This window comes from Geotrypetes seraphini, chromosome 11, assembly GCF_902459505.1.
Source record: "Geotrypetes seraphini chromosome 11, aGeoSer1.1, whole genome shotgun sequence".
NCBI classification, from domain to species: domain Eukaryota; kingdom Metazoa; phylum Chordata; class Amphibia; order Gymnophiona; family Dermophiidae; genus Geotrypetes; species Geotrypetes seraphini.
In genome coordinates, this window is record NC_047094.1 from 85,735,967 (window position 1) to 85,975,256 (window position 239,290).

General features: G+C 43.9%; 3 protein-coding genes across 6 annotated transcripts; 2 read left to right on the top strand and 1 right to left on the bottom strand.

The window, feature by feature from the left end:
* The first annotated feature begins 23,436 nt into the window (after window positions 1-23,436).
* On the top strand, window positions 23,437-69,333 carry SRMS (src-related kinase lacking C-terminal regulatory tyrosine and N-terminal myristylation sites). Its single transcript, XM_033914927.1, has 8 exons — window positions 23,437-23,937; window positions 26,103-26,224; window positions 47,662-47,828; window positions 56,735-56,876; window positions 63,661-63,819; window positions 66,657-66,838; window positions 67,244-67,400; window positions 68,237-69,333. The coding sequence occupies exons 1-8, from the start codon at window positions 23,591-23,593 to the stop codon at window positions 68,428-68,430; spliced, it is 1,470 nt and encodes a 489-aa protein (XP_033770818.1). The 5' UTR covers window positions 23,437-23,590; the 3' UTR covers window positions 68,431-69,333.
* A 21,072-nt stretch (window positions 69,334-90,405) lies between these two features.
* PTK6 (protein tyrosine kinase 6) lies at window positions 90,406-159,289 on the top strand. 4 transcript variants are annotated; one of them, XM_033914767.1, is made up of 9 exons: window positions 90,406-90,910; window positions 107,089-107,210; window positions 116,434-116,597; window positions 121,604-121,763; window positions 132,865-133,023; window positions 134,809-134,990; window positions 135,098-135,251; window positions 139,272-139,440; window positions 158,067-159,289. In XM_033914767.1, exons 1-9 carry the CDS (start codon window positions 90,615-90,617, stop codon window positions 158,080-158,082), a joined length of 1,422 nt encoding a protein of 473 aa, XP_033770658.1. In that variant the 5' UTR covers window positions 90,406-90,614; the 3' UTR covers window positions 158,083-159,289. The 4 variants fall into 4 exon arrangements, with proteins under 4 accessions (XP_033770658.1, XP_033770659.1, XP_033770657.1 ...); XM_033914768.1 differs by having other exon boundaries at window positions 139,272-139,436; window positions 158,067-159,288; XM_033914766.1 differs by lacking the exon at window positions 158,067-159,289 and having other exon boundaries at window positions 139,272-139,780.
* A 14,053-nt stretch (window positions 159,290-173,342) lies between these two features.
* Window positions 173,343-196,649, bottom strand: PPDPF (pancreatic progenitor cell differentiation and proliferation factor). Its single transcript, XM_033914198.1, has 5 exons — window positions 196,492-196,649; window positions 187,175-187,264; window positions 186,382-186,459; window positions 182,403-182,499; window positions 173,343-173,733 (listed from the first exon to the last, which is right to left on the bottom strand). Exons 2-5 carry the CDS (start codon window positions 187,227-187,229, stop codon window positions 173,622-173,624), a joined length of 342 nt encoding a protein of 113 aa, XP_033770089.1. The 5' UTR covers window positions 187,230-187,264; window positions 196,492-196,649; the 3' UTR covers window positions 173,343-173,621.
* Window positions 196,650-239,290: the final 42,641 nt, after the last annotated feature.

The window sequence follows — 239,290 nt, forward strand, 5'->3', positions numbered from 1 at the left end:
AAGTTTGTGCTTTGTGGTTACATTTTTTAAAAACTGTTGACATAGAAATTTAAGTCAAATTTTTGGGGTTTCTTTTTCTAAAGGAAGGAGCAAGGATTCCTAGTGTTTCCACCTGACCACAGCAGCAAGAAGAGGAGTGCCCCAGAGCTGCAGAATAATGATTTCTTAGCAGTTGGGAAACGGAGCCGGGGACAATGAAATTGGAGATGAGCCAAAGGGGATAGACTTGAATGAAAGAGAACTGAATATGTGAGGGGTGATAGAAGATGTGAAAGAAGAGTGGGATGGGGCAGAGGGAAAGAAGGCTGCTGTGGAATAAAGAAGAGGGTGCTAGGGGGAACAGGGTAAGCTAGAAAGAAACTGTGTTGCAGATTAAAGGCAATGGGGAAGGGGACAGTGGCTAATGGGGGATGGCACAGGGATGCAATTGGGAGTGTGCCTGATGCAACTGGGGAGTAAGAGGGCACTACTGAATCAAGCCATTTTTAAAAAATTGTATTGAGTCTGTGAAGGGGTAGAGTACAATGGTTCCAGAGCAGGGGGGGAGGGAAAATGGAACTGTAGAAGGGATGCTGGAAGAGTTAATGGGAGAAGGGGGACAGATAAGGAGTCAGTGAGACTCGAGAGAAAGTAATGGAAGTGGAGAGAAGGATAAGGAAAGGCAGTGGAATAAGGTTTTTGTCCTGTTTTGTCTCGAAAAGATTGTAAGCTCTATCAAGTAGAGACTGCACTTACATGTTTAGTGTACAGTGTTGTGTATGTCTAGTAGTACTATAGAAATGATTAGTAGTAGTAGTAGTAGAATTATGAAGGGTCTAATTGAATCCAGCCCCAAAGGACTTAAGAGGTGAATGTGAAAAATTAAAAACTTGGGACCTTAGCATCTCCGGACCAGCCCAGAGAAAATTGATGGGTTGTGTATTCCTGCCAGCAAGGGAAGACTGAGAATTCTAATTCTTGAGTGAGCCAATTAAGACCCTGCCCATCCCCTTCTAGAATCAGTATTCTCAGTCTCCAGCAGATGGTGAGCCTTTCTCAGTCATGTTTCTCATTTCTTTTATTTTTTCGCCTTTCTGGTTTTATTTATTAAAAAAGATATTTTACCTTATTCATTCTGTGTTTTCTAGTTACTGATAAGGGCTGAGGTTGGTGGGGCGGAATAGAAATTAAAAACAAAAAAAAATAGACTCGGATGGCCAAGTCCTTCTTCCTTCCACTTCTCCCCCTGGTCTTCCTCCAGGGTCTGGTTGGGCCTGGTGGAAGCTATATTACTTTGTTGTGCCTCAGTCCCTTCGCAGCTGTGAGGTTCAACCACTAAAAAAAAAAAAAAAGAGGAAACAGGCAATTGAAGAGAGATCTCCATTTTAGCACTGACACTGCTTTTCTTATTACGATTCTAGGCAGTCTTCCGCGACAGCGGAGGTGATTTCTCAGAGACCGGCAGTTCCTGTTTCAGTAGAAATTACTGCCATGTTGGAATCCCAGGTGCCAAATTCAAAGCATTCCCCACAGTTCACTCTGCAGACCTTGTCAGGGGCCGCTGATTCTGTTGATGTGAGATTTCTTCTCTCTAGATGGTGTCCCCAGACCAACTCCTTGGAGATTAGATTGCCTCTCTGAGAGGCAGAACTACAGAATCTACAGTGGTGGCTCCATTCTTTCAATCTGTCCAATAAAGTTCACCTAGACTCATCACAGTGGATGGTGGTGACAACCGACACCAATTTCCTAGTCTGGGGAGTTCATTGTCTAAAGCCATTTGGCTCAGAGTCTCAAGAGGTGGAACATTGTTCCATCAATCTGTTGGAAACCAGGACGATAAGGTTGGCTTTACAGCATTTTCAGCCTCCTCTGGGGCAAACCAGTACAGGTTTTGTCTGACAGTGCAACAGCAATGGCCTATGTCAATTGCCAGGCAGAATGAAAAGTTGTCTGTTAGTGGAGGAGATAGTGCTGCTATGTACAAGCAGATTTTCTCATGAGAGTGGTCACTGAGCTGCACAGCTTACAACAACATTGTCTGTCGGTGGGGAGTTCCAATAATAGATCTTATGGTGACCCAGGAGAATGTGAAATCAGCATGGTTCTTCAGTTGCCGGAAAGAACAGAGAGCGGAAGGAATCGACACACTTTTTCAGCACTGGCCAGCAGACCTATTGTATATGTTCCTTTTTTGGCCTCTGTTAAGTCATTCAGAGAATCTAAGAATGCAGGGGTTTGGTGATCTTAGTAGCTCCAGTTAGCCAAGACAGTATGCAGGTCTGATGTGGCTCATGATTCAACCATCACTAAAGTTCCCAGTTTCGGAGGATCATCTGACACTTTCGGTAGCCATGCCAGATCTGGATCTATTTTGTCTTATGATTTGGCTCTTGAAAGGGCTAGACTGAGGAAGAGAGGGCACTCATTCAAAATCTCAGCAAAAGGTCTACTTCTCTCATGTATGTGCCGGCGTGGAGAGTTTTCAAGGTCTGGTGTGAGGATCACTGAGCTGAACCTTTTGTATGTCTCTGTGGCTCAAATCCTGGATTTCTTTCAGGATGGATTGAATAAGATTTGTAACTGGGCTCACAACATATTTCTCAAAGCGATCTATATTCAAGGAAAGAAGAATTATTTCACCAACAGATTTCTCAGCAGATTTCTCAGGCTACACAAGTGGACGCTCAACTCCACAATCTTGCATCAGATATTTTCTCTTTGGGGGACTCCTTAGATAGATCTGTTTATGTCCCCCCCCCCCCAATCACAAGCCCCCTTAATTCTGCTCCATACAATACTCTCCACAACACCTAGAAGCATTTGCTTTTCTACTGGATTGGATGAACAAATTCCTTTATACATTTCCGCCAATCCCTCTCATTCTCAAGATGCTAGTCAAGCTAAAAAAAGAATCGGCAACCATGATCCTCATAGCCCCTTGGTGGCCTAGACAACCATGGTTCTCTGTCCTACTTCAGCTCAATATTAAGGAACCAATACCTCTGTAGATCTTTCTATCTCTTCTCGCATAGAGTCAAGTATCTCTTTTATACCCCAATCTCCAGTACTTGCTCTTGACAGCTTGATACCTCTCGGGATGACTTTGGCTGACACTGATCTTTCTGATCATGTCTGGCTCATTCTGAATGCATCCAGAAAACCTTCTGCACAACAGTGCTACCAACAGAAGTGGGTGTGATTTTCTACATGGTGTACTCTTCATCATCATGATGCTTCATCCTCCTCTATATCTTCAGTATTGGATTATCTTCTCCATTTATCCCTCATGTCTTAAAACCACTTCAGTTAGAGTTCATCTTAGTGCGATTAATGCTTTTCATGGACCAGTCAACAGTAAACCTCTGACTGCTCATCCTCTTGTTTCCAGATTCATGAAAGGACTTTTCAATATTAAACCACCTCTCAAACCGCCTCCAGTGGTTTGGGATCTTAATGTTCTCTCTAGCCTCCTTTTGAACCAATGTCTTCGGCTCATCTTAAATATCTCACTTAGAAAGTGGTATTTCTTATCTCCATCACTTCTGCTCATCAATTAAGCGAGCTTCAAGCGTTGGTGGCAGACTCGCCTTTTACAGTGTTCCACCATGATAAAGTAGTGCTTCACACCCATCCAAAATTTCTCCCGAAAATAGTCATAGAATTTCATTTGAATCAATCAATTGTGTTTCCAGTGTTCTTCCCCAAGCCTCATTCTCACCCCGGAGAAACAGCTCTTCATTCTTTGGACTGTAAACGAGCCTTAGCTTATTATTTATACCGGGCTAAGTCACATAGAACATCTCCTCAACTATTCATCTCCTTTGATCCTAACAGGTTGGGACGGCCTGTGACCAAGAGAATTATTTCCACATGGTTGGCAGCCTGTATCTCCTTCTGTTATGCTCAGGCTGGGTTGCAACTCGGGGGTCATGTAACAGCACACAAAGTCCGAACTATGGCAGCTTCCATTGCTTTCTTACGTTCCACTCCTATTGATGAGATCTGTAAAGCTGTTACTTGGTCCTCAGTTCATACATTCACGTCTCACTAATGTCTGGAATCTTTTTCCAGACGGGATGGTCACTTTGGCTAAGCAGTATTGCAGAATTAATTTTTTTAATTGCCAACTCTCCCTCCATTCCATTGTAGTAAGCTATGGAGTCCCACATGTGAGAATATGCTGCCTGCTTGTCCTGGGATAAAGCACAGTTACTTATGATAACAGGTGTTATCCAGGGACAGCAGGCAGATATTCTCTCCTGGTTGGCTTCTTAGCTTGCTTATGGAACTGAGGGAACCATGAGCCTACTTTGGGCGGGAAGGCACTCACATATGCACAGTGCAGGCAGTCGCAAAGTTTCTTTCTTTTTCTTTTAAATCTTTATTAATTTTCCAATCAAAAACAATGCATTAAAATATTCATATACATATAATAAACTTCCAAATCGCATTTTCATCAAACATAGAAATACTTCAAAAATATTTTCTCCCATCCCAATATAAGAACAAAACAAAATGCATTATTTCAGCAAAGATCAATCTTATTGAGCAATGATGACATCAAAATATAATACCCCTTCGCCCACTACCCCCTCCCTGGATATGTAACTCAAATAAGAAATCAATAGAATAATCCAGCTAATCAACTTTAATAAAATTATCAGTGGACTCCAAGTTAATTTAAATAACTTATTACACTACACTTTTAATGCTGTCTTTACCGGGGCTCTGTGGATGACCTCACCCACATGTGAGAATCTGCCTGCTGTCCCTGGATAACACCTATTACGGTAAATAACTGTGCTTTTTGAGAAGGCAATTGGTGGGAAGTACTAAACTGGTATTGGCCATTCTCTCCTCTTTTTTTGTATTTTTATCACTACATTTATTTTTGTATAATAGTTTTATCCCAGGACAAGCAGGTAGCATATTCACACATGTGGGTGACCTCATCCACAGAGCCCAGTGCAGACAGTGCAAAAAAATGTACTGTCACTTAAGAAACCTCAAGGACTGCCTGCACCACACGAGTGCTGTATTTCATAGTTTCTCTACACACCTCAAACTTTTTCAGGTGTTTTGCCCTCCTGTTCCCATTTTCTTTCATAGTTCTTAGTTTACTTTTATTTTAGTTGCAAAAATTTTCGCTTGTGACTAATTTTCATTTTTGGGCCTTCGGGCTCTTTTCAACCTGTTTTCAGGCCAAGAGCGTCGAGGTTTTTTCTTCTTAACAACTACTTGACCTCATACCATTGAGTCCTTTGATCTCATGTTGCCTTGTTCCCCTCGATGTCAAAACATTTAGAAGCTTTAAGCAGTGCATTTTCTGTCTGACCCACACAACTGGTGTGTTCAGTGCCTTGGTCCTCAACACCATCCAGATTCTTGCATACCCTGTTCCAAAATACAGAAACTTTTTTGGGATTGACATTGGGAGCACCCAGTATGTCTGCTGAATCTGACACCAGCACACAAAACAACCTGCAGCATCAACGCCGGTACCAACAATGTCTACTCAATCAACCTCTTCAGCAGGACCTTCATTGAGAGAATCCATAGAAAAGTTAAAAAGCACAAAAATCCTTCTCACAGTGTGGGCTCATGTGTCCACACCATCGATGTATTCTAAGCGTCAATGCACTGAGACTAGGTTGCCATCATTGCAGTTGGTAGCTCCCTTGAGGCTTGCCTTGACATCCAGGTCACCAGCGTCTTGATACTCATTGCAGCCTGTGTCCTTGGTACCACTTACCAGCACGGCACCATCCTTACAAGACCAGATTAGGGAACTGGTACAAAGGGAGTAGACTGGGGATGCTACAGAAGCATGTAGTGCAGGTACCAATCCTGATGCATCCAGTACCAGCTCAGTCCAAGCAGCTTTCTCAATTACCATCCAGAGCCCAATCTCAGACTCCACATTGTCATTTGGTGTCAAGAAGATCATCTAGGAAGCAGAGTTCTCTTCATATTTCAGGCATTCCACAATGCGACACCGAAAATCTTCACAGAGAACATGTCGGAGTACTTCATGGTACACTCCTCGATATCCTCCCAAGTCATCGCTTCAGCGTCTATCTCAATGTTCTCCATCCCTGAGATATGGGATCGGACAATATGACTACTATACCCAAAACAAAAAAATGTCCTGTGTTAAGTATTGATGGGACCACCAATCACACAAACATGACTGAAAACAAGCATAAATAATAAAGACAAAGTGGAGAAAAACAGACCTCAATATTTTGGCTCTAGCACACACAAGGTATCCATTAGAACCTGTGCCATCATAGGTCTGTAAAAAAACTCCACATAACAAAAATAGAAAAGCAATCACACTGTTCTTCTCTTTTTCAGTATATATTAAATTTATCTTTTACATTCGGGGTCCACAACAATAAACTTGAAGAAATGATGACTACAAAGGCAAAAATAGTAATCAGTTCACATAGGCCCTGCTTCAGAGAATGACAATTGGAAGACCTGTATATGTATATTCTAGAGGAGAAGAGGGATAGGTGAGATATGATACAGATGTTTAAATACTTGAAAGTTATTAATATAGAAACAAATCTTTTCCAGAGAAAGGAAAATGGTAAAATTAGAGAGCATGAATTGAGGTTGCAGAGTGGCAGACTTAGGAGTAATGTTAGGAAATTCTTTTTCACGGAGAGGATGGTAGATGCCTGGAATACCCTCCCAAAGAGAGGTGGTGGAGATGAAAATGAAGATGGAATTCAAAAAAGTGTGAGATGAACAGAAGATCTCTAATTAGAAAATGAATAGTATAAAACAAACTAAGGCTGGTACTGGGCAATTCTGCACAGTCTGTCCCCCCATATATGGTAATTTGGTTTAGGATGAGACCAGGCGTTTGACAAGGTTCCGCATGAATGACTACAGAAAATTGTGAGCCATGGAATCGAGGGTCAAATACTCACTTGGATTAAAAACTGGCTGGATCATAGGAAACAGAGAGTGGGGTAAATGGACAATGCTCGGACTGGAAGAGCGTCACCAGTGGAGTGCCGCAGGGCGCGGTGCTTGGACCCGTGCTCTTCAACATCTTTATAAATGATCTAGACATTGGTACGATGAGAGGTGATTAAATTTGCGGACGATACAAAGTTATTCAGAGTAGTGAAGACATGGGAATTGCAAAGATCTGCAACGTGGCATAATCAGGCTAGAGGAATGGGCATCAACATGGCAGATGAGGTTCAACGTGGATAAGTGTAAAGTGATGCATGTAGGTAACAAAAATCTCATGCACGAATACAGGATGTCCGGGACGGTACTTGGAGAGACCTCCCAGGAAAGAGATTTGGGAGTTATGATCGAAAAGTCGATGAAGCTGTCCATGCAATGTGCGGTGGCAGCGAAAAGGGCAAACAGAATGCTAGGAATGATAAAGAAGGGGATCACAAACAGATCAAAGAAGGTTATTATGCCGCTGTACCAGGCCATGGTGCGCCCTCATCTGGAGTACTGCGTCCAGCACTGGTCGCCGTACATGAAGAAGGACACGGTACTACTCGAAAGGGTCCAGAGAAGAATGAATAAGATGGTTAAGGGGCTGGAGGAGTTGCCGTACAGTGAAAGATTAGAGAAACTGGGCCTTTTCTCCCTCAAACAGGAGATTGAGAGGGGACATGATAGAAATATTCAAGGTACTCAAGGGAATAGACTTAATAGATAAGGACAGGTTGTTCACCCTCTCTGAGGTAGGGAGAACGAGAGGGAACTCTCTAAAATTGAAAGGGGATAGATTCCATACAAATGTAAGGAAGTTCTTCTTCACTCAGAGAGTGGTAGAAAACTGGAACGTTCTTCCGGAGTCTGTCATAAGGGAAAACACCCTCCAGGGATTCAAGACAAAGTTAGACAAGTTTCTGCTGAACCAGAACGTACGCAGGTAGGGCTAGTCTCAGGGCGCTGGTCTTTGATCAAGGGCTGCCGCATGAGCTGACTGCTGGGCATGATGGACCACTGGTCTGACCCACCAGCGGCAATTCTTATGTTCTTATGTTAGTCCAAGATTGAACACTGCTACAAGCGCAGAAAACTATGCAACAATATGCCTCCTAGAAATCGGCTTTGCAGTCAATTGCAACAAATCCCCTCTCCAACTCAAACAAATTCATTGGGGCATTCCTTGACACAGTTCAAGCTCGTACTTTTCTCCCGCAACACAGGCTCTTCAATGAATTGCTGCCCATCAAATGATGCATCTCTTGGGACACATGGCATCCACTGTACACCTAAGGATCCCGCAATGGACACTTCTTGTGTCAATGGTCTCGGGCCACTGCACCTCTATCCCATAAACTCTATGTGACATCACATCTTTGACGCTCTCTTCAATGGTGTCTTTCCCTGGCCTGTTTCATATTCCACCACACCAAAAGGCACTCACAAAAGATGTGTCCATGCTAAGATGGGGAATCTATCTTGACAGCCTTCATACTCAAGGCATCTGATACACTCAAGAGAAATGTCTCCAGATCAATCTCCTTGAACTTTGAGCAATTTTGCAGTGCTTTCCACACATTTCAAGATCACCTCCAAGTGGCCATGTACTACATAAAAAAAGCAAGGAGGCACAGGATCTCGCCCACTTTGCCAAGAAGTAATCAGATCTGCTCCTGGGTGATTCCTCACAATATATTCTTAATAGCAGTTTACGTAGCAGGGAAATAATGTCTTAGCTTTTTTACTGAACTGATGGATCTGCAAGAGACATTGGGTGGGAAGGTACCGATGCATGTGCGGTACAGACGGTCCTCGAGATTTTTAAAAAGACAGTACACTTTTTCCATTGTCCATACTGTGCTCCGTGGATGATGTCACTCACATGTGAAAATATCTGCTGCCCTCAGCACCTGTTACAGGTAAGTAACTGTGCTACATGTGGGTAATGTCATCCAAGGATCCCTGATACAGACAGTCAACAAGTGCACTGTCACTTCAAAAACTTGAATATCAGCCACACTGCACATGCATCTGTGCCTTCCTGCCCAAAGCCAGCTCACAGGACTATCAGTTCTCCGTTTTCCGCAGAACTGAGTTTTCTCTCAGTGTGTCAAACTTGTGCATCTTTTTTGTGTGTATGTTTTACACCTACTGTATCTTTTGTATGCATTTTTTTGTGCCTTCCCTTTCTTCTTTATTTAACTGGATCAGAAAAATTTTCATTGTTTACCGTTTTTTGTTTGGGACCTTCAGACACTCTTCAGCCTGTCTTGAGGCCAGGAGCATCAAACCTTTTTCAGTCTGCCATCTACTCGACTTCTCCAAACCATTAAGAATATCTTCAGACCCATCTCCTCTTCTACCTTGTAGAAGGTTACCCCCAGAGAGTCTCATTTACTAAGTACAGTAAATATGGAGTCTGAAACAGACCCTCAGGCAGAGCTTAAGGACAGATTGTTCACCCTCTCCAAGGTAGGGAGAACGAGGGGGCACTCTCTAAAATTGAAAGGGGATAGATTCCGTACGAATGTAAGGAAGTTCTTCACTAGAGAGTGGTAGAAAACTGGAACGCTCTTCCGGAGTCTGTCGTATGGGAAAACACCCTCCAGGGATTCAAGACAAAGTTAGACAAGTTCCTGCTGAACCAGAACGTACGCAGGTAGGGCTAGTCTCAGTTAGGGCACTGATCTTTGACCAAGGGCCACCGCGTGAGCGGACTGCTAGGAACGATGGACTACTGGTCTGACCCAACAGCGGCAATTCTTATGTTCTTATGATGCACTTCAAAACTTCATGAAGGAAGCCTTGTTTAAAAACTGTGAGTTTCCACTTCATGTCCCAGAAGCTCCATGAAAGTTGGACACTTTATACTGGTTTCAGTCTTGCCTTGGCTTTGACAGATCACAGTTACCACACCAGTATTTGGTCTTGGAGTCTGCCTTGGAGTGCTGCAGCACTCTTCCTTGAAGAGAAGGCAGAACACTCAATAAGTTTGGCCGGAGAGTGTTTCAAGGCTCTAGCAAACAGAATCCTGAAGTATAATTTATATATGATATTCTATCTAAAATCTCTCATACAAAAGATGTCTTTCAGTCACCAGTATTTTCCATCGGAGCATCTCTTTTCTTTTCAACATCTGCATGATCTCCTGGAGACCAGTAAGTATATGGTATGATCTACATATGATACTTTTGATATTACTTATCACATTTTTGGGGTCTCCATAGCCATGCAAAAACAAGTCTGGGTGAGAATTTCAGATCTTAATACTCTTCAAGGTACTCTGTTTAGGGGATGATTTATACGGAGACCATATAGAGGAGGCCACACAAAAAAATTAAGAGGCATACTGACTGCATGACTATCTTATCTTCAATTCTCAGCAACCATGGAGATACTCCAACATCTCCAGGAGATCTACTTATTATCCAAGGAAAAGATATTGCCTGCCTTCTGCACCTACTTGGTCAACAACTCAAAGGTGCCCTAGGCAGCAGAAGACTTCTGCGGCACCTCAGTCCTTTTGACTTACTTCTAGAGAACATAGTCAGTATTTCTCAACCTTTGCCCCCAGACTTCCCAGCTCCTCCATTACCATCAGTGCTGGTCCTTAATTACATCAGATCATTGAGTCCTTCAATTGATCAGTCAGGATTATGCCCTATGTTTACAGAATAAACCACCAACCCATCCTCCAAAAAAAGACTCTTTTCAACTCCCAGCAGAAGATCTTCCACCAGGAGCTCTTGGCCCTCCTCCAGCTCAATGCCATAGAACAAGTTCTCCTGCAGGAGAGGGCCAAGGGATTCTACTCAAAGTATTTCCTCAAGGGGTCACGAGCGGGGTTCCTCAAGGATCGGTGCTGGGACCGCTCCTGTTTAACATATTCATTGACGACCTGGAGGCGGGAACAAAATGCGAGGTCATCAAATTTGCAGATGACACCAAACTATTCAGCAAGGTTGAAACCACGGTTGACTGCGAAAATCTCCAAAGGGATCTTACGACATTGGAAGAATGGGCGAAAAAGTGGCAAATGAGCTTCAATGTAGGGAAATGCAAGGTCATGCATATAGGGAGAAGGAACCCGATGTTCACTTACAAAATGGGGGGATCAATGCTAGGGGTCAGTAATCTGGAAAGAGACTTGGGAGTGATGGTAGACACGACATTGAAGGCGTCGGCACAATGCGCCACAGCCTCCAGGAAAGCAAACCAAATGTTAGGTATCATTAAGAAGGGTATCTCGACCAGAACGAAGGAAGTCATCCTGCCACTGTACCGGGCTATGGTGCGCCCGCATCTGGAATACTGTGTACAGTACTGGTCACCGTACCTCAAAAAGGACATGGCAATGCTTGAGGGAGTCCAGAGAAGAGCAACTAAACTGATTAAGGGTATGGAAAACCTTACATACACTGACAGACTGAAGAAGCTGGGGCTGTTCTCCCTGGAAAAGCGGAGACTCAGAGGAGATATGATAGAGACCTTCAAGATCCTGAGGGGCATCGAAAAGGTTGACAAAGACAGATTTTTCAATTTGAAAGAAACCACAAGAACAAGGGGTCACTCGATGAAATTGAAGGGGGACAGGTTTAAAACAAACGCAAGGAAGTACTTTTTCACACAGAGGGTGGTGGACACATGGAACACCCTTCCGGAGGCCGTGATAAGGAATAGCACAGTACAGGGTTTCAAGGATGACCTGGATAGGTTCCTGGAAGACAAAGGGATTGAGGGGTACAGATAAGAGCAGTGGAAGGTTTAGAGATAACTGTAGAGGTAGGCAATAAAATTAGTCAGGGACCGCTGACCAGGCAATATGCCTGATGGGCCGCCGCGTGAGCGGACCGCTGGGCTGGATGGACCTCTGGTCTGCCCCGGCGGAGGCGACTACTTATGTACTTATACCAAAAAAGGCTGGAGGTCTCCATCCAATTCTGAACCTCCGAGCTCTCAACAAATACTTGGTGAAAAGAGTTTTGCATGATCTCACTGGTAACCTTATTACATTATTAGAGAAGAACAACTGTCTCTGCTCTCTAGACCTCAAAGAGGCATACATTCATTTTTTCCATCCTACCTGCTTTTGCATTGTCTACCGGTGGAGGCAAGAGTACTTTTCAAATTTTCTTGTATCTGTTTTGGGGATTGGCCCCAACTTATCTTTTATCTCATTTCGTGTTGTACTGCCCAACGAGGAAAACTAGAAATTTACATTTATTTGCATATCCAAAAATTACTGGTTGCAGATACAAGACTTTTTGGGATAAGACTCTTGCATTTCAAGTGGGTAAGCAGCAGTCCTAATTTTCACTCACCCTAGATGACTGGTTGGTTCCCTCACCTAGATGACTGGTTGGTCAAGGATCCTAGGTGTCAGCTGGCTCTCCATTCCATGACTGCTACAATTCGCCTACTAGAATTCCTAGGTTTTGCAGTGAACTACGAGAAGTCTCATCTAGAACCTACTCAATCTCTAAAATTTAATGGAGCCTACTAAACATGATTCAGACCTGTGCCTTCTTACCGCAACACTCAACACACTGATTTGTCTTGCCCAAAAAATTCCTCTTGTCACTACATAACTTCACCTCAAATGCTGAGAGTCCTTGGCCACATGGCCTGTACAGTACATGTAATTCCATTTGCCTATCTGCATCTCAAATAACCTCAATGGGCACTTTCAGCCCAGTGGTCTCAGGCTACTGGTCTGTTCTCCCAACAGATACAGTAACCTCGCATCTCTATAAGTCACTTCAGTGGTGGTTATTGCCAAGGTCCTCTTATTCCAGGTGCCACCACATCAAAAGATTTTGACATTCGATACCTCCATGCTTAGTTGGAGACCCCACCTCGACGGCCTCCATACTCAAGACAAATGGACCCCTTATGAGAAAACTCTTCATATCAACCTTCCTGAACTTTGAGCAACCAGCAATGCTTTATGCACTTTCCAAGATTGCCTCCTTGATCAAGTAGTACAGATCTGAACAGACAACCACGTAGCCTTGTATTACGTGAACAAACGGTGGAATGGGGTCTCACCGACTCTGTCAAGAGGCGATACAAATCTGATCTTGGGTAATTCCTCGCAACATTTTCCTGAAGGCAGTCTACCTAGCAGGAAAACAGAATGTCTTAGCTGACAGGTTGAGCAGATTCAACCGTATGAGTGGTCACTCAGCTCCACCACTCTGAACCAGATGTTTGCAGATTGGGGGACCTTCCACAACCACAAACATCCATTCTTCTGTTCCAGACTTTACCAACCACTTGGAATCAAATACCTTTCTCCTCAATTGGTGGGACAAGTTTCTTTATGCGTTTCTCCAAAATTTATTTAGCCTGGAAGTCTCTGCTCAAGCTTTGACAAGACCAAGCTACCATGATTCTCATAGCACCTCAGTGGTCATGTCAACCTTGGTGTCCTCTTATTTTCTCCTCTATGCACAGGAACCCATTCCACTTCCATTTTTTCCCAACATTGCTGACACAAAACAAGGGGTCTCTTCTTCATCTCAATCTGTGTTCATTAGCTCTCACAGCATGGGTTCTTGCTCCCAGTGAGTAGATGCTTTAACACTATCTGCACCAGTGTCAGCCATCATTGAAGCTTCTAGGAAACTTTCCACACAGCGTTGCTACTGTTTCAAGTGGACTCGCTTCACAGTGTGGTATAATCTTAATTCACTTGATCCAATCACCTGTCCTCTACCCTCTCTACCTCTCTAACTGGTCTATTTCAATCAGAATTCATTTCAGTGCTATTAGTGCTTTTCACACACCACTGGACAAAATGCCATTGTCCTTTGGTTTCCAGATTCATGAAGGGCCTTTACCATACCAAGCCACCTCTCAAACCTACGCCAATGGCTTGGGACCTTAATGTTGTACTTTCCATTCTAATGAAACCTCCATTTAAACCACTCTCAACTTCATCTCTCAAGTATCTCACTTGGAAAGTAATATTCCTCATTTGCATCTGCATGCCGAGTCGGTGAACTTTAAGCACTAGCATTAGATCTACCTTATACAACATTCTACCATGATAGAGTAGTTCTTTGTACTCATCTAAAATTCCTCCCAAAGGTCATATCCGAATTTCATCTGAACCAGTCTATAGTTCTTCCTGTCTTCTTTCCAAGACCTTATTCAAACCCTGATGAAGCTGCACTTCACACATTGGACTGTAAATGTGCTCTTACTTATTACTTGGATCAGACTAAACCTCAGCTGTTCTCTCATTCAGACCTAACAGACTTGGAGCTCCTGTAACCAAGAGAACCATCTCCACATGGCTAGCAGACTGTATTTTTTTTTTGCTGTGCGTGGGCTGGACTGACACTTGAACTTCATGTCATTGCATATAAAGTTCGAGCAATGGTGACTTCAGTATCCCATCTACGTTCCACTCCTATAGAGGACATCTATAAAGCAGCCACTTGGTCCTCGGTTCATACCTTCACATCCCACTACTGTTTGGAGTATTATTCCAGATGGGGATAGTCGGTTTGGCCAAGCAGTTCTACAAAGTTTATTTAGATGCCAACTTCCCTCCAACCCTATTGATTTTGCCAGGATCATTGTAGTTGTCAACTTCTCAGAGGCATGATCCTGGCATAATCAAGCTTGAGAAATGGGCATCGACATGGCAAATGAGGTTCAATGTGGATAAGTGCAAAGTGCTGAATGTCGGGAACAAAAATCTCATGCACGAATACAGGATGTCCAGGGCAGTATTTGGAGAGACCTCCCAGGAAAGGGACTTGGGAGTTCTGATCGACAAGTCCATGAAGTCATCTGCACAATGTGCTACGGCGGCGAAAAGGGCGAACAGAATGCTAGGAATGATCAAGAAGGGGATCGCGAACAGATCTGAGAAGGTTATCATGCCGCTGTGCTGGGCCATGGTGTGCCCTCACCTGGAGTACTGCGTCCAGCACTGGTCGCCGTACATGAAGAAGAGCACGGTACTACTCGAAAGGGTCCAGAGAAGGGTGACTAAAATGGTTAAGGGGCTGGAGGGATTCCGTACAGCGAGAGAATAGAGAAACTGGGCCTCTTCTCCCTTGAAAAGAGGAGACTGCAAGGGGACATGATCAAAACATTCAAAATACTGAAGGGAACAGACTTAGTAGAGAAAGACAGACTGTTCACCCTCTCCAAGGTAGGGAGAACGAGAGGACTTTCTCTAAAGTTGAAAGGGGATAGATTCCGTACAAACGTAAGGAAATTCTTCTTCACACAGAGAGGGGTAGAAAACTGGAACGTTCTTCTGGAGTCTGTTATAGGGGAAAACATCTTCCAGGGTTTCAAGACAAAGTTGGACAATTTCATGCTAAACTGGTGAGACTGGACTCATTTGGAGCACTGGTCTTGACCTTGGGGCCGCCGCGTGAGCAGACGGCTGGGCAGGATGGACCATTGGTCTGAACAGCAGCGGCATTCCTTATGTTCTTATCCCACTTGTGAGAACATACTGCCTGCTTGTACTCAGATAAAGCAAAGTTACTTACTGTAGCAGGTGTTATACGAAGACAGCAAGTAGATATTCTCACAACCCTCCCACCTCCCCCAGTTGGCTTCTTAGCTTTGTTCCTGAACTGATAGTCCTGTGAGCTGGCTTCAGGTGGGAAGTCACAGACACATGTTTTTAAAGTGACAGTGCACTTGTTGACTCTGTGGATGTCATCACTCACATTTGAGAATATCTGCCTGCTGTCCTCGGATACACCTGCTACAGGTAAGTAACTTTGCTTTCTATGTAATGTAAAAATATTGTACAGTACTGAATTTTTTTATTTTTTGTACACCACTCTGATATTGTTGTGAAGCTGGTATATTAAATGTATTAAACTATTTTTGCAAGGCATCAGCCTTCTTAAGCTGCTGAACTGTATGCCTTTTCCTTCTTGGGATCCTAATCTGGTTCTTTCCATCTTGATATAGCCACCCTTTGAACTGCTTTCATAGAGTTCTCTTAAGGATCTTACTGTGAAGCCTGTTCTCTTGGTCTCAGTTTCCTCATTGAGGCATATCTCTGAACTGCAGTCTCATGCAAGGAATCCTTTCTTCAGTTTTCCAAGGAAAAGGTCACCTTGCATCCAGTTCCCATCTTTGCTTCCCCAAGGTTCTTACATCCAGTTATCTAAACCAGTCAATGGTTTTGCCTACTTTAGGTTCCTCAAAGAGATCAGTGCCACTTACACAAGCTAGATGGCAGGAGAGTGTTGAAGGAATATCTTCATAGGACAGATGAATTTTGGTGCTGTGACCATCTTTTTGTTCTCTTGGGAGGTTGTTGTAAGGTAATTATTTTGAGATGGATAAAGGAGACTATAGGATCCGTGTATCTTCTTAGTGGCAGGTGTTTCCTAGAGGGAGATAAGGCACATCCCACCAGGGATCAAGCATCTTCATGGGTGGAAAACTCTCTGGTATCCCCTCTAAACACTTGTTGAGCAGTGGTCTGGTCTCCCTTGCATTCCTTTGTCCAGCATTACAAGGTGGATTTTCAAGCTCATCAGAATGCTGTGTTCGGTGAACATAGCCTAGGCTTTGTGGGTCCCTCCATTGAATTTACTGCTTCTCTTCTCTTGGCTGGTCTGGAGGGACGCTAAGGAAGGAGAAATTAGATCCTACCTGCTAATTTGTTTTTCTTTAGTCCCTTTGAACCAGCCCAGATCCCATCTTGTGTTTATTACAATGTCAGACTATGTTAACTGAGTGTTTTTCCTCTTTGTCAGGAACAGCTCTGTGGAAAGTAACTAGTTTACCCACTCTTTTATCAAACTGTGCTAGAGGTTTTTAGCATGGGCCGGTGAGGTAAGTGCTCCGGCACTCAGGAATTCTATGAGCGTCAGAGCATTTATTGCACTGGCACATGCTAAAAACCTCTAGCGTAGCTTGATAAAAGCTGACCTTTAATCAGGTGCTTGATACATGAAAAAAGCCAGTGATGTCTTTAGATGTATATTGGTGGCTTTTGTGGGGTTGGATGATAACAGAGATGCAGATTGGTTTCTTTGTTCTTTATCCAATTTTGGAACTATAATAGTGATTCTAGAAGGGAATGGACAGGTCCTGATTGGCTCGATCAAGAATAAGAATACTAAATCTCCACCTATCAGTTTTCTCTGGGCCAATCTGGAGGGGCTAAAGGAAAGCAAATTAGCAGGTAAGATCTAATTGCTCCATATTTTTTTAGCTGTATCATTCACCTTTTAAAAACAAAAAACAGTAGAGTCCTAATCTCAGGCATTTATAGAAATTTGGAGATTTAGGTGTTTCTTGCGGCTGTCCAGGTGGTGTCACATTTGAGTTTTCTTGACCAATATCGGTCATCCTGTTGTGGCTTTCCTCAGGGTGATGCTTTGTGGTAGGCGTGAATACTAGTTTTTATGTAATGATTCCCAATCTGGATTGGTTGATATCTGACCAATCAATTTAAACTCATGAAGGCAGGAAAAGGTGTTGGTCTTTTGTGCTAATGGGTGCCAAATATACCTTGTATAAATGGTTGTCAAACTTTGTTTATGTTGAGACCTTTTTCTCTTTTATGGATGGGGGAGGGTGGACATTTCTCCACTTCTATCTTTCTGGGTCACCAATATTTTTCTTTTTCCAGGATTTTTGTTTTGTTAAATCTGATACACTCTGACTAGAAAAAAGTGAAGGGTAGCAAGGTCAGAAACCTGAGTGATTGAGGGTGAACCTAGGATTCACCCTGGAGGAAGCTGTGAGAAATATTCAGGGAGATGAAAATGGGAAGATGAATCTGCTCTCCTGACTCATGCCTCCAATTGGCATCTCAGAATCTACTATTCTTACTACAGGAACAAACTACTTGTGGACATTTTCATTTACTTTTTGTGTGGATAACCCTCAATGTTTTCCTAAACACATCCCCATGAGCACCTCTAGTGAATGCAACTAAACGTAAAACCACAATTTACCTATATAAATGGTTTTGGAAATTGTACTTCAAAAGGCTGAACTTTGGGCAATTTGTACAATATGGAGAACTAATTTTTTAAAAACAGCTTCATCTGCCAACCTTCAGGTTGAGCCCTTCAAAGAAAACTAAAGTCTAATTTGTAGTACAATACTGACCCCTTGTGTTCGTGATTGTTGCAATTTTTTCCGAATCTTGCAGCATCTGAATAAGTAGATCTGATGTTTTAGCAATTGTGTTGGGGCTTTCTTTAGGGTATGCTGTGAGGGCTACAGTTTGTCTTTATGTGTGGCGCAGTGGTTAAAGCTACAGCACCTTGAGGTTGTGGGTTTAAACCAACACTGCTCCTTGTGACCCTGGGTAAGTCACTTAATCCTTCCATTGCCCCATGTACAATAGATAGATTGTGAGCCCACCAGGACAGACAGGGATAAATTCATGTAAAACATTCTAATCTCCCTTGGGTGAATGGTATAGAAAATTAAAAAAATTATATATATATATATATATATATATATATATATATATATATATATATATATATATATATATATATATAGTGGACAAAACAGATCTCTTTATTCAGAAGTGGCAAGACCTGGACAACTGCAACAATCATGATGCCAGCTGTAGAAGCCTAAGAGAACCCTTGTGTTCAGTTGATTTAATCCCCTATAATAAAACCCTAAGCGCGCATGCGCGCTTAGGGTTTTATGATCCCTTCCACCGTGCTCTGTGCCTCCGTGCCGAATTCGATTTGCGGCGCATGGGGCGGCTTGCGGCGCGTGGAGAGGTTTGACTCCTGTGCTGCCCCTGCCGGGACGCCTCACCCCCTGGACCAGCAAACGCAGCAGCTGCAGGGCATTTGCTAGACCGGCCCACTTCGATAATGCGAGGTGGGCCAGCCTAGCAAAAGCCCCGAGGCTGCCTGGGCTAGCGGATGCTGGACAGGGGGAGCAGGCAAGAGGTGCTTCTGGACAGGGGGGAGGTAAAAGGAAGGGAGAAGGCCTATTGCTGGACAGGGGGAACAGGGAAGAGGTGCTGCTGGACACGGTAAAACAAAGGGAGAAGGGCTGCTGCTTGACAGGGAGCAGGAAGGGTGCTGCTGGACACGGGGGAAGTAAAAGGAAGGGAGAAGGCCTACTGCTGGACAGGGGGAGCATGGAAGAGGTGCTGCTGGACACGGGGGAGGTAAAATGAAGGGAGAAGGGCTGCTGGACAGGGGGAGCAGGCAAGGGGTGGTTGTGGATAGCCAAAGAAAGAGAGAGACAGAAAAAAAGAAAAACAGACAGCAGCCAAGGAGAGAGAGAGACAGAAAGAAAGAAAGACAGACACAAAAAGTGGCCAGGGAGAGAGAGAGAAAAAGGCAGACACACACATCTATTCTAGCACCCGCTAATGTAACGGGCTTAAAGACTAGTTAACTATATATTCCCCCTAATTCTATAAACTTGCATGCCTAATTTTATACTTAGCCAATTCTGCATAATCATGCTTGAGGAATGGGCATCAACATGGATAAGTGTAAAGTGATGCATGTAGGTAACAAAAATCTCATGCACGAAAACAGGATGTCCGGGGCGGTACTTGGAGAGACCTCCCAGGAAAGAGACTTGGGAGTTATGATCGACAAGTCGATGAAGCCATCCATGTAATGTGCAGTGACAGCAAAAAGGGCGAACAAAATGCTAGGAATGATAAAGAAGGGGATCACAAACAGATCGGAGAAGGTTATCATGCCGCTGTACCGGGCCATGATGCGCCCTCACTTGGAGTACTGCGTCCAGCACTGGTTGCCGTACATGAAGAAGGACATGATGCTACTTGAAAGGGTCCAGAGAAGGGCGACTAAGATGGTTAAGGGGCTGGAGGAGTTGCCCTATAGTGAAAGATTAGAGAAACTGGGCCTTTTCTCCCTCGAACAAAGAAGATTGAGAGGGGACTTGATAGAAACATTCAAGGTACTGAAGGGAATAGACAGTAGATAAGGGCATGTTGTTCATCCTCTCCAAGGTAGGGAGAGCACTCTCTAAAATCCTGTATGAAGTTCTTCTTCACTCAGAGAGTGGTAGAAAACTGGAACGCTTTTCCGGAGTCTGTCATAAGGGAAAACACCCTCCATTCAAGACAAAGACAAGTTCCTGCTGAACCAGAACGTACACAGGTAGGGCTAGTCTCAGGGTGCTGGTCTTTGACCAAGGGCTGCCGCATGAGCGGACTGCTGGGCACGATGGACCACTGGTCTGACCCAACAGCGGCAATTCTTATGTTCTTATGCATGCAAGCTATAGAATAAGAACAGTTGCATGCTTAATTCAATAATTAGATGCTAATTTGCAGTAACAACCAATTATAAATGACTATAATTGGTATTAGTTATATACATAACTGTCCTAAGTTGGTATTCTATAAATTGTACATGCAAGATTCAAAATGCATAATTGTAAGGGGGCATAAATCTAGGAGGAATTTGTCCAACACTTGAGCACACAAGTTATAGAATACTAGTACAGTAGAACACCAATTATCTGGACTAACTTCGTCCAGTTTGTTGTCATACTCCACAGCTCCTCTTTGGTGGCATTCATAAAATTTTCACCCTCTCCCACTCTATGTTCACTCTGTGACTCTCCATTAAATCCAGATAGTCAACAAGGTATGTAATGAATCATTTACAGCTTCCAATTTCTGGTCCATCACCATAACTACATCTGTAAGTTTCTTGATCGCCAAGCTAAAAGGCCCTAAGGCAGTGGTAGGCAAACTCATTAGTCAAAAGAACCAAGATCAGCAGTACAATGATTAAGATTTTTTTTTGAGAGCCATACCCTGTGCCCGCTTGCGCTACGATGACTACGTCAACCTGATTGACACCCCGCTCATCCGCACGTAGTTGAAATCGATTCATGGCAGAGCATAGAGAATGACGGGGGAAAATTTGTCTCCGTCCCCTCCCCATCAACTTGGTCCCCATCCCCACAAACCACCTGATTCCATCCACACAAGCCTTGAATTGTTTTATAGTGAATTTATTATATTAAAGTATAAAAAGAAATAATATTCTGTACAATTGTCAATTTATAAATCAGCATCTTCTCCCCACTCTCTCTTCCCGATTTCCCTTCAGTGTCCTCAGCCCACTCTCTCTCCACTTTCCTTCAGCGCACACACATAAAAACAAACAAGTAATTTTATATCATTTTCATTCTATTCATTCATAGAAATTAAAGTCTAAATAATGCCAGTCACATAACAAAACATGATTTTACAAAAATAATTCCCTGCACAGTCAAGCCTGCAAGGATTACTAGATGTCTTTCAGCAGCTCCCCTCCCTCCCTCCCTCTTACCTTCGTGGCCAAGTCAAAATGATCTACCAACAATAAAATTTTAAAAACACAAAGCACACTGTATGCAGAGAACATGTTAATTATCATTTATATTCCGTGGGTTTTCAAAGAGGTCAAGGCAGATGACTTTATGCAATGTCACCTCAGTAACAACTATACAAAAATACACAAATATACCCTCTCCCTTTTAACTAAACTGCGATAGCTGCGCTGAATGCCCTGTGCTGCTCTCGATGCTCATAGGCTTCCTTCGCTAAAAACCACTATTGCGGTTTAGTAAAAGGGGGCCATAGTGCAAAATATAGACAGCAGATATAAATTCTCAAAATAGACACATTTTGATCACTAAATTGAAAATAAAATCATTTTTTCTACCTTTGTTGTCTGGTAATTTCATCAGTCTCTGGTTGCACTTTATTCTTCTGACTGTGCATCTAATATTTCTTCCCTTCTTTCAGCCTCCTCTCCTCCAGACCTCATTCCCTCCCCCAACTTTTTCTTTCTTTCACCCTGCCCCTTCTTTTCTTTCTCCATGCACCTTTCTTTCTTTCTCTCTCCATGCCCCATTCTTTCTGTATGTCTGTCTTTCTCTCTCTCGCTCTGTGCCCCATTTCTTTGTTTCACTCTGCCCCCTTCTTTCGTTCACTCTCTATGCCCTTTCTTTCTCTGTCTTTCTCTCTCTCTGTGCCCCATTTTTATCTTTCTTTCTTTGTTTCACCCTGCCCCCTTTCTTTCTTTCTGGCTCCCTGTCCCCCCCCCTCTCTTTCTTTCTCCCTGCCCTCCCCCATGCCACCGCCATTGGGAAACATGCTGCCACCGCTGCTGGGGAATAGGATGCCACTGCCGCCATCGAGAACAGGCTGGCGCCGAGTTCTCCCTGCTTTTCTTCCCCGCGAAGCCGACCAACTCTTGCCACCCGACATCAATTCTAACGTCGGAGAGGACATTCCGGGTCAGCCAGGCAGCGATTGGCTGGCCCAGAACATCCTCTCCAACATCAGAATTGACATCGGGTGGTGAGAATTGGTCAGCCCCGCGGGGAAGAGAAGCAGGGAGATGTCAGAACATGGCGCCGGCGGCTTGGAGGAGGGCAGTGAGAAGGGAAGGGAAGCAGGTTGGGCACCCCTGCTGTAGACGAGCCACGAGCCGCACTCAAGTGGCCAAAGAGACGTATGCGGCTCGCGAGCCGCAGTTTGCCGACCAGTGCCCTAGGGAGAACACTGGAGGGTGGCCAGCTGTGCACCCCCTTGGGGCATGCACCCGGGGAGGACCTCCCCCCCTTGGTACGCCACTGGTTGTAAGTTTAGATGTAGTGGTGGTCTGGGCGTTTAAACTGCAGAATGTAGAGGTAGAAGGAAACCAAAATGGAATTGTCCAAAGAAGAAAGATGTGCACTAAAATAGTATCCACAAACTTATCTGATAATGTGAAGATCTTTATTCCTCCAATAACACAATGGTCCAATCAATGATTCAATGACTCGACACGTATATGTTTCGGCCACCAGGCCTGCCTCAGGAGTCTTAAGAATCACAGATAGTGATATGAAGAATGATGCCAAACATATGGATGTGACCAAAGTTCAGAAAAAGCAAAACATATCTCGTTTTAGCTCAACTGTTGCCGACTGGAATCAGAGCGTAGAGGTAGGCCATTCTCAAAAAAAACCTCATTTTGGATGGTTTTTTTGTGAATGGACATTTTCCCTGCTGCTACTTTCAGCGTTTAGGGCCTTAGGCCAAAAGAGGACTTAGATGTTGTTTTTTTTGTCCCTCCACGTATCTGTTTTATAGAATTACTCCTGAACAGCGAGTTACAAATGACCTGTCTCATTATAACACATAGAGCTATCTCCAAGTCCTCTTCCTTTTTTTATGCAGAGTCCTGTTATTTAATTTATTTGGAAAACCAGCACATATTTTATTTCTCAGCAGCCTGGTTTCATTTTTATACTGGCAATGACTGTAGCTCGTTTGGTGTATGTAGTAAGATATGTGACAGTCACCAAATGTTCCCGTTAACTTCCCTTAGCACAGCCTTCCCAGAAAAAACCAACAAATACAGCCCTACCTCCTCTTCTGAAACTTTCCTCTGACTTCTGCATAGCAAAGATGTCTAACCTGATATGCTGGTTTCATCTTATGAACCAGGAAGTTGGTGACGGAAAATCTCCCTTTTATCTGAAGGTGAGAGAATGTGTTTGCTGTTCAGCTGAGGCAGAAATGACTGCAGGGGCCTCAGCCCATGAACCTCAAAAGACCAAATTTCAGCTCTGCAGCAGCTCATGATGTTCATGGCAGCCACAGATTGTGACTTTCTTTGCTGTAGAGATGGAAGTGTTTGCCAGGAAGAATATGTCATTCCTAGATTGCCTTTGGGATCGGATGTGGCCACATCTGGAGCAACCATCTGGAATGAGCGCAAGCCCAGACCAGAACCAGAACTTGAGTCTAAAAGAAGCCAGTGACCCTTCCACATCTACAACCTTTATCGCCCTGTATGACTTCAGGGCCAGGAGTAATGAGGAGCTGACTGTTAGGCAGGGGGAAAGTCTTCATGTAATTAGAAAACAAGGGGATTATGTCCTAGCTGTCAAGACATGTGGGAGCTCAGAAGTAGGGCTGGTTCCCACTAACTATGTAGTGGAAAGCTCTAAGGAATTCTTCTTCAATGAACCGTAAGTATTTGGCTGTATAAATTCTTCCTTATGTGTTTATGTGCAGTTAACAAGGCATTGCATTATGTGTGTTTGTGAATTTCTGGGAGTTCTGCATAGTATATATATACTGTATACTGTATAATTTTTATTTATTTTTTGTCGTTTAAATGTCTTTATTGACTTTTATAAAATACAATAATTCAACACAACAATTAATCTAATGGCATTTAAGCCCTCCCCCAAACAAAATTGTAAAAGTAGACGAATTGGGAGTACAAACCAGAAAGACAAGTCAATTAGCATGTATTCTACAATAGTCATCTAAAAGAGCCCTAACCTCTTAAAATGTTGAACTGAATATCGTCTTAACAGCAGCTACATATGTACTTGTAAGACAGACTCCCGCCCACCATGCAGGAAAAGAAAATACTATTTTTCCATTCTGATAAAACATGCAGAATTGCTAGACCCATAAGAACATAAAATAATTTGGCCTTATATTTTTTAACTAAATGCGATAAGATAGCAGAACACAAAATGACAATTTCATTAAAGTCAGCTCTATACAGAATCCAAAGATTTCCTGCACTCGTTGCCAGACTTCTTCCCAAAACATTTTAACAGCATGGCATCCAAAAGTTCAGTTTATTTAATATACTGCAAATATAAAACCAGAAGGCAAATCCAAGCGGTTTACAATAAAAAAATTAAAAATTTTAAAAAAACCTAAATTAAAGAGTAAGAACAAAAGGAAGACAAAACATAAAGAAAAACAGTTGAGAACATGGGGAAAGGTGCCTACATCAATTTTACAAGTCCAGCATAAATTAGATCCATGCGCTGACAGTCTGGAGACTCTACAAGGTGTCCAATATGCTCGGTGAGTAACAGAATAAAGATTGTGTTAATTATGCTGACGGAGTAGGTCTACATACCTTTCTCCAGAAAACTGTCCATATAACATTATCAATTTCCATTCAGAAATCATGTTCCCAAATCTGCTGCAGAGTAAATACATGCATTTAATCTCTTAACTTTAACTTTTTGATAAACTGAAGAGGCTCTTTTAGATTGCCTAATGAGACCTACACAAAAATTTAGTAAGTCCACATCCCAGGTATTTATCAGGTCTTTGTAACACGACTTTGCCAAACAATTTTAAAAATTTTTTAAAGCATTTAAAACATTGTGTAGCAGTAAAATGATAGCACATTGATCCTCAAACATTTTAAAGTTATTACCCTGATATAATTGATTGACAAACCAAATCCCCCTCTGTTGCCATTCAGCCCAATTAATAGTCCTTGAATTTTGATTTCTGGATTGAACCATAAGGAAATGTACTCAGAGGCAGGCCACAAAAGTCCTAAAACATTAGTCATAGATCATAACACAGGAGTTATGACTTGTAAGACCAAGGATTGTGGTACTGCCTGCTGAAGCTGCATAGTCAACAGCCCACATAGAGGAAATGGGGCAGCAAACTCTCCAATAATAGCACTTGGGTACATCGGGATCAAGTGCTTGAGTAAACCAATATACAGCAAAAGATACTAGAAAAACGGAATGTTATAGTTTAAAATCTGCATAGTATGTTGATTTTTGTTTATATGTATGGTGGGAGTAGTGTTTGCAAGTTTGTAGTTATGTGCATGTTTGGGGGCGACAGACATGTCTGCTGTGACTTCTCCAAATAACACTGTCCTAAATTTGGCTGTCCCTACATAATAATAATAATAACTTTATTTTTGTATACCGTAATACCTCAGCAGTTCAGAGCGGTTTACAGAGGAAGAGACTGTATACAGACAGCGATGTTACAGAAAAAGACTTTCAAATTACATTAGTGATAACACAGAGGTAAAGAAGCCCACTCCTGTATTAATGATCTCTTAGTAACAGGGTAACATAGTCAATTAATATTCCCTACTCAAGTAGGAAAAATGGCATAAAAAATAGTATTGAAAGCCATAGAAACTAATCCAGTTTTTACTAGTTGCTCCGTGAGAACTGCTAGTTGTAGAAGAGACCCATCATGATCACCTCGGTGCCTGCCACTGTTCTGTTATTTCTGCTCTTGCCTAGATAGTCTTACTGAAATCAGCCTGTGTCATTTTGTGTTGCATTACATTGTATATGTGCTGCAGTGACCGTCTTGAAGACAGGGTCTTGTTGCCTTTTAGCTGGTATTTTGATGGCATCAGTCGAACTGAGGCTGAGAAGCTTTTATTTTCTTCATTGAACCAGCCTGGCTCATATCTCATCCGTCCCAGCGAGACATACACGGACCAGTACTCCCTCTCAGGTACCTCTTCCTGCCCTTCTTCCTTAGTTGATAACATTACTATCCATTTGTACGCATAGGGTTTTTATTAAAGGAGATGCTGAGAATAAATAGCATGTATGCAATAAAGGCCAATATCCTAGACATTTGTACATATGTATGTAAATGACCAATTTCCAACCATATGTTCTGTAAGTACCTGTCCACATTCCATGTTGCATACTTGTAGCCCAAATCTAACCTCTCTCTTCTACTTCTGGAATTCACTTGTGGGGCAATTACGGAAATGTGATAAAAAAGGCACATTTAGGAAATTACTTAAAACACTATTATTTATAAATGTCTTTTTGTAGACATTGATTCCTCCTGGCGCCTGATATTTTGAAATTCTGTATGTAATTGCTTGTATAGGCCTTTTCTGGTCTCGATTTTCCTGCTGCTGATACTTTGAGAATTTGTTTACTTATGTTCATGTGTTTCATTTTGTTTTATAAATTTCTGAATGTGAAATCATGTAAACCGTTTAGGTTTTAAACAGTATAGAAATTTTTTAAATATTGAATAATAGTACCTTCCCTTCCATCTTTTCTGTCTGACTATTGTTGTTCCTTTCTTGTTTTTTGTTTTACTTTGTAAAGCACTTTGCTCTGGGCTGGAGCTCAGGGTGTGGTCGGCGCGGGGCAGTCTAAGGTGCGTGAGAGGACTAATTTTTTTCTTTTTTCTCCTCTTTCATGGTTTGTTGTGTATTGGTCTCTCTTTTTTTTTTCTCTCTCTCTCTTTTGTTTCTTTTCTTCTTCCTTCCTACTGGGCTTGGAGGGGTAGAGATGGGGGTTTCATTCTTCGGCAGTGGGCTATCAGCGTCCAAACCCACTGCCGCATGGTTCGTCTTGTGTTTATGGAATTGGGGTGTGGGATGAAACGGGAGAGGGGGGGAGGAGTAGTTGATTTGTACTTTGCTTCCTTTTGGGTATTTCTTCACAGTTGATTGTGCTTTGTATTTGCTTCCTGATGGGTATTTCTTCTTAGTTTATTGTACTTTGTTGGTTACCTCTAATATTGAAAATAAAAATTGCTTACACATAAAGCACTTTGCTTGTTCTCACTGAAAAGCGGTATACCAAGTAACAAATATAAACATACTGTAAACATATACTTTGCAGATGGGTATTAACAGCAGTGACGTCACTAGACAAAAGTATTGGGAGGGGGGGGGAGAACAGGAGAGACAACATAGGTAACTGGGTTAGGCAAGCCAAAGTGACATTTCTGTATATCATAGCCCTCCTCTTCCCCATGATCTCTCTCTTTCACCTTCCTTCTTTCTGTCCTTCACCTCTCCCATCTAACCCTTCCTTATCCCTTATTTTCTCAAGCCAGCAATTCATTCTTCCAAACCTGAATAGCACCAGTTGTAGGATCTGAGGAGTGGCACTTCTGCTTAATCTGTACTTATACCTTGCCCAATCCCTATAAAGGTTCAAGTTAATGATTGAGTCGCATATAGATTATAACAGATCACTATCACAAAAGCTAATCGCAGTCTAAAAAATTTCTAGGCACTGTTTGAGGCTTTTCTGCAGTTTCCTCCTTCCCACCTGCAGACAGCCTAGCCTATCAACTCTCATACCAATGGTATAGCCAGACAGCCAATTTTGAGTAGGCCTAAGCCCAAGGTGATTGGATACAAAATTATCTCTACCCTACCCTACCCCCACCTCAAAATATAGATACTTTAGCTAATGAGGATCCCCAGAACTCCATTTTACCAAGCTTGGCAGGCAGCTGCAACATTCCTAAGCTAATGGTGCTAGCTAGTTTTCTAGGGCTCAAGGATACTGTTGCTGACTGCAGAGTTTGATAGAAGGAAGTTGTTGCCATTGTTAGAGAAGGTCCTCAGCTGGAGATGCTTGGGGATCCCCACAAGCTATACATCAAGGTCAGGAATGGTATTAGGTAGGCTAAGGCCCAGATCAGGAAAAAGAGGGACCCATCTCCTCTCCTTCTTGCTCCCCCCCCCCCATTTCCCCACCTGCCATTACTAGCCCACCCTCACTAAATAAAGAACAAATTAGAAAACATGTATTTATTTAAAACAATTATAGCCAGCATATCAAACATCTATGCGGATAACAGCAGCACATACAGAATTAAAACAAAACATAGCAATACACAATAAAAAAAACAATAGGCAGCCTATAACCCAAAACCTATGCCTAAAGCAATTAGTACCAAATAGCTACCACTTTATACATTATTCGTGGAAAAGCTAATCGGAAAAAATATGCCTTCAGGCTTTTCTGAAATACCAGAAATCGGAAATTAGTTTTTAAAAAGTCTGAAATTAGACAAAATAATGAGCTGGGAACCCTAAGAAGTTAAACTTAGCACATACTACAACAATAAATAAATAAAAACAGAAATGCATTTCCTTTTCTATTAAAACAATACAGATATTTGCTATGTATATTTCCTAAAGCTAACATATTCCATTTAAAATAATGATTTTTCTACCTTTGTTGTCTAGATATTTTATTTTTCCATTAGGTTGGTTCCAGTTTCTCTTTTCTTCTTTCCTGTCTGCCATCTGCTAATATTTTTTCAAGTGGCTGCTGTCCATTTGTCTTTTCTTCTCTTTTATTTATTTAAAATTATTTATAACCCGCCTATCCACAAATCTAGGCTAAAATAAGCTAAAAACAAGCACAAATCAGCAATACAGAGTATAAAAACTAAAGAAATCAAAACATTCGCAAAGCTCAAACCAAAAAAATGCTCATACAGCAAAGTCTTCACTCCTTTTCTAAAATGCAATAGCATGTTAGTTTGGCACAAAGAAAAAGGAAGGGCATTCCAAAGCATTAGGCCCTGGACAGAGATCATCGTCTTACGGTTTCTCGTAAGTCGCACCACAGCTAATGACGGAACTTCTAAACAAATTTTGACAGAGGACCGTAACTCACACAAAGGATGATGTCACTGTAGCAAAGAACGAACGCTTAATGGACAGTTAAACTGAAGTGCCTTAAAGATAGAGCAAAGAACTTTAAACTCAACCCACATGTCAATTGGCAACTAATGAAGCTCATGAAGTATCGGTGTGATGTGGTCTTATTTGGAGGCATGAACAATAAGATGTGCTGCTGCATTTTGTGCTAGCTGCAGCGCTCACAAAACACATTTGGGCAAACCCAAATAAATGGAGTTACAATAATCAAGCAGAGGGGTTATCAACAATGTGATAACTGAGTGAAAATTATCGCCAGAGAGATAATCACGCAGCCTCCGTACCAAACGTAGCTTGAAATACTTGTCGGAAATCACATTCTTAACCTGGGCCTTAAAGGACAAAGTGGAATCAAACACAACACCTAGATACCTATACTGCCCTCGTACCGGGACAATATCACCTGCAAGAGAAATTTCAACTGGACAAGATGCAAATTTCTTTTCATGACTGGTATATAGCATTTCAGTCTTAGCGACATTTAATTTTAAATAGTTTTGATACATCCAATTCTGAATGACACCAAAGCAAACATGCAAAAAACACAGCGCTTCATCAAATGAATTTTTCCCAGGGATAAGAATTTGTATATCATCAGCATAAAGATGAAACATAACCCCCAATGAACGTAAAACTTTACACAACGGGAGCATATAGAGATTGAACAAGACTGCCGACAGTGCTGAGCCTTGAGGCACCCCACAAGACAGAGTAACCCAATCAGATTTCTTCTCATTAACCTCAACACAATATGAGCAGTTCCCACAAAGACTCAAACCATGCTAACACCATACCTGAAATACCCAACACCCGCAGTCTTGGTAGCAAAATTTGATGATTCACGGTGTTAAAAGCCACGGAGACATCAAGGAGAACCATAAAATATAAGGTCCTGTGATCTAACCCACTCCTTATGGTATCGAGCACCAAAAGAGCAAGAAGCTCAGTTGAATATTTTGGTCTAAATCCAAACTAAAAATCATCCAATATAGCATTCTTATCCAAAACATCTTGCAGCTGAAGTAACACTGCTTTCTCAAGAACTTTAATCAAAAATCCTAAAGATGAAATAGGACAGAAATATTCCAGGGCAGTCCCCAACGAATGATTTTTCAATAGTGGGCGAACAATGGCCCTCTTCAACAATGAAGGGATACACCCTTCCAAATATTTTGAGACCACCTGAGAGATTAATGGAGAGATGGCATCCAACATAGAGAGCAAAACTCCCAGAGGCAGGGATCCAAGGAACAAGCTGTTTTGCTCAGCCCCTGAACAATCACTTTTATGTCAGTTTCAGACACAGCATCAAAAACCATCCAACACTCTATTCCCTCACTACGCCTGACTTTGCCATATTGACTGCTTTTTAGCTCTTTCCTGCCTCTCTTCTCCCCTTTTTTGCTTTTCAGCTACCTATCAAATTTCCCATCTCACTTCCCCATCCCTGCATTCCCTTTCATATTTAATCTACTCTCCATTTCCATATTTCTACCCTCTATAACAGTGGTCTCAAACTCGCGGCCCGGGGGCCACATGCGGCCCGCCAGGTACTATTTTGAGGCCTTCGGTATGTTTATCATAATCACAAAAGTAAAATAAAACAGTTTCTTGATCATATGTCTCTTTAGCTATAAATGACAATATTATTATTAAGACTTGGCCAAAAGGAAAGATTTATAAACTATAAAGAGTTTTACCTCATGCAAAATTGTCATTTCTTTAATAAGACATTAACTATTTTTTTCTGCAGCCCTCCAAGTACCTACAAATCCAAAATGTGGCCCTGCAAAGGGTTTGAGTTTGAGACCACTGCTCTATAATCACTATCCTCTCATTCATTTCCTTGCTTCTCCCACATAGATCCACCATTCATTCCTAGGTCTTCCCACTCTACCCTTCTAGCTCAGCATCTGTTCCCTCTTTCTCATCTCCCTGTCCTCACCCGCATGGTCCATCATTCTCCCTCTCTTCCCTCACTACAATTGTCCAACATCTCTCCATCAATCTCTTCTGCTCCTGGATCCATCTCCTTTTTTTTTTCCATTGTCACTTCCTATGTATACCTCCCTCTCATCCACACCCATGTCCCATCATCTCTCTTCCCCCTCCCCCAAGCAGAATTTCTCCCTTCCTCCCCTTCATCATCATGTCCAATAGTTCTCCCCCTCTCCCCTTCTCCTCTCCATGCAGCATCTCTCCTCTCCACCCCTCATACAAAACATCCCTTTTCTGCCTCCACCCCGTACAGCAATTCTCCCTCTCCCACCCCTCCACAGCCTCTCTCCTTCCCTCCCTCATCCCACTCCACCCACAACTCTTCTGCTTTCAATGGGTCCCAGCAGCAGAAGCGATTCCCACAGCTGCCTCTCTGCCACATCCTGTCCATGCAGAAAAACAGGAAGTTGTGACAAGAGTGTCATGTGGGATGTGGCAGAAAGGAGACTTCTGGGATAGCTGCAGGCAGCATGTGGGAATCACTGCCACTATCAGGACCCGTTGAAGCCAGAGGAAGAGTTGTGGGTGGAATAGGATAAGGGAAGAAAGGAGAGACGCTGTGGGGAGAGAAGAATGTTCAATGGCATCTTTCTTCACAGGCCTGAATGTTGAACAGGAAGTAAGTGAATGAAGTCAGACTTGTTAAAATAGGAACTGGCAAAAAAAGCCCTGAGTTTGAGGTGACAAACAATATTTGGAGGAGCATTTGCCCCTCCCCTCACCCGTAGTGACACCTATGATTCACAGGAACAGAGTTTGGGTGGAGCATGAGAAGGCCACACAATTTTACACACACACAGAATACTATAATGTACATGTGTAATTTCAACAATTTCAGCAAGAGCATTTACACCTTCTCTATGACTGGCCTGAATTTCCTTATCCTAAGGCCTGACATGTCCTCCTATTTCCCTCCAAGTTCAAGCTTCCCTCACCCTCTCCAATGGCACACTCACATTTGCATGTGGGCCTAGAGCAGTGGCAGGCAAACTCATTAGTCAAAAGAACCAAAGATCAGCAGTACAACAATTAAGATTTCTTTTGAGAGTCATACCCCGCGCCCGCTTGCGCTACGACAGCTATGCCAACCCAACTGACACCTCGCTCACCCACACATAGTCAAAACAGATTCGTGGCAGAGCCTAGAGAATGATATGGGGAAAAAATTTGTCTCCATCCCTGCCCCTTCCCCACAAACCATCTGATCCCATCCACACAAGCCTCCAATAGTTTTATACTGAACTTATATTAAAGTATAAAAATATTCTGTACAATTGTTAATTTATAAATCAGCGTCTTATCCCCACTCTCTCTTCCCCATTTCCCATCAGCGTCCTCAGCCCACTCTCTCTCCACTTCCCTTCAGCGCACACACATAAAAGCAAGCAAGCAATTTTATATCATTTTCATTCTATTCATTCATAGAAATTAAAGTCTAAATAATGCCAGTCACATAACAAAACATGATTTTACAAAAATAATTCCCTGCACAGTCAAGCCTGCAATGATTACTAGATGTCTTTCAGCAGCTCCCCTCCCTCCCTCCCCCCCTTACCTTCGTGGCCAAGTCAAAATGATCTACCAACAATAAAATTTTAAAAAACACAAAGCATGTACGCAGAGAAAATGTTAATTATCATTTATATTCCGCGGGTTTTCAAAGAGGTCAAGGCAGATAACTTTATGCAATGTCACCTCAGTAACAACTATACAAAAATACACAAATATACCTTCTCCCTTTTTACTAAACCTCGATAGTGTTTTTTAGCGCAGGGAGCTGCGCTGAATGCCCTGTGCTGCTCTCGATGCTCATAGGCTCCCTGCGCTAAAAATCGCAATTGCGGTTTAGTAAAAGGGGGCTATAGTGCAAAATATAGACAGCAGATATAAATTCTCAAAACGGACACATTTTGATCACTAAATTGAAAATAAAATCATTTTTCCTACCTTTGTTGTCTGGTAATTTCATCAGTCTCTGGTTGCACTTTATTTTTCTGACTGTGTATCCAATATTTCTTCCCTTCTTTCAGCCTCTTGTATGCTTTCTCTCCTCCAGACCTCATTCCCTCCCCCAACTTTTTCTTTCTTTCATCCTGCCCCTTCTTTCTTTCTCTCTCTCTCCATGCCCCCTTTCTTTCTGTCTGTCTGTCTTTCTCTCTCCATGCATGCCCCCTTTCTGTCTGTCTCCCTGTCTTTCTGTCTCCCTGCCCCCCTTTCTTTCTTTCTCCTTGCCCTCCCCCAAGCCACTGCCCATTGGGGAACAGGCCGCCACCACTGCCAGGGAACAGGTCGCCACCACTGCAGGGGAATAGGCTGCCACCACCACCGCAGCCATCGGGGAACAAGCTGTCGCCAAGTTCTGAGCTCTCCCTGCTTCCCTTCCCGGTAAAGAGGACACTGAAGCGCCGGGCCAACCAACCTTCCCCACCCGACATCGGAGAGGAAGTTCTGGGACAGCCGGGCAGCGATTGGCTAGCCCAGAACTTCCTCTCCGACGTCAGAATTGACGTCGGATGGCAAAAATTGGTCGGGCCGGCGCTTCAATGTCCTTTTTACAGGGAAGGGAAGCAGGTTGGGCCCCCCTGCTCTAGCTAGCTGAGCCACGAGCTGCACTCAAATGGCTAAAGAGCCACATGCGGCTCGCGAGCCACGGTTTGCCAACCACTGGCCTAGAGAATGACACGGGGACAAATTTTCCCTATCCCTGTGGGATCTCTCCATCCCTGGGGACCATGAGCTCTGTCCCTGTCCCATTCCTGCAAGCTCTGTCCTCATCTGCATAAGCTTCAAACACTTTAAAATCATAAGTGTTTGAGGTTTGAGTGGTTAAGGCAGAGCTTGCAGGAATGGGACAGGGACAGAATTCACGGGGATTTGAAAGGTGTTATTGAGATCCCCCGGGTTGGGGACAAATTTGTCCCCGTGTCATTCTCTAGCCCCCTCCCCAATAACACATTCATATTTCTCTGCCCCTCACCTTCACTGTATGCCTGGAACTGGTTCTCCCCCCTCCCCTGCAGAGATCACGTGGCAGGAGGAGGGAGAGATGAAAGTGTGAACTACTGCACATCGGATTATTTTCTCCTCTGCTGGCTTTAGTCTTGACACGGGACCCTTACATGAAGTGCAGTTCACTTCCTCCTCCTCCTGTTGTGCAATCTCTGTGTAGGAGAGAGACCTAATGTCAGCACTGAGCAGAAATCTGTGTGTGCTGTGGGGGCAGAGGAATTCTGTGTAAATTATGCACTGCACAATTGTGCAGAATTCCCCCAGGCTGTAATGTATTCTACAAGGTAAAGAGGCACCAATTTTTCTCTATTAAAACTGGCTCCAAATAGGCATATTTTTGGCACTTAAAACTAGGCCCACCTGTATAACATTATCCTCATAGCAACTAACTGTATAACAGGGCACCTATTTTATAAAAATAACATAACCTTATATGTGTCTTTGTAAACTAATGCACACAGAGGGTTACCTTAAATTGGCTGCAGGGATGATTGATGCTAAGTTCATATCCTATATCAGCAATTACTATATTTTTTGCTCCATAAGACGCACCTGACTATAAGACGCACCTGACTATAAGACACACCCTAGATTTAGAGTAGAAAAACAAGGAAAAAACATTATGAACCAAATTGTATACTAAAATATACCAAGCTCTGTACCCAACCCCCCTCACTCCCTGTTAGGCTCTGCACCCTGTCCTCCCTCCCCTCTACATCATTTTGCTAACTAAAATCTATTTAAAATACACATCTTCCAGCATCTTGCACAGGGCCCAGCATTTTGCACAGGGCCCTGCAACCAAACACTTCTACTATGTGCCAGCCCTATTAGCAGAAGGGAAGTCAGGCCAGGTAAGGTATACAATTTCCAGAGGCTGCAGCCAGCAGCAGTAACCTCTGGAGCCAGTAAAAGCATCAACGTTACTCTTTAATTTAAAAGTTAAAAACTTCAAAGCACTTTTTAAAAAACCTGTTATTTGACAGCTATCCAGACACCACTTCCTCCAGAATGTAGTGTTTCAGGTTCACAGCCATAACTCCTCCTGAGTCCACATAGTGCCACAATACCATCACACATTCCAAAATGTGCTAGTGGCCAGGGAGAAAGGTGTGGGTTGTGATCAGGAAGATCAGGATGGTTTGCCACAAGTGGAGAGCAGCTACCTCAATTAACAAAAACTGCCCTGAAACAAGTGAAATAAAACAAAATCATAAAAGCAAAAAAAATTTCGAGCAACACAGGAAACTATATAACAATGCTTTGTTTTGTTTTTCCCTGCTATCCTTATTTAACACCTAGCAAAAGGCAATTATAAAATATTTGCTCCTTAGCAATTACTTGGTAAATAATGTGGAGTTCGGTTCTCCAGTCCCCTTTGCTGCTCATCTCAATTTGCATAAACCAGGGTGGAAAGGAGGCCAGTAGCACACAAGCGCGTCAATGCCCCGGTCTACGACACCTCCCGAACTCGCCGACCACCAGTACATCAGGGCCAGCTGGCTCGCGACACCTCCTGAACTCTCCGACCACCGGTACATCAGGGCCAGCCGGTCCCCGCACCACTTTCCGAACTCACTGACCACCGGAATGTCAGGGCCAGAAGCACACAAGCACACTGTTGAATGGGCACGCACCACCCCTGAATAGCTGCTGCCAGTTTTCGCGGGAATGACAACAGCCATTCAGGAAATGGCACGTGCCCATTCAGCAGCGCGCCAGTGCGCCGCCGGCCCTAAAATACCGGCAATCAGCAGGCAGCCGTCCAGCGAACACCCAACTCAGGCAGTGCAAAGGGCCCAGACACCAGCGCCGCTGGCCCCGACATACTCAGCAGGCAGCTGTCCAATTTAAAGGTACTGCAGGGGGGGGGGGGTGTATATTTGCTTCATAAGACGCACTCTTATTTCCACCCACTTTTTTGGGGAAAAAAGTATGTCTTGTGGAATGAAAAATACAGTATGCCAAAAATACTTCAACAACGAACAATTCAAACTCTTGGTACAAGTGCTAATCCTAGGACTCCTGGACTACTGTGACATCCTATACTTGTCATGCCCAACCAACATGCTAAAACAATTACAAACAGTCCAAACTATTACTCGCTGAAAAAATATGACCACATTACCACCGCTTTCCGAAATTCATACTGGCTCCCAGTACAAGCACGCATATAATACAAATTCTGCTACACCCTATTCAAAGCCCTAAATGGAAATGGACCAAACTATCTGAGCAACCGCCTAATCAGGAAAAACACATCCAGACTAAGGAGAACTCATGCACACTTTACTCACCCCCAATCAAAAGTATAGAAAGCAAAAAAATATATGACGGATTATTAGCCACCAGAGCTACGAAACTAGCTCCAATCTGCTGATTATGACGCCCAACTACAAAACATTCAGAAAAGAACTTAAAACTTTTCTATTTAAGAAATTTGTCAAATGCTCTAACTAAACCTGATCAACCCTCCACAGATCCTGATGCATACTACATCTATTAACCATGTACTCTCCCTGGAAATACCCAGGCCAACTCTTGTTGTAAACCACCTAGAACTGAAAGGTATTGGTGGGAAAAAAGACACCAATGTAATGTAATGTAATGTAATAATTGCTGTTATAGAATGTGAACCTAAGTTATGTGCCTAACTTTAGGCACAAGCACTTATGCTAGCTCAAAGGCTGGTGTAAATTCTCACAACTAGAATAGCTTTAGTATCTTTGCAAAAACAAAATGCGGCGGGTGGGGTAAATTTTTCAAATTTCTATAGATACCATCAAGCTTTTATAATGCGGCAGGGTATGTATTGGATCCTTCCTGAAGTTTTGGAGCATCTTCCGGATTGGTTAATATTATAATGGCAACTCCTGTCCTCACTGTGATTGTGTCATATTTTGAGTATCAAGTTACCTAGGATTTATAAGGACAATATAATTTTATTCTCCACATGGCAAACATTAAAATTTATTAATAACCTAATACCTATTCCGATTCATCAATCCACATGTCAGTCCTTATGGTTGAACTCCAAGATTCAAATTGGTGAGTCTAAGATCCTCTGGAAGTATTGGCTGAAGGCAGGTATACGTACATTAGATGATGTGTTATCAAATGGAAAAATGCTTGATTTTTCACGACTGCAGCAATCATTCGGCATTGCAAAGTCTCAAACATATAAGTGGTTGCAGTTGAAGCAGGCCATTCAGAAGGGGATCCCTGGGTAGCAAAATTTTAAAAATCAGTATAGCTTGCCGGGCCTATTCTTCCAGACAGATTTGCTAGGGCATCAAGCAGCCAAGTGGTATAAATTAATATCTGAGCATCTGAATAAAAAACGTAAAACTAGTCTGAAAGACATTTGGGCCTAGATTCTCTAAGGTACGCCTAACTTTAGGCGTAGTTTAGAAGTCCTCGAAGCACAAGTGCCAATCAGTGTCACTTAGGCGCTACTTAGGCATCGTATAGACGTCCGTACTGCACACAGAGCGTATTAGACGCGGCTTCCTAAAACCTCATATAGACATCCACATATAGACGTCCCTAAGATGTTATATATAAAAAGGTGTTTTTTTTACTGATTTTACTGATCATTATTTCAGGACTGTAAGCTTTAACACAATTAACCCAAAGTATACCATCATTAAAAGGATAATAAAAACATAGTATACCATGTTTAAAAGGATATTTATAATATATTAGTTTCAGTGGGAGTTGATCTAGGAACATCAGTGTGCATATTGAAAAAATGTGACATGCTAACCTTCACACTAATACGCTGTGCTAGACAATGAACCATACAATAATAGCAATTCTGATTTGATTAGACTACTCCTTATAGGTAATGAATGGCAGTTAATTCTGCTAGGAGACAGAACACTGCCCTGTTATATCTTTTTTCTTCATGATTTCAGAATTGTACACTTCCAACAGTATAAAAACCAAAAAAGTAAGAAAATATGCCATGTTTAAAAAGACACAACAAAAAACCACTTTAGATAATGTTTATAAATTGTGCAATGGAGATGATATAATTAGGTCTGCAAAAATTTTTTGTGCTCAGAATCATGGAGGGGTAACTGGGGAGAACCCCAGAAAGTACCACCTCACCACCCAATCATCACATGTAAAAAGGTAGACAGCAGATTATATCATGTCTTTTAAAGATGTAAACTGTAAGAAGCCCATAAGGGCTAAAAAGTTCTTTTAAAAGGTGTACGTTTGGTTATTTGAAAGAACTCAGCAAACTTATCTTTTAGCTTGCAGGTTCCGATGTGCACGTTTCATTCCTGCCTCAGGGAACCAACGATAGTATGTAGAAAACACTCATGCAGTGGGCATCAAAGATTCAAAAATAACACCTGTCTCGCATGAGTGTTTTCTACATAAGCTTTCTCTGGGTAGAGGTTTTTAGAAGTCATTCCTTGCTCTAAATAACACTCTCTTTCTCATGAAACATAGCTACAATCAACTCATTCTTCAAACCAAAGGGAAATCCCATAACTTCAATTGGCCAAGCTTAAAAACAGAATAAAACACAGAACAGACCTGAATGTAGCTTCTAGTTCATTGTAGAATGCTACAAGTAATAGACAGGCCAAGAGTTGAACTCACAGCCTCTGGAAGATCAGTACAGCGCTTTTAAACCTTCCACTCCAGTTTCTCTGATTCCCCTGTCATATTTCGCTTAGTGATCTGCTAAGATAAAATCTGCTTAGCTATCATCTCATAGTTAGCTGAGACAAAAGACTGGTAGTTCAATGGCTTAAAGCACTGCTTTTGTTGTCCCAAAAGCCAGAATCTCAAGTCGGGTTCAATAAATGTGACATGGATTCAAATAATGCTGATTTTATAAAATACAAACTGAACTTTTGGAATAGATTGTTTCTAGTATTGCTAATGTTGTGCTGTTTGAAATGAAAATTAGATGTGATTGGTGTGCAGCTTGTCATTTTTATTAAAATGAGTATTTTGTCAGCTGAAAGACAGGGAGTCGAACCCAGACCAGGCTCATACCCCAACCTTCATTCTAACCGCTGTACTACAGAATCAGCCATAAAAGCATAGCAATTCTAATTGGATTATACTGTGCTGTTTAGGCGTCCTTTGGGCAGTAGCATCGGCGTGCTTGTGGTACCGTAACGTAGCGATCGAAGCATGCCAAATCGGCTGCAGTTCAGCATATCTCAAGCTGTCAGGGTAGGAAACTGACTGAAAGAAGCCACCCAAGTTAAGGCACCTAGTTTATCCTCTCCACCTCTCATCTAATCTCTTGTTCTCAAATATTATGCTGGTTGCAGGCTGTGAGGCAGGAGACATACCAGCTACCCTGTTTGCTACCCCTACCCCCCCTTTGCAGCCTTGGCCTCATGGAACACTAGATAAGATAAAGGTCAATGTGACCAAGTAGCTGAAGTGGTGTTTATTAAGGAAACACTAATGCCTGGCTGCTATTCAATATAAATAAGCACAAGATTATATTTTGTACAAGATTGTATAAGATTTTTATTGCACAGTCCAGGAAAGCAGCATGCAAATGTAATATCAGGCAACTGCAGTTTGATGAGATAGATGTTCCCCATAAGTGGGGAACAGGCTGAAAAATTGGAACACATATAGGTAAGTAAGGAGGATGTCCTCAAACAGATAGACAGGTTAAAATGCGGCAAATCGCCGGGCCCAGACGGGATCCACCCAAGGGTTCTGAAGGAACTAAGACAAGAAATAGCGGGCACAATCCAGCATGTTTGCAACCTATCCTTGAAAACTGGAAAGGTACCAGAGGACTGGAAACTGGCGAATGTCACACCTATCTTCAAGAAGGGATCGAGGGGTGACCCCGGGAACTACAGGCCGGTGAGCCTGACTTAAATTATAGGGAAGATGGTGGAAGCTATGATCAAGGATGGTATTTGCGAGCACATCGAGAGAAATGGCCTACTGAGAACAAGCTAGCACGGATTCTGTAAGGGAAGGTCATGCTTAACGAACCTGCTGTACTTCTTTGAGGGAATAAGCAATCGGGTGGACAATGGGGAACCCATAGACATCATTTACCTCGATTTTCAAAAGGCTTTCGACAAGGTGCCACATGAAAGGCTGCTTAGGAAGCTGTGGAACCACGGGGTGGGAGGGGATGTGCACAGATGGATCGAGCACTGGTTGTCGGGTAGACTGCAGAGGGTCGGAATAAAGGGACAATATTCTGACTGGCGGGGAGTCACGAGCGGTGTGCCACAAGTGATTGGTGCTGGGGCCGTTACTCTTCAACATATTTATTAATGACCTGGAAAAGGAGGCAAAGTGCGAGGTTATAAAATTTGCAGACGATACCAAACTGTGCGGCAGAGTTAGATCCAGGGAGGAGTGTGAGGACCTGCAAAGGGACCTGGACAAGCTGGAAGACTGGGCAAACAAATGGCAAATGCGCTTTAACGTGGAAAAATGCAAGGTCATGCATATAGGGAAAAAGAACCCGTTGTTCAACTACAAATTGGGGGGGGGGGCATTGTTGGGAGACAGCAGTCTAGAGAGAGACTTGGGTGTGCTGGTGGATGCATCACTGAAGCCATCTGCACAGTGCGCAGCAGCCTCGAAAAAAGCCAACAGGATGCTGGGCATCATAAAGAGGGGCATAACAACCAGGACGCGGGAAGTCATCATGCCATTGTATCGAGCGATGGTGCGTCCGCATCTGAAATACTGCGTTCAATATTGGTCGCCGTACCTCAAGAAGGACATGGCAGTACTTGACAGAGTCCAAAGGAGAGCAACGAAACTGGTAAGAGGGCTGGAACACTGCCCATATGCCAAGAGGTTGGATAGGCTGGGGCTCTTCTCTCTGGAAAAAAGGAGGCTCAGGGGAGATATGATAGAGACCTTCAGGATCATGAGGGGCATAGAGAGGGTGGATAGGGACAGATTCTTCAGGCTGAAGGGGAGAACAGGTACAAGGGGGCATTCGGAGAAACTGAAGGGAGATAGGTTCAAAACAAATGCAAGTAAGTTTTTTTTTTTTTCACACAAAGGGTCGTGGACACCTGGAATGCGCTACCGGAGGAAGTGATCAGGCAGAGTATGGTACAAGGATTCAAACAGGGACTGGACGGATTCCTGAGGGATAAAGGGATCGTGGGATACTGAGAGAGGTGCTGGGATGTAACACAGGTATAGAAAGCTAACCAGGTAATAAGTATAGAAACCCAACCAGGTCGTGCATGTGCAAGACCAGAGGGTTAGGACTTCGATGGGAAGATAGGACTCAATGGGAAACCAAGGTGGCAAGGTGACCTGTCTGGTGATTCAGACAGGTCGTGACCTGTTTGGGCCGCCGCGGGAGCGGACTGCTGGGCAGGATGGACCTATGGTCTGACCCGGCGGAGGCACTGCTTATGTTCTTATGTTTTTATGACAGGTATGCAGAGTAAGGCACTCATTGGTCCAAGTTATTACTGTGGTAGAATTGTTAAGGTCCAAGAATCTGCTCCTGGTAGAAGGCAGGCTGAAGAAAAAGGAAGATGGATTGAGACAAATTAAGAGTTGATTGGTGAATTTTAGGCTATCTTTTGCAAAGGTGCACTAAATCTACGTATGCGCTAACTACTAACGCGTACATAGGATAACATGCACACGTTAACCTTTAGCACATGCTAACAGCGCCTAAACGGTGCAGCTTCAGCATGCGGTAAAATTTAACGTGTGCATGTTATCCTATGCACACGTTAGTAATTAGTGCATGCATGGATTTAGCGCACCTTTGTAAAAAATTCACCAATTGACTGTTTTCTCTGAAAATCTTCTATAAGTACACCCTTATGAAGGAAAAAAGTGTGAAACATGTTAGTATTCTGAAAATGTAGATAATTCATCATAAGGGTAAATAAAGGTTGCAGTACATCATTCTCACCTATTCTTTCTGTTTTGGGATTCGAGCTTTGTCCAGGTGTAAGCTGTGCTGAACCCAGTTTGAACAGACCTGCTCTGGCCTCTGGGAAACACAAGGGGAGTCATTAGCCACTCTGGGAGCCTGAAATCAGGAGATAAAGGGGGAAAAGTTAAGACAGACATCTGTGGCAAAAATAAACAGAAGCCTTGAGAGAATATGTCACACCACAGTCTAAAAATAACAGCTAGAATGAACAGAAGCAAAAGAAATAAGGATACCTAACAATTAGGACTCTTAAAAGATTTACCTTTAGCTCTATGATGAAAAGCACTGCTAGGGGTTCCACATATTCATGTAACTTGCATATCCTTTTTGCTGTCACCAAAGTTTCAAACAGCATGGGTGGTTTTTTTCAGCCAAGACTCCTGGAACCAAATTTTATCACATTCTCAGACCTGCTAATACCCCTGTGGAATGGAGAGAATTGTGGCAGATATCAGGGGAAGAGAAAGTTAATGGAGAATCACCATAAGCAGAATGGGAGTCCAAAAGAACAAATCAGTTCTGCCTGAGCTTTTATCTAATAAAGACAGATAAGTAGCTAGCAATATATCATTCCCACCTACTGGAAAGATGAAAAAGGTTAGACAAACATCAAAATTGCAAATTACTATAGATCCTATGAAACGGAGAGTTGTGGCAGATATAGGAAAGAAAAGGTGAAAAGATAATTAAGAAAGGTAAGGTCTCAGAAATCAGCATAAGTAATAACACAGAATAGGAGTCATAAAAGAGAAAACACTGCTCTGATGGACCTTCTTATACTAAGGATGCCTAAGTAGCATTTGACGTCATAGGCACCATTTGGACTTACCACCAGAAAACTTTCAAATCTGATTGGGCGTGCTTTAGGTATGGTTTGGGCAAACACACCTATACTGACTTTTAATTAATTCCTTCACTTCTCAAAGCTATTACTAGAAGCCGTTTGTCTTCTGCTTAGTCTGTTACCAAATTCTAAACAAAGTTCCCTCTATAGCTCTATGCCTTAAGGTGCTGCTTTTTATCTTCCATACGTCAGGAGTTCAAGTCTTGAGTGCGGTTAGCAAATATTTGATATTCATTTTTCTACCAGAAAACCTTCAAACTCTTTGGCCATTCCTTTGCTTAAACATATTTGAGTTGATCTTTAAAATGATCTGCAGCAATTCTCAGATGCCTAAAGCAACCTGTTCTCTCTCATCCTAAACCCCCTCCCCCACCCCAACACACACTCCTCAAGCATGAAACCACAACCAGCCAAGCTGATTATACCAACAGGAATGTCTCTAGGGTACATCTCAAAAACATGTACCTTCCTTCAATGCCTTTCCAAGCCCTCTGAAGTTTTAGTAAACTCTTCTATCTATTGCCCTGTGCAGATATTGCATAGAAGGAAATCCATTCCTACCACAATGGCTTGTAGCAGAGAGAAGATGAATGTATCTGATGCACCTGTGCCTGCAAACTGCAGAATTCTGATAAAAACAGCAAAGTCCACCATCTAGACCCTCTTATGACAGCTAATAGGAAGCTGTTAGGAAGTTGTTAAAATGAGTGAAGGTGGGATTTGAACCAGGGTACTTCAGAAGATAGACAAGGCACATTAACTTGGTGAGCCACAAATGATTTATTTGTGGTGATTGTGACATGATAGCTAATCAGATGATACATAGGCAGGTCAGTCAACTATGATATGAAAGGGCAGTGAGATCCACTTGAGTAGAAGCTGATGTAGCTCTATGGGTTAAAGTCTTGTGCTGTCCTACAGAAGTTGTGAGTTCAACACCCAGCGCATCTTTTAATTGTGGCATACTACCTTGAAGGTGCAGCTTGATGATCTCACAATGAGATCAGCTTTGTGAAGCTGAAGAGCTCCATTTTGGAATGAGGGAAAATGCATGTTAAGGTCTGTATCTGTTTTTTTTTTTTCTTTTTAAGCGCTGAGAAATGAAGTAATGTGTGCAATAATATGTTTTTCATGTTCTTTCTTTGCTCTCAAGAAAGAGCTGATTGCAGCAGTTTGTTGAGAAAAAAGGGGGTTCTTTTTAAGCAGGAAAGCCAAAGGTGGTGTAATGAATAAATCATATTACTGTTTGGGCAGAAAAGTACTATGTTTTGCATGCAATATGTTTATATTGATGTGCTCTATTGATATGGTGGCTTATTAAATCTATTAGGAGGGAGAAAGAAGAAAAAAAAACCCATATTCAAACACACTATAGGAAATATTGTTGCAGAAGTGGAAAGCCTAACTTGCGTCTATAGGAAGTCTCCCGCTACGAAAGCTGAAACTCCATTGAAATGAAGCAAAAACTACACTTAGACCATCTTTCCTTCGCCTACATTTTAGACACAGTCTGCCCCCTAAGTAGTGTCTATGTGGTGCCTATCCTTAATCACGCCCATGTTACGCTCACATCTACAAACTTAGATGAGAGTTTTCCCTAAACTCGCGTCTATCTCGCGTCTATGTTCTGAGAACGCCTATCTGATACCTACCTCCGTCTAAGTCCCAATTGGCACTTGTTAAGAACCTTAAATGGCTCATTATCCACTTAAATCGGACGTCTAAACCACGTCTAAAGTTAGGCGCAGTTTACAGAATCTAGACCTTGGAGCATTGAGACAAAGCAGCAAATTTCTGCTACTCAATGGCCATGGATTTGGACTTGAAGGATGAGATGTACAGTGTCAGCATCTATGAGACAGACTTGGGGTTTTTTTGTTATATAGAATTTTCGGGACCACTGTTCGTTTGCAAAAGTTAGATATAGGGACACTGGATTATCTTCTGTTCTATTGTCCCTTGATACTCAAATTTCAGAGATCCATATGGGGTCAAATAAATATTGGAAGTTTCACTGTCATTGTCTTATGCATTGTGTTGTTTGGAACTCTTAATATACAGGAGTCCAATTGATGCAAATAAAAATAGATTACTTCTTATCATGACAGGAGTTGCTATGCAGCTAATCACAAAAAACTGGAAAAATTGGAATAGGCTAAATTATAACTTTTGGTGGGAAACCTTAGGCCAAGTTTATAAGTTTGAACGTATGAATTTGTTGCAATTGGGACACTATAATAAATTTAAAGAGGTTTGGGATCCATTAACAAAATTTTGTAAGAACTGATTATTAGTATTTCCCTTTGATTTCTGAATGAAGGTTATACACATCCAGGATTGGGAGGGAGGAGGAGACGTGTACTTATCTTGTTATTTGATTGTAATGAGTGCTGTTTATTGTACCAGTTGTCTGTTTACCTGTTGCACTTTGTATTGGCTTTTTTAAAAATAATAAAAAATATTAAGGTAAATTCTCACAGCTAACTGCTTTCGGTTAGGCATAATATTCTATAAGCCAAGTGTGTAAGCTCTAGACACACCGCTGACATGCTAAGGCCCTTCCCAGGTTCATGCCTCCCTTAGAGTTGTGCACGATGGATTTTGCATACACAATTTGTAAAATCCCAAATAAGGGCAGTTGAATGTCTAACTGCAAATTAGTATCAATTATAGTCAATAGTTAGTACCAATTAGCAGCTATTTATTAAATCAAGCTATGCATATAACACACACACTATTATATAACCTGCAACTGCAACTTTGCTGCTAAGATGTTTATTTTCAAAGCAGATAGATGCCTCAAACGGACTAAAATGCATCCATCTGCTAAAAATGGCCAAATCTTGAGTTTGGAAAATCAGAATTTGGACTTTCACACTGCAGTTCATCCAAATAGCAAGGAGGTATGTTGTGGGTATGTTTTTGGAGGGACTAGGGAGGGCCTAAAAGTAAGATATCCAATAGCTATTTTTAAATAGGAAGGATGTCCATTTTAAAAAGTCATGTCCAAAGTAGAAAAAGGTGCTCTGATTGAGGCTGACCACTAAGAGGATTAAGGCATGACCCCTTTTTAATATCCCAGTGATTGTTGCCCTTTCCTCTTCCCTGAAAGTGAAACTGGAATGGAAAATCAGGCTGTATGTCGGCTGCAGGTATTATGGCCATTCTGAACAAAGCAGCAATCGGCTCAGAGGAACCTTAAGGTTAGAACAGTGAACTGTAAACTGAGGGACACAAAAAATGAAGAAAAAGCTCTGCACCAAATATTAAAGGAAAACAAGAGCAGAGATGACCAGGTAGTCAAGCTGGCAAAAAAAAAAAAAAAAAGTAAGCCCCCTTTGACCAAACTGCATTAGGGTTTTTTATCACTGGCCGCTGCAATAAAAGCTCCAACACTCATAGATTTCCTATGAGTGTTAGAGCTTTAACCGCAGCGGCCGGCAATAAAAAATCTTAATGCAGCTTAATAAAAGGGGACCTTAATAAATTCAAACTCATAGGCAAATAGCAGTAGTTGGAACAGGGACCCAATACAGGTCGTGTTTAGGCTAAACTGCCTATATCAGAGGTCCATAGCAATCTATTTAAAAAAAAAAAAAAAAACAACCCAGCACATAACAATGAATTAAAAGGCTGAACTTAACATAAGTTCAAGGACAGCAGGCATATAACAAAATGAAAACCATCCATTGGTTGATGGAAGCAAACGTGAATTCATGAACACACATCCAACTTCATATAGAGTGGGAAAGGACTCTACAGAATGTACATTGTTTAAATAAATCATAGAATCTAAAAAAATGAATAAAGCTATAATGCAGTGTGTATCAAAAGTTACATGAATTAGGTACAACAAGCTGACAGTATAAGCATATGTTGTACACTTTGGAATTCACATGTACTTTTAGCCAGGCAGGGGTGGGCAATTTTTAGTCTGGTCAGTTTATCTGGGTAAATGGCATTGAACATATTTTCATGATACATCAAACCTTTGTCTCCAGCATTCAAAATGAACATCTCAGAAAACTCATTTCAAAAAAACAGTGCTAAAGCACTGCTCAAAGAACCAGCCATCCCAACAACTGACCAGCTGTAGCTCTATCAAGATGGACAGTTTGTTTTGCCATAGTCTCACTTACATTTTCTGACTCTAATATATTTATTAAAACATTCCATCATGTTTTTCCTCTTATTGCATCTCTCTTTGGGGCTTTCAGCTGTTTCACTGTACTACTGTAGAAACCAATAGGATCCTCAAAGCTGACAATTATTACTGAAAAGCTCTTCCAGAATAAAGAGAAAGGGAGATGTCCTTTTGCTAATTTTAAATTCTACAGTCCAGAAAATGCTGCTGGAGAAAGTGTTCAAGATTTTTCAACGCGATCTACACTTGAAAAGTGATTCCAGATTTGCAATCCAAGAATCTCTGAAGAACTTCTTCTAGAATTTTCACACACTCTACCAATGCAGATATTAGGGAACTTATCTAAGTTCCTGTGACATGAATCTCTTCACTTTGCAGCATTTTCACTTGATAATACTGGGATACTCTTCATAAAAATGAAAGCAGTTATAACTGTGGTCAGACCTTGAGTAAAACATTATTATATCATTGTTCCAGTAGAGTGCTAATGTTCATTAGGAATGATTTATTTTGATTCTCTGTGCAGTTCGCATTCAGAACAGAGTTATACATTTCTGCATCAAGAAAACAGACAACGGCAAGTTTTATATCCAAAAGAACAGGTCTTTCTCTAGTCTTCAGGATCTGCTCACCTTCTACAAGATGAACTGGAAGCATATCAAAAGTCCAGTGCTATATCCATGTGTCAGGCAGGTATGTATGAATCTAGTGGGTGGAATGGCAGTGGTGTTGGCGAACAGGCATGGCTAGGGGTACAGTGGCTGTCTTTTGCTGGTTGCTGTGACATTAGGCCCATATACTGCCTATGAGAAATTGTCACTGTGGTTAAGGCAGGAGATATATAATAATTCAGGAACCCCATGAAAATTTCCAAGTTTATTAAAATTTTGATAAAACGCCAATCCTAACTACTAAGCATTTTACAGTAAAAAAATAAAAAATAAAAAAAGGGGGAAACGATCAAGAGTCTAATTAAAAACAATACAGACATAACATACAATAAAACAAGAGGAAAGTGGGGAGAACTACAATAATTAAAAGAATAGCATACAAAGAAGGTAAAAACAGAAGGAGTAAGGGGAGAAATCAGCGTTCAAATACATCAGTGCGATCAGAGGCCGGGATCAGCTTTCATAAGCATCTTTGACGAGGAAGCATTTTAAACTTCCTTTGAATTTGTCTACATTGCTTTCTTCCCTTATATGGGTTGCGTAAGGAGTTCCAGATTGTGGGAGCAGGAACGGCAAATGATGTGGCTAATTATGGAGAGCATTAAAATAATTCCATGTATCCAACTGTGCATACTGTTATACAGTATTTTATAAATCAAAGTAGTCCCATTCCGCTTAGGTTTTCGGTGGGCTATAAGCGTTTTAAATAAATAAATACTCTTATTGCCATGTCTGGGATGGAAATATCATCATTTTATAGGTGTGTTTATAGGCTACGTAAAATTCGTTCACTTTCACAATTTCTATGTTCAAAATCCCTTAATATTCTTATTCACTCTTTGGTGATCTCTAAAATTGATTATTGTAACGCTCTTTTTAAGGAAATTTCTCTGAATGAAATAAAACGTCTACAAATCATTCAAAATGCTTCCATTAAACTTATAACAAAAACTAGGAAGTTTGATCATGTAACTCCCCTTCTTAAGAATGTGCACTGGCTTCCTGTTACTTACCGGATAACATACAAATTATGTATACTCACTTTCAAATCCCTCTTTTATAAAACTCCAGCATTCATTTATAAACTATTAATTCCTTATTCTCCAAATAGAACATTGAGATCCAATGAACAGAATTTATTGACAATTCCATCTCTTAAGGTTATTAATACAAGACAGCAACTTATTTTTTATGTTACCGCACCTCAAACTTGGAACTCCCTTCCCATTTACTTAAGGGAAGAGCGCAATCTGGAGAAATTCAAAAGTAATTTAAAAACTTTTCTCTTTAGAGATGCCTTTGATAATTAACTAAGTAGTTGGCAGGTTGAATTATATTTTTTACTGTATTATACTATGGCTTTTTATTTGCTTCCCTTTTTGTATTTTTCCTTGATTGTCCTGCTTTTCTTTAATGATTTTGTATTTCACCTCCCTCCTTTCCTTGTGTTTATGAGTTTGTTAAGTTAGTCCATTAGTCCCCTAGGACGTTATATATAGTTATGTATTGTATTGTCTCCCAAATATTGTAATTTTAACATGTTCATCGCTTAGAAATACGATTAAGCGATTAATCAAAAAACTATTAAACTTGAAACTTGAAGTAGCTTTATCCCTCTTTCAGTCCATATATGTTTGTTTACATATGCACAGACAGAGAGCAGGCAGGCAGAACCATGGCAGCCCAATTACAGTGAAAACTTAAGCACTTTCCCATCCCTGGCAACAGAAACCTGAGAGAAAGTAACCATTGCCCAGAGGATCCCTACTGGAAGTGCTGAGAGCAGGGTCCCCAAAGAAATGGTGGACCAGAGCCAATGAGAAACTATTAGAAAGCTGGCAGGAGGAAGTAGAAAGGGTCAAAGAACGCCAATGTAGGGAAGTAAGTGGCCTCTAGGTGCCATGGGATGTGACCTCTGAAGTTTCTGGATATAAGAAGAGAAGAAAGGGAAGAAGGAGAGAAAGCACGAAGTAGAGAATGGGAGGAGGAATCCCTTATCCTTTTGAACACTTCCCTTTGCATTCTTTTGTAAATTCCGCAGCCATAGTGACAGCCTAGCACATGTTTAAGATTGTATATTTTACTTCAGTGATATATTGGTGTTATCCTCTAGCTTTATAAAATTGGCACCTTTTCAGATTTCCCACATATGTCTATTCATTCCCCTGTGTCCTCCCCCAAAAACCTGTACTCATCCATTCTCCCTCAGTGTTAATCTACCTTTTAGCTTTCCCATTCAACTTTACTTCCCTTCTTTGTGTGTTGGGGAAGAGGGGGGGGGGGAGGAAAGTAAACTTTTTTCCAGCAACATATGAGAATTCAACCTCTGTTCTCATAACTGGCTGAAAACATTTCCAAGTCAGTGCAAATATTCCTTGAAGCTAGATGAAAATACCAGAATACTACTAAAGTCAAAAATAGAATTTTAAATATGTTTTCATTCACCACTACCTCCATCATTTGAGAGAAAGTGACTGCAGCAATATGGAGACCAACTGGAGTGGCAGCATTTTTGACATGGAAATCCAAAAGTAACCTATGGTCAGATCAAGTGTTTATCTAAAATGTGTGTGTTTTTCAGTATGTGGACATGGGAACACATCTTTAGCAGTTTGTTATAAGAATTTGCCTTTTAACATCTTTATTCCAAATTGTTACAGCTGAGGACACACAGACACTATGGCTCTTTCGCTGTATCATTTGATCTGCTAGATTTGTACTGTATATGTCTTTTAAATTCTTCATATGCATGAGTTATTCTGCAGAATATAAGAATAAATATTGTATTGTATTGAAACCCTATAATATCTCTGCTTGAGGAAGGGCTGTGGCTCACAGATTGAGATGCTGCCTCTGCACCTAGAGGTTGTGGGATCAAATCCCAGTGCTGCTCCTTGTGACCCTGCACAAAAGTCAGTTGGTATTACTGACTGGATCGCTGTTGACTAGTGCTGCCTGATTCAGAAAAAAAAATTTTTGATTCGATTCAGCCTATTGAATCGATTTTTCGATTCGATTTTCCTGCCCGATTGGGTGTTGTTTTTTTTATCAAACATCCTGGTGGGTTTATTTTATAGCCTCTTCACCCCCTTTGCCCTCTCCTACTCACACTGACGCTGTGGTGTAAACAAAATAAACAAACAAAAAAGACTTTTTCTCTCTGTTAAATCCTAGCTCACGTTCGCAGTCTAACACCAGCTCTGGAAGGATACACATTTCAATCTGACATATTGTAATCACAAAACAGAAAATAAAATTATTTTTCTACCTTTTGTTGTCTGGTCATTTTTCAAATCATGTTGGTCCCAGGCTCTGGTTGTCTTCTGATAACTCGTTTGCCAGGGTCTCCTTCTTTCTCGGTGCTAACCATCCATCTTCCATCTCTGTCCTCTCCTGGTTCCCTTCCCTCTCCCGGAGGTCTGGCATCTTTCCCTTTTTTTTCATCTCCATCCCCCCACAGATGCAGTGATAGACCCCCCACAATCCCCAGATCCACCATCTCTCCTTTACTCAACTACACTTTCATCCAGCATCTCTCCCTCCTTCCCCACCACCCCAGGATCCACCAGCTCTCACTTTCTCTTCCCATACCCTCCTATCTAGTATCTCTATTCCCACACCATCCCTTGTGTCCAACTTCTCTCCCTTTCTGTTCCTTCCCTCCTTAAATCCCATTGTCCATCTCTCTCCCTCTCCTCTGTTTTTAGAACCATTATTTCTTCCCCCTCCCTCCCCCCATTCCAGTATATGCACGTCTCTTTGAACCCCCCTTTCCTCCCATGTACTTCTACATCAGGGCCCCCCGATGGACTGCCCCCCCCCCACAAGCCTGCATGTTCCCCCAGCTTCCCCGCTTTTACCTTAAGCTAATACAGTAGTCTGCAGGATCGCCGGTGCTATAGCGCTCCCTGCAACTGTCGTCGTCCTCAGTGGCATGCTCCCTATGCCACGTCAGAGGAGGGGCAGGACCGTAGCAGAGAGAACGTGCTGCAGGGGATGACAGCAGCTGCAGGGATCGCTACAGCACCGGCGATCCTGCAGGCTGCCATATTAGCTTAAGGTAAGAGCAGGGAACCTGGGGGAATATGCAGGCTTTTCTGACTGTCCCTTCCCCCTCAAGCAGGAGTGGCAGCGGATGGCCAGCAAGAGGCAGCGCTGCCACTCCTGCTTTAGGAAGGCATCCCTGCTTTAGGATGGTTGGTCATCAAATGGGGAGGGTTGGTCATCAAATCGGGAGACCAAATTTTTTTTTTAATCGAATCGATTCACCTGATTCGAATCGGCGAATCGATTCAAATCAAAAATCGGGCAGCACAACTGTTGACCGATTCGTTGGCTGATTTCCCAACAGCAATCGATGCACAAACAAGTTTGCATGCAAATGATTTGCACGGAGGTGCAAATCATTTACATGCAAACACGACCAATTCAATCACTCAGTGAGCAATTGACACCTGCGCAAAGCCCTAACAGCAGTGACAGGAAAGAAAACTCCTGTTATTTCTGTTAGGGCTTCTGGTTTGGTTTTGTTTTTAATGGCACAGATGTCATGCTGTGTTAAACACAACCTGTCCCATAAAAAAAGCCCCCTGCACCATGCCCTCCCACCCTACGCCAGCACCCTGAACTGCTACCCACCTTCCCCCGGCCCAAGGCAAATTGGCAGGAGAGATGCTCACTCCCTCCTGCCATTAAGAAACTCCCTCCCCCCACCCCCACTCCAAAAAAAGCACCCACTCCCTCCTCCCCCCAAAAGAAAAACGGTAGGAGGGATGCCTGCTTCCTCCTGCCATGAAGGCGCCCACTCACCCTCCAGGACCCCCTGCCCAATACCTTAAAAATTGGGAGCAGGAGGTACTGAAAAAACCTCCTGCTCCTCCTCCCTCGACGATGATCGGCAGGGGCCTAAGGCCCTGATTGGCTCAGATGTCTCAGGCCCCACCCAATACAATGGACACTCCATCCTGGAAACAGAACTTTGATCATAGTCTGATTCTAGCACTTTGGCTATTCTAGCCCTTGGTTCTGACTTTAACAGTTTTTAACTCGCATTTAAAAGTCACATGACCAATCTTCCTTCAGAAACTTTCAGCAGGACCTTGGCATTCAACAGGCCTTCTGGAATAGACATGAGATGAATTCTACTATCAAAGGGCAAGAGATCAAACAGTGTAGCTAATTACTTTCATGGTTGATGCATTATCAGCTAGTGTGAAATTTTGGTGGAACCCATCCTTCAGAACATTTTACACTATTAGATCATGAGTTTCCTCCTTTTGGTCCAAACAGTATCTGTTTCTAGACTTCTGCAAGCCATTGGCTGCTGCTACTGATTTCCAGCTAGCATTAGATAGCCTTCTTCCTTCAGTGTGTACTAACTTCAGAACTAGTGTCAATGAGATGCTGAATATCTCATGAACAAGATATTCCAAGATAGGACATGGGCCTATAGGGTTAAGCTTCTCTCAGACACTTCCTATGGGGTCTATTAGTTACTATGTGTTCCTGCTCAGGATGTAGATGGAACTAGAGACTCTACTACTTCATTATCTTATTGAAAAATAATGTCTTCTCATTCAATAGTTCACACATGCATACAGAATTGAAACAGAGTGTGCACTCTTCCCAAAAGAGTGAGCAGTCTTCACAAAGAGTGTGCACTATTGGTGACACAGGGAAAACCACCAAATTTAGCCCCCCCCAGCCCCGTCATTTCAGACTGTATACTGCCTTGACTTGTTTTCTTTTCAAATAAGAAGGCGTTCAAAAAGGTTCCGCATGAACAACTACTTTGAAAAATTGCGAGCCATGGAATTGAGGGTGAAATATTCACATGGATTAAAAACTGGCTGGCGGATAGGAACCAGAGAGTGGAGTTAAATGGACAATACTTGGACTGGACAAGCATCACTAGTGGAATGCTGCAGGGTTCGGTGCTTGGGCCCGTGCTCTTCAACATATTTATAAACAACCTGGAAATTGGTACGACGAGTGAGGTGATTAAATTTGCAGACAATACAAAGTTATTCAGGGTAGTAAAGATGCAGGAGACCTGCAATGGGACATAAACACACTCGAGAAATGGGCCGCGACATGGCAAATGAGGTTTAATGTGGATAAGTGTAAGATGATGCTTGTCGGTAATAAAAATCTTATACACGAATACAGGATGTCTGGTGTGGTACTTGGAGAGGGTGACGGGACAAAAGTGCGTGAGACTTCAGCGCGCCAACATTGCAGCGCCGACAATTCGGCACAAGACACCAGCGCGCCGCCTAAAAAGTGACTTTTAAAGAGCTCCGATGGGGGTTGTGGGGGGAACTTTAGACTGCTCGCGCTGCCATTGGTGGGGGGGGGGGTGTAGAGAAAACGTAACTTTTTCCTAAAAAATTGGGAAAAAGTTAAGTTTGCTCTATAATGGAGGGTTCCAACCCCTCCAACACCCCCCCAACAGCAGCGCGAAGAGTATGAAGTAAACTGGGGGGGGTTCCCCACTCACACCCCGCGTCAGAGCTCTTTAAAAGTCACTTTATAGGCAGTGCGCTGGTGTCTTGTGCCAAATTGTCAGCGCTGCAATGTTCTCACGCGCGAATGACTATGATCCCTTGGAGAGACCCCCCAGGAAAGAGACTTGGGAGTACTGGTATACAAGTTGATGAAATAATACTAATTATCACAGCTATTCAAATATTAAATAAATATTAGATTATTAGTGAAGCTTTCAGACCAAATACCCTTTGATTTAGTGATGTCACCAAACCGAGGTACTCTCAGGAACCATCATTATCTTCACTGTCCCTGGACCAACCAGATATGACAAATACTAATATTATAGTTCATGATATGAAAAACCACTTATCTGAATGTTGTTGAGTGGACTGCATGGTTGGCTGGATAAAAAAGTTGAAAGTATCCTCGGAGAATTAAAGTGCAGTGCAGAAACTAGTGCTTAAATACTATTAAAAATGTGCCTGACCCCCCGACTCGAGTTTCGACTCTTCATCAGGAGGGGTATCTGTTAAAAGGCAAAAACTATTGTTAAATATTGTATATTAAATATCAAACCACTAAACCGTTATCACCTCTTAATATGTTATTATAATTCTTTAAAGCTCTACTAGAACTAAACTCAAACCTGTTATAGGCATTCTATATCGAGGCGGTACCGGAGTGAGGACAAGCTAACTGAAAAGCTCAAAACATATCTTTTATGTCAATCTAGTCCGGAAGTGACGAAAACTGAGGATTCAATTTTATATATTTAACCATTCTATTTCAGAATTCAAACCGTGTGGGGACAAGGTGTTCCAATTATAAATGAAACGTTGTTCTTTTTGTAATAAACATTTAGTTAAGTCCCCCACCGGATGTTTAATATGAAGTAAAACAGTATATCGGAAAGCTTCCAAGGGGTGTGACTCTTGTAACCAATGAGCTACAAGGGGGGCGGAGACTCTACCTCTACGAATGTTGCTAAGATGTTTCGTTATCCGAATTTTGATCTGTCTACTAGTTTGCCCAACATAGATCAAACCACAAGGGCATATTACACAATATACCACCCCGTAAGATTCACAATTCGTGCCAGTGTATAACTCGTACTTTCTGTTAATAGAAATGATATCGACAAAAGACTGTTGTAAAACATAACAACACAGCCGGCAGTAGCCACATGGCTGGTGAGGGGGCAACCTTCCAGTGCTATGGTGCCTCCTCCTATATTTTAGTTTCTCACCCAAATTCGGAGCCCTGGAAAAAGCAAACTTAGGTATTTCTGTTAAGGCAGAATGGCCTTGAACTATATGCCAGTATTTTTTGATTATTTTTTTAATTGCATTACTATTGGTGGTATAGGGCATCACACACACTGTATGATTATCTGTATTTTTACTTCTAGGATACATGAGCCATGAACGATGACTTCCGGACTAGAGTGGCATAAAAGATATGTTTTGAGCTTTTCAGTTAGCTTGTCCTCACTCCGGTACCGCCTCGATATAGAATGCCTATAACAGGTTTGAGTTTAGTTCTAGTAGAGCTTTAAAGAATTATAATAACATATTAAGAGGTGATAACGATTTAGTGGTTTGATATTTAATATACAATATTTAACAATAGTTTTTGCCTTTTAACAGATACCCCTCCTGATGAAGAGTCGAAACTCGAGTCGGGGGGTCAGGCACATTTTTAATAGTATTTAAGCACTAGTTTCTGCACTGCACTTTAATTCTCCGAGGATACTTTCAACTTTTTTATCCAGCCAACCATGCAGTCCACTCAACAACATTCAGATAAGTGGTTTTTCATATCATGAACTATAATATTAGTATTTGTCATATCTGGTTGGTCCAGGGACAGTGAAGATAATGATGGTTCCTGAGAGTACCTCGGTTTGGTGACATCACTAAATCAAAGGGTATTTGGTCTGAAAGCTTCACTAATAATCTAATATTTATTTAATATTTGAATAGCTGAGATAATTAGTATTATTTGAGTTAAGAATCATCACAGATTTATAAGCATTTCTCCCCATATTGTCAGTGCTACAAGTTGATGAAACCATCCGCGCAATGCAGTGGAAATCATCCCCTTCCTCATACTTAGCTCCCCACCATCCTACACAATGTCTCATATATGTGCATAAAACAAATGAATTAATTTGATATTAGAGCAAAATGATTTTCTTTCCTATATCCTAATGTTATTATCTCTATTGAAGGACAGTGTAACATACCTAGGGCAGCCGGGTGTGTGGTTCTGGAGGTCACATTCCTGAGAGATTTGCATGTCTGTTGTCAATTCTGAGATGTAGAAGCCCTGAGCATATAGCAAGAGGCTGCCCTAGGTGAGCAGGGAGGGGTGGCTGCACTCTGATTTGCAGAATGAAATGTGAGTCCCCTGTCCTAACATGGATGTGTGTTACTGCAGGAGCTCCTCAGCACAGATGCATGGGAACAGCCTAGATCAGACTTCCAGCCCAGGAGGAAGCTGGGGGAAGGCTACTTTGGAGAGGTGTGGGAAGGAATGTGGAAGGGAACCTATCCAGTGGCCATAAAGACAATGAAACAAGGTTTGTACAAGCACAGCAATATATTTCATTAATTGGCTTTAAAGAAATTCCTTTTCAAATATGTAATAGAGAGTCTTGATCCAACAGACAGAGGAGTTAAAAGAGTGACTCAGCAATAAATGGCATGCATTGAATGGAGATCCTAAACTAGAGGTCAATTAAAAAGGTTTATTTTCAGTTTCTGTTGAAACAGTTTCAGCTCATCTATTACCTGGTTTTAGCTGAAGGTGAAAACTAAAGTTTAATTATGTGAATGAGAGCAAGTGAACAGTGGTGCAGCGAAGGGGAGAGGCGCCCGGGGGGAGGGGTTGGCGCCCCTCTCCCTCCCTCTTCTCCACCCCCCACTGCCACACACTCCTTCCCCGCTCCCTCTTGCCGCGTGCACGCTGCTTCCCTTCTCCCATACCTCTGTAACATTCCTGGCATGATAAGCAAATCCGCTGCTGTCATGCCAGTGTCAGCTCTTCCTCTGATGTCACTTCCTAGGCGCGGATCCAGGAAGTGATATCAGAGGAAGAGCAAAAAAATTTTTGGGGGGTGCCATTCCTTTGCTTTTTTTCTTCTGTTTTGTCATAATAATTTGTTTTATTTATATTCCCTCATTTTTTGGCTAATTTTCAGGTTTTTGGCTTTTAGGCTCTTTTCAGCCTATTTCCTATCCAGGAATGTTGATTCATTTTCTGCCTGAGTTCTACTCGATCTCCCCAGGCCGTTGAGCTCTTTGACTTTGGGTCGGCAGTTTTTCCAGTGATGTTCAAGGCACCTAGCGGCAGCATACAGTACACTCAATGCAATAGGACCATTTCAGGTACAGACATGCACAACTGGTGGATACAGTACCTAAGTCCTGACCATTGGGATATTTCTTGCACACTCTGCTCTCATATGCAGAAGAGTTTGCTTAGAGCCAGAAAATTGCAATTTGAAAAACTTTTTGGCACAACATCAGGGACATTGAGCATGGCTAGAGACTCCAAGCCCGATACTCAGCCTCGATCTACTCCAGCATCGACACCTACACTGGTTGGATCAACAGCTCATTCCACTTCTTTGTCTTTACTGCTACCAACACTGGGGGGAGCCTTGTAAGCGAACTAAAAAGCACAAACGTCTCCACACTCATGAGAAAACTCTCCATTTAAATCACCTGGAAATCTGAGCAATTCCCAATGCATTCTGATTAAGAACTGGTTGAAAGGTAGAAAACAGAGAGTCGGTTTAAATGGTCAATATTCTCAATGGAGAAGAATAAATAGTGGACTTCCCCAGGGGTCTGTGCTGGGACTGTGGCTTTTTAACATATTTATGAATGATCTAGAGATGAGAAGACCTACCCCGAAAATAAGCCCTAGCATGATTTTAAGGGTAGGTCCTAATATAAGCCCTACCCCCAAAATAAACTCTAGTTGGATCAGCAGCATTGAGAATCGGTTCCTCCTCCTGGAAACATTTGCAAGAAATGTGAAGTAGACATGCGGGGTGGGGGGGGGAGAGGAGCAGATGTTAGGGAATGGTTCGCGACAGGGAGAGCCAATCAGCAGGTCCGCGCTCTTCAACCTCTCCCTTAGTACAGGCAGTGTCCTGTTGGACTGGAGGACGGCTAACGTCATTCCACTCCACAAGAAAGGCTCAAAGATGGAGACAGCAAACTACAGACCAGTGAGTCTAACATTGATAGTGAGCAAACTAATGGAAACTCTAATCAAACACCAATTAGATAAGATCCTGGATGAGGAGAATCTACGGGATCCCCGACAACATGGATTTACTAAGGGGAGATCCTGCCAATCCAACCTGATCAGCTTCTTTGACTGGGTAACGGGGAAGCTGGATATTGGGGAGTCCCTGGACATCGTGTACCTGGACTTTAGCAAAGCATTCGATAGCGTACCACACCGCAGGTTACTGAGCAAGATGAGTTCTATAGGATTAGGTAACACATTGACGAAATGGGTTGGGAGCTGGCTTGGAGGTAGGCTCCAAAGGGTGGTGGTGAACGGCACCCCCTCCGAAATGACGGAGGTGATTAGTGGAGTACCACAGGGCTCAGTCTTGGGCCCAATCCTATTCAACATCTTTATAAGAGACTTGGCAGAAGGGCTTCGAGGTAAAATAACATTATTCGCCGATGACGCCAAACTGAGTAATGTAGTGGGCAAATGCACAACAGACGAAGATTCAGTGCCCGACAACATGATGCACGACCTACTCCTGCTGGAGCGATGGTCTAGGACATGGCAACTCAACTTCAATGCCAAAAAATGCAAAGTTATGCACCTGGGCAGCCAGAATCCATGCAAGTCTTATACCCTTAATGGCGAGATCCTAGCAAAAACGGTAGCAGAACGAGACTTGGGGGTAATCGTCAGTGAGGACATGAAGTCTGCCAATCAAGTGGAGCAGGCTTCGTCCAAGGCAAGACAAATCATGGGCTGCATACGAAGGGGTTTCGTCAGTCGTAAGGCGGAAGTCATTATGCCATTGTATAGATCCATGGTGAAGCCCCACCTGGAATACTGTGTGCAATTCTGGAGGCCGCATTATCGCAAGGATGTGCTGAGACTGGAGTCAGTGCAAAGAATGGCCACCCGGATGGTCTCGGGACTCAAGGATCTACCATACGAAAAACGGCTTGACAAATTACAGCTATACTCGCTCGAGGAGCGCAGAGAGAGGGGGGACATGATCGAGACGTTCAAGTATCTTACGGGCCGCATCGAGGCGGAGGAAGATATCTTCTTTTTCAAGGGTCCCACGACAACAAGAGGGCATCCGTTGAAAATCAGGGGCGGGAAACTACGAGGTGACACCAGGAAATTATTTTTCACTGAAAGAGTGGTTGATCGCTAGAATAGTCTTCCACTACAGGTGATTGAGGCCAGCAGCGTGCCTGATTTTAAGGCCAAATGGGATCGGCACATGGGATCTATTCACAGGGCAAAGGTAGGGGAGGGACATTAAGGTGGGCAGACTAGATGGGCCGTGGGCCCTTATCTGCCGTCTATTTCTATGTTTCTATGTTTCTATGTATGCTGGCCGGCAGGAAGATGTCATTCCCTGGAGAGTGCCGCCTGTGTAGATACACTGTCGGCTCCATTGCCATCAGGAATTTTTGGGGAGGCCATGGCCGCTGTGCGACCCCCCTCCCCGTTCTTACACCTATGCTATTTACCATATAAACTACTATGCAAGATCATTTCTGCATTACTTGCAATCACATTACACATACAGAAAAAAAAAAAAAAAAGATGCAAAGAGTAGCTTCTCTCCCCCCCCCACCTCAGACTACCTTATAATTCCTTGTGGCCTAGTGTAGGGGTAATTCCCAGTTGCTCTTACCCGTATCGGCTCTAACTTCAAAATGACTCTGTGACCTCTTGCGGCAGTCTAGCAAAATTGCTACTAAAGGTAATGACAGTCATTTTGATAGCTGAGTCAGCAAGGGCAGGAGTGCTTGGGAATTATTCCTGCCCTGATTACACCCCTAGACTGCCAGAAATTGTAAGATAGGCCCGAGAAGGCCATCTACAAATGGGCAATGTGGAAAGGCAATTCATGTTCAGAGGGAGGGAGACAAAAAGAACAAAGCATAAATTTTTGGCTTCCACTGAAAACACACAGTCTATTTCAGCCAAAACATAAACTATGGCTGTAGCCTTTTAACCAAAACCAGGCAGAAAAAAGGATTTGGGGCCAATTTCGGCACTGTAACTGAACCCAAAATTTGGTTGACCTCTATTCCAAACCCAATAGCAAATGGTTTGCAATTAACTGAGTTTGTGGCATCAGATTTTAAAGATGTTCAAATTTCTTAATATAGATGCTGCCTTTCATTTATCCAGTATCAGCCTAAGCATAGTTGGGTCTGGCGAATAACTGGAGTCTACTGAGTGCTGAAAGATTTGGTCTCTGGGATCTCTGAGTTCTACTCGAAATGGTCCAGAGAAGAGCGACTAAAATGGTTAAGGGGCTGGAGGAGTTACCCTACAGTGAGAGATTGGAGAAACTTGGCCTCTTTCCCTTGAAAAGAGGAGACTGAGAGGGAACATGATCGAAACATTCAAGATAATGAAAGGAATAGGCTTAGTAGATAAGGACAGCTTGTTCACCCTCTCCAAGGTAGAGAGAACGAGAAGGCACTCTTTAAAGTTGAAAGAAGATAGATTCCATACAAATGCAAGGAAGTTCTTCACCCAGAGAGTGGTGGAAAACTGGAACGATCTTCCTGAGGCTGTTATAGGGGAAAACACCGTCCAGGGATTCAAGACAAAGTTAGACAAATTCCTGCTGAACTGGAATGTATGCAGGTAGGGCTGGTCTCGGTTAGGGCACTGGTCTTTGACCTAGGGACTGCCGTGTGAGCAGACTGCTGGGCATGATGGACCACTGGTCTGACCCAGCAGCGGCAATTCTTATGTCTCTTTGGTTTCTTTGTGCTGAAAGACATGGTGTCTGAGATCTCTAAATGCCATAAGGACATGGTTTCCTGGGTCTCTGTGATCCCTAAGTACCAACAAAACATGGTCTCTGGGTGCCAAGGGATATTACATTACATTACATTACATTAGGGATTTCTATTCCGCCATTACCTTGCGGTTCAAGGCGGATTACAAAAGGTTAATTTAAAAACTGAGTTACAATGATTAGCTAGAGAGGTAGGTTGTAGATCTTATAGACATTTAGCGGGTTGTTGAGGGTGAGGTGGTTTGTAGTAGAGTTGATAGGTGGTCAAAGTGGAGGTTCTATTGTTATTATTAGTGAGTAATGGTTAGATCGATCGTCAGTTTTGGTGTTACTAAGAGGTCGTGATGTTAATGCTGCTTCAGGAATTTCTTGAAAAGTGTGGTCTTTATTTCCTTTCTGAATGTCCTATAGTCTGGGGTGGTCATCAGAAGGTTGGAGATTTGGTTGTCCAGTCTTGCGGCTTGAGTGGCTAGTAGGCCGTCGTGTAGTCTTGTTCTTTTTACTTCCTTGATTGGGGGGGGGTATGAATGGGGAGTGCGTTTTTCTGTGTCTGGTAGTGGGTGCTTGGATGAGGCGATTGTTTAAGTATGATGGGCTGTCTCCGTGTATGGTTTTAAATAATATGCAGTAGAATTTGAATTGGATTCTTTCTTGGATTGGAAGCCAGTGTGAGTTGATGAAGGCATCCGTAATGTGGTCATGTTTTTTCAATGAGTATATGAGTCTCAAAGCTGTATTTTGGATTGTTTGGAGTTGTCTAATCATAGTTGCAGGGCAAGGAAGGAAGAGGATGTTGCAGTAGTCCAATATACCCAGTATTAGAGATTGTACTATAAGTTGAAATTGTGTTCTTTCAAAGAATTTTCGGACTTGTCTCAGGTTTCTCATGATTGCGAATGATTTCTGAATTGTTTTATTTATTTGCGGTTGCATAGTGCAGCATCTGTCTATGGTCATGCCAAGTAGTTTTATGGTGGTTTGGATGGGATATTTGATTGCGTTTATCTCTAAGTTGGTTGTGGTTTGGATCTTGTCATTTTCGAGAAGGATGAATTTGGTTTTGTCTTGGTTGAGTTTAAGTTTGTGATTTTTCATCCAGGTTGTGACTGTTTCAAGTGTTTGGTGAAGTTTGTCTGTCATGGTAGGTTTGGAATGATCGTATGGGATGAGGATGGTGATGTCGTCGGCATAACTATAGGTGGTTATGCCCAGATTGTCCAGATGCGTTCCTAGAGATGCAGTGTAGAGATTGAAGAGGGTAGGGGATAGTGGAGATCCTTGTGGTACGCCGCAGGGGTTTGACCAGGATTCTGACTTTTCTTTGTTTGATTTTACACTGTAGGTTCTGAGTTTTAGGAATCCTTCAAACCAGGAGTAAACTTTATCTGAGATACCCACTGCGTCTAAGATCTGTAGAAGGATGTTGTGATCCACTAAGTCGAATGCCGCAGTTAAGTCCAGTTGTATGAGAAGCATCTTTTTTCCTGTACTAAGGTGTTGTCTGACGGTATCCATAAGGGAGCCTAGTAGTGTTTCTGTACTGAAGTTTGTTCTGAAGCCTGATTGCATGGGGTGGAGTAGGTTGTGGTCATCTATGTAATTGGTGAGGAGTTTGGCTACTATGCCTTCTATAATTTTGACATATAGCGGAATTGAGGCTATAGGTCTAAAGTTAGATGGGTGGTTTTGTGGTGCTTTTGGGTCTTTTTGGATTGGGGTGATGACGATTTCGCTGAGGTCAGCAGGGAATGTGCCTTCTGTGAGCGTGAATTGAATCCATTGTAGCATTATGGTGCGGAATTTTACACTAGCGGTGGTGAGGAGATATGAGGGGCAATGGTTGAGGTCACAGGAGGCATGACTGTATTTTTTGTAGAATTTGTTGAGTTCTGACCATTGTATGTTGGGGAATTGAGTCCAAATTCTGTCTGCTGCAGTTGCCTCTTTTCCTGAAGGGTGGATTGTGATTGTGTTTTGGTGGGATGGGTTAAGGATGAGAGTGGCTCTGGTGTTGGTAATTTTGTTCTTGAAGTGTTCTGCTAAGAGGGTGGGTGATGGTGGGGGGGTGTTCGTGGTGGTTGTGTATGGTTTGGTGTCTAAGTTTTGGATACCATAGGGTATGGCCATTGGGCTCTGTAAGTGCAACAAGGTGGAGTTTCTCAGTGCCATGGAATGTGATCTCAGAAGTTTTCGGATGCTACTGCTTATGGCCACTAGGAATTCTGAATGTTACAAGATGTGGTATTTGGGATCACCGCATGCCAGGGGACTTATCATGGGCTTATTCATCTTTTAATCTGCCTAGTTTCTTTTCTAACAGCTGATGTGAACAAAACAGACTTGCAGAAAGAGATTCAAGCACTGAAGAGTCTGCAGCATCCCAACCTCATCCAGCTTTTTGCTGTCTGCACGATTGGAGAGCCTATATACATTGTTACTGAGCTTATGCAGAAGGGCAATCTCCTGAGTTATATCAACAGTAAGTATCCAGCTAGACTCCTGCACAACAAATCAAATGCACATTCTACATAGAAACTGTTTCAGCAGTTTTGTACTCTAGAAGTATCATTGTACTCAATGAGATCCTGTACTAACATCCCTTATTAAAGAGGTATCACTGTACTCTAAGACAGTGTTCCCTCTAAGCGGGCGGGTGTTGTGAGCAAACTTTTTTCACTGTGAGCTAAAAATATCGGGCGCCAGCAAGTTATGAGCCAAATAAATATGTTGCTTTCTACCACAGAACTTCCTTACGTTTGTATGGAATCTATCCCCTTTCAACTTTAGAGAGTGCCCTCTCGTTCTCCCTGCCTTAGCTACTAAGTCTATTCCCTTCAGTACCTTGAATGTTTCTATCATGTCCCCTCTCAATCTCCTCTGCTCAAGGGAGAAGAGGCCCAGTTTCTCTAATCTTTCGCTGTACGGCAACTCCTCCAACCCCTTAACCATTTTAGTTGCTCTTCTCTGGATCCTTTTGAGTAGTACCGTGTCCTTCTTAAAGTACCAGTGCTGGACGCAGTACTCCAGGTGAGGGCGTACCATGGCCCGGTACAGCAGCATGATAACCTTCTCTGTCTCTTCAGTCCAGCATCTGCCCCTTCCATTCACTGTCTGTCTTTCCCTGCCATCTCTCCTCCTGCCCCCCCCCCCACCCCCCAATTTGGTCTAGCATCCATCATCTTCCTTCTGTTCCCCTCATGGTCTGGCATCTCTATCCTTCCCTCCCCCCTGTGGTTTTTAGCATATCTCTCTTCTCATTTCCTCCACTCAGATCTGATCATTCTCTGCTCTCTCTTCCCTTTTCTTCTCTGGTCTTCCTTCTCTATTTTCTGCCTCCATCTAAATTAAATTCTTTCTTACTATTTAGTCCCGTTTCCCTCTTTTCACTGTGTCTACACACAGCTTGTCACCCCTTTCCCTCACCCCTCCATTATCTTACTATTTTCTTCCCCCTTTATTTATCTCCTCCTTCCATCCAGTATGTGTTCTTTCCCCACTTCCATTCAGCATCTGCTCTCCCTTCTCAACTGACATCCATCTGCCTTCTGCTCTCTCTCCCTTCTTCTCACTTCCATCATCTGTCCCCTTCTCTCTCTCTCTCATCTCCTCCATTCCATCATCTGCCCCTTCTCTCTCTCTCTCTCTCTCCCCCCCCCAACTTCCATCATCTGCCCCCCTTCCCCTCACCTTTGTGGGTCACTTTCTTTCCCCTGAGGGTGGCTCATGTCACAGGGGAAGCTTTGGCCGAGCAGAACCGCTTGATTGACAGTGGAACTTACTTGATTGATGTCGATGCTGGGGCCCGTTGCCGTTTGAAGGAAAAAAAAAAAGGTGGAAAAAAGGAACCTGTAAAGGCGAGAGGAAGGGAAACCTCCAGGACAGCTGCTTTTTGCCCTCCTTCAGCGGCCCAAGAGTTCAGACCAGCAGCGGCAGCTCTGTATGCTTTTAACTTCGGCACAGAGCTGCCCCTAATCAATAGTTTAGCGCGGTTTCATGAGGCAGCCTCGGGGCCTTTGATAGCCGGCCCGCTTCGATGATGCGATGTGGGCCGGCCTAGCAAAGGCCCCGAGGCTGCCTTATGAAACCGCGCTAAACTATTGATTAGGGGCAGCTCTGTGCCGAAGTTAAAAGCATACACAGCTGCCGCTGCTGGTCTGGAGGTGCGGAGACAAGGCAGGAGGCAAACGCGGTGGAAGGCAGGAGTCCCGGCGAAGGCAGGAGTCCCGGCACAGCGACTGCAACAGGAAGTTGCAAGTCAGCTGACGCCGGCCTTTCGTTGCGGCGGGGACCGAATCCTTCGCGGACCGGCAAGATTTTGTTTGCGGACCGGCGGTTGAAGAACTGTGCTCTACACTGTGTGCACTGTGACGAGAAACTTGTGCGCTGCGAGGTAATATTTTGTGCGTCAGCGCACCCCAGCGCAGCTTAGCGGGAACACAGCTCTAAGACCCTCTCTTGGTACCCCCATACTGAGACCCTGTGCTAGCACCTGTTCAAGTAGGCTGGAGACTTGAACATCGAGGCCAAAAGAATTGCCAGAATGGATTCTCTCTCCCACATGATTGGGCTAGAGACTCCGTTCTGTGAATTCAAATAACAGATGAGGAAAAGCCATGTAAAAACAAATGTTTTATTGACAGAGCTCCCTTAGTCTAGGAAGAGCAAGCCCTCAGAATTTCAGTGCTCTTCAAAGAGAGAAAGCAAGGCAAACAGATTTATACCTTATGTGACATCATTTGTAATAATTATCATGCTTTAGAATACAATGGCATAGTTGATCACATGACTTCCTTTCCAAAAAATGCCTTACATCAATGTTAACGTTAAAAGTCCATTCTGTTAAGTTTTTAAACCCAGCAGGTGGCAGTGTTTCACTTTTCTTCCTAAATCGCCCTTGATCTTTGACCTCTCCATATTAAGCAGCTTTGTACTCTAGAAGTATCATTGTACTCAATGAGATCTTGTGCTAACATCCCTTATTAAAGAGGTATCACTGTACTCTAAGACCCTCTCTTGGTACCCCCATACTGAGACCCTGTGCTAGCACCCCCTTACTGCAGGATTATTGGTACACTCACTGAGACCCTTCATTGATAAATCCTGTACTTTCAGTGTAACCCAATGTCTTCTTTTCTGAAAATTCTATAGGATTGTTCACACATAAATGCCAGCATACATATGTATTTTATAGACAACATGACATATTGTGCCTGTGTGAGGCTTCCTTCAGAACAGTGCAAAATAAATGTTTTGTTATATGCCTTTGGTGCTTGAGAAGTTGTGTCCTGATGGTACTGAGTCCTTTGCTATTCCTAGGTCTTGAAGGGAGAGTGCTATCCCCTCTCCACCTGATGTACATCACCTGCCAAGTAGCAGAAGGCATGGCGTATCTGGCAGAGAAGCATGTGGTTCATCGTGATTTGGCAGCAAGGAACATCTTAGTGGGTGACAACCTTTCATGCAAAATAGCTGACTTTGGATTAGCAAGACTTCTCAAGGTCAGCCCCTGGTCCATTTCTTCCTGATTCTTCTCTCAAGATTGTCCATTTTCTGTCTCTTCCCCTCTGCCCCTCTCTTTGGTGTCAGGCTATCTTGTGTCTTACTTATTCCCCTCTTCTGTCTACCCTAATCAAAGCCCTCATGTTCCAGGAACTTTATCCATCTCTCCTCATTCCAATCTTTAGTCTGACACATATAGATTCTAGATTTCATTCCATCTCTTATTATTATTAACCATCTACCATGAAACAACACATTTTCCACTGTTTGGTAGATGATCTTCACCCTCCTCTTTATCAAAGTGATACCTATCTGCTTATATTCCTGCTTCCCAGTTTTTCAAAATTGTCACTTGCCCTATCTATTCATTAAAGAAAGATGATTAATTTTTTACTACTTCTCAGGAGGAGTTTTACTCACCAAGCTCTAACACAAAAATCCCAGTGAAATGGACAGCTCCAGAAGCAGCCAACTATCAACGTTATTCCTTGAAGTCGGACGTCTGGTCATATGGAATTGTGCTTTTTGAGATCTTCACCTATGGAGAACAGCCCTATAGCGGTGCGTCTTTACACCTCTTCCTCCTCTGTAAGGACACCAAACAAAATAAAAACCCACTGCTTCCAAAATGAAGGCCACATGACTCAAATGAGCACCTAATAAAGACAGAAATGAAATTAGGCACAGTCTTTATGTAAAGTTTTGCCAACTCTCAGCTGATGCTGCCTGTCTGGTGACATCCACGGGATAATGTGTTAAGGTAACTTGGGGGCTTGCCTGCCTCAATGTAGGAACTTCATGCTGTGTCCAGCTGGCACCAAGTCAGATCTCATCTGTTTCAGTCTATGCTAAGTTGAGCAAAATAAAGAAATGATTTACGACAACTGAATCAAACATATCCATTTTTATCTCTGCTAAATTACTGACATTCCCAAACAAAAAATAAAAATTTAAAGGTCCAGTATTCAGCACCAGATTTTAGCAGCACATAACCAGATGGCACCAATAAAAATCCAGAAAGACCAGGGATAGTGCCAGAGCAGTCCAGGGGCAGAGTCTGGGTGGAGGCGGGTATTACCTAGGCACCATTGTTATTCAGCAAAAAGGCAACACCCTGTTAACCAGCTAGCTATCCGGATCCCGCTATTGAATATCAATAGTACCCAGGTTATTCCTGGCAGATGCCTTTTGCCCAGATATTTAGGGATGAGATCCGGATAGGATACCTGGGTTTAATTTGAAGAAACATTAACCACTGCCAGCTGAATATTGCCCCCTCTGGATCTGGATAACAAGGAAGGAGATGCAAGAGTAAGACCAAAAGAAGTAGCAATATAGACAAGAAAGACAAGTGCAGATAATTTAAAATTTCTCTTAATCCATTCTTTCTCATGCAGGGATGACCAACCGAGAAGTTCTAGAGCAGCTCAGCCATGGCTATCGATTGCCACGGCCAAGGGCTTGTCCTGTTGACGTCTATCAAATAATGCTGAGCTGCTGGAGAGATGAAGAGGACATGCGCCCCTCCTTCCAAAATCTGAGGGACAAGCTTAATTCCATCAACACAAACCTGAATCACATGCAGAAGTAAAGCAAAGATAAAGGACTGTCACTCAGAGCTGCCATTGAGAGGTCATGTTGCAACCTGGAGAAACCTTGGGCCACCAAGTTTTATATTCTATGAAAACAGCCAACTTCAGCACTGGATAACAAGGAAAATCTGATCATTATCTGCAGGGACTGTGGAAGTTTTAATCTGGATATAATGATCCAACAAATCTTCTACCAGGCACATCACCAAGTGAACTCCAAACATTGAAGGAGTGGTAAAAACAAAAACACATTTACCAAAAGTTTGAAGTTCTGCTTTTCTCAGACACAAAAACTTGATCTCAATAACCTCAGCATGAAGCCTAATGCAAGACTTAAGACGGCTTTATACAAGGTCTCCACCCACCTAAATGGGATGTTATAATTCAGGAAAGACAGAATATGGATACTGCACTAGGAGAAAAAGCAGAAGGACCTGTGACCTGGCACTTCCATGACACAGCAAGCACAACAGCAGAAAGCTATGGCCTGGCACTGCCATGATACAAGCAAAGAAAGCATCAGGAAGCTACGATCTGACACTGCCATGATATTAGTAGACAGAGCTGCAGAAAGTTACAACCTGGCACTGCCAAGAGACACTAGCAAACAGATTAGCAGAAAGCTGCAACCTGGAAACTACTATGACACCAGTAGCCAGAGCAGCAGGAAACTATAACTTGACAGTTCTACAGTACCAAAACCACACAATCGTTTGTTGTTGCCTCTGTTTTGAATATTTTATTTTATTTTTTGTATTTGAAGCATTACTGAAATCTATTCCTTGAGTACTTTCTACTTTGACTTATATACCCTTTAATCTTTTTAATGGCACACTTATGGTAATACTGTACGCAATAAAAGTAAAAAGTGAACAAAGAACAAGAAAGGCCACCCTGATAAGAATATATGCTGCAGTGTAGAAAGGAGGCTGATGTCCAAATTTGGGATGTGGATGTGTTGGGTCTGTGAGTTTTCGAAATGCTTGCATTGCCAGCATAAAGCCACTGATACATTTCATCCCACCAGCAGCTGAAAAAAAGGAGGCAGCCAAGGCTTATGGTGATGCTCAGTATGCCTACACCAAAGAGAGGAAAAGCCTTAAGCTGCTACCGTTAGAAGGGAAGAGAAGCAGAAGGAAAAATTGATGGCCTGTAGGTGTGTGTGTGTTTTGGGAGGGGGGGGAAAGGTAAAGATAGAGAGAGAAAGGATGTTGGATGAGTGGTGAAGTAGGCAAAGAGAAAAATGGGCAAGTAGAGACTGGAAGAAGGTGCAGGGCAGGTGAATGTGATTGAAAAGATGCTAGTATGCTGGCCGAGGAGAAAGAGAGAGCAGGATGATAGGAGGAAGGAGAGAACAAAGGAGGAGATTTATTTGATACTGAATATAAGAGAAGAGGAAGACTGACCTTGTAACAAAGGTCAGTGGTGTGTAAAGGTGGAGGGCTTGAGATTGAGGTTTCACCTAGGGCAGATGATATCCTTACCTTGGTCCTGGGGACAGACAAAGCTCCTCTTTCTATGGTATTTTATGCCCACTTTCTCAATTACATTTAGCTCAGCCAGGTTCATTTGTTCAAGGTAAGTTACATTTGGGAAGAGTGGACCTGTCCCTGACCCCAGAGTGCTCACATTCTCTTTCAACCAGAGGCAATTGAGGCTTCAGTAACTTGCCCAAGAACACAAGTAACTACCTACTCCCAGTTACCTACCTCTTTTCTTCTCAACCTCCCATTCTTTTTCCTCCTTTCTTATTTTCAAGAATGTGGACTCTGTCTGGATGTGAACTTTCTTGTCCAAGAGATGTAGTTCTTCTCAGTTTTCTTCCCATAGTCTGTATGACAGTGGGATTTGAACTCTGGTTGCCCTGGCTCTTGTCTGCTGCTCTAACCACTAGGCTACTTTCTAAATTAATCCATTTAACCAATTGGTTGACCTCCCATAGACTAATATTGAACCCAAGTAAATCCCAAACAATCCTTTTCAGCAGGCTTCAGCAAGATACCTTGCAATTCCTGTCTTGCTTTTATCAATGTCTGTTCCATTTGGTACCTTCATCAAAATATTAGGAGTACTTTTATACTCATCTTTATCTTTTACGCCTCAGATCTCAACAATCTTTCAACTAGTAATTAAGTTGACTACTGCAATTCATTTTACAAAAGAAGCAAGATCAAAAAACAAAAATGACTTCAAATTATCCAAAATATTGCTATTAAACTAATTCCTGGCCATTGTAAGTATGATCACATCACTCCCTTGTTCAAGGCCACTCACTGGTTTTCTGTCACACACTGCATTACCTATAAAATCCTTTTGCTTGTATTCAAGACTTGTATTACCGAGGCTCCTCCCTATCTTTCTAAACTTTTGACTCCTTACCATCCAACCAGAATCCTATGATCCTCCTATCAAAATCATCTCACTACCCCCACCTTCCATGAAATCATCCTATATACTATTCGCTGCTCTACTTTTCTCAGTACAAGGTCCTGAACTATGGAATGCTCTACTATTCCATCTTAAGCTCCAGACCTCCTTAACTAAGTTTACTTTTCTCTTTGAAGACGTTTACACCTAATTTTTATTTTCTATCCCTTCCAACTCGTAAGGAAATTGGAGCAGAGTCCACCCTCTTGTTCTGTCCTCCCCGTTTTCTTTTTGAATTTTGTGATTCAATTCTTCCTCCTACATGCTTGTCCTGTTAGAGCACTCCCTCCCCTATATAATTAGATTATAAGCCACATAGACAACCTTTTGATGAGCAGGATATTAAATCCTAAAAAATCTTGGAAACTATAGTTAAAGGAAAACAGGAATGAAAAGAGATCATGGTAACGAGAGAGAGGATTGGGGCTAAAACCAAACCATTCCAAATCGGTACTTCTCTGCTCTTAATATCCTATGATGATCCAAATTCTACCCCCACCCTTTATTATTCTCTTCCCTTAGTTAAAGGTCACTGGTTCTTGAACTTTTCCCTCACTCCACTATAATCTACAACATAGCAATGGACCTTTCCAGATTTTATCTGCATTTAGACACCAAAATGACCATCTTCCTCCTTTATTCCCAAAATGGCTTTCATACAGTGGGAGAAGGGATGCCAGGGCACCTATAATTAGCCATAGGGGTGCAATAGGGGAAGCGGTGGCAATGGACATATAATCAGAACTAGGGTGCAATGGGAAATGGGTGGCAGTCCAGCTACAATCAGACTTCAGAGATCAGTGGGATGGGGGTAGCAGTGCACCAATAATAAGAGTCAAGGTACAGTGGGAGAAGAGGTGGCAATGCACCTAAAATCAGAATTTGGGGTGCAGTGAGAGAGAAGGTGGCAGTAGATGTTCAAAAAGAGTTTGGTGCACTACGGAGAGATGGTGGCGGAGTTAAGGGTGCAGTGGAACAGGGGATGTATAATGAGAATTCACAAAGCGGTAGGAGAGTGGCCAGGGCACCTATAATCAGAGTTCAGGGTGAATATTTCAGGTTCTAGTGTGAGAAGGGGTGGCAATACCCCTATAAACAGAGTTTGAGGTACAGGGGTGAGAGGGGAGTGGCAGTGCATGTGTAATTATAGCTCAGGGAGCAGCTGGAGAGATGCACTTATAATCAGAGTTGAGGGTGTCCAGTGCAGTGGGAGGGGGAATGGCAGTACTTCTATAATCAGGGTTCAGACTTCAGTGGGAGAGGGGGTTAGCAGGGCCATGGTGAGACCTCATCTGGAGTACTGTGTGCAATTCTGGAGGCCACATTACAGTAAAGATGTGCGCAGAATTGAATCGGTTCAGCGGACGGCCACCAGGATGATCTCGGGGTTCAAGGGTCTCTCGTACGAAGAGAGACTGAACAAATTGCAGCTCTACACTCTCGAGAAACGTAGGGAGAGGGGAGACATGATCGAAACATTTAAGTACCTCACAGGACGTGTCGAAGTGGAAGATGATATTTTCTTTCTCAAGGGACCCTCGGCCACAAGAGGGCACCCGCTCAAACTCAGGGGCGGAAAATTTCATGGCGACACCAGAAAGTATTTCTTCACAGAGAGAGTGGTTGATCATTGGAACAAGCTTCCAGTGCCGGTGATCGAGGCAGACAGCGTGCCAGACTTTAAGAATAAATGGGATACCCATGTGGGATCCCTACGAGGGTCAAAATAAGGAAATTGGGTCATTAGGGCATAGACAGGGGGTGGGTAAGCAGAGTGGGCAGACTTGATGGGCTGTAGCCCTTTTCTGCCGTCATCTTCTATGTTTCTATGTTACCTGGAAATCCATAATGAAAAGCTCTTTCCTATCAAACAACTATAGATCTCTTTCTAGTATTCGGCTATGCCCTGCTTTTTCAGCTAATAGCAGTATGTCAAATACTAAATAAATAAATATGTGTCGCAATCTAAGAAAAGGTACCAATTCTCACCCCTCCTCCCTTTTCTTACAAAACCGAAGTGCTGTGTTTAGCGCCGACTGCAGCGGTAACAGCTCCGACGCTCATAAGAATTCTATGAGCGTCGAAGCTGTTACCGCCAGGGCTGGCGCTAAAAACTGTGCTGCAGTTTTGTAAAAGGGGGTGGTTAGTGCCCGCTTGCTTGAGAAACAAGGCAACAGTGCCAGTTGGGTTCTATTTATTTGCTGAATTATATTGTTAGTTGAAACGGTATATCTCTGGCAAATGAAATGACAGAAAGATGTGGTTTGTTGCATTTGAATCAGCATCTTCTTGGTTACTTAGCCAGCGGAATAACTTAATTTCTAAGACTTGGTTCCTTTTCTTAGATTATGACATATATAATCAGAGCTGAGGTTGTAGGGCGCAGTGGGAGAGGAGTTGGCAGAGCTCAGGAGGGTGGCAGTATATGTGCTGTATAATCAGCGTTTGGGGAACAATTCTGAGGAATTCTGAGAGAAGTGGACATTTCTCTGGGTAAATGAACTTTATTTTGCTCTGAGTTTTGGTGATGCAAAAAGATTGGGATAAAAGAGAAATTGTAGGCTTATTGAAAAAAAAACCACAAAAACAGTTTGATTAAAAAAAAACCAAAAAAACCCCAAACAAACTTTAGTTATTAACTAGTTTAAATATTGTAAAACCCTTTTCCCTATAGTTTTAAACTTGAACTTTCTGTCAGTCTACTGCATTATAGCTTCTAGATTAGAAGGCAGAGCAGATCCTAGTTTAGTCTGGATAAATGTCACATCAGGGAGTGCTAGAGCAGTAAAATTCCTAGATGTAGTAAATAACTGCTTCTTAGAGCAACTGGTTCAGGGACCAACAAGAGGGGGAGCTAATTTAGATCTAGTCCTTAGTGCAGTGTATCTCAAACTGTGTGCCTCCTGAGATTCCAAGTGTGCCATGGCGCCTGCCAGCCGACTTCCCTGCCCGATTCGCCGAAGGCCTGAATGTTTCCCCCTTCTCTCTAGCATCCTCCGGCTTCCCCCTAGCCTCCCAGTCTCACCTTTAAAGCTAATTACAGCAGCCTGAAGAGGATCGCCAGTAGGTTAAATGATTTTATTTTCAACATAGTGATTGAAATGTGTCAGTATTGTGTGTATATGAAAAATGAATGGAAAAAAATTGCATTACCATTAGTAAAGGGGATGGGATTTGGGGTAGAGCATGGGTGGGCCTAGGGAGCTCTGTGGTTGGGGTACTCAGTTGATATTTGTTAGACTTAGGGGGTACTTAGCTTGAAATAGTTGAGAAACACTGCTGCAGGCAATCAGCTGGTGCCAGTGCCTCTCCTTCTCTCCGGCCCTCTTCCCTGCTGGCACCCCCTACTGGCATCTCAGGGCCCATCTGGAGGGCCTCTGCACATGCACGGGCGTTAACATGTTGATGTCACGCATATGCATGATGTTATCATGGTGACATCCACGCACTTCTGGATGCTTCAAGCCATGGCCACTACCTTTAGTGTGCCCCGGCTCAAGAAAGCTTGAGAGACACCACCTTAGTGGGATGCAGGGCTTAGCAACATAGTAAATGATGGCAGATAAAGACCTAAATGGTCCATCCAGTCTGCCCAACCATACATGCTTCATAAATTAATTTAATTTAAATGGTCCTTTTTCTTAGATATTTCTGGGCCAGAATCCCAGAGCCCTGCCTGGTAATGTGCTTAAGTTTCATCTACTGGAGTCTCCATCAAAGCTCACTCCAGTCTATCTTAACTATACCAGCCATCGAAGCCCTCTCCAGCCTGTCCTCAACTGAATGTCCATATATGGGACACAGACTGCGCAAGCCTGCCCAGTACTGACCTTAGTTCCTTCAATGTATACCCATTATTTTCTGAAAGGTAATGGTGTTGCGTCCACTGGGAAATAGTGATCATGATATGATAAAATTTGAGCTAATATATGGAATGAAGTCACTAAGGAAATCTACAGTAGCGGCATTTACCGTAATTAAAATGAGAAACATGCTTAAGCAGAAGCTATAAGGATAAGCCACAAAAGTTAGGCCTTTAAATCAGGCCTTTAAATCATGGCTGTTATTTAAAAATACCGTCTTGGAAGCCCAGACCAGATGTATGTCATGTATTAATAAATGTAGGAAGAACAGCAAACAGTCAGCAAGGTTTTGGGCAGGTTTTTATTGGAAAATTCAAAGTTTTCATAGCCACAATATACAAACAAAATACACCATTACATAAAATAAAAATAACAGAAATATCTCTACAGTAAGCGTAGGTGTAGTAGCCCACATTAGGGGAACTCGCTTACTCTATAATCAAAAGAAAAATAATATAAAGACAACATGCATAGAATTAATCTCACCCCACAGTTGGACCATTCTAAGTTATTCTAGGAATATTATAAAAGAACTCAACCTCAACCAACAGAAAAAACCAAAAACATTTCAAGTTGTATAGGATCAAAGAAGGCGTGAATTCTTTCTTCCCTTGCCAACCATAAACATTTGCATGAGAACTGCAAAAAAAAAAAAAAAAAAAAAAAAAAGGGCTCCTTTTACAAAGCTGTGCTAGGGCCTTAACGTGCGAATAGCGCACGCTAAATTGCCATATGCCCTAGCCGCTACCGCCTCCTTTTGAGCAGGTGGTAGATTTCCGGCTAGCGTGTACTATAGCGCATGCTAATCCGGTGCATGCGATAAAACCACTAGCGCGGCTTTGTAAAAGGACCCCTTAATTCCAGGAATTTTTTCCTTTTCAGTTAAGTGAATCTAATCACATCGGGAAAGATTTGAATTTACTGCCCACAAAGCAAGGAATTTTTATTTTTAAAGTAAGTATTAGAACCATCAATTTATTCTTCTCTGTGGAGAACCTGACAAAGCGGATAGCTCTAGTTTTAATATCATCATTAGAACTTTCAAAGAAATTAGTTAAATCTAAACTAGCTCCCCCAACGGAGTCAAGGTCACCCTCAATATGTTTTTCCATATGGAACCATTGAAAAATATAATAATATTCAGCAATTTATGTTTCTTGAGAAATTGAAATTTTTAGCATTTCCTTAAAATATTAATTTAAGAAAATCTCAGATGAAAGCAATCTTGTTTGAGGAAAATTCAAAGAACGCAGGCAGTGGTAACTGTGAGTATTCTTCAAGGTCCTATGGATAAAGATATTACATCTGCTAGTTAGCCAAGTGGTTTTAGCCTCCTCTCCTGAAGGAGCTTCTATTAGCATAGCCTGCCTGACCGACATTGCCACTTGGATGTCATACAGCCATCTAAAATTGGATATGGCTAAAATTGAACTCCTTATTTTTCTGCCTAAACCCACCTCCCCCCCACCTGCTGTTCTCTATTTCTGTGGATAACACTCTCTTCCTCCGTATTGTCAGCTTGCAACCTTGAGGTAATCTATGACTCCTCTCTCTTCTTCTCCAATCAGATCCAACAAACCACATAAACCTGTTGCTTCCTCCTCTATAATATTACTAAAATCCAACCTCACCTCTCCAAGCACACTACCAACACCCTTATCCATGCTCTCATCAGCTCTCGTTTAGACTACTGCAACGTACTTCTCTCAGTTCTTCTCCTCAACCATCTCCCCTTCAATCTGTCCACAATGCTGCTGAATGACTCATATTCCATGACAGCCAATATGCTCACATTACCCTTCTCCTCAATTCACTTCATTGGCTTCCTATCCATTTTCGAATACAGCTCAAACTCCTCTTACTGACTTACAAGTGCATTCACTCTATAGCCCCTCAATATCTCTCCTCACTTATATCTCCCATGCTCCCCCCCTGTGAACTCCATGCATTGGTAAGTCCCTTTTATCTATACCCTTCTCCTCTACCACCAACTCCAGTCTCTGTCCCTTCTTTCTTGCTGCGCCATATGCCTGTAATAGGCTGCCAGAGTCAATACATCAAGCTCCATCTAGCAGTATTCAAATCCAAGCTAAAAGCCCACATTTTTGAAGCTGCTTTAAACTCTTAACTTCCACTCACTGTCAGATGCCTATATCCATTGTATCATTCCTTCTGCAAGAAACTCCCCACATCCCGCCCAAATACCGCCCTAACCACTCCTCTAGACACGCCCCTTTCAGCTCTGGGCGTACAGCGGCATTCAGATGCCTAAAAAGTCCCTCGCTACATCCAGAAATTCGGTTTGATTATTGGCATTTGGACAACCTGTCTTTTAGATCATATAAGTGCAGACTTGGACAGGTTTTTAGATGTGTTTAAGGTTTGATTATGAGCCTCATACTGTCTGGGCTGAGCCAGATCCTTCTCTCTACAGAATCCCACTTGAACAGGAACTTATATCAGAGGGAAGGTTTGGCCCAAGCACCGTGTCATCACTGCTGTTGCTGCAGGCACTAGTGAAGAACTCTGGTTTGATGAACTAAAAGCTAGATGCAATAGTAACGGTTGTTAAAACCATGCAGGTCACTGTGGTCAATTTTTTGGCCGATTTGTAAACAGCAATCGATGTTCCAATGGATTCCCATGCAAATGAGATTTGCGGAGGGCAGTCATAATCTCATCTAATTGCTCACTTAGAAACTGGCTCTCACACATGCACAGAGCCAGTTTGGGGAAGCTCCAAAGCAGCCTCCTGCTACTCAGCTGTTTGGGTTTTTTTTTTTTTTTTTAATGGCACAGATGTTGCGAATGTGTTACACACTCACAAACTCTGTCCCCATTTTTAAAAATGCAAGACATACTCCCTCTTCGACGACCCTTCGGAACCAAAATAGAGGCAGGATGGATGCCCACTCCCTCCTGCCACCGTGAATCGCCCCCTGCAGGATCCCCCTCCCAATACTTTAATAAAAATCAGCAGGATGGATGCCCAATCCCTCCTGCTCACAGGCCCACAACTCCAAAATGGTGGGCCTTCCCCTTCCCGATGCATCCAGAGATACAAGGATAGGGGCTAAGGCCCCTCGCATATGAGCCAATCAGAGCCTTAGGATCCTTCTGTATTAAAAGATCTGATTAGCAGTATTAGCGATTCGATTCGATTATGGCATGCAATGTTAGGCCATCAATCAGATAGCTTCTTTTAATATTAATGATCTCATTTTAATAGTAATTAGGTTATTTGCATGCAAGAATTAGAGAATGTATGACTGCATGGAAAACCACATGGTGAGCCATTTTGAAAATTGGATTGGCAAATTCCGTTGGTTGCTAAACCAGTCAAACCACTTTAGTGACCATCAGTACACTAAACTAAAACTTAGTTTTATAGACTGAGTCATCAACCAAGAGGAGCTTGACTCCGTTTATAATAATGTAAAACATAATACATAAATTTGACAAGAAAAAGTAGACTAAATAGTTAATTTCCAAAATGTTTAGCAAACAAAAAAGTTTTCAGAACTTTCCTGAATAAAGCAAAAGAACCTAAACTTCTTAATGTAAGCGGTAAAGCATTCCAGAATTCACTTAATTTAAAAGCAAAAGAATAACTAAATCTCTTAAAGGTTCTGTTTTTACCACTGAGATAGGGAAATGTAAGTTTTAAGTTTCGGGAACTTCTGGCAAGATGAGATCTATGAACATTCCAGTCTAGAGGAATCAAAGTGGCAAAAATGCCAAATAGGATCTTAAATGCAATACACTTAAATGCAATGCACTTAAATTGAATTTTGAGATACACTGGAAGCCAATGTAATTCCTTGAGCAGAGGGGTTACATGATCAAATTTACTCTTACCGAAAATAAGTTTAGCTGCAGTGTTCTGTATTAATTGAAGTCTCTGCAGACTGACCTTTGAAAGACCCAAATACACTGAATTTCAGTAATCCAACCTTGACAAAATGATTGATTGAACCAATACAGAGAAGTGTTGTTCGTGAAAAAGTGCTCTCACTCTTCTCAGAGCACGGATGCTGAAAAAACACTTTTTAATAAGTGAGTTTAGTTGGTCCTTAAATGTAACCCAAAGAGTAACAATATTCCATGCTACTGATCCAAGGCTTCCTCCATGTCTTTCTCAATGACAGACTATGGACTTTTCCTCCAGGAAATTGTCCAAACCTCTCTTAAAACCAACTATGCTATTCGCTCTTACCACAACCTCTGGCAATGCGTTCCAAAGCTTAACTATTCTCTGAGTGGGAAAAAAAAATCCTCCTATTGGTTTTAAAAGTATTTCCCTGTAGCTTCATCGAGTGTCCCCTAGTCTTTGTAATTTTTGATGGGGTATAATCCTTTTTTGTAGTTACACAACCACACTCAAAGCGGTTTACATATATATATATAGATACAGTGTACTTATTTTGTACTTGGGGAATGGAGGATTAAATGACTTGCCTAGGGTCACAAGGAGCAGCCCTGGGATTAAATTCCACAATCTATGGATGCAGACGCAGCAGCACTACCACTAGGTCATTCCTCATCTTAAGGGTGAAGAACTCAAGTTTGATGGATCAGGGATGCTGAGGGAAGATGGGAAAAAGGTGCGGGATCTGTGGGGAAGAGAAGGACTGACTGAGGGGGGGGGGCAAGAGAATCTGAGGGAAGGGCTGAAGAAAGAGCAGAGGGCCTGGTGGATATGGGAAATTGAGAGTGGAGGAGTAGCCTACTGGTTTGTGTGGTGACTTGAGAACCTGGGATCAATTCCCAGTGCAGTTCTTTGGGCAAGTCACTTAACCTTGGGTACAAAATACATACCTGTATGGAAAAATTATGTCCTTCCCTGATAATTTTCTTTCCTTTAGTCACAGCAGATGAATCCAGAGACTAGCAGGTGGAGAAAGAGAGAACTGAGTTGTCCTCAGCCTTATTGGATGCACAGCCTTCTGGCCACTCAGTATAGGTCTTCTCAGAGCAGCCGAAATAAAGCACATGAAACATATGAAACTTATAAAACTCCTTACCCCCACATGTACTACATGAACAATTGAAACTTAAAAACCGAGAATGCAACTCCAGTTGAAAAAGCATGCCATAACCTCGCCTAAGAGCGGCAAACACTTAAATTGAAACAGGGTGGGGCTCTGGATTCATCTACTTTGACTAAAGGAAAGAAAATTATCAGGTAAGGACATAATTTTTCCTTCCTTGTCATCAACAGCAGATGAATCCAGAGACTAGTGAGATGTAGCAAAGCAGTCCTAATGTAGGGAGGGAAATAAACACCACTCTACCAATCCTAACATACTGATGGCCACTCCATAAGTAGCTGACGCCAAGCCACCACTGTGGACACTTAGAGAACAACAAACAAGCTATTGTGAAATCCTCCACTTCCACATCATTCCCTACAGCATATGTCCAAGGAGATACGAAAACACTGAGTGTATGTATCCCATGATCAGACAGATGCTAACCCTCAGAGCACATGTGAGCAGGAGAAATCAGTGCCTGAGAGCAATATACTGTGGAAACCACTGCTGCAGTGGCCCTCCATGAATAGAATGACTGCAGAGTACCAGTCTTTCATGTCTCCAAGGATCAATAAGAACTCCTCATGATTGAATCCATTATCCAATCATCCTATCTCATGGCAAAGCCATGACATTCAGGAAAAAATACAACAGCAAATCAGACTCTCTTTCCCTGGCAAGAATGTAGGGTACCTAGCATTCGAATAAGAATAGATATGCTGGTACCAAAGGAACAGAGCCAGGTTCCACAGCCAATAAGGAGATAAAAACCCCTAAGGAAACTCTCCCAAAATCACCTACCAGAGATCCAGTAAAGGAAGAAATAAGAAATGAACCCACCAGAAAGGTGCGGAAGTACAACTACCACAGAAATAGACATCATCCCTATCTTCCGTGTCCCCTCCTGTGGACAAAAGCTCTGGGGCAGTCCAGGCCCAAGCTTCATGCTAGAGCCGCACTTATGATGTCCCAAGCGACGGATTCGTTAGTGACACCTGACGTATGGAGAAAGAGAGAGAGAATTCAGTCATATCCGAACTAAGACAACAGGACACCTGGGCATCCTCTCCCAATAAAACCATCAGGGAACTGAAAAAGTGGTTTCTCCTACCCATACCTAGGTTGGGACAATAAGAGCAATGTACAAAGACAAAAAAATTATAGCGAACAGAGCAGATAGAAAATCTAATCTCCCATCACAAGTAGTGTGGTTCCCTGACAAGAGATTATAAATATCAGGAAGTTAAAGAAAGAGAAGCCCACCAGGAAGGTGTGGGAAGAAAAAACACCTTCCAACTGCTACAGCAAGAAATAAACAATATCCCTAGAAGGGCACATGAGCCCCAACAGATACGATAAGGAAGAACTGGAAAGAGTCTCCTAGACAGTGGCCTAAAAAGGACATCGCAAGCCACTAACCCCCAGTTGTACTTCATGATGCTAAGGGCTCCTTTTACGAAGGTGTGTTAGGGTTTTTAGCGCATGCACAAAATTACCACGCGCTATAGTATGCGGTAGCTGAAAATCTACTGCCTCCTAAAAAGGAGGCGGTAGTGGCTAGCACGCTCGGGAATTTAATGCACGCTATTGTGCGCGTTAAGGCCCTAGCGCACCTTTTATTACTGACCTAAGGAAAGAGGGTTTGACCTCTGAAACCTAATTTAAAAATGTATTAGTTCAATAAAATGATATCTTATTTTCCATTTTTTTTATTTGTTAATTTGTAAAGTGATTTAAATCTCCTTATTGTCTGCTGATCTTCTTTTGTTCCACGTTGGATTCTTTGGTTGACCGCTTGCCTTGTTGTTTTGTTACAAATTAGCATACATGGAGTGGAACGTACCAGAGGAGTTACAGATTTGGTTGTTTATACATATGGGTTAATGTTGGATGACAGAGTGAGGCAGTTGAGATGCGTTGCAAACTTGGTTATTAATATAGACTTATGTTTCGTATAATATTATTGCTTTACAATGCATTTGAACACTTTTATATACGTATGGAAAGGGTTCAGAGTAAAGTCCTGGGCAAGTAGGTGGGAAGGGAAGGAAGGGGGGATTTGTTCAGAGATGTTTGGGGCTTGCATAGAACTAAAACTGTACACTGACACTGGTATGGTAATCTTTGTTGTTTGTTTTGGATTTTATAATAAAAGAAAAAAATAAATACAAGTGGAAATAAAGAAGTAAATAATAAACAGGTAAATAAATGTGGGCAGGATGTGGGCGGGGCAGAGCTAGGGGGCCCAGTGTACTTGTGTGCCTAGGGGCCCTCGAAGAATTAATCCTGCCCTGCATCCGGGTACCATGAGATCAAGAGAACTGCCCAAGACAGGAGGTAAAGTGCATAAAGAAAGAATAGGGCGACAGAACACCTCAAAGCCCACTGTGGCAATGCAAAAAGAATCTTAAAGAGTACTAAGCCCTAGAGCCTACTCCGTCCACCCTATAGCCTCCAGCTATAAACCTGAACAGTATGACGAAGCACCTAATAGAAAAGCCAGAAGACCTGACCGCCCAGAGGAAGCAGTGTGACTCTGAGACATGAGAATATCATGATCGGAGAGGATAAAAATAACAGTACCTCTTGCAGTACACTACAATAGTCCTTATGCCAGCAGTGTCTGTATGGGTTCCATGGGTACTTTATGGGTTGTGGGACTTCCAACCCAAGCGGGATGTGAGCCTGGGCCCCCCTCTCTATAGTCCACTGCATGGACCACCAGGCTACTTAAGGGACGTCAGAGAGAGAGCAAGTGCGCTCAGCTAAAACAGAGAATATGGCTCCAGTGCTCAGTGCCAGCCAGACCACTACCTAAATCCTTTAAGGGAAATAGATTTGGAAAACAAGACAAAACACCCAAATGGGGATACACACACACATGTGTGTAGGGGAATGAAGGTGAGAGTATATGCCAAGGGACCAAGCGCTAGAGAAAGGCAATGCTGGCTCACCTAGCTAGAAAACCAATCTGAGCGGGCGCAACCGCTGAAGCCTGGTACCATGCGTGGTCAGGGAAATAGCGGGCAAAGGACCCACCAAGCCCAAAGGGAAGCCTTACTGTGACCGCAAGCTCCAAGGCAGATTAAGATGCCTCAAACGATGGCTTCTGAATAAGCATCGCTAATAATAAAACCCTAGAGCACGCATGCGCTCTTGAAAATTCGTGATTCCTGACGCCGTGAGGTGTGCTTCTGTGGCAGTATTCTATTTCACACCTTACGGTGCTTGCAGGGGCTAGAGGCGCGTGCGCGATGGCTGAAGGCTCGCGACTGTGCTCTCTCCAAACCTCCTGGCTCCAGTGGCGTAGGCAGCACCAGTAGCAGCAACTGAGTGGTGGACAGCAGCCCCGCTCCGGCCGTTGACCCTCCACAAACCTCCCGGCTCCAGCGGCGTAGACAGCACTATAAACACACTGCTTCGCGCCCTTCTACTGCCAATTTCCTCTGCCGCGTCTCTGATGACATCATCGGAGACAGACGCGGGAGAGGAAATCGGCAGTAGAAGGCCACGAAGCAGCGTGTTTAAAGTGCTGCCTACGCGGCTGGAGCCCGGAGGTTTGTCGGCGGTGGGAGGGTCAGGAGCAAGCCAGATCGAGCAGGACAACGGCAGTAAAAGAAGGGGGAGGGGCCAAATGGAGCAGGGAAGGGTAAGGGAAGAGAAGAGAAGGGAAAGGGGGGTGGGGGAAATGCTGCTACTGCTTCTGCACAGGAAAGGGGGTTATAGGAGGGAAATGCTGTTGCTGCTGCATAGGGAAATGGGATGGAAATGCTGCTGCACAGGGAAATGGGGAAAAATGACAGACAGCGGGAGGGAGGGAGACAGAAAGAAAAAAAAAAAAGACACAGGGGCAGGGAGAGGGACAGAAAGACAGACAGAGAAAGGGGGCCAGAGAGAGAGAGTCAGCGGGAGAGGGAAAGGGGGCTGCTTTGGGGGGAGGGGTTTCCTTGGGGCAAACAGCTTTGCTCTGGGGGGAAGACAGAAGGGGCCATGGAGAGACAGGGAGAGGGAAAGGGGGCTGCTTTTGGGGGAGGGGTGTGCTGGGGGGAGACAGAAGGGGCCATGGAGAGATAGGGAGAGGGAAAGGGGGCTGCTTTGGGGAGAGGTGTGCTGGGGACAGACAACTTTGCTCGGGGGGGGGGAAGACAGAAGAGGGCCATGGAAAGACATTTGGGGGGGAGGTGTGTGCTGGGGGCAGACAGCTTTGCTCGGGGGGAAGGGGGAGACAGAAGGATACAGACAGCGGCCAAGGAGAGATAGATAAAGAAACACAGACAGACAGACACATCTATTCTAGCACCCGTTAATGTAACAGGCTTAAAGACTAGTTGATGAATAAAGAAAGAGAAAACAGTCATCTGAAACAAGACGCCAGGATGCCTGAGCGTCCTCCCCCAAAAGAGCTGCCAGGTAACACAAGAAAGGCTCCCTCCTACCACATCCAGGTTGGGACAATAAGTTCACTGCAACGAGCAAAATGCCTCAATGCGCTGCAGAAAAGAAAAATCCAGGAAATGCCCTTCAGATCATCCAGGGAAAAAGACTGAACTCTGGACAAGCAGAGCATGCCAGAACCCTGAGCCCCAACCATGACCCTCGGAACCCTTACCTTGGCTAAAATAGGTAATGGTAGTCCAGGCTACCACCTGCCGCTGCTCACGTTTCCTCGGCGGCTGGTGCCGGCCAACTGGTCAGCGGCAGGGGCGGAGGCTGCATCTCTGGAACAAAAACCCACATGCAAGTCACCTCTGCCGCCAAGACTTGCCCACAATTGGCAGACGCCTGAGACGCCTCGGTGATCGCCAGCCCCTAGAGCCCCCTAGAGTCCTGACCCAAATGAGCATGCCAAAACTACATCCAGTGGCGGACTGGCAGGAAAGCAAAAAATCCACCCGCAGCATGACCACCGCTGCGAACTGCTGATGCAATGCGCACCACCCGGTCTTGACCTCAAACCAAAATAGCCGCGCGTGTTAGAGGAAAATCAACCTCGACTCTCCTGCATGGTAAACGGTACTGCTACTCCTACCCTGCTGCCGGTACCTGGCAGCAGGTACCGGCAGTAAATGGTACCGCTACCCCTGCCCCTGCCACTGGCCTCCTTCTGAAGGGAAACAGAATGCTTGACTCCCTGACAGTAACACGGCTGAGCTATCCCAACAACGCTCTTCGAGCCCGTGCAAGCTCCTCCAGCCATCTCCCCAGAAGGGAAAACATAATACTCACTCCATTTGAAGCAAGAAAGCTGAAGTCCCTGAGGATGTAAACCGTTGTAGAAAGCCGGTACTCCACAATTGTGCCTCCTCTTTTTTTTTTCATGTCCATGGGAAAGGAGAAACCAAGAATGCACCACACCGATAGAGAAAGGGACCTGTGGAGAACAGGTGTTATCCTGAAGAGAGTGAGGTAGGGAGCTGTGGGGCCCAGGTGTAACCTCCAAAGCTGACAGCATTCTGCCAGAGATCCCTCTTTCCAATAGCCAGGCCTTGCCCGAAATCCACAAGCAGAAGCCAGGAGCTGTGAGATAGAGTATACTGAGTGGCCAGGAGGCTGTGCATCAAATAAGGCTGAGGACAACTCAGTTCTCTCCATCTCCACCTGCTGGTCTCCTCCTACTAGTCTCTGGATTCATCTGCTATTGAAGACAAGGAAATAATATCCAAGTCTCACCCCCTTTCCTAAAAAAAAAAAAAAAAAAAGAGTTAGGGATAGGAAGAGAGCCTATGGAAGGGAGAGGAGAGAAGGAGATTCTGGTAGGAAGAAAAAGAGTAACATAGAAACATAGAAATAGACGGCAGATAAGGGCCCACGGCCCATCTAGTCTGCCCACCTTAATGTCCCTCCCCTACCTTTGCCCTGTGAAGAGATCCCAAGTGCCGATCCCATTTGGCCTTAAAATCAGGCACGCTGCTGGCCTCAATCACCTGTAGTGGAAGACTATTCCAGCGATCAACCACTCTTTCAGTGAAAAAGAATTTCCTGGTGTCACCTCGTAGTTTCCCGCCCCTGATTTTCAATGGATGCCCTCTTGTTGTCGTGGGACCCTTGAAAAAGAAGATATCTTCCTCCGCCTTGATGCGGCCCGTAAGATACTTGAACGTCTCGATCATGTCCCCCCTCTCTCTGCGCTCCTCGAGCGAGTATAGCTGTAATTTGTCAAGAGCCGTTTTTCGTATGGTAGATCCTTGAGTCCCGAGACCATCCGGGTGGCCATTCTTTGCACTGACTCCAGTCTCAGCACATCCTTGCGATAATGCGGCCTCCAGAATTGCACACAGTATTCCAGGTGGGGCCTCACCATGGATCTATACAATGGCATAATGACTTCCGCCTTACGACTGACGAAACCCCTTCGTATGCAGCCCATGATTTGTCTTGCCTTGGACGAAGCCTGCTCCACTTGATTGGCAGACTTCATGTCCTCACTGACGATTACCCCCAAGTCTCGTTCTGCTACCGTTTTTGCTAGGATCTCGCCATTAAGGGTATAAGACTTGCATGGATTCTGGCTGCCCAGGTGCATAACTTTGCATTTTTTGGCATTGAAGTTGAGTTGCCATGTCCTAGGCCATCGCTCCAGTAGGAGTAGGTCGTGCATCATGTTGTCGGGCACTGAATCTTCATCTGTTGTGCATTTGCCCACTACATTACTCAGTTTGGTGTCATCGGCGAATAATGTTATTTTACCTCGAAGCCCTTCTGCCAAGTCTCTTATAAAGATGTTGAATAGGATTGGGCCCAAGACTGAGCCCTGTGGTACTCCACTAATCACCTCCGTCATTTCGGAGGGGGTGCCGTTCACCACCACCCTTTGGAGCCTACCTCCAAGCCAGCTCCCAACCCATTTCGTCAATGTGTTACCTAATCCTATAGAACTCATCTTGCTCAGTAACCTGCGGTGTGGTACGCTATCGAATGCTTTGCTAAAGTCCAGGTACACGATGTCCAGGGACTCCCCAATATCCAGCTTCCCCGTTACCCAGTCAAAGAAGCTGATCAGGTTGGATTGGCAGTAGGGGTGTAGGGGTGGGAAGAAATGATGAAGAGAGAGAGGGAAAGACTTATGGGGGAATAGGCCCAGAGAAGTGGAGGAGAGAATAACAGCTAACTGGGGATGAACTTGGAGGTAGATAGAGAGATCCTGGTGAGAACAGGAGAGAGAGTGGTCTAAATAAGGATGGTGTCAGGGGAACAGAGCAGTGGGGAGAGGCTGGGGGTAGAAAGTGAATATGGGGATGTGGGCTAGGGTGATCCCTGAAGCTTTTGGAAGTTGAGAAATAGTCCACATACCCAAAGAAGATGGAAACTCCGTTCTAAATGTTCAGCTGGTTTCTCAGACTTTAACAATGTGACAACTATGAATTACCTGAGATATAGAAATAAGGAAATCTTTTGCTTGTCACACCTGTGTGTGTATGATAGATTTCTAAACCATACCAAATATATTTGTGCACTATAATCATATCCTGGAAAAATCCCTGTGCACTTAACATCACATGTGTCTCAGTAAGCACTGAAAGGGTATAATGGCCACAAATCATAGAAGTCTTTTCTAGATTGAGGCTGCTTGCTACAGAATACTTGAGATTTGCAGAGGTGTCTAGAGACTTTTGGGTCAACTGTACTTCCAAGACACGTTCTTCAGACCCAGAAGCAGCAGGGCCAGTGAAGAGGGATTCAGCAAGCCCAATTCTCATAATTTAAGAGTCCTCATCATCAAGTGTCTTGCATAAGGGTATAGGTCTGACATGGTTCCCAAAAGGAATATTCACTGGGAGCAGAGAGGAGGGTTGTGCATCTTATGATTTAATGTTTATTATAATTTAATATACCGTATTTCACTTCTGTGGCAAGTAAATTCATAGAAATGCTTTTAAAACAGAAAATAGTGACATTTTTAGAATCCAGCGGATTACAGGACCCGAGGCCACTTAGGGCCTCTTTAACAAAGCCGGGCTACCAGCTGCTGCGCAGTAACGGCCCCGAAGCCCATAGAGATTTAAAGGGCTTTGGGGCTGTTGCCACGCGGCAACAGGCTGTTAGATTCACTAGAGGCAGTTCTTGTCAGACAAATCTGATCAATTTCTTTGACTGGGTGACCAGAGAATTGGATAGAGGGAGTGTGCTAGATGTGGTGTATTTAGATTTTAGCAAAGCCTTTGACCGTGTTGCACACAGGCATCTAATAAATAAACTGACATAAATAAACAGGATGGGCCCCAAAGTGGCTCAGGAATTGGTTGAGTGGAAGGCGACAGAGGGTAGTGGTCAATGGAGATCGCTCTGAGGAAAGGGATGTGTCTAGTAGTGTGCCTCAAGGGTTTGGTTCTTGGGCCTGTTCTTTTAAACAGTTTTGTAAACAATGCTGCTGAAGGCCTATCAGGTAAAATTTGCCTCTTTGCAGATGATACCAAAATTTGCAATAAAGTAAACACCCCTAATGGTTTGAATACCATGAGGAATGACCTAGCGAAGCTTGAAGAATGGTCTGAAATTTGGCAACTAAGATTTAATGCTAAACAATGCAAGGTCATGCATCTGGGCTGCAAAAATTCAAGGGAACCGTACAGTTTAGGGGGTGAAGAACTTTTGTGCACAAAAGAGGAGCAGGACTTGGGTGTGATAGTATGTGATGATCTTAAGGTGGCCAAACAGGTTGAAAAGTCAACGGCAAAAGCTAGAAAGATGCTAGGTTGCATAGGGAGAGGTATGGACAGTAGTTAAAAGGGAGGTATTGATGCCCCTGTATAAGACTCTGGTAAGACCTCATATAGAATATTGTGTACAATTCTGGAGACTGTACCTTCAAAACAATATACACAGTCTGGATGGAGTTGGTACAGAGGAAGGCTACTAAAATGTCAGTGGTCTTCATCATAAGGTATTTGGGAACAGACTTAAAGATCTCTATATTTATACTTTAGAGCAGTGGTCTCAAACACGCGGCCCGGGGGCCACATGCGGCCCGCCAGGTACTATTTTGAGGCCCTCGGTATGTTTATCATAATCACAAAAGTAAAATATAACAGTTTCTTGATCATATGTCTCTTTAGCTATAAATGACAATATTATTATTAAGACTTAGTCAAAAGGAAAGATTTATAAACTAAAATGAGTTTTACCTCATGCAAAATTGTCATTTCTTTAATAAGACATTAACTATTTTTTTCTGCGGCCCTCCAAGTACCTACAAATCCAAAATGTGGCCCCGCAAAGGGTTTGAGTTTGAGACCACTGCTTTAGAGGAAAGGCGGGAGATGGGAGATATGATAGAGACATTTAAATATCTACGTGGCATAAATGCTCATGAGGCGAGACTCTGTCATTTGAAAAGAAAATCTGCAATGAGAGGGCATAGGATAAAGTTAGAGGTGATAGGCTCAGGAGTAATATAAAGAAATACTTTTTCATAAAAAAGAGTGGTGGATGTGAGGAATAGCCTCCTTGTAAAGGTGGTAGAGATAAAGGATGTGTTTGAATTCAAGAAACTGTGGTACAGGCATTTGGGATCTCTTGGCGTGAGGAGGAGGAGATAGTGGATGCTGTGGATGGGCAGACTGGATGGGCCATTTGGTCTTTGTCTGCCATCATGTTTCTCTTTTTCTAAGAGATAACAAAGCAGTGAACAATACACAATTAAGCTAAATCTGAGAGGAAAGAATGCCAATTGTCAAATGAAAGGAAATAAATTGAAGGAAAGGGTAAGAAAATTAATAGTAGCAGTAATATATTACTTTTAAAAGTATGAGTAACCATTGTTGAGTAAATTAATTTCCAAAAGTAATATAAAACAGTCATCAGTTTCATTAGGGAATGGGAAAATGTCACAGTTACTAGTTTACATAGGTTATGTGAAAAATAATTTTAAAGTAATAATATACTACTGCCCAACTCTTGCAGGCTAGATGGACCATTGGCTAATCTTATTTTCTTATGTGGCAGACTCCACATTCATTCTCCTATTAGCACTTGTCCCCATTCTATCTGGGATTTGTATTCTGGGACTTATTACAGCAGAACAGGTTCAACTAGTTCATCCCTGCTTAGTTTTGTATTGAGAACCTGTATTCAGTAAATAGAGAGAGAAAAACTGCACAGTTCTCTTATCTGGACAGCAGACTGTGCTGAGGAGAAGTGACCAATTACAGTATTTTGCAGTTTTTAAGGTTTTCAGCTGGCTTTTAATACAGAGGGCCGCTCTCCTTCCAGAGAACTCAGGAAACAGTCATGTCCTTAGTACTCAGCCTGAGAGCAATTAATGTTAGTAGTTTTCCTTAATCTTGTGTAAATTCTGACGTGCTTTGTTATTCAGCACTGTGCAAATAATACAGAGCTATAAAGTTACTGCCAATATCAGGGGACTGGCCCATGAGCAGCTATTTCTGTCCTCTGCGGCCCAACCAATGCACCTCTGTGATCTGCATTCAGCCCGGAGCAGGGGAGGAGAGGCAATACATTTACTCTACACCCTCACTCCACCCGAGCAATCACTTGTCTTTATTATCTGTGGCATTTGCTTTACTTTCCCTTTGGCTGACTTCTGCCCCTGCCTAGCTTTTGTGGTAAGGGTGGATTGTGCAGAGATTTTTCATCCCAAACCAGTTCTTACTAAGGTGAATAACTCTGCACTTCCTCTTTCGGCTCTGATAGAGGTGTGTCAGGAGGCACAGCAGGTGAATTAAGGAAGTTCAGTGGTTATTACCTTTACCGTCCAGACTGCAGAAGAGGAGTCGGTGCCCAGGCTCTATCATGCCATATAAAGACACTCGCGGCAGAGCTGATTTATGTGTTGTCAGAAATTTGTGAACGAAATGGCAGAGGCTGCAGAAAGCCTGCCCCTGCTTGACATGCTTCTGGAACATGTTTTTTAAAGACAAGGGAGCTACCTTTTCCAAGTCAACTCGTTCATCAATGGGTACCCAGGATCTCATGCCAAGGAGACGCAGCCAGGCCAGTTTGCACTATGTCGGCCTCTGGGATTTCAGTGCCAGAACAGAAGAGGAAATGAGTTTTATAAAGGGAGACCTGTTCCAAGTGTCAGAAACATGTGGAGACTGGCTAAAGGCACATAAAATAGACTCATTTGGGAGAATTATAGGGGAAGGCTTTATTCCCTATAACTATGTGGCAAAGAAAGAAGCAGTAGAGGCCCAGTCGTAAGTACATCTCATTTTCTATTTCTTTCCGTAATGATGGCAGTGCTGTGATAAGTTTTCTTGTTCTGAGCACAGTCACCCATGGCCAGCCTTGAGGGCTGGGGGGTGAATCACTCACTACTACTTATCACTTATATAGCACTAAAAGGCGTACGCAGCGCTGTACATTTTGACATTTATAGATGGTCCCTGCTTGGAAGAGCTTACAATCTAACTTGGGCAGACAGACATGACATAGAGGGTAGGGGATGCAGAACCCAAGGTGAGAGGAGTCAAAAGCACTCTCAAAGAGGTGGGCTTTCAAAAAGACCTTGAACTCTGCTAGAGATGGAGCCTGCCGTCGGGATTCGGGAATCTTGTTCCAAGCATATGGTGCAGCAAGGCAGAAGGGACCGAGTCTGGAGTTAGCAGTTGAAGAGAAGGGCACAGAGAGGAGGGACTTACCAGCTGAGCAGAGCTCCAGATGATTAGATGTGGGACCACCACCCCTCAAGCCAGCACTGACTGTTACGCATCTTATAAGTCAACATTGACGGAAAATATTTAGCACAGGAAAAGACAGCACCGATTGCCCAGAAGTGTCACCAAACTCAATGCTCTGAAATGCTATCTCTCCCGGGTTTATTAATTTTAAAACCATTACATTTCCCTTGCACACCGTTCTAAGCAGAATACAAAGAAATTTTATCCATCTAATGGGAACTGTCAGGTGACATCATCTACCGTATATGTGGCTGATGCTTGTCCTGGTAGAATCTGATTTTCTACTATACCACATCTTAAAAGCATAAGAGCCCTGGGCTGGTGTGTTTGAAATAATTTGGCTCACTGAAAAACAGCTGGCAGCTGATGAACTTCTTCTACACCTTTAAGGAAGGGGTCTGATACATTTGGCACTGCTACTGTGTCACCAGCCATATCTTTGGAGAGGGGGCAAGGAAATATTCCTGAACCCTTGCTTCAGATTTTTCAAAGAAAATCACCTCTTCCTCCATAAACCATAAACTTTAAAGTTTAGAGCAATTAGTCTGTCTGGTTTTGTTTTTTTTTAGGAAAATCTGACTTTAGACAGAACTGTAACTACCAAACTGGGATCGCCTTAGTAAGCATTATCCACATCACCAGTTCCTACCTTTCAGGTCAGTAGACAACATCCTCGACTGTTTCTAAAGCAGATTTCTAGGAGCTCTGCAGGAATCAAGTATTTATCTTGTTCTTATTCTGTTTATATCCCTGCACATTGAGGGCAGAATGCAAAGCATTCTGACAACATGGTAAAAAATACCGTGTGGGGAGTGATTTTCTTTTACTGGGCTATGCACACACAGGAGTTTCGTCAGCCGTAAGCCTGAAGTCATTATGCCATTGAATAGATCCATGATGAGGCCCCACCTGGAATACTGTGTGCAATTCTGGAGGCCGCATTACCGTAAGGATGTGCTGAGACTGGAGTCGGTCCAGAGAATGGCCACCCGGATGGTCTCAAGGATCTCCCGTACGAGGAACGGCTGGATAAGTTGCAGCTGTACTCACTCGAGGAACGTAGAGAGAGGGGTGACATGATCGAGACATTCAAGTATCTCAGGGGCTGCATCGAGGTGGAAGAAGATATCTTCTTTTTCAAGGGTCCCGCGGCAACAAGGGGGCATCCGTGGAAAATCAGGGGCAGGAAACTGCACGGGGACACCAGGAAATTCTTTTTCACTGAAAGGGTGGTTGATCGCTGGAATAGTCTTCCACTTCAGGTTATTGAGGCCAGCAGCGTGCCTGATTTTAAGGCCAAATGGGATAGACACGTGGGATCTATTCACAGAGAAAGGTAGGGGAGGGTCATTGGAGTGGGCAGACTAGATGGGCCGTGGCCCTTATCTGCCGTCTATTTCTATGTTTCTATGTAAATAGCATGGAAACCATATGCATACTGTTTGTGTGGAGTAGCCCTGTAAAGAAGGGGAGGAACTGTGCCTGGCGCCTGATCAGAAGAGCAATCGCTAGGCACAGCTCCTCCCTCTCTCCTCCCTCCTGTCGGCTCCATTTTTAAAGTGCTTTCCGTGTGGGCTCATGCCTGCTGGCTCATCTGATCGGCAACTTCAGGGCTTCCCCTGCCGCTCAGCTGTTCAGGGCTTCCCCTGCCAATTAGCTGATCGTGGCTCCCAAGTCGAGATCAGCTGAGCTGGCTAGGGAAGCCCTGAAGTGCTAATTCGTAGCTTCAGGGAGTCCTGCCAGCTGAGCTGATTGGGGCTTCTTCTGCTGGCTCAGCTGATTGTGGCTCCAGAGCCACAATCAGCTGAGCCGGCAGGGAGAGCAGGTGCTGCCAGCTCAGCTGGGGACTTCTTTTTTTATGGGCACAGCTGTTGTGCTGTGTTGTGTGCCTCACACAACACATGCACAGAAATGTTTGCCCTGTAAAAGGGGATCATTCCCTTTTGTGCATCACAAGGAGAGCTTATTTAAATACTATTAAGCTGCTTGTAGCAGCCCCCTGAGAACTGTTTTGAACATCGGCAGGAGAGCTTCCATGCCACTAAGACTGCTTTACTGAGTCTTACTGGCACATCAAGCTTTCGAGCATTGGGGCCCGAGTGCCAGATGTTTGTTGTGCTTGGCTCTGATTAGCATCTCTGTGTAGGAAGCACTTCTGCTGGCATTGTTCTCCATTTTATCAATCTCCATGGTCAGTTGGATTCCAAGTACAGAAGAATTTTTAAATCTGTGGCTGCGATCAACAGATTGTAATCAGGGAAGTTACTTCCTCTCTACCCCATGATGTGAAACTGAATAGGTTCTTCCCATTCAGAGCATCCAGTCCACTCCAACTGTTTCTTTTGTGTGTTGGATGTTTTTCTGCCATAATCAAACCTTTAAGAATACGTCCAGGGCACAATTTGGACATTTGGATCTAGACAAATAACTGCCAAAAAGGTCCCCATACTGACCAAATGACCACTGAAGGGATATAAAAATGACCCCCCCACACACACACACATACTCCCTCAGTGATAACTGACCCCCTCACACAACCCTAAGATATAAATGAAACTGTACATACCTGCCTATACGGTAGCTTCAGATGTTATGGCCAGTCCTAGTAAAGCAGCAAGTGGTCTCCGGAGTAGTATAGAGATGGGGACTGAGGCCCATATCTAACGTGACCATTTATTTTTTTTCATCAAAAGGGGACATCTATTAATTGTCAGTCCCGCCCCCAATCCCACCCCCAATTTCTTCCATTCATTTTTCATGTACACATAATATCTTATTAATTCATAATGGTAACCATAAATTTTTTTTTTAAACTACAAAGTACACTATTTGCAGAGAAAATCTTAATTATCATTTATATTTGGGGGGTTTCAAAGATGTCAAGGCAGATGACTTTAAAATATGCAATGTCACCTCAGTAACTATAAAAAATAGACAAATATAGTGCAAAATATAGACAGCAGATATAAATTCTCATAACTGACACATTTTGATCACTAAATTGAAAATAAAATCATTTTTCCTACCTTTGCTGTCTGGTGATTTCATGAGTCTCTGGTTGCGTTTCCTTCTGTCTGTGTATCCTTTCTTTCATTTCTTTCTTTCTGCACTCGGGCCCAACAATTGTCCCTTTCTATTCCCTCCCTCCTTCCTTCCTATGTCCTTAGTGCCCCCAGTGCCTCTGTCTTGTGTCCTTAGTGTCCCCAGTGCCTCCTTCCCATGTCCTTAGTGCCCCCAGTGCCTTCGTCCTGTGTCCATAGTGCCCCCAGTGCCTCTGTCTTGTGTCCTTATTGCCCCCAGTGCCTCCATCCTGTGTCCTTAGTGCGCCCAGTGCCTCCTTCCCGTGTCCTTAGTGCCCCCAGTGCCTCTGTCCTGTGTCCTTAGTGTCCCCAGTGCCTCCTTCCCATTTCCGTAGTGCCCCTAGTGCCTCCTTCCTATGTCTTGCCTTCTAGCCTTTGTCCCACCCCCTCCCCCGAAGCCATCCTCCTGCCTACCTCCTTCCCTCCCTCCCTCCAATGTCTGATTCAACCCCTCCCCCCCCCCCCCCCCCCCGCCGCCTGTGTATTGCCGCTGCCTGGCTGGCCCGGAACTTCCTCTCCGATGTCAAAATTGATGCCGGGAAGAAGGCAAGAAGCAGCGGCGGCAGACCGGGCTTTGAATTGGCACAGCAGGGAGGGAAGGAGGGAGGCAGGCAGCGGCGGAACATGGGTGGGCGGGGGGGTTTGAATCAGGCACTGGTGGGAAGGAGGGAGGAAGAAGCAGCAGCGGTGGACCGGGCTTTGAATTAGCGCAGCAAGGAGGGATAGCGATTGGCCGTCCCGGTATCCCACACACAGCTTCAGGACGCTGTCCCTGAAAACGGGACATTTTGGTGTCCCGAAGTGGTGGGTTGGGACAACGGGACGGTCGATCCGAAAACGGGACTGTCCTGTTGAAAATGGGTCATATGGTCACCTTACCCATATCCCACTCTAACTACTACACTTATGGAGGAATCTGTGAGCCTTCCAAACTCCACCTGAATCTCATTGTACCTACATGTAGGCAGACATAAGGGCCATTGAAGTGGTGTACAGTTGGGTCCAGTTGGTTTTTAGGTGGATTTTTGAAGGCTCACTATTCACTATAAGGGAGTTAGGGTAAGATGTATACCTGGGACCTTTTATGTGATGTTCACTGCAGTTCCCCCTGAGGTGCCCCACTACTCTGCTGGGATGTCTGTGTAGCCAGTCTACAAAAACTGTTGGCCCTTTCTATATCCCAATGACCTGTTTTATGTGGTTTTCTCTTGTACATGTTTTATTTCGAAAATGGTTCAAAAACATAGATGCACCTCTGAAAAATGGCCATTTTCAAAAATACAAGATAGATGTTTTGAAAATGGGCATGTTTGGTACTGGATTTTTGTGCGTCTTCCATAAAACATTCAAATTTGGATTTGGACATCATACGAAAATTGTTTGCTTTGTAAAATAAGCACCAAGAACTCAGCGGGCAAATGTTCTTCCATAAATTTTCACCTATAGGTGCAAATATGTGCATCTACTCTAGGCTTATACAGATGTAGTTTATGAAATGCATGTGTACATAATATCTACCCATAACCCACTGTATCGCTTATAAAACTTTAGTGCTGTTCTTCAAAATCAAACTTTCACATCTCCTATCTTTACTTGATAAAAGCATCATCCCCTTTTGCTCTTCTCGGAGCCTTAGATCGGCTGACCAGAATTTATTGACTATACCTTCAATCAAAGAATTCTACTATATAAGAAATACTAATTTTTCTGTTGTAGCTCCAACTTTATGGAACGCCATGCCACCTCAACTCCGCTTCAAAAACTCCCTCGACAAATTTAAGACTAAACTAAAAACATTCTTATTCCAAGACGCATACCACAACATTTAAATATTTCCTTTCCAACAGCATAGCAGTATATTACACAAACCACTTTTAAGAAGCGATCTCCATTTCTGCTGTTTTATTCCCTCCTTCCTTATGATTATTTGTTTTTAATGATGTAATTATTAACTTCCCCCCTTTTACCCTCAAACTCATATTTATAATTTTTCTAATTAATGTTCACATTTCCTCCGCCTACCACCTACAAAAATTTTTATTTTAACCTTTTTTAGCTTTGTAAACCGGCCAGGTGCACGTCGATAGTCGGTATATTAAAATTTAATTAAACTTGAAACTTGATCTATGCCCAAATTAGAGAACCCCCACCCTAAAAAAAGTACCTACATCTATTACATATAAAAAGCAGGCACTGTTTTTCTGTGCACCTCTTTCAACACTTTTATACACTATTGAAATTTTATAAGAGCCTTTTTCTTTGTGATTTACACAGAGAAAATATTTTATAAAATTAACCCCATACTTCTTGATTTGCAGCATGCAAGGACCAGTGTAGCCCACATCTGTTGGAGACTGAGAGGCTGAAAATTGGAACATCTACTTAGACAATCACTTTTCTTTCTGGCTTCCTCAATTACAATACAAACTCACAAATCTTCAACAATAACAAGCCACCTCATCCTTAGCCCCACTACCACCCCAACCTCACCTTCCATGCAAGTTTCTTACCTATGGCCAATTAGTTATTCTTGCATGGGACCCCAAGAAGCAGTCTTGCAAAATTCATCCCTCAAGACTTTAAGTAACTGATCCAGTACCATTCCCCCCTCCATTTCACTTCCTCTATAATGGCTCACACACTCCACACTCACTTGGTCCTCGAGAATCCATTCATTGCCTAATAATTTAGCAAGGCATAATCGAAAGGAACGTCTAAGTCCGTTTTCGCCTATGTCGCAAGTCGTCCAAAGCAGTGGCAAACCTAGCATATGTGACACCCAGGGCCCATCATTTTTTGACACCCCCCATCTATATGAAAAATATGATTTTTAGTAACAATCCACATATCGCACAACAAGAGTGTACCTAGGAAAAGGCAGCATCTTAAACACTGCAGTGAGCACTAGAACACCAAAAATAAGCCAGATCCTGCACAGTCAATTGATCTTGTACAGTTGATGCTATCAGAAAGCCATGTCCCTTTCATACACACAGACAGATACACCCTCGCCCAAAATGGAATAATCACAAACTAAAAATAGAAATATGTAGACAAAAGTTAAACTGAACCACCAAGAAACCAAACTCTGCATACAATGCAACACACTACAACACCACAAAAACAGTAATACATGTCCTCTAATACTCTGTAAAATATAAAGACAGTAGATGTAAATTTGAAAAAACTGATACATAACAAGCACCACTTTACAAATTAACAAATAAAAATAAAACAAATAATGAGAAATAAGAAAATACCATTTTATTGGACTAATCCCCGTAAGCTCGGTCCCCATCCCCGCAAACCACCTGATTCCATCCACACAAGTCTTGAATTGTTTTATATTGAACTTGTTATATTAAAGTATAAAAAGAAACAATATTCTGTACAATTGTCAATTTATAAATCAGCGTCTTCTCCCCACTCTCTCTTCCCCATTTCCCTTCAACGTCCTCAGCCCACACTCTCTCCACTTTCCTTCAGCACACGCACATAAAAACAAGCAAGTAATTTTATATAATTTTCATTCTATTCATTCATAGAAATTAAAGTCTAAATAATGCCAGTCACATAATAAAACATGATTTTACAAAAATAATTCCATGCACTGTCAAGCCTGCAAGGATTACTAGATGTCTTTCAGCAGCTCCCCTCCCTCCCTCCCCCTTGCCTTCGTGGCCAAGTCAAAATGATCTACCAACAATAAAATTTTAAAAACACAAAGCACACTGTTTGCAGAGAAAATGTTAATTATCATTTAACATTCCGTGGGTTTTCAAAGAGGTCAAGGCAGATGACTTTATGCAATGTCACCTCAGTAACAAGTATACAAAAATAGACAAATATACCCCCTACCTTTTACTAAACTGCGATAGCAGTTTTTAGTGCAAGGAGCTGCACTGAATGCCCCACGCTGCTCTCAACGCTCATAGGCTCCCTAAAACCACTATTGCGGTTTAGTAAAAAGGGGGCCATAGTGCAAAACGGACACATTTTGATCACTAAATTGAAAATAAAATCATTTTTCCTACCTTTGTTTGGTAATTTCATCAGTCTCTGGTTGCACTTTATTCTTCTGACTGTGCATCCAATATTTCTTCCCTTCTTTCAGCCTCCTGTATGCTTCTTCTCCTCCAGACCTCATTCCCTCCCCAAACTTTTTCTTTATTTCACCCTGCCCTTTTCTTTCTTTCTTTCTCTCTCCATGCCCCCTTTCTTTCAGTATGTCTGTCTTTCTCTCTCTCTCTTCGTGCCCCATTTCTTTCTTTCTTTCTTTCTTTCTTTGTTTCACCCTGCCCCCTTCTTTCTTTCTCTCTCCATGTCCCCTTTCTTTCTCTATATCTGTCTTTCTCTCTCCGTGCCCCATTTCTTTCTTTCTCTCTCCATGCCCCCTTTCTTTCTTTATGTCTGTCTCTCTCTCTGTGCCCTATTTCTTTCTTTCTTTTACCCTGCCCCCCTTCTTTCTTTCTCTCTCCATGCCCTCTTTCTTTCTCTCTGTCTGTCTTTCTCTCTCTCTCTCCATGCCCCAGTTTTTTCTTTTTCTTTGTTTCACCCTGCCCCCTTTCTTTCTGGCTCCCTGTCCCCTCCCCCCCCCCGGTTTCTTTCTTTCTCCCTCCCCTCCCCCCGCCATTGGTAAAATGCTGCCACCGCCGCTTGGAAGTAGTCTGCCACTGCCGCCATCAGGAACAGGCTGGCTCCGAGTTCGCCCTTCTTCTCTTCCCCACAGGGCCGACCAACTCTTGCCATCCGACGTCAATTCTAACGTCGGAGAGGACGTTCCAGGCCAGCCAGGCAGCGATTGGCTGGCCCAGAACGTCCTCTCCGACGTCAGAGTTGACATTGGACAGCGAGAGTTGGTCGGCCCTGCAGAGAAGAAAAGAAGGGAGAACTCAGCCAGCTTGTTCCAGATGACAGCAGTGGAAGTCTTTCCCCGGTGGCAGCCTATTCTCCGGTGGGTGGCCAGCTGTGCACCCCCTTGGGGCGTGCACCCTGGACGGACCGCCCTCCCCTTTGGTACACCACTGGTCCAGAGTAAAAATCAGCCTTGGACACATTTTTGAAAAATACGTCCAAAATATTTTTTGTTTCGAAAATCGTCTAACTATACGTCCTGGCGATCTGATCATCTAAGTTGCTAAATCGTCCATCTTTATACCACAGTTTCGTCCAACTTTTCATCCAAATCATAAATGCCTAGAACAAGCCCTGTTGGACGTGGGAGGGGTCTGCAAAGTGATGGACTGAACACCCAGACATGGCACCTAAATAGTGGGGTACCTTACAAGGCACTGCTGTGAACTTAACAAAAAGGGTACCATGTCTTCATCTCACTACAGCTCCCTTATAGGTCATGGTGAGCCCCCCAAACCACCTCCAGAATCCCCTAGACCCACTTATCTACCACCCTAATAGCCCTTATGGCTGCAGGAGCCACTTATATGCCAGTAAAAAAGGGTTTTGGGGGGTGTATAGGGGAGTGCACATGTTTAAGTATCAATGCAGTGATTACAGGGGCTTATGGGCATGGGGCCTCCTCTCCATGATTCCCTAACTCACCCTCAAGACGGGTTAAGCTGCCTCTGTGCTGGACGACTAGGCTTTCCTATGCCAGGCTGCCAGGTGATGATGGTCTGGAGGCTGAATTTTAAAGGTGTGATTAATATTTTTATGGGGGGGGGGTCGGTGATCACTGGGGTAGTGTGTGGGGGTCTGTTTTATGTGTTTGCAGTGCTTGTCTGGTGACTTTAGGTGGGTTTTTCACAATGTCCAAGTTCCGTCGATCCTGGGCTGTATAACTTTCGGTTATACATGCTGTACGACTAAGTCTAAGCCAGCCCAAGTCTCGCCCAACTCCCGCCCTTGACACTCCTCCTGAAATGCCCCATTTAGCTTTGGTCGTTCAGTGGCACTATGAAGGCCTAGGTCGTTTAGAAATACGTCCAAAACCCGTTTTTATTATCAGCACTTGGACGTATTTGGATAATGTTCGTCCAAGTGTCGACTTAGGCCGGTTTTTGGACGTTTTTCTCTTTTGATTATGAGCCCCATAGCTGCTATCACTGGTATGGGCGCCCCTATACTCCTTCCACATAATGACACATGTGCCTCTAATTTCTCTGGATAGCCCACATCTCCAAAACAAAGGCCTTCTCATGACATTTAAATAGCTGCCATCTTGAGTCAAGCTAGCCTTAACCACTTCCTTCACTGAAATGAATCTACACATTTTAAATTTGCATTGTTGCCCCTGAAGTGCCACATTTTCAATTAACGAGGGGATGAGAGACAGGTAGTTTGAACTACATGACTTTCACTTGATTGTAGCCCTGCCTTCAAGCTCTGTTTAGCTGCTACCCTAGACAAAATACAGAAAATGCCAATAGGCGGCTCAGTCCCACACTGCGACATACTTTTACAGGAAACTTTTGCTGCTTCTTAGCTTCAGGTCCACAGTCTTTATCACAGGGTCCAGGTTTCTAACCAAGGTGAACCATCCTTTGGAAAACAACATTTTATTGATTCTAATAAAGTTCCTGTATCCTGTATCTCTACAGTTTTTCTTTTGGATTTTAATAGGTGGCTCATACCATGTGCCAAAAGAAGGTTTTAAAAACATAGAAGGATGGAGCAATATATGGAAAAACAAAACACTATTTTGTAATGCTGGGCTACATCTTTCTGAGGCATGAGAAAGGATCCTTAGGGAGAAACACAGGCAATACATTTCTTGGCATTTAGCTAGAAGCCTGGGTGCTAAACAGAAGCAGATGAACTCCAGAAGTCACCCCCACTTAAACTAAAACCAACAGCAAGAGTGACAGCAGTAGAGAAAGGCCTTTTTGATATAGCTTTCAATCCTTAACCCTACCCCTCTGCCCTCCAATCCAGCCAGCTGATTAACTGTTCCCTTTAACTGTATCCATGGCATCCTGTTTGTCTGTCTTGTGTGTTTAGATTGTAAGCTCTTTCGAGCAGAGATTGTTTTCTATAGCGCTGCGTGCATCTGGTAGCGCTATAGAAATAATTAATAGTAGTAGTAGAAAGGTGAATTGCTAATTTAGTTTAATTCTATCAGCAAGAAAGTAGATGATGAGAGAGACAATATGTAACTGCAAAGTTATGTGAACAAAGTTCATGATCTGCAAGCCCAGATGTTACACGCAGACTTGGATATTGTTTCTATCACAGAGATGTGGTTAAATGACTCCCATGAATGGGATGCAAACATATTGGGCTATACCCTATTTGGGAAAGATAGAGATAGTCAAAAATGTGGAAGGGTAGCTTTATTTGTGAAAAACAATATTAAAGTGACTGAAATGCATGGGACCTGGGGAGAGGAACCCATGAGGGAAGAGGTGATGCTAGATCTTGTGTCCAATATCTGGGTGGGTGCTCAGTTAGCCAACAATAATTTTCACACTGTATTATTTGATGCCCAAACTAAAGTGGACACACAAATCATAATATCCTAGATTTTAAGCATGCTGTCTTTGTTAGAATGGGAAAGTACCTTTATTATGCTGTGCTTATGGATGCTGGCCTATCTGTTCTTGCTACTTTGTCTTTGCAGTCTGTGGGTTTCAGATTCTCATCCTGGGTGGAGGCTGGGCACCTAGGATGGTTTGTTCCTTCTGCTATTACTTTCTCTCCAGTATGCCCTCCTCTAAAATAAAATTGGTCACTTGGAATGTCTCTGGGATTATGCCACCTATTAAGCGAACTAAGATTCTTACTCAGCTTAAGCCCCATGCAGTAGATATAGCTTGTTTACAAGAGACTAAGCTTATGCATCAAGAAAATTTGGAACTTCCTGGATAGGGCAAGTTTTTTACTCTTCTAATCCACACAGAAAAGGGGTGGGGGTGGGGGTGGGGGTGGGGGGGTAAGCAGTATTGGTACAAAAAGGCTTTATAAGTCAAATTACTCACATTCAGAAAGATATGTATGGAAGATATCTTTTATTGCGTGTTGAGGTACCAAGACTGACATTTCATTTTCTGGTGGTCTATGCCCCCAACAATTATCAACATGCTTTTTTTCATAACTTGGTTCAAGTGTACACTCAATCTACCCAACTGCCCCTTATTTTGACTGGTGATTTTAATCAAGTGCTTGACCTGGGTGTACTGATAGATAGGACCCTAAAACCGTTGGCACAATGCGCGGCAAATAAAATGTTAGGCATGATAAAGAAGGGAATCACGAGTAGATCGGCGAAAGTTATAATGCCGCTTTACAGAGCAATGGTCAGACCACACTTGGAATACTGTGTCCAACATTGGTCTCTCAACCTAAAAAAGACACAAAACTGCTGGAGAGGGTGCAGAGATGAGCAACAAAGCTAATAAAAGGTATGGAGAACCTGGAATACAAGGAATGACTTAAGAGACTGGGATTGTTCTCCCTTGAGAAAAGGAGACTGCAAGGGGATATGATCGAGACTTTCAAAATACTGAAAGGAATCGACAAAATAGAGCAGGAAAAAAAATGATTTACAATGTCCAATGTGACATGGACTGAAGCTGAGGGGGGGGGAGGGGTGTGGGGGGGGACAAGTCCAGGACAAATATCAGGAGGTTCTGCTTCACGCAGCGGGTGGTGGACACCTGGAATGCTCTCCCGGAGGAGGTTGTTGCAGAATCCACCGTTCTAGGATTCAAAAGCAAACTAGATGCACATCTCCTTACGAGAGGCATAGAGGGATATGGGTGACTAGAATTACGCCAGATATACACCTGGCTGGGCCTCCGCTTGTGTGGATCGCTGGACTTGATGGACCGAGATGGCAGTTCTTATGATAGAACTTCTGCGCCACAGGTCGCCACCACGAGCTCTCAAAAGGGACTTCCTTTTCTCTGTTACGCTTTGGAGCTTGTGGATCCCTGGCGACTTCTTAATCCATCTGTCAAGGATTACACTCACATGTCTAGAGCCCATGGTTCTTGGTCTTGGATAGATTATGTCCTGACCTCTCCTTCTTTGTTTTCCTATCTTCTCACAGCTACTATAGGCCCAATTGTGGTTTCAGACCATGCTATTTGCTCGATCGAACTTGATATATCTTTGTCTCAGGCAGGTCTCTCTAGGTGGTGCTTCCCCTTTTTTATGGCTCAGGACAAACATTTCCAAGCATTGCACTCCCGTTATGAGGACTATGCCCAGCACAATGATCAGCATAAGTACAACTCTGCCCGATTCTGGGATACCCTTAAAGTAGTCTTATTGCTCCGTAGTCACCCGGGTACCTAAGGGCATGCGAGCCTTTCTAAAACTTGCCTCTCTGTTCGGTGTTAAAACTATACTACTGCATTGGCTTCACCCAGAGACACCCAGTTTGGCACTTCTTATACAATACCTACAGATGGAGCGTTGGAGAGTAGTACATAATTTGGACACTCCTGGTGGCAGGCAACTTTGCGCTACTTGGCAGCCCTTCTGGAACTCACTGTCTCCGGCTGCCCGGAGAAGATGATTGAATTTATAATTCCTCTTGTTACTTTTATCTCTTCTAAAGCCAGTCAGCAGTTATTGGTTCCTTTGGTGAGGGAGAAGGGTAAAAATTGAAAATGGAACCTCTGAAGGACTTTCCTTTCTGCTCTGTTATTGGACCCTTTTGTTGATGTCTATGTTCTGGCATTGTTTTACTGCTTAATAAAATAGGTTTAAAAAAAAAAAAAGAAGGGAAAGTACTTGATGAGATGGAAGAACATAAGAGTGGAGGATCTGTGGTTCAAACTGAATAGAGCTATAAAATCAGCAACAGATCTTTATATAAGGAAGGTACATAAGAACAAGAGAAAAAGGAAACCAATATTGTTCACCAAACATGTTACTGACAAAATAAAGGCAAAAGATGTGGTATTCATGAAAAACAAAACACCACAAGAACAGGAACACAAGTGAGATTACTGGATAAAAATAAAAGATGTAAAGTGAGAAATATGGCTGGGAAACGCTCTGGTGGAAGAACAAATGGCATTAAAAATATAAGACTGAACAGGTATATTAATGAACAAAAGAAGGCTTGAAATGGAATTGTAAGACTGATGAAGTTATGAACCACTCTATGGAGAATGAGGAAAAAGCAGATGATATTTTTCTAGATACATTATGATAGGAGGAAGTGCAAAAGTGGCATTGTGAGACTCAAAGGTGAAGGGGTGGAATATGCAGAAGCTGGCAAAGATAAGGCTGAACTGCTTAACAAATATTTCTGTTCTGTGTTTACAACTGAAGCGTTGAGAGCGGGACCGCAGAAGACAAAACCCAAATAGGGCTGGAGGTGTGGTAGGCCCTGATTGAATTTCAGATTGTGTTCATATGGAACTGGCTAAACTAAAGGTGGAAAAAGCAATGGGGCCAGATGGTGTGCATCTGAGGGTACTAAAGAAACTTAGGAAGTTCTGGCTGCTTCCCTGGCTGACGTTTTCAATACTTCTATAGAGTTGAGAGTGGTACTGGACTGGAGAAGGGTGGATGTGGTCCCTTTCCAAAAAAGTGAAGGAAAAAGAAGGAAAGTACAGGCCTGTAAGTCTGACTTGTGTGGTAAGTAAATTAATGGAAACACTTTTAAAACAAAAAACTGTGAAGTTTCTGGAATCAAGTGAATTACACGCAACATGGATTCACTAGAGGCAGATCTTATCAGACAAATCTGATCAATTTCTTTAACTGGATGACCAAAGAGTTGAATAGAGGGAGAGAGCTAGATGTGGTGTAATTAGATTTTAGCAAAGACTTTGACAGTTTTCACACAGGCATCTAATAAATTAACTGAGTTCCCTTGGTCTGTGCCCACAAAGTTACGGACTGGGTCAGGAACTGGTTGAGTGGAGGGCAAAGAGGAAAAGGATGTTGTGGTGTGCCTCAAGGTTTGGTTCTTGGGCCTGTTCTTTTCAACATTTTTGTTAATGATATTGCAGAAAGGCTGTCTGTTAAGATTTGTCTCTTGGTGGATGATACCAAAATCTGCAATGTAGTAGACACCTCTGATGGTGTGGATAACCTGAGGAAGGACCTAGTGAATCTTGAGGAATGGTCTGAAATTTGGCAGCTAAATGCAAGGTTTCCAAGTAGCCAAGTTTATTTAAACTAAACATACTGCTTAGAGAAGACCATCAAAGTGGTTTACATTCATATTGTGTTCTGAATACAGAAAAGAAATTACAATAATAATATAGGCGAGAAAAGAAAGCAGAAAGAATTAATGTGTGAAAAGTTAGGAGACATCAGACACTATCCAGAGGGAGAACCCATACATGGCAAACATCCCTACGGAGCAAACGCTTTATCAAAAATATATGTTTTGAGTTAATTCTTAAATGTAGTGATGGAAGGTTCTAGATGTAGTTCTAATGGACGTGAGTTCCATAATTATGGTTCCTGTATACTGAATATTTTTGCTCTAATAGAAGGTCATGCATTTGGGCTACAAAACCCAAGGGAATGGTACAGTTTAGGGGGTGAAGAACTTTTGTGCACAAAAGACTAGGGCTTGGGGTGTGATAGTATGTGATGATCTTAAGGTGACCAAATAGGTTGAAAAAGTGATAGCGAAAGCTAGAAGGATGCTTGGGTGCATAGGGAGATGGATGGCCAGTAGGAAAAAGGAGGTATTGATGCCTCTGTATATGACTTGGTGAGACCTCATTTAGAATATTGTGTACAATTGTGGAGACCAAGATTTCAAAAAGATATAAACAGGATGGAGTTTGTTCAGAGGAAGGCTACTAAAATGGTTGTTGGTCTACGTCATAAAGCATATGGGGACAGACTTAATCTCAATATGTATACATTTGGAGGAAAGGGGAGATATGATAGAGTTATTTAAATACTTGTATCTGTGTGGCATAAATATGCATGAGGTGAGGTTTTTTTTTCCAACTGAAAGAAAACTTCAGAGTGAGAGGGCATAGGATGAAGTTAAGAGGTGATAGTCTCAGGAGTAGGTTTGACAGAGATATCCTAAATTCTCTCCTCCCCATACACCAAATCAACAATAATTTACTCTTCATTCCCATCAGAAAAGCTCCATTATTTTTCAGTTTACCTAAGGATTATGCCTCTTCCATCTCCATAGCCACTTCCAAAATTTAATGACCACATTCCTCATGAGTGTCAGTGGAGGATGACCCACTCCACCCGTGTAAGAACACAAGAAAATGAGAACTGCCTTATTATGATGTATCAAAGGTCTGTCTAGTCCAGTTGTTTCTAACAATGGGTATTCCTAGTCACAAGTACCTCCATGAAGCAGCAAGATTCCATGGTACTTACCTCCAGAGATAAGCAGTGGCTTTTGCTAAATAACAGCTTATGAACTTGTTCAAATTTTTTTTTTTTTAACACAGCTATATTAATTGCTTTCACCACATCGTCTGGCAACAAGTTCCAGAAATTAGCTATGCATTGAGTGAAAAATATTTTCTATGATTTGTTTTTGGTTGCTGACTCATTGGTATTCTATTATGCAAAAACATCCAGTACTAAGTGAATTTGAGTCTCCTCTCTGGCTTTTGCCAGAAGCTGTGTTTCAGTCTGTGGGGAACATTGTGCTCGGTTGCTTTGCTTAAATGCATAATAACTGCTGAATTCTCCATCTCTTTCCAGATGGTTCTTTGAAACTTTATCCCGCTCAGAAGCTGTGAAAAAGCTCATGTCACCCACCAACACGACTGGAGCCTTCCTGATCCGAGTGAGTGAGAAGCAGGGCTTCAAATATGTACTTTCAGGTAGGAAGCTGAACCTGATGTGCAGATTTGCAGACAGTTTTAGGTGCCAGTCCCAACCCACTGTATACTGTATTACATAGTGTGGCCCCTGTGCAGCTGCTTATCACAGGTTCAAAATGCACTGGATGAAAATTTCATAACATAGGAGCAGGGCGCGAATAAAACTACATTGGGTCCTATATCTGTGGGCCCTCCTACCACGAAACCCTATTTTTTATGTCCTCACATTCCAATATGTGTGCAAACTTACCTCTGCCATGGAGCACCTATGTACCTTCCCTGTCTAGATATTGTTATAAGAATACCCTTTCAGTTGAATATAAAGGAAAGGCAGAAATAGAGCATTATGACTCGTTAGCAGCCATGATTAAGACAAAATATTCCTTGTCCCTCTCCCCCTCAGATCTTTATTCATGGCCTTCCTCCCAGCAGGTCACCTCTCCAGGGAGCCAATGCTCAAAACTAACACCAGCTCTAAAGAGGGGTTAATGCCAGGTTTGTATGTATGTTATTGTGTGCTGAATGCTCTAATGGTTTTAGTCCCAGCCAACCCCCCCCCCAAAAAAAAAACAAAAAAAAAAACCCCAACAACCCACATGCAGCAGTGGTCTGGTGGTCCCTCCCCTTCTCAATTTAGCCTTGTGATCCAGTGCCTCCCTCCCAGGCCGGGATGGGCCAGACCCCTCGCATAAATCACAAGTCACTTCCTAGTAGTCTAGTGGAGGCCCAACCCCCATTCTTCTAGACCTTTCATAGGAAATAGGCATGATAACTACTCACATCTGTTTCTCCGGATTGCCATCTTCAAAATGGTAGTGCCCTGTCCCGCACAGTGCATCCTAGGATGCACTTGGAGAGACCTATCTACCAGAGCTGCCCAATTCAGGGAAAACTTTTTCAATTCGATTTGGACTATTGAATCAATTTTTCAATACGATTCACTTTCAATGTCACAGCTTTTTAAGTTTAAAGTTGAATCAATTTTTATTGTAAAACTAAACAAGACAGATTAATACAGATCGATCCTGCACATTCAATGCTAACAGAAAACCATTTCCTTTTCATACACATAGAACTGCTCCAACTAATAGCCAATCTGTTGATCAAATCAGAAAGGATTCTGGAAGACTGCAAAGTGGTGAATGTTACGCCGATCTTCAAGAAAAGTTCGAGGAGAGATCCGGGAAACTACAGACTGGTGAGTCTGACCTCAGTACCGGGAAATATTGTAGAGGTGCTGATAAAGGACTGCATCATTGATCACCTTGACGGACACAATCTGATGAGGACCAGTCAGCACAGCTTCAGCATAGGAAGATCTTGCTTGATGAACTTACTGCACTTCTTCGAGGGAGTAAATAGGCAGATAGACAAGGGTGACCTGGTCGACATTGTATATCTGGATTTTCAGAAGGCATTCGACAAGGTCCCGCATGAACAACTACTTCGATAAATTGCAAGCCATGGAAATACTCACGTGGATTTAAAAACTGGTTGGCGGATAGGAAACAGAGAGTGAGGGTAAATGGACAATACTCGGACTGGAAAAGCGTCACGAATGGAGTGCCGCAGGGTTCAGTGCTTGGGCCCGTGCTCTTCAACATATTTATAAATGACCTGGAAATTGATATGATGAGCAAGGAGATTAAATTTGCAGACAATACAAAGTTATTCAGAGTAATGAAGACACAGAAGGATTGCAAAGATCTGCAACGTGACATAAACACACTCGAGAAATGGGCCGTGACATGGCAAATGAGGATTAACATGGATAAATGTAAGGTGATGCATGTCGATAACAAAAATCTTATACACAAATACAGGATGTCTGGTGCAGTACTCGGAGAGACTCCCCAGGAAAGAGACTTGGGAGTACTGGTAGACAAGTCAATGAAGCCGTCCACGCAATGCAAGGTGCTGGCAAAAAGGGCAAACAGAATGCTAAGAATGATTAAGAAGGGGATCACAAACAGATCGGAGAAGGTTATCATGCCACTGTACTGGGCCATGGTATGCCCCCACCTGCATCCAGCACTGGTCGCTGTACATGAAGAAGGTCATAGTACTACTTGAAAGGGTCCAGAGAAGAGCAACTAAAATGGTTAAGGGGCTAGAGGAATTGCTGAAAAGTGAGAAATTAGAGAACTCTTCTCCCTTGAAAAGAGGAGACAGAGGGGACATTATCAAAACATTCAAGATAATGAAGGGAATAGACTTAGTAGATAAAGACAGGTTGTTTACCCTCTCCAAGATAGAGAGAACGAGAAGGCACTCTATAAAGTTAAAAGGGGATAGATTATGTACAAACGTAAGGAAGTTCTTTTTCACCCAGAGAGTGGTAGAAATCTGGAACGCTCTTCCGGAGGCTGTTATAGGGGAAAACACCCTCCAGGGATTCAAGACAAAGTTAGACAAGTTCCTGCTGAACTACAATCACTTCTATTTGATTTTGGTTCCTTTACCACTAATCCCTTGATCCTTGGCGATTTTAGTATCCATTTTGACGATCTTAATAGTATTTACACTAAAGAAACTCTTTCTCACATTAACTAGCTTGATTTATGTCTACTATTAACAGTTCCAATGCATCAAGCAGGACATATAATCGATATGGTCTTAATTTCTTCCTCTGCAACTGGTAACTATCTGACAGGCCCCTGCCTGCCAGTCCCCTGGTCAGATCATTACTTAGTTTCTATAACCCATATAACTTCATTTAACAAAGTGCACGCAATACATTAGACCGTTAAATATAGAGATTTTAATAACCTATCTTCAGATTTAATTACCCCAGTATTTAAATTAAATCTTTCAGACCTAAAGGCCAGCTCTTTAGACGATTTCCTATCCCAATGGAATGTATCCACAAAGCTTCTATTAGATGAATTAGCGCCGACTCAAATAAGATCCATTTCAGCACGAAAACATTTGAATCCCTGGTTTACGTCAGAACTTGTTCTTATTAAAAAATAACTTCTATCTCTAGAACGTAGGTGGAGAAAAGATAAGACCCAGATCAATCTTGAAAAATTTAAAGAACACTCAAATTTGTATAAAGCAAAAATAAACCAGGCAGAAATGAAATACTATTCAAGCCAAATTTTGAAGCTAAAAACGTTTCTGCACTTTATTCTATTTTAAAATCTGTTATTCTACAACCAAAAAACAAAATCAAATAACTAATACTCTGCCTACTGCCCAGGAACTTGCAACTTATTTCATAGACAAGGTTAATAATATCAGGAAAAATCTAACCATGAATCAGCATTCCATACCAGATCAAGACCAAACTGAGCCAAGGTCATCATTATCTTCAAAATGTTCTTCAAAATGTTCACAATTTAATCTACCTAATCTTATGGAGATTGAATCCCTTATTAATACCATTAATACTAAGGGTTCCCAAGCAGAATCAATTCCCCATTTTATTCTTAAACGTTATTTTGCAATTTTCGGTCCTTTCATCCTCGCTCTAATCAACGAAAGTCTCCAACATAGCATTATGTCCAAGGCATGGAAGGAAACAGTCATTCGTCCCATTATTAAGGATCATAAAATCAGTTCTGAGGAAAAAACCAATTACAGGCCAATTGCAAATATCCCTTACTTGGCAAAGCTGACTGAGAAGGTAGTATTTAATCAAGTATCAGAATTCATAGAAAAAACAAACATCTTACATCCAAATCAAACAGGCTTTAGACAACATCACTCTACAGAACATTTGTTGATTGGCAAGTCTACCTCCATACTTTACTTTCTGGATCATCATACATCTGTTCTTCTGATTTCTATCGATCTTTCATCGGCGTTTGATACAATTGACCACAATCTTCTTAGAGATAGACTTCAGTCTAAAGGCATCAAGGATCAGGTTCTTCTTTGGTTTAAATCTTACTTTGAAAATCGTTCTTCAATTGTGTCCTTCAATAATACAACTTCTGAAAGTTTCTCGGCTACATATGGTATTCCACAAGGATCGATTCTTTCACCATTTTTGTTTAATATTTTCCTTGCACCCCTCATGACTTTCTGTTAATCCATTGGCTTTACCGTATTTGCTTATGCAGATGATATCCAGCTTTTACATCCGCTTGATCCCAATAATTATCTCGAAACAATAGCAATTAATAAAAAACTTGAACAGATTCACCAGTGGCTTGATGCTAACAGATTAGCTCTTAATGTTAATAAATCAAATGTCATGTTCTTTCCCTGGAAAGATAGTTCTAAACTAATTTTTCCAATTTCCATTAAGAGTACCACCTTACAGATGATAAGTAGCATTAAGATCTTATGGGTCATCTTCAACGATAAACTAACCTATCATGATCACATTAGTAACATTGTTAAATCAACTTTCTACGGACTAGCTCAAAATGAAATCAGATGTTTACAGATCATCCAAAATGCATCAATCAAACTTATAATGAAGGCTAAGAAATTCAATCACGTGACTCCCCTTCTTAAGAAAGCGCACTGGCTCCCAGTCGCTCACCGTATAATGTATAAATTAAGTCTGCAGCAGCAGCCTCGAAAAAAGCCAACAGGATGCTGGGCATCATAAAGAAGGGCATAACAACCAGAACACGGGAAGTCATCATGCCATTGTATCGAGCGATGGTGCGTCCGCATCTGGAATACTGCGTTCAGTATTGGTCGCCACACCTCAAGAAGGACATGGCGGTACTTGAGAGAGTCCAAAGGAGAGCAACGAGAATGGTAAGAGGGCTGGAACACTGCTCATACGCCGAGAGGCTGGAAAGGCTGGGGCTCTTCTCTCTGGAGAAAAGGAGGCTCAGGGGAGATATGATAGAGATGATAGAGACCTTCAAGATCATGAGGGGCATAGAGAGGGTGGATAGGGACAGATTCTTCAGACTAAAGGGGACAGCAAATACAAGGGGGCATTCTGAGAAACTGAAGGGAGATAGGTTCAAAACAAATGCAAGGAAGTTTTTTTTCACCCAGAGGGTCGTGGACACTTGGAATGCACTACCAGAGGAAGTGATCAAGCAGAGTACGGTCCAAGGATTCAAACAGGGATTGGACAGATTCCTGACGGATAAAGGGATTGTGGGATACTGAGGGAGGAGCTGGGATGTAACACAAGTATAGAATGTTAACCAGGTAATGAGTATAAACCAACCAGGTCGTGCATGTGCAAGACTGGAGGGCTAGGACTTCGATAGGAAGGCAGGACTTAAACGAGATACCAAGGTGGCAAGGGAGCCCCTTCTAGTGATTCAGACAGGTCGTGACCTGTTTGGGCCGCCGCGAGAGCGGACTGCTGGGCAGGATGGACCTATGGTCTGACCGGCAGAGGCACTGCTTATGTTCTTAAATCTGTGCTATACAAAACTCCGGCTTTCATTTATAAATCATTGATTCCCTATGGCTCAACTAGACTACTGAGGTCTAATGATCAACATTTACTAGTTATTCCCTCACTTAAAATTATTAACACACGGCGGCATTTCATCTTCTCTGTTACAGCTCCTCAAACATGGAATTCCCTCCCTATTTACTTAAGGGAAGAAAACAATTTAGATAAATTCAAGAGCAAACTAAAAAGCTTTCTTTTAAAGATGCATTTAGTAATTAGAAAGCCAGTCTAGAAGTTTCATTCTAATCTCATAACCCCTCTGAGATTCATTGTTCTTTCCCTTCCTATTGTTTTTTTACCATAAATTGTCTTCTTTTCTATCAATCAATTTGTATTTATTTCCCCATCCTTTCCTCGTGTTTTATTATGTTTGTAAAGTTAGTCTTTAATATGTTTTGTAAGGTTTAGATCTCTGTTTGTTTTTGTTGCCCCCTTAATTTTTGTAATTTTACTGATGTGTTCATTGCTTAGAATTTTGAATAAGCGATCAATCAAATTTATAATAAACTTGAAACGTACACAGGTAAGGCTAGATTCAATTAGGGCTCTGGTCTTTGACCTAAGGGCCACCGCGTGAGCGGACTGCTGGGCACGATGGACCACTGGTCTGACCCAGCAGCAGCAATTCATATGTTCTTAACACAGATATACCTTCGCCCAGTATGGAATAAGTAATCGCAAACTAAAGTCAGAAATATGTAGACATAAGTTAAACTAAACAAACAAGAAGCCAGACTCTGCATACAATGCAACACCACAGAACAGTAAAACGTCCCCTATTACTGTGCAAAATATAAGGATAGCAGATGTAAATAAGAAAAATTTGATAAATAACAATCACCACTTTACAAATTAACAAATAGAAATATGGAAAATAAGAAAATACCATTTTATTGGATTAATCAAATTTTAAATTAGCTTTCAGAGGCCAAAACCTCATTCTTCAAGTCAGTACAGTATACTGGTTAGTAAAAAGTGTATTAAAATTAGTATAATAAAATGATGACTTTATTTCCATTTTCTATTTAAAAACATTTATCAATACAACTGCAAAAAAGCAACAAAACAATTTTTTCTACCTTTTGTCATTTGTACTTTAATCATACTCTTCATTCTCTTCTTTCCATCCAGCATCTGTCCTCTCTTTCACTTCCATGCATCTGCCTTCTCTCTCTGCCCCTTCCATCCACTGTGTCCCCATCCTTTCTTCTATGGCCCTGCCTCGCCTTCTGTCCCCTCTGTTTCTTTTCTCCTCCTATACCACTCATCCCAGGGCAAGCATCTCTCTCTTTTTTCTCTCCATTTATGGACTTACCATCTTTCCCACACTTCTCCACTCATTTCTCTCTCTCTTCCCTCTGCTCTTCTAGCTTCCCTATCCCAGCATCTCTCTTTTCTTCCTTCCATAACTTCAGCCTCTCCCACTCTTCCCCACTGTCTTATCTAATCTCTCTCTTGTCTCTAGGCCATCTCCTTCCCTGCCTGCCCTTTAGTAAGGCAACTTTTTTTTTCCTTCCCCCCGAGATCCAGCACCCTCCATCCATGCCCCCCCCAAAGTTTGATAACTCCCCCTATTCCCATCCCCCTCCTCACTTACTCTCTTTGTCGTCGTAGTCCCCCCCCCCCACACACACACTCACCGGCAGCAGTGCAGACTTCACAAAATGCTGTTCTTGCCGGCGTCAGGCCTTCCTCTCTGCCGGGTCCTGCCTACTTCCTTTTTCTGTGAAGGCAGGACCCGGCAGAGATGAAGGCCCAATGCCAGCAAGAGCAACATGTTGTTAAGGCTACCTCTGTGGAGAAGTTCATGGACCATGATGACACTGGGCCTGCACTGAAGCAATGAGGCCGCTTTTTTTCCAGGTTGAATTGATTTGAATTGATTCAAATTGGGAACTGGGCAATATAATGGAGCAGCTTTCCCACTAGTTGGATCATACCACAGTCCTTGTACTGGAAGTGGGGAGCATTGGAGAGTTACAGAGGGCAAAACTCTGAAAAATAGTCAGACCTTTTATCCATCCTTCTGACTTTCAGGTCCTAACTTTAAAAATCTGTAGAAACTGAAAAAATCCAAACAGTTGGCAATCCTAATTCCTTGCAGTTGGCTCCTGATTCCTTAATACATCTAAGAGGGCCTCCCTAAATCTTTGGGTCCTAGGCACTTACCTTGTTTGCCAGTGCTTTAATCCAGCTCTGCACAGGAGTGGGGTTAACAGATAAGTGATTGCAGCTCAGTCCAGGCCATCAGATTTGGATTCTATCCTGTTATCTAAGTTCCAACTCAATGCATTTCAGCCACATTCACCAGTCAGGTCTTTTCTAACATACTACACAGGGTATGGGATATTCATTCATAGAGTTTGAATTGGAATTCAGGAACTTTTGATTTGTTTAAAGGAAAAAGAAAAGAATACGGATAATGGAATTTGATATACAGTGTTCCCCCGCGAATTCGCGATTCACGGACTCAGTTTTTTTGCAGTATTTTCTGACTGTCTCTTCTGGTCAGAAAATACAGGCAATGTGTCCGCGAATCAGCCTTCTGCACAGCCGATTCCTCCTCCTCTCCCCCCCCCCCCCTCGGTCAGCCAATCAGCCTTCTGCACAGCCGATTCCTCCTCCTCTCCCCACCGGAGCATACCGGGGATGATTTACAGCACCCACTGGCGCCCCAGCTGCCCTCTCCTGCCTTTTTATAGACTCAAAACTGCATTTGTGGATTTTTTTAATTTGCAGGTGTTCCTAGAATGGAACCCCATGATTTGGGGGGAGTACTGTACCATCTTTCTGTGGTACAGTGAAAGTGGTTTAAAATTATTATGTGTAGGCAGTTTCTCTGTCCCTAGTGGGCTTACAATCTAAGTTTTTTTTTGTACCTGGGGCCATGGAAGGTTGTAACTTGCCCAGAGTCACAAGGAACTGCTGTGGGAATTGAACCCAGTTCCTCAGCTTAATACACTAACCATTAGGTTACTTCTCCACCTTATTTGAGGGTCACTTATGTATTAAAAGTCCCAGGGCTCAGAGCCAAGAACTGAGCAGGTAAATTCTAGTATGATGCAAGCATGTGGATACACCTTTAGTGACATTTTACTGATACTGCGTGGGAGAATCCCAGAAAGAAGACTATTCCAGCGTATCCAGTTCTATGTTCCCTCCTCCTGCTTAGTGAGTCAGATCTCAGGAGACTGACCTGACTGGAACTTAGTAGGATCTAAATCCAGATTCTTTCTGCAAGTGTGCTGACTGCAGCGACCAGCAGGGGGATGTTAGAGAAGAGTTCCACCTTCGACCCACAATGGCAAGAAAATATAACCCGATAGTGAGGACACAAAAGCAATGCAGAAGCCCCAGTATTGGTGCTTCCCTTTCTTTCTCCTGTCAGACAGATGAGACATCACCTCTTTAGTTCCTGCAGGATGTCACATTAATGAATATTTTACAGAGAAGCTTGGTGCACTCCATGTAATAAAGCAGGCTAATCATTGTGCTCTCCAGCAGCACTGGAGCCTGGAGGCACTAGAAATCCTCTGGTGTGTCATGTGCAAGGAGTACCCTCTAGTAGCCCTGGCTTTGGAGGAAGACTTCCTTATATCTCTCAGGATAATCTCTTGACTTTGTCAGCCTGCTGTAAAACATTCTGTGTTAGCAGTGGTAAGATCAATGATATTTCATGATGTTTAATGGAAAAGCCAGTAGTCAGTCTTCTTTAACTAGAGAGAAGCCTGACACAAGAAATAAAGATCTTTTTCTTAGAAGAGAGATTTAATATATACAGAGTGGCCGATAGAAATATGACTAATTTTCTTATTTTCATTTATACCCTGGAACTCCTAGTTCGAAATGAGGAATCTGTGAAACACTTTAAGATCTTTCAGAACAGCCACGGAGAATTCCATTTGAACACCAAGTCCAAGTTTAAAACGCTGGAGGACCTTATTGAGTATTATAAGGACACAAATCTTTCTGACGGACTGACCTTGACCAGGCCTTGTTTGAAGGTAACATAGTGTTAACCACATATTCCTTTGCATGGCTAGATTTACCAACAGACAGGGTAGGCAGGTGCCTATAGGCAGCCCATCCTGATGTCATCATCAGCTGTGGTACCATTGCCATCTCGTGGGAGGGCACAGATGGGGGTATAAATCCACTACCACATCTACGAGGGGCCGCTGAAAAGTTCTCAGCCCAGCCAAGAAGAGAATGATGTGGAGCCATGAAACTTGCAAGTTATTCCACACTTTTCGTTTCATTTCATACCACTGAAACAAAAAGTGTCAAGAAAAGTGTGAAATAATTTGTAAGTTTCATGGATCCACATCATTCTCTTCTTGGCTGGGCTGAGAACTTTTCAGCAGCCCCTCGTACAAATGTCAGCCATTACATACAATAAATGTAGATGAACCCAGTAATGACATAAGGAAAAAAGACCTCAGAACTAAGATGCCCTTGTCATTACTTTCAACACCAGAATAGGGCTATGGTTATTATCAATTGAATTTTTTAAGAAAAAAATGTGAGCACATAAACCATGTGCAATATACAAAAAAAAAAAACCCCAAAAAACTTAGCTTTCTCAACAGTGGCCAAAACCGTTTCAGTCAGGAGGCTTCATCAGGGGAGTGCGTTATAAATTACATTACATTGTACTTGATAACCACGTAGCCGTAAATTCAACGCGGTTTACAAAAAATGATTAATAGTAAACATGATCCAGGGAATAGAATAAGTTAGTTATTCAAGTGCTTGGAAAAAAGGTCTTCAGCTGTGTTCTAAAATGCTTATAAGAGCACGCTGTGAATAACAATGTTTGAAGTTCTTTATCGTAAAGAGCTGCCTGAAACGCTTCGGTATGATTATTAAATTTCTTACTTCTGCAGCCCTATACAGAAGGAAAGTTAAACAGGGCATGAGTTTTTCTAATGTGTTTATATGAAGCTATAGAGAGTCTCCTTTTTAACATATTTATAAGGGACTTGACACGAGGACTACAGGGTAAAGCAACATTATTCGCCGATGACGCAAAACTGTGCAACATAGTAAGTGGAAGCTTTTTACAGGATAGTATGACAAAGGACCTTCGTATGTTGGAAAACTGGTCCTCGACATGGCAGCTAGGCTTCAATGCTATGAAATGTAAGGTCATGCACCTCAGTAGCAGAAATCCGTGCAGAACTTACACCTTAAACGGAGTAACATTAGCTAGGACCTCAGTAGAACGAGATTTGGGAGTAATCATCAGTACAGACATGAAAGCTGCCAATCAGGTGGAGAAGGCCACATCCAAGGCAAGGCAAATGATGGGATGTATCAAAAGAAGTTTTGTCAGTCGGAAACCAGAAGTCATAATACCGCTGTACAGAACCATGGTGAGACCTCATCTGGAATACTGTGTGCAATTCTGGAGACCACATTACCGTAAAGACGTGCTTAGAGTCGAATCAGTTCAGCGGATGGCCACTAGGATGCTCTTGGGGTTCAAGGGTCTCTCGTACGAAGAGAGACTGAGCAGACTGCAGCTCTACACTCTAGAGGAGTGCAGGGAGAGGGGGGACATGATTGAGACATTTAAGTTCATCACGGGACGTATCGAGGTGGAAGATGACATTCTCTTCCCCAAGGGACCCTCGACCACAAGAGGGCATCCGCTTAAACTTAGAGGAGGGAAATTTAGTAGCGACACCAGGAAGTATTTTTTCACGGAAAGGGTGGTGGACCACTGGAATGAGCTTCCGGTGCAGGTGGTCGAGGCCACCGGCGTGCTCGACTTTAAGAGAAAATGGGACACTTACGTGGGATCCCTACGTAAGTCGAGTCACTAGCATCTAGACTATTGGGGTGGGTCAGTGGAGTGGGCAGACTTGATGGGCTATAGCCCTTTTCTGCCGTCATCTTTCTATGTTTCTATTTACCAAGTAGATTAATCGTGCATGCAAAACTAACTTGCCATAGCCAAATTAGCACAGTAGTTCGAAGCTGCTTCCAAAGACTACGCACAATACGTTCACTTTCCAAATCTCTTGATCCATCATCCATCAATATCTTCATTCATTCATTGATAATTTCACACCTGGATTATTGCTTGATTGTGCAAAATACCATGCTACTCATTAAGGCCCATTGGCTTCCTATAGAACATAGAATAGCATCTAAAATCCTTCTATTAACATTCAAAATCTGTTCTGCCAATTCCCCAGACTTCATGAATAGATTTCTCATTCCATACACCCCCCCAAAGGTCCCTCCGCTCTCAAAACCTACTTGCCATTCCATCCCTGAGACACATAAATACAATGCACTCAAACATTTTCACGGTTACAGCACCTACCCTCTGGAACGCTACACCGAACTACTTAAACTAAACTAAACCTTAAGTTTATATACCGCATCATCTCCACAGATGTTGTGGAGCTCGGCACGGTTTACAAGAACTTAAGAAGACAAGTCTTGAACTGACTTTAAGTCCAAATTAAAAACCTATCTGTTTAAGGACACTTTTAATGTATAACCGTCCTGTTAAGGACGCAACCTACCTGAACTTTACTGACTTACCTGACACCTGATCCTTTTCCTTGTGTTCTTTCAATTTGTGCTTTCTATTTAAAATAATGGAGTTCTACCAGTTCCCTCGTTCCAGTTTGACTGTGCGTTTTGGAAAGTCTTTGTATGAGAACCCAAACTTTACAAAGGCCTGCTAGCTGATTTAGCGCACGCTAAATATTAGCACTTGCTAAATGCTAAGGGGTCCATAGAATATAAAGGACGCGTTAGTGTTTAGCATGCGCTAAATCGGCTAGCGCGCCTTAGTAAAAGGACCCCTTACCCCCTGTTATACTAAGGTGTGCTAAGTATTTTAGCATACATTTAGCGCCCGCGCTAACCACTAACACGGCCATAGACTAACGTGCATGCGTTATAAATTTAGCGCATGGCTAGCGTGTGCTAATATTTAGCATGTGCTAAAAAGCATAGCGCACCTTACTAAAAGGAGCCCTTAGTGTTCTGTATTTATAAATTTACTAGTGCTAGAATAGATGTGTAGAATTTCTTTCTTTCTGTTTCCCTCCCGCTGTCTATCTTTCTTTCTGTCTCTCTCCCTGCCCCGTCTATCTTTCTTTCTCTCTCTCCCTGCCCCCTTTCTTTCTTTCTTTCTCTCTCCCTGCCCCCGTTTTTCTTTCTCTCTCCCTGCCCCCTGCCCGTCTATATGTTTTTCATTCTTTCTTCTATTGGATCTCAGTGCTATCCATCACTATTTCCTTAATCCTCTGTACCCTTTTGGCCCTCATCGATCCTACACTGCATTTATCACCCTTTCAGTCCCTGCTCCATTTCTATCTATCCTTCCTTCCATTGCCTCCAAGACCATTCTTCCTATCTCTATATTCCACCCCAACCCAGCTTCTCTTCCTTTTTTACCCTTTCTCTTGTACCCCAATCCAGGACCAATTTCTTTCTCATCTCTCCCCTGCCCCTCCCCCACGGTATTGCAACTCTCCCCCTCCCCATTCTAACATCTGCCACTTTAACCCTTTTCACCCAACCGCACCCCCAACACCAGAGCCTGCACCAATTCAAACCCCAACCCCCAATGGTATCCTCAGACCACTCTCTGCAGCTCCTGACTCTCCCACCTACTTCCTCCCTGGCCACTGCACTGAATCTTTGGGCAGGCTGCCCCTCTCCAGCTCTTCACCCTGATGGACCCTCCACACACACACACACCTGGTCCACCGACCCCACAGGTCTGACCTCCCTCCCTTGTGTGAGTCTGGCCTCCTGGACCCCCATTACTTACCTGAGGCAGCACCAGTGGTCCTGACCTGCATCCTGAAGTGATGCAGCAGAGGAAAGGCCCTGCCAGGGCTTGCTGCGAACAACCTGTTTACAGCGCTGCCACTGCTGCTTTGAGTAAGGAATGGAGGGTTGGCGGGTCAGGACTGCTGCCACTGTGCTGAGACGCTTCCCTTGCTCGGCGGTTCCTCCCTGCTCGGCGGTTCTATTCTACTGCGCATACGGAAGCACAGTTTCAAATGCGCGGCTAGGGTTTTATTAATATAGATGTACTTTTTAACCTTTGGATGTACACCGCCTTGAAATTTGATTTGGTGGTAACTGGTGCATGTGTGTGCCATGGCAAGAACAAAATTTGTATTGTCTTTACATACAACATCTACTTCATAACAAGGGGAACATGCAGATAAAGTGTGGAGACTGTTGAGCCCAAATGTTACTCAAATACTTACTGGTTTCCTCAGTCTCAGTCCCCCTCCTCCCCCCCACACATACTTTTTTTATTCTGACAAATGGATGTTGAAACCAGATTTTCCAGCTTTTCATTGATTAACTACTTTGTGTTTCTAGTTTTGTTGGTTTGCCTTTTTTTTTTGTTTATCTTTTCTTTTCAGAAAAAAAAAATTTGTTTTCTTTTTCTCTTGATGCTCTCATAGACTTACTGTAATTTATTTTGATTCAAAGCATCCTCTGAAAGGTCTGTTATAAATGCAAACGTGCCTCAATTAGGTGCAATTAATTGCACCATTAAATTTTTTAATACCACAATTTTAATTAAAAGTTTTTTAATCATTGTCCATCCCTTGATTTATATATTTATTTATTTGGATTAGCCTACACCTTTGTCAGTTGTAGCTCAAGGTAAGTTTTATTCCGGTACATCGGGTATTTTCCTGTTCCCAAAGGACTTGCCATCTTAAGGGCCCTTTTTACAATGCGTAACGGTGCAGCAAATGCAACTCTGCCCATAGGAATTCAATGGGCTGTATTGCACTTGCTGCATGGGAATTGCTACCGCGGCTTTATATAAGAGGCCAATGTTTGTACTCGAGGCAATGGGGGGGTTAAGTGGCTTACTCATGATCACAAGGAGCCACAGTGGAATCTGAACTAGGCTTCCCTTGTTCTCAGCCTCCTGCACTATTCATTAGGCTACACAAAAAATAATTACTGAGCTGTACTAAAATATGTGTTCATTTATTTATGTATCTAGCAAGAGCCAGTAGTTTTGCCAATCTCCACAACAGATGCCTGGGAAAGACCGAGAGATGAATTTACCTTCATACGGCGCCTCGGAGAAGGGAACTTTGGGGAGGTTTTTGAAGGACTCTGGAGACAGCAGTTTAAAGTAGCCATTAAGGTCATCAAACAAGGCGAGTACAGTGCCAGGCAGCAACACTGAAAACCTGAAAGTATCTTATGACAATGGAAGGGAAGTTTCCTACGTTCTGAAAGCATTTCTTAATCTAACGTGCTGATTCCACTCATGGCTACAGAGGAACTCATTTGATTTGGGGTGGATGAAGCAGGAAGGAAGTGCTAATGTAAATACTGAGAGATTGGGGTTTCTTGTACTTTTCAGTTCCTCATCTTCTATAGGGGTCTGGCTTTATAAAATCGTGTCTGTCCTTCCAGCTCATGTGTTCTTCCTAATAAACTTTCGAGTTATTCACATTTCTGTCACAGAGAATAGAGCACCCAGAGACTGCAAGCTCTTAATGCTCCCCACTGCTCCCCCAGTACTCTGTATCCTCATCTTTTATTTTATGTGTGAAATGTTATAACTGCATATTTAAAAACTTGTGTGGAGGGGCATAATCGAAAGGGACGTTTAAGTCCGTTTATATCCAACTCGCAAGTCGTCCAAAGTAAAAAACAGCCTAGTTTCGAATAATACATCCAAAATTTTTTTACTTTCGAAAATCGTCTAATTATACCTCCTGCCGATCTAATCGTCCAAGTCACTAAATCGTCCATCTTTATATCACATTTTCATCTAACTTTTCGTTCAAGTCCAAAATGCATAAAACCAGGGCTGTGGAATCGGTAGATAAATGTTCCGACTCCTCAGTTTTTTGTACTTCAGACTCCGACTCCGACTCCAGTACCCGAAATTTCCTCTGACTCCGACTCCACAGCACTGGTTAATTTTCAGATTGTTAAAATAAAATGTCAAGTTGAGAGAAATGAGCATTTTCAACACCACCTTCTTTTTGCTTTTAATCAAGGTTCTAAGGCCGCAGAAGCTGCTCGCAACATTTGTGCTGTGTATATAGTGGGTGCTATAGCTGAAAGAATCGCTCGTGATTGGTATGCCAAGTTCAAAAATGGAGTTGGTAGATAAATGTTCCGACTCCGACTCCTCAGTTTTTTGTACTTCTGACTCCGACTCCAGGTACCCAAAATTTCCTCCGACTCCGACTCCACAGCCCTGCACAAAACAAGCCCTGTTGGACGTGGGAGGGGTCTGCAAAGTGATGGACTGAACACCCAGACATGGCACCTAAATAGTGGTGTACCTTACAGAGCACTGCTGTGAACTTCACAAAAAGGGTGCCATGTCTTCTTCTCACTACAGCTCCCTGTAGTGGTCATGATGAGCCGCCCAAACGACCTCCAGAATCCCCTAGACCCATTTATCTACCACCCCAATAGCCCTTATGGCTGCAGGAGCCACTTATATGCCAGTAAAAAAGGGTTTTAGGGGTGTATAGGGGAGTGCACATGTTTAAGTATCAATGCAGTGATTACAGGGGCTTATGGGCATGGGGCCTCCTTTCCATGACAGTGATAAAATCATTTACCCATCAATGTCTTTAGTAGGTTGCCAAATGGCCACCAGGTTTCAGATCTTCTGCCCTTTACTGTTGAGTTACCAAACATGTTTAGATTATGCATCATCTGTATGAGCTGCAGACTGAAAAACCAGGAAAGTCAGGGTTCAAACCCAACTGCCGCGTCTTGAGATCTTAGAAAATTCACTTAACCCTCCATTGGCTCAGGAACAAACTTTGAAGGCAACACCTAGGGACAGAAAAATACTTAGGCCCTCTTTTATTAAGGCGTGCTAAGTTTTAGTGTGCGGTATAACAATGCATGCGCTAAACGCTAACGCGTACACAGGATACATGCACGCATTCGCGTTTACACATGGTTAGCGAGCACTAATATTTAGCGCGTGCTAAAAACCATTTGCCAATGCTCCGGCTGCTCTCTCCTGCCCTCTCCAGCTGTCCTCTTCTGGTCGGCAGTCACGGTCGGAAAATACCACGAATGCCTGGGACTACGATCCGCCAACCGCGAATGACGAGGGGAACTCTGTACATTACAATAGAACATCAATACTGAACAAGAGAGATTAGTATGGCTCCATCCTATTCAGAACCAGTGGCGTAGTAAGGAAGGGTGGGGGTGGGGGTGGTCCGCCCCAGGCACATTCTTCCTAAGGGTGTGGCACCCTCCTCCTCTTCTCTCTCTGCCCCACTCCGCTCTTCTCCATGCCTCACAAGCACATTGCCTTCCCCAATACCTTTTTTACTTATCTGGTGTGAGGTTGCTGCCCATGTTAGCATCGGCGCTCTCTCTGATATCACTTCCGGGACCCGCACCTAGGACTTGACGTCAAAGATGAGCCGACACTGACGAGGGCGTGCTGCTCATGCAGGAGAAATTAAAAAGGTGCGGGGAAAGGGAAGGGGGATCATCTATAAATGTCAAAATGTATAGTGCTGTATATGCCTTTCCGCGCTATATAAGTGATAAGTAGTAGTAGCAGGGGGCGTGGGATGGGCACAACTGCCCCGGGTGTCGTTCATCCTTACTATGCCACTATTCAGAACATTCAATGCTAGCACAAAACCTAGCTTTTTTTTTTTTTCCCACTTACAAACAGACAGGCCTTCACCAAATACATAATGGGTATCCAGAAGTGAAAAATAGAAATATGTAGACAAAAATTTAAGCGAAACCCAAGATACGAGACTCTGCATACAGTGCAACACCAGAGAAATAAAAACTGGGATCCACATCCTTCAGCACTCTGCAAAATATAAAGATAACAGATGTAAATTTCAAAAACTGACACGTTCCACTAATTAAATTAAGGGCCTCTCCTATCAAACTGCGCCAGCAGTTTGTAGCGAGGTGAGCCACGCTAAATGGCCTGCGCTGCTCCCGATGCTCATAGAGCTCCTATGAGCGTTGGGAGCAGCGTGGCTCTCTGCGCTAAAAACTGCTAGTGCAGTTTGATAGAGGCCCTAAAAATACATAAATGAAACAAACAAGATAAGGTGATACCTTTTTATTGAATTAATTTAACCCCACCCCCCACACACACTTTATCAAGTCTGAGCAGCACAAGCTAAATGCCGAGTTGCTCATTCTAAACCTATGGGCAGCTCGGCATTTAGCTCACGCTGCTTATCAGTGCAGCTTGAAAAAAAGGGGTGTGGGGAGGGTTAATAAATTTTTTAACTAGCTTTTTAGAGTTTACTGACCTGACAAAGGAGATTTAGGGCTCCTTTTATCAAGCCGCGCTAGCAAGGTTAGCGCGCGTGACTTCATCACGTGCTAACCCCCGTGCTGGCCTAAAAACTACCGCCTCTCAAGAGGAGGCAGTAGCGGCTGTTACACGCATTAAACCACTAGCGCAGCTTGATAAAAGGAGCCCTTAGACCTCTGAAATCTAGTCAAAAATATATTTAATCCAATAAAAAGTCATCTGATTTTACATTTTTTTATTTTTAATTATTAATCTTTATAGTAAACTAACGCAGCTAGCATGCTATTTCACCCTAAATAAAAAATAAAATTCTCTCATACTTTTGCTATCTGGCATTTAATTTTTCAAACTGTATGGGTTGAAGTCTCTGGTTTTTCCTGTTTTAACTCTTTCCATATTTCCTGTCCATTTAACATTTTTCTTCTCATCTTCCACTACATCTTATCTCCGACTCTGATATTTTCATTTTTACTTTCTTCCATTTTACTGCCTCTCTGACCATTTAGACTAATTCATTCTTACTATCCATTCTTCCCTTTTAATTTTTCACTGCGTCTAAATCAGCGATCTCAAACTTGCAGGCCGCATGCGGCCCTCTAGGGACTATTTTGCGGCCCGCAGTCTGTCCTCTCCACTTCACAAGTTTCTGATTGTGGAGAGGACAATCGCGTACAGACCACGACTGCTGTAATTGACTTGGGTCTCTCTGGAGGGAATGTTGGCAAATGGCTTGCGGCTCGCCTAAAGCAGGGGTCCCCAACCTGCTTCCCTTCCCTTCTCACTGCCCTCCCCCCAAGCCACCACAATCGTGGAACAGGCCAGTGCCGAGGTCTTAGCTCTCCCTGATTATCTTCCCCAGCACGGGGCCGACCAATTCTCGCGTCGGAGAGGAAGTTTCGGGCCAGCCAATCACTGCCTGGCTGGCCCGGAACTTCCTCTCGGATGGCAGAATTGACGTCGGGTGGTGAGAATTGGTCAGCCCTGTGCTGGGGAAGATAAGCAGGGAGAGCTAAGACCTCGGTGCTGGCCTGTTCCCCGATTGCAGCAGTGGCAGCCTGTTCCCTAATGGTAGTAGCTTGGGGGAGAGCAGGGAGAAAAAGAAAGAAAGGGGGGGGGACAGGGAGACAGAAAGAAAGAAGGGAGACGGGACACAGACAGCAAGGGGCATGGAGAGAGAAAGAAAAGAAAGAAAGGGAATGGAGAAAGAAAAAAAAAGAAAGAAAGGGGCACAGAGAGAGAGAGAGAGAGAGAGAGAAAGACATAGAAAGAAAGAAGGCATGGAGAGAGAGAGAAAGAAAGAAGGGGGCAGGGTGAAAGAAATAAAAAGTTGGGGGAGGGAAAGAGACAGATGCCAGACCAGGGGGAAGGAAGGAAGGAGGGAGGGAGACAAAGGAAAGAAAGAGATGTCAGACCATGGAAATAGGGACAGAAGAAGAGAGAGATAGAAGGGAAGGTAAGACATGGAAACATAGATTTTGAAAAGAAAGCAGAAAAATTGAATATTAAGTTAATGCCAAAGATGGATGCAAGGCAGAAAGTGAAGACAGAGAGAAAAACAGTCAAAGGACAAGAAGGCCCTGGAAACATAGTTAAAAGCACAGAAAAATAAAGTCACCAGCCAACAAAGGTAAGGAAAATGATATTATTTTCAATATAGTGATTGAAATGTATCAGTTTTGAGAAAGGAAAGATATTAAACTTTAAATATGAGGGCTGCAGAAAAAATAGGGTACTTGGAGGGCCGCAGAAAAAATAGTTAATGACAATTTTGCTTAAGGTAAAACTCTTTATAGTTTATAAATCTTTCCTTTAACTGTTAAAGCTTGCAAAGTTGTCATTTCTTTAATAAGATATTAACTATTTTTTCTGCGGCCCTCCAAGTACCTACAAATCCAAAATGTTGCCCCACTAAGGGTTTGAGTTTGAGACCACTGGTCTAAATACAGCTTTCCATTTTTCGGTCTCTTTCTCTCTCCCCACCTGCCATACAACATGTACTCTGTTTCTCTCCTCCTATTCAACTTCACCCTTCTTTGTCTCCCCCCCCCCAATCATGCAGCATCTCTTCTCTCTCTTCCCCTCTTCCAGCCATTCATAATCTCTTTCCCACCCCACCATACCTTCCAGGATCTATTCTCTGTCTCTCTCTCTCTCCCCCATCCAATGATGCACCTCTGTCTAACCCCCCACCATCCAGCATTGCCCTTCCCTCAATCATCACACTTCTGCCTCTTTTCTCCTACCATTCTGCATTACCTGTTTCTTCTCTGCTATTCAGTTTTGTTCTTCTGTCTCTCCCCCCTCAAATGTTCAGCTTTTCCCCCTGACTTTTCCCTCCCCATCATCCTTTCTCTTTCCTCCCATTTCCTACCCCCAGCATTACTCTCTCTTCCTCTCTTTTCCAAACACAAAAAGAAAATCAAACTGGAGTGTCCCCTCCCTGCGGCTTGTCTGCTTGACTCGTTGCTTCCTGATTCAATGACTGTAGAGCTCTGTATGCTGCTGACAGCTCTATTAGTTCCCATCCAAACAGGAAGTTACAACATAGGAGGTGGGACTGGCAGAGCTCAATGGCCATGAGTTTGGGAGGCAACGGATCAGGCAGACAATTGGCAGGGAGGAGAAGCTCCAGTTTGTTTTTCATGCTGCTGCTGCCTCCCCAAGCTTCTTATAAGGAGCGCCTATGTTGCCATTGGTTAGTGACTGTAGTCAAAGAAGGATGCTGAACATCATAAAATGTCCATGTCTCCTTGATTTACAAACCATTGCTATGGTCAGAAGAGGAGGATTGCACTCTTCTTTAGATTCTGGCAATATAGTACTTTTGGTTTCTCTCGATCTTTCTGCGGCATTAGATTTGGTTGATCACTCCTTTTTAATTTTATAATTGCAGTTAATCAGTGTATCTGGAACAGTATTACATTAGTTCTCCTATCTTTATAATATATAATAAGTTTTAAAGTTTCCACTTCCTCTTCCGACTCATCTGGTTTTTCCTTACCATGCTCTGTATCCCAGGAATCTATTTTATCACCCTTACTATTTAGCATAGCTGGGTTTAAGAAAGGTTTGGACAATTTTCTGGAGGAAGTGTCCATAGTATGTTATTGAGAAAGATATGGGGGAAGCCACTGCTTGCCCTGGATTGGTAGAATGGAATGCTGCTACTCCTTGGGTTTTAGCCAGGTACAGTACTTGGGACCTGCATTGGCCACCGTGGGAGCGGGCTGCTGAGCTTGATGGACCATTGGTCTGACCCAGTAGGGCTATTCTTATGTTCTTATGTACTTCCAACTTACAGTATTAGCACTACCCAGCAGTGATTCACACAGTCTGGCTCCAGGGCCTTCTCTCTGTTGTGCCCACCCTAAACAGAGGGAAGGCCCTGAAAACAGCCTGTGTGAATTACCAGGTAGCACCAATACTGTAAGTAGGAAGCACCATGGCAAAATGAGGGAAAAAAACAGAGAGGTGCTGGACCCATGGGGGGCTGGGGGGAAGGGAGAAAGGTACAGGATCCCTTGTGAGGGGCTCGCTGGCTGGCTAGAAGGGATAGAGATGCAGGATCTGGGGGAGGTCTTGAGAAAATGGAGAGAAGTACTGGACTCAGGAAGGGGGAGGGGAAAGGAAAGGAAGGGAAAGAGAGATGCTGAACCAAAGGGATAAACGAAAAGGGGGCCAAACACTAAACCCACAGCTGATGTTAGAAAAGGAGGGAGGGCAAGCAAGCCAGATGCAGGAGAACGGGGAAGAGTGAGAAGGTGGATGGGGTGGGTCAAAGAAGAGAGAGGCACATTGGTGTGGAGGAAGAAGAAAGGGGAGTATCTGAACACAGAGGCATACAGAAATAGAGGGGAGATGAATAGCATGGGTGTTACCATAGGGACACAAAGAGGAAATACTGCATGGGGATAGTATATAGACAAAGAGGGGCAATGCTGAACATAGGAGGGAGTATATGGAAATAGAGGGGAGATGCTAGACATGGAGGGACATAGGGGCACAGAGGGGTGATGTTGGACAGGGGGATGGGATAGGTATATAGAGTGGTGATGATGGATGCAGGGATATCAACAATAAGATGCTGGACAGGAAAATATAGGGACACAGAGAAGGGAGATGCTGAACATGGGGAAAGATAGGGATACAGATATGGAAGATGGGAAATGAAGAAATACTAATGGACCGAAGACCCTATTGAGTGAGTTAAGACAGAAGGAAGCATAAACCAGTGCCTGACCAGGCAACAAAAGGTGGAATAAAATGTGTCAGATTTGAAATGTACATTCTGTGAGATCTGATGTTAGACAGGGCTAGGACCCAGGGCAGAAATTGGGAGGAACCCCAAAGCCCACTACCAGGTTGTGCCTTCTTAAGCTTCTGGCAGGGGCAGGGGGGCCAAGGGCAATTGCCCTAATTGTACTACTTTAACATCATCTATGACCATATGCAGTCTTTTTTTGCACAGTATAGGAGGAAATGCATCCTTTCTGTTTCTTTGGTGTTGTGCTAAATGCAAGGTCTGTCTTCTTTGGATTTTGGTTTAATTTATGCAAATATTTGTAGTCACCTAATTCTGTATTTGACATTTGAGTTCAGTGCGTATGACTGTTAGTATGAATTTTCTATGGAGCATTCTGTAGTAATTTGGCTTGTTCAGTTTTCCCAATAGACGCGTTGATATTTTAGGGCTCCACTGTAATACGTAGGGCCCTAAAATATCATAAGTAGGATCCTTGTTTGGAAGTTAGTGCTGGCATGATAGATTTAATCTAGGTTCTAAGTGACTTGTATTACTTTACACTATCAGGCTCATAATCAAGACATTTAAATGTCCAAAACCCAAAATAAGTCATCACTTGGACGTCTTAAGAGCCGGGATGTCCAAGTGCTGATAATCAAAACCAACTTTCTGGATGTCCAGCAGAACTTCTAAGCCACTGAACATCCAGAGCCTAAAGGGGCGTGTTGGGAAGTGTGTTATAGGTGGGCATCGGGCAGTATTAAAAATTGGACATCCTGCAGCAATAATCAAAGCTTTCACAAGATGTCCAAGGCGGAACTTAGTTAGACCTGTTTTACACAGGTCTAAGTTTTCCAAAGATGACCAAACTGACAAAATGACCACTGTAGGGTATAAAGCATGACCCCCCTTACTCCTTCAGTGGTCATGAACCCCTCCCACCACCCGTGGAGTGAAAAAAAACCCCAGTAGATTCCCCAGCTGATCACGGCAGGGGAATCACCATCAGCTGAGCCAGTTTCATGAATTCCTGCCGGCTGAGCTGATGGGTGCCAGGGGTTTGCAGGGTGGCAGGGTGTGGTACCATGGGTTTGGAGGGTGCCACAGTGGTATTGTGGCCACCGGACTCTGGACCAGGCGAATAGCGCCCCGGGTGGACCACAGGTAAATTGCACTGGCATGCTGCTCAAACTGGAGACAGCTCCCACAGGCAAAATATCTAATAAAACAGTCAGTAGGAAACCAGGTAATTAGTTAAATTATATCCAAGGTTCTTTATTCCGTAAAACAAAATCAGAATGGCAAACAAGAAACAAAAAGAAAAAACTCAAAGCAAAAATCCTGGTCAGCAAATCAGGATATATAAAGTCTCTGTGCCTTAGCAAGTTTGGCACAGCTTTCTGAAGCTAGGCCTGGTTCTGGCCCTAAAACTGGGCCCTTCTCAAAAGAGAGTTAAGTCCAACTATCACAGTGCATCACTTCCACAAAACACCAACACAAAAAGTAAATGTTCAGGAGGCCCTCAGCTCTGCTTCTGAGCTGGGGCAGGAGAACTGCCAAGTTTGTCTTCAATAATATTCAAATATTCCCACCCAAGGTGTTGACAAACTTCTCCCCAATAGAACTGTTCTCAGTTCCTGTATGCTACTGCATCCAAACCCAAAAGCAATGCAGTTAAAATACAAGAAAAGCAAAATATTTCTTCAGTGGAACAAACCTTCCAACCAGAGTCCTGCCCCCACCTGGGGCCTTGCTTTGGGCCTCACTAGAGCTGTGAGCCCAGGTAGCAGAAAAAAGAAAAAAATTTCTTCCTAGGCTGCAACACAAGCCTTGAGAATTGTCCAAGCAAAACTATAAAAACAGCATTCAAAACAGTTGCTTGCTTGCTTGAAAAAACTTCACAAAAAGAAAACACAGTTTTTCAGTTTGCTAACCTTGCAAGCTATACCAATTTCCATGGCTTCATGTTAGGCACCAACTGCTCACAAACCTCCATTTGTTCCACTTGCGGGGTGGCCTCAGCTTCCTGGCATGGAGCTACATTTTCCACTTCCATGGGTTCTAGGCTGTTCAGCTGCTCTGGACTGGCTGGTTGCTGAGCACAGAAGAGAGACCCTTTCCCTTCCTTGGCCTCTCTAACTCTGGAGAGAAAGCTGCTGGCTTTTCAGAGGGAAAGCCACACCCTGCTTCTCAGTATATCTGCACTGCTCTGAGGCTTTCTTGGGCTCCCCCTGTGGATATTGTGGTAACTGCAGGGTTTTCTCACAGGGACATTTTGCCTAAACCTAATATTCACAGGTTTGGGAGCAAACCTAGCAGAACTGGGCTGAGTTTCCATGTCCTCAGCTTCTGAATAGTCAGATAGGACCTCATCTTCAGTGGAGTCCTCCCTAGTGTACTTAGGGAGCCTAGGCTGCTGGGCTCTACGGGGCTTGGTAACAACTTTCCTAGCCCTGTCTCTGCCTCTCCTGGGGTTTCTAGCTGGGAACACATCAGGCACAGAGTCTGACTGGTTACAGTATTCCATGGGTTCGGAGTGTTGGGTGGGGTACCACAGATTCAGGGATACTGTGGTATGGGGTGGGGTGTTGGGGTTCAATGGGGCCAGAAGAAGGGAGTGGGCATCCTTTCTGCCGATTTTTGTACTGAAGTTATGGGGGGGGATATCAAGAGTGTGTAAGGATGTTGGGGGGAGTCGGGGATGTTGGAGGGGAGGGGTTTAGTGCAGGGGCTGTCTCTGGAGGGGGCTGGGGGATCGGTGCCTGTGAGGGATGGAGGGAGAGAGGAATCTCCCTGCTAGTTCAGCTGATCCTGACAGGAGGAATTCCCATCAGCTGGGCCAGCAGGAATCCTTGAAACTGGCTCAGCTGATGGGGATTCCCCTGCCACGATAAGCTGATGGTCAGCTGTTCTGATAGGGTAGGACAATTGGGTTACTAAGGGTTAAGACATCTAGATCAGTTTATTATTTTTACAATGTTAGGTGTGTGACAGTTTTAAGAATTTATACTAATGAATTTCTGGACGTCTTTCTCAAACGTCCAAACTCTGACTTAGACGTCTTATCGAAAATGCCCTTCCATACCTGTTATTGAGATTACTCTAGAAAGAAATATTTTTGTGTATGGTGAGTTTTATGAGGAAATATCCAAACTCTACTCTATAGTCATTGTAGGGGGAGGACCAGGGGGTGCTGTGAATGCAGAATAGTTTTGGCTTCAATACCCTATAAGACAGAGCTTCACAAATTGTGGGTTGGGATACCAAATGGGGTCACAAAACCCACATTTGGGGTAACTGATAGAAGGACCATGGCTGAAGAATGCAGTCTCTTGAATTTCCCCTAGCCTCATGTGGCCTCCACTGCAATCTTCACTGAAGTTATTGGGAATAGGGTAGGGTGGAGCATGGGGTGGGGCGAGGCATGGGTGCATCAGGTGATGGATTTTTCTCTTTCAAAAGTTGGTAACCCTTGTACCCACCCATTCAACTTATTGGCCCACCCTAAAATTGCCTTCTGGCTAACCTTATTTTACTAGCTCTTATTTTAAATCCATAAATGATCTGAATCGCAGAGTAAAGCACATCCCTTGATACCTCTTCAAGCTCCTGGCCATAAACAAAATGTACTAGGATATGACATGCCCAAATGACGTTTCCACAGGAAAACCTTACATGTGGTTAAAGCATGCTAACCCTGCTTTATACTTGTATCATTCATGTCTGTTAGATTTTATGAAGGAAAAAGATTTCCAAGCAGAAACTCAGATTATGAAGACCCTGCGTCATAAGCATATCCTATCTCTCTATGCCACCTGCTCTGTGGGAGATCCCTTTTATATCATCATGGAGTTTATGGCAAAAGGGAACCTTCTGGACTTAGTAAGAGGTAAGAAAAATGTCATTAAGAGCCTTTCAAGGACTTTTCCACTCTACAATATAGCATATCAATATCTGAATACACTACAGTGAATGGAATTAATCATTTCTAAACTGAAGCCATTCTCTTGCATTTAAAAGTCATAGTAAAGATCAGCTCTGAATCTTCAAAGAGCATTAACATCACTGTTATTTCCATTTACCTGTATTTGTAAATTCTTGAAATCAAGAAATGGTTCAATCAGCATTATCAAAAGCCCTGATCATTCTATGGGCATTAACAGCCTAGTAGTTAGCAGAACTATGGGCTTCCAATTGTTGGGGGCTAATCAATCCCTATAATGTTAATATGTCACATTACCCTTTTTCCCTGAAAATAAGATCTATCCCGAAGCCCTAGCATGATTTTTAAAGATGATCCTAATATAAGCCCTACCCCCAAAATAAGCCCTAGTTAAGATAGACCCCCGAATGTCCCCAACACTCCCTGACTCCATCCTTGACACCAGTGCTGCCTGATATGCTGAAAAAATCAAACTCGTCGATTCAGCAACCCCCTCCCCTGCTACTTTAAGAGGCATCTGAGCAGAGGTATGTCAGTCTCACGGTGGGAGGGTTGGTGGAGTTCTGCTGCACAGGGGGATGGGAGGGAGGGATAGAAAGATGCTGCACAAATGGATGGGTGAGAGGAGAGGAAAGATGCTGCACATGGGGAGAAAGGAAAAAAGAAGAATTGGGGTGAGGAAAGGAAGGGAGAGATGATTGTTGTACATGAAAAAAAAATGGCATCCCAAAAAGTAAGCCCTAGTGCGTTTTTGGAACCCGAAATTAATATAAGACACTGTCTTGTTTTAGGGGAAACACGGTACTTGTGAGGTAGGCAAAAGAAATCTGCACCTCAAGATTTCATCTATAACACTACACATTTCAAGAGTATTTTCTATTTGACCTCAAGAAGATAGCTGTTTGCAGTATCAGCTGATCATGAGGATGAAATGTTTCCTACAAAGGAAGCTGCTTTACCTTAGCTTTCACAGCCTATACAGCCTTAGGGTGGGGGTGGGCAGGAATCTTATTCTCTGCTTCTAAGAGAGGAGTGGTCAGATGTGTTCAAGAAACTTGATATTCTAATCAAACCTATTCATGTTTTTAGAGGTCTAGAGATTACTCTCTGTTGTAGGAGGACCAGTGTCTCCAAATGAGTTTTGCAAATACCAGGACAATAGTAAACCTCTCCCCTAAATTGGGATATTCTGGATTTGATCTCAGTTTCAATTGTCCCCCTATTACCTTCATTGTAATGTGCCAAAAAAAGATTCCTTCTAGAGTTCATATGATGTAACATACAGGGAACATATCAGCATGCACTTTGGTTTATTAAAATTTACTATGCTGCTTGACTTATACAGAACACAACCTTTTGAAATTCTTTTTAATCAGGCAGGGGGCACATGATACAATTTGGACAATTTCTATATCGTTTTGCCACATTTTCTTGGTCTTTATTCACATTGTACTTGTTAATCACATTGTACTTGAGGACCTTCTCTTTATATAAACATTGGTCATTTGGCAATTCTATTATTAACGCTGTTCTTCTGGATTGTCCAGTTTCTTTGCAGTAAGCATTTTATTAGGTGGAACTGAAATATCCCAGGCAATAGTAACCTCTTTGCAATGAGTGGCCCCAGGTCTCAACATCCATCAGCATTTTTGACATGTCAGGCATTGTTTTTCTCCTCAGCACCCTGGTGGTTAAGAAGGTCTTCTTATCTGCTTGTTCACATTTTGTTAGGTGCTGAGGGGAAGTTCTTGGAGGTGAATGATCTCATTGACATGGCATATCAGGTAGCTGATGGAATGGAATTCCTAGAATCGAAAAACTACATCCATCGAGATCTGGCTGCTAGGAACATTCTTGTAGGAGAAGATTACATCTGCAAAGTGGCAGATTTTGGGATGGCCAGAATTATCAAGGTACTAAAGCATGGATATTTCCTACTGGGGGAAAGGCATGGAAGGATATCTCAGTAGGAAGATAAGACATACTAGTTACATGATGCTGTTCTTCTGTATGGTTGTAGGATTCATTCTACAAGTCAACCTCCTCTTATATCCCCTATAAATGGACTGCACCAGAGGCTCTACAGTACAACTATTTCTCCACCAAATCAGATGTTTGGTCATTTGGAATTCTTCTGTATGAGATTATAACCTGTGGACAAATACCATACGCAGGTAACTTCAAGAGTTTAACCAGTCAACTCCTGCAAATTTCAACATATTTGAAATGTGCTTCTCATCTGGTGGAAGGAGAGCAATCAGAGGGACATTGTGATATCAGGGAACATAAGAGTTTCCATATAGGGACAGACCAAAGATCCATCAAGTCCAGTATCCTATTTCCAACAGTGGCCAACCCAGGTCACAAGTGTCTGGCAAGATCCCAAGGAGTAAAACAGATTTAATGCTGTTTATCCTAGGAATAAGCTGTGGATTTCTCCAAGTTCATCTTAACAATGACTTATGGACTTTTCTTTTAGGAAGCACAGTAAGACTACCACTAGGTATGCCATTTTGAGAGGGCAAGGATAAAGGCAGGAGTGATTGGGGATTATTACTGCCTAGGGACTTGGATGTGAGAGGAGGGGAGAGAGTCCTTTAGGGGGTAGAGGTCTAATTGAGAGGGGTTGTGAATGGGATGGGGAAGTGTGCTCAACAATGGGGATCTTCTTTGGGTGGAGTCTGATTAGGGTGTATGTGCAAATACTACAGTGGGAGATAAGGGTAGGGTAGTATAGGCTGTGAGTGTTGTTTGGGAGGGGGGAGTAGAGGGATAGCATCATGGCCCATTTAAGATGCAACTAGGATCATTCTGCAGGGGTTATTGTTTAGGCTTTAATGCAACTTGTGGATCACTGCAAGTTGCATTATAGAATTAAATAGTAATGAGCTTCTTCAAATTCATTTGTATGTTTTTTGCATCTCATTACTATGAGGCCCATGATAATAATAATAATAATAACTTTATTCTTCTATACCGCCACAATCTTGCGACTTCTAGGCGGTTCACAATCAGGAGAGCTAGATATGCAGTGAAATACAATATGCAGATAATCAGAGGAAATACAGAGAGCAGAGACCTTAAGAGGCATTAGTATAGAGTTACAATTTGTTGAGTAAAATATAAGATGTACATTTTAGAAGATAATTTCCGACAGGACCTGTTAGGAATAACTAGCAGCGAAAAATTACAGTAATTTAAGTAAGGTTAATATACATTAAGGGGCAAATAATTTGACTTAGGAACCCTTTTACTAAAGTTTAGCATGCACTAACAAAATTGTCGAAATGTGGACCATGTCGGGTCCAGCGCCATTAGCGGACTAGGTCCTCATGTTTTGTATGTGGATTTTCATTTTTTATGTGGACTATTTTTTATGTGGACAATTTTATTGTATATTTGGAACAGGGATTATCACTGTATATTTGGAACTTTGATTCCTTCATTAAAGTCCATCTCAGGATCATTGCCATTCCACAGTATATATAAGGACCCCAGACCTGCAAAAAAACCAAAACAAAAAACCTTAGATTGTCCCAAGGAATGACGCACCCGACCCTCTCAAGCAACTTCAAAGCATGCAGACGGTTGAGCCAAGCCCAATAAGGAGCGTGATCCGAAACCCACTCCCCCAAGATAATTTTCTTAGCTACCAACCTTGCCTTGCACAAAAAGAGTCAGCCACCAGGGGGAAATCGAAAAGCTTCATATTTATCCAAAAGAAACTCCACTGGAGTAAGAGGTTGTTTCCTAGATTTTATTATAGTTCATCCCTCTCCCCTTTCGTTTAATTGTATGTTGTATCTACGTATTTTGTTTGTATATGTCTTGGTTTTAATTTTTGTACTCCCCTTTTTATTATTGTATATCACCTAGAATCCAGGAGAGGCGATCAATCAAATTTTAAATCAAACTTGAAAATGTGGTCAGTGCTGAGCCTGAATATTCAATGTCAAGTCGTTTCCAAGTACTAGCATAGTAAGAGGGGTGCGGAGGGGGCGGTCCACCCCCACGGGCGCAGTCTTTGTATAGGGTGCAGGCACCCATCCTCCTCTCCGCCCCTCTCCTTCTTCCTGATCCCCCCTGCAGTGTGCGTGCGCGTTTACCTTTCCTCATAGCTCTTTGATTTTTTCTGCGCAAGCAGCATTACAAACTTTCTGCCTGCGTTGGTGTTACCTCTCTCTGATGTCACTTCCCGGGCCCAGGGCCTAGGAAGTGACATCAGAGGACTAGCTGACACGACGCGGGTAGCAAGTTCATGCTATTGCTCTCGCCTGGAAAAATGATAAAGGTATGAAGGGGCCACGCACATGGCGGAGGGGGGGTCAGAAGGAGCAGGGGAGGGGGCGGTGAAGAGGGCAGGGGAGGTGCCACTTACCTCACTACGCCACTGTTTCCAGGGGCTGGAATTGGATATACAGTTTCACTGGGACAACTTAGCCACTTAGCGCTAAATATCAGCTTAACTGGCTAAGGGCTAGATTCACTAAAGATAGCGACTCAATCGCTGTTGGCCGATTCTTTGGCCAATTTTTAAACAGCGATTGATTCACTATCTAGTTTGCATGCAAATGATTTCCATGGAGGCCAACGACACCAATGGCCCCCTCTTCCCCTGCTCACCCGTGGCCTGCCAAACACCTCCCCCGGCTGCCTGCTGAACCCCCCCTCCACGCTGAAAAATGCCATCGGGCCTCTTTTCTTCCTCCCACCCCCCCACCCCCACCCCCCATGAAATAAATGGCAAGAGAAATGCCCACTTCCTCTGGACAGCAGCGGATGCCTCTTTCCCCTCCACATACCTTTACATTGGCTCTTCCTTCCTCCTGCGACACAATGCGGGCCTTAGGCCCCACCCCGGTGCATCATGTGATGCCCTGATTGGCTTAGGTGCCTCGGGCTCCTCTCTTGGGAGGGGCCTGAGGCACCTGAGCCAAACAGGGACTTCCTTAGGAAGGAGTCAAAAGAAGTCCCTGATTGGTCAACGTTGACGTTGGCAAATGGCCATCTAAGCTAAGTATTGCTGTTTCTTCTTCTTTTTTAGAAATTTAGGTGTTTATGTTTTGCGCTAAATACAAATATATAACTTGAACTAGACACCAAAGAAGTTTATAATTAAGGTGGGAAGGAAGTCTAATGTAGATTTTATTTATTTTTATTTATTTATTTAAGCATTTATATAACAACCCACAGTCCCAGAAAAAGTGTCCTAGAAAAAAACAGAAAATTTTACCACTTATAGTCTAAGTGGTTTATATTCAGGTACTCAAGCGTGATGATTATATGGCACTTTAAGAATCCAAGATAAGGACTTGAAATTACTTAAATGTTATAAGAAGTTCTATGTACTGAATTGCTGCCTCTTTATGATACTTCAACCTCCTAGTTAAACATGTTATTTGGGTAAGCCTTTAAGATCTGGGTTATTGTTTGAACAACATGATTAGGATGTCATTTTTGCTTTATTGATATTTCTATGAGTTTCTTCACATTAGTTTGTGAAAATTTTTTGGGGAAATAATTGATATTCTATTATCCATAAGGACTCCCTTTTTCAGTCAAGGTAACACAGTTACAGACAGATCTACAGAAGTCGGGTTTTAGGATAGTAAAACCCGATGGAAAATAGCCAAGCAAATGTTAGTGAATCAGTCACTTGGCTATTTTGCATGTGGTTTTACTCATTTACAAGGGTTGTGTCAGATCGGATTGCAAAATACACGGTGGGCCATTTAGTGAATCAGGTGGGTAGCAGCGATCATCGCTAAACCTGTGAAAATAGGTTTAGCGACGATCGTTGATTTTAATGAATTGGGGTCTAAGTGCTTAGCAATCAAAGAAAGGCCTGCTATTTAGGTGGCTTATTTTGACAGCTAAACTTAGCTGTTAGCACTGAATATTCACGCTTAACTGGAACTAATATTCAGAAGAGATAACTATCTGAGATAACTGGCTATCTTGCATTGAATATTAGCATTTAGCCAGTTAAGAACTATTTAACCATTCAGAAACCGTTCCTGGCTGATTAAATAGCGCTGAATTTCAGAGGGTATGACTCCAGATGTGATAAAACTTGAAAAATTGTGCATCAGATTTTTTAATAAATTACCAGTAGCATCTATGCACTGACGCCTATTTTACAAAAGGTCTACTCCCATTTGCTTTTCTAATGCGCATTCTATATTATTTCACAGGGATGGACAATACAGAAGTTTTAGCCGAAGTCTCACGGGGGTATCGGATGCCTCAGCCTCCAAACTGCCCTAACATGATATACAAGATCATGAGCGATTGCTGGAAAACAGAGCCAAGCAAAAGACCAACCTTTCAAAATATTAAAAAACAACTCGGACAATTTGGCAAGTATGAAGCCACAGGGGATGTTCACTGACCTGTGCAACCTTTTGTGTCTTTCTGTCATCTCCTTCAAACCTCTGATTCTACTTCCAACAACAGCACCCGAAGGGCCAAGGGTTCTCCTGTATTATGAGGTGCTTTGCAAAAACAAAATGCCTGTGGTACTCACACACAGCTGTCTGTGACTTTCAGCTCACATCTGTCAATTGTTGTGGTCAAAATTCCCAAACGGGTGGTTATTTCATGAAGATGGAATCTGAAAGTCAGGGGTTTCTTTTCACCGTAGGAGAGATTACCCATAAAGGAACAACAGTGTTTCAATAAAGTTTTTTTTTTTTTTTCTTTTTTTTGTTTAAAAAATAATACAATTGATTTTTTTTTCTTTATGGTTCCAGTTATCTTTTTCTTTCCTGACTTTTCTTTGTTAAAGTACACACAATCTCCTGCAATGTAATCAATCTCTCCACTATAAATCTGCAGAAAGCAAGATGCTACTGTCTTGTTCTTCATCAGAACCTTTTCTAAATTACCCCTGCTAATTTAAAGGCTTTCAAAAGAATATTTCTGTCTGTACACTCTCTACTGGAATTAAGATAAAAATTGTCGTAGTGTAACAGACCTTTAATGCTGTTGCTAAACTGTTATCCAGCGGTTTAGCCTGTACGCAGTTTAGCAATGGATTATCAAAATGGATTATTTCCGGCTTTAGCGAGGTTTTTAGCAATCTCCGACACTGACATGCATATGGGCTCTTCAACATTGAAATGAGTCCTCCGGTGGATTCTTAAAAAATGCTGAGCCGTTTTCATAAAGCGGCATTGGCTTTTGGAGACTAAAAAAAAACGACTGGTCCAGGGGTGCCAGTCAGTGTCAGAGATTGCTACAAAGCCTATGTTGTGAGGCACAGGGAGAGATGCCCATTCTCTTCACTGCATCACAACACCTCTAACTCCTACAGCAGGAATGATGCGGACTCTCCCCTGCTGCACTAACCACTGCGACCCGACCATGACCCGACACCCACCCCGGCAACAGGAGAGATGCCCTAGGAGTCTTTCTGATGCATCCGGGGAAGGGCCTGAGGCTCTGATTGGTTCAATGCATAATTAAGCTGTGGAACTCATTGCCAGAGGATATGGTAAAAGCAATTAATGAGTAGATTTGGACAAATTCCTGGAGGAAAAGTCCATAAAATGTTATTAAAGTTTTGGGGTCTCTGCCAGATTCTTGTGACCTGGATTGGCTACTGTTAGATACAGGGTATTGGACTAGAGCTAGATGGACCTTTGGTGTGATCCAGTATGGCAGTCATGTAGGCTGTTGAATCTGTTGCCACACAGAGGGATTCAAACACAGGACTGGACAAATCTCGGAGGAAAGGTTCATACATATAAAACTACTAGCCATCTAGACTAGTGAGAGACATTGTTCATCATATGTATCTTCTTTTTATGACTACTGGGTACCTGTAATCAAGACTTGCCACTGCTGAAGACAGGATGCTGGTCTGTATGGATCTCTGTTGATTCTGCATGATATACCTTTTGTTCTGATTGTGCTATCATTCAGACTTTGATTTAAGGAATTTTATTGGCAAGATAGTCTGAACCATGTGCAAGAAAACTATTTTCAAAGCCATTTATCTAGCTTGGCTATAAATAACTGAGCTCTCCATGAGACGTGGACTTTCAGCTGAATGGAAAGGAAGTATTCTAGGGAATGGGAGGGAGGCTATGGATAGCAACGCATACAGATGTGAATTTCAAATTTATACATGCAGTGGCATGCTTAGCATATGTGATACCCAGGGCCCATCATTTTTTTACACACACACCCCCCTTATCTCTATGAAAAATATGATTTTTAGTAACAATCCACATATCGCACAACAAGAGTGTACCTAGAAAAAGGCAACATCTTAAACACTGCGGTGAGCACTAGAACACCAACACGTACATTGTAAAACTAAACAAGCCAGATCCTGCACAGTCAATTGATCCTGTACAGTCGATGCTATCAGAAAGCCATGTCCCTTTCATACACACAGACAGATACACCCTCGCCCAATAAGGACTAATCACAAACTAAAAATAGAAATATGTAGACAAAAGTTAAACTGAACTGCCAAGAAACCAGACTCTGCATACAATACAACACCACAACATCACAAAAACAGTAATACATGTCCTCTAATACTGTGCAAAATATAAAAACAGTAGATGAAAATTTGAAAAAACTGATACATAACAATCACCACTTTACAAATTAACAAATAAAAATAAAACAAATAATGAGAAATAAGAAAATACCATTTTATTGGACTAATCCCCGTAAGCTCGGTCCCCATCCCAACAAACCACCTGAATCCATCCACACAAGCCTTGAATTGTTTTATATTGAACTTATTATATTAAAGTATAAAAAGAAACAATATTCTGTACAATTGTCAATTTATAAATCAGCGTCTTCTTCCCACTCTCTCTTCCCCATTTCTCTTCAGCATCCTCTGCCCACTCTTTCTCCACTTTCCTTCAGCACACGCACATAAAAACAAGCAAGTAATTTCATATCATTTTCATTCTATTCATTCATAGAAATTAAAGTCTAAATAATGCAAGTCACATAACAAAACATGATTTTACAAAAATAATTCCCTGCACAATCAAGCCTGCAAGGATTACTAGATGTCTTTCAGCAGCTCCCCTCCCTCCCTCCCCCTTACCTTCGTGGCCAAGTCAAAATGATCTACCAACAATAAAATTTTAAAATCACAAAGCACACTGTATGCAGAGAAAATGTTAATTATCATTTAACATTCCGCGGGTTTTCAAAGAGGTCAAGGCAGATGACTTTATGCAATGTCACCTCAGTAACAAGTATACAAAAATAGACAAATATACCCCCTCCCTTTTTACTAAACCGCGATAGCGTTTTTTAGCGCAGGGAGCTGTGCTGAATGCCCCACGCTGCTTTCGACGTTCATAGGCTCCATGCGCTAAAAAACGCTATTGTGGTTTAGTAAAAGGGGGCCATAGTGCAAAATATAGACAGCATATATAAATTCTCAAAACGGACACATTTTGATCACTAAATTGGAAAATAAATTTTCCTACCTTTGTTTGGTAATTTCATCAGTCACTGGTTGCACTTTATTCTTCTGACTGTGCATCCAATAATTCTTCCCTTCTTTCAGCCTCCTGTATGCTTCCTCTCCTCCAGACCTCATTCCCTCCCCCAACTTTTTCTTTGTTTCATCCTGCCCCCTTCTTTCTTTCTCTCTCCATGCCCCCTTTCTTTCTGTATGTCTGTCTTCTCTCTCTCTCCATGCCCCCTTTCTTTCTTTCACCCTGCCCCTTCTTTCTTTCTCTCTCTATGCCCCCTTTCTTTCTCTATGTCTATCTTTCTCTCTCTCTCCCCATGCCCCATTTTTTTCTTTCTTTCTTTGTTTCACCCTGTCCCCTTTCTTTCTTTCTGGCTTCCTGTCCCCTCCCCCTTTCTTTCTTTCTGGCTCCCTGTCTTCCCCCCCTTTCTTTCTTTCTCCCTGCCCTTCCCCATGCCACCGCCATTGGGAAACATGCTGCTGCCACCGCCTGTTACTGGCCATCGGGAACAGGCCGGCGCTGAGTTCACCCTGCTTCTCTTCCCCGTGGGGCCGACCAACTCTCGACGCCCGACGTCAATTCTAACGTCAGAGAGGACATTCCGGGCCAGCCAGGCAGCAATTGGCTGGCCCAGAACGTCCTCTCCGACGCCAGAATTGATGTCGGGCAGCGAGAGTTGGTCAGCTCACGGGGAAGAGAAGCAGGGAGAGAGAACTCGGCACCGGCCTGTTCCCGATGGCGGCAGTGGCAGCCTTTCCCCAGCGGCAGCCTATTCACCAGTGGGTGGCCAACTGTGCACTCCCTTGGGGCGTGCACCCGGGGCAGACCTCCCCCCTCTTGGTACGCCACTGTATACATGCTCTTTTCCAGCAAATCTTTGTCCAGAGCAAAAGCAAATGCAAAGTTCAACCATTCTTTGTACTTGTGGGTAATTTTCATAGAGAAGCTACCCAGTAAGCCCCTCAAACTTTGCAGCTGTCTGAGAATTTCCCCAAGCTAATATTAAAGGGAGAAAATTACAAAGATCTCTACTGAAACACATGAGGAAGATAAAATGTGGGAAAGTTATTTTCTCGTGGTTCTCCTCCTAATTTGGTCCAACCATTCTGCTTAGCTCTACCACCCCTTCCTCTCCCTTTCAAATCCTTGAAGCTTGTCTCAGGCTTTCCTAAGTACTGTTACTGTATTCACTTCCACCTCCATTACTGGGAGGCTGTTCAAGCATCTACCACCCTTTTGGTAAAGACATATTTAGACTACTCCTGAGTCTATCTCTTTTCATCTTCATTCAGGACCAGCCCAAGAGTATATGATGCCCTAGGCAAACTTTGAGCTATGTGCTCCCTCATCCTCATGTCATGTAGTTCAGCATCTCCCCTTCCTTTCCTTATACCATCCTACAATGTTTAGCATCTCACTTCCTTTTCCTAGCCATCCAGATGCCTCGTATCTCCTCTTTCCCTCCCTACCCATCACTAGGTTTCAAGCATCTGCTCTCCACCCCCACTCCAGCATATCCCCTTTTCCTCATATGCCCCTGTGTCCAGCATCTTCACTTCTCTTCTTCTCTCCCATGTCCAGCATCATCCCTGTACTTTGACAACCAAGGCCACCTGTACTTTATCTCAATATCTATGCCGGGCTGCCTTGAAGTTGTATAAATCAGGATCCAGTGCTTCAGGCTGAGCCTCTGAGCACAGGTACAACCTCAATCACTGCTAGGTCCCTCCTCCTCCGGCAAGACATCAGATGGGGCAGGTGCCTGCTGAGTTTGAGTCGGTGCAACGGATGGCCACCAGGATGGTCTCGGGGCTCAAGGATCTCACGTTCGAGGAAAGGCTGAAAACTTTGCGGCTCTACTCACTCGAGGAACGTAGGGAGAGAGGAGACATGATTGAGACGTTTAAGTATATCACTGGCCGTATCGAGATGGAAGAAGAGATTCTCTTTCTCAAGGGACCCTCGGCCACAAGAAGGCATCCGCTCAAACTCAGGGGCGGGAAATTTCATGGCGGCACCAGGAAATATTTCTTCACCGAGAGAGTGGTCGATCCTTGGAATGAGCTCCCGGTGACGGTTGTCGAGGCAAACAGCGTGCAAGAATTTAAGAGCAAATGGGATGCCCATGTGGGATCCCTTAGAGGGTTAAGCTAAGGAAACCTGCCATCAGGTGTGGGATCCCTGATAGTAGACTTGGGGGTGGGTCAGTAGAGTGGGCAGACCTGATGGGCTATGGCCCTTAACTGCCGTCATCTTCTATGTTTCTCTAGACTTCTGCAAGCCATTGGCTGCTGCTACTGATTTCCAGCTAGCATTAGATAGCCTTCTTCCTTCAGTGTGTACTAACTTCAGAACTAGTGTCAATGAGATGCTGAATATCTCATGAACAAGATATTCCAAGATAGGACATGGGCCTATAGTGTTAAGCTTCTCTCAGACACTTCCTATGGGGTCTATTAGTTACTATGTGTTCCTGCTCAGGATGTAGATGGAACTAGAGACTCTACTACTTCATTATCTTATTGAAAAACTAGTCTTTAAGCCCGTTACATTAACGGGTGCTAGAACATATGTGTGTGTGTCTGTCTTTATTTCTTTCTTTCTCTCTCTCTCTCCTTAGCCGCTTTTTTTCTTTCTGCCTTTCTTTTTCCTTGGCTGTCCATCACCACCCCTTGCCTGCTCCCCCTGTCCATTTTCCCTTCCTTTTACCTCCCCTGTGTCCACCACCACCCCTTCACTGCTCTCCTTATGCAGCAGCAGCCCTTCTCCCTTTGTTTTACCTCCCCCCTGTCCAGCAGCACCTCTTTCCTTCTCCCCCTGTCCAACATTAGTCCTCCGTTCCTTTTCTTCAACCCCCTGTCCATCAGCATCTCTTTCGTTCTCCCCCTGTGCAACAGGTGCTAGAGTAGGCGACTGGGTTTTTTTTTCCTTTCTCTCTCTGTGCTTGGATGCTGTCTGTCTGTCTGTCATTCTTTCTGTCTGTGTCTCTGTCTTGCGCCATGCCTGCCTATCTCTCTGTGGCCCCCTTCTCTTCCCCGGCATGATTGGTGTGTGCCCCCAGAACACCCTTCCCCCCAAAGCAGCCCCGTTTCCCAATGCCCCTGCCCCCTTTTGTGCCATGTCTGCCTGCTCCGTGGCCCCTTTCTGTTTCCCCCCTATGATTGCTGTCTGGCCCAGGAAACCCCTCACCCCAAAGTAGCCCCCTTTCCCTCTCCCCTTGTTGAGCCATGCCTGCCTGTTCTGTGATCCCCTGCCCATGACTGCTTCTATGTTTTCTATGTTTCTATGTACTGTACTCACAGATCTTGTGCTGTCAGGGCACATGAGAAGAGAAGAAGTAGTGGCTGCAACACTGAAGGAGGTACAGGAGTAGGTCCTGTTCTGCCATACTGCCATCCTCTGAAATTTGTTGTCCTAGGTGGATGCCTACCTGTTTAGTAATAGCGCCAGTTGCTTTCATCCTATGCTCTCTTGTTCCAGAATGAAGGAAGCCTGCCTTCTGCTCTTTTATGCATTAAGGAGCAGATTCTGTATAGGATGCCGGATCTCAGGAGCCGCCTAGGCAGCTGCTAAGAATCACACACGCCTTAGTCACGTGAGCTAACTGGAGTCTTAGGCCTTCTTCCCAGTGCATTCTGTTATTGATGTTATGGCCCTAAGTAGGAAGATATTTGTGGGCAGTTTGTCTGGATTTTGGAAGGTCCAGAGCTTGGGGCCGTGTCTGGAGGACCTCTGTGCATGTTCGGATGTCGAAGTGATGACATCACATGCATGCGTGCATGAGCATGATGTCATCACATCGACATCCACGCATGCACAGAGAACCTCTAGACACGTGCCGGAGCTCAAGGAAAGAGATACGAGGTTTGTGTGGGGGCTGGGGCCACATGTCCTCTTTTTTTAAAGAGGAAATCTGGTAACCCTACAGCAGGGCTTTTTGGGGGTGGGTAAAGCCTGTATGGGGCAAAGTGGTTGGGATGGCCCAGCCCAGTCTGCCAGGAGTGGGGTCCTACTGAACCACCATGCTTGTTTAGTTTTGGAGGGGGTTGGGGACCACCAAGGCTCTTTTTTTAGTTGGGGGAGGGGGGGTCCAGCCATGGATACTGGAGGGCCATTAGCTTTTATAGGTAAGGGACTGCAGCATGCTTACCCTCCCCTCCTCCCCTCCAACATCAATTTTCTTTTCAGTGCCTGAGATAATCAGTGCTCAGTCACTGACAGGAAAGTTAGAGCAATGAGCAGCAAATTAATGCTGCAATTTGAAAGCAGTATTAATTTGCTTGCTCATTACTCTGAGCATGTCACAGTGATTTTTCTGCACTAGATTCATGGTAGAGTTTCCCTCTACTGTGATTTGCATAACAGACTTTCAGTCAGTCAGTCACTTTAGCTGATACTTATATTGGACTAACTAAAATGTATTAATTTAATCCAATAAAAGTGTCATCTTGTTTTCTTCTTCTGACATTAGGTTTTTGAAGGACTTCATCTTGACTTCTTTAAAGAAAGGGTGGTAGATGTATGAGAGTCTCCCAATGGAGGTAGTGGAAATGAAGAGTCTATCTGAGTTCAAGATAGCATGGGACAGGCATGGGGAACTTCTTAGGGAGGGGAGAAGATAGTGAATGTTGTGGATGACCTTTATCTGCTGCCATGTTTTTATCCAGAAAGGAGACGGAACATAAATAGTCTGCATTTGGGCAAAACTGAGAATTAAAGAAAAGCTTTAAAAAATTGCTTCATTATAATTTTTATTTTGCTTTGTTCAGTTTCCTTTATGTATTTTTTTAAAACGGTAAATAAATGTTTTAAATAAATAAAAAATCATTATTTAACAAAAAGAGCCCACCTTCTAAAAATATTTTAACGGAGCAGAGTGGATTGTCAGGGAATGTTAAATTCTGCAGCAGGTATGGAGATCTAGTGAAGCGAGAGAGTGGCTGAGCTCAGGACAAATGCACAGCACTGAGTTTACACTGTTCAGGGGTTTTAACTTTCCACCTGTACCACTGCTGCCAAGTCAGCATGTCATGAGATCCTGAATCCAAAGTGCAGCTGGAAAATAAAGCAAGAGAGGTCTGAAGAGAATTTCAGCCACACATCATCTTTTTCAGGTTCCCCATTACTCCCAAGTTACACTGCTAAATTTTCAGGTTCCACTGCTAATTGACAATTTGCCCAATCACTTTTAAATAAATCCATTAACATGTGTTTTACCTCTGTCCCCTCCCACTGCTAGGTTCCTTATTTCACTTTTTCCTCCCTTCAATCCGCCTCTGCTGTGATTTTATAACTTATTTTGAACTAGTCATTAAGCCCGTTACATTAACGGGTGCTAGAATACTGTTCACCCTCTATGTTGCCCCTTCCATTCACTGCCCTCTCTTCTCTTTCCATTCAGTGTCCGCCCCCTCTCTCTCTGTCCCATATAGCCTCTCTCCATCTCCTCTTTCCTTTTCCCTTGGTCTGGCATACCTTCCTCCTTCTCTCCTTGCCCTGCCATCTGTTCTTCTCTCCAAGCCATTCTCTCCCCCTCTGCTCACTTTCCTCCTTGAACTACTTCATCGGGCAGCAGCAGAGTTGACAATTCATTGCTGTTGCTGGCTTCAGGTCTTTCTCTCTGGCCGGTCCTGTCTTCATGAAAAGAGGAAGTAGGCAGGTCCGTCCAGAGAGGAAGGCCTGAAGCCGCAACAGCAGCGAATTGTAAATGCTGCTGCTGCCTGAAGCACCTGAGGCAGACGCTTCTCTCCCCTCCCAGCGAGATGACTTTAATAACAAACCTCCCTCCAGCGTTGGCAGCCGCAGCACGCTAAACAGGTTGCTTCGCGGCTTTCTTCTGCCGTTGAGTCTCTCTGTCGCGTCATTGATGACATCATTAATGACGCGGCAGAGGGACTCAACTGCAGGAGAAAGTCGCGAAGCAGCCTGTTTAACGTGCTGCGGCTGCCAACACTGAAGGGAGGTTTGTACCAGTATGTGCAGAAGCGATATGTCTCTCCCCCTCCAGTACCTGTGCAGCACTTTGCTGCGGCGCATCCTCCCAGCCTGAGTTGGCCACAGCGCTCGAGTGTGTTTCTCCCGCTTTGTCTGGCCGCCGCATACGTACTCTGGCCACAGACCTACAGATCACGGATCAGGGATTACAGATCACGCAGGTCTGAGTGCGCATGCACGGCTAGCGTTTTATTATATAGGATTGAAGTTTTATACTTTAAACAAGTATAACACGGCTTTCAAGCTCCAAATAGTCCCTCCCTCAGCTAACCCCCACTCACCTTTCCATTATCATTCTTTCTTCCCTTCTCCCTTCCTCTACCACAGTGCATAAAGAACTAAACATAGGTACTTCCCATATAGTATTTTAGGCACAGGTTTCCAATCTCCTCCTCAGTTCTCATACACCTTTGCTGGCAGTAACTCCATTTCCATCCACTAATGGTACTTCCACAACTCTCCACCTAGCCACCAGCACTTGTAATCCAGGCACAATTAACTTCTTAGTTTATGGAGACTTCATTCTTCTCCCCCTAATCCTACCAGGTCAGCCAAAAACAAATGTATCACACATATCTGATCTGCATTTTAACTCTGTCCACTAGATGTCACCATTGTGCAACAGTGAATATGCTGGGGAATGCTTCCTGTGTAGTACCTCCCACCTCCAGCTAGCTGTAACCAATAGAAAATCTGGAGTCAACAAGAGCCTGACCATTTTCAAATATGCTATATTCGGTGTACTGCACAGGGATTGCTCTGTAACCCACAACTTTTACCATGAAACAGGCACATCCTATGCCAGGGGAAATAAGCCTCCCAGGGATCCTCTGTTTCCTTGGTTGTGGAAGGTACTGTTTTAGTTCAGTGCTGGAGTTCCTGCTTGAAGTTAAAGGGCGGCAAACTCACATCCCCAGTCTGTGATGTGCAGAATTCTGGAAGCTTTGCATAGATCAGTGCTACAGCTGTAACAAGCTCCCCCCCCCCCAAAAAAAAAAAAGGAAACAAGGTTTGCAGCATTCTAGACAAGAAAAAGTTACTGTGCAAAGAATGCCTGGCATGCCCAAGGGCTCTGCACCCCACAGGTACTACTGCTACTATTTATCATTTCAATAGTGCTGCTAGACATAAGCAGCCCTGTACATTAAAACATTGGAGACAGTCTCTGCTCAGTAAATCTAGTCAATGGACAAACAGGACAGGTAAGTGGGTTAGGGAGTTTTTCAGGCAGGCAGGGTGCTTTACAGCTTTATAAATGAGTGGGGTTAGGAGTAGAGAATGACACGGGGAAAAAATTTATCACCATTCCCGCCCCATCCCCATGAGCTCAGTCCCCGTCCCTATCCCTGCCCCATCCTCATGAGCTCAGTCCCCGTCCCTGCCCTGCAAACTGTCAGATCCCATCCATACAAGCCTCGAATAGTTATGATTTTATACTGAACTTATTTTATTAAAGTATAAAAGGGACAATATTCTGTGCAATTGTCATTTTATAAACACAAATAATGCAGAGCAAGGATCAACAAAATTCCTGTCTCCCCTCCCTTTCACAAATATCCCCTCCAGTATTGTGAAAACTGAACAAACCAAATTACTACAGAATGCTACATAGAAAAATCAAGCAAACAGAATACTTCAGTCACACATGGCAGGAATAGTGTTAGGGGAGAGCAACTAAGGCAACTGCCCCCTGGTCAGAGAGAGAGCCCTAAGCCAGCTGGAAGCTAAAGAAGCACAGCCTGGGCTTTGCGGTCCCCAGTTATGTCTAATATCAGCTCTAGCAGGATACTTATTTCAAATCTGAAATATTCTGATCACAAAATATAAAATAAAATTTATTTTTTTCTACCTTTTGTTGTCTGGTAATTTTATTCTTCAAATCACATTGGTCTCAGGCTTTGGTTTTGGGTTCCTTCTGTCTTCATCATGGCATGGCTGGCTCCTGAAGGTAAAATAGGCACAAGAAGAGCTGGGGAAGAGATACCGAGTCTGACATGGGCGCAAATTTTTACCACAGGAGCAAGACTTTTCACCACTCCCACGAGGCGGTAAAATGTCTTGTCCCCATTCCCACGGAGTGGTGAAAAGTCTTGTTCCCATTCCTGCAGTGACCACAGTTTACCACAGTAAACGGTCCTCGTGTCATTCTCTAGTTAGGAGTTAAAAGCAACATCATAGAAGTGAGCTATTAGCTTGGATTTGAATATTGCTAGGGATGGACCTTGACGTAGTGCAAAAAGAGAGAAGGAATTTAGGACTGGATTTTCAAAACTTGCCAGTAAAATTCAGTGAGTTGACATAGTGGGAAAGATTTGACTTTTATGGGTGATTCTCAGCATAATAGCATGCAAATTATATGTATGCTTTTTGTGCAGAAAATTGCTGATAAAGGGGGGGGGGACTGTGCCTGGCACATGCTTAGAAGAGTAATCACTAGGTGCATCTCCTCCCTCCTGTCAAGGCTGCTCTCCCTGCCCTGATCGCCTGAGTTCTGTCACCTCAGCTGATTGACCGGCAGTGAAAGCAGCAGAAGGGAAAGTCCCCACCTTCCACTGATACCCCTCTCACCTGCCATTGCCTGAACCCTGCCCACATCTCTGTGCCTTGGCAGGAGGGTTGCCCACTCCCTCCTGCTGGTAGGCCACAAGGATCCCCCAACAACCCCCTGTGACCTTCTAGCTGGTAGGCCCACCTCTTCAAAATGGTGGGTCTTTCCCTTTCTGATGTATCCTGAGAGGCACTGGGAGAGGCCTAAGGCTCTGATGGTCCAGGTGTCTAGGGCCTCTCCCATAGGCACCTGGGCCAATCAGAGCCTTAGGCCCCTCCCAATGCCTCCCAGGATGCACCAGGAAGGGAAAGGTCCACCATTTTGAAGAGGCAGGCCTACTAGTTGGAGGGAATGGGCATCCCTTTGGCTGTTCTTCAACACTAAGGTACAGGGGATGCGGCGGGTTGTCGGGGGTCCTTCACCCGTAAGATACAGGGGGCATGGGGGTTGACGGGGAACCCTGGTGGCAGGAGGGAGTAGGCATCCCTTCTGCCAGCCCTGGGGGGGGGGGGCATCAAAAAGCCCTGGGAAGGATTGGTTGGAGGAAGGGAGAAATCAGGGGGGGGGGGTTAATTGGAGAATTTATGATGGGGTCTGAGCTGTTAAGTCTTACTTTCTATCAGTGCCTGAGTTAATCAGTGTTCATGTACTGATTGGAAAGACAATGACAGCTTTTTCTTCTTTCCCATACCTTAGATTTTATTGTATTTAAACCATTTTTCTTTTTCCTCATGTTCTTGTAGATGATTGTAGAGTTTGTATTTGTCAATAGTCTGTGTTTGTTCCCCTCCTCTTTTTTATGATATTGTAAACCGCTTAGATTTTAACCCTGGTTTTATATTTGCGGTATACCAAATAAATTGAACTTGAACTAGATGCCCCCTGGATAATATAACACAGTAGCTACTGCCTCTATCCTTATCAAGGCTAGACTGAAGATACAAGCTGTCCTAATTGTCAGGTCTTATTGAGCAAAAAGCAGGCAAATTCACAGCTGAGAGGGAGGGCTTCAAGAATAGAGCGAATGTCTAGTGGAAAGAAGATTATCAAGGTAAGAACCTAATCTTTCCTTCTAGTACAACAGACGCTTTATACCTGGACCTGTGGGACACAACAGAGCAGTCCCTTAAGCTTAGGGTGGGGCAGATGAGTCTGCCCCCAGAATCAAAGATCCAAATGCAGAGTCCTGTTTGACCGCCACGTCCACTCTGTAAAGCTGTGAACGTATATCTCTTCTGGGGAAACCGCAGAGGTTTCCATCCACAGGGCAACGCTTCTCATGGAATGTGCCCTCACTCACAGATATAGGTGGACGCTTTCCACATCCGACATAGGCAGAAGAAATGGCCATATAAATCCATCTTGAAATTGTTGCTTTCACTGCTGGATGACCATGACGGGCTGCTCCGGCTAGCACAGGCAGATGATCTGACAATTGAAATTCATTTGTAACTTCTAGATACCGCAGAAAGAGTCTGTGCACATGCAATGAGTTTTAACACCAGATTATTTTCACTCAAACCAGAGGGTGTGAAGGCCGGTAAGCTTACTTCCTGGTTGAAGAAGAAGCTGGAAATCACTTTTAGCAAAAAAGATGGGACTAAGAAAGGATCTCTGCAAGATAAAGCCTGAAGTTCTGATACTCTCCGGGCGGAGGTGATCATCACCAAATACACTGTTTTGATGGTAAGGTCCATTAAGAAAGCTTGGACCAGAGGTTCCTAGGGAGCACTCGCAAGCTCCCAGAGAACCAAAGTAAGACTGCATGTCAGAAAAGGCCGTTGCACTGGAGTGAGGAGTCAGAATGTACCCTTCAGAAATCTGGCTACATCAGGATATGCAGCAAGGGTGTTCTAAGTCTAAAGCAGAAGAGCCCAGCTATCTGACTCTTAGGGAGCCAACTGCTAGGCCCTTTTCTAGATCTTCCTGGAGAAAGGAGAGTATCACCAAGATAGAAGCTGAGCTCAGGTCTTTGTTCGCCTAAGTGTACGTAAGTGTACGAAAGTGGGAAACACTTCCAAGCCTTTGCATACACTGCAACAGTCGACTTTTTCCTACATCCGAGAATGGTGGAAACCACTCCATCCGAGAAGCCTTTGCACACTAGCTCTGCGTGCTCAAAAGCCAAGCTGTATGGACAAAGCGTTCCAAATCTGGAAGGGCAATTGGGCCCTGTTTAAGTAGCCAGGGATGAAAGGCAAGTTGGATACTTTGATCCTGTTGAAGGACCAGGTCTACATACCCAGGACGTCTTGGCTAGTCTGGCACCACTGGAATCACCCTTCCTTGGTGCGCAGTGATCCTGTGCAGAATCTGGCTTATCATGGGTCACGGAGAGAAAGCATATAGAAGACCTGCCTTTGGCCAGGGATGAATCAGAGCATCCAGCCCTTCACTTCCCAGCTCACATCTCGACTGAAGAATCAATTCACCTTCTTGCTGGGAGACAAACCTCTAGCACAGCTTGATAAAAGAGGGGATTTGTGATTTATTTCCCCTATTTGTTTTGGGTTACACCTGTGATTTTGTTTATTGTCAAACCATTCACGTATCGGTTGCTGAACTTGTTTTGTAAACTGCTTTGATACTGTATATGAAAGGTAGTATATCAAATAACTCATAATAACCCTCCCCCCCCCCTTTTACAAAACTGCTCCTGAACTCTATGAGTGTCAGGAGCAGCGCAGAGCATTCAGCGCACCAGCCTGCGCTAAAAAACGCTATTGCAGTTTTGTAAAAGAGGGAGAAAGTAAACAAAATAAATGTACAACGGGGAAAGCGTCTCAGAGGTCTCAGTAGGAGATACGCTAGCCTCCAGCGACCACAACATAGTATGGTTCAACCTTAGGAAAGGCTTCCCTAGATCAAACACGAAAACAAAGGTACTCAATTTCCGGGGCACAGACTTCGCACGCATGGGAGATTTCGTCCATCGGACGCTGCAGGACCAAGCGGAGACCGATGATGTAGAAGCTAAGTGGTTAACACTGAAATCAACCATACATGAAGCAACTAGCCGCTTCATAAAATCAGTAAATAAACGACAAAGAAACAATAAACCCCAATAGTTCACCGCAGAGATCTCGTACCTCATTAAGGAGAAGAAAAAAGCGTTTCTCTCCTACAAGCGCACTGGAGAAAAGAAAGGCAAAGGTAGAATATAGGACCAGGTCTACAGCGGTCAAAATGGCAGTTAGGGAGGCAAAACTTTGAGTGGAAGAAATTCTGGCAAAAAACATTAAAAAGGGGGACAAATCCTTCTTCAGGTATATTAGTGATAGAAAAAGGAACACAAGCGGGATAGTACGCCTTAGAAGACCGGACAGGAAGTTACGTGGAAGCAGATTCCGATAAAGCCGAACTACTGAATGAATACTTCTGCTCAGTCTTCACCTGTGAGGCACCGGGACACGGTCCGCAGTTGAAGGCAACACAAAGCACAGAAGACCCGTTTCAGAATTTTGAGTTCACACCAGGTGAAGTTTACAGTGAACTGGCAAGACTCAAGGTGAACAAAGCCATGGGACCAGACAATTTGCACCCAAGAGTGCTCAGAGAATTGAGCGATGTCCTGGCGAAACCGTTGGCTGAGCTATTCAATCTCTCCCTAAGTAAGGGGAAAGTTCCCCTGGACTGGAAATTAGCTAATGTCGTTCCTCTGCATAAAAAGGGTTGCAGGGCAGAGGCTACGAATTATAGACTGGTGAGTCTCACATCAATAGTGTGCAAACTCATGGAAACACTAATTAAAAGCAAATTGGACATGATTTTGAATGAAGGGAATCTTCGGGATCCCAGTCAGCATGGTTTCACCAAGGGTAGGTCCTGCCAATCCAATCTCATCAGCTTCTTTGACTGGGTAACAAGAAAGTTGGACTGGGAGAGTCTTTGGACGTCGTGTACCTGGACTTCAGTAAAGCTTTTGACAGTGGCTGCTAAGCAACATGGAATCGATGGGGTTAGGAGAGACACTAACTGCATGGGTCAATGATTGGCTGAGTGGCAGACTTCAGAGGGTGGTGGTTAATAGTACCCTCTCTAAAACATCGGAGGTGACCAGTGGAGTGCCGCAGGGCTCGGTCCTGGGTCCACTCCTTTTCAACATATTCATAGGGGATCTGACTCAAGGGCTTCAAGGTAAAATAACACTATTCGCCGATGACGCCAAACTATGTAATATAGTAAGTGAATGCAGTTTACAGAATTATATGGCGCAGGACCTGCTTACATTGGAAAGTTTGTCCTCAACCTGGCAGCTAGGCTTCAATGCTAAGAAATGTAAGGTCATGCACCTTGGAAGCGGAAATCCATGCAGGACGTACTTCTTGAACGGAGAAACTTTAACTAGGACTTCAGCAGAATGAGATTTAGGAGTAATCATCAGTGCAGACATGAAAACTGCCAATCAAGTGGAGAAGGCTTCATCTAAGGCAAGGCAGATATTGGGTTGTATCAATAGAAGTTTCGTCAGCCGAAAGCCTGAAGTCATAATGCCGTTGTACAGAGCCATGGTGAGACCTCATCTGGAGTACTGTGTGCAATTCTGGAGGCCACATTACAGTAAAGATGTGCATAGAATTGAATCGGTTCAGTGGACGGCCACCAGGATGATCTCGGGGCTCAAGGGTCTCTCGTACGAAGAGAGACTGAACAAATTGCAGCTCTACACTCTCGAGGAACGTAGGGAGAGGGGAGACATAATCGAAACATTTAAGTACCTCACGGGACGTGTCAAAGTGGAAGATGATATTTTCTTTCTCAAGGGACCCTCGGCCACAAGAGGGCACCCGCTCAAACTCAGGGGCGGAAAATTTCATGGCGACACCAGAAAGTATTTCTTCACAGAGAGAGTGGTTGATCATTGGAACAAGCTTCCAGTGCAGGTAATCGAGGCAGACAGCGTGCCAGACTTTAAGAATAAATGGGATACCCATGTGGGATCCCTACGAGGGTCAAGATAAGGAAATTGGATCATTAGGGCATAGACAGGGGGTGGGTAAGCAGAGTGGGCAGACTTGATGGGCTGTAGCTCTTTTCTGCCGTCATCTTCTATGTTTCTATCTGGAAAAGAGGGCACATTATCACCACAGGAAAAAATATGAAGGGTGTTGTTTCGGCTCACTTTCATTCATTAATGACATACAATGACAGCTCAAACCTACAAAAAAATAGCCAAACTGGGTCAGACCAATGGTCCATCTAGCTCAGTGGTCTCAAACTCACGGCCCGGGGACCACATTCGGCCTGCCAGGTAACTAACCTATACAATCTTAGTCCTCAACAAATGATCTTTAGAACTGTTATTCACTAACTCTGAACTTTGTTTATTCCAATCAATCTGTAATACCTTTTAATCATTGTAAACTGCATAGAACTTCACAGTCCTGCAGTATATAAACTGTTATTATTATTATTTTGAGGCCCTCGGTATGTTTATCATAATCACAAAAGTACAAAAAAACAGTTTCTTGATCATATGTCTCTTTAGCTATAAATGCCAATATTATTATTAAGAATTAGCCAAAAGGAAAGATTTACAAACTATAAAGAGTTTTACCTCTTGCAAAATGGTCATTTCTTTAATAAGACATTAACTGCCATGTAGGCAGTGAAACTTGACCACCAATTATCTAATCTACTGATCATGACACCAGACTACAAAACTTTCAGAAAATAAATAAAAATCCTACTATTCAAGAAATCCATCAAGACAAACTAACTCCACAGGAAGCATTTCAATCCCCAAAATAACCCACTCAACTATGTAACTCTTTTGGAATTGTCCAGATAACATCTTTTGTAATCCGCCTTGAACTGCAAAGTAATGGCTGAATAAAAGTCACTAATGTAATGTATTTTTTCTGAGGCCCTCCAAGTACCTACAAATCCAAAATGTGGCCCTGCAAAGGGTTTGAGTTTGAGATCACTAATCTAGCCCAATATCCTATTTCCAAAAGTGGCCAATCCAGACTGGAAGCCCTGAATATGTATACACTAAAGGTAAGGAGGGACAGGGGAGATAAGATTCAGACGTTCAAGTACTTGAAAGGTATTAACGTAGAACAAAATATTTTCAAGAGAAAGGAAAATGGTAACACCAGAGGACATAATTTGAGGCTGAGGGGTGGGAGATTCAAGAGCAATGTAAGGAAATTCTTTATGGAGAGGGTGGTGGATGCCTGGGATGTTCTCCCAAGAGAGGTGGTGGAGAGGAAAACGGTGAGATGAACCCAGAGGATCCAGAATCAGAAAATAATAGTAAATATTGAAGAACTAAGGCCAGTACTGGGCAGACTTGCATGGTCTGTGTCTGTATATGGCCGTTTACTTGAGGATGGGCTGGGCAGGGTTTCAATGGCTGGAAGGGTGTAGATGGGCAGGAGTGAGCTTTGACGGAGACTTCAGTAGTTGGAATCTAAGCACAGTACCAGGCAGAGCTTTGGATTCTCGCCCAGAAATAGCTAAGAAGAAAAAAAAAAATTAAATTGAATCAGGTTGGGCAGACTGGATGGACCATTTGGGTCTTTATCCGCCGTCATCTACTATGTTACAAGTACTTGGCAGAAGCCCAGATAGTAGCAACTGATTCCATGGCAAGCGGTGGCATCCCCTATGTTTGTCTCTATAGCAGACTATGGACTTTTTACACTTTGCATAGCTCTTAATATGCGCAGAGTGACAGAACGTCACTGGGAACGATGTGGGGACTGGGTCTCATGAGCATGAAATGCACCAGAAGTACAGCTTCATAACAAAACTGTAAGCTTTCTTGGATGGGGAAGTTACTAAATTATAGTACTTGAATCGTAACTTGCCTTGGTTCTGGATGGTAATTAAATCCTACCGTGATATCACACTGTTCCCCTTGCTGCAGATTGGCTCTGAAACTAACGGACATCTTCCTTTTCCACCCGATCATGTTAAAGTAACCCTTGTTAACATGAATTAGAGAAACTTTAATGGGACTTTCTCCTTTTTTGTCATCGCAGATGTTTAGAAAAATAAATGAAAAGCGTCCAAGCCAAGCTGAGTTCCAGGCGCGACTTCAGTCTTGGGGGTTGACTGCCAGTTCCATCCATGCACAGACACAAACAAGCTTGGGACAGTGCGAGATCACCATTTATTTAAAATGTGTTTCATGTATTTCAATTATGTTGATTTGTATTTGTAAAATGTATAGTATAATTGCCTGTATAATGCAGAATACAAATATAGTATTAAATAAACTGCTAAGTTTAGATAACACCCAGAGCCCCTAGCCTCTCACCTATGGAAAAGGCCAAAAAATGGGGCTCTTCCTATGGAATTTGCTGGTCCTCACATAATTCCTGCAGTGGCCCAAGGGACAGGGCTGGGCCAAACCAAACCAGTTTAAGTACCTACAAAGCTCTCCAAGGTGTGGTGGTCCAACTATTTCCCCCTCCTTTTTCCAAATTTCTAGCTGAAGATTTTGCAGGAGGAGAGTAATGGCAACATGCAGAGATGCCAAAGGTGAACATCCCCAGGGAATGAAACAGAAAGCCAGAGTGAGATTTTCCACAGTACATCCAGGGTAAGAGCAGATGAAAAAAAAATCTACATAAAATATTTGCTTTCTTTGAGCCTATTGGTTGGGAAACAAGATTTTTATTTTCTTGTGTTTGTTTCTTATGAAAGCAGTCATCAGGATCAGTGCTCTGGCATTGGCGCTATAATGAGTAAAAAAAAGTACATCAAAGAGAGTGAAAATGGAAAAAAAAACAACAACCTTCAAATGGGTAGGTTACATTCCTCACGAGCAAGTCTTGGCATCGCTGATCATACCGAACTACTTTTCCCCCCACTGCTGCTGAGCAGGTGTGGCCTAAAGCGGATGTGGAAGAATGCAGGCTGTGTGCAGATACTCATTGTTCGGGTTGCCAGATTCTGTCCTCATAAAAAGAGGAAGTGTAGTCCTGCCCTGTTCTGCCCTCCACCCCAGCCCCACACAAACCCTGTCTCTTGGTGGCTGCATCTGGAGGGCATCTACATATTCGCAGATGCGACGCAATGACATCAAGCCCATGCGCAGATGCCCTCCAGACATGGCCCCGCGCTTTTCAAAACCTGGACAAAGTGCCGGGTTTTGAAAACCCGTCCGGACACCTGGATAGTCCTCCAAAAAGAGGACATGTCTGGGTAAATCCAAATGTCGTAGGGCCTAATTTGCAAATGAGTTTTGTTGGGGCTTGAGGTTAACATAGATGGGCACTAGGTAGCCACTGCCTACAGTTCTTTCATCGGACTGTGTTGCTGCCTGATTTCAAAGTGGAAGGGCCGTGATGATTGGTTATACCACTGGCTGAAAGGTGGGACCATGTGCAAAAAACGGTGTCAGGTCAAAACCGCGGAAGACAAAGGCGCGCGCCGATAACTGAGCGCAGCGTGGAGGTGCGTGCCGAAGAAAATAACTGTTTTTAGGGGCTCCAACGGGGGTTTTTGTTGGGGAGTCCCCCCACTTTACTTAATACAGATCGCGGCGGCGTTGTGGGTGGTTTGGGGGGTTGTAACCCCCCTCATTATACTGTAAACTTAACTCTTTCCCTAAAAACAGGGAAAAAGTTAAGTTTACAGTATAATGAGGGGGTTACAACCTCCCAAACCACCCACACCGCCGCGTTCTGTATTAAGTAAAGTGGGGGGGGGGGCTCCCCAACAAAACCCCCCGTTGGAGCCCCTAAAAACTGTCATTTTCTTCGGTGCGCGCCTCTGTCTTGCGCTCAATTGTCGGCGCGGGCCTTTGTCTTCCGTGGTTTTGTCTATGAACCGCAAAAAACACAATTGCATATTGATAAGACTGCAGAGCTAGCTTGACCACTAGATGGCTACCTAAGAGGCAGAGTTTGGGATGGGGGGGAGGGGTAGGCTTTTTTTTCTTCTTGAACATGCTCCAGCATTAGAAATCTAATATACAGTACTCCCCCCGATATTTCCAGGAACCCCCGCGAATCTTGAAAAACCGCAAATACGGTTTTTCGTGGAGACTGGAGAGGGCAGCGGGAGAGGCAGAAGAGAGCAGCCGGAGCGCCGGTGAGTGCAGGAAATCGCTCGCTGTATGCTCCGACCGCCAAAGCAGTTCCTGATTGGTAAGGCCCGACTTAGTGCAGGAAGAGGCGGTCAGAGCATACAGCGAATGATTTCTTTCACTCGCCGGTGCTCCGGCTGCTCTCTCCTGCCTCTCCAGCTGTCGTTTCCTTGTCGGCGGTTCATGGTCGGAAAATATCGCGAATGACTGGGACCGCCAACCGCGAACGACTGGGAGAACACTGTATACACTTCAAAGAATATGACTTGTACTAGTGCTGCCCGATTCAGGAAAAAAGTTTCAATTTGATTCAGCCTAGTGAATCGATTTTTCGATTCAATTTTCCTGCCCAATTGAGTGGGTTTTGTGTTGGTTTTTTTTTTCAAACATCTTGGTGGGTTTATTTTATAGCCTCTTCACCCCCTTTGCCCTCTCCTATCACACTGGCGCTGTAAACAAAATAAACAAACAAAAAAGACTTTTCCTCTCTCTGTTAAATCCTAGCTCATGTTTGCGATCTAACACCAGCTCTGGCAGGATACACATTTCAAATCTGACATATTGTAATCACAAAGCAGAAAATAAAATTAGTTTTTCTACCTTTTGTTGTTTGGTCATAATTCGAATCATGTTGGTTCCAGGCTCTGGTTTCTGCTTGTCTTCTGATAACTCGTTTGCCAGGGTCTCCTGCCCATTTGTCATTTTCTTCTTTCTCTGTGTTAACCATCCATATTCCATCTCTGTCCTCCCCTTCCATTTCCCTTCCCTCCCCCGGAGGTCTGGCATATTTCCTTTTTTTCATCTCCAACCCCGCAGCTGCAGCGATGGACCCCACCATCCCCAGATCCACCATCTCTCCCTCATTCCCCACCATCCCAGGGTCCACCATCTATCCCTTTCTCTTCCCAACTACCCTCCTATCCAGTATCTCTATCCCCCTTCCACACCATCCCTTGTGTCCAACTTCTCTTACTGTCTGTTCCTTCCCTCCCTCCATCCCATTGTCCATCTCTCTCTCTCGTTTTTAGACCCATTATTTCTTCCTTCCCCCCAGTCCAGTATTTGCACATCTCTTTGAACTCCCCCTTCCCTCCCTCCACTTCTACACCAGGGCCCCCCCCCCCCAAAAGTCCTGGTCCCCTCCCCCAAAGGTCTGCATGTTCCCCTGAAGGCATAGTCCCCCCTGAAGGCCTGCATGTTCCACTGAAGACCTGGTCCCCCCCCCCCGAAGGCCTGCATATTCCCCTGAAGGCCTGGTCTCCTCCCCGAAGGCCTGCATGTTCCCCCCCTCGAAGGCCTGGTCCCCCCAAAGGCCTGCATGATCCCCTGAAGGCCTGCCCCTCCAGAAGCCCTGGGCCCCAGAAGGCTTATGTTTCCCCCACCCCGAAGGCCTGCATGTTCCCCCCTAACCTCCCGGTCTTACTTTTAGCTAATTCGGCAGCCTACAGAGAGGATCACTGGTGCTGGAGCGATCCTTGCAGGCTGCCGTTGTCCTGAGCAGCACCTTCCCTCTGCCGCGATCCCGCCCTTCCTCTGACGTCAGGGGCAAGATCGTGGCAGAGGGAATGTGGTGCTCAGGATGACGGCAGCCTGAAAGGATCGCTCCAGCACCAGCGATCCGCTCTGCAGGCTGTTGTATTAGCTAAAGGTAAGACCGGGAGACCAGGGGGAGGGAAGCCGGAGGACGGAGCACTTCCCAACTGACCCTCTCCCCTCGCCCCCTAAAGCAGGAGCGGCAGTGGCAGTGGACAGACAACAGGGGGAGGATTAGTAACTGAATCGGCGAGGCTGATTATTTTAAAAAACGAATCAATTCACCCGATTCGAATCGGTGATTCAATTCGAATTGGAAATTGGGCAGCACTAACTTGTACTTCTTAATGTTGTCACCAGATGAGAACTGAGTGCAGTGGTCTCTGGTAGGGGGATATTTAAAATCATCGTTTTATTATGGCACAAGGCATACACTGTACAACATAAACAACAAAGTACAAGTACAAATTGTTTAACTGTTAACATCTTTCAAAGTAGTCTCCCAGGTTGTCTTGTGTCATCCAGTTCTTGAGGGACACACTGTAAATACACACTATTACAAGTCATTTCTGCAGTCCCTCCTGCATCGTGCAGTATGGGAGAAACATCTAGTACTGCTGCACAATGCCATAATCCTACATGATAACGCTTTGAAGGATGTTAACAGTTAACCATACTCTCAAACTGATTGTGTGCTTGGTTTCGTGAAACAGCTAACGTTTATTACTTGTCAATAAAACAATGATTTCAAATGTCATGTTTTTTTGCTTCTCCCCTTCCAGAGACTGCTGTACTCATCTCTGGTGGCAACATTGAGAAGTACATGTCAGACACTTTCAAACATACAGTATCTATACACAAGTAATCTGCATTCATCAAAGTGGAGACAGAACATCCATGCACATACATTTTGCACTAGGACTCCTAGCTGTTAACTACTGTGTTTCCCCGAAAATAAGAGTGTTATATTAATTTTGGGTCCAAAAACGCATTAGGCTTATTTTCAGGGGATGTCTTATTTATTTTCATGTACAATTATCTATCCCTTCTTCTCCTTCAACCCAATTCTTCCTCTTTCCTTTCTCTACCCCCCATGTGAAGTATCTTTCCTCCCCTCTCACCCATCCCCTTGTGCAGCATCTTTCTATCCCTCCTTCCCATCCCCCTGTGCAGCAGAACCCCACCAACCCTCCCACCGTGAGACTGACATACCTCCTGCCTATTCTTCACATTTGATATGGAGTTTACTGGCCAAACACAATACACTTGTGATTCCTCAGGCTCCCTACTCTCCCGACATGGCTCCATGTGACTTCTGGCTTTTCCCCGAGATGAAAATGCCCCTGAAAGGGACCAGATTTCAGTCAAGAGAAGACATCATGCAGAATGCGTCGGACCAGTTGCGAGCAATCTCAAAAGAAGCGTTCCAGAACTGCTTCCGACAGTGGCAGAACAGTTTGAGCCCAAGGGAACTGCTTTGAAGATTAGTATGATGGTTGCATATTTTTTATGAATAAAGGTCTGATACTTTTTGAACAGCCCTCTTATACCTTTTGGCAAAGGGTCATATTCTATATATAATGCCTAAAAAATCAGTGCAGTAAAGCACAGTTACTTACCGTAACAGGTGTTATCCAGGGACAGCAGGCAGATATTCTTAACGCATGGGTGACGTCACCGACGGAGCCCCGGTACGGACCTTTTTAACTAGAAAGTTCTAGTTGGCCGCACCGCGCATGCGCGAGTGCCTTCCCGCCCGACGGAGGAAAGCGTGGTCCCCAGTTAGGATAAGCCAGCTAAGAAGCCAACCCGGGGAGGAGGGTGGGACGTAAGAATATCTACCTGCTGTCCCTGGATAACACCTGTTACGGTAAGTAACTGTGCTTTATCCCAGGACAAGCAGGCAGCATATTCTTAACGCATGGGTGACCTCCAAGCTAACAGAGGGAGGAGGGATGGTTGGCCATTGGGAAAATAAATTTTGCAACAAAGATCGGCCGAAGTGTCCATCCCGTCTGGAGAAGGCATCCAGACAGTAGTGAGTAGTGAACGTGTGAACTGAGGACCAAGTGGCAGCCTTGCAGATTTCCTCGATGGGCGTGGAAAGGAGGAAAGCCACAGAAGCAGCCATAGCTCTGACCCTGTGGGCCGTGACAGCACCTTTCAGTGAGAGACCGGCCCGAGCATAACAGAACGCAATACAGGCGGCAAGCCAGTTGGAAAGCGTCCGTTTAGAGACGGGACGACCTAGATGGTTAGGATCGAAGGTCAGAAAGAGCTGAGGGGACGAGCGGTGAGCCCTGGTACGGTCAAGGTAGTATGCAAGGGCACGCTTACAATCCAGCGTGTGCAACGCCTGTTCCCCAGGATGAGAATGGGGTTTAGGGAAAAAGACAGGCAACACAATGGACTGGTTGAGGTGAAAAGCCGAGACCACCTTGGGAAGGAATTTAGGATGGGTACGCAGAACCACCTTGTCATGGTGAAAAATAGTGAACGGTGGATCGGCGACCAGTGCATGAATCTCACTAACCCTCCTGGCAGAGGTGACGGCAATGAGGAAAAGCACCTTCCATGTTAGAAGTTTGAGCGAAGTTGTGGCAAGAGGCTCAAAAGGAGGTTTCATGAGGGCTGATAAAACCACATTCAGGTCCCAGACGACAGGAGGAGGCTTCAGAGGTGGTTTGACATTGAAGAGGCCTCTCATGAACCGGGAAACTAGTGGTGAGCCGTGAGAGGTTTTCCGAGGATAGGCTCATGAAACGCAGTGATGGCACTAAGGTGGACTCTGATTGAGGTAGACTTGAGGCCAGCGAAGGACAGGGAAAGAAAATAGTCCAGTACAGTTTCCACCGCCAAAGAGGTGGGATCGTGATGATGCAGTAGACACCAAGAGGAGAACCTGGTCCACTTCTGATGGTAACATTGAAGGGTGGCCGGTTTCCTAGAGGCATCCAAAATGCGACGGACGGGCTGAGACAGATTATCTGGAGAGGTTAGCCCGAGAGAAACCAAGCTGTCAGGTGGAGCGAAGACAGATTGGGATGTAGTAGAGACTGATGCTGCTGCGTAAGTAGAGTAGGAAACACAGGAAGAGGAATGGGCTCCCTGGAGCTGAGCTGAAGCAGGAGGGAGAACCAGTGTTGGCAAGGCCACCGAGGCGCGATGAGAATCATGGTGGCCCTGTCCCTGCGGAGTTTGGATAACGTCCGCAACATCAGAGGTAGAGGAGGAAAGGCATAGAGGAACCGATCCGTCCAGTCGAGCAGGAATGCGTCTGGGGTCAGACGATGAGGAGAGAAGAGTCTGGAACAGAACTGGGGCAGCTGATGGTTGTGAGGAGCTGCAAAGAGGTCCACCTGCGGAGTGCCCCAGTGAGCAAAGATGGAGTGGAGTGTTGGAGGATCCAGAGTCCACTCGTGAGGTTGAAGGATGCGGCTGAGATTGTCGGCCAGGGAGTTCTGTTCGCTCTGGATGTATACAGACTTGAGGAAGAGACTGTGGGCCGTGGCCCAGGTCCATATTCGGATGGCCTCCTGACAGAGGAGGGGAGATCCGGTGCCCCCTTGCTTGTTTATGTAGTACATGGCGACTTGATTGTCTGTGCACAGGAGAAGAACCTGAGGGCAGAGAAGGTGCTGGAAGGCCTTGAGAGCATAGAACATGGCTCTGAGTTCCAGGAAATTGATGTGATGTTGACGCTCCTGAGGGGTCCAGAGTCCCTGGGTGCGTAGATCTCCCAGGTGAGCTCTCCACGCATAGGGGGAGGCATCCGTGGTTATGATCATGGAGTGAGGGGGTAGATGGAAGAGTAGACCCCTGGAAAGATTGAAGTAGGACAACCACCATTGAAGAGATTGCTGAAGAGATGATGTCACAGAGATGGGATGAGAAAGAGGATCCGTGGTCTGTGACCATTGGTTGGCTAGAGTCCACTGAGGTGTCCTGAGGTGGAGTCGAGCGAGAGGAAGTACATGGACCGTCGAGGCCATGTGGCCCAAGAGGACCATCATCTGTCAAGCTGGGATGGTTTGATGAAGGAGCACCTGACGACAGAGGTGGAGCAGGGTCCGGTGTCGGTCGGGGGGGAGAAACGCCCTCATCAGAGTGGTGTCGAGAACTGCTCCGATGAACTGAAGTCGCTGTGTGGGAAGCAGATGCGACTTGGGGTAGTTGATCTCGAACCCCAGGAGATGGAGGAACGAGATGGTGTGTTGAGTGGCTTGTAGCACAAGCGGAGACGTAGGTGCTTTCACCAACCAATCGTCCAAGTAGGGGAACACCTGGAGGTTGTGAGACCTGAGAAAGGCCGCCACCACAATAAGGCACTTGGTGAACACCCTGGGCGATGATGCGAGGCCAAAGGGTAGCACCTTGTACTGATAGTGGCGGTGCTGTATCTGAAATCGAAGGTAGCGACGTGAATGCATATGGATTGGAATGTGAGTGTAGGCCTCTTTGAGGTCCAGGGAACATAGCCAGTCGTGTTGAGAGAGAAGAGGGTAAAGCGTGGCAAGGGAGAGCATTCTGAACTTCTCCTTGACCAGACACTTGTTGAGGTCCCTGAGATCGAGGATGGGACGGAGGTCTCCTGTCTTCTTGGGTACCAGGAAGTAGCGGGAGTAGAATCCCTGACCCCTTTGGTCCGGAGGCACCTCTTCGATGGCATTGAGAAGAAGGAGGGATTGGACCTCCCTCAGGAGGAGGGGGGTTTGGGAGGAGTGAGAAGCAGACTCTAAGGGAGAATTGTCTGGGGGAAGAGTCTGGAAGTTGAGAGAGTAGCCGTGGCGAATGATGTCGAGGACCCATTGGTCTGATGTGATGACCTCCCAACGGCTGAGGAAGAGTTGGAGGCGACCTCCGATCGGCTGAGGAAGAGGCAATGATGTTGGGAGACTGGCTGTGCCCTGGAGAAAAGAGTCAAAAGGGCTGAGATGGTTTTGACGGAGGTAGAGGCTTGGCAGGTTGGTGAGACTGAGAGCGAGCCTGAGTTTGATGTTGTTGCCGAGGTCGGCGCAGCTGCTGTTGAGGCGGGTTGAGAGGTCTGGCCGAGAACCTGCGCTGGTAGGAAGACTGCTGTCTGTAGGTGCGAGCAGGTGGTCTTCTTTTTAGGTTTGATCAGAGTGTCCCACCTGGTCTCATGTGCGGAGAGTTTCTGGGTTGTGGAGTCCAGGGACTCTCCGAAGAGTTCATCACCCAGACAAGGTGCGTTTGCCAGGCGGTCCTGGTGGTTAATGTCTAGGTCAGAGACTCTCAGCCATGCCAAACGGCGCATAGCCACCGCCATGGCAGAAGCGCGAGAGGTGAGCTCAAATGAGTCGTAGTTGGAGCGAACCATGAATTTCCTAAGTTGGAGGAGGCTGGAAATATGCTGTTGGAAAAGAGGGACCTTACGTTCAGGAAGATATTTCTGTAAGGAGGAGAGCTGTTGCACCAGATGCTTCATGTAGGAGAAGTGAAAGGTGTAGTTGTTGGCTCTATTGGTTAACATGGCATTTTGGAAAAGGTGCTTACCAAATTTATCCATGGTTTTACCCTCTCTGCCAGGAGGGGTGGAGGCATATACACTGGAACCCTGAGATTTTTTCAAGGTGGATTCCACCAGGAGGGACTCGTGGGGCAATTGAGACTTGTCAAAACCTGGGATTGGAATAACCCGGTACAAGCTGTCTAACTTACGAGGGGCTCCAGGAACCATGAGGGGAGCTTCCCAGTTTTTATAGAAAGTTTCCCGTAAGATGTCGTGGACGGGCAACTTCAGGAACTCTTTGGGAGGTTGTTCAAAGTCTAGGGCATCGAGAAAAGCTTGAGACTTTTTAGAGTCAGACTCCAAGGGAATGGAAAGAGCTGCTTGACATCTCCCTAAGAAATTTGGAGAAAGAGGATTGCTCTGGTTTTGAGACGGTGTCAGGTCATGGAGGGTTCTTCATCGGTTGATGAAGCGTCCTCCTCGGTATCGTGAGGGGAGTCTTCCCACAAGTCTGGGTCCCTAACGTCTGGGTGTGTACGTTTGGACATCGGTGTGGAGGGCTCGGCATGGCGGGTCTTTGAGAGAGATTTGCCTGAGCGCACCGAGGCGGTACCGGGTGAGGAAGACCGGTGTCGTTCCTGGGACCGGACAGGGGCGGCAGCATCACGGGTATGTACTGTAGGTGTTTCTGCCAAGAGCACCGGCATGGAAGTATTAAGCGGTACCGAGGAGGTCGAAACCGATGGAACAGTGTGGGGCTCGGACCGGTCCCGTACCGGAAAGTGCGGTGCCGGCAACAGTTGTTGGAGCTGTTGTTGCAGCTGCTCCTGTAACTGTGTTTGGAGTATGGCCGCGATGCGGTCGTCCAGGGGAGGCACCGGTACTGCTTTTTTCTTCTTCGGTACCATAGGTGCCGCTCTACGCTCTGGCGATGAGGAGGCCGATGATGAGGCACTCACAGAGATCGGAGTGGAGCGTTTGCGGGGCCGGTGCGGTGCCGGGAGGGCCGGTGTCGCAACCATGGTAGGAGGGCGCTCAAGGGAAGAGGGAGGCTTCTTAGCCGGCTTACCTGGGCCCAACGACCCCGAGGAAGGATCCGGTGGTGTCGATGTCGTCGGTGCCGATTTTTGTGGTGCCGTCAACATCACAGCCGGTTCCATGGCAGATCCGGTACCAAACAAAATATTTTGCTGGATCTGCCGATTTTTTAAAGTACGCTTTTTAAGCATAGCACAGCGGGTGCAGATGTCAGCCCGATGCTCTGGACCCAAGCACTGGAGGCACCAATTGTGTGGGTCGGTGAGGGAGATCGGGCGTGCACACCGCTGGCACTTCTTAAAGCCCGGTTGAGGGGGCATGAAGGGAAACACGGCCTCCGCAAAATCGAATCCGGAGGCCTGTATGATGGCAACAGGCCCCACCGGGGCTGGCCTGAAAAAATAAAGAAAACTCGACGAGTTTTTTTTTTTTTTTTTGAAAACAAAAGGAAAGGGAATCCGATAATAAAAAAGGAAAAAATTTAGAAAATACGCGAGCGGGAAGGCAAAAATTAGTGTTTCAATGGCCGTTGAAAACACATGCGTCTTCTTTGCTCTGCGGAAACGAAAAAACTGGGGACCACGCTCTCCTCCGTCAGGCGGGAAGGCATGCGCGGTGCGGCCAACTAGAACTTTCTAGTTAAAAAGGTCCGTACCGGGGCTCCGTCAGTGACGTCACCCATGCGTTAAGAATATGCTGCCTGCTTGTCCTGGGATAAAGGACGAAACTTAGCATGATACTATAAAAAAAACCTCTGTATTTACGCACAGTATATAGCATCGTGTAGCGTTCTTCTTCATGACTAACATCTAGGCGTCTGTATTAAAGGTATGTCTGGTTGGTTTTTACTGAAGTTTTATGAAGATATATACTGGTCCAATTTGAAATTTGTTTTTTTTTTTTGTTTGATTGGATTTGTTACACCCTGAGGCAGCAGACTTGTGAAACGCTAGCCACCGTTGGTGTACCGAACAGAAGATAAGTTGAACTAGTTTTTTCATCTATCTTGAATCAATGTCTTCTAAGTTAAACGAGTATAACACAATACAGTGCCTATCCATTTAAAGGAGGTTTTCTTGCCAGTGAGGTGAACGCTCTACCACCGCTATTCCACCATTGTGGAGGTGGGAAGGCCCTTGTCTAAGGCTTTTTCCTCCATTTGGCAATTGTTATTGGCCTACACTGTGTTATTAACACACCATCAGACATAAAGCATCACAATATCATTGTGAAAGTGTTCTATTTATCATAATTGGTTTTCACCACATCCGAGTCTTTTTGGCTATTAATTTAACATCTAGGCGCAACCATTTATGCTAATGAAAGCCAGGCCTAAATACCTGCACCTAATTTGTGCAGATTGGGCATATTCTATAAGCATGCCTAAGTTTTATGAATGTCCATACTCCTTCCCTGGCCTTTTGAGATCTGCGTACTAGAATTTGCGTATACCACTTTATAGAATACGCTTAGAAAGCTGTGGGGCTCATAATCAAACTTAAACACGTTTAAAACCCACCAAAGTGGGCACTTGGATGACCTAAAAGATAGACCGTCCAAGTGCCTTTAATCAAACCGAATTTCTGGATATATCGAGGGACTTTTTAGGCCTCTGAATGCCCAGAGTTGAAACGAGCGTATTTGGAGGAGTGGTTAGGGCGGGATGGGGCTGACTTACACTTAGTTGTCCTGCGGGGATAATCAAATGTTTTACGAGACTTCCTGGACAAAACTTATACGTTATGAGTTAGACGATGTGAAAACAGGTTTAAGTGCAAAAAAGGTATCCAAAGTGACCAGATAAGCACTGCAGAGACAAAGTAAAGACCTCCACACACTCCCCTCACAAAGATCAGAATAAAAACGTACATACCTGTCTCCGGAACATCTGCACCTGGTATAGGAAAGCCTAGTACAGTTGCATATAGGTGTTTTTAATAGTCGGTGGGGGGGGGGGGCTAGTGAACAATTGAGAGGAGGACCCAGGCCCATAAGCCACTCTAACCACATTTATGGTGGAATATGTGCACCCACCCAAAAAAACAAACAAACCCTAATGCTATATTGCTGCCACCTGCAGCCATAAGGGCTATTGGGGTTGTAGACAGGTGGGTATAGTGGATTTCGAGCTCACCATAACCTATAAATGAGTTCTGGTGAGATATTTATCTGGCATCCTTTTTGTGAAGTTCACAGCAGTGCCCTGCAGGTGCCCCACTGCTCTGTTGCTATGTCTTGGTGGCCAGTCCATCACAATGCTGGCCCCTCCCATGTCCAAATGGTCTTGTTCTGGAAATTTGGGATTTGGATAAAATTTTGGTCAAAAATGTGGTATAAAAATATATGTATTGGCAGTCTGGACGATAAACTGCCTGGACGTACAAGATAAGACAATTTTTGAAGAAAAAAAAAATTGGATTTGTAGAGGTCCTTTTACTAAGGTGCACTAGCCGGTTTAGCGCACACTAAATGGTAATGCATCCATTATATTCTATGGATGTGTTAGGGTTTAGCACACGCTAAAACAGCTAGCGCGCCTTAGTAAAAGGACCCCATAGTGATTTACCTTTCAAGAATGAACATTTTCCCAGTGCCGACTCTCGGCGTTTAGCGCCATACGTTTGAATTGGACTTAGACGTTTGTTTTGATTATGCCCCTCTGTGGGTGTAAATTCTAATTAGTACCAATAATTACTTGTTATTTTATACAACAAATATAAACCTAGATTTTTTAGGTCAAAAAATGGCACAAAAATGGGTCTGTTTGTATTCAAGTCTTCCCCCTCTCAGACCCATTGCAGGCCTCTCCCAGGGCCTACCTTAAACCTTGCTGTTCCAGTGGTAGGCCAGGGCAAGAGTGATCCTCCCTATGCTTCTATCCAGTGCAGTTTCTCTACTCAAAATGGCTGATTCAAGTTCCCACAGGGGTTGCTATGTTTATTTACCACCTTTTCATTAAGAAATTCTCCGAAAGTGGTTATAAATACAGGAAATAATTATTCCTGAAGTTTCCCTATAAGTACTTGGCACATGAAAACAGCTCATTGATGTTCTTGGATTCTGTTCATCTAGAAAGTTTTCTTTCAACTAAAGTAGCTATATCTTCAGGTAAATAATTATGGGGCTTAAATTTTTGCTTCCAGGCTTGCAGCCTCTTTTTTTTCTCTCTCTCTCTGATTACTGATGGCGTTATCCCAGTATCTCTCTTTGATATGGACTTTTTTGCAATACTGTTGTAGTTATGAAAGTTGTCCTTTCTATATTTGCTGTTACAAAACATCAGTCAGAGGGTGTTGCACCAGAGGCATTCAAAGTCAAATTCGGTGGAGAAAAAAGCCTCAAACTTAAGTAACAGCTATCACGTAATTTATTTTTTAAAAGCTGTCATCAATAATATATCACTGCCATAAAAAAACCTCCACCGTATGATCAACAACATGTCTCAAAGGCAAAACAACCCATAAACATGTACTGAAACACTACTTATTGTGTCACTTTGGGACTTGCTTAAATCACTCTCTCAGGATGAAATTGCAAATATCCATCTTTGCATCATAATGACAACAGTTCCCACAATATGAGGCACAAGACTAACCCATTTGGAGACATTGCTCTTGTATAAACAACGCTGAATTATTTCTGGGCTATCTATGGGCTCCTTTTACTAAATGAGCACATGAGCACTGGAGCATCTACCTCACCGGCCCACAGTAGAAACCTCTACCGTGGCTTCAAAAACAGGAACCCTATAGACTGTTTACTTATATTGACTATAAATCTTTAGATATGTTCTTTAGTTATATTTGGCTTAAACATTGAGCCACTGCCTGCTAGCACACATTCAGTGGCTGACACACTCATAGGCAAAGTTCATTCTCACTGGCTCCTGTTATTTGCAGCTGATAGTCAGGTTCTGGCACAAAGGCTCTTTGTTCTTAGAGATTACCTGACCTTCCTGCAGCTTGGCATAGGCCAGTGTCTCTCAAACCTTTTTAGCTCTGGCACACTAAATGGAGCAAATGTTTTTCACAGCACATTATAATTGAAATTGTGCAATGTATATTTACAGTATATACTTATGAAGGGAATTTTTAAAAGTAAGTAAAATTCTGGAATCTCTGGTGGCACACTTGGAATCTCTTTGGGGCACACCATTGTGCCCTGTCACACAGTTTGAGAGTCACTATTCTTTGCTAGACCAGTCTGCAAAGGACAAGTTGCCAGTAAGGGCATTTTATTGCTCACAAAACAGCATTTAGTATGGCAGAAGACAGTATCTGCCCACCAGATCTGCCAGCGCAGAAGGCCCAGTCAGCATAGAAGGCTGGGTTTGTAACCAGGGCCATAACAGTTCAGCCTGTAACATCTGCACACCTTATAGGAGAAACAGCAGCACTTTATTTTCCAATTAAATTTAGTCTACCTTATCATTATACTTTGAAAACCTACTGAAACTCCACTAAAAGACCTAGTGTTCCTTAACAGGATTATGTCTGAGGCCAAGGAGCCAAGTGACAGCAACCTATTCTTACTCAAACTCTAGTCTACTGCAAGACTAAGCTCAACTGACAGCAACCCACTTATACCCAATCTATATTGCAAGACCAAGCTCAGCCTTCTTGTCCAGTCTCTACTGTGCAACCAGTGTGAATTGTACTGAATTACCAGTTTTATTATGCTGTAATAAGGATATCTCTTACATTCTCATTAAAATAGAGACCAATATTAATTCTTGCTCCTTACAGAAGTAGAGACATGCTATATATGAATAGCAAAATCAAAATATTATTTTGTTGCTGATTTCAATTAATCCTGCAGGTACAGAACATATATTGTGCAAAACTTCCAAGATTGAACTCCTTCAGAGGGCACCAGAGCTCTGCAAAGCTTTGCTTCATTAGACAAAACCCCCAACCACTCATTTTTTTTTAATTCAGAGGCAAAAGGTTTCCCAAATTAGTAGATTCACAGAGGTTCAAAGATAATTGAGCTTTGTATTGGATGTGTGATTTTTTACTGTTTTGTTATTTGCCTTACTGAACTCAAGAATTGTTTGACTAATACAACATGTGAAAGTTTTCTGCTATTCTCACTCACCATAAACCAGCAACTTCCTATACAGGCAAGATCTTCCAGCAACCAATGTTATACTCATAATTACAGAAGGAGGAAAGATGCAGATCCTAGGAAGGCTGCTTATATTTATTAGATCACATATGTTGTACAAACTCAAACACAAACCTTCAAGAGGCTGCCAAAATAGAAAACAAAGCAATGTTTGAAAGTTACTGACACTGTATAAAGGGGCTTTTACAAAAAGTATTAAAGCTATCTCTATATTGTAAAGCAGCCTAGAAAAGGAAAGGGGAGGGATGAGAGAAAAGGGAAAGGGAGGGGCACCGTCTCCTAGCGTTTTCTTGAGAAGCAGTGACCGAGTGTGTTAGATTGTGCCAGGCTGTTTTACACAGGTGCTCCAGTGTTGGGTGTGGTGGCATCATTAGCTTGATGCTTCCTGATCTCCTGTGTCAGACCACATGTGATCACACCGTTGGTTACCTTGAAAGTTCCTGAACTGCAAAATAAAAGGAAGATAAATCAGTAGGTATCAATTTAAGGTTGTCTCATTAGTCTTTAAATGCTTGCATTTCCTGGCTCCAACATATTTGCTGCATGACATCGTTCACGCCCACCTTCCCAGCAAGCACTTGCAGAGCTGCCAAGTTACCTAATTACAGGAGAGACCTTTTGGCCAGTTGCGGCTTTACAACTTATAGCTCAAAGCGACTGGTATTTGCAGTCCCTCATTCTATCCAGTAAAATCATTGCTGCAGGTTTCACAGAGCACCAGGAAAAAATTAGACATCCAGGACTGGCCTGAAATCTCCCTCCTGAAACCAAATAACTTGGTTGGAACCAAAATATTCAAGAGTGAGATTGAATGCTCGTTTTTCTGGTATTTTGCTGCAGTGTTTGAAATATAATAGCTACTTATTTGTGCTCAAAACTTTTTATTACTATATTTCTGTAAGTTGGAAAAGGACTGGATGGATGTGATATGTCTGCAAGGGAAGAGATCAATATTTTTGGATGAGAATATTTTGTTGTATAATTTAATTTAAAGCTGATCTGTCCTATCAAATTTTATACCTTTGAAACAAAACTTGACAGATCCACAGCTATAACTTTGTTTCTGATGTGTAGGAGTGGTGCGTAAATGGCAGCTCCAGCAGTGGGGAAGTGAAGCCAATGCCAGTTGGAAGTCTGCGGTCTGTGTCCCGTATATGACAAGATAGAACAGGATGGACTGGGAACCTCAGTAGCTGGGAAGAAGGGCCAGTGCACGGAAGACCTTTTTTTATGGTCTGAGCCCTGAAAATGGCAATGATGGAACAGAAGCATATTTTATACCACATTTCTGAAAGCAATTGGGAAGCGTGTTAGCTCAAAGTATAGATGACTGTTTGGTGCGTGAGGTATCTTATTTTGTATTTTCTTTATTTTGCTTTTGGTTCCGACACGTGTATCTTATCGGTACATTTTTTTTTTTTACTGGTTCCCCTGATGAAGCAATCATGAAACAGGGGCCCTGTTGGGAATCCAGAAGCAGTAAAGAGTTGTAAAGGGTGCTTCAACCGGAGAAGAACGGCAGTGGAAGTCACACCTGCCATTTTTGATGATTGCAAAATATACTGAATGACTGTGTGAATTTTTCCAACCAACAGGTAAGTTTCTGACTTACTACGGTATTGAATATTGAACATTAGAGCTGGGAATGGACAATTGATGATTTGAAGAATTTAATGGTTTTGAAGAATTTGAATAATAGTACAGCAGACTCTCAATATTCGCGGGGATTAGGGGCAGAGCCAGCCCGCGAATAATGAAATATTGCAGAAAACTTTCAGGGCCAGCTCTGACCCACCCCCTTGTCCCGGACCTTCCCCAGACTTTATCTGGTGGTCTAGCGGCGACGCAGGGCAGGAGCGATCTTCCTATGCTCCTGCCCCATGCAGAGCCGTCATCAAAATGGCTGCTGTGAGTTCCCGTTGTAGTCAACGACGGATTTTTTGATGATGACTCTGCATGGGGCAAGAGTATAGGAAGATGGCTCCTGCCCTGCGTCGCCGCAAGACCACCAGGTAAGGTCCAGGATGCAGAGTTTCTAAAAAAAAAAAAAAATTAAAAAAACCCCGCAAATAACCGAATCTGCGGGTACTGAAACCACAGATTCAGAGGGGTTCAGAGGGGTAGTTCCTGTACGGTGGAATTTTTAAGACCAAGGATGTGCTTCCTGCCCTCAAATTGTATAGTTTGAAGGCAGGCTAAGTCCTTACGAGACTCGTGTTGAGGTATCCTGAGAGACACTGAGGTCTTTTCTCCACCGAGGGTTCCCCGTGTCAGTATTTTTTATCGAAACATTTTTGAATGCTGTTGGTGGATTAGTAATATTTTATACCACATTGATATCATCTGAGTGCAGGTCTTGCCTTCCCTTCTCCCTGAGAAATGCATCTTATAGTGGAACTTAGCAAGTAAAATGCAATAATGTACTGGATTGCTGGTTCAACATTGACATGAGAACGAATGTGACTAAGACAGACTGGATGGACCACACAGGTCTTTGTGTTACTATGTAGTTTCCTTTTGTTACTGATAAGAAGCAAGAGATGCTGAGAAAGTCTGGAGCAGGATTCCTGTAAGCCTTAACATTGCTTTTCCGATTTCTGTGTAACCGTACTGTCTGCCATTCCTGCTGTTTATGACTTGAGTTGTTTAAAGTATGTTTTGCATTAAGAATGTTATTTTGTTTATCACTTAGAAGTGACCTGTTGGTTAGTTTTTTTTCCAGTATATAAAATCTTAATAAAGATAATAATATTCCACCCATGAATGACTTTGCAGCCATCTGCTGAGTAGCAGTGATAGGACTGCCTCAAGCTTCTGTGGTTAAATGTCGGAGGAATTTTTGTTTCTTTTTTCTTTCCAAACAGGGTCAGCGGCGCAGAGAGGAGCGGGTAGCGGCGAGAGGAAGCTCCGCCCACCCGCCCACGTCATCAGCGTCATCGCCCCGACTCCCCCTTAACAGGAAGGGAGCCAACGGCGCGCGGCCGTTCGGCACGCGGCGAAGGCGAGCGGCAAAGGCGTTCGCCTTAGCGAGAGCGCCTTTGCGAAGGGCCTTGAGAAGGGTCGAGTAAAGACAGCCAAGGACTCCAAAGCACACAGGTAAGGAAGAAGCGAGCACGCAAGTAGGGAGAGCGCACGCACAAGAAAAAAACACACAATAAGACACACACAAGACAGGAAAGGATAAAGAAGCAGCAGGCTTCGGGGACAAGAAAGAGGCCCAAGGGAGGACAACAGACCCACCAAGACAAAAGCGGCAGAAGAAGTAGACAGGAAAGAACCAAGCACAGGAGAGTGCACAGCGCCGCACAATAAAGACATAAGACAAGGGAGAGGACATCTAGTGGACTCCGAAGAAAGAGAAATGGAAGCAGCAAGAACCCGGAGGAGCTTCCCAGTGTACTGCACAGAGTGTCATATGTATGACTACCTTCCCTCGGGAAGGCAGGCATACATATGCAGTCGGTGTCAGGAACTGGAAAGCCTGAAGAAGGAAGTTGGTCGACTGCAGTGCAGGGTTCAAGAGCTGGAGGGACTCCACATCTCAGAAGCACCTTTCGAGACAACTGAAGACACTGCAGGAGAAAGCCACATCAAGGAGCAAGTAAGGGAGCTCGAAAGATTCATCGAGGAGGCCTACAGGCAGGCAGAAGAGCAGGAGCATCAGCAGCGCTGGAGCGAGGAAGCTACGGCTACACAAGATGGAGGACATGGGCCAACAGATGGAAGACAGGGGCCAACGGAGGCCGAGAATGAAGTATCACATGGAAGATTCGTGCAAGCAGAGAGGGCAAAGACTGGCGGGTACCCTGAAAGAGAAGGACTAAACCACGCCGAGGATACAGATTTGAGACCAGTGAGGAAGCTGAAGAAGGAGAAATCTGCAGTCGTCGTGGGAGACTCAATCCTGAGAGAAGTGGACAGTCACGTAGCAGGAGGGAGAGAGGATCGGCTAGTGACCTGTCTCCCAGGAGCAAGAACGAAGGACATCTCCGACAGAATCGAGAGGATCCTGGATGGCGCGGAAACAGAAGAGACAGCAGTGATAATCCACGTGGGAACAAATGATGTCAACAGGAGAAATTACAGCAGGACTACGCTAATTGAACAGTTCAAGATCCTAGGAAGGAAACTGAAGCTGAGGACACAGAAGATAGCATTCTCAGAGATTCTGCCAGTACCGAGGGCAGACGTGAAGAGGCAGACCGAGCTACAAACAATAAACGCTTGGTTGAGGAGATGGTGCGAAGAAGAAAGATTCCTTTTTGTAAGAAACTGGACAACTTTTTGGGGGAAGAACAAGCTCTTCAGGAGGGACGGACTACACCTGAGCAAGGCAGGAACGAGACTGCTAGCAAACAACGTCAAGAGAGGAATTGAGCAGGCTTTAAACTGAGAAGAAGGGGAAAGCCGATAATCGACCTGACGTCGACGGTTCGGACAAGAGTATCCAAAGAAGATACTGAGCGGGAAAAATGCTGGGAACAGGCAAGAGACGAACAACAGAAGCTGTTGACCAACAAAAAGGGCAAACAGATAAAATTAGAGGAACAGGAGAGATCAGGAAATCAGGTTGCAGATAATAAAGATACACCAAAACATGAGGAAGAAAAGATCAGAAAAGATACACCAAAAAATGAGGAAGAAAGGAACAGAAATGAGGGACTGGCAGCCCAACTAGGGGATGGTAAGAGGAGCAAAACACATGTAAAACCAGCAGAGAAAAGAAAAAAGACCAGGACTTAAATTGCTTGTACGCTAATGCAAGGAGCCTAAAGACCAAAATGGGAGAATTAGAAGCCATAGCCAAAAAAGAAAACCTAGACATCATTGGAATCACGGAAACATGGTGGAATGAAGATAACCAGTGGGACGTAGTGCTGCCAGGGTACAAACTCTATAGAAGAGACAGGACCCACAAGAAGGGTGGAGGAATAGCACTATACATAAAAGACACCATTCCCTCGTCCAGAGTGGATATAGAACCAAAGGCGGAAGGACTGGAGTCATTATGGGTAAAATTACCAGGAAAAAGTGGCCTTGACATAAGATTGGGTCTATACTATCGTCCACCTGGACAAACGGAAGCAAACGACAAAGATCTGGCAGCAGAACTGAGGCGGGAAGGCAACAACAGGAATGTGACAGTAATGGGAGACTTTAACTACCCCGGGATAAACTGGAATATTGGAAACTCAAACTGTGCGAGGGAAACAGAATTCTTAGAGGCTGTGAGGGACTGCTTTATGGAGCAGCTTGTCAAGGAACCAACAAGAGGTTATGCCACTCTTGACCTAATCCTAAATGGAATAGGGGGACCTGCAAAAGAAGTGGAAGTAGTAGGACCACTAGGAAACAGCGATCACAACATGATCCAGTACAAATTAGGAGTAAGTACAGCAAAAGGGAAGAGAACCACAGTGACAACGTTCAACTTCAAGAAAGGAAACTATGATGCTATGAGAGCAATGGTTAAAAAAAAACTTAGAAACAGCTCAAGGAAAACAGAAACTGTAGAGCAAGCCTGGTCTCTATTCAAGGGCACAGTGCAAGAAGCACAACATATGTACATCCCCAGATTTAGAAAAGGGTGCAAAAAAAACCGAACAAAAAACCCCGCATGGATAAACGACGAGGTGAAGAAAGCGATAGGAGACAAGAAAAAAATCATTCCGGAAATGGAAAAAGGACCAAACTGGGGAAAACTGGAATGAACACAGGAAACACCAAAGAGAATGTCATCAAGTGGTTAGGAGAGCGAAAAGAGAATACGAAGAGAAACTGGCCAGGGAGGCAAAAAACTTCAAATCATTCTTCAGATATGTTAAGGGGAAGAAACCAGCGAGGGAGGAAGTAGGACCGTTGGATGATGGAGACGAAAAGGGAGTGATAAAGGAGCAAAAAGAGGTAGCCGACAGGTTAAACAAATTCTTCTCGTCAGTCTTCACAAGCGAGGACACATCCAGTGTACCGGAACCCGACGTGATCTTCCATGGTGACCAAGAAGAAAAACTGTCAGCAATAGAGGTGAGCCATGAGGATGTCCTCCAACAGATAGATAGAAAAGTGACAAATCACCAGGCCCGGACGGAATCCACCCTAGGGTACTAAAAGAACTAAGAAATGAGATAGCGGAAATACTCCAAATAGTTTGCAACCTATCCCTGAAAACTGGAGAGATTCCGGAGGACTGGAAGATAGCAAATGTTACACCTATCTTTAAAAAGGGGTCAAGAGGAGACCCGGGAAACTATAGGCCGGTAAGTTTGACATCGGTTCCAGGCAAGATGGTAGAAGCACTGATAAAGGATAGCATCTGTGAGCACATCGAAAAAAATGGGCTGATGAAAGCGAGCCAACATGGCTTCTGCAAGGGAAGATCGTGCCAAACAAACTTACTGCACTTCTTTGAGGGGGTAAACAGCCAGTTGGACAAAGGGGAACCTGTAGACATCATTTACCTTGACTTCCAAAAGGCCTTTGACAAAGTACCCCATGAGCGGCTGCTTAGGAAGCTATGGAACCACGGGGTGGAAAGGGACGTATACAGATGGATTAAACACTGGTTGGCAGGCAGGAGACAGAGGGTTGGAGTAAAGGGTCACTACTCGGGCTGGAGGAAAGTCACTAGCAGAGTTCCGCAGGGGTCTGTACTTGGACCGCTGCTGTTCAATATATTTATAAATGACCTGGAAACGGGGACGAAATGTGAAGTTATAAAATTTGCGGACGACACTAAACTCTGTAGAAGGGTTAGAACTACGGAAGAGTGTGAGGACCTACAAAGGGACCTAAACAAACTGGAGGAGTGGGCGAATAAATGGCAGATGAAATTCAATGTAGGGAAATGCAAGGTCATGCATATAGGGAGAAAAAACCTAATGTTCAGCTACCAAATGGGGGGATTAGTATTAGAGGGAAGTAACCTTGAAAGAGATTTGGGTGTATTGGTGGATACAACAATGAAGTCAACGGCGCAATGCGCAGCAGCCGCGAAGAAGGCAAACAGAATGTTGGGTATTATTAAAAATGGTATTATGACCAGAACAAAAGAAGTCATCCTGCCGTTGTATCGGGCAATGGTGCGCCCGCACCTGGAGTACTGTGTTCAGTATTGGTCACCGTACCTCAAGAAGGATATGGCAATACTTGAGAGGGTCCAGAGAAGAGCGACACGAATGATTAAGGGCATGGAAAACCTTTCATACACTGAAAGACTGGAGAGGCTAGAGCTCTTCTCCTTGGAAAAGCGGAGACTCAGAGGAGACATGATAGAAACCTACAAGATCATGAAGGGCATAGAGAAAGTAGAGAGAGATAGATTCTTCAAAAGGACTTGGGTGCTGGATCATGTATTGTTCTTGAAAGAATCAAAATTGAAGATGAGGAGTCCTCTTAAATGGATTTTTATGCACACGAGGTAACATAAGCATTAAGAAATCAGGTGAAAATATGATGGGGTGGGAGGTGGGGCTGGTGTTGGGCTGAATATGGAAAAGCTATGAACACGAGACTGGAAAGACCAGTACCCCATATGGCAACAGAATAAGGTTATCTGAGAGTTACCCTATTTCATTTCTCCCTTCCTAGCCTTTAGTACCATCCCCATAAAGACATAGGGCCAGATTCTCTAAACTCAGACACCATGATAAAAAAAATACCACGGTGGGAGTGTCATTTTGTTTTACTGGTGATTCTCAGCACAATAGCATGCAAATTATATGAATGCTATTTGTGCGGAGAATTACCGGTAAAATGGAAGAGGAACTGTGCCTGGCAATCGCTAGGCACAGCTCCTCCCTCCTGTCAAAAATGAAAACAAAAACGCCCATGCCCATAGCTGCTGCTCTCTCCGTCGGCTCTGCCGACCAGGGCTCCCCCTGCCACAATCGGTTCAGATGGCAGGGAAAGCCACCCCGATTCCTCCTTTCCATCTGCACTCATGGATAGCCCCCCTCCCCAGCAGGCTGAGCCCCCTTCCCTAAATTAAATCAGCAGGAGGGATATCCACTCCCTCCTGCCAAAAGGGTCTCCTACTCTGGTGGTCTAGTGCTGTCCACAATCCTCCCCCCCCCCCCCACATACCTTGTTAAGGCCAGCAGGAGGGATGCTCAGTCTCTCCTGCCAGCAGGCTCGCCTCTTCAAAATGGCAGGCCTTCTGCTTCCCGGTGCATCTTGGATGTACTAGAAAGGGCCTAAGGCCCCTTCCATGGCCACTAGTAGAAAGGGTCTTAGAAGCCTCAGACAATCAGGGCTTTAGCCCCCTCCCAATGCATTTTGAAGAGGCGATCCTGCCTGCAAAAGGGAATCAGCATCCCTCCTGCCAGACTTAACAAGGTTTGGGGGGGGGCCACACTAGACCACAAGGGTGGAAGAACCTTTTGACAGGAGGGAGTGGGCATCCCTCCTGTCGATCTTCAGTACGGGATGTATACGGGGTGGGGGGCAACTTTTCTGCTGATCTTCCACATGGGGTTTGGGGCGAGGGGTGCCATTGGCGGGGAGGGGGGTACTAACCACCAGGCTTGTTTTTAGGCTTTGCAGAAGGGGAGGGAACTGCTTTAATTTTCCTGTTAGTGCCTGAGCCAATCAGTGCTCAGGCACTGACAGGAAAGTAAAGCTATGACAGCTCAGACTGTCGATAAATATTGGTCCCGATTTCTCATAAATGGAAGGGCATTCCTTTTTGTGAATCGCAAGGAGAGCTCATTTTAATATTGAATTAACTCACAGAACTACAATTTTAATATTAATGACCTCGTTGTACTACATTTGTGTAGTACAATCGGAAGCTGCTAGAAAGCACTGAAAAGACCCCGGTGAGCCGTTTTGAGAATCGGGAGGTAAAATATGTGCATTTAACAATGATTTAGAACCATTGTTAAATGCACGGTGACTTTAGAGAATCTGGTCCAAGGTGTTCTATGACTCAGTATATTGGGAGAGCCCAGGGGCAAGAACACTACCATACAAGTGACCTGGAGAGATATCTTCCTTTCAGATCTCAGCTTGCAACAAGCATGCCCGCCATCTCATATCCCATCCAATAATGTGCTAGCTCCCCAACCCCCACCTCCTGTTCTACCCAATAGAAATGTCAGTGATGCACAGACTCACGTCTCTGGGGACTCTGACACTGGTGTCATGATAGGATGGGTGGGTTTCCCAAAGAAGAAACTTGCCCACCAGTGTCCAGTATCTGACTTGGGAAGACCTGAAAGAGAGAGAACAGTGTGAGATTAATATATTTAACAGAAGATGACACTAATTGGATCTCCAGTGATAAAATCATCCACAAGAGAAAATGCAAGGATTCTATGTCCAATACTCCTCTGTTCCTTCCAGCTTATAACTGCTTACTGCCATCACAGCTCCTATTACATATCTGTAAGCACAGATCACTACCCTGTGAGTCTGACAACCTGCATGTAGTGATATTATTTATGCTGTACAGCACATTGGAAGAAGTCTTTTTGACTTCAGGGAGGAAGTCTACAGTATACTTGTATATTTATATAGATGCATTTAGAACTTTATATTCTATTTTTCTGTGCAATAACTAAAATGTTGCCTTTACTAGTAAGGTCTTTACTGGAAGGAAACTTAATTCTACATATACAACAAAGGGCTGTAATCAAAATCCATTTAGTCTTTTTTTTTTAATTATGCCTACTCAGAAGGTTGAGATATCTTTTTCCTTTCAGTTGATACCTATTATCCAGGCATTCATACTGTTAGATCTTCACTGTAATGTATCCTTCCTAGAGTCCTTGATCAATAGTTCTAAAGCTAATCAGAACCTGCAGCCTGGATTCTTTTCGTATTATTAGCCTGTGCCAATCAACAACAGAAACACAATGGCAGATTAAGGCCAAATGGTTCATCCAGTCTGCCCATCCACAACATCCACTATGTTCTCCTCTTCCTAAGAGATCCCACATGTCTGTTCCATGCTTACTTGAATTCAGACTATTAACCACATCTACCACCCTTTCTGTAATAAAGTATTTCCTTAGATTACTCCTGAGCCTATCACCTTTCAACTTCATCCTATGCCCTTTCATTCCGAAGTTTCCTTTCAAATGAAAGACTCACCTCATGCGCATTCATGCTACATAGGTATTTAAACGTCTGTATCATATCTCCCCTCTCCCATCTTTCCTCCAAAGTATACATATTGAGATTTTTAAGTCTGTTTTCATATGCCTTATGACGTAGACCATCAACATTTTTAGTAGCCTTCCTCTGAACCAACTCCATCCTTTTTATATCTTTTTGAAGGTGCGGCCTCCAGAATTGTACACAATATTCTAAATGAGGTCGCACCAGAGTCTTATACAGGGGCATCAATACCTTTTTTTCCTACTGGCCATACCTCTCCTTATGCACCTTACCATCTTTCTAGCTTTCACAGTGGTCTTTTCAACCTGTTTGGCCACTTTAAGATCATCACATACTATCTCACCCAAGTCCTGCTTCTTTTTCGTGCACAAAAGTTCTTCACCCCCTAAATTGTACCGTTTCCCTCTGGTTTTTGCAGCCTAAATGCATGACCTTGCATTTCTTATCATTAAATCTCAGCTGCCACATTTCAGACCATTCTTCAAGTTTCGCTAGATCATTCCTCATGTTGGTCATACCATCAGGGGTATCTACCCTATTGCAGATTTCGGTATTATCCGCACAGAGGCAAAACTTACCCAACAGCCCTTCAGCAGCCACGTCTATTTGAAATGTAGGCCAGCATTCAGGTGTTTTGTCACGGTCCTAGGGAGATGCCTAGAGCCACTTAAGCTTGCCCAAGGCCACTTCCAGATGAAACTACACCCACACCCAGTCTTGGCTCTTTCATCCGTGACAAATGGCTACAGTGTAGGTGGCCTGCCTTGTGGGTTTTTAAAAAAAACACAAAAAAACGTATGTCTCAATTGGCTGCTAGACAGCGATATGATGCCTTCCACTGCATACACAATACCGCTTTATGACAAAATCTCAGAAAACCAGAATCTGCAGACGTCCAGACAAATGGTTTGACAATGAACTACTGCAATTTAAACGACAATGCAGATGTCTTGAAAGAGAATGGAGAATAAACAACCGAGAACACACAAAAACAACCTGGAGAACGCTGAACAAACAATACAAACAAAAGCTAAAAGAAAAAAAGAGTTATATTACACCAATCAGATAGGCACAGAAATTCAAGACACTAAAAACTTTTCAAACTACTAAAAGAACTCAGACACCAAAACCCTACCTGGCCACCAAAACCGCCCCTCCCCCCACAGCCAATCAACTGGCTGAATTCTTCAGAAACAAAATCTCAACAGCTAGAAACACTTTCACTGGGACCCCAAACCACCTCGATTAAATCTCGATACCACCTATAGAAAGCGAGTCCTACGCAGCAGTCAGAAACTGGTCAGATTTCCCAGACATACAATGGCTCTGGCCTTTATCCTCAACAGGGGTCAACAAGAATACCACCTGTGCATCTGACTGCAGAGCCAGCATGTAATTAGACATGTTTTCCACTGCCTGGTCAATCCTACAGGGACAGTGTGGGTGACATCTGAAGCCCCCAAGCCATTCATCAAATACACACTGGCCACAGCCCATCAGAAACTGGTTCAGTCATAACCACAAGTGACATGAATTATCAAAAACAAGTTGGCCATCTCTTATACCAGACTGCCTCGTCAGTGAGCATTTTAGAGGGGAGTTGTGAATGTTGCAGTGAACAGAAAGCTCTGGGATTTCGTGGTTCCGAGTAAGGAAAGTAGTTATGGTGATCCAACGACAAAGATCTTGTCAGGTGATATTACTCAGCACTGCTAACCTTTGGGTAGCAATAACACATAGAATGTCATTTAAGATCCTTATTGTAGCATTTAGCCGAGTCCACCAAAAGTGCACGTGCAAATTGGGCCCAGACTGGTGCACAGAACCTCACCATGGATTCTTTATATGAAAAAGTTCAAATTTGCCAGGTTTGGTGTTGATCATGGTGAGGCACCTTCCTCTGTCTAATGTTTAATTTATAACAATTTTTATTGAAAGAATCAAGTAAGAAATACAATGACATAATACAGAAATATATTCATTAAAATAAGACTCACAATAATATTTCATACATATTTATATCATTCATCCAAATTAAATTTCCATATGAAGTAAACCATTCTTTTATATACCCCCCCTTAATTCCATCCCTTACCCCCCTAACTTCCCCACCAAATGAAATCCCCCACCCCAGATGAAAGCTGACAAAAATAAAAAAGTAAAATAAATATCTGGAATGCAATTAGATAACCTAAACTTCATCTTAAATCATTAATAACCAAACTTCTTATTCTTGGTGTCTAATGTTTTATTTCTTAAATATTTCTGCTCTTCTGAGCAAATGCTTTTGAATTTCCTCATTTTATAAGGTGACACAGTTGACTGAAGTCTGAGCCAGTTGAATTTCTAGAGCCAAAAACACGCAAACTGCAGAGAAGAATGTACAAGTTACAGGAACTTTATTAAAAGTCAGTAAAATATTTCCAAAGGATGGCTCTCATGTGCATGGGTCCAGTCAAGTTGAATTTCTATCAGGAGTCCTAAGGCCAAAGCCATGGTAATGATTCTCAAGCGGCAAATGTGATGGCGCCCATTCAATCCCTATGGGCTTTGTCACATTTGCCGCATAGGGAATTGCTACTGCGGCTTTGTAAAAGGAGCCCTTCTTCCACAGAGTCTACATTAGGAAAGTAATTACTTGCTGTTTCAAGATACTTTTTTTAGGAAACTTTTGACTCATAATTTTAGCAATGCTTTTAGAGCAATAAGATCTCTCTTCTACCTGTTAAATTAATATGCTAGTCTATATCTATATATCATAGAAGCTGATTGTTGTCTTTTGTTCTTCTGTTTTGATTTTATTTCCACTGCTTTTGTTTTTATTTGTTTTTATTTGTTTTGGTTTTAATCGGTTATCTACTGAGAGAAAGCTTGTGCTTGGATTAGCAAAAAACTCACTGGTGTTATCACAAGATGCTCTTAGTCCTGGCCCTGGCAGCAGAAGGGTTAACAGTTGCATGCAAATTACTCTTACCTGGATGGTGAGGAAGAACTTCCCCAGAGTACTCAATACTTCCACAAGAGCTGTTACTGGAAGTGGAACCCAGGCGCCCTGACAAGAAAATAACACTGTTAAATTAGCACTGTTGCCAGAAACCATCATCATTCGCCCTCTCCTCCAAAATGTATGGCCAGCAGCATGAACCTTGACCATTTCAGGGTCTTCCCACTTTCAGAGCTAGGTACCAGGCCAGAGAGACCACTAGTGGCTAGTGGGAGGAGGAGAGGCATAGGGATTTTCACTCTGGGACCCCTTCAAATTTCTCATCCTCATCCTCCAGGACAGGGTTGGGAACTACTGACCTATACCACTGCCCTGCCATCAAGTCAGGTGCTAGGCACCCCCATTCCCCAGGCCATCAGCTATCCAGTGTTTCTCAATCCAGTCCTGGAGTAATCTCTTGCCAGTCAGATTTTCAGGATATCCGCAAATGAATATGCATAAAAGAAATTTGCAAATAACGGAGGGCAGTGTATGCAAATAAAGATTATGCGTAGTCATTGTTGAAATCCTGAAAACCCGACTGGCAAGGAGGTACTCCAGGACCAGGTTGAGAAACACTGATCTATACAACAAAGCCTTATTCCATTAACTGTAAAAAAAAAAAAAAAAAAAAGGCACATTTTTAGTGTGTAGAGACAACATCACAACTAAAATGATTGCAGAACCCTGTATGAAAGAACTGTGCAGAGGCAATTTATATTCTCTGGGGTTCTGTTGCCTTCCTTCAGGTAGGTCTGCTGTAAACAAGCAGCTCCACACTTACTTCTGTAGTAGTCATGGGTTGCAACGAGGGAGCCGCTGGATGGAATCGATGCCATTATTCCTAATCTTGTTGAGTTTCTTGATATGAATTCTGGAAGACAAGAAGCAGACAAGGGATTTCAGCAGAGAAACTTCTATACCATACTGATTCAGTGGATTCTGTTCAATCCTGACGTCCCCACAACAGACAACAGTGACAACCGTAGCCTTAAAACATGCAGATCTGCCTCCTTGTGTTCCTATACAGGCAACAGATGGACTGGGACAGCCTCACACTTGTGAATGAAACTACCTGTGACATTTCACCATGTTCCACTAATGGGATGAAAAAAAAGAAACTAAAAGCTTGACTCTTAACTTCTACAAAACTAACATTCTACGTAAGAGCATGAGATATCTCCAACAACTTCTCAAACACATATATAGGACCCCTAGACCTTCTCTTGAAGTTTCCAAGGCCCAGGAGAGTTTTCACATCTGGTGACCAGATGTTCTACTCCAATTGTGAATGCAGGCAAGTTTCTAAGTTTCTGAATGCCTGGTTGGGCACACTACACTACCCCCCTCCCTATTTATCAAGCTGGGCTATTGGTTTTTAGCACGGGTTAGTGAGGTAAGTGCTCCGACACTCATAGGAATTCTATGAGCATTGGAGCATTTACCACTCCAGCACCCCCTAAAGACTTCTAAAAATACAAGAACATAAGAATTACCATACTGGGACAGACAAAGGTCCATCAAACCAAGCATCATGTTTTCAACAGTGGCCAACCTAGGTCCCAAGTATCTAGCTAGATCCCAAGTAGTAAAACAGATTTTATGCTGCTTATCATAGGAATAAGCAGTGGATTTCCCCAAGCCATCCCAAGACTTCTCTTTTAGGAAATTATTCAAATGTTTTTTAAACCCTGCTAAGCTAACTGATTTCACCACATTTTCTGGCAATGAATTCCAGAGTTTAACTACACGTTGCGTGAAGAAATATTTTCTCTGGTCTGTTTCAAATCTACTCCTTAGTGGCTTCATAGCATGCCCCCTAGTCCTAGTATTTTGGGAAAGAGAAAGCAAGCGCTTCATATCTACCCCTTCCACTCCACTCCGCAGGTCCGCCATCAGGGCAGAACTAACAGTCCTGCATTCAGGGGCCCGGAGCTGACAGGGGGCCCGGGCTCCCCCAGGCTCCTAGGCCACAGTTCTTCAACCGCCGGTCCGCGGACTGGTGCCGGTCCCAGTGGCGTACCTAGGGGGGGGGGGGGCGGTCCGCCCCAAGTGCACAGGAGAGAGCTGGACGAGGGACCCGCGGAGTTAAATACATCTCGAGCCGCGAGGCTCGTCTTCTGTTCCTACCTGCACTGCCGCTCACATATAGCCGATCGGAAGTGTTCCCCGATCTCAGCGCTGACGTCTGAGGGAGGGCTTAAGCAAAGCCTGCCCTCCGACGTCAGCACTGACGTCAGAGAATACTTCCGGTCGGCTATTTGTGCGCGGCAGGGCAGGCAGGAAACAGGAGACAAGCCTCTCGGCTCGAGCTCCGTTTTGCTGAGAAAGTTGCAAAGATGGGCTGGGAGGCAAACGCGGAACACAAAAGGGGGGAAGGAGTGCGTTTTGGACACAAGGCATGAACTTGGGAGAGAGGAAGGGAGGGAAAGAGATGCTGAGGTGGGGGATGGAATGGGTTTTTGGACACAGAAGGCATGGACTTGGGAGAGAGGAAGGGAGGGAAAGAGATGCTGAGGTGGGGGAGGGAATGGGTTTTTGGACCAAGAAGGCATGGACTTGGGAGAGAGGAAGGAAGGGAAAGAGATGCTGAGGTGGGGGAGGGAATGGGTTTTTGGACCAAGAAGGCATGGACTTGGGAGAGAGGAAGGGAGGGAAAGAGATGGTTGTGTACACGGGGAATAGAAGAAAGGAGAATTTTTGGTCATAGGGAGGGAGTGAGGTACAGATAGTGGCATACCAAGGTAAGGGGGGTGGGGGGGGCGGTCCGCCCCGCCCCGGGTTTACGTCCCAAAGGGGTGCACAGCTGGCCACCCTCCTGTGTTCTCCCTAGGCCGGCAAACTGCGGCTCTTTAGCCACTTGAGTGCCACCGCCGCCATCGGAAACAGGCCGGCGCCGAGTTCGCCCTGCTTCTCTTCCCCTTGGGGCCGACCAACTCTCGCCACTCGTGTCAATTCTGACGTCGGAGAGGACGTTCTGGGCCAGCCAATCGCTGCCTGGCTGGCCTAGAACGTTCTCTCCGACGTTAGAATTGACGTCAGGTGGCGAGAGTTGGTTGGCCCTGCGGGGAAGAGAAGCAGGGCGAACTCGGCGCCGGCCTGTTCCCGATGGCGGCAGTGGCAGCCTATTCCCCAGTGGCTGTGGCAGCATTTTCCCAATAGTGGTGGCATAGGGGAGGGCAGGGAGAAAGAAAGAAAGGGGGGACAGGAAGCCAGAAAGAAAGAAAGGGGACAGGGTGAAACAAAGAAAAATGGGGCACGGAGAGAGAGAGAAAGACAGACATACAGAACGAAAGAGGGTGTGGAGAGAGAAAGAAAGAAGGGGGCAGGGTGAGAGAGAGAGAAAAACAGACATACAGAAAGAAAGTGGGTATGGAGAGAGAGAAAAAGAAAGAAGGGGCAGGGTGAAACAAATAAAAAGTTTGGGGAGGGAATGAGGTCTGAAGGAGAGGAAGCATACAGGAGGCTGAAAGAAGGGAAGAAATATTGGATGCACAGTCAGAAGAATAAAGTGCAACCAGAGACTGATGAAATTACCAAAGGTAGGAAAAATGCAATTTTATTTTCAATTTAGTGACCAAAATGTGTCTGCTTTGAGAATTTATATATGCTGTCTATATTTTGCACTATGGCCCCCTTTTACTAAACCGCAATAGCGTTTTTTAGCGCAGGGAGCCTATGAGCGTTGAGAGCAGCGTGGGGCATTCAGCGCAGCTCCCTGCGCTAAAAAACGCTATCGCGTTTTAGTAAAAAGGGAGGGGGAATATTTGTCTATTTTTGTATAGTTGTTACTGAGGTGACATTGCATAAAGTCATCTGCCTTGACCTCTTTGAAAACCCTTGGAATATAAATGATAATTAACATTTTCTCTGCGTACAGCGTGCTTTGTGTTTTAAAAATTTTATTGTTGGTAGATTATTTTGACTTGGCCACAAAGGTAAGGGGGAGGAAGGGAGGGGAGCTGCTGAAAGACATCTAGTAATCCTTGCAGGCTTGACTGTGCAGGGAATTATTTTTGTAAAATCATGTTTTGTTATGTGACTGGCATTATTTAGACTTTAATTTCTATGAATAAATAGAATGAAAATGATATAAATTACTTGCTTGTTTTTATGTGCGTGCGCTGAAGGAAAGTGGAGAGAGAGTGGGCTGAGGACACTGAAGGGAAATGGGGAAGAGAGAGTGTGGGGAGAAGACGCTGATTTATAAATTGACAATTGTACAGAATATTGTTTCTTTTTTATATTCATCCATAGCTGTGGATGTGTAAGGACAGGCTGAGGAGGATGGATGGGAAGGAAGAAAGGTGCACATATCAACATATCGTATGTTTTTAACATGCCTGATGCAGCTATAGGCAAGCTGAGGAGGATGGGATCATGCAGATGTGTATGTTCAGATATGCGCTCAGATGTGTAGTTTTCTGATATATTTATTAAGCTTACAGTATTTATAAAAACACATTTAATACTTGTTACAAAAAATATTGTGCAATTGTGATCTACTTCTGGCCTACAAAGGTCAAAAGAAATCCTTAACTGAGATTTTACATTCAAAAGTGAATTATAGCTACTAGCACTATTATTTATTAGTTATTTATTATGCAGATGTTTGTTAGTTTGTTATTAGTTCAGTATTAGACATATGTTAGTTTAGAATAGATAGGTATAGATTAGTTTAGTTTAGGTTAGGTTAGGGCCCTGCTAAAAGAGTCTACCTTGACATGGTTGCAGGCTTACAAATCTTTTGGTCAAAGAGTGCGGCGACAGAGAAAAGTATGTGTGTATTCGGCCCATGGAAGAAGGGGGGGGGGGTCGGGGGGGAAGGGGTGCGTGGGGGGCCCAATAGGATTGCTCAATAAGGGGCCCAGAAATTTCTGATGGCAGCCCTGCCACTCCGTATTTTATAGACATTTATCAATCATCCCTGAGCTGTCTCTTCTCCAAGCTGAAGAGCCGTAGCCACTTTAGCCTTTCCTCATAGGGAAGTCGTCCCATTCCTTTTATCATTTCCATCACCTTTCTCTGTAACTTTTCTAATTCCACTTTATCCTTTTTGAGATATGGCAACCAGAATTGCACACAGTATATGAGGTGTGGCCATACCATAGAACACAGCTTGATAAAATGGGCCCTATATAAATACAAACTAAGGCTTTCTTATAATAGAATCAAAGTGACATTTGGAACCAAAGAGCAGGCTCATTTCACAGGGCTCCAGTGTTTTACTCATTACAACAAGAATGTGGTCAGTAGTGGGTCTCCTTCTATGAAATTCACTACCCATAGATGTTAGGGTTAAACTTTATTATCTGACATTTAGGCAAAAGGACCTGGGGTAATTAGAAATCGAGGTAGGTTTGGTGTTTTCTGGTAAGGGGAAATTTGAAGGCTGGATTTTTTTTTTAAATCTTTTAGGGTTCAGAGAATGGTGGTGGTGGTGGTGGTGAGGGGAGGTTTTTATAATGTTTGTCTTAAGACAGAGGAGGTGGTAAATAGAATGAAATGAGACCCCCCTCTTCCCAATTCAGAAACTGAATCTGGAACCTTTTGCATAACACTGAGACACTGGTCCCGCCCCAGGTAATTCTTCACATTCCTGTTAATGCATCCTGCCTGGCACAAGTAAAAGTATCATGAAAGTGAATTACACAGGTAATACATCCCACAATGGATGGATGATATAAATCCACACTGGACTAGTTAAAGGTCTCTTTCCAGAAATTGACTGGCCTGGCAGTGGAGGAGCATAAGGTCATGAGCATCTCTCCTTTACTCCCCAGGGCTGCATGGGAGCAGAAGAAGAGCAATCTCTGCATTCCTCCCTTCTCCTAACAGTACTAGAAGGTAATTTAGCAGCACTCCCCTTCCTTATGGGGCTGTGGAATGGGGTGGGATACCAAGGCCAGGTCTGGTCCAACATTTTGACCATATAACATCAGCACATAGAGAGCTTGGAGACCGGAGTAGAGGTTGGTTTATGTGCCTCCTTCCTGCATCAAAAGGGATTTGGCTTACATCTAAGTGGTTCAAAGTGAATTACATTCAAAACCTAAGTTTGCATCTGAGATAATGGAGGATTAAGTGAGTTGCCCAAGATCACAAAGAGCCTCAGTACAATTTGAAACTGGCATCCCTTGTTCTTAGCCCCTGCTCTAACAATTAGGGGCTGTTCCACCGCTCCTGCCCCCTCCTCCTCCCTAATGCTCTGAGAGCAGCTGGCACTGCAGATGGAGAGATGCCTCTTGTAATCTGCCAATATATTACATCAATACACCGGCAGCTACAAGCTGTTTAACCTGACCCCTTTTTGGGAAACCTTCTCTGTCTATGCAAGCTGTCAGTCTGGGGAAGGGGTAAAACGCAACCTCGCAGATCTAAAACCGCATTTCCTTAAAAACCTGAGGTCCATGCCACTTGTAGTTAGTTTCTGGCTCTGACAGACCTCGATGACAATTTAGCTCTGAAGGCCGCAAGGTCCGCGTTTTACCCCTTCCCAAGGAAGAGCATCAGTGCTGGAGTTAATTTGGCGGACTTAGCAGCTTAGCTAGCTCGGAGAGCAGCTGGGCCTAAGTAATCATTTTGTACATGTGTAGCTCTGGAGCAGAACTTATTCTGTTTGCCATAAAATGATTATGTTGCCAATAAATGAAGATGGGGCCTGCTTCCATGCTAATGGTGGGATTGGAATGTCTTGGAAAGAGGAGAGAAACGGGCAGTAGGGGTAGGTAAATGTGGAGCCCCCAAAAAAGACTAAACAGACCCAATTAATTTGAGTTAGCTGCTTTCACGGTCGGCCTGCTTTAATATTGTAAAGGGGTATTAACACACATCATTTTATCTATTTTAGGGTAGACCCCTGACGAAACTTCAGTGAAACATGTCGGGTCTTACCGTTCAGTCCGTATGAAAAACAAGATTTCACCATTACTAAGTTAAGTAATAACACACTAAGAAATGCATGGTATTTAAACTTTGAGGAGACCGGTGAGGATTTCACTGCTTGTACTCCCCGTGTATACACCTTGGTGGGACGGAGGAGTGGTGGTTCTGAGGTCTCATAAAAAGACAAAAAAAAGTGTTTTCTAAACATTATGAACATTCAGTCAAATTAGAAACTGGATTTGAAAGATACATAGTTAAACACCTTAGAAACAATTCTAGTTTAATTGGTCAGATTTCTAAGGAAGTAATCAGCCTTTTTACACAAGTTTAATATTGTAAATGGCAGATTCGGACCTTTTGTGCACATAAGCTTCAAAGCCAGCGCTAACACAGTGTGATCATTTTTAATCAGCTTTGATGAAGTAATCAAATGTACAACAGTTCAAGTTTTATATATTACTAGTCTTTAAGCCCGTTACATTAACGGGTGCTAGAATAGATGCGTCTGTCTGTCTGTGTTTCTTTATCTCTCTCTCCTTGGCCACTGTCTGTATCCTTCTGTCTCCCCCCCCCCCCCCGAGCACAGTTGTCTGCCCCCAGGACACACCTCCCCCCCAAAGCAGTCCCCTTTCCCTCTCCCTAACTGTCTCTCCATGGCCCTCTTCTGTCTTCCCCTCCCCCCCCAAGCAAAGCTGTCTGTCTCCAGCACATCTCTCCCTATCTCTCCATGGCCCCTTCTGTCTCCCCCCAGCACAACCCTCCCCCCAAAGCAGCCCCCTTTCCCTCTCCCTGTCCCCTTCTGTCTTCCCCCCCAGAGCAAAGCTGTCTGTCCCCAGCACACCTCCCCCCCAAAGTAGCCCCCTTTCCCTCTCCCTATCTCTCCATGGCCCCTTCTGTCTCCTCCCAGAGCAAAGCTGGCCCCAGCACACCCCCCCCCCAAAGCAGCCCCTTTTCCCTCTCCATGGACCCTTCTGTCTCCCCCCAGCACACCCCTCCCCCCAAAGCAGCCCCCTTTCCCTCCCCTCCATCCCGGCGTCTTCTGGCCTGCTCCTCTTTAAAGCAGCCTGCGATCTTGGTGGCTGGCTTTAGCGAACCTAGCAGGCCGCTCTCCAACTCGGTAGCACGTTCCTTCTGACACGATCTCGTGCGTCAGAGGGAGTGTGCTACTGAGGTTGGAGAGCGGCCTGCGAGGTTCTTTAAAGCCAGCCACTATCGCAGGCTGCTCTGAAGAGGAGGATCAGCGGCGGCGGCGAGTGAGGTGACACGGCGAGGGCGCGGGCAGGCAGCGGCGAGTGAGGGCGGGCGGTGACGCGCCGAGGACAGGGAGAGAGCACAGTCGCGCGCCTTCAGCCCCCGCATGCGCCGTAAGGTTAGAATGTTGCCACAGAAGCACACCTCACGGCGCCACACCTCACGAATTTTCGAGAGCGCTTTATTATTATTGATTGTCTGATGGCTCTGACAGACCTTGGTGACATTTTAGCGCTGACGGATCCTAATACTTTTCCCTCCCTATGCTGAGACGGATCCCTCAGAGCTATTTATCGAGGTCTTCAGAGCCAGCAACTACAAATGGTGCGGACCTCAGATTTTGAAGGACGTGCGGTTTTAGATCCGCGAGGTCCGTCAGGTCCGCGTTTTACCCCTTCCCGTCAGTCTGGTTTAACTCCTTGTGCACTGCTGCTCCTTTCATTCAGCAGCTTCCTGCCATTGCCTCAGAGGCCGTCAGAAAGAACAATCAAGTCTGGATGGGGTTGGCTGACATTAGTTATGCTTTAAATGGCTCCCAAAGAGGAAAAAAAAAACATTAATACTGCCCTGTAATGACAAAACGGAAGCATTTGCTTCAGTAAAAAAAACCAAAAAAAACCCAAGCCATTACTGAGCAGAATAGGGCACACAGCATCCCTTCCTGCCCCATCCCTGCTAATAAAGTCTTTTCTTAGGAGATCCGTGCTCTCTTTTTCATTTGATTTTTATTCATTTATTTTTTCGATGAGATTTTAGGGTTTGAATGCGCTTTTCTCTATCAAAACTGTATCGAAATCGGTAAGTTCCTGCCATTTAAAGACTCTCTCCTAGACTAAAAGAAAGAAACTCCCCCTTCCCCCCCTCCCAATGAAGCTTCCAGAGAGCTTTTGGGGCCATGCAGAATCCCCGATCACTGCATCCTCCTTTGCAACTTCTTCCCAGGGCTCGAACCAACAGCAGAAACAGCTTCAAACCAGCCTAATCCAGATGGCAGAATTTCATCAGATCCCCCCCTCCCCGACCCACACACATTCACCCTTGACCTATCGCCACTGCTGTGCTCTGAGCTGTCATCAAATCAGTATTTGCTGCCCTCCGCACCCCACCCAAATCACGCACCCTTTCTGCGCCACCCCCACCCGCGAAGACTCCTAGCCAAGATCCTTTGTCTCTTTGTTCAAAAGGAAAGGCTGCCCCTCCCCAGGACATGAGTTGCAAAGAAATGACCCACGCCTAGAAATCCGACGCCCTTCCCCCCCTCCAATCTCAGACACCAGCAGGACCCCCTCCCCTGGGCAACTGCCTCTTCCCCCCCTAAATGTCATACATAAGCATAAACCCCGACAGCATCCCGAAATCTCAGACACAGGAACCAACCCAATTGCCCCCCCCCAAAAAAAATAAAATCTCAGACACTGACTACTTGCCCACTCACTCCTCCTCCCTTCGAAATAAATCTCAGGCGGCAAGGACCCCCCCCCCCTCCAAATTTCAGATACCGACAGAAACCCCAACAACTGCTTCAGCTCCTCCCCCCCCCCCAAAAAAAAAAAAAAATCTAAAACACCAACGGGAACCCCATCTGTCTCCTCATTCTCCGAAATAATCAGCCGCCGACAGGAAACTCCCCTCCCCCCTAGCAATAAGCTCAATATAGTGCACCTCACCCCCCCTTTCCATCCTGACAACTGCCCCCTCCCGAAATAAATATTAGACCAACAGGAACCAATGTAATTTGTGAATTTAAGTCTAGCATTCTTCCAAATCTAGAGGTTTCAGTACAAAATCAGCATATTTTTTTTGGGGGGGGGGGGTCTTTCTCCCAGATACCACACCCATCCGGTTCTAGAACAGCCCTGCAATGAAGAGAAAGAGGGACAAGAACACCGCCAAGGATCTTTTAACTCGGATCGAAAGAAAGGCTGCCAAAAAACACAAAAGGCAACGTAAAGCCCGGGGTCTCACCTTCCTCCCCACGCGTTGCTTCCACTAGCCCCCCAGGCTACCACAGGCTCCCCGGAGCAAACGCTAGGCGACGGGGCCCATCTGAACAGGAGATGCTGGGAGTACACTCCAACGCCAAGCAGATTCTTCAGTTCTCTCTACTGTCTGACGCAGAGGAGGCTGGCACCGGGCTTACATAACCTGAGCCAGGGGGAGGGCTGGGCTAAGGCAGTCTTCAAATAGGAGCCCGTGTGCAAGATGCTTTGGGCTGACCCTCTGCAACCGTAATTTGGCACGTCAGCTAGCCAGAGGTCAGGGCTAAGCGTCCCAGCTGCACACAGGGCCGGTTTTAGACATGCGGGGGTCCAGGGCAGAAATTAAGGAGGGGGTCCCTGATCCCCCTCCCATCCTCACTTCCCATTACTATTACACATAACCCTCCCACCCATATCCCCACCTCCTACACCTCCCATTACTACTATACATAAAACAACTTTAAATGATTTCTTTACACACAAAACACAGACAGACCTTTACCAAAGGATCACAAATAGAAATTGAACTGGGAAGGCCAAGAAATTAAAATTCAAGTATTACAACACTGGAGAAATAAAACCAGATATGCACTTCTTTCTGTACTGAAAACCAGGCCCACCAAAAATTAGTCATTTCCCTTGCTGTGGCTGGTGGGGATCCCAAAACCCTGCTGGTGGAAGAACTCCCCCCCCCCCCCCTCCAGTCTGGCAGCCAGTAATTTCCAAACTCTGCAGCTAGCTAAAGTGTCTCTGAGCTGCCACCAGCTGCAGAGCTTGAAGAATTCTGGCCATCCAGCTAGAGCAGTGGTCTCAAACTCAAACCCTTTGCAGGGCCACATTTTGAATTTGTAGGTACTTGGAGGGCCGCAGAAAAAATAGTTAATGTCTTATTAAAGAAATGACAATTTTGCATGAGGTAAAACTCTTTATAGTTTATAAAACTTTCCTTTAACAGTTAAAAGGAAAGATATATAAACTATAAAGAGTTTTACCTCATGCAAAATTGTCATCTAATATAATAAAATGCTAGGCCGCGCATGCGCACTCAAAAGTCGTGTTCCCTGATCCGTCTCGAACTGCAGCAGGATTGAGAGAGGAGCTGCGGCGGGGACTTTCAGGACAGAATATGATTACCATGTTTCTTTAGGCAGCCCCGGTTGTTCACTTGGATTCAATGTCAGCATTAGGGTTCGCCGGCCGCCAGTCGTGAGAGCCTGGTGAGGAAGGCCGCCGCAGCCTCGCGGCTAGGTAGGGGGACAACAATCACGCTTATGCTCAAGCCGCCGCCACGACTCCTCTCTCGAACCGCACCAGGATCGAGAGAGGAGCTGCGGCGGGGGCTTGAGCATAAGCGCCATTGTTGTCCCCCTACCTAGCTGCGAGGCTGCGGCAGCGGCCTTCCTCACCCGGCTCACATTGAATCCAAGTAAACAACCAGGGCTGCCTAAAGAAACAAAGTTTCACGGTGCTTGGCCCGCCAAACAATTCCTGCTGTTGCCGAAATTTGCCCCACCGTTCCTTCCCTTCCTCCATCAGTTCAGCTCCGCCTATGTTAAAAAGAGCTGCTTTGAAATTGGAGCCCTGCCGCCACCGTAACACATTCCCTCTGCCGCAGTCCCATATGTCAGAGAAGGAGTGGGACCAAGGTAGAGGGGAAAGTGCTACGGCAGTGGCAGGCCTCCGATTTCGACGCGGCTCCTTTTAACATTGGTGGATTCACTGCACCTGATGGAGGGAGGGAAGGAAAGGTGGTTGTGCGCTGTTGAGCCCCTCTTTGCCCTCAGACCCTCTCCTAACTGCTCCCTCCTGTCTCAGACCACTGGGGGGAGGTGCCTGTCTTCAGCTGCAGGGAGGGAAGAAGAAAGAAGGGGCCCTGGCAAGCGAGTTATCAAAAGCCAACCATAGCCTGGGACCCCTACATGGTATGAATAATGACCAGACAACAAAAGGTAAGAAAAATAATTTTATTTTCTGTTTTGTGATTACAATATGTCAGATTTGAAATGTGTCTTGAGGGAGGCTGCCGCCGCGGCTTTGGACAGAGGGCCACCATTTTCGTGGGAGCCGCCCTTCGGAGAGGCTTGGGACGCGGGGACAGATGCGGGAGGGGCTGCCGCTGCGAAGGGCTTTGGTGGGGGAGCCAGCCAGACCGCGAGTGTGGGGACGTTGTAAGCGCGGATTGGTCAAGGAGCCGCCGCTGTCGAGGCTTTGAAATTGCTCTCCCACCGTCACTCCCTCCCGCCCTGGCTCTGCCTCTGCCCCTGCCCAGGTTCAAAAGCAGGAGAGGCGGTCATCTAGCACCCGTTAATCTAACGGGCTTAAACACTAGTTTCTTTAATAAGACATTAACTATTTTTTCTGCGGCCCTCCAAGTACTCTATTTTTTCTGCAGCCCTCACATTTAAAGTTTAATATCTTTTCTTTCTCAAAACTGGCACATTTCAATCACTATATTGAAAATAAAATGATTTTCCCTACCTTTGTTGTCTGGTGACTATTTTTCTGTGCTTTCAACTATGTTTCCAGGGCCTTCTTGTCCTTTGATTGTTTTTCTCTCCGTCTTCACTTTCTGCCTTGCATCCATCTTTGGCATTAACTTAATGTTCAATTTTTCTGCTTTCTTTTCAAAATCTACGTTTCCATGTCTTACCTTCCCTTCCTATCTCTCTCTTCTTCCGTCCTATTTCCATGGTCTGGCATCTCTTTCCTTCCTTTCTCTCCCTCCCTCCTTCCTTCCTTTCCCCTGGTCTGGCATCTGTCTCCTTCCCTTCCCCCATACCCTGGCATCTCTTCCTCCCCCTCCATGGTCTGATATCTCCTTTCCTTCCCTCCCTTCCATGAATTTGGCTTCTTCTCTTGTTCCTCTCCTCTCCCTTCTCCTTCTTTCCCTCTCTTTCCCCAATTGGGTGCAGCAGCAACAGAAGCAGCATTTCCCTTCCCCCTTTCCTGTGCAGGAGAGGCATTTCTCTTCCCCTTTCCCTCCCTCTCCTTTTCCCTGTACAGCAGCAGCAGCATTTCCCTAGGGTCCCCCTTTCCTATGTAGCAGAAGCATTTCTCTTTTCCCTTCCCTTCCGTTCTCTTCCTTGTGGAGCAGCAGCAGCCGGCTTGTTCTGTTCAAAGCCGCGGGTGGTGGCTCCTTGCGAGATCCGCACCTGCGTCTGAAGCCTCTCTGATGTTGTGACGTCAGAGAGGCTTCCGATGCAGGAGTGGATAGCGCGAGGAGCAGCCAACCCGCGGCTTTGAATGGAACAAGCCGGCCAGACACGCTGCTGCTCCAAAAGGAAGGGAAAGGGGAAGAGAAATGCTGTTGATCGCATCCAGACTGCGGGCCGCAAATAAAACCTGGAGAGCCACATGTGGCCCGCGAGCCGCGTGTTTGAGACCGCTGAGCTAGAGGAAGAGATCAGCAGCAGGGCTTTGGGAAGCCCACCAACTTTGTATTTATATTTTGCATTTAGGTAGGAGGCATGGGATGAAAATTTAGTGCATGCCATTCTATTGGACTAATACATTTTTCAATTAGTTTTCAGAGGTCAAAACCTCTTTCTTCAGGTCAGTAAAGTATACTGTTGTTACAGTATCCCTGTCCTGATCTAAGGGAGGGGATTTTGTTCTCTGAATTAGTCAAAAATATATTACAGTTAGTCCAATAAAAAGGATCACCTTATTGCCATTTTCTATTTATAAACGTTTATCAACACAGTTACAATACTACTTTATCCTAAATTTATTTTTTTTTTTTAATTTCTACCTTTGTTGTCTGGTTTCTGCTTTCCTCATCTTCTCATCATTCTCTTCCTTCCATCCACTGTCTGCCCTTTCTCTGCCTTTTCCATATGGCATCTGCTCTCTTTCTATGCCTCTTCCAGAAACGGTCTGCCTCTCCCTCACCCCCCACCCATTGGTCTACCATCCATTTTCTTCCCTCTGCTCCCCCATGTTGTGGCATCTGTCTTCCTCCCGTCTATCTCTCCCTCCCCCTCATTGGTCTGGCATCCATCTTCTTCCCACTGCTCCCCCCATGGTGTGGCATCTGTCTTCTTCCCTTCCATCTCTCCCTCCCGTCTCCCTCCCAGCGGATTTTAGCATATCTCTCTCCTCCTTTCCTCCCCCAGATCTGGTATCTGTCTCCTCCCCCCATGCTCTGGCATCTCTCTCTCCTCTCCCTTCCCCTTCCTTTTTTTCCCTGGTCTTCACAATTTATTTTCTGCCTGTCTAGATTAAATTAATTCTTACTATCCAGTCCTCAATTTCCCTCTTTTCATTGTGTCTACCAACAGCTTGCCACGTCTTTCCCTCACCCTTTCCAGTATCTAACTCTATCCTCGTCCCCAATCCATCATGTGCCTTTTTTAAAATCTCCTCCCCACTTCCATCCAGCATGTGCCCTTTTTTCTCTCTCCTCCCTACTCCCTTCCAGCATCTGCTCCCCTCTCTCACCCCCCCCCCCCCGTTCCATTCAGCATCTGTCTCCACACAATAAACCTAGAGCACCACTCAACCTCTTCCCCTTGTTGGGTCATCTCCTTCCCTTCCCCTCACCTTCACGGACGTTTTACTAAACCAGTGTTTTCTCTCTCAGAGTGGCCCTGACGTGGCAGCCATTCTCACTAGTTGCATGTGGCTGCCCTGAAATTTCTCCTTTGATGTGATCTGGTGGAAACAAGAAGTTAAGTTAGAGGAGAAGCTTCGGGGCAGCTGTGATAAGGGATTAACAGACCTGTGAATAACTTTTTCATATGTTATTCACTGTGTTCTATTAAAAACCATCATGAATATGGTGAAACCACGAATAACATGAAGGGAGATCTGGCCTGTTCTTGAAGGAGAGGCAAAATACAATGAAGAAAGTGTTGGGAATCAGCGATTTTCTCTGTAAACACTTGGAATCAGCAATTTCTCTATGCAAACTGACATAATTTGGGGGGAGGAGCCAGCAAGCTAAAAACCGTGAATAATTGAAAATGCAATTGCTGAAACCACGAATACGGAGAGAGAAGCATATACTTTTCAGCTACTGAGGGAAGACAAGGCCATAGCAGAGAGATTAATTGAATTCTTTGCTTCGGTCTTCACAGAGGAAGACGTGGGGGAGTTACTGGTGCCAGAAACAGTTTTCAATTCAGATGAATCAGAGAAACTCATACAAATCACTGTATGATGTAATGAGTCAGTTTGACAAATTGAACAGTAGCAAATCGCCTGGACCAGAGGGTATACATTATATCCCAGAGTGCTAATAGAATTGAAAAACGAACTTGCAGAGTTATTATTATTGGATTTTCTTTCAAATCCAGCATAGTAGCAGAAGACTGGAGGGTGGCCAATGTGATGCTGATTTTTAAAAAGAGTTCCAGAGGTGATCAGGAAATTTTAGACAGGTGAGTCTAATATCTGTGCCGAGCAAAATGGTAGAAACTATTATAAAGAACAAAATGACAGAATATACTGTATACATAAGCATGGATTAATGAGAGAAAGCCAACATGGATTTAGTCAAGGGAAATTTTGCCTCACCAATTTACTGCATTTCTTTGAAGGGGTGAATGCAGGGCCGGATTAATGAGTAGGTACACGCCTAGGGCCCGAAGTTGTCAGGGGGGCCCGATGAAACAGAGGACTCAGGTGTTGGGTTTTTTTCCCCCTTAGCACCGTGGGCTTCCCCGGGAAAGATCGGCAGTGCTGCCCTCCCTCCCCCCCCCGGGAGATCGACAACACCGCCCTCCACCCGGCATCGACATCAACGAACCAGAATAAGTGACGTCGGAGGGGGTGGACCGGCAGATACAAGGAGTTGCTGCAAGGTCCCGTGATGACTGCGTCTGCCGGTCCAACCCTTCCGATGTCACTTACTTCTTCCCTGAGCAGAGCCGGCAGACACAGTCATCGCGGGACCTTGCAGCAACTCCTTACATCTGCCGGTCTACCCTCTCCGATGTCACTTATTCTGGTTCATTGATGTCGATGCCGGGGGGAGGGCGGCACTGCCGATCTTTCCTGGGGGGGCCTGTGTTGCCAAAGAAAAAACAAACACCTGAGTCCTCTGTTTCTTCAGCGGGCCCCCTCTGACCTAGAAGGGTGGTGGAGGGAGAGAAAGGGGGCAGGATGGTATGGAAGGGTGGGGTAAGGAGAGAAAGGGACAGATGCTGATGGAATTGGTGTGCAGGGAAAGGAGAGATATACAAAGGGAAGGATACTGGATGGAATTGGGATGGAGGGAAAGAAAGGGTACAGATGCTGATGGAAGTGGGGGAAAGGGGAGAGAGACATAAGGGGGAAGGATACTGGATGGAATTGGGTTTAAGGGAAAGAAATGGGGCAGATGCTGATGGAATTGGGGTGCAGGGAAAGGGTAGAGAGACATAAGGGGGCAGGATACTGGATGCAATTGGGTTGGAGGGAAAGAAAGGGGGCAGATGCTGATGGATGAGGGGGAAGGGAGAGGAGAGAGGAAATGCCAGACCATGGGGGTGTGGGAGAGGGAAGGGAAGGGAAGGAGAGAAAAATGATGCCAGACCATTGAAGGAAGGAAGGAAAGAAGATGGATGCCACACCAATGGGGGGAGGAAGAGATGGAAGGGAGAGGCAGACAATTTCTGGAAGAGGCATAGAAAGAGAGCAGATGCCATATGGAAGAGGCAGAGAGAGGGCAGACAGTGGATGGAAGCAAGAGAATGATGAGAAGATGAGGAAAGCAGAAACCAGAAAAGAAAGGTAGAAAAAATTTCTATCTGTTTTATTTCATTTTGCTTTAGGATAAAGTATTATTGTAGCTCTGTTGATAATCGTTTATTAATAGAAAATGGAAAAAACGCGATCCTATTTATTGGACTAATTTTAAATACAATTTTTACTAATTCAGAGACCATAACTCCTTTCCTCAGGTCAGGGAGGCAGGGTGGAACAGGGGGCCCAGTGTACTTTTGTGCCTAGGGGCCCTTGATGAATTAATCCTGCCCTGGGTGAATGAATATGTGGATAAAGATGAACTGGTTGATATTATGCATTTGGATTTTCAAAAGGCATTTGACAAAGTACCTCATGAAAGACTTCTGAGGAAATTAGAAAGTCATGGCCTATTATGGATTAAGAATTGGTTGAAAGACAGAAAATAGAGAGTAGGTTTAAATGATCAATATTCTCAATGGAGAAGGGTAAATGATGGGGTTATCCAGGGGTCTGTGCTGAGACTGCTGCTTTTTAACATATTTATCAATGACCTAGAAATGGGAATAACTAGTGAGATTATTAAATTTGCTGATGACACAAAGTTGTTAAATCGTAAGAGGATTGTGAAAAATTGCAAAAGGACATTGTAAGACTGGAAGACTGGGTATCAAAATGGCAGATGATGTTTAATGTGAGCAAGTGCAAAGTGATGCATGTGAAAAAGAGGAACCTATAGCTACATGATGCTGGGTTCTATGTTAGGAATCACTGCCCAGGAAAAGGATCTAGGTGTCATTGTTGAGGGCATGTTGAAACCCTCAGCTCAATGTGCGGCAGAAACTAAGAAAGCAAATGGAATGTTAGGAATTATTAGGAAAGAAATGGAAAGCAAAGATGAAAAATGTTATAATACCCTTTTATCACTCTGTGATACTGCCGCAACTTGAATACTGTGTACTGGTTGCTATATCTCATAAAAGATATAGCGGAATTAGAAAAGGTACAGAGAAGGGCAACAAAAATGATAAAAGGTTTGGGATGACTTCCCTATGAGGAAAGGCTAAAGTGACTAGGGCTCTTCAGCTTGGAGAAGAGATCTATAAAATATTGAGTGGAGTGGAAAGGGTAGATGTGAATCGCTTGTTCACTCTTTCCAAAAATACTAGGACTAGGGGGGAATGCGATGAAGCTACTAAGTAAGGAGAGTGTTTCACAATGGTTAGAGCTAGAGTCTCAGCACCCTGAGATTGTGGGTTCAAACCCTGCACTGCTCATTGTGACCTTGGGCAAGTCACTTAATCCTCCACTGCCCCAGGTACATTAGTTAAATTGTGAGCCTGCCAGGACAGATAGGGAAAATGTTTGAGTACCTGAATGTAAATCATTTATTTATTTAAAATTATTTATAGCCCGCCTATCTACAAGTCTAGGCGGGGACCAATGTAAACATACACCTACAGCAAATAACAAAATACAATGGCAATACACATTAAAAAATCATAAAACATCATAAAACATTTGAGCATCTTTACATAATCATAAAATACATCTTCAAAAAGACAATTCAAAGCTGGTGCCAACCGCAGCCTAATACTAAAGATAGAACCTCATATGCCTCCACTGCTTGTGCCAAAAGCATGTGCAAATAATACAGTTTTTACCTCTTTTCTAAATTGACGCATAGAAACTGACAAGGCATTCCACAGAACCGGCCCCAAAACCGACATCATGGAATTCCTATTACTAGCAAGTTTCACGATTACTAAGGATGGAATGTCTAACTTCAAACTGTCAGCAGACCGCAACTCACGGGTAGGAGAGCACCATCGAAAAAGTGAGCGAACAGTTCTAGGACAATTGCTTTGAAGCACCTTGAACATCAAACGCAAGATCTTAAATTCTACCCGCATTTCAATAGGCAGCCAATGAAGCGTGTGGAGTATTGGGGTGATATGATCAAATTTGGACACATGCGCAATAAATGATAATATAATGTTCCTTCCCCAGTGGCGTACCTAGCATATGTGACACCCAGGGTCCATCATTTTTTGGCACCCCCCCATCTGTATGTAAAACATGATTTTTAGTAACAAGCCACACGTCACACATGAGTACCTAGGAAAAGGCAGCATCTTACGTACTGCAGTGAGCCGTACAACATCAATACACCCATTGTAAAACTAAACAAGTCAGATTAGTACAGATCAATCCTATACCATCAATCCTAACAGAAAACCATGTCTTTCAAACACACAGAACACAGAAAACACCTTCACCTAGTATGAATTATGTCATCACAAACTAACCCCTCCCCCTTTTACAAAACTGTAGTGTGGATTTTAGCCACGGTGATAACAGCTCTGACACTCATAGAATTCTGAGCATCAGAGCTGCTACCACCACGGCTGGTGCTAAAAAACGCTCCACAGTTTTGTAAAAGGGGGGATAAAATAGAAATACATAGACAAAGGTTAAATTGAACCAGCAAGAAGCTGGACTCTGCATACAATGCAACACCACAGAAACAGTGACACATGTCTCCTAAAGCAATAAATAAATAGAAAATTTTTGTTCTACCTTTGTCTTCTCTGGTTTCTGCTTTTCTCATCTTCTCATTCAATTCCTTCCATCCACTGTCTCTCTTTTCTCTGCGTTTTCCATTTGCTCTGTTACTGTGCCTCTCCCTTTCTCCCCCCTTCCAAATTGGTCTGGAACCCATCTTCTTCCCTCTGCTCCCCCAATAGCCTGCAACTAAAATTTCTCCACTAGTCACATAGAAAGTTGCTAACGTTACTCAGATTGCCACACCAAACAGCAGTGTGGTAGCATATCCTCACCTGAACAATTTTTTGTAACTTTGTGTGAGCTTTATATTTTTCATATAGTGGTACTTTTTTATGAACTTATAACTTATTAAAGCTAATATATGCTATATAGAATAACTTATCTTTTTTGCACCGGGTCTGTTTCATTCCCCACTGACGCGTTTCAGATGTTTCTTCAGGGTTGGGGACATGAGTCACTAGGAAAAGTGAGAACCCCATTAGTTCAATGAACCGGCGCCAAACAATACTTACAAACAACTATATGCTAATATAAATACCAGACTTATCCGGAATGCAGCATAACGCTAATCCATAATAGAAGTCCAAGGCTGTAAGATGGCTGCGGTATATAGTGGCGTTTTTAAAGCAACCTCCCCCTAACATGTGACCCGTGATGTCCTGAGAACCAGCTGAACCAAAGTGTCATTAAATTGATTAGCTATCCCTGAATGGACTGTCAGAAAAAGTACAAAGGAACAGAGGACAGAGCTCAACCAAGTTAGTTCTAACCAAGTTAGAACCGAGTTAGAACTTAACCAAGTTAGTTACTTTTGGTACAATGGGAAGTTTTATCTACAAACCCATGGCATTGCCATGGGCGCTTCCCTCGCCCCGTCTATTGCCACCTTATATATGGCGAATCTCGAGGAAGAACATCTTTATCAGTCTCAGTGGTTCCAACATGTGGTTATATGGAAGCGATATTTGGATGACATATTTTGTATTTGGCGATCCAATTTGAATCATTTTAATGAATTTTTGTATTGGCTAAATCAAATGGACCCTAATATCCAATTTTGTGCTACCAATAGCCAACAACACATACCCTTTTTAGATCTTTGGATTTTTAAGTCTCAAGGGAATTTATTAACCACCATATTCCGAAAACCCACAGACAGGAACAGTATGCTTCGTTACCATAGTCATCATCCGCACCAGCTAAAGGACAGTCTCCCGTATAGTCAGTTTTTGCGTTTGCGCCACATTTGTTTTTCTACCAGGGAGTTCAAAATCCAAGCTCGGGACCTCAAAAATAGATTTAAATTAAGAGGCTATCCGAAGGAAGTCATACGCCAAGCCTATACTCGTGCTAGATATGCCCACAGAAGTGTCTTACTTCAGTATAATCATACCAATATTGAAAACAAACCCATAGTGTGTGTGCAATTGTTTTCCCCTCTAGCTCTCAACATCAAACGTAGCATACTCAAACATTGGCATATTGCCAAATTAATTTTAGGACAGGATGTGGATACCCCTACCTTCGCATTTAAAAGATCAAGGAATATAGGGCAATTGATTACCCCTTATAGAGAAAGTATCACCAGCGAGACATGGGGTCATTCCACCTGCGGACAGTGCCAGTGGTGCACATTTGCCATTACAGGGGAGAGTTGGGAACATCCTCAAACAGGCCAAGCATAAAACTGATTGCAACTCGTCTCATGTTATCTATATGATATCATGCCCCTGTCCTAAGTTATACATCGGACGCACCACTAGGGCCATTAAAATTCGTTTAAATGAAAATAAATCCAGAGTCCACACAGGCACTGAAACTGCTCCTTTGGTCCATCACTGGACTTTATTCAAGCATAAGTTCACCGACATGAGATGGCGGATCATTGACAAGATAAATGTCGGGTGGGAGGGAGGCAACATAGAGCACAGGCTCACTATTAAAGAATTACGATGGATGTTTTCATTAAATACCATGAGTCCCTATGGGTTAAATCTTACCAGTGATTGGCTGACTTCAGCACTTTAAAACTCTGTCCTCTGTTCCTTTGTACTTTTTCTGACAGTCCATTCAGGGATAGCTAATCAATTTAATGACACTTTGGTTCAGCTGGTTCTCAGGACATCACGGGTCACATGTTAGGGGGAGGTTGCTTTAAAAACTCCACTATACACCGCGGCCATCTTACAGCCTTGGACTTCTATTATGGATTAGTGTTATGCTGCATTCCGGATAAGTCTGGTATTTATATTAGCATATAGTTGTTTGTAAGTATTGTTTGGCGCTGGTTCATTGAACTAATGGGGTTCTCACATTTCCTAGTGACTCATGTCCCCGACCCTGAGGAAACATCTGAAACGCGTCGGTGGGGAATGAAACAGACCCGGTGCAAAAAAGATAAGTTATTCTATATAGCATATATTAGCTTTAATAAGTTATAAGTTCATAAAAAAGTACCACTATATGAAAAATATAAAGCTCACACAAAGTTACAAAAAATTGTTCCGGTGAGGATATGCTACCACACTGCTGTTTGGTGTGGCAATCTGAGGAACGTTAGCAACTTTCTATATGACTAGTGGAGAAATTTTAGTTGCAGTATCAACATTCACATTCACCTCAGTGCCGTTCCTTTGACTTGAACCCCCAATAGCCTGGCATCTCTGTTTTCTTCCCTGCCAGCGTCTTCTCCCCACTCTCTCTTCCCCATGTCCTTTCAGCGTCCTCCGCACTCTTCTTCCCCATGTCCTTTCAGCGTCTTCTCCCCCCTCTGTCTTCCCCATGTGCTTTCAGCATCCTTCTCCCCCTCTGTCTTCCCCATGTGCTTTCAGCGTCCTTCTCCCCCCTCTGTCTTCCCCATGTGCTTTCAGCGTCCCTCTCCCCCCTCTGTCTTCCCCATGTGCTTTCAGCGTCCTTCTCCCCCTCTGTCTTCCCTATGTGCTTTTAGCGTCCTTCTCCCCCTCTGTCTTCCCCATATGCTTTCAGAGTCCTTCTCCCCCTTCTGTCTTCCCCATGTGCTTTCAGCGTCCTTCTCCCCCTCTATCTTCCCCATATGCTTTCAGCGTCCTTCTCCCCCTCTGTTTTCCCCATGTGCTTTCAGCATCCTTCTTCCCCCCCCTCTGTCTTCTTCATGTGCTTTCAGGGTCCTTCTCCCCCCTCTGTTTTACTCATTTCCCTTCAGTATCTTTTCCTCTCCACCCCACCTTTCCTCCCTTTCTCCCTCCCTGCCCCTTACCTTCGTGGCACTTTCTTCCCCCCCTCCCCCCAGACAACAGGCCCGGTCCGACAAACGTCTCTGCCCTGTGGCCCGCGATGTCTAAACAGCCTTCGTACAGCAGCCGGCTGCTGTATGGCTGCCGTAAAGGTCGTCTCTGATGCAATTTCCGGTTGCGTCAGAGATGACCTTTACGGCAGCCACACGCAACTCCAGCTACTGTAAGAAGGTAATTTAGACTCGCGGCCACAAAGGTAAGGGGCAAGGAGGGAGAAAGGGAGCTGTTTCAAATTCACCGCTGAATTTTACGGACCTGGCCAGCTGTGCACCCCTCCTAAGCCTGCACCCGGGGCGGACCGCCTCCCCCCTGCCCCCCCCTTGGTACGCCACTGTCCCTCCCATTGTCCAGCATATCTCTCTCTGTCCCCCTCCAATGCCATATCCAACACTTCGCCTCTTTTCCCTCCTCCCTCTCTCTCATTGTCCACCATATCTCTCTCTTCTCTTCTCCTTGCACCCTAGGTCCAATGTCTCTCTCCCCCATGCAACTTCTGTCCCCTCTCTCCCCCACAGCATCTCTCCCTCTCTTGTTCCTCTGTATCTCTATCCCTCCCTTTCCCCCATATCCAACAATTTTCTCTCTCTTTCCTTCCTTCCTCCCTTCCATTGTCTAGCCTTTCCTTTTCTGGTCTAGATCCCTCCTTCAAGTTTACCTTTTCAAGCTTTTCCAAAAGCTCAGGCCCACCCAGCAACAGTGCACAAACTGGCATCGTGGGAAGCTCTGTGGCCCTGCACCTCCCTCCCTCCCTTCAGAAGCTAGCTTCTTCAAAGGGCTAGTGGCAGTGATTCCTGCTCGCTGCCTGTAGCTGATCTGGAAGCCTTCTCTTTGTCACATCCCAAGCAGAGAGATGGCTGAAGGCAGCGAACAGGAATCACTACCGTTGCTCTGGCACTTTGAAGAATCTAGCTTCTGAAGGGAGGGAGAGTGGGAGGTGCAGGGCCACAGAGCTTCCCACGATGCCAGTTATCAGGTGTGCACTGCTGCTGGGTGGGCCTGAGTCCACATTGGGTGGGCCTATGCCCACCTATGGCTATGCCCCTGATGTCAGAGGACATCCACTCCAAAGCCCTGTCATGTCTGGCTTTTCCCCTCTCTCTAGGACAGTGGTCTCAAACTCGCAGCCCGGGGGCTACATGCAGCCTGCCAGGTACTATTTTGAGGCCCTCGTATGTTTATCAGAATCACAAAAGTAAAATAAAACAGTTTCTTGATCATTATGTCTCTTTAGCTATAAATTACAATATTATTATTAAGACTTAGCCAAAAGGAAAGATTTATAAACTATAAACAGTTTTACCTCATGCAAAATTGTCATTTCTTTAATAAGACATTAACTATTTTTTTCTGAGGCCCTCCAAGTACCTTCAAATCCAAAATGTGGCCCTGCAAAGGGTTTGAGTTTGAGACTACTGCTCTAGGACTTCCTTTTAACACTGAAACTTGTGAGAGGGTTATATTGGATCCTTCACAAAGTCTGTGAGCCCATGGCAGCTCGCAGACTGTCCCAAGTCTTTCTACTATTACTGTCACTGCTGCCAAAAGACATAAGGGGATGGATAAAGCTGGAGGATGGGAAACAGAGGGGATTAGAAAGGATGAGTGTGGAGCTATGAACAGGGAAGGAGGGGCAGGTTAGGAGCTACTTAGAGTCTAGGTTCTGTAGCAGCTGTCAGGTCTTTCATTCTGCTACAGAAGGATGGGCGCATAGTTTTTATAGGTGGGGGAGATGGGGCGGTAGTGACACAGCAGGAAGGAACCCTCAGGCAAAGGGCTTATACCAAGGGAAACTGGCAGATCAATACAGTTAGAGCAGTGGTTCTTAACCTGGGTTCGACCGAACCCCAGGGGTTTGGTGAGTCAGTCTCGCGGGTTCGGCGGAGGTCAAAACACACCTCTGACTCATATAGCGCTTCGGTCACGTTCAATCATCTATCAGTTATTCAGTGATTTTGATCAAGACTGATCGTGTACTCGGTTTCTTGATCTATCAATCAACAGCAGAAGTCACACTGATTTGCAGTAAATTTCATTATTATGTTATTATTGTTCGAAATATAGGAGAACTTTTTTGTTTTCAAAATTGATATTATTTTTTCCCTCACTGTATACCTATGTTTTGAATTTGTAAAAATCATATTTTATTTTTCCAATAAAGAAGGATTTGGTGAACACGCATATGAAACTGGTGGGGTTCAGTACCTCCAACAAGGTTAAGAACCACTGAGTTAGAGCATGTCATTCAAGAAACACACAGCCCAGTGGCTGATTTCACAGACCTGAAACCTATGTACAAGCCTCAATTGTTGTGAAATATAGAGAGTTTGTGCAGATTCGGTCTTGTTTCTGGTCTACAGCTGGTGTAGAAATAACTTGGGTGGGGAATGCTGGGCAGGCTTCAACAGTGCCATCCTGTGCCTTCTGAAAGAACATCAATAGGTCATTCTTTGTGAACATTTATAGTGATATTTAAATGTACATCTTTAAAACATATACTTTAAAAATAAAAACAGAGTGAGCAATGTTTACATGGGTTTTATGTGTTCTCTGTACCATCAGTCACTTTTCCTGAGGTCCAGACTTCTTCCTATTGTTGTCTGATACCAAAAGTGAACAGCTGTAGCCGCCCAGAGCCAGTATAAGACAGGCCTGTGCCAGCGCAGAAGGAGTGGTCTCTCTATAGTGTCAAGGCAAAAGCTTAAAGGGACGCTGGTAAAAAGAGAAAGACTGCTACAGTACCTGTGAATAGCCTGTAATAGCACTGTCTCTGGAAAAACATGACGAAAGTCACCAGAAACAAAAAATGAGGTTTTAATAAATGCTATTAGAACAAACAATGTGCAATACCACAGTCCGAACACCACCCTTATATGTGGAAAAAATAAAAATGGCATGAAGCGGACATTCTCAACATTTTAGATCCGTGAATTTATTTCTTTTGTTTCATTTTGAAAACTTATATCCTGTCTAACACTAAGGGCTCCTTTTACTAAGCTGCGCTAGCGTTTTATTTGCGCGCGCGCTAGACGCTAACGCCAGCATTGAGCTGGCATCAGTTCTTGGCGCATAGCGCAGGGATAGCGTGCATGGCAATGCAGCGTGTGCTAAAAACGCTAGCGCACCTTAGTAAAAGGAGCCCTAAGTCATGTTTTCCCATAGATGGTCACTTATAGGTAAATTAAAAACATCAAGAATGGACAGTGCAAAAGAGCTATAACACTCTGTAAACCTATCAGCAGTTTGGAGCTGTTATAGAAAAGCAGTGAATTAGAAATACTTAAATAAATACTCATAAAAAAGAAGCACTTTATATTGCTCATCATATAATGCTCTACCCTACCAAGTCACTTCCTGTGGTATAATATGCGCCCTCCACTGTGCAAGATTCCACCGTTCTATCTACTATCTATTATTCCAACCATGCCACGCTTTGTCAGACAACGCTTGCCACCTTTTAACATATCATACTGTCATGTCATACTAGGTTGGCCGTGCTTGTATACTATCCCCCTCTTCTACGAAACCGCACAGAGAGCATCCTGCTTCCGATGCTCATAAAGTTCCTATGAGCATCGGTAGCAGCACGGGACATTCAGCGCAGCTCCCCACGCTAGAAACTACTGGCACAGTTTTGTAGAAGAGGCTCTATATCTGCCATACTATGTTTGCCAATGCTATGTTAACCACGCTTGTAATACAATGTTTATTACATTACATTACATTAGGGATTTCTATTCCGCCATTACCTTGCGGTTCAAGGCGGCTTACAAAAGATTAATAAAATGGGGGTTACAATGGGAGAACTATTGATTAACTAGAGAGGTAAGTAGTAGATCTTTTAACATGTCTTGGGTTGTTAAGGGTAAGGCGGCTTACAAAAGAATTAAAAGGGTAACAATGGAAGCACAATTGTTGTTACTAGTGAAGAAAAGAGTAGATTAATTGTCAATTCTAGAGTTATTAAGAGTACGTGATGTTATGGCTGCTTCAGGAATTTTTTGAAAAGTATTGTTTTTATTTCTTTTCTGAATGTCTTGTAGTCTGGGGTGGTCGTCAAATGTTTTGTCATACAATGCTCATCATGTTATATCTCACCATACCATGTTATGCTATGTTGTGTTTTGCCATACTTTATTGACTGTTTCGCCATCCCTGCCATATTTGCCAGCACCTTGTATAAAAACACTTTAATATGTATGAAGGTTTGTAACCCATTCTGAATTCCCCTGGAAGGATGGGATATAAAGCCAAATAAATAAAATGAATGGCATGAAAATGGAAAACATTAGGATATGATTAGGATAGGAGAGGTTTGAGAAGCAATGCTACAGGGCCTGAGGTGTCTTTGTGTAGTCTCTCTAAAACAGGGCTTCTCAAACCTGTCCTAGGATGCCACGGCCAGCTAGGTTTTCAGGATCCCTGCAGTAGAATACATTAGGTCTTCAGGGCATACAAATTAATTTTCTGCATATTCATTGTGCCTGCAGAGTCCACAGAATATATTTTTGAAAGCCTGCTGTAAGACGCTTCTGTCTCCCTCTCTGATGCACAGAAGTGAGTTTTGCCCGGGAGGGAATTAGTTAAAGCAGGAGAGCTCTAATTAGAAGAAAGAATTCAGGGAAGAGAAGGTGGCTGTGATTTCTAAACCTCATCCATTCATGATGGACTTATTGGCAGTGACAATACTGCAGGCAGGTTGCATCACTCCATGGAAACACAGTGAAAGGTTTCCGAGTATTACATCAGCCTTTCCAATGCTTGCCTCCGATGGTAAGAGATTGCCATCCATGCCAATAGACAACACCCTGCACGAGAGTTATATCTTACTACTGAGCCTCCCAAAATCTGCTTAGTACTAATTCCTTAAGCCTTAGGGAACTGCTCTTAGCTGCTACAGGAATCAAAGCTCTATTACCTGCTGGTGAGCAGCACCTAATCATGAGTGGAGTGGATGGGGCAGCCACTGGATGATGCCCTTATAGGTCTGTATAAAGGATAAACAGTATGCATGGATTCCTAAACCTGTTCGGGGGATCCTATCACCAAACCATCAGGTCTTCAGGATATCCAGAATGAATATGCATGAGATATATTGTGACAGGGAAGCTCCTGTCACCAGTTTAAACCCGGTTTTAAACCCTGCCAGGCAAAGGGCTGCCCCTATTCCTAAGCCCAGGAAGCTGAGCATTAACTCTATTCCTACTGTAAAGAGCCAACAGGCAGGGCAAGGCAGAGAGAGAAGGGCAGAAACCACAATGCCTGATTTGGGGCACTATAATCCCTTTTATAATTCCTTGGGCAGTTCTCCAGTGGAGCCTCTGGTGAAGAAAACTAGCCCAGGAAGGGTTAAGGAAAGGGGCGGAGCTGACAGGCAAGACAAACCCAGAGGGAGAGTGGGAACGAGCCTGCAGCATAAAACCAACACACCTGGGAACACTCAGGGGGAACTGCAAGAGAGAGACGTGCGGTGCAGAGCAGGAAGGAAACAGCTGGGAGTTTTCTTTCCCAGTTCAGGGCTAAAGAACAGGCTGCCCTACAGCCCTCACGAATTACCAAACTTCTGGCTCCCAGGCAGAAGCTCAAGGGAGGAGAAAGGCTTCCAGAGCAGGGCTGGCCAGTAGCTGCCCCTGAAGGGAATTCCTATCCAGCCTCAGAGAGCGGGAGTCCCTAATGGAGATAGATATAGAGGTCTCTGAAGGAAGTGAAATGGAGTGCAGTCTGGCAGCCTGGGATCTCCTATCTAATTACAGTCAATGAGGTAATGATTGGGGGAGGGGAATGAAAGTTAACGTCTTTCTGTGCAGCGTTCTTTCTCCCTTAGGCAGGACTGTAAGGAAGTGTGAATGGGTCAATTAGAGCCCGAGAGATAGGCCTTGCAGAGAGAGTGAAGGAGGTGAGAACCCTAATTAACTTCCAAGAAAAGCCTGAACGGGACTTCAGTGACCTGACGTTATATAGCCCTGAATAGGGGAATTTTTGGGTGGGGACTTAGACCAGTCAGATAAGGGTGGATGGTTCCCCAGCCCCTACCCCAGGAGCATACGGGTAGTGGGGGCATGGTACTTCAGGTGGGAAAAGCTTCCTGAAGTATCCACAGGCACAATTAGTGAAACTGAAGAAAAAAAACGTTTTTGTTTATTTTTGGTTTATCTGCCTGAACAGCAGTTTGGACTCTCTCACAAAGGAGAAGCATTGCTAATGAATTATTTGTTTCAAGTCCACTCAGCCAAGAGGGACTGTTTGAGACCCAGTGCCCTGAACTGGGGATAATAAAAAGAAAAATCTGAACTTTACAAAGTGAGCAGTGTATTGTTCTTTCTACTGGGATTATCCAGCGGGAGTCCTCCAGGGAGCGCTCCATCCTGCGCCTGGGGCAGGAGCCGGGTTGCCAGCGCTAGGCTTATCCCTGGCCCCGCCACAATATGTAAATATGCTATAGATTTATCTCATGAATGTTCCTTACGAGAGTATCTTCAAAACTCGATTGGCTGTAGGATAGGTTTGGAAAACTCTTCCTAAAATCTATTACTGCTAGACAAGATGACCTTAGCTAGGGTATCACCCAGGTCCCCAGGCACCCCTTTATCAACCCCTGAAAGCAAACTAGATCTAGATGTACCATTGATCAATAAACTTGGATTGATGCTGTTGCTGGGAGATTTTAACTTGCCTCACGTGGATTGGAATATCCCATCTGCAGAATCAAAAAGAAGCAGAGAGATTATGAATACCTGCCAAAGTGCTTTGCTCAGACAAATGGTATTGGAACCCATGAAGGAAGGTTCTAGTGATGTTGGATCTTGCAAAGAAGGGAATGTTTCCAACATCTGGGTGGGTGCTCATCTGTGCAATAGTGATCATCACTCGGCATGGTTTGATATAAGAGCAAAAACAGAATGTAGATGCACAAAACTCAAAGTACCTGATTTCAAATATGCTGATTTTGGTAAAATGGGAGAGTACCTGAAGGAGCTAACAGCATGGGAAAAGTGGAAGAGCAGTGGTCCAAGCTGAAAGCTGCTGGAAATATGGCAACAAGAAAGTAAACAAAACTAAGAGAAACAGGAAGTCTATATGGTTCCCTAAAGTAATGGTAAAAAAATAAGGGCAAAAGAGGTGCGATCAAGAAATACAGAAGAACGCAACAGGATCACAGAACATATTACCAGGTTAAGCTCAAAGAAGTGATAAAGGAAATATGACTAGCAAAAGCGCAGGTGAAATTATAAATGGCTAAAGATGTAAAGAGAGGTGACAAGACCTTTTTTAGATATATTGAGGAAAGGAGAAAGGCTAGGAATAGAATTATAAGACTGAAAGATGCTGAAAACAGCTATGTGGAGAGTGATGAGAAAAAGTGAACCTGCTAAATTAATTTTTCTCTTTGGTGTTCATGGTAGAGGTCTGCACGAGAACGGTGATTCCACGGGACTCCCTCAGAGATCCTCCTAGGTCCACGGGATTCCCGCCAGCCTAGCTTTGTTCCAATGTTCCTTCTAAGCTTCTTCGATCCCTCAGCACACCAGTTGCTGATTGCCACTCACTTGGGAGAGCTCTGTACATCCACCAATCGGGGAGGCAGAGCTGGATCTTGATGGCCAATCATGAGCTCTTCCTTGTAGAAGTGATCCCAGATTGGTGGATGTGCAGAATCTTGTTGGCTCAAGCCTGCCACCACTCACTGCGGCTGTGCAGAGGAGCGCAGTATAACTGTGCAGCTCCAGAGCCAGACTACCCTGCATTAAACTGTTTCAGCCTAGCAGGTACCAACATTAAATATGCAACTTAAAAAAAATAGAGCAGAGGGGGGAGAGAATTGCTGCACTGGGCATCTTCTTTCTGTTCAAATTGTGCCTTAAATCTCCTTCTTTGGGATAACATTTTTTTGATATGCCAACCCCACCTGACTGTGGAGAGGGAGGGAGAAAGGGTATTGGTTTTATGCCTGTTCTGGCAGATGTCTGACTTTGTTTTCAAATTTCTGTAAAACTCAAAACTAAAATCAAAACTGTCAGAAGTAATTGCTGCGTTTTATGGGGACAGGTAATTTTTATGGGGAAATGGAGGGAATTCCTTGCAGGGGACAGGTGGGGGACAGAGGAGATTCTGGTGGGAATGGGCGGGGATGGGTGGAATTCTGATGGGTACAGATGGGGACAGGCAGGATTCTGGTGGGGACAGGTGGGGATGGGTGGGATTTCTGTCCCTGCGCAACTCTCTAGTTCATGGGGGAATACCCTGGAGAAGGACCATTGTCCACTACTGAAGGTATATATGGGAATGGAGTGGACATTGGACGTTCATAGAAACATAGAAAATCTGAAAATTGACAAAGCTATGGAGTCAGAATAATAAGGGAGCTCAGAGAAATCTTGGTGGGACCCCTTACAGATTTATTTAATAAATCTTTAGAGATGGGAATGAAGATGAGCGGACATGGGTTCTCTTTGCAAAAGTGGGTCAGGGAAAAAGTGGGAAACTCCAGGCTGAAGGGTTAGAAAGAAAAGTTTGCCTTTTTGTGGATGACACAAAAATTGCAAGCAGAGTGGAAACCCTGAAGGGAGCAGAAACCATAAGAAGAGATCTCCAAAAATTAGAAGAACGAGTAAAGGTCTGGCAGTTAAAATTTAATGTGAAGAAGTGCAGTATGATGCACTTGGGGTGCAAAAATCCAAGGAGATGTACCAGATAGGAAGTGAGAGATTGATAACCACTGCTCAGGAGAAGGTCATTAGGATGATGGTGTTTGAGGATCTCAAGGTGGTGGCCCAGCCAAAAGGTTGCACAGAGAAAGGTACATTTAACCATCAGAAAAAAAGAGGTGTTGATGCCCCTGTACAAGTTATTAGTGAGACCCCACTTGCAGTGGGGTGATGCCCCCCTCCGTGCCCTCCTCTCTGCCTCCCGTACCTTCCCTGCTCTGTTCCCACAACACCCGCACCTTCCCTTCCCCAGTATCTTGTTAAATCGTCATCAGTGTGAGCAGCTTCTCTGACCTGCTGCTCGCACTGGTCTTGGCTTTCCCTCTCATGTCACTTCCTAGCCCCACAACCCAGAAGTGATTTCAGAGGGGAGCCAGGCCGGTGCGAGCAGCAGGCCTGAGAAATTATTTGTGCTGGCAATGAAATAAAGAGGTATGGGGTGGGGGAAGGGAGGGCATAAGCATAGCATGGGGGGGGGGGCAGAGAGAAGCCGGTGCCCCCACCAAGACGGTGCCTGGGGCAGTCTCCTCCTCTACCCCCGCTTCCCCTTACTCCACCACTGCCCACTTAGCATATTGTATTCAGTTCTGGAAGCCCTATCATGCTAAAGATGTAAAAAGACTTGAAGCGGTTCAGAGAAAAGTGACAAAAATGGTATACAGTTTGCACCACAGGACATATGTAGAGAGACTTGTAGACATTCAAATATTGGAAAGGTATTAGTCTATAAATGAACCTTTTCCAGTGACAGGAATGTGGTAGAACTAGAGACCAACTTAGGAATAACATCAGGAAGTACTTTGTCATGGAGATGGTGATAGATAGCTGGAATGTCCTCCTGTGGGAGGTGGTGGAGATGAAAATGGTAACGGAATTCAAAAATGCATGGGATAAATACAAAGAATGAAACCAAACACCCTTAATGGTGCTTAGATGTCAACTCCAGTAATTGGGAAGTAAAGCCACAGTCAGGCAAACTTCTACAGTCTGTACCCTGATTGTGGATGGACAAATTTGAATGGGCTGAAGTGGGACTTCAATGACAGCTTCAGTACTGGAGAACAAGGCCAGTGCTGGGCAGATTTCTATGGTCTGTGCCCTGACAATGGCAAGGACAAATGAAAATCAAGTAGGAGTTTATCTTGTTGGGCAGAATGGATGGACTCCCCCAGCGTCCTCCTCTCCATGCCCCCCCACTCCTTCTGCACCCCCTGCTCCTTTCCGCCTCCCATTCCACACTTGCACTCGACCTCCCCCTGTACTTCTTAACCTTCGCCAGCGCGAGTGGCTTCTGCAAGCATGCTTCTTGCACCAGCATGGGATTCCCTCTGACATCACTTCCTGGCCCCGGGATCCAGAAGTGATTCAGAGGAGAACCAGGCTGGCGTGAGCAACAGGCAGAAATTGTTTGCATTAGCGAAGATAATATGGAGGTATGAGGTAGGGAGGAGGGATGGTATGAGGGTTGCATGGTGTGGTAGGGTGGGATGCAGAGGTGCCAGTGCCCCCATCACTTGGCGCATGGGGCAGTCTGCACCCCCTCACGCACCCCTTACTACGCCACTGGATGAACCATACAGGTCTTTATCTGCTGTCACCTACTATATAATGATACCAATATTCAGAGGCTTAGTTAACTTCTCTCAACCTGCACACCACATTTTTGCTATTGCTACTAAAGTCTGATGTTTAGTTGTTCTCTACTTGTAATATTGTGTAATATAAGACTTTTAATTATTTTAAAATAAAAACAAAAGTATTCACACACATCTACAGTCAGCCCATTTTTTTTTTTTTAGATGAAAGCTTGGCAAAGGATGCTAGGATTTGAATCTGAGAAAACCATGATTAGAGGATTGATGTCTGTTTGTTAAACACACAGTTGTACAAACCATGTATCATGCTTATACCACATCACCAAACCATAGCTTTCAAATGCTTGTGAAAATGCAGATAATCATTTTCCATACGTAATGACAGGGACAAAGCATTTCATAAAATAAGAGCGACAGAAGACAAAATCTGAGATTGAGTTTCATCTGTGCACAAAACCTTTATCCTTGGAACATGGAGCAGATTAATACGAGGGTCATTTCATAAATAATGCACACTATTTTTAAAAACTTTACATGTTTTATTTTTTTCAAGTATTTCTTTACAATCTTTCAATATAATATTCTTGCTGCGCAATGACCGAGTCCCAACGTCTGGGAAGCTTCATTAGTCTATCCAAGACACCGTTTTAGTTCAGTTGCCGAATGGCTCAGGTACTGGCGGAAGACAGCTCTTCCAGAGATGCAAAATGATGTCCACGCATAGGTTATTTCAACTTTGGAAAAAGGTCAAAGTCTGGTGGTCTCATGTCTGCACTGTAGGGAGCATGAGGTAATACCTCCCAGCCGTATTCGTGTAGTTTTTCAATGACATTCCCTATTTTCGGGCAAGCGTTATCATGAAGAATGACTGGCCCAGCCAAGAGCAACTGAGGTCGGGCTTTGTGCATTTTTCTGCACATTTTTTGCAAAAAATCACGATAATACTCTGCTGTGACACTTCCTCCACATGGAACTTTGTTTGTGATGATGATGCCTTCATGATCATAAGCAAAAATCATCATTTGTTTGACTTTTGATCAAGCTTGTCAAAATTTTTTTGGTCTTGGGGAAGATGGAGCTCTCCACTCGTCATTGAAAAACTACGCAAATATGGCTGGAAGGTGTTACCTCATGCTCCCTACAGTCCAGACATGAGACCACCAGACTTTGACCTTTTCCCAAAGTTGAAACAACCTATGCGTGGACATCATTTTGCATCTCTGGAAGAGCTGTCTTCCACCAGTGTCTTGGATGGAATAATGAAGCTTCCCGTACGTTGGAACTCGGTCATTGCAAAGCAATGTATTTTTCGCTCCATAAGACACACTTTTTCCACCCCCAAAAAGGGAGTGGCATAATGGTAGCACTAGGGTTACCATATTGCGCCAGGTAAAAAGGACGGATTGAGACACCCGGGTTTTACTTCCATTACTTTCAATGGAAGTAAAACCTGGATGTCTTATTCCATCCAACTTTTTATGGAGCCATATGGTAACCCTAGCACTATATCATCTCCTTTTTTATATTCAGGAGTCCTATCAGTTTTTAGATCTCTCAGTGGTTTCTATGGTTTGTGTCCTATTGCGGTGGGCCCATGAACATGTTCACTATGGCTTATTGCTGTATAAGAGATGCAATATTTTCCTGAAATTTTTCCCCATCCCCGCGGGAACTTATTTTCCCATCCCCGCAAATTCATTTCCTGTCCCTGCCCCATTCCTGCAAGCAACATTCTCATCTGCACAAGCCTCAAACACTTTAAAATCATAAGTGTTTGAGGCTTGTGCGGTTAAGGCTTAGTTTACTTGAATTGGGCAGGGACAGGGACAGCGACAAAACTCACGGGGATGGGATGGGGACAAATGTGCCCCCCGTGTCATTCTCTAGTGGGTATCTTTTTAATCTGGCAGACATGTGGCCTGTATATCTCCTTTTTTCTTCTTCCACCATAATGTCATCTTGCTGAGATTTGGTAGAGATTTTACACAATGGAGTCAACCAAAAGAAGTAGGTATAGGGAAACACAACCACCAGAGATAATGGTCAAACCAAGAGATTTATTGCAGCTTATAGTATAACACCTGTGAACTCTTTCTCTGAAATTCACTGTAAAACATGGGTGCCCCCAAAAAAACCAAGAGACATAAGATTGTAACATATCTTTTGTATTTCTAAGACTCACAGCTTCTGATACATTTGTTGTTATCCCTGAGGTAGTTATCTGGGCCGAAACATGGACCGTGTTGTGTCTATGCTACATGCTGCAATAAATCGCTTGGTTTGATCATTATCCCTGGTAGTTGCATTTTGCTATTTACTTCTTTTGGTTTATTTTTGCTTATGGGGATTTGATTTGCTCTGGCTTATACAATGAAGTCACCATAGTATGTGGTGAAGCCACTAAGTAGTAGATTTAACACAAACCAGAGAAAATATTTCTTCACTCAACCTGTAATTGAATTCTGGAATTTGTTGCCAAAGAATGTGGTGAATGTGGTTAGCAGGGTTTAAGAGAGACTTTGATAGTTTCCTGAGGGAGAAGTCTATAGGCCATTGTTGAGATGGCTTGGGGAAATCCACTGCTTGTTCCTGGTATAAGCAGCATAAAATCTGTTTTTCTCCATGGGATCTTGCCAGGTACTTATGACCTGGATTGGCCATTGTTGGAGGCAGCATGTTGGGCTTGATGGATCTTCAGTCTGTCCCCGTATGGCAATTTTTATGGTTTAAAAAAAAATGTTTATCGTACTCAGCAAAACTTGGGGAGGCCAATGTATTCGTTCCCTCTCAGGAGGGTCTAGGATGATTCATCTTGGCCAGTTCATTGCAGCTGTTTCAGCACAATGATCTGGCCATGATGAATCCAAATTAGTGTTTGGAGGGGCGATGCCCCTTCCCCCAATTAAAACACAATGTACCCCCACACAACCCCCTTCCCCCAAATTAGACCTCCAAGCAAGTCAGAGCAGCAGGCCACAGGGTGAAGCCAGGAAGTTGGTGACAGTGACTGATGGAAGTTCAGGCCCTAGCCTAGGGGGAGAAGCGCTGGTGAGAAAATCCAACCAGAGCATTCAGCTTCTTGTCGCAAGGGGGAGAAACGCTGGCGGGGAAGTCCAGCTGGAGCTTTCAGCTGCTCATCAGTGGTACCAGGGAGGAGGCTGGGCCTGAAGCCCAGCCTCCCTGTAATGGGACGATCCATGGTGCCCGTTTCATTGCAGCTATGTTGAAACGTCCTACTTTGAATCATCCTATTCTACCTCAGGGATACATAGTAATTCACTACCTTGGCCTTCTGAATTTTATTTTATGCTTCCTTGAGAGGGTTCAGAGGAGAGCGACACGTCTGATAAAAGGAATGGAAAACCTTTCATACGCTGAGAGATTGGAGAAACTGGGACTCTTTTCCCTGGAGAAGAGAAGACTTAGAGGGGATATGATAGAGACTTACAAGATCATGAAGGGCATAGAGAGAGTAGAAAGGGACAGATTCTTCAAACTTTCAAATAATAAAAGAACAAGAGGGCATTCGGAAAAGTTGAAAGGGGACAGATTCAAAACGAATGCTAGGAAGTTCTTCTTTACCCGTGTGGTGGACACCTGGAATGCGCTTCCAGAGGGCGTAATAGGACAGAGTACAGTACTGGGGTTCAAGAAAAGATTGGACAATTTCCTGCTGGGAAAGGGGATAGAGGGGTATAGATAGAGGATTACTGCACAGGTCCTGGACCTGTTGGGCTGCCGCGTGAGCGGACTGCTGGGCACGATGGACCTGGTTCTGACCCAGTGGAGGCATTGCTTATGTTCTTATGTTCCTGTTGACCCCAGTGCTGATGGCTCTAAGAAGTGGAGAGGTGATGACTTCCTGTATCAGTACTTGTTACTCCCATTCTCACTCATCCTAAAACTTGCAGTAACTACTGCAGTCTGACATGGAAATGCTGAAAACCTAACACTAGGGCTAGAGGCAATTGACATCGAACTAGTGCAGGCATTATAATGCACAGAATGCTCAAAGGCTGTAGCATAGGAAAACAATGTGCCTGCCAAAGATTAACACAAATTGTACTTCATTGTGGTCAGACATGTAAATGAGGTCTTTTGGTATTCCTTACCAATGCTCAGAAAACAGCACTGCAATTGTCTTGTTTTACAAATAAAAATAAACTGTCTGAGAGAGTGAAACCGAAAGTAAAAGATATGAGGTATGATTAAAAAAAATATGTTGAATGTTTAAATAAAAAATTACCTTTAATAATAATAATAACAGTTTATATACCGCAGTACCATTAAGTTCTATGCGGTTTACAAAAGATTAATGAAGTACAAGTTGAGAGAACTTAGGGGATGGGAAAACAAGAGGGGGATAGTGTAATAGAACCGTTATAGAGGGGAAAGAGAGGAACAGGTCAGCTGTCTAGATACTTCAGGAATAGGTGAGTTTTGAGGCGCTTCCTGAATAGCTCGTAAGTGGTGGGCGAGAGCAGTTGTTCTAGATCTTTACCCCCTTCAAAATACCTCCCCTTGCTTCACACATATTCCATCATTCTTGCCACTTTCTGAAGCAGTTCTGGAAGCCCTCTTTTGTGAATGTCTTTAGTCGCTCTGTTGTGGCTGCTTCGATGTCCTGAATCAATTCAAAACATTTACCTTTCATGGTCATTTTGACTTTGGGGAAGAGCCATAAGTTGCACGGTGCCAGATCCAGTGAATAAGGTGGATGAGGACACACTGTAATGTTTTTATTTGACAGAAATTACCGAACCCAAAAGCGGTATGTGACACGGAGCATTGTTATGATGGAGGATGAAACCATTTGTCCATTTCTTATGTTCAAATCTGTTGTTAAAATATTTTGAACAGAACCAGAAGAGATGTTCAGATTAGAGAATGACACAGGGACAAATTTATCCCCCTCCCCGCAAGAACTCAATTTCCTCATCCCGTCCCTGTGAGTTTTGTCACTGTCCTTGCCTCATTCCTGTAAACTCTGCCTTAACTGCACAAGCCTCAAATACTTATAATTTTAAAGTGTTTGAGGCTTGTGCAGATGAGGATGGAATTTGCAGGAATGAGCAGAAAAATGAATTCCCGCGGGAATGGGGGAAAAATTGTCTCCGTGTCATTCTCTAGTTCAGATCCTCAGAAATTTCCTGTTTGATCGAATCATTTTGCTTATTCTTTCAACATTCTCTTGGGGTTTTTTATGTTGAAGGACGTCCCGATCTCGCCTCGTCTTTAACCGATTCACAGCCATTATGAACCTGCTCGAACCACTTCTAAACCATCTTCATGGTCACTGCAGCATCACCATAAACTCATTTTAACATTCCATGTGCTTATTTTTTTTTTTATTATATTTTTATTATTTTCAACTTAAATTTCAAGTATTACACTTGTACAGAAAGCAAGAATAGAATGGATATCAAATACAATAGTAATATAATTCCTAAGTTAACAATTATACTATTTATGCTCAAGTCCACAAATTAAGATCCAAGAATTAAAGAAACTTGGCGAAAAAAAAAAAAAGAACAGTAATAATAACAGAAAACTGAGAGCTATAGCATTGAGATAGGGGTCACAATATCTAAATTATAGGGCTCAAAGATTGTTAACATTCAGACGAGACATAGCCACGAAGTTAGTCAGTTGTGATGGTTCAAAAAACACATATTTAAACGTACGATAATATACAATACACTTACACGGATGTCTCAAATAAAAAGTTGCCCCCAAAGATAAAACCCCAGGTTTCAAAAGAAGAAATTCACGGCGGCGCCTTTGCGTCTCCCGTGCCAGATCTGGGAACATTAATATTTTATAACCAAGAAAGCTTTTTTGTCTATTTTTAAAGTAAAGTTTTAACAACCATGTTTTGTCAATTGGCAAAGCTAAGGTGATAATCATAGTGGCTGGTGATGCTAAATCCTTCTCAGATGTTTCTAAAACCTGTGAAATATTTAAAGGTTCTTGATCTGAAGATTTTACTTTTGGTTGTTGATTTTGTTCTTTATCAGGCAAGTAATAAACCCTTGAAAATGGTGGTAATGAATCCTCGGATATCTCTAAATTTTCCATTAGATATCTCTTAAGCATATCTCTAGGAGTTACTAACTCGAGTTTTGGAAAATTAATTAACCTTAAATTATTGCTACGTGAGTTATTCTCAAGCATTTCAATCTTCTTCCTTAGGTTAATATTGTCTTTAACTAAGATCTCTTGAATTTGTTTCGATGATTCAATTTCTTTTTCTATTTTTTGAGTTGATGAATTAAAAGTATTTGTTTCTTCTCTTAAGTTCTTCAGTTCCTTATCATGTTCCTTAATTTTCTCTTCAATTTGTTGAAATGTAGGAGTTATATTTTTAACAAAACCAGCCATTAAGTCCCAAATAGAGTCTAAAGTCACTACTGCAGGTTTAATCAGTACAATTGGAGTTTGTGTAAGTGTAAATTGCTCACCGTCCTGAAATCCTTCGAGGAGAGTCTTCTGTCCTTCCCCCTCAGATTGAGATGGTATTCCCCCAGACATCTCCATGGGGGCCCTGGAAAAATGGGCCCCGACCTCCAAGCTCTCCAGTAAGTCCTTCCTTGCCTCTGGAGAGGAGAAAACCATTGAATCCGGGGTTTCCCCGCCCCTGGGAGAGCTGGTCGTCTGGGGCTGTGGGGGCGGTGCCCTAACGTCAGGGCTCAGCGTGGTATCGGGCCCAGGAGTATCCACAACGGGTTCGCCTCCCTGTGTCCTCTGCGGGCCGCCATCCGACGTCGCTGTGGCCTCTTGCATGCGCCTCAGGAGATCCTGTATATTTCCGAGACCCGGGGCTCCAGGACGCCGCGAGGCAGAAGCGGCACTCCGGCCCCGTCTCTTCGGCATCGCGGTAAGTAAAAACCGCTAGGAGAAATTCAAACGAATACGATCCTGGGACACGCAGCTCAGCGCGTCCTGCTCTCAGATCGCCATCTTGGATCTCCGCTCATAGAGTTCTCCCATGTGCTTATTTAGCACTTTTTTTGCAGTTTGAAACAAAATTTCAAGTTGTTCATGATCCATGACTTAATGCCACACTTCGAAACACATCTCTCAACCCTAGCTCACAACCGACTGACTGCACCGAACAAGTTGAAACTTGTCACACACTGTTACTAAGGTTTGACGAGCTGCTTCCCATATTGAAGATCTCTGCCTTTCCATTGGATAGCGCTCGGCAGCAGCATTCACTGTATTTTTTGATCCCAACTCATTTTTGATCCTTTCATTTGGCGCTTAGCAGCCTTGCCTCAATTCATGTCGGCGCACAATTTGAAAAGCACACTTCATGAGTTTCTGCTTGTATTGCTTTAAATCAATGTCTCTCAAACTGTGTGCCACGGCACAGTGCTGTGCCCCAAAGAGATTCTGTGTGTGCCCCCTGAAATGCCAGAATTTTACTCTAGTTTTAAAAATTCCCTTCACAAGTATACACTAAAATAGATTACATGTACGTCACATACGCAAGGATACAACCGCCCCGACAAGCATCTTTCTTTGAAGTGATTGGTCGTTGTAGGCAGTAGCTATCCTAACTTGAGCAACAAAACAATCAAAGCTTTGATACAATTTTGATCTTCTTATCTTTGCAAACTTGAATTTTCAGCTCTGACAGAAACTAAATAAAAAAAAAAGAGAATTGCAGTTGGTGGATGACGAAATGCGTGTTTGCTTGTTAACTATCAAGCCACGTTTTGAGTTAACTTGCTCTCAAAAACAAGCATATCCATGGCATTGATTAGCAATTCTATTCTATCTACTTTAGTGTCACTGTTGTTACAATTACAAATACATAGCTTAAAGAACTTTACATAATTCTCAAGTTTAATTCTTTTTGGTTTTGCAATTACAGTGGTACCTTGGTTTGTGAGCATAATTCGTTCCAGAAGCATGCTCGTAATCCAAAGTGCTTGTATATCAAAGCAAAGTTCCCCATAAGCCATAATGGCAACCCGGATGATTCGTTCCACTGATTTAATAGGTACATCTTTCCGACCTTGACCCCCAACCCAATCCAACTTATATCCCTTCTTCTCCCACTGCTATCCTCTACTTTGACACCCCACCCCAGGAACCGGCTTTGATGCTCCCCCGATGCCACCGGCGCTGCTCCCTCCCTTCACGACTGAGATCGCCTCCTCCTCCCCCTGCTGACCGGCCCTGTGCTTACCCATGCGCCGGTGCTGAAAGTGCCTGCTGCTGGTTCTCTGCTGGGCTGCTGTGGGGCCTTGAGCATCTGTGCATGCTCAAGGCCTTTTGGCTCTCACCCTCTCCGAGATTCTCATGGGGTGGGGGCTCGCAAATCGAGTCAACACTCGGTTTGCGAGTTACAGTTTGCTCGAGTGTTTTGCTCGTCTTGCAAAACACTCGCAAACCACGTTACTCACAAACTAAGGTTTGACTATATATACTTTCAATTATAATGTGCCACAAAAATTATTTGCTCCATTTTGTGTGTCTCGAAAAACATTTGCTCAATGTGTGCCAGAGCTAAAAAAAAGTTTGAGAGACACTACTTTAATTAATAATAATAATCTTTTTTAAAAAGCAGGATAAAGCATTTTACTGTGAAAGGGTAAAATAGGTTCCCACCCCCTGTGCTCAATAGTCGTGCACATATTCTTTCTACCATATCAGAAGGAATATGCCAAAAGGAAAAATCTTGATTTGGCACGTTTTGAGCATATCTTCTTGGCATGTTTTGAAATTTGTTGAGTGCAGTTTTGCAATGAAATGTCTGTAGATGGAGATTTTCCATTGATGCTTGTGAACCGACCACTGTACATGTGCGAGAGAATTGCATTATCCTGGAGTGTGAGAAAGAAATGTGCACACATTCCAGCTACTTTGCATTCAGTGAGTGCAGTTATACTTGTACTGCACATATAATTTGAATGTCATTAGCTTCAAGCATTGGAGCACTGTTTTTTTACGCTATTCCTGCGGTATAAGGTAGGTAGGTGCACAGGAGTTCTGAATATCAGCCAGAGATAGAGCTGAAGGGAGTCGATCTTGAGATTATCAGATTTCAGCCTTATATATTCTGATTGGTTCTCATAATTGTTTCCTTTCTTTTAGGAAATATCTTCAGTGAGCCTCATTTACCAGAAACCTCCTGCCAGTTTCTGAGACATCCAGCTCAAAATTAAACTAATAAGCAATGAAAGAGAATAGGTTTCCTCCTGCAGGACAATAAGAGTAGCACAGCTCATTTTGACAGCGAATCTTTTCAGTTACTGGTTCAATCTATTTTATTATCAACTTTAGACTATTGAAATATAATTTATTTGGTGTTACTTAAAAAGATTATATTAAGACTCCAGTTGGTGCAAAATGCTGCAGTTTGCCTGCTTTTTAATCTTAAAGTTGCATTGGTTGCCTTTTGGGGCCAGAGTGCTTTTTAAGTTTGGATGCATTTGTTATAAGTTGCTTTTTGGATTATCTCCCTCATATTTGTCCCCCTATCTGAAACTTTCTTACTCAACAAAAGGAACTAGAAATTCTGGAAAGTACATCTTCCCTACTCCAAAGGCCTGTCGTTTTAAGACCTTTTTAGACAGGACTTTGGAGTATCAAGCTGGGAAGATGAACTCTTGGCTAAGTCCGATAATTGTTCAATCTAATTCTTACTTCACATTTAGGAAATCATTAAAGACCTATTTATTTGACAAATAAGAATATTAATTTGGATATATTTTAATGAGGTCTTCTGTTTCTATTCTTATTGTCATAGTATGTTTTAATTTTTTAATAATTTTAATATTGTACTTGAATGTTTTTAACAATTGTATTACTTTTATTATATAATTTTAGATTGTACGTAGATAGTGTGTTCTATGAAACTGTACCATGTGCTGAGATGTCTCGGTATTCTCCTGTTGTGAACCGCCCAGAACTACTGGTTGGGCGGTATACAAGAAAATAAATTATTATTATTATTTTTACCCTAGATTGGAAAAATTGAGCAAGCAGTTGTTTTAGGATTAAAATGCACAAGATCATTCCCAGAGGGATGATTTTCCAAGGGCTGCTGAACAGGGATGGTATACATCTATCAAAGAAGTGAAGAAGTGTCTTCGATAGCAAGCCAGCTAATCCTATTGAAGAGGGTTTTAAACAAGAAGCAATGGGGCAGGGTGATCAAAGCCCCTGGGTGAGTATAAGCCCTCAGGTAAGCAAATCACTGAGGCCCAGATTTTCAAAACTTTAACACCGTCACTAAGCTGTTTTCCATCGGTTTAGCCTGCACGCATTTTAGCGGCGGATTATCAAAATGAGGATTCTAGCAGTTTCTGACATGGACATGCAAATGGGTTCTTCAACATTGAAATGAGCACTCCGGTGATTATTAAAAATTGCCGAGCCAATTTCTAAGAGTGGCATCGGCTTTTGGTGACAAAAATAAGCGACTGGTCCAGAGATGCCAGGATAGTGACAGCACTGTTTAAAACCCCAGCATGGAAGTGTTGGAGTCTGTTAGGAAAGCCGTTTTGCCAAGTGAATACCCGTCAGCAGTGGGAGAGATGCCAATTCTCTCCCACTGCCACACAACACCTCCCCTGCAGTGGGAGAGATGCCCATTCTCTCCTACTGTCACACACCTCCCCCGTGCAGTGGGAGAGATGCTCACTCTCTCCCGCTGCCAAGCGAACCTCCCCCAACAGCAGTAGGAGAGAAGCCCATTCTCTTCCACTGCATCACAACCCCACCCACCCCACCTTCAACCCCTCTCAACCATACCTTTAATTAGATGTCTGACTGGAGGGATGCCTAGTCCCTCCAGCCAGCTGGCCAACCTCTTCCAAAATGGGCCTTCCCCTCCCCGGTGCATCCTGGGATGCACCAGAAAGAGGCCTGAGGCTCTGATTGGCCCAGGTTGTATAAGTCCCCTCCTTTGTTAGGGGCCTTAAACAACCTGGGCCAATCAGAGCCTCAGGCCCCTTCCTGGTGTTAAGCAATTCAGCTTTCCCTTTATCAGCTTCTAAATACAGTATTTCTCCCCTTCACCTTTGAGTGTCACAATGACACTTTTGCACTTCTTCCTATCACTGATATATCTAAAAAATGTCTTGTCTCCCCGTTTTACCGTGTCAGCTATTTTTTCTTCCATTTCCATCTTTGCTTTTTTGACTACTTGACCAGAGCCTCTTAACTTTTCCAGATATTTTTGTCTCTTGTCTTCCTCTTTCTGTAATCTTTTGTAGCTTATGAAAGCTAACCTCTTATTACCATTCATTCTCTCTTTCCAAATTGATCCACAGTACCTCTTCCTTGACTTGCAGATCTGGCAATTGTGTGGCTTTAATATGACCTTTAACATGTAATGCTGCTCCACTTCCCTTTCTTCCTACCCTGTCTTTCCTGAACAGATTATAGCTCGGTATAACTACATCCCAATCATGGGTTTCTGTGACCCACGCCTTCGTGATCGACACTATATCCAACTCTTCTTCTTCTATCACAGCTTCTAGATCCAAAATCTTGTTTCCCATACTTTGAGCATTAGTATAATGTTCCCTTTTCCCATTCATGTAGAGGTATTCAGGCCTAGATTCTTAAAAAAACACATTAAAAAATGACAGGCTGATATCGCAGCCGTTCTGGTAGCAAATTTAAAAAAGAGAATCATTCTTCAAAAAATGCTCATGTAAATAAGGTTGGCGGAGAGTAGCAAAGACTCGCTAAATTTGCATGTGCTCATCACCATTTGTAGCGATGGGTACATGCGCAAAATAAACAAACCAAAAACGCAAAATGCAAAAAGAAATAACCAAAATCAAAAACACAACAGCAGTGGGAGAGATGTTCAATATCTCCCACTGCCAACCAACACCCCCCCCTGCCAACCAACCCCCACCCTGCAGCGGGAGAGATGCCAACTCTCTCCTCCTGCAAGCAAAACTCCCTCTCCCCCAGCGGCAGGAGAGATACCCATTCTCTCCTGCTGCCACACACTCCACCTGCAGCTGGAGAGATGTCCACTGTTCTGTGTTCATGTCTGAAGTGCCGGGAAAGGGACCGCATTGGACAAACACAAATAGGGATGGAGGAATGGTAGACCCTGATCGATTTTCAGAGGGTTCTGTTTGTGAGGAGCTAGCAAAAATTAAAGGTAAGCAAAGCGACGGGGGGCGGATGGTGTACACCCAAGGATGGAACTTAGGGAAATTCTAGTGGCTCTGCTGACTGACCTTTTCAATGCTTCTCTAAGTCAGGAGTGGAGAAGGGTAGATATGGTCCCTCTCCACAAAAGTGGAAGTAAGGAAGAAGTAGGGAATTACAGGCTGGTAAGTCTGACTTCTGTGGTAAGCAAATTAATAGAAACACGTTTAAAACAGAGAATGATGAAGATTCTGGAATCCAGTGGATTACAGGACCAGAGGCAACATGGATTCACTAGAGGTAGGTCTTGTCAGACAAATCTGATCAATTTCTTTGACTGGGTGACAGAGAATTGGATAGAGGGAGTGCACAAGATGTGGTGCATTTAGATTTTAGCAAAGCCTTTGACAGTGCTCCATACAGGGGTGGGGTGGGGAGGATGGTCAGTCCCGGCAGCCGTCTTGGTGTAGGCGTAGAACCCGTCCTCCTCTCCACCCCCCTTCTTCCCACTCCTCCCCCACCATACCTCTAGCTCTTCACTGGCGCAAGCAGCAACTCCACCCTTCTTCTTGCGCCAGGGTTGGCTCTCCCTTTGATGTCACTTCCGGGTCCCGCACATAGGAAGTGATATCAGAGGGAGAGCTGGAGAGTTAGGGGCACCACTGCTCTGGGCGCCTCTCACCCTCGCTACGCTACTGCACATGGGCTGGGTCAGGAACTGGTTGCGAGGAAGGAGACAGAGAGCAGTGGTCAATGGAGATCACTCTGAGGAAAGGGATGCTACCAGTGGTGGGCCTCAAGATTCTGTTCTTGGGTCTATTCTTTGGATCTTTTGAGACGCGAGCGGCGTCCGGATGAGAATGTGATCGGACTTGTTACACCCTGAGGCAGCTTGACAGTGAAACACTGGCCATCGTTGGTGTACCGATCCTTAAAGGAGAAAGTTAAGTCATTATTATCTTCTTCTATATCACTCAACTCTGAAAGCAATTTTCAAACACATTGCTAAGACCATCAAAATAGGAGGTTTTGTGCCAGTGAAGTGATCGCCCGAACACCGCTATTCCACCATTAAGGAGGTGGGTGGGCCCCTGTCTGAGGCTTTTTCCTCCGTTAAGATTGTTTTTTGCTTTTGTTTTACTATTTATTATACCTTCATGTATTCCTTTTGGTGAAAGTGTTTTTTTGATTATTAGTGGTGTTCACCATATCCGAGTTTTTTTGCTTGGGTCTATTCTTTAACATTTTTATAAATAATATTGCTGAAGGGTGTCGGATAAGAGTTGCCTCTTTGTGGATTATACCAAAATCTGCAATAGAGTAGACCCCTGAATGGTGTGAATAACATGAAGAAAGTCTTAGCGAAGCTTGGAGAATGGTCTGAAATTTGGCAGCTAAAATTTAATGCTAAGAAATGCAAGGTCATGCATTTGGGCTGCAAAATCCTGAGGGAACGGTACAGTTTAGGGAGTAAAGAACTTATGTGCACGACAGAAAAGTGGGACTTGGGTATGATTCTGTGTGATGGTCTTAAGGTGGCCATAACAGGTTGAAAAGGTGAAAGATAGAAGGATGCTAGGGTGCATAGGGAGAGGTATGGCCAGTAAGAAAAAGGAGGTATTGATGATCCTGTATGAGACTCTGGTGAGATCTCATTTAGAATATTGTGTGCAATTCTGGAGATTGCACCTTCAAAAAGATATAAAAAGGTTGGAGTCGGTCCAGAGGAACGCTACTAAAATGGTGTACAGTCTTTGTCATAAGGCGTATGGGGATAAACTTAAAGAACTCAATATGTATACTTTTGAGGAAAGGCAGGAGAGGGGAGCTATGATAGAGAAGTTTAAATACCTACATGACGTAAATGTGCATGAGTTGAGTCACTTTCAGTTGAAAGGAAGTTCTGGAATGAGAGGGCATAGGATGAAGTTAAGAGGTGATAGGCTCAGGAGTAATCTAAGGAAATACTTTTTTTACAGAAAGGGTGATAGATGCATGGAATAGTCTCCCGGAAGAGGTGATGGAGACAAAGACTGTGTCTGAATTCACAAAAGCGTGGGATAGGCACCTGGGATCTCTTAGAGAGAGGAAGAGATAATGGTTACTGCAGATGGGCAGACTGGAAGGGCCATTTGGCCTTTATCTGCCATCATGTTTCTTTGCTTAAATAGTTTGGTAGATAGATCTCCTTCTAGAATAGAAAATTGCGCGGGGTCAGAAATCCCGTTTGTCCCTGCCCATCCCCACCAGAATCTCCTCCGTCCCTGCCCATCCCCACGAGGAATCTCCTTTGTCCCCGCCCAACCCCGCGAGGAATCCCCTCCATTCCTGCCCGTCCCCGCAAGGAATCTCCTCTGTCCCCATCCATCTCCCTCATAAAAGTTACCTTTCCCCATAAAAAGCAGCAATTACTTCTGACAGTTTTGATTTTTTTTAAAGTCTTAGTTTATTTAAACAAACAATAAAATATGATATAAAGAAATAACAGTGAAAAGAAATAAGACATGCATACATCACCAAAAAGAATTAGAATAGACATGGGTCATGATTTTTGGTAATATAAATAATATCTCTCTTGATGTGTGTACCAATTGTGCAGTTACTACAGGACCCAGGACACTCCAGTAATCTCCGTGAACTGGTAACCTCTAAGACCTCGGTTGTAATGGATTTTGTAATATAAACAAGTTGAATGAGATTCTCCTAACACTATCAGTCAATTAGCTGATTCAAACGAATCTAAGATGTAGAAGATCATTTTCGTGACATTTAAGTCCGAGTTTAGACATTTTTAGAAGTGCATCCAAACACTGGGTAGCGAAAATGGACATTTCTGAAACTGCAAAATGTCTATCTTTTTTTGTTGTTGAAAATGACCTTTCTAGACGTGTTCATCCTTAGTGCATCTATCTTTTTTTGACCATTTTTGAAAAAACCACAACAGAAAAATGGTAAAACCAGAGGACATAATTTGAGGTTGAGGGGTGGTAGATTCAAGAGCAATGTTAGGAAATTCTACTTTACGGAGAGAGTGGTGGATGCCTGGAATGCGCTCCCGAGAAAGGTGGTGGAGAGGAAAACGGTGACCGAGTTCAAAGAAGCGTGGGATGAACACAGAGGATCTAGAATCGTAAAATAATATTAAATATTGAACTAAGGCCAGTACTGGGCAGACTTGCACAGTCTGTGTCTGTATATGGCCGTTTGGAGAACGCTTCAATGGCTGGAGAGGGCTTCAATGGCTGGGAGGGTGTAGATGGGCTGGAGTAGGTTTTGATGGAGATTTTGGCAGTTGGAACCCAAGCACAGTACTGGGTAGAGCTTTGTATTCTTGCCCAGAAATAGCTAAGAAAAAAAAATTAAAAAAATTTAAATTGAATCAGATTGGGCAGACTGGATGGACCATTTGGGTCTTTATATGCTGTCATCTACTATGTTACTATCCAAATGAAAACTGCACAAAACAAGCCATTGGGATGGAGAGGGCAGCATTTTTAGTAGACTGACCACGCAGACAAACCAGCAGAGCATTGGGTTCCTTAGGGGACATTGCAGTGAACTTCATATAAAGGGTGCCAGGTACATATCTCATCATAACCCCTTTCAGTATAGGGTAAGCCCTCCAAAACTTACCTAAAACCTACTGTCCTTATGCTTGCAGGAGTCACCTATATGCCAGTACAGCAGGGTTTTGGTGGCCTCACACTTTCCACCACAAGCTATTTCTGCACCTCCATTTTTTGCTGGGCCTGAGTAGCAAACACCATTTTTTCTCATTCTTAAAGCACCTTAGAATTTCTGCAAACTGTGTGTGTGAAGCCAAGGTCACCTTGTATCAACACTGAAACACTGGACCCCTTTACTTTCCCCAATAAAATGTGTGTGGAAAAGGACTAAAGCTGCAGAACTGATATCTGTCACCACTAGTCTTATCTATTGGATGATTTGTGTTACATCTGATATTGTCCAGCAGGTTTCATGGCTGAAGCTATCACTGGTCTTATCTATTGGATGATTTGTGTTACATCTGATATTGTCCAGCAGGTTTCATGGCTGAAGCTATCTGACCCAAATGTTACCCCTGCAAGTCAGCCACTGATTGGCCTCTTTGAGAATGCCCAGGAAGAAGAAGGAAAACACCTTAAAAAGGAGGACAAAGGAAGAAAGAGAGGGTAGTAAACGGTTGTTGCAAGGAAGAGTAACATACAAGATTGTGCATGAGGACGGAAGCTGAAGTAACAGTGTGTGCCATACCAGACCTAAGATAGCAGAGAAGAGTTCCCTCATGCTGTTCCTTGTAAAAGCGGACACCTGTCTTCACAGGGACTTGTGAGCTTTTTCTCTGAATTGCCTAAGATGGATATTAGCTGACAACTCAAGCCGATCCTATCGTAAGTCTTATGACTTCTTTCCCCATGCTGAAATTTTGCAACTGCCCAGAGAACCGGGGTCCACCTCTCGCTCATTGCCTGGAAAAGACAGTCCAGCTACCTTATGGATTGCACGCCCCTGGGGAAATGATGAGCAGGAATTCCTTTTAGAGTTCACTTGGGGTTTAGTTTAGAATTGCCTTTTGTGCATATGCAAGGAAGGTTATGGGACTTCTTTGGTGATTTAGCCATGTGTGAATCATAGCTGTTTATCTCTCTATGAGATCTTAGTTTATCTAATCTAATCCTTAGGTTTGTATACCGCATCATCTCCACGTTCGTAGAGCTCGACGCGGTTTACAGTAGAAGAAATAGGAACTACAACAGAGGGTTAGAGGTAGAAGTGTGAAGAAAATTTAGAGGACTTGGGATGCCAAAATATAAGAGAGTTTCCTTGATTCCCAAGTTGGAGGGAGACTTACATTTTTGAGAAAAGCCAGGTTTTCAGATGTTTGCGGAAAACTTGGAGAGAGCTCAAGTTCCGAAGAGGGGAGGTAAGGTTGTTCCAGAGCTCAGTGATTTGGAAGTGGAGGGAGGTCCCTAGCTTTCCTGTGTGGGAAATGCCTTTTAGCATGCAATATATTTAGTTCTGGTGCTGAGGGTAAGCCAGTATCTACCAATGGTTTATGTAACAGTATTTATTTAGATATTCATAGTGTGTTTTATGCAAGTGATACATGTTGCTGTGCATTTTTCTATTATGGTAATAAAGACTGTATTTACCAGTTTGTCCCTCCTGATCTGTTTGCAAAGACAACCAAAAAGTTTGGACCTTGTTTTTTGTAATGAGTGCTATTCCCCCTAGACACGAAAGAGCGAGCCAAACCGCTGCAAGCTAATTGTATTATAGCACTAATTACCCTACAGTACAAATTAGAGTGGAATTTGGGTCTGAGTTCCCTTCTCTGCAGTCCACTTCACTGACCACTAGGCTACTCCAGATAACTGCTTACTGCTCTAATAGGACTGACCATAACATCTGCAGCTGTCATAGAAGCAGGGCTGTGGAGTTGGTAGATAAATGTTCCGACTCCGACTCCTCAGTTTTTTGTACTTCAGACTCCGACTCCAGTACCCAAAATTTCCTCCGACTCCAACTCCACAGCACTGGTTAATTTTCAGATCGTTAAAATGGAATGTCAAGTTGAGAGAAATGAGCATTTTCGACACCACCTTCTTTTTGCTTTTAATCAAGGTTCTAAGGCCGCAGAAGTTGCTCGCAACATTTGTGCTGTGTATATAGTGGGTGCTATAGCTGAAAGAATCGCGCGTGATTGGTATGCCAAGTTCAAAAATGGAGTCGGTAGATAAATGTTCCGACTCCGACTCCTCAGTTTTTTGTACTTCTGACTCCGACTCCAGGTACCCGAAATTTCCTCCGACTCCTCGACTCCGACTCCACAGCCCTACATAGAAGGAGGCATGCACTGTTTCAATCACATTTTAGGGGGGTGGGAGGGGGGTCAGTGACCACTGGGGGAGTTGTGCCTTCATCTCTCCAGTGGTCATCTGGTCAGTTTGGCATCTTATTGGCACATATTCATTAGTCTAGCTCCAAGTGCCCAAATTGTGCCCTGGACATTTTGCAAAACATAATTTCATGGGGACAAATTTGTCCCCATCCCATTAGATAACCATGGGACACCATCCCGTCATTCTTTGGTGTCTATCTCAACCTTTAGTCCTTCTACACCAGCATTCTCCAATGCAAGACTTGAGGGTCCGTGACCGTGCGCCTTCATACTCTGATTCTTCATAAGCCCACCCTAGTCCCACCCAAAACATGCCTCTAACATGACCCTTGGAAGTTGAACTACTGACAAACGGCGTAGAAAAATGTCTAGAAAATAGGTTTCAAAAATGGTGCTTTGGCCGTTTTGGCGAACAAAAACATCCAAGTGCCACTTTATGTTGGTTTTTGGACGTATTTGTCTTTTGCAAATGAGCCCCAACGACACTTCTTCTGAGTCAGAATACCTAAAGTCGGATTATCCCCCCCCCAAAAAAAAAAAATCTACTGCCATTTCTCCTTTGACTCACTGAAAGAGCATCAAAAGTTGGCTAAAGTTCCCACATCTCACAGAGCTGGGAATTTATTTGGATCTGGGAGGTTGATTTGATTTTGAATGGAGCAGTGTGCCTGTCTCATTATCCTTGTACATACTGCCAAAGCTGAAATGGTTAATTACACAGCCCAGAGATTTTAGAAAGAATAAGGACTACAGTTTGCTATTGCACACTGATTTGTTGGACTCCTGCCTCTTCTAGAATTGAGTCCCTTTGAAATAGACAAATCATTCCCAAGAGGAACAGGAGATGGCGCTGTTACTGTAATGTTCCAAACTTGAATGTGGACTGCTGGAGAATTAAACAAGTGGCAGTAGGATATTTTTAGCAAAAAAAAAAAACAGAGATAGGGTTATTCTAGGTGGGGCACAGCTGATGGATGCACTTTGGAGCTCGAAGGTTCTCACTTTCATGTCAGAAGTTTATTTTTAATTTTTGGCTTTAGTCTGACCGTATAACCAGAACTGACTGGAGTATCTGCTCTCCTCTTTGTCCCTACAGTACTTTATACTTCAGCTGGGAGTTGGACCTTTACTCACTCCAGTTTTGCAGGTGTCACCTCAGTCTATCAATGTGAATAACAAAACCTTCAACTTGCTATAAAACTAGCCCTGAAAGGTGCTGCAGAGCTGGTAGGGGGGGGGGGGGGGGAGGTTGAATCAGATGTGCTTTTTAAAATGCCGTCTATGTAAAAATAATAATAATAAATTCCTTGTACCATAATATGGAAGCAAGAAAACAGGAATGATTCACTTTGTAGTAAATAATCCTCTTCTTTCTCCTTCAACAGAGACAGCGTGAAAAAAGCACTAGAAATCCCTGTGTACTAAATAGGGTTAATCTGTGATCAATCAATTCCCGACATCTTCCTCTATGAAGGAAAGAGCCAGATATATCGATCATTTCCGGAAAATAAATGTATAATGACAATAACGATTGCATTCCTATAATCCATGCATTTAAACAACCTCCGGGGGGGGGGGGGTCCCTGAGATGACCCAGTGGACCCCATATCTTGCAATAAGAAATGGAGGAGAAAGCGTGCAGGGCCTGGGCAAAGAAATGCACACTTCCAGCATTTCTCAATATTGAATGTCTTAGGCCAAAGAAAGGTTTATATTAAATACAGGTGTAGAAAGATTAGCGCTCTCTTATCCAGCCGAAATAAAATATATATATATCGGATTATCACGAGTCACGGTTTTCCATAACCTGTTCAGATGCCTTCAAAAGACCCCGTTTTCAGTACAGCTTCGGGACTTTATTAAAGACCCCCCTCCCCGGTTCAATCGCCCAAGTGTCCACCAAAGGAAGCCATTTACACCCTCCCCCCCCGAGGGCTTACGCTGGGTCCTG

Bases quoted from the DNA above. Each gene is read 5' to 3' on its own strand.
- PPDPF (XM_033914198.1), bottom strand. From the start codon at position 187,229: ATGGCATCGATTCCATCCAGCGGCTCCCTCGTTGCAACCCATGACTAC. The intron at 186,460-187,174 runs GTAAGTGTGGAG...TTTTCTTGTCAG, and splicing joins AACCCATGACTACTACAGAA to GGCGCCTGGGTTCCACTTCC. The intron at 173,734-182,402 runs GTGAGTCTGTGC...TTTATTTTGCAG, and splicing joins GTGTCAGAGTCCCCAGAGAC to TTCAGGAACTTTCAAGGTAA.
- SRMS (XM_033914927.1), top strand. From the start codon at position 23,591: ATGGAAGTGTTTGCCAGGAAGAATATGTCATTCCTAGATTGCCTTTGG. The intron at 56,877-63,660 runs GTTTGTACAAGC...CTTTTCTAACAG, and splicing joins CATAAAGACAATGAAACAAG to CTGATGTGAACAAAACAGAC. The intron at 66,839-67,243 runs GTCAGCCCCTGG...ACTACTTCTCAG, and splicing joins GATTAGCAAGACTTCTCAAG to GAGGAGTTTTACTCACCAAG.
- PTK6 (XM_033914766.1), top strand. From the start codon at position 90,615: ATGTTTTTTAAAGACAAGGGAGCTACCTTTTCCAAGTCAACTCGTTCA. The intron at 134,991-135,097 runs GTACTAAAGCAT...GTATGGTTGTAG, and splicing joins GGATGGCCAGAATTATCAAG to GATTCATTCTACAAGTCAAC. The intron at 135,252-139,271 runs GTAACTTCAAGA...ATTATTTCACAG, and splicing joins TGGACAAATACCATACGCAG to GGATGGACAATACAGAAGTT.